The following is a 243,793-nucleotide window of genomic DNA, read 5'->3' on the forward strand; positions in this document are numbered from 1 at the left end:
TACATCATACATGAACTGAACAAGTAACAAAACAGCGGTGACCTCGTCATACTGACAAATTACGTGAAAAGGCAGATCATTTCACGTTTTTACAAGGTGAATTACCTAGGTACTGCTCCACATATGCAGTATTTAAAATTAAGATAAATATTCCACATTGGTTTGTCACATCACATTTACTGGCTGTTGGCACCTCCATCTTTGCTGCCTCGGAGGTTATTATTGACAATAACCTGACGGTCACTGTCAAACTATTTGTGTGCACAACAAGTGGTGTATATGCTCATCAAAACTGAGGTAGAAAGAGTTTATCCTTCTTTTGTCATTGCCTTAGGGGAAGGTGTCTGTAGAAGGCTCTTAAGACACCTCTTCCACTGCTGCAGTCACTGCCTTTTGGGTAATTCCTACTTTTATAGAACTTAACGAAGATATTCTTAGTTAAACAAAGTCTAAATGAGATTCTATTATTCTTTCACCTCTGAAATACAGTATAAGCATAAATGGATATGTTCCAACATAAAAATATGACCATTTCTTTTCCTGCTCTCATGTTGGTTTCTTACACAAGAAAAAAAAAAGAAAGCAAAATTCTCAAATGTGGCAACTTTACTTACTTTAAATAAATTAAAATACCAGCAGTTTTCTTGAATTCTCTAGTAGTCTGGGGTTTTTTTGCACAAGATGATGTATGCTAGCTGTAGCATACTGGAACACTACAAAGAGAAATAACAAATAGATAAGAAGTCAGCAGATTTTTCATTCAAGAAGTGTTAGGGTGCTGCAAAAGTAACTTTCAAAAGGGGGGGAAGTGTTTTTAGGAGATTTTCTTTCATTTTCTGTATTTTGTTTTTTACCCCAGCAGATTTTTTATTTTTTTTTCAGTACAGCTCTCATAGCACAGGGTCTTTTGTCACTGCTAACCTGACAGGGCATCATAGATACGCTCTTGCTACATCACTGGATTGCTAAGAAGAACACAGCAATGATAGAAATCCATGACCACAATTTACTACTGGGCTGTCTCAAATTTTTCCCAGCTTTCCAATCTTCACTTATCTAGCTACCTATGGGTTTGCATTGCAGAACATTTACACAACTCTCATTTCTGGAATATCTCTCATTTCTGGAATATCTGAGGGTCCAGATTTACAGAGACCGTTAAATTAATATAGATGGAGATAGGTTGTTTTTGGTTTTTTTGGGTTTTGTTTGGGGTTTTTTTTTCCAATGTTTGAAATATCTAAATAAATTTATATTTGCACCTTTAGGCACTTTAGTTTGTTTTCATAAAGTCCTAACTATTTTATGGATTAATGATTCCTTGTGAGGAGGGGCAGACACTGATCTCTTCTTTGTCGTGACCAGTGACAGGACCCAAGGGAATGGCCTGAAGTTGTATCAGGGGGTGATTGTTGGAGAAAGGTTCATCACCCAGAGGGTGGCTGGGCACTGGAATAGACTCCCCACAGAAGCGGTCATAGAACCAATCCTGCCAGAGTTCAAGAAATGTCTGGGCACTATTCTCAGGCACATGATGTGACTCTTGGAGTTGATCCAGTGCAGGGTTAAAGGTTGGACTTGATGATCCTTGTGGGTCCCTTCCAGCTTGGCATATTCTGTGATTCTGTGTGATTCTGTGACTTGAATACGTAGCTGTTGCTCTTAAATCACTCTTAATTAGTCTAACCTCAGCTGAAACACATCCCTCACATACCACACTCTTCCTGCCAATGACTTTGTAAGTGTTTAGGAAGTATTTGTTAAGATTTGTATCTAAGGTCGATACAAGTTTCTGCAGTTTCTCAAGCCATCCTAAGCACAAGTTGCTATTTCTTCAAATGCCTCTAAAGGTATGTTTACACTGCAAGTCAAGCCCAAATCTGAAGCTGTTCTCCAGGTCAAACCTGCTTACTCTCTTTGTTGCTTATACGCAAACATACACCCAAGTACAGACTGAGGACAAGCAGTCTCAGGAACTCCCTGAGGTGGAGCCTGAAAACTGACAGCAAAGTATTACAGGTTGACCTTTCTGTTCCTGGTGATGTGGGCAAATCTTCCATACCCATGACCAAGAAGGCTCATCTTATGGTATCCTAAGCTCTTCCCAAGCACAGTCTGAACATTCTGAATCCAAATTACAACCAGTCTGTACAGCCAGATAAGAGCCAGCAATGGGGAATCACACAGGCCACAGAAGTCACCATGATTAACCTCCACCAAGTATGCTCTTAATCTCCTTATACATTTAAATCTAAACAATTTAAAGGGAATAATAAATCAGGGCAAAGGTCCTTGAACATTCTCACCAGAGTTTTAAAATTATACAGAACTAAATTCAGACAAAAGAGATCATGATTAGACAGACAAGAGGACTTCCACACAGAAAATGACTTTGCTAAGACCAAATCCATGGTATGTGCTGCTTTTAGGTAAGCTGGCTTAACTCTTCTGTGCACACACATCTACTGAAAAGAGAGCAGAACTTGCCCCTTTCTCTATTTTAAAACAGTTGGGAACAAAGATCAAATACAAGGAGAGAGTGGTCAGTGTTCTCCAGGAATACCTGTTTCCACTTACCCTGTCAGACATTTGAATGAGCACCAGCAGTGCTGGGCGTTCCAGCTCCTGCTCGCTGTGCGAGATGTACCAAACAGCTCCAGGGTCAGGGAAGAGCACGTGGAGAGAGAGAAACAACAAGCACGAGTTTATTAACCCCCTCTCACTCATCCTAGCATGAAATTCAATAAACAGAGCTTGGGGTACAGTGCTGTAAGCTTAATATCTTTAAAGGCAAAGGGAAAAATCCAAGAACATTTATGGAGAACAAGCAAAATCAGGCATATGCCCACTCTGTGGGGGTAACCAGATGCCTAATGGTGATTACTGCAGACTCTTTCATCTAAATAGACTGCAGGAAAGGAAAAGATTAAAACAATTTTACTTCATCTCCCTTACTTCAAAAACACATGTGCAAGTGGATGAGGTGCAAAGTATTAATAATAAAGTCCCCAGTCAGACTGTTCACAGGATGTTAAAAAAACCCCACAAAATACAACAAAACAACCCATTTTTTCTCACCAGCCCCTTTGATGAATGGCTTTGGCACTATTTTCCAGGTAAGGATCAAATCTTTGACAGTTCCCTAATCAATTCCTAAGACATTTATTTAGGGATGTTAGATTTGCACGTGAGCCCTGCCTGTAGCCTCCCGACCTCACCCAAGAAAGACAAGCACAGACAGAACGACAGAGACAAGAAATGAACTGCCTTATTCTGATTTTAGACTCCACTCACTCTCTCATCTATCACTTTTTTTTTTTTTTTAAATCTCATAGTTTTCCTCTTACAAATTATCTCCTTATTACAGTAGTTCAGTTCAGAGCTTTCTACCATAGTTGAGGTGTAAACACCATCATACCAGCAAGGTTAAGCATGTTTTAGGAATACACTAATTTTAGACAAGACTAGTTAATTGTGAGGCTGTTTAAAGTGTTATTCATTCATTTCAAGAACATCCAGTACATGGAGTTTCCTCCTGGAGGGAGAAAGTCTGCAAAAGAATATCCAGATAATGCAGCACTTTTTGGCTGTTGAGAAAGGTTAAAGGCCAAGTACTGCTCTATTACTTCCATACAGCTACTGTTTTCATTAGGAACAAACACACAAAGTTACAACAGAACTTAACTCTTTGCTCTTCTGTTGACAGATTCTCTCCAGACTTGTGTCACTGATGCTAGCCAGACAGAGTCCTAGAGGTAATGTTCCTGCTGCTACATTTATTTGTTTAACTTTTCAACGACTGTGTTAACGGAATCCACAAAATTCCAGGAAAAGAAACAAGTGCTTTCTTGAACTCATCAAAAATTGCTAATCTGTTAGTCAGCATGAATCATTACTGCAGCAGGGTTTCCCAAAAAGCATCGTAGGAGTGGGGAAAAAAGAAAAAAAAAAAAAAATTAAGTCTCTCCTAATCTCATTGGATTTTAAGTAGGAAAATGAGGTAAGTAGTACCAGGTTTTGTAAATGTACAAAAGATAAAAACATTTCCAGGTCCTTGCTTCTTGAGCACATAATCACTTTATCACAACTTGACAAGCACATTAAGAATTTTGTATTAAACTTCCATATAGATGTTTATGTGGTTTGTAAATTACCTGTGCCTTTGCAGCAGGCTGAGCTTCAGAGAGGCTGAAAAGAGGAAGTACAAACATTGCTAGACTGTTAAAATCCCTAGGTACTAGACCAAAGATAAAAGATACTAGAAGATACGGTATATGGCAATGGGACATACTTTTACACACAGTGTCACAGTGTTGTATGACTGCACAGACTGAGAACAACTGTTGGGCTATGGTTAATACTACTCTTACCTCTTTTCCTATAACCTAAATACAATGATAATTTGATTGCCTTGGAAAGATGTATTGGCTGCACACACCCAAAAGAATTTAAAAAAATCAGAAAGGAAAGTTAGAAAACTTGCAAACTCTGTCATAGGAGCTGCTCACCAGAGAGAAATCCATATGGCACAAACTGAGTTCTAGAACTCGAGTCTGGTACATTCAGTGACCCGTGGATTAAGAGGGATAAAAGCTGCCAACTTTATTGTCTAATCATTGGAACAAAATGGGAAGTAAATACAACTGGAAATCATTATGGTTTATGATTTTATTTTTAACTTCTTTTTCTTTTCTGAGTGTATTTGGCATAAATTCCACAGTTTAGAAATGGAACAAGTCTTAATAAACCCGCTAATATATCCTTCTGCAGTTACCTAATTAACCCCTGTGGAGCATTCACTGGTACGGTGGCCTGTCTGTCTTTATGTTCATGGAGTTTCCACCATTTTCTTTGAGAATTATCCTACATCTAATACATAAATTATACAGCCTGAAACAAGCTGGGTTGCAGCCTGTCTGCCCTTCTTATTTGGCCTATTCTCTTTTTCCAGACTGTTCTTGCCAGGAGAGGAGACTGAGATGTTAGGAATTTGTGGTATAAAAAAAGTTAGGACTTGCTGATCACCTAGATCTTTCTCTTCATAACACTGGCTGCTATTCAGTCTAAATGCTTCCTACCTCCAGGTTTGTCTCAGTTCACATGCCCACACTGATTCCTCTCATTTGTCTTCATCTGGCAGTTGAACCAGCTGCAGCTTAGCCAAGTTAGGTGCATTACACATTTTCATGTTTCCTTGTAAACAATCACGTCAGCCCCTCTAATCATCTGTGTTGCTGTGTGCGAGTTTTCTCTGATTTTCCTGTATCCGAGCATCAGGAGCTTCCAGAAACTGCATCTGAAACTGCATCGTAATCTTATGCAAGCTTTTCAACTGCACTTGGGCAAAGTATGGAACAGGAGAAGATGCAATTTAAATTTAGAATGGCCAATTACCTCAGCAGTTGCATTCAAGGTCCTCACAATTCCACTGTCACAACATGAGCATCTGATCCCAAACTACCCTTTGAGAGCTGGGGATGGAAACGATTAGTGCAACAGAGCACTACAGGCTCGGGGAATACCAGGGGCCAGAGCTCCTTTTAAAGATCAATAAATTAATATCTATAAGCTCTGACACACCAACAGATCTCAGCTGCTGCAGGACGGTCAGCCTTTGAGCTGGACTTTTAAATGAAACTTAATTCAGATATGAGGTGCTCCAGTATCTTCACCCTGTAACAGACACAGTGTTGCAAGCAGGCTATTTTCTGTCCTCTGAGTGATGTTTCTAGTAAGGCTTAAGGAGAAGGCAGAGGGAGGAATGTCTCCAACTACATTTCAGCAAGGCAGAGTGGACATAGTAAAAGCATGGTTCATTCTTCAAAGTCCACAGCTCAGAAGAAAATGACTGAATCTCCTCCCACCAGCAAACCCTATCGCCAGCCTCTTTTTTAGGTCTCATTTGAAGATGAATAATTACTTCGGTTAATGACAGTGAAATTATGTCACTGAATTACTGAGAATAAAAGAGTATCTTATCCAGTGTCTGACAAAAGGCATGTACATACAATGAGAATACTTTCCCTGTCTCAGGACTAAAAATAATTTTTTTTAACCTGCTTAAGTTGAATACAAAAGGAAAGGAATCTCGTAGTTGTGAGCATTTACATGCTGTCCTCAGGAAATGCTCTGCTCAAATAATGTCACTGTAGCTCAGAGATACCAAAAAAAACCCCAAACCTGGCATATAAATCTTGTTGTTTTATGGTAATAGCAGCTTTGTTGTCAAAAATGACCCTTTAATTTTCTGTTCTACTCCACTTGTGAATTTGTTCACTTCTCCCAAGAAAACACTAAACCAACATGGGTGTCAGAGTGTTCCCTGTGAGGAACCACACCCCAAATCCTTGGTGATTTCCAGCTGGCTTATGCTAGTGTAAATATGGGATAACACTGCCAAACCAGGTCTCACAGCCAGATCCTCAGTGAATATAAACTAACACTTAAACCAACTGCTGTGACTGTGAATAGGTATCTGTCAGTAAATTACTTTCTATTATGCCTTACAGGGCTCTGCCACAGAGCCTCTCTAAAGCCCTGGTTAATATGGGACTTTATTTTCTCTACCTGTGGAAAAAGCTTATCAGCATGAAGCACAGTAAGCACATGAACACATGTCAACCACTTAGTGCCTATTATTCAATGGCACGACAAGGAACACCAGGTTTATACAGCTCTGGCTGGAATTGCTTTACCACCAAAGAAAGGATCAAGATATAAGCTAGACTGAAACTAATCTGGCAGTACGATTACCAATGCCATGTTCTGTTCACTGGCTGCATGAGCACATGAATTTGACAGTTAACATCAATTCTATTCTGCATTAGCCTTATCCCAGACCTACTTGTTTCAAAATGTTCCAACATTACAACATAGGACTGTAATGCCATTTATTGCATTTTTCTTGCAAAAGAGAAAAGGGCCGTGAACTTTGTGCAGGGCCTGCTAAACTGTCATAGTAATTCCGGGACACTGCCCAATGGAAACATTTCCTATCAGCTGAAGGACAGCCAAGATACAATGGAAAGCTGACCCACCTCACCGTTTCTATCCGAGGGACCTGGGCTGCATGGCTCTGTGACAACCCCCAGGGACACCTTAGGCCTGGGAAGGTGGAAGGGGAATATCCCCCGAGTCCTTCTGTGGATAAGGAGGCACAAAACATATATGATTTATACAGACATACCTCATTCAGGGAAACCAGTCTGCCCCTCACTGCCTGGCTGTTTCCCTATGTCCTCCCTTCTATTTCCACATCAGCTGGCAACAAACTTTGATCAAGAATTTAGGTGTCTGAGATGATATAGCAGTGCTTTCTGAATTATTGCTTTCCACTCCTGTCTGTTACCCCAGCACTTTTTTTTATCTGTACTCTTCTCAATACTTACCTTTCACCCTCTCTTCTCATTATTTACAGGGTAGCTTGATTAGGGCAAATTACCAGTTTTTGCAGATTTTATTATTTGGGTACATAGACAATAGCAGAATGATTTTAAAAGATGTTTTAAGTCTTTCCTATGAATTTTCCAGAGTTCTTACTATTTTTTTGGAGGGAGGGGATGGAGTAGAGAACAAGCAATTTCTGATTAGTGGTGACTCTTACACTTAAAATCTGTCCTACATTATTCATTTGGGCCTGTCCAACATCTAATGAGGAGACTTGAAGAAGTGGAAAGAGTCTGAGGAACTTCAGCATCCTATTGTGGCCTCTGAGGGTAGGCCATATCCAGAGACCTGATGTTTGATGTGGATGCTTAGTGTTCAGGGATCAGGCACCTGGCAACTCTCTTCTGCCCTGTCAGTCACAGATTTTTAATTTATGAATTTTCACCCCTGCTCCCAAGCTTTCCCTCTACTTTTCTTCACTTCATTATGCTGCTGAACAATATCTAAGACTCTCTCTTTAACCAAAAGCCCCTATAAGCAGCTTTCTCCCAAAGTTTTTTCCTCTCCTTTTCTCCTCAGTGTCTCCTCAGTCCAGCATTGCTCTGAAGCCTCTTCACCCTTCAAAAAAGGCTAAATATTTTTGTTTGCCAAAGGCTCTATGAGTCATAGAGAACATGACTCCTGTGGTATAAACAAAGTTCAAGGCTGAGGTTACTTAGTCTATAAGTGGAAAGCTCTCAGGCAGTGGAAACAATGGTAGGTCCAGCTGCCAGACCTCCCTCAGCAGACACTGTCCCAAAACTCCTGCATGCAAAAAAGGTCACATTTCAGCCTCCTAATCTGAAGACAGCATGGCTCAATTTATAGGCAATATTTCTGGCTATACAGCTCTTCTCTCAGAATTGAATGTAAACTAATGAGTTTACATTTTACTAGCTAAGAATTTCATTGTGACAGTAATTTTTGCTTTACTGGATATTGCTGTTGGACCAAGGCACATCAGGGTTGCATGAGTCGTTCTCTGGAGGCAATGGAAGTCAAAGGGAATATCAATATGAATATCAAGGGAGGTATTGTGTTTTTGTTACATAAATACATGTGATAAGATCAAACTAGCTGTTTACTGTCAGGATCACTTACAGTATGGGGCCCCAACTGCAGCAGTTATGAGATACAGTTTTCCTAATGGAAATTTCAAGACAAAAAAAAAAAAAAAAAAACAAAAAAAAAAAGGCAGTAGTATATTTTGTCACCAGAAATACCAAAACACATTTTTTTTCTCCCCATTTTCCCAATAGGGTTTCCTCAACATCAATAGGAAAATATTAGCTCAAGTGCCGGGTAGGACGTTGGGCTGGTTATGATGCCTTGTACATATTTTAGTGAAGGTAATTTTCTATGGACATACTTTAATCTTGCAACCGAAAGATAATGCTTACTTAGGCATATACCAAAATTAAACAAAAGAGATCAGCTCTTTTCCAGTAAGCTTTAAACCAGTTTCCTCAAGGATATAATTTTAACATACTTTTGGGATAAATGCCAATGAGATTTGCAGAGAAAGCTTTAAAGGCAAATAAGCAAAATGTCACTGCTGAATGTTTTATATTTAAAAGCATGTATTTCAGGAAATTGTACAAAAAAAGAAAAAAAAAGGTCAATGAGAATTTTTTAGAAGAGGGAGATCCCATGAATGCAAAAGGGCTCCAAAGATCCTCCATCCCCATTGCAAAATATCACACCAGCAATGTGGATCAAGGATAAATGTTTTATTCTGAACACTCCCTTGTATGTTGCATGGACACGGCTGCAGCAGCGACATGGCAATTACAGCGACATAAAACCCATTCTGTACATTGTAGAAGTTATGATAATTTGGTCTCCAGGCCTGTCTGTTGTTTGCTGCAGCAGATGGGATCTGAAAGGCACAGGTTAAACCTTTCTCTAGATTAACATGTGATTAAAAATTAAAGAATCCTTGCAGCATCTCTTGTGGACACCGCAGATCTGTTTCCCTCTGGCCAATTTGTGACAGGGTAAAGCTCTATATTCACTTTTGTTCTGTATCTACTGTGGAGCAGAAGTGGGAGCTTGGTAGATTGTTCGGGTTTTTGGTGGTGGTGTTTTTCCCTGCTATAACTTAAGAGGAAAAGCAAACAAGATGCAACTTTTCTAAAAATTGGAACCATGGGCTAAGCACATTACAGACTCTGTTCTCTTGCCTTCCAACATGCTTCTCTGCTCCACTCCTCTCCTCTCCCTGCTCCCAACAAACGTATCTGTGCTCGGTTTAGTTATTTATTAAATAGCATTAATTAGATTAAGATAGTATCTCTCACAGTGATTTTTTTTGGTTGAAAAATTGCTGTTATGGCCCTTTGATGTAACAAAAAACTTCCTTTTAATCCCCTTTTTGCCATAGCAAGTAACAAGCCATTGAAAAAGTGCTGGAAGTGAACTTAAAGGCAACTAATCAGTCCCAAATGCAGCTTAACTTCACTTTTCTCTGATGCTTAACCTGACCTGTTCTTAAATCCCTCTAACTATACAGAGACTCTATAACCTTTGCAGCTGATTTATTTTGGTGATTCACTTGTTATAAGGAGTTTTTTCCCAACAGATAAATTAATTTCTCATACTGTAATTGAAGTACATTATTTCCTGCTCTACCTAGGCTACACTTTGTGAGAAAAATATTCCTTTTCACTTCAAGGCAGCATATATGAAAAGTTACTTTGATCCCATCCTTCCTGACACAGTACTTTTTTCTCTAGACTAAGTTATTCCATTATTTCAAACTCTTCACATGGGTCATTTCTTCAAGAAGAAAAGATGTTGGAATTCCCACATGGAAATATAAAGTCTCCATTGGCAAGGACACGGTTGAATTAGTTACTCTGTATCTTTTTTCAGGAAAGACAGCTTCAGAATGCACTCTTTATCCACAGATTTCTTGCACTTACCAGTAATTCAGTTTTCAAAATAAAATCAAAACAAAGGCACAGCTTTTAGACTTGCTCAGCCTGTTACATTTGGCATCTTTCTTTGCCAGTGACTAAGCATTGCTATGTTACTGCTCGACTTTGATTATATCTCAGATAGCAGTAGCTCTACAACATGAGAAAAGCAAGAGTTTTTAGAGTATAAATATACCAATACTAGATCAATCTCTGGCTTAGAAGTAGTCCTGGATTTTTCAAAAAACAGTAAGTTTGATCTTGGCAGCATCCATGAATAATGTTGCCTACAATCTCCAGTTGCCTGGAGACTCAGTTCCATCTGGACAAATGCTGATCTGGCTTTGTCTCTTCTTACCAACACTCCAGCACAGTGACCTGGCATGAAGCCACAGTCCTTGAGAAACTCCAGCTAGGAGAAGAACACCACGTGTCTCTCCAGCAACGTGGTTGCATCAAACCTTCAGTGCGCTGCACCAAGTTCAACATTTCTTTATTATCTTCAAAGTGATCCACTGGCATTGCAAATTGCCTTGGTAATTTTAGATGAAAGACAGAGAAAAACAATAGGTGCAGGAAAACTGGGCATTCTTGTATGTTTGTGCACACATGGACACTGTGCCTTCCGTAGGCTGTAGTGACAGCCTGAGGAGAAAAATAACCCACCGCTCTTCACAGTTTGTATCAGTCTGTGACTTTCAGAGTGAATAATTTTCTCTGCATGTATTTCCATCAGCCTCCTAGTAAGTACATTTCTGATCTCCCCATTTCAGGATGTCTCCACACATAATTGCACTCCTTTAGAGCAGCACTGGGGGTAATTTTGCACCCTCATCTTCCCATGACAATCATCATAAATACCCCTTCACTCCTGCTCTTCAATAGAGTCATACTGGGTGAGTACTGTACGGTTTCTTCTTTTGGAAATTACCATACCATAATATTTTGATCCCCATATTACACAAGTGAGTTTCTAGCTATGAAGTTTTAAAACAGTATGTCCTTTAATAAGGTGCAATTACTGGTTATTTCCATTTTAAGTTATGCCTTAAACTTGTACTTCTGAATTGCTCCTTCTGCTATGGAATAAAAGATGGGGCAAAGTAAGGAAAAACATTTATTTTACCTATTTTCTTCCTGCAGGAACCTCCAACTTTGCCACTGAAATCCTCCCAGAGCAAGAGCTTATGATAAAGCAGCCTGCCTAATGAGCCAATCTGAATGAAGAATATAGGAAACTAATCCAAAGGAAACTAAAGGAAAAAATGCTCTGCCTTATCTTAATTTTTGGACAAAGACTTTAACAAAACTGCAATCTCTCAATGAAACACATTCCAAAGGGTTCTGCTAAGCTTGAGCATGCCTCAAAAAACACTGATGCCTCTTGGAAAATATTCTGGGTTAGAACAATTACAGTTCTACTATATTTTTCCTGAGTTTCTCTTATTTTCTTCCCTGTCATGAAAAACCCCAAGTTTTTTCTGGAATGCAACCATCTGCTCCTGTGGCTTAAAGAATACCTGAAGTTATAATGCTTGGATTATGAAAAAGCTATCAGTCCTATAGTTGATAGTTGTACTTCAAAACACAATTTGGGCTCCTAAACAGTCATCAAGATCACAGGAATATGTTGTCTTGGAACTGGAAGACTCCAGATCTCCTGCTTACTTGTATCCTAAATGAAATCAGCTTGTAGTGAACCTTATTTCTCTGCATCACAGCTATTAGAATTTGTAACCAGATGGACAAAAAGTTGCTTAATAAATTCTTTATTACATATCTATGTTCTGGCCAAGCTTTTATCAAGGTGAGCCTGCACTTCAATGACTGCAGTAACATGATGTTCCTAACTTTACAATAACTAGCTCAGGATCCTACCACTGTAGCCATGGTAGAGTGAGCCACAGGTCCAACACCCAAGTTCAATCAACCTCTGCAGTGTTCCACACTGCTGCGTTAAACACGTGGTGTGGTAACAGAAAGCTGTTTTTTGAGTAGGTCTACACTACTTTCAAACTTATTAGGATACTTTTGACATATTCAGGACAAGTCTTAATCGTTCCCAAAAACATAGCCCTTTAAGAATACTGGAGAGCATACAATTTATAATTTAATTACATATCCATGGAGGTCATACAGAACCCAAGCACTTCTTTTCAGTAGTGCCAATGGGAAATCTCAGTTAATAATTTAATGGTGGGGGTTTTCAGGTTTTTCTACATATATAAAGACCTTTCTTGATCTTATGTAGGAGAATGGAACTACAAGATGTGACCCGTATATCTCTCCACATGTCTCCTCTAACAGCTTTCAAGTGCTGGCAAGGGGATGTAAGCTCATCTTCTCACTCCCTCAGACAATGTTATGTTCTCACAGCAGGAAGCAGATGGGATCTCTAGTGAATTTTTTAGGGGTCAGTGCATGGAAATGCAGCTCTTGAGCAAACTCTTTAGCATAACAACATGTGGCATTCATGTCTGAGTCTGCTGTTAGCAAGGTTGGGATTTAACTGTAAAGTTAAGCTAGGCTTTGATTGTTTCTGTAGGTTCTTAAAATTACATGCTTTGGCATAAAACACTCAACTCAACCTGGGAAAGCTCAGAAGGAAAGGGTCTCCCCCTTGTTTGCTCTTGTGTTCTCTGGGCAAGCTCTTACAAATTTGTGGTTCTAAATGAAAGCGATTTGCAAGGCTGGGGGACTCAACAGACTCATTTGAAACAATTCACAATGAAAAACCGGTTCAGACAAACATTAATTGAAACACTCAGAAACAAGATTAAGGAAGGGGGAACCAACTGGCGGAATCCCGAGTTCTTGCAGCCACCAGTAAATAGTCCGATTCAAAAAACCTTGGAAAAAGACGCTTTATGCAAAGACAAAGGTCCATGCCAGACATCAAACAAGATCTCAAAGCACAGCTGTTATCTGCTTCAGTCATCATTCTTTTTATTGAAAAAAGAAATCTATAAGGCTCAAATAATAAAATTAAGAACATATTAAATTTTAGGAAGAGGGATGGGGCAAAAGTCTGTATTTACATAAAACAGTCTTGATTTCAATGCACCACATAAAGGTTGAGACACCTACTCAGAGAACTAACTACATCTTATAACAATACCTGAAGGATCAGACCCTAATTCCACCCTCTTTCTCCTCTGTGCTACTGCTACATCTTAGCACAATGGCAGAGATTTCCTACCACAAAAGGATCCCCGAGAAGTACAAAAATAACAAAGTTCCTACCTAAGAACAGGGGCACTGTCTGTGGTAGGACATGAGGAATAGTTTGAACATGGAGTATTTGAGAGCAGAGCACAGGGCACTGTTCCAGCTGATGTGAGATAAACATTACCTTTTGGATGCTCTAAAATATGCTAAGAACACATGCAATTTCCAAGCTGTCCCAGGAAGAGCAAAACAGAAGGATAACCCCTCTCTGTACCACACTGACTCCTATACTGTGCCTCATAAACCATGGAATTTGGTTTTAAGTCTATGAGTGAAATTCCAAACAGAAAATGCAGGTGTGTCCTGATTTACCTGTCTTCACTAAAATTGGGAAATCATCAATTTAACAGGTAGTGTCACGTAAGGTTGACAGGTGACTTGTGGTCATAGGGATCCCAAAGTTTTTGTAAGGTACATAGTCCTGAACAATGCTTCCTGTGGTGATGCTTTCTTCAACAAGGGTCAAAGTCTCAAAAGCTCAATTGATCCTTAAAATAGAAATTAAAATTACTCTCGTAAAATGAAGAGCCTTTTCCCATAACTGAGACAATTCAAATGAAATGACAGTAGCTTAAAACATTTCTTCTACACTTTTAACTTCTTTGTATCACAAGGCCTAAAGAATCTCTGTGTGAGAAAAGAAGCCTTGTGCTTTTGTCTGTGATGCCTTTGATCGTGGCATTCAAAGCCACCTTCTAAAGATCAATAGCTAGGATGATTAAGAAGACTGCAGTCTGTGTTTGAATTTGGTTTTTTTTTTTTCTGAGAGGAGGAAAATCTTCTAGATTTGAATGGGCATTTCTGTCTCTATTTAACAGAAAATATTGCCAACACTGGCGTCCGTGTATCCCAAGCACAGACAGCAGTCCTACCTTAAGGTTGAGGACAGAATGCAAACCCTCAGAAGTAACCACTCTAAGGAACATTATGCACTCCCCAGGTTTTGCTCCTCCCAGTGCAGGTTGGTGTGGCAGGTTCTTCAAAACACAGTGCTTTTAAAAAACACTGATGTTATCTTGTTTCCAGGTTTAGCCTGACTGAAGGCTCTTGTCCACAGTGAGCACTCGTGTCTTCTGGTACAGGGACAGCCTCAAAAGAGAACCTTTTCCTTCTGTCCACACACACTCACACACACAAGAAACATAAGCACAAAACTCTTGAGGAAAAAAAGGCAAACTCTACTGTGGAACCCACTTCCCCCAAGGGTGGAAGGCCAGTAAGCCTACCTTACAGCTTGTCACACTCTCCACAGAGGGAAGAAAAGAGATTCTGGGAAAGAGGATTGCTGAGAACGTGGATTTCACTCATACTTCAATAATGAACTTGGTAGGTAGTGGTGTTGTTTGCTCTGCATTTGCTTCTAGAATTTCACCATGGGAAAAAGCAAAACATCAATACACTGGTAAGTCACTGCTCAGTGCAACACATCTAGAAGGGATGAATTTTATATTAGTTGAACATACCTGCAATCAGAAAACTGAGAGATTGCCTGTAGCTAGTGATGGAAACTCATGTCTTTGAAACCAAAGTTTCTATAAGCAATAATGACAGGTTAGATAGTTTCATTGTGCCGTTGTGAAGGTAAGCACAGGCTGAAGGACAGCAAAATACAACTTCACAGACCCCTAAAACCTTAGCTGACACCAGTAGTTCTTCAAACCATACCGGCACACACTCACCCACACAACAGTGAACCTGTGAGAATCACCTACTTGTTTGATTTTTTTTTCCCCTTCTGTTTCTTGTTGCATTTGCTTTCTCTGGGAGAGCTGACCTTGCTGGGGCTGCTGTCCTACAAAAGTACTTGCTTTTGTAGGGTTGTAACAAAGCTCACCAAGAGTCTCATTTTCCATTTAAGATTCCTCTCCCTATAGTCACATAGCCATAATACAATCTATAAGGTCCACCACTACCTCAGACAAAGCTGTACGTGGTTCACAAAAGAGGGCAGAAAGTGAAACAGAAAATCACCAAAGGAACAGAGAACAAAGCTGCAGAAAGCCACAGAGCATTACATGATTTACATGAGGAAATAAGAAAGATGCAGCTCCAGTCCCCATTTCTCAGCCCTCACCATTACTTCTGCTGCTCTCTGCAGCAGCAGCCTGGTCCAAGCCATGGCTCTCTCTAGTCCTCAGGAAGATAGCCAGTATACTTTCAGGAAATGTGGCCCTGAGAAAAGCCTATGAGTAGAAAAAACCAAGATACACTCTGATAAGGGCTGGCTAGAAAAAATATTGAATTATGAACAAAGCCACCACGAATATTTGTTGCAAGCAATCAGGATTACATGCACAGAAATGTCTAACATAAATTTTTTGTCTTACCCCAGATTGTTGTGGATTTTGACAAACTGCCTACTCGAAATGGGTTAGATCATTTCTCTTTTTTTACAGGAATTCCCTATGCTTCTTGAACTGTACATCCACACAGATCTACATTTTCACACATTCAAACTTCCCAGAAAACAACCTGCTTCAACTAATTTATATGCAATTTCTGCCTCACCAATATGCCACCCTGCACTCTAGCTTCACTCCACAGCACACTCGTGGTGACACTGATCCTTTTCCAAAAGCAGGCAGGAGCAGATATTTATGGCACATGAGCTCTTTCACAGACCCATCTGTACCATTCTACCTACCAACTGGATGGTGACAAAAGGTAAACGTTTGAAAGGAATGAGATAGCTGGCAAAAAAGCCATAGGCAATAGTTTGAGAAAGATGTTATCATTTGCATGCATCTGACCTCACTGGTGTTCACAAGTGATTAACATCAACTGCCACGGTCAACACTTAATTCACACCGAAAGCCGCTGCTGGTTTCACTTCATTAATATTGACATCTGAACTCTGTAGCTACAGTGGATTACTATTAATAATTATTTATGAGCAGCGATTTGCACAGAGCATGCCTGTCTAATGCTGGGGTGATGAATCTTCAATAACAATTCACAAGCTGTCCCCGTCTGCAGCCAGGCAATAGGCTGCTTTACCTCACCTCCCTCACGCTACCACCACTCACACTTGTCCTACCACTGGTGCAATGTGTTTTCACATGTAAAACTCGCACTTCTTTCACACTTCTGTGGTGAAGTAGGAAGCTACAACAGACTAATATTTCTTCTTAGATGAAAAACGCCAGGACGGGGATGTGAGAAAAGCTAGAAGGTAACAGTAAAGGTCAAGACTATAAATACACAGGTGCAATACATTTTTTTAGTCCAGGCTTCTGGTTCAGAAAGACACCTTGAAGTCCAGCTCCTCTCAGATGTCTAACAAGAAAAAGTCAATTTTTCCTCTGTATTTACAAGTGGAGCTACTAAAGTTTTATGTAGTGTACAAAGTCCTTAATTCCTCCTCCAGCAGTGAGCAGAGTTGAAATTTAAATTCACACACATGCTGACATGTTAGGCTGAATTAAGGCCAAAGCACTTGGCACCTTTCAGGGTCAACTCAACATGCACCACAAAGTACCTCCATCTACCATCACCCAAGGCTCTCATGAGCAATCCAGCCCTGGGTGACTAATAAAGAAATGAAGTGACAGAGGAGGCGAGTGCGGGTTTTGTACCAAATCAGATATCACAGTTTCCAGCCATCGTTACTCAGTTTAGGTCAGGCCTGGCAGTGTCCCACACAGGTCTACACAACTCACAAGTGGAAAAAGTGAACCAGCTCCCTTCATACCCACGCCAAAAAACGGCTTTCCAGTGCCAGTGTCTTCTGCTGCACTGCCAGGTACATGGCAAACTGCCGGGGGCGGCTTTGCCAGAACTGCTTCTCATGCAACTGACTCAATAATTTCTAAATAACTACAGTTTAGTGTGCCAAATTACTGCCTAGCCTCACCATCTTCTAGTTTTCTTCTAGCTTGATTTCTCCCCCAAAAGTGGGCAACCCAGAGATGTTGACAGGAATGGCCTAGTGAAAGAGAAAGGAGAAAAGTGAAGCCTCTGTCACGAAGGTGGTGCCTGTGAGAATGAAATCCCTTGGACACTTTACAGTTCTACAGGTTATGACTTTTCCCTTTCCATCCTCACACTATCTCCCAGGTGGAGAAAATCCACAACCACAGGCTCATAAAATAATAAGCTTCCACTTGGTTTTAATATATTTTCTCTTAGCCAAAATTAGGATTATATCCCCTTAACAGCATATTTTCTTCCTTCAATGCTAAATATATCGAACTGAGTTTAACCATTTTCCAGTGCTTCCCTCTCTAGTAGAGAAATTCAGCACATCTTTGTTATTTCAGTTTTCAAGTGACACTACAAAAATTGAGCAAACTGATATCATTGCAGGTGTTTCTAAAGCTTCAAGAAAGAAAACCACTGTTTTGAAAGTGCATGATTTTTAGAAGGTTACAGTGACTTGCAGTGTCACCATTACTACTTTGTGAAGTGTACACAGGCCCAAATCAAAGAAAACTTCATCCTCTTCAAGATTTTGCAGCTTTAAAATTGCTTTTAGCATGGACTTACTAACTGTTGCTTCTGCCATCAAAATCTCCAAATTGGAACAGATCTTTAAAATTAAAAAAAAAAAAAAAAAAAAAAAAAAAGAGAGAGAGAGAGAGAGAGAAGGAAAAATAAATTAAAATTGCCATGTCAATGTTTTCTCTGTCTTACTCTATACCTAAGTGTTCCTCACTGATACACCTCTGTTAGGAGAATCTAAAGGAAGAAAACAAAAATGTATTTGTACAGAAACACTCTTTGAATTGTGTTGAGAAACAAAATTCTAGTAACAGTGACATTTTTATCAAAGCATATGTTTCAATCAGAAGGAAAAAAAAAAAAGAAAGTAGAAAAAATTGACTAGTCATACCATATGTGAGTCTATGGCTGCATTCCCAGAATTTAGTAATAATATCCCTATATATTTTTTCCCCCCCTTTCTCACATACTTTTTAGATATGGAAATAGCCTTTTCAATTCATGTCCACTGGCATGAGAAAGCACACAAACATACATACATGGAGATAAAAGTAATCAAGTTAGTATTCTTTAGATAGTTTCTTAGACCTCCATCATTAAACTCATTAAATATAAGGTATACATTATTTATAAGGAATTTTCTCGATAGAGTGCTGAGAAAGGAGGCTCCTTATGGCCACAGTGGTTGATAGTGATAGCAATCAGAAACTAAAATTGTGATCTACAGGAAATTACAGCTTTCTGAAATTTATTTTGTCTTCTGAATCTGAAAGAAAAACTGATTTTCTCATGAAATCTAAATTGACCCCCCTCTGGGCTTATCAAAAAGTTCTGCTTTGATCAAATTTTGAAGTTTTTCCTATATTTTTTTTCTTATTGTAGAATACAATGCATAATATATTGTAAGCAAAAGACAAACGCCTAGGAAAACAAAGCACAGCCATTGATATTTGCTTTACAATATCTTTATGTGCAATAGCACTGAAAAAGGCATGTGTTCCAGTTAAATAGCATGTTCCAATAAGAAAATGCCTCTTTAGTTAAATTTTCCAGGGTCTCAGTTCTTTTCATGATACACATTTGGGAGGACAAGGAAAGTAATTTACTGCATGCTTGAAAAAGCAGAGGCTGAGTTCTGTCTTCTGGCCTCTCCCCTTTCTGCTTGTTCACAGGAGAGGAGCTGCCTCAGAATCCCTGTGTTTTAAAAAGCCAGTATTAACTCTTCCTACAACATATCACAAGCAATGAAATCTGGTTTCCTATCACTCTCTCACATGTAAGAAGGTAAAAACTGACTGAAAATTTTCCTGAAGTCTCCCTGTCTGTATCAGGTAAAGTCTCTGTCATCTCAGGCTGGCACACAAAAAGAGATGTATGGTGTGGTCACAAAATCATCATCTCTTAAGGACACAAGATAAAAAGAAAATTGCAGTACCTGCCTCTATTTGTGATTGTTGGAAAGAGCCTTGCACCCTTTTGCAGTCACATTCAGGGAAGGAGTTGTCTGTGTTATGAGACAATTAGCAATCTGATGAGCAATTCACATATGAAAAATGCTACATAAATCCTAACATCATTTTAGCTAAGAACAGAGTAATAATTACAGCTAAGATTGCCTGAATAGTTTCGGTCCCAGTTTGGGGGATTATTATTTTTTCCCCTAAACGCTCCTAACTCTACTTAGTCCAATCCTACCCTCTTTCCTCTGATGAAGTCCACTTCAGTGAGACCACTAATGCAATGTATTGCCACCCTGCTGTCTGCCTGGAGCTGATCTTGTAAAAGACTCACTTAAAGAATTCAGCTGCTGTTAGGAGGAGTTTGCTGTGGTGGGTGCAGCAGAGAGCTACACGCTGGGGTTTAAGAAGAGCTTTAGTTTTCACCAATAATAAAAAATGAGAACAGAAAGAACAGCTACTGTAAAATGTTATATGCAACCTACCAGTCTGAAATAACACCTTCCAGCCTTTTTTCAGAGGACAGAGTATTCCTCTATATACAAAGGTAATTTGCATTATAGCAGGAAATGAAATAACTTTAAAATACAAATCAGTAATATATCCAGTATGCAAATCAACATCCTTATGAGCTGCAACGAGGAACAAACAAATCAGTACCCTTCCAAATTACCTTTTAATGCTTTCTGTATTCTCTTAGCATCAACAGATAAACAGGGCTAAAGATCTCACTAATTGCCACATACAGCAGCACAGCCAGTATATACATGTGACTTAAAATAGCAGAGTTACTATAATATACACCATTTAACCTCAGGGAGGCTATGTGATTCTGACCTCACTCTTGTGCAAATTAGGAATTAACCTAGCCATGTAGACATAATTGGCCTCACAGCAATGTAAAGCTGGTGGAAACAACACACTCACCAAACCCACATCACTAGTTAATTGCTGTTCACAATTTAAAAATGAAGCGATCAAAAGTCAGTAATTTCGTAAAAACAAAGGTAGTATTCGTGAACCACCTTTTAAGTCTTTCATCAAACAGTTTCATAGATGCACCTTTGCATTGCCACACGCAAATTCAGGCTACAGATTCATTAGACCTCTGCCCTGTGCATAAGGTCCCATGCACCAGTAGTGGTTAGCAAGCAACCATGTGGAAGTTTTTGGTTTAGCAAGTCAAGGGTCCCCTGACTTCTGTCCAGGTGGAGCCAGACTGCCCCAGCTTTCTTTCATTTACTGATGGTCATTGAGAGTCAAGGTATGCACACAGTCTGTTTCTGTGGAGCAGGTGATGACAAGGTCTTACCCTGAGCCCACCGAGTCATCTGTCATATTGCTTCATTGATGTCACTGTCAACTGTTGGTATGCTGGGAAAACTTAGGAAAAGTTGGTATTTTGCTGTTGGTCTATGTTATGCAAAGCTTTACACAGAAACACTGGGTTTTGGAGAAGAAGCTGTGCAAGCTGCTTGAGAATTAGATTACTCTCTAAATTCACAGTTTAGAGTCAGGTCTTGAACCAAACTTGCTTCCAATGAACAATTTGGAGCTCACGTTTCTGAGAAAGTCCTTGCATTTTTTTTGTGACCACCCTATTTCCTTGAACACTTTCTTAGTATACATACAAAAAGTACATTACTAACACTCAGACTTGCTCTTACTGATCTTGCCCATCATTAGGAAGCCAACTCAAAGTTCTGGCATTGCTTAGCAAAGAGGCAGGCCTGCAGACAAAGTGGCACAAGGAGGGACAACAGTGTCACATTCAGGACACCTCAGTATAATGGGTCTTGTAAGAGGGGCACTGGGCATCCATCAGACAGAAGTCCCCAGCTGGTAGCTGAGATTCACCTGCAAAATCATGCTGAGGTATTAAAGCTGGCTAATGGATGAGTTTTTCATCATTTTTTCATCTTCACAGGAAGAAAATCATACTTTGTAAGGTCTATCTACAAAGCGCAGTGCAAGTTCAGAGGTAAACAAAATAATTATAGCACATTTATATTTGCAAATAGACTAAATAGCACACAATGAGTTTGGGGATATTGGTGGTTTGATACTTGATTTTAAAGCCAGTTTTAGAGACCTTAAGGAAACCGTGTATTTGATTAACTCATTCTTACAATCTAAACAGAGGTAGAATGAGAAGGACTGACAGCTGTATTTCTTTTTTTATGAAAAGACGAAGCATGCATAGATCTGGTATTCCATCCTTTCACCTACTGTAATTATGGTAATACATGGAAAAAACCAAACCAAAACAAAAGAAGCTTACTCAGCCCTGATTCTGCAAACATCTGACCAGAAGCAAAATGTGTCAGCTGTCTTCCCCAAAGCAAAACATTCTACTTCTGTTAAGTTTCTCTAAAAAGGCAGAGGTCCTTGTGTGCTTTGCAGAGCTGTAAAATACCAATAGAAAAACTTGCTCAAGTCATCTACTCTCAAAAATAAGGTATTAAAAACATTTCAGTACCATCATGCAATGTGTGATGTCTGCATGTGGGTATTTAAGGTTTACAACATACTCTTTGGCCAAAGGCCCAAGAGAACAGGCTAGTTACCTCTTGCCTGAAAAGTCATACTTTCCCTATCATGGGAAAAGCAAAGGAGGAGGCAATTTTCAGAGAATGGTCAAATTTCATTATGACTTTTCAAGGTTATAATTATTACTATTCTAGTGTAAATTTTTAATTATTTTGAGTAAACATATTAATTTTTATCTTTTTATATCAGAACTTTTTAGCACAAAGTATTATGTCAACCTGAAGCTTAACCTCCAACACCAAGGACAGATAAACTGACATTGGCACTGTTCATTTTAAGTGTCTTAAGTGGTTTAAAAGGTTTAATATAGAGAAGATTGTGAAAATACTAGGGTTAAACACCCAAGGGACCTTGGGGAAGAACCAAGAACTGTGACCTTTTGGATGTCTGACTTTGCAGACAACAATTGTTTCAGTGGTTTTCTTTCTCTTTCACGCCTTTGGTTTTAGGTTGTTTGGGGTTTGGAGGTTTTTTTTTGTCTGCTTATGTCTGAAATTTAATTAAGACAAGCTTCCCAAATGCTACTGCTTGGAGCTCATAGCAGAGATTCCCGAGAACTCCTCCGATATCTCACAGCAATAATTTTTATGTGTAGCTTGAAAACAGGCTTCTACAACGTCCTGCAGTGAACTGCAGCCATTCAAGACTCTTTATAGATAAGATGACCATCAGTAACCTTATTTTGTAACCTTTTTTGCTTGGTAAAAATGCTTTTCTCAGAGCTGACAGGAAGTACTGTTCAACAGTTCTGGGCAAGTCAGTTTTACTTCTCTATTTTAATGTTTGATTATGAGTTTTATTATGTATTTAAGCTCAGCCCCTGACTCTTGTTGCCCCACTCACCCATGAACTGATTTTTGCTGCCTCCTTCACATGCTTTTAAAAAGGTTCAAAAGTTCTCATTTTACCTCCTTAATTAGAAAACATCTGAAAGCATCATAGCTTAGAAGAGCTAAAGAAAAGAGAGCAGTGAAGTTATAGATTAAATATTGAAACCAATTGTCTTCTTGCCCTGTTTCCCTGGGGGCCTTTAACCTCTTTTTAATAAACAGGGAATGTTCTTTGTGAGCAATACCTGCACTGAAAACACCCCAGCCACCTGGGAAGTGCAGGCACCTACTTCAACAGTGGCTGAGCAAGTAAAGCTCCTCAAGTTGCCCTCTCCACTTCATGGTCAACATGCAACCAGGAACCCTGTAATAAATGTTCTCTTACTTAGGCCAAACTTTTGGAAGTCAGGTTTACAGACATGATTTAACTCCAGAGTTAAATTAATACCTCCAGAGATGACAACATCAGTGGACTAAGACCGAAATATTCTTGTAAAAGCAAGAATGAAACTCCAAGTAAGTTTGGGGAATATAAATACATAGAGCATTTGGAGAAAATCTCATAGGTATCAGAGACTTAAGCTTTTGCTAGCTGTAGAGGAAATTAAAATGCCAGTGAGGATATGGGACAGCACAGAACAGAAGCCATCACAACAACTTTCAATACATTTATTTCTCATTGACAACGTTGATGTGCAGATATAATTGCCATTTTGGTGCATTTTATTGAAAGCAGATTCCACAGGGTGCTAAGCAAATATGCCTAGTGCTTTTCTCTAGCTAAGGCTGACTGAAATCCACTGAGCTTGAGCACAATTTTAAGTGCATTGCTGCCCAGGACAACAATGCTAAGCACTCCTTTCTTTTAAAAATGCAATTTATACTTGTCGGCTATGTATGGATCATCTCTCTCAGCTTAGCAATGACTGACAAGAAAGTGACAAAATGAGGAAATGTAACTTGTCATTCATTCTGTGTAGTTTGTAAAGCTACAGCTTCACAATTTCCTTTCTTCAGATAAATAATTTGAAATAATATGAAACAGTGTAAGCAATGATGGGGGATGGAAACAGAATCCCTCAAAGTCCAGTAAGACTGAAAGATACCACAAGTAATGACGTATTTTCTTTTAAATCCCCTTCATCTATTTTCAGACAGTTCTGTTTGTGCTGGCTTAGAGGCAGCTTACTGAAAAGCAATGAAATATATACAACATCTGTGCGAGTAATTTAAAACTTCCACACAGACTAAAATACCGGTACTGTTGTATACCTACACATAAACCAAAAATAGTACTGTACACAAGAACCTAAGCCAAGTTTTTAATGCAGATGTGCCTCTGATCTGTGGTCATTTTTGAGGCTTTAATTTAATCACACATGCTCACTCGCAGTTAAGACCTGAAGAGTAAGAGAGTTGAAATTTCTAGCACAGTGGGTTACAATGGAACAAGAACTGCCTTTCTCAAAGTATGGTTCTCCATAGAAATGTTTGGATTCAGGAGGAAAGAATTGTGTTAATAGTTCCTGGATTTACCCCAAAATGCTGGATATTGAGGAAGGTCAGATCATACTCAAAGAGCCTTGATTTCTGTTCTACTTTGCATTTTTATAAAATGAAGTATCCCTTTTGCTGAACTCCTGTAGGGGGTAGTGTTGGTATAAAACGTTGCAAAAAATTACTGAGGTGGGTTGGGACACTGCCCAAGCCTCCAGAAGACTTCAATCTAAGGCATGCTGGCTTACTGCCAGGTTATACTTCCTCTAAGGATGGCACTCCTTATTCTTAGTATCTATAACAAGTAATTAAATTACATTAATATCCATATTTGTTCAAGAAACAGTAACACCTGTGATGTCAGAATAGGTAAGGAATGGAATACAAACAGAGTTTATAACCAGGATAGCCTCCACAGATCCTGTTATTCTTGAAGTTGAACTTACATTTCTTAAAACAAATGTAAACAAATAATGATGCTTCTTTTTCTACCTTGGTTCTCTACCTTTGGTTAAATAAACAAAAATCTGCAAGCTGTGTCATCTAGATTTGCTATGGCTTTTTGAAAAAAAAAGTGAAAAAAATCCCAAGACTTTTTACTTAAGAAAAATGCTTTTTCTTGAAAAAGAGAAACCCAAATTTTAGGGCTTTTCTCAAAAGCAGATACAATTAGTTTGATGGGAAAAGTAATTAGCAAACTGATAGTTTTGCTCTTTGCACAGATAACCCCAGTTACTGAGTGTGGAGTCAGACACACAGAAAATGCCTTTCTGTAGAAATGCAAAGTTTCTGTTTGTTCTTCTGCCACAAAAGTGCTTGGTGATAATTATAAGTATGCCAAATAGAACTAAGCTTCAAGTCCAGGTCATGGAAATAATAGGAGAGGTTTTTCCAGAGGGAAGGTGACAACTGATGATTCAAACAATGACCATACAGATAGAAAACGGCTTTAAGAATTCCTTATCCCCTTAGAAAGAGAAGGCTAACAAGAACACCTCTCTGACAACAAACCAACCTCAAAAAGCCAACATGAAACTTAAACAGGATCAGTTAGAGACACCTGCAACACCAAAAAATAAAAACATGGCTGAGGAAGTGTTTGGAAAGCTGCAATCCAGCAGAGCATACACCAGCACCTCTGGTTGAGAAGTGGTTCCACTGTGAGGATCTGAATTCTGCTGCTCTTGTCATACCCAATGACTCTCCAAGGCAGCATCACTAAAATTAATGCCATTTCAGGCCTGCTCTGGATTTGTCTTTGGTGAGCCCAGTAAGGGCTATAGGCCACGTCACCCCTCTGTCTTTACCTGAATGATATCAGTGGTCTCTGCTCCTTGCTTTCCTTAGCAGTGCAAGCAGTAGTGGCTGCTGCATCTTGGCAGTGACTTGTTCCAGCTAAAGTTGTCTTTTAATCTAGTAGGAAAGTCAATTCTAGTTGCCTTTTTTTTTTTTTCCCTCCCACTCTTTTGGGCAAATTCAACTGAACTGTTAAATGTCAAACACAGTAAAGATAAGGCAGTTCCACTGAATGGTAGAATGAATCAAATGTCTTAGTTTCACAAGATTAGGCTGGCAAGTCTCTGTTGAAAAGCCCATACAGTAAATTTAGAGCTTGTCTTTTCCCCTACTAATGAAATCAGCTGTTTGATAGCATAATGTCTGTGCTAGAATAGTCCGAGAAGAAAGAACTGCCTTCAGATTCACCCATGAGATCTGAAGATTCACAGGACAAAAATGAATACAGAGATGAAAATATACAGGAAGCTGTAAATCATTATTTTAGAAGGTACTAAGCAACTGCTACATTTCCAAAACCCGGCCTTACACAGGAAAGGACTGCAGAGTCTATTTCTTGAAGCTCACCTATGGTTGTGAAAAACCTAGTCCTTGCACATTACCTGAGAGAGTGAAGCATAAAGAATGTCAACCTGAAAGGAAGGTAAGTTTAAATATTAGGATTAGGCACACATCTCTGCACACCTGCCTCTCCAAACAAGATCTAGTATTGAGGAGTCTGTTTCAACTTTTGCATGGGTATCAGAAGCAAGCCTGGCACTCCCCCTGCTCAGAAGTGCCACACTCCTCATTTCAAATATGAGTTTAAGGCATACAAAACCATATCCTCTTAAATCAGCAGTTCAGTTCTGATTGGTGGTAATTCAAATAATATTTTTCTGACAGAGGGTTTCATAGTGACTATAAAATAACTTTGTTGAGTGCTCAGAGACCTGACACAGACATCACAAATGGTACTTGTTAGTTGAGCCATCTGAGCCATAGGGTCCTAACTACCCTTCTGCATTACTGGCAGAGCTCCCCCAGAAGCAGAAAAGATCAATAAGAGAAATGTTATTCTGTGTTTATCCTGAAGGTTATCGATATAGCAAGCCCTAAGTGTGAATATATAAAATGGGGTCTCCTAAGGTGAATTGCTATTGAGGAAATACTACCAAGCCTCTGCTGGGAAAGCAAGACTTGGATGGCCATTCCTTGAGATACACGTAATGAATTCCTTCCACTCTCTGAAAGCTTATAATACACATGGTTATTGCTATTAGCACTGAACTCTTGTGCTTTCAAGACTTTCTGGGAAGCTTTAGCATATTCATTACAAGTAAAACATTTAGCAATTCCTCTTTCATAACCTTGGTCTTCTAAAGAAACAAATTAAATGATAGTTCAAATATAAGCCAAACAAATCACTTGAAATCTGAATTAAAGATCATGTTTCTATCACCAAGTTAAGCATTTTCCATCACCCTTCTGTCTTACTGAGTTTTTTCTGTGTTAAAAGGCATAAGACTGTGTGAAACTCAAAGAATGGCAGAATAGCAGGAAAATAATATCCAAAGACATAGTCATGCATTCCCAGTTGTAATTTGTTCTGGCCTCCTTTATTCCCCTCTTGTTATTTTTCCAGGAACTTGAAGATGAGTGGTTACTATGCATGGAAACACTGAACTTCCATTATTTGCAGGCATACTCACAGACTGTGTGGAAAGTTGTGCCTAAGGAAGGCAATATATGCTAATAATTTCAAAAAACATTAAACATACATCCAGGTAAGGAAGAAGTTCAGCCTAGTGTTTGTTAGGCAAGTAAACTACAGGGGGATGACCACAAGATTTACTGAACAAACAATCCATTCTTATCAATCTGCAGGTACAATAAACGAGTTGCTTCTTACAAATTGAGTGGATACCTACTAGTAAGATCACTTACTCAGAATTAAATTCAGGGGGTGGAAGTTAAAAAACAAAAAAAAAACACCACAGCAGAAGTAGAGCTTCCTAAGTAGAAAACGTTTCCAGCAGGCAATTTTCATAACCAATTGCTCAGTTGCTAAACAAGTGGTGCACACTTCATGCATATTCATCCAGCCACAAAAGCATTGCATGACAAATATAATCAAGTCTAGGAAAGAGAGAATGCAAGAGTTGAAAGAATTAAGGTAACCAGTAAAGGAAAGCAAATCACTTCATCTCTGGTCTGCTGGTTTGAAACAAATCCATATTAGCAGACATGAAGTTGTAACCTTCCAGCGTCTCACTGTGAACTGGCCCATGTGAAATGAGTTGGCAGACTTCTCCTGTCCTACTAAATACCAAAACCTGTTAATGCCAATACATAACTGACTTCTGAGTTCTTAGACATCACAAACACAACAATAAGAATCAGCACAGCAAAAATACATAATCATTGTGTATTTTCCTCAAGGATGCAACCTGTTCCTTACTACAGAGTTTACTTGCCTGGTCTAACCATCATTTTCCTGTTATTACAGAATTACTGTCATGCTTTGAATGCTAATGTCTGGCCAGTTTCTGATTAAGTACCCAAAATAATATTAATCTCTCAGTTTCAGAAGCATTAAGGGTAAAAAGCTGTAGTAGAGAAAGATGCCATGCCCTCCTACATATAAAAATGAAAAAGGAGTTGTAATACCTAACATCATAAATATTTAGAACTTGTTCAATAAAAAGAAAGTTATAAATTTTGCGTTAAAACATTGAAATTAACGGTTTTTTTCCCCCCTCATGCAGGTAAAGTGTTAACTGGCTACAGTTTTCACAAGCTTTGTGAATGTATTTATGGGACTTGGATCCAGTTTTAAAATAGCTATAAATTACTACACTGGCACCAACCTTTCATAAAGACAGAGTACATGTACAAATCTTGGTTGCTGCAATAATAATACAAGATTATTTTATTTAAATGGCAACTATAACCTAAAGCCTGCAGGTTCAGTGTTAAAGGCACCTGCCAAGCAGAGTCTAAATTTGACTTCATGAGCCAGGAAAGTTCCACATGAGCACCACTTCTGACCCAGTTTTGATGACCTTCGAATACTAAAGAGCAGAGCACACTTAGTGCTACCAGTTCTCATAATTTCTGCCTTGACTAATACTTTGTCAGAGGCAGTAAACCACAGTTTCAGTACAACTCAGTATTTCATGACAGATCATGGAACAAATTTCCAAGATCTGTTTTCAAAGAGAAAAGACAGGGATCTAGAATTAGCAAAAGCCACTTGCTAAACCAAGTTTCCTGGTTTCCTGATACAATAAAACAACAGGAATTATAAACTGCACTTACATTCTGCCTAATCTTACCTTATTGCAAAGGCCTTCTTGGCACGCCAGGAGGAAAACCAGAAAAACCTCACTCTTCCAGCACCAGTTGAACTGAATTCATTGAGCCGAACACACAGTTACTTTTTCTTGCTCTGTCTTCTGGCAGTACCCTCTTTTCTGTGGAGAAAAAGACCCAAACAAATCAGTGGCGTATCTACAGCACATACACGCCTGAACAACTGCCAAAAAGTAGCAATACAAAGTCTTGGTAATTTGGAAGGCAAATCAGCCCCTAAGAGTTTGGATTAGGTTCCACCAAACATTGTTTGGTAGCAAGATTCATCTGGCTGAAAAGCAATGTAGCAGAAGCACAGGTACTCCAGGGTGTTTGGGGGTTTTGTGGGTTTATTTTATTTTGGGAGGTTTTTTCATGGAAATCATTGCAGTCCATTTTGAGATTCACCCTGCTCCTTCAGACACCTAAGCTCTCTGTGATGTTCAGGGCTGCCAGAAAGGCAACACCTCAGAGTCCATCAGACCTCCCAGTCCTGCTGTTGAAGCTGAGCACAGGTTCCAGCTTCCTTCCCTTCCACCTTTTTTCACACAAACTGCAAAATAAAGACTTGATTGCAAAATTATTTAGTCTACAACAGCAATATTTGACCAGCTCATGGAAACCAAGTCAGTACAGACCCCTTCTGTGTAGTTCTCATAATCCATAACTGATGGAGGCTGAAGCTAAGATGCCAACAGAACTTACGATTAAATACAGTATTGCAAGTGCTGTCATGCACCAGTAGTCTCTAAACTAACTTAGCCACATCAGTAGCACTTTCATATTGGTAGTGGCTGGTCTTGTTTACAGAGAGTTATCATTTCTAAGGCAACAGCTGAATTCAACAGCTTGAAGACCTCCCTCCCACAGGTTTCTCATTGCGTATGTGTGGAGGACTTGGAGGTGCACAAGTGGGAAGGAGTTGCCTTCTGCCTTTAATTCTCCCACAGCTTGATGTCTGTTTGGAGAATTAAAGCTTTACACACAAACTACACACAACAGCCCCTTGGAACTCCCTTGCCCCTATCAGTACATTTCTGCTCAGAGAGGGCTGTGAGAGAAGCATATAGCATCAAGATATAAATACATTAAAATGATTGCTCCAAAATCATAGGAAGCATTCAGCCTAATTGTATAGATTCAAGTGCTTTGAAATGAGCCACCAGGGGCTGTGAACCTAGAGAGAATCCATGTGAGAAGCCATTTGAGTTTGCGTTTGGTTTATTTTTTTCCTCTCCTTTTATCTTCTTTAAAGTAAATACATTTAGCTCCTTGAGTCTGTGCCTTGCAGAAAGGATCTAAAGCAGGGTGAAGCCTTGCCAACTGAGGAAGACTGAGAGCCTGAGTGTGGAAAGGAGAGATGAGCTGCAAAAGCATCAAATTCGTGCCTGGAGCTGGAACATGCTAGTCTGAAGACAGCAGACTTGGTGGGGAAGACCAAAAAGCCTGTCACATTGCCATCACAGTGAATGAGGGGACATTTTTGTATTAATTGAGATGCAGATGATCTTTAAAACACTCTGTGTTTGAAATATATGGGACAATGCTGACATACCCTGGTTTTAGTGATGGACTAAAAATTATTTTAGCGCGTCTTCCAAAAAATGCATTGAGTGCAGTTTGAGGATTGGCAGGCTTCTGCCAGGACAGCTCCACTGGAAGAGCTGAGGAACTTCCTGAGTACTTTTGTCTAAAACAAACAAGAGGCTTTCCAGGAAGTTCTGAGTAATCATCTGACCTTGTGCGTAACTTAACAGCTACAAAGGGAAAAAAACTGTCCTGAGATGGAGAGACAAAGATTTAAGTAAACAAGAAAACGCACCAGCCTGCTTAAGGAAATTAAGAAAGAACAGACTGAAACGTGACACAGGAATTTTAGCAAAGAGCAACTAATCCAGTGAGACTCATGAGAGCACTCCAAAGAATGAAATGTCATAAAGGCAGCCTACTGACTACACACCAGGGATTTCCTCTGGTGCGTAACACTAGAAGAGCCTTCCCTCCCCTACAGAGTTTAAAGTTCTCCCTGTCTTCATGTAGGCCTCTTACTGCTTTCCCCAGCTGAACCAGCTGCTGTCTTTAGAGACAATGGGGGCAACTCTATTCTCTATAAAGGACCACTGTATCTTCATAAAATAGGGGAATTAAGAGACCCTGCAACCTTCATGCTTTGGACAGGGATCCCATCCCCATCCACAGAAATCAATTCAACTCCTGATAGCAATACTACTCTGTAGCAGCTTTTCCACCCAAAATCAAATTAATCAAAGATAACAATACTATGACTTTTCCAGACAGGCAAGACTGCTTTTTATGCTTTGATTCTCCTGCACAAGGCAGCTTCAAAGGGTCTAAAATAAAGGGCAAAACAAGAGAAAAAAGGAGATGAGCAGTTGCAGAGAAAACGGGCTTTTTCATGCCTACAAATGGACACTGTGGGAATCTTAACACTGAATATCTCTTCAATGTAATTATGAATACAATGTCGATTTTTGTTTGGTTTATGTATATGCATGCAGACAAATACATGCCAACAAGTGTCTATTCATGTTCTACAGCTCTCTCATCAGCTCTTAATATTGGCCTTCATTAGTTAAGGAAGTACTAGCATTAGGAAGTATTATACCTTTACAGCTGTGCAAATACATCTACACACCAGAGAAAATAGAATTAAATCCCTGGAAATCTAAGGGGGCCACAGACACACAGATACACACATAAACACCCCATAACAGGTCTCTGCTGTTGCTCTATCACTAGATAATTCATAATAGCAACATTGTAGGTTAGCAATACTTTTAGGGCCACAGACAGCACAGCATCTACTCTGTCCTGAAGACACCTCTACCACTGCCCCTTAGCCATCAATATTTCCATGTAGACACTGTGGTAGAAACCTTAACTGATACAATATGTAGACCACACTCATTGGGTTGACCTGCAAAAGATTTGTCATGCTTTAAGCTGATTTTGCCTTGTGTGTAAAAAAACTGAGCACACACTCTGTCTCTGAGATAACCTTCTTTAACCTTTTGTATCAGCACAGCAGTATTTCAGCAGCTCCTCATGTCCAACACAATCCACTGAAGGATCAGACAAGAGATGAAAGAAAGAGTGGACTACAAGGAGAACTTTAAATAGCAGTGTTTTGTCCTTGTTAGAAGTAAGTATTTGTGTTTGTGCAGATGTCTTTTTTTAACTTGAAAGTGGTAAACACCACCATTGGATTTTTTTTTTCCAATCTGTACAATTTTTTAAGATAAACTGATTCCAAAGTATATGTTGTTCCTTGTTCAAGACTGCCAGTGAACACAGTTTTCAGGTGGACTGTGGGGTCTGGGGTTTTTTTAGATATTTAAAGCTAAGATTGCAAACAGATGCATGGACGACTACCCCATCCCCCGTCTTTTCCTGCAGGAGAAATAAATAAACAACTAAGTTTGATGATTTCTTTAGAGTAAACACTAAAATGCTTGAGACAATAGAAGTTTTATTTCAGACTCCTCACCAGGGCCAAGCTTGCAATCTGCAAAACATTCAGTCTTGAAGCACTGAGAAGGAGGAAAGGACAGCTGTGTGTCAGCATCAATCTTCTCTGTGAAAACACAAACCTAATTTGTGCCCTTTGATCTGGATGGTGATAAAAAGTAGAATGACTCAAAACACCACTTTTTTCCACTACAGCTTAAAAAAAAAAAAAAAAAAAAAGGCAGCAAAAAATAGTTGCATCTTGCATGAATACTAACACCTTAGCAGACACAAGCATCTGCTAAATGTAACAGTGGTGTTTCTGTCCCTTCCGTTTCCACGGTTGCATTTGGGTTTATATTCATACCAAAAAATCTGCCTTTTGCACAAGTCAGGTTCTAGTCACAGATGTTATCCTCGGGAAAACAAACTTTAGACTGAAAGATAGGCTTGATTTTGTATGCCATGAATGCTAAGAGAATAATCAAACATAGTGCTGTTGCTCCAGTGCAAAACAAGAGAAAAATGTCCAGTCAGACTCTGCCTTCTGGCTTATGCCCCTAATTTGACAAACTGAGAGCTAGCTAGGTACTCAAGACTATGCTTAAAGTTACAAGTGAAAGAATAGGACAATTTTTTTTTCTTTTGCAGAGTCTAAACAAATATAATGCATTTTTATCATTAGTACATTTTTTTATCATACATTCACTATTGATATTGCAAATTGGAGAAATTCCATTGAAACAGACTGAAAAACAATGTCAATATAATTACTTTTCTCTTTCAGTAGTTGGAATTCTGTAGTTGGAATACCAACAGCTGCGATATCACACTTGGAATCGATTTTGATCCACCAACAGCAAATAGCTTAATCTACCAAAAGCAAATAGCTTCCGTGAAGCACCCAGGGAACAGGAGCTCATGGCATTGGCCCAGCATTTGAGGGTCTTCAAGCTACACTCAGTGTCAGGGCAGAGCAAGGAACTCCTGTTTGCAGTGTAACTCTGTGATCCCCAAACATCCAGTGCCTTCCCACATGACAGTGAGTGTGAGTCAGGGGTACTGCCCTGGTGTAAGCACCACCTAACATATGCACCTTCCTTGAAAAAAGCAGTCACATGATTATTCTTGAGAACGGAGACTGGAGCAATCTCTGAAGAGCCAATTCCCCAAAGCTATTGACAGAGCAAAAAACACCATGAATTTTATCAGGAAAATTCATTATTCAAGGTTCATGAAGCATTCCATACACTAATCATGCATTGCAACATCTATGTAAACTGTAAGGCATGACTATGTCCATTGCACAGGATAAAACCAGATCTGTAGAAGATAAAGTCAGCCTTCTCAAAAATGTCTATTAATTTTGGAAACTGTGGGGCTTAGGGGTATTCTAACTGCAAATCTCTCCATATGTAAAGTACCAGCTGCTTTGATAACTCTGCTCCAATAGTGGTTTTTAAAGTTCATAGCACTTCCAAGAAAAAAAAGACCAAGGTTTTTCAGATGTTGAGACCTTCAAAACAAATGGACATTCTTTGAAGTGTTAACCTTATGACTGTACTAAGAACATATGCTGAGTCAATGACAGTGCTGGAAATGAAATTTCTGGGTCCTTGCTGCTTAGGAAACTATAAGTGGTTGTGTTTTCCCCTCTCACCCACTTTGGTAGGCATATGAGTGTGATCTGTCATTTAAGCTGACCAACCCAGCAGCTGACCTCCAGCCAGCAGACAAACTTTGAGGCCACACTAGAAATTGGATGCATAATTTTTTCAGTCTGATTTAGTGTGCTGCTATAGGATGTAGATAATAGACACTACAGCATTTTTCTTCTCAAATATATTTCTTCTCAAAAGGTAATGCCTCTCAAATATATTTTTTAAAATTCCAAGCACAGACAACTGCATGTCTGCAACATATGCCTTTCCCAATGTCTGCCTTGGCCTTTTCACTTCTATTGCTTTAGACACCCATTTCTACCAGACCTATGAACAAGGTAGGAAGGAACAGGTTGGTAGATCATCTCCCATAGCCCAAGGAAAAATATGCTGTTAAGTAAAATGCTGCTATAGATCACACAAGATAAAGTTTACTATTAATTCCTAAAAAATGAGCTTGCAGGTCTTACATTTAATGGACACTTTTACTGGAGCACGAATGGCAAACACAACCTACAGCAATAACGAATATGTTCACAGTCCATTAGGAAGGAATTTCTTTCAGCTTATGTTCAGATCCTTTTAAACTATTCTTACTATTAGGAAGAAATTTATTAGGACAGTGTGAGAATTTTGTATGATGAGTAAGTGCCCCACAGATTATTCCTTCATAAATGAGTTCAACCCTGATGAAAATGAGCCCTGACAACTGTGCTGTATGCTCTGAAAAAAGGGTCTGAGACAAAACTGGATGAAGAAAAATAGGACACCTGAAAATGCAAGCGCAAGAAAGAACTTACTTCAGCCTGACAAATTCTGAGTACACACTGGAAGAGCAGAAGCATGCAAACTAATCCTACCTAAGGGACTACCATCACATGATGGCCATTTATACAGGGTCAGCTCCTGAAAAATATTTTCTGTTTGATATTTACCCTGAATATCAGAATAGCACACAGCTGCACACAAAGTATTTCAATGGAAAAGAGTTAGTAACAGGCCTCCCTGTCTACCTTAATTATTTGAAAAGCAGGAAATGCTGCTTCTGTCCACGGTCCTTTGCCTCTCCTTCATTTCCACTTGAGCCTCAGGCCTCAACACTTCAAAGCCACAGAGGAGTTTCTCCAAGGGCAGTCAGCACCACTCTATTAAGGTGAAGCTTTTAGGTAGTGGTAAGGGAGATTTACCAAATGGGAAATCCCATATGCAGAACTCCTTTCAATGCCTGAGGTTCTGCTGGAGTTGAAAGTTTAACAGGAGAGTGTCTGGACTCCTGGCATGAGTGGCAGATGGAAAATTCCTTTACAGTTGGTGGGATGAAAGTTGACACTAAAGTTGGGTGAAACTTGACCCTGTAGCAGACAGCCTTGCCTCTACCATAATGGTCCTGGGCATAATGGAAGGCACATGGTGGAAGTAGGGATTTGGTTCCTGCAGGATTCCCTGCAGGCCATTGGGAATACAGGCAGTGGAGCTGAGAGAGTCCAGTCTGTTCTCTTCATCCACACAGGTGCCACCTCTGCAGTCATAGCACTGCAAGTCACACACAGCTCATCTGCCATGCCAGATCCCACAGCTTGTGTTAAACAGCCTTTGTCACTAGTGTCACCAAGTCGGGTCAGTCCTGAAAGAGAAGAACACTTCCTACCAGAGACTCATTACTATCTTTACTCTGTGTTTCCCACCACCCAAAACAGATGAAGTTAAATTCAGCTTAACAGCTGACAAAAATCACTGTCTGAACTAGTAAGGCTGCAGTGCCACTGGGTAACTAAAGAGCAGGATAACACGGTATGATTACATCCTCACATTTCTTGTTTCCTGTGCTGTAAGCATACTGCAAAACTAAAATCTCACCCTACACTTTAGATATGAAACATTGATCCCTTGCTCCCACGGCCCTTCTTATTTCCACGAAGCTGGGGAAAAATGTCACTAAAAGATCAGAATTTGCTAATTAATTGAAATCTGTTGGCATTTTCTATCTCTCCATTCTGTGCAAATGTCAACAGATACACAGGGCTGAAGAAAATTAAGATCTTCCCACCATAGTTATTTAGATCACAAGCTCTTTCAGAGATAGCACAGCTTTTGTGCCAAGTGAAGCACCCAGCCCAACAAGGTTCATCCAGAGGTAGGTTTCCTCCAAGTGTAAATAAGACTATGTAGAATTAGACAAAAGCTGCAAAGAAGAAAATTATATATAAGGCAATATTTAATCTTCAAAATAAGCAATATCCAACATAAAAGTGTTGCAGTATAGCTGAACATATCCTGCTCCATTAAGACAGGCACTTAAAAAGTCACTCATTTTCAAAGATTTCAAGACAACTGGGCTTCCATATTCCTGAGGGTTTATTTCATACATTTCTCTTCCATGATCCTGCCTGTTTTGCTGCTGGCTTCCAGAATCCACCATCTGCTTCTAAAGAAGTAAATGGAATTTGAAAAGCGAAACAAACCAGGAAATGTTAGAGTTTGGAGTTTGTACCTGTACTTATTGCTGACCAATCATTTTGCCCTTCCTATAGCACTCTCCACCTTTATTACATGCTTCATCTGACTAAAAGCAATACTGTTAATTTAACAAAAACATACTTGGGGGAGGTAATAGAAGGGTGAGAAAGATTTAATCATCCTTGGTCTCATCATTTTGAATCGCACACTATGCTGAAGAAGAAGCTGAGATGTATGTTACATATATTTTCTGCTTTAATTGTGTGAATAAGCTCCTTGTAATTCATTATACACAAAACTGCAAAACTCAGTTTTGCTGTTTAAAGTATGAAGTTACAAACAAGGGTTCAATTAGTTCTAAGAGTAGAGGATTTAAATGTTTTATCAATTTTGAATGGAGTTTCTTACTTTGTATCAGGTCGGGGTTACCATTTTACCATGCTTTGACCCCTTTCCCTGGAGTAGGTGTGTAGTGTAAATCTTAGAGAGTGTCTCAGAAAGTCAGAAACATTTAGAGTTATCATCTACATTTAAATAACGGGTCATATCTGGAAACTTAAAGAGCAGTGTTAGACGTGTGTAGCAATCCTCATTTCGTATTACTGGAAATGCAGATGCGATGACATTAAGCCACTCAGTGAAGGTCACCCAGCACATTAGCTGCACCCTCTCCTACTCATCTTTTTGATCACCCTGAAGCACAGCTAAACAACAGTCTAGGTCACAGTGCCCGGCCTGCTTGAAAGCTTGTCTACTACAACATGCACTTCAACTGAGGCATCTGGGATCTGAACCCTTGGTAAGAAGCAAACTCTCCAAACAGGAAGCACCAGGGAGGGGGAGTGAAACGACCTAGGCTCTAGTCCAAACTTCTCAGCCTGTTGCTCATCGACTCACTTAACATCCTGTCACCAGTAGCATCCTTCAGAACTCATCTTCCCATAGGTCAGGCCTGTGCCCTTCATCTGTCACACACATGCATGGAAACTTTCTGGTCATCATATAACACTTTCAAACTGGAACATGGAGTCCAAACTGCTGATAACTTGGCACAAAAAGGCAATTACCTTAGTAAGGTAGACAAGAAAATCATCTGTTCTGATATGGACGGCCTAAGTCTATTTTCATGATACAACTCCTACCTAAACCCTTTAGCAATAGCTACATTAGTCTTTTTCACTGCTGTGTTTTATTCACTTTGACTTTCTGTGACAGTAATACTATAAATTTCTAGCCAAGCAGACTATAATAGAGTGGTAACTTGCTGAAATAGTTTACTTTTGCATTGTTACCTCAGTGATGCTTACATTGGTATCTTTCTAAGGCAGCAACAATCCTTTTTGTATGTACATGGTGCACCCAGATTGGACCATACTCTACGGTTATCTAGTCAGGTATGGTTGGAAATTGTCACGTATCACTTATCCAAAGCAGCAAAGTGAAAACAGAGGAGTGCACAAGTCAGTAATTTATATCAAGGAATACATACATGGCTGCATCCAACTAGCTTTGATTTCTTTTTCTGACTTAAAAAAATTATAACAAGGGGCAGATGCTCTGCCAAGGATACAATTATTTTCAACATCTGAGGGTCTGACTCTGGAGAAGAAACTTAATAAAGCAGGTTTAAAGCCAATACATCACAGGCATCACTACTTCACAGAAACACGGTCATGCAATGACCCTTCTATTGTCTGTACCCTGAGAACTATCACCATGAAAGTCCGCCAGAAGAACATAATAGGAATAATGTACCTATCTGCTGGATCTTGTCAATACTAAAATCATTTTCTGGATACTTTCTTGTCCTCCTTACATGCAAAAAGCATCGAAATATGAATGTTCTGTCTTTTAAATTTTGTGTGTGTGTTTGTTGAAACTGAAAAAATAAATTCTCGGGGCATTATGACTGTAGGTCCTTGCAAAGCCAGTATTTCTTTTACAGATTGAGCTTCAGAGTGATGCTGAGAAAATACAGATGTGAACATTAAACACTTATTGCACAAAGTCTGTTACATATCCTTCCTGTCATAACTGCCCAACTGAATGAGTTTTGCTACAGATGAGGGAGACAAAACCTTCAAAATAAAACTCAGATGAGTCTACTTCAAGATATTTGCTAATGGCCTTTAATGTGATTAGAATCATGCACAATCACTTCCCTCATCGTCTTCTCCTTTCCAAGGAAAGCCATCAGGAAGTCCTTGCATTCATTAGGGATCTCCTAGCACCCCACAGCATTTGTTTGTTAATGTCTCAGGATGTTCCAGGAAGAGATTATCATTACTTATGGTCTGGTTATGTTCTTTCATAATCCAGCAACTGAAAAAAAAAAAAAAAAAAAAAAAAAAAAAGGTAGCTGGCTGCCTGCTATCACTCGAGGACCTTTTTGCTTTGGTCAAAGGGTACAAAATAGATGAACTAGCAGAAGATGAAAGGGTAAGAATGTTTCTGGTAAATTCAACGACTGTACCTGCAATTAGGGTAGCTCAGCTTCACGTCTATTCCCATTTTTACACACAAATTCATTTCTGATGTAAAATTAGATACAAGTTGTCTGTTGCCCCAACTCACCCAAACTCTTCTCACTGCAGTATTGTCTTTGATTGGCACAGGCTTACTTGGTCACTAAGGCTTTTCTGATCCAATAGGATCTTCACACCTGCTGTGCTCACCTCCACCTGTGTTTGCCTTCTGCAAATTCATAATTCCCAAGATACTTTTTTCTCCTTAAACATCCACAAGACATTTTTAAGAATATTTCCTTTTATTTTGGTAAGGGTGAGGGGTTTTGTTTTGCTTTTGATTCTTTTTAAAGCCTCAAGCTGAAATAAATGAGGGGAGGTCACTCCAGGACAGCGTCTGCCAGCAACACTTGGTGCTCTGGGATCACTAGAGTATCCCACAAGTGAGACACAGGTCACTGAATCTTGAGTCTTGTTCTGTGCTGTGGTGCTTTCTGGCTTCCATCAGGCAGAGCTCCACTCCAGGTGTTCAACCTCATTGGTTTTGTCATTCCTACCCCCTGTTTCAAGATAATACCTGTGACCACAGCCTAAGACCCCTAGGGTTCAGAAAAACTGCCAGCACTCTTGTAAGGTAAGTTTTACTGCCTGACATTTCAGGAGATGGCTTTGAAGAGAAAATCTCTACAAATTACTTGAAGAGAATCCTCAGTTCTTCTGTGTCCCTGTAATTCATCACTCAGCACAGGAAGCCTGAGAGACGCACTGTCTTATGAGGGGTTTCCCTTCTTATTACCGATGATCACGACATCACAATGTGTCTGCAGCAAGTTTGTGTGTGGAAATTGCACAGACATGACATAAATTACCTCAGATTTCCTAGCAATAACTTGACCCCAAGGCGACATATTCAGTAAATTAAAAATAAATTACGTGATGGCCTGATGTGAGTTCAGCAGACCTCATGTCAGACCTAGCCTGAGGGAGGAATGTGCCTTCTAGCTTTTCCATAACAACTGTCTTTTTACAACGAGTTAATTATCTACAGATACTGTGTGTTTAGAAGACATAAAACAAGACCAGCTGATTTCAAGAACTTTAAAACAGAGTTGAAAATGCATCTCCAGGGCCTCACTTACATCGGTGCACAGTACATGCATCTAGGTGACATCAGTGCTCACAGCAGCCATGAGAGCACACAAAGGATAGTACTGTAAAATCTCTCAGGCATTTAGGAATGGTCATATTACCTAGGTGAGAGCTCACAAATGAACAGTGACACTCCAAAACACTTCTAATCATGCTCACAGGCTGTGTGTACACCTCATCTGCCCTCATTTCCAACAGTGTAGTGAGGCTTTCCAAGACTCTGCTCTCCACCAGACAGAGATCCCACCTTCCAAAGCACTGTGCAGGGGTTTGCGTATTTACACTAAAGAGAGGGATGATGAACGTAATCAACCAGTCACTAAAAATTACTTTCTGATAAACTTGCTGTTACTCAATTATCCATTAGAATGGAGATTATGAACCTGGATTTAAAACTATAGTCAGTGTCCGTGTTTCTATGACGTCCAAAATCAGACACCCATAACTTTAGCTAATTTAAGTCAGAATTATAGTTTTGATCCTGAACTTCACAAAACAAGTTCTGCTTTTTATGAATGCACATCCAGCAACCCTTTAAGACCACAAGCTTCTTGTGGAGTAAAAAAAAGGGAAAAGAAATTTTGGACTTTCAAGCTTTCAGATGTAGGTGTTCAGTTCATTTCCATATCTGGTTTCTCAAACTAAGTGAGAGCTTCCTAAAAAGTAGAGGACAACAGCTGTAATACAGATGTGTGGATTGAATTAAGGAACTGAGATTAGCATGCAAAGTCTGCCCACAGCATTGTTCCTCCTCTCATGCTTGCATCTGGGCAGAAAAAAAATCCACAAATCTGCATTATACACCTACTCATCTTTAGTATTCACATATAAAAACATACAGTTGTATTTTGATTTTACAGAGAACCTAGAAAACAAAGGATCATAAATTCATATGCTTAGTTTCTTCTCTTTCAAGATAGCTGACAGAGCCCTAAAAGAATATGTTTGCATCTTCTAATGATTTTTGGGTAGTGCGGTAGTTTATACAAAGTGAAAATAAATAAGGTTCAGCTTCCTCAGAATAAAGATAGGTGTCAGCTCCAATTCTTGTTTATTTACCAAACCTCTCTTCAAAATTATTATGGAAACTTTTTCAAATGTGCTGCTTCTCTCTGTTGCTAAGCTTTTATGGAAGCAGCTAAGTTTAAAGGGATGAGATTCAAAGTACATATTTTACTTTCTGAAAGTGTCTAACTGATGCACCTAAGAAAGAGTGTGTTCATTATCCCCATGCCAGGTATTATATATCTTCACACATATGGCTAACCAAGCACTCTTACCTTAAAAATGTAGCTCATCTATACTCTGAAAATGCTCTGATATGGTCTCTTCAATACAGTATAAATTGGTAAAAATAACCTTCTTTGCCCTGGAAGAAATTGCTTTGTGTCTGTACCCTATAATACAATCGGACACCTTTTTGCAGTATCATTCAGTTTAAAAAGCAGTTGTACCTTTTGGTTTTTTCTTTCAGGTTGGTCCCTAGAGGAGTCTCTGATCTGCTTGTACTTTTGTATTTGTACCCTTCATCACAGCATCCAATTTAATTCTGGCCTGTGTTCTCTATACCCTGGCTCCTCAACCTCTCTAGTGCTTCCCAGGGGCTCCCTTCGCAGGCAAACATCTCACACTAAACCCACTGTCCCAAATGGATCAAATATTCTCATTTTATCCCATATCCTGTGATTGCATTGCCAAAGCACCAGTGAAACTCAGCCCCTGTTCTGGTAAAGCAGTAAGCATTTAACTCCTTAAAGAAACATTATAACACAGTGGAGGAAATGATGAGAAATGCCACCTTGAAATGAGATGCCAAAAGAAGTCTGTGCAGTCAGCAAGATGTATGCACAAACGAGGTAAGTCATTGGGTTTGACCAGTACCTCATGATGAAAAAAATATCACAATTGGTTAAGACCTGAGATTTAAATTCCCTGTGAAAACTACAGAGAAAATTGGCACTGTTTCAGCTCAGATTTGAAAAACCCTTCTTGCTTCTGCCCATATTTTAACCACAGTGAGGAAGACTAACTGGAAAATAGGCCTTGCACAAGTCACGGGCAGGAAGACCACAAAAGATTCCAATAAGAGGACATGGAAAATTCCTATCCACAGGACACACATGCAAAACTTACATTATCAATCGAGTTCATGAGTCAATTCAATTCATGTGCTTCTGAGTGGAGGGACTCCTACAAATAAAACTTACAGCAACCAAATAGCTAATAGCTCTATGGTCCCTCCAATAAGCATGGACTTACACTATTTTTATTTTTTTTCAAAAAAAGTGTAGTTCTGAGTCTTCAATAGAAGCAAAAAGCAATTTTGCACCAGTTGGCCAAAGCAGGAGAAAAATCAAGATGGATAAATTTGACTTTCTACACCAATGGGCTCAAATCAATACTTACCTTTCCCATCAAGAGTTTTTACAGGTATTTGAAGGAGGAGAGGGAATGGAGGCCAGGAAACTGATAAGAGGGAGGAAAAGGTTACCAGAACGTGCAGACTTGAGGGAGAACTTAAAACTACTAAGCAAGTTCTCCTTATTTTCAGGTTGATAAATTTAGGTTACTGTTAATAAATAAATTAAAAAAAAAAAAACTTTACCTCGTTGAAGGGAAGAAGATGGAGTTTTGCCACCTAAACTCTTTGGAAGTGGATTAGACCAAACAGGTGTCAAACCCATCAGAACAATACCCAGCCATGACCTTCCTGTTACAAATGGGCTCGTGAAGCAACAGCACTCCAAAGTGATTTCCTGAATGCAACACTGCCTGACACTAGATTTTAGCAGAAGGCAGTTCTGCCATGAACATTTTTAAGTGATTCTCATTTTGATCACTTTTTTTTTTTTTTATGTTTCCAAATCCCTCCCTCATAAGCCATTACCCTTTCTTTCTTCCTGGCTACATGCCCTGGCATCTACCTGTCTCTCATTCCCTCTCTCCATACTCCCCCAAAAAAGGAAAGAATTTTTTCCTCTGTATTGCTGTGGCAACACCTCGGTACTGGAATTAGAATCTGTTGCTTTAAGTGCTGGGCAAACAAGTGTTTCCCGAAAGTTTCTCAGGAGAGCCAGTCCACCAAAAGTTGATACAGCTTGAAAGTTCCACCAGGACCCTCTCAAGATAAGAAAAACAATACAAGTGTCCCATTTGAAAAGCTCTCTCCCTGAAAACCCAGATACATGGATTGCAGTGAGGCAGAATAAAGCATAGCAGAGGAATGGAAGAAAAGAGTGAAATGTCTGGAGAAGTGGAAAGTTGTCAGCCACACCAAAGTCGCTCTGAAATCTGGGCAAGCTGAGAAGACATAAGGAGCTGGTTAGTTTGCCCACTCTTTCTGCCATGCAGTGAACTTAAAGGGCAAGGATAATTTAGATCACTAGACTAAGGGTCTCTATATGCTCTGATGCCGCTGGGAAGCTGCCTGTGCAGAGTGTTGTTCTGCCTGCAGAGACAGGTAGGAAAGGCTAAAAGTGAGCCAGCTGGCCCTGACCCCTCCCACAGCCACACACCAACTGGAATTTTCCATTCGTAAAAGGACCAATTCTCTGCATCAAGCCTTTCTGTCCAATTGGACAAAAGTCACAGCAGAGTGCAGTTGTGAGAGGGAGGAGAAAAAGGAGTCTGCAACAGCAGCAACTGCTGCTCTTCTTCCTGAGGTTCTACACTGGCAGAGCAGATGATATGTCTGCACCCTACCACAGCTGAACCAGAGTCACACTTACAGCTGCTTTGATGACAGATTATTGCTGGTTGGCACTGGTTAGAGAGCAGTACCTCCCTTGTGTCAATTAAGATCATTATGATTATTAATTTATGCAAAGACAAACCCAGCTTTCCTGTACTTACAGCTCTGTACTAACACTTGCTGTGTCTTGCAGTCTTTATGAACGGGGGCTCTGCAGGGCAGAGATTAACTTAACAGTGTCTAGCACACTGAAGCCCTTATCCCTGGACACTATCACCACTAAATATCAGAAAAGCAGATTATACTTGCTTTCCAGCACAGACTTATTATCTTTTGCCTGAGGCAAAAGAGAGGCTGGTCTCTCTGTTCAGCCATAACAGGAGACCTCACTGATTTTCATTTCAACAGCCTGCAGCCTAAGGAAAACTCTTGCAGGTAACCTTGATCCCACTGAACTCAGAGGGCTTTCAGAGGATTATCATCTCATATAAAGGACAGTGAAGTCAGTTGTAAGTCACAATATTAAGGAGGTAGCAAGTGGATTCTTTCCCTTCCCCTCAAGTAAACTACTGCCTGTTCTCAGAGAAGTCAGCCTCTGGACATGGCTTATTTTCTAAAACTGTCAAAGTTCTGGGCTGATCTGAGAGCAGATGTTTTCTCCAGGAAAAATAAAAAAGAATACATGGCCAAAACATGCAAACTGTGCAAGACTAACAGCTCTTTCCACTCCCTGAGATTTCTCTCAAGGATCCTTCAGTCAATCAAGAGTAAAATCAGCTTGTCTGTTCATTGTGCAAGAAATCAAACAGAACACACCATCCAACTTCCATCTACTTACACATATACTGTTCATTTCACCTGATCCCTTCCAAACAAGGCACAGCCCATCCTTGTAGCACATAAAATGTATGGGTGCTCTTTAACACAACCTTCAAGAAGTCCTCTTACAGAAAGGAGAAGGAGGAATTTCCTGTGTTCAGATGCAATCTGCTTCAGTCATCTTACTGTAAAGCTGTTTCAGTATTGCCAAAACCCAAACACTCAAGTTAGGCTATTGGATTTCTAAGTCATGATTTTGGCATTCTTATTTTCCTTTTAGCTTTTGAATGCTGGAGAATGACAGAAACCTTTGTCTCTACTTCACCTGTGGACTGGAATATCAGTTTCTCAAAAAATGAGATTCTCAGATTATAACAACAGTTTTGAGACCTGAGACTTCATTCAAACCACCACAAAAACCTAAAGACCTGACAATATTGCTGCTTCATATGCCTAATGGTGCTTAAAAATGCCTATGTCAGCCTTCAGCAGAGGCACTGGCATCTTCCACGAGGACACGTTCATGATGAGTGGAAAGGGTTTACTCTTCTATGCTCAAGACAGATTTCATTTTGTTTGTTTGTTTGTTTGTTTTTAGGTTATTTCAGAAGCAGGAGAGATAAATAAATGGGAAAATGTAGATGTCTCAAGTTTTGCTGCTGTAGGAATTGAAGTCAGTGCATCACATTTCTTCCTCTGGTTGAGGAGAGAAGTGAGCTTGGTGTTTTCCCAAATTCCCTCCCTTCTCTCTAACACTTTATGTTTCATCTATTAGATATAGTGTGTTTCTTCATGCATATCCCCTTAGGACATTAATGACATACATGTTAGTCTTAGCTGGGCTGGGGGAGTGCTGGTCAGCAGAAGTTGCTACATACATTTATAAGACTGGAAGGGCTTCCATTCCAACCTAGTTTCTCTTAGCACAGGCTGTTAGCTGATACAGCACACACACATTGCTCATGCTGCTTTTTCAGCCATGATTTGCCTACAGCCTACTGTATGACATTGGATGACCTCTCTTTTCTGGAGTAGTCTCTTCAGAGATATACTGGGTTCAAGGCCACACTGCACAACCAATACAGGATGGAAAATCTGTGTTTGAAATCATAAACTATAGGACCTGCAGTAAAACTTGTTGCTGTTAATCACCTAACTCTTTTTGGTGGGATTATAGAATTCTGAATACATAAATACCTATGATAATAAAGGTTAATCAGAGATACATAAATAATTGGAACCATCTGAAAATAGGTTGTCTGCACCTCTACTTCCAGTATAAATGTAAAGATTAAAACAAGGAGAAACTTTAAAGACTTTCTGTAGCTGTTTGTATTCAGTTTTAACTCACAGTTCTCCATATCAGAAGACTCTACAGCGTCCTTGAAGTGGTTTGTAAATCCTATTGCAAATAAAAGTATACTATGCTTCCAATTTCTATAAAAACTTCTCAAACCTCCAAGTCCTAAAACTAGTTACATCCATTACCTGGGTCTCTTCACAGAGTTCAGTCCATCTTTAAATTCTGCACGGCAAGAATTCTTTCTCACCTAGGTCATTTATAGAAGGGCAAACACTAGGGAAGCAGCTGTTTATTCTGTTGGCAAAGCAACAGATGAGTTTAATAGTTTCACCAGTGCGATCTACTCCAGGGCAAGTACCAGCTGGGAAATCAAGACACCTGGTCTCAGTGCTCTGCTCTGTTATTGAATCCCTAAGATGCAGCATGCAGTTCTTCATCTATATGTTCTTGCTTTCTTCCAGCTCTTAAGACTTCTCTATTCCTATTCATGTTTTTACAGTGCTTTCAAAGCTGTAGAGGTACAAAATACTATTATTCTAGAAACCACAGGTTAAAAAAAAAAAAAATCAGGGTCTGCTATAATTTTAGTGAAAGTCAAAGCCAAAACTCCTTTGAATCCCAAGAAAAGAGATTTTATTCTTTTTGACTAAAATTTACTTTTGCAGTCTTCATGACAATAAAGGCAAGTATTCAGTGTGTGCCTCAGGCCTTTGTTTATAAAGATTAGCCAGTAAAAAGTATAGATAAAGATATGTATAAAATTAGGTTAATATTTTTCTGTGCCAGAAGGATAACTAGACGTGGAGAGTATTTTCTTTTCTCCCTAACAGTTATTTCACTTATTTCCCCAAATTACAGCATATCTTATCTCTCTCTCTCTCTGCTGAAGTTTGTTATAAAGTGCATGCAGTGTGTAAGAAAGTCTCAGCTCAGTCTGGGCAACCAAGGAAGGGAAGAAAGCTGAAGGAAACCAATAACTTGCCTTCAGTAACAATTAACTCTCCCCATTGTTCCTCTCCCTAGGCATGATCAGAAAGAAACTCCCTGCTTCATTCAAGGTATTAAAATAAAGGATCTGCACTTATTTGACTGAATTCAATATGGATATAAGGTGACGTGGCTTCACCCAGAAATGCCATTTTTTTCATTGTTTTTACTTTAAATGCAAAAAAAAACTTAAAAGAGGATATTATGATAAATCGCATAGACTGTTTAGAAATCCTTTGAGTAGCTGTGCTGTGTATTCACTAAGTAAGTCTTGGGATCCAGTCCAATTACTCTGTAGCTCTCTGAATTACTTGGAAATTGCTTCTCAGTCGCTGCCTTGCTGCTCTACAGCAGAGAATATCAGGTAAGACTGAAAGGCACACAGTGTTATCAGCGTGCTTTGTCCCCAAGGGGAGCATGTGGCAAATCACACAGCTCATATAGGCCTGCAGCACTCAGGGAACAGTCGGCAAAGATGATCTCTGTATGTAATGAGCCTTCTGATACATCTCTTCAGTCCCACTTTGAACACATCACAGATGACATAGGCCCAAACCCATGAAAGTCAGCAAAGGTGTGTCACTGTCCACAAAGTCAAATTAAACTTAAATGATGACAGTATCTTTTGGAAGACTAGGGGGAAAAAAAACCCACACCAAACAAACAAATGAAAAACAAACCCAAAACAAAAATCCCTACCAAAACCAACACATATGGACAAAGAAAAAGGCTCTAGTTTTTAGTTATTACCTTAGCCCCAACATTTTTAGTGATAGAGGCATTAATTTAATTTACAAGCAAGATTAGTCCTTAAATTTATGAAACATGCTGCAATCAGGTCCATAAACTGTTGTGGACTGAGGCACAGTCATTCTTCCATGGCCTTTACTTGTATAAAGCACCAAACTTATGGGCATCGTCCCTCCTAGAACACACTGCATGTGAGGCAGTGAAAACTGCTGGGGTTTTCTCCCTCCACCACCATTTAATAGCTTCACCATTCCACCCTAAAGGCTAGAGTAGCAAGTCTTCCTCTCTGTTTCTCTTCTTCTATTTCTTGCTTGCCATATCTTCTGTTGCAAGAGGAGCTTTATCTTTGTGGTAGTAAAATTAAATGTTGCCCATATGGCTGAAAGCTTTAATCTGTTAATACCTTTTTGAATTACAGAAAATGATGGTATTCCGCTTTGAATGTTGTTGAAAGAAGAACATGTCACTAAGATGGAACAAGGTCACACACAAATTTCATGAGCCAGGGAAAAACTCTAACATTTGGATACCAAAATATGTAACATTATAAAGAGAATCAAGCAAATGGAGAATCTGCTGTTAGGTTCTCTCTTTCACATGGAAAACAGTACAAGCCTACAAATGTTCTGTTGCTGTAGGCCAATATAGAACATATTGGCATTTTGCTTCTACAGTGAAAAGACCATAAAAAAGCTACAGACTTGTCTTCCTGAAACTAGCCAAAGAATTTATGAGGAACAAGATGAAGAACGTTCAATCCATCTAGAGTTCATAGAACAATAGAAAAATCACTCCTAAAGTAGGGAGCTGAGACATGCTAATTTCTGAGACAAAAGGCAGAGTGTCTGAATCTCCTAATTCCATCACAGATTCATCAATGCAAATTCTAAAGCCTGCAAAAGTCTGCAGTATTTTTCAGCAACTATAAGGTGAGCTGGTCAGTCATCAAGAGACCAATATGCAGACACATCACAGGTCTGTATTATCCTTCACTCTATGCAAGGGCATTACTAAGGTGATCTGGTAGAGAAAGAACATGTCAGAGGAGAACTCCAAGCAGGCTGTGCTCTTATTTCCTGCCAGCTTTGATCTTATACTTCACTTTTCTTCTGTCCATCTGGACACAGTGAAGAAAACTGAGCAGAAATCTGAGCATTAATGACATAAGAAAGGTTGGGGATGCTGATTTGTCTAAGTCAAAATCTTTCTCTAGGTCTTTACAAGCTAATTAAATGCTGTATTTTGCAAGCAGGAGCAAGTCAAAGCAGTAAACTACTTCACCAGTGCAATAAACTACTTCACTAGTACTTAGCACGAACGTCATTCATTACAAATATAAGAGCAAAAGCTGCCACTTTTTCATAGAAAAGAATACTGCTTTAAGAAACCCTCTTTAAAAAGCAAGAACCCTTTCTATTTCTATCTGTCAATGACCACATCTTAGGCAATTCAGTACATATATTTGTCCAAGACTAAATCTCAGGAACACAAGCCATTCCCTTTCCCAAAAAGCACATATAGATATCTATGATGGAAATAAGCCAGTGCACCAGACAGCCTTCTCTTGTCACCTTTCAAAATGAACTATTGTGACTCTGTTGATAATAAATCTCTATCCATACAGAATAGAATGCTTGTTTCTATTTTGCTTTGGAAAAGTTCACTCCAATATTGGTTTCATTCCAAATTCAAAACCTCTCTTCAAACAGAACCTCAACCCTTCACACATTTCTAAAAGCAAGCACTACAGAACAACATTTGCACAGCACAGTTTCATGTTTCCTGTGATTGCTTTCTTTATGCCTCTTAGTGCCTGTAGTCCTTTTCTTCTCTGACTACTGAAGGTTTCAAACCACGTGTTTAAATGACTTGCTGAAATAAGGCCAGGGAGAATGAGTAATTATGATTCTCTTCTTCCCTCCCATTTTGCCACTTTACTATTAACATGTAATTAGGAGTCTAATTTTTAGTTAGGTGTTTAAAAAACCCTGAAGCAAAGGGTTTTAAATTATTAATGACCCATTTTTTAGAAGGCAAACTGAAATAAGTGTACCCTCCTCTTCACATATTTAATGATCATAATGGTTTAACACATTATTCTTCAATTACTAAGGACAGGTTTGCAGTGAAAGGCAGTATTTTCTCTAATTAGAGGTACTAAATTTCCCTTATAGCCATGGTGGTCTCCAGCTATGAAAACTACCTTCACTAAATGTCAGTCTTAAACCACACAGGGGAGGACATTTTTCAAATGCAGGAATGTATCATTATGCCTGTGCTGCTGCTTTTTCCACTGTTGGTGCCAGAGATGCTCCTTGGTTATCAAATACTTATTTATTAAGACACTTGTTAAACACAAATGTGATAGCAACACAGATAGCTAAAAACACACACACAAAAATTCATGCAAGATTGTTGCTTGTCTGATATCCTGTAACCAGTTTGGAAGCTAAGTTCTCATTAGATTCTAGTGGCAATAGGAAATTTCAACATCAAGAGAAGGCCTACAAAGGCCCTGATGCATGCTCAGCAGGACTTAGGGTCCACTAAGGACAGTGATCCAAGAAGTGGATTCTCTATCATTTCTTCAGATTTGTACTTAGAAACTATCTAGGGTACCAAAATTCTGATTGTACCAAAATACCAGCTTTCAATTAAGAAGTGAGATGTTAGCAGAACACAAAGGTAAACTTTGAAGTTTGCCTTGGGCTGAACTGATGCGACAGTGTCAGCACATATGGGGTACAGGCAAGTGCATGCTGCTGACTGCAGACAAACCAAAGTAGTGTGGACTGCTCTGGAAAGCTTGGAAACAGCAGCATGAATAAAGTACAGTGCACCCATCCAAACTGGTTGGAAACAACCAGGCTAGGTCCAGATATTGATAGTCATATGGCACCATGCGCAGGTAAATAGATACAATTTGCAGCACTGCTTTCAGACCCTTAGTAGTAACTCTATATCGCACAGAACTGGATGGACTTACTACATCAGATGTTCTCTATCTTGAAGAATATGCTATGCCACCTTTTACAGCATCTGTATGACTTCTGGCAGTCAGTAACTTGGCCCCTTGCACGAGTTCTGCAAGGTGATTATTTCCTTATCTGCTTCTCTGTGGCCCCTGAAAACACATTCCCTTGAGCTTCTCTGAGCACAGCAGTAAAAAAAAATGGAAAATAAATATCCATAACAACTACTGGAACCTACTGAAGAAATGTTATTAGCATAAGGACCCCTGCTAAGGTAAGAGGAAGACCCTTCTGTAAGACAGCTATTCCAAGTTCAGAGCAGTTCCAAGCCATCAAAGAAGGGCCATGAACACTTTTATCATGAGCAGCCTATAGGATATAGGTGAGATATAGATGACCATAAATCAGCCTTATCTTCTTACCATCTGGGATGCAGCATGTATAACTGCAGATATTAGGGAATATTCTAATTTCATTGTCACTCTTACAGATAGCAGCATGCTTCTTCAAGTGTTCCCTTCACTCAGAGTGCCCTATGACCAAAAGGGCCTTGCTATCAATCTTACAGTTGGTTGTGTTCTTAGAAGGAAAAAACCCCAACAACTCAAAGTAAACTTCTTCACTCAAGCAAACTCAAGAACTAATTGTTAAGGTAACATATTATGCCACAAAATTTATGAGAAAACCACACATTAGAGCTCCCAAAGCAATATAAAAAGTAATTTCAAAAGGTTTATTAGCCAATATGTATAGTTCATTATGGGAACTGATTTTGAAACCATCTTTGGAGTACATGCCACAAGGTTCCACAGGGACCTATCATAAGTACAGCACTACTTGATGCTTTCCTTAATGAACTGGCTGATGAAAAAGACAGTAAGATTATTAATTTTGCAGGTACATCAAGCTGGGAGTAATTGCCAGTATGCTGAGGATACAAATAGAATTTAAAATTATCCTAAAAAAAAAGGCAAAAGAGAAGTCTGAAAAAAAGGGAGGATGCAAATTCAGTGGCTAAAATGCAGGTTAGCATGCTGAGGCTAAGAAAAACAACTCGAAAAATACCCTGTGAGAATAAATGGGGTACAAGGGCACTGATGAACATTTCTGAGCAAAAGATCTCAAGCTCCAGATGTCTCAGAACATCTAACACCCTCCCCATAATGCCATAAACTTGCAGAAACAAACTAAACCTCAAGCAAGTAATGCAAGGTAGATCAGTAGTCATCACTACCTGCTCAGTTGCACCTTAAAGCATTAGGTTATGAACCAGAGCAGGCACGTGAAACTCTTAAGTTACAGACTTTAGTTGTGAAACATTCAGAGGTTAAAATATGGCTGTTCTTGGTTTCTTTAGAAATACACTGCAAAGACTGCCATTTTCAAAACCATTCACCTAGCGACCAAGACTTCAAATAGCAATTAAAAGCTAATCCCCATAGACCTGCCATAACAGAAAATTCTAAGTTATATAGCAGGAATAAGGAAATGATGGCCAGCATAGACAAACCCTTTTCTGGATCTGAATCTATTAAGGCAGCTGAACATGTGATAAAAAGATGAGGTGCTGCTCAAGAGTGGTGAGTTTAAAATTTTTTTTCTTCCAACTGTGTTTAAAATAAGTTAAAAACACTAGCATTTTTGTTTCTTCACTTTCTGCATTAAGGAAATGTACCATAAGTACCATAACCTGACTTGCATACTGATTTATTCTGTATGGTGACACAATTCCAGCAAAGAACTGGAATTCCTAGTAAACACAAATTAAGGATGGAGTGATGATCTATTCATCTCATTGTGTGGGTGTTTGCAATCAGTGCCAGATGTCATCTCTCTTCCCTTCTCCCATACCTCAGAACCACATAACACATGAAGGACTGACTTAACCCCTCCCTCCTTCCCCCCTTGCTCCAGGAAAAGCAGCTCATACCACATGCATGTCCTAAATCTTGTTCTTGGAAAGATGGGCTGGTAAAATATTAAGCATTAACTAGTAGACATTTAATTCTCTGTCCCCTATTATTTACAGATACCATGGATTTTACAAGGAGACTCTAGGGCACACCCCTGCAGCAGAGCACAATCTGGCTCATGTAATAAAGAATGGGTAGGATGTCCCCCCACTCAGGTCCCCAGACTCATCCTCCTCCCCTATTATTAATGTAGTGGTATCCTGCTGTCTTTAAACTGACTCTACTGTAAAATACTTTCAGCAACACTATTTTTGCCTCATTTTCCCTTTAAGCAAACACCAGGAAAGTCACTCATTTTTCAGAAGTCTGGTTTTCAAAAACCACACTTGTCACCTTCTCACAAAGAATTATTTTTCCTGTAATCAGTGCCAAGTAATTCCTAGGCACATTAGTACAGAAGCTCATTGGGATTCATATGTGAAAGTAATGTTATGTTTAATAATTTAGTTAGAGAACACTGTCATCTCTGTAAATGTTTCCTGAAGTCCTTGATTATCAACATTTATGTTGTTGCAATTAACGATAAACATTCTTGAGGGTTTTGCTGACATAAATATGAGCTGTTTAAGCAAATTACTCCCCAAAAGCACAGATTTCAGTGGTGAGTTTTTGTCCTACAGATGTTTTATCTTGGCACTAGTCAACTACTCACCATTTTCTGCCAGCTTCAGTGATCCAGAGCATCTGCTCTCAGTTTTTGGCACAGGAAAAAATGTATAACAGTAAAATTCACTGGGAATCACAAAACTGTGTTACCAGCTTTGAAAGGTTACTGTTGTATTAACAACTGAAGGTATTCCACTATTTTGGGATGTCGCTTTGGCCTTACACTTCCTTAGCTGAACAAAATCTTTATTACAAACAACAGCTGCTGCTTCATTTCCTTGAATGAAGAGCACGTCTATCCAAATAAATTCAGCAAAATCATCAAAATCATATAAGTAAAAGGTGAGCAAACACATAAATCTTTTCAGGACCACAGCAGCTATACAATGTTCATCCAAGCTCGTGTTCCTGGCTATCAAGGGACAAGAAATCAAACCTACATATGTACACCTGTGGGCAAAAAAAGCATAAGGATTATTACAGTGGTTACTAAAGTTCATCATTCTTCTATGAACTATGACTCATGTTTTAAGCTGAATTTTATTACAGAGAGGAGTCTCATCAAATAGTAAAAGGTATGATGCAAGCCAGCTATTTGACTTTTACCAGTTTTAATATTCCAAAGTAGGGAGGGAAAAAGCTGATTTCTCCAGAACACTGGTGCTCAATGATCACAGACATCACTAGAAATTCTTTGAGTAATGGTCCCAACCCTTTCCCCTTTTTAATTCCCTTGCATAATTTTAACAAAGGAAGCATCAGGTACAACATTTGGTCCCAAACAGATCTGCTGGACATGCTCCTCATTCCACTGATTGGCACATGCAAATAAACATGAACATCCGTTGGACCTTCAGCTCTCAAAAAATTATAACATTTACCTCTAATTAGATATATTCTGGTAGTTTACAATAGTAAAGAAACATGCATCTACAGTAAATTTATAGCAATGCAACTCTTAGTCACCCAAACATGGAACTGAGATCATTAAAAGGCCGATAACGCTTTCTAAACACTATGCTAACAAGACAACAATCCTTTTTATATTTTATAAAAAAACCAAACAAATTTATAACAAACAAACAAAATATGCGGCTTTGTTTGTAGAAACAACAAAAGTGTAGCTACAAATATAACCCAGAATACTTAAAAAAATGATCTTATTCAAGCTCTTCCCTGGTTTGCCATCTTCAAGACTTAGTATCCAACCCACTCTCAGTTCAGACTGTGTTCTGAATTAAACCAAGGAGTTGTAACTAAAATGAAATGGATGGAATTAATGTATGAGCTCTAGCAAATCATGCTCTTGCAGTTTACAACATCATTTTACCCAGCAGTCCACCCACCCTTAGAGAACAATAGGAAGAAATACATGCATCTCAATGGTTTCATCTCATGCTTTGGCATCTTAGGTTGAACTCATCATTTTTAAGCTGCCAGAGTTGTGCATGAGGATATAGTGCTAAACATACTCTGGTGCTGATAGTCTCTCACAGAGGACTAGTGTAAGCACCTGAAGCTAAAACCTCCCAGTGACCTCTTCCAGAACCCTACACCAAAGCTCTAAGGCAACTTCAGCTGCAGTAACATTTCACAGTTTTGAGGTCTACCCAGTGACCCCTTCCAGTATTTCCCAAAATTCATACAAAATCTCACTGGCTTTAAGGACAGGAGCGAGCTCACCAGCCTCTGATATTATCACAGGAGTGGTTCAAAGCCACAGAAAGCAAATGTGATTTTGCCTCACTGTTGATCTTTCATCTTCTTGCTTATGCTGCTGCCACCCTGCATTCTTAGCATGAGTAAATCATTATCAGCAACTCCCACATAAACTTAACTAACTAAATAAGAAACTTGTCACCCCAAACTTCATATGTCTCAGGTATCACTACATTGACCAATAGAAACAATTGGGTATTATTGATCAGACAATAACCAATTAGTACCATTGTTGTACATCATATTCATTCAAATGGTAAGTATTGTTTTAAGATTTTTATCTCTCACAGCTAAAGCCAGTTATTTAACTGCTAGAGTCACTTTATTTTCCAAGAGAGCTCCTAAAGTTAATGTTTATCTGAATATTTAAATACATTACTTCCATTGCAGCTCAACACGTTGGACTGTAAGATTTCAGTATTTCAACGCTGTTTGGGGTTCAGCTTTGTTGGAAACGAATTTGGAATGGCATACACCACAGTAACACTGTAGTCCAGCAGCCATGTAATTTAAACTCCATCAGTCATTCTGCTCATTCAGCAATGTGCACTCCCTAAGTGGCCACTGCAGAGCTTGGCGCTTGGATCCAAGTAACTGTGATGCAGTTTAACAATGCAGTGCGTCCTGCTGCTTATGTGCTCAGCTTGATGTTCAAAATACTAGCAAATGTACAGAGGAAAAATGGGCAAACAGCTTAGGTAAAATACAGAAATAAAACTTATTTCTGTGTTTGGCCTTAGAGAGGAGCTGAACCCTGGAGGTTCAAGCACAGTTTTGTTGACCATTCCTATCACAGCATTCATGGTTTATTTTCCTGCATCTCTGTAATTGCTGATTCAAGTGGAGAAAGGAAGTGAAACCTTCAAATGAGAGAATACACACATAGGGGATTATGTCCTGGTTGCCAGTCTGCCTGCTTTGTTTCTTTCCAGTGCTTCTGTGCTCTTTACTGAAGCTGATAATGTTACCACAGAAGCTGCAACAGGTACCTTAATACTCCAAGAGATCACAACTAAGACTTTTACTGCGGTACTTTAAAAAGAGAGTCTAAATATGGGAGCCTAGCTACACAAAGATTTGTGTAGAAGGGTTAATAATATAGTCACTACGTTTCTATGACAGAGGAAGTAAATTCACATGCCATGAGTGTGTATCTCTTGCTGACGCACTACACAAACATTACGCTCGCTTGTTAGTCACATTTGTAGGATTCCTTGTGCTAGTGGGAAATTTTGTGGCTTGCCAACAACAAATATTTCTGAAAGATCTCTCCTCCCAAGTCCTAAGACGCACAAAGACACACACACACGCAGAACTGAGTAATTCATATACAGATGTTTTTCATTAAATTTCATCTTAAAAATGGCTCATGACAAAAAATACCAGAGCAGAATGCAAGAGTTACAGCTGTGAGGAACATCCTGGATCTCAGGATAAATTCATAGGCCATATTCATAACCTGATGATGGGAAGTAAACAAACCTTTTTAAGGAAAAGGACAGAAAACAAGGCAGTCACATGTACTGTGTGCATTTAATTTAATTTAATTAATTTAAATTAATTTAACATTTCTAGAAATGTTAAAAGTTAAAAGTGAGAAGTAAACAAAAATGCTTAAACTATTACATAACACCATTAAAGTGTTTGTGAATGTAAAGGGTGAATGAGAAGGTAACAACAGTGAAACTAACAAAGGATTGATGTAGGTGATGGGAGACTCCAGTCAACAATAGTTTACATCAGCTGAGCATACAATCTGCTGTTCTTTCAGTTTTGGAATTGAAGAAACCTACTACAGGTACTGATTAAGACCCTCAAGACCCTCAACTGAATGCGTGAATTCAAAGCCTTGTGCCTCTTCAAACATTAGTGAAACAGCTAGAGGTGAAACTCACCGTGAATCACTTCTTTTGTCCTATCAGAAATTCTAAGATTTTTTTTTAATGAATTGCAAAGTAAACTTGAAATACAGGTAAGAGAAAAGGTGAAAATACAGAATATCTCCAGAAATACATAAATAAAAATTATTCTAGCATTTAAACATTAACTAAAAGAATTTTTTTTACAAATTAAACAGAGAAGTTTTGAACTAATTGGACACAAAATTCCTTCCACCACATCTACTGCACTAGCTCTGAAAATTGTATTTTGATGTTATTTGCCCATTCCTTCTGTCTGACTCAGAGTCAACAGATAGGGCTTTGGTATATACGTGAAAGAGCAGATAGGACCAAGGCCAAGGTAGGAAACAAAGGGTCATGAACATTGTAGTTCAGAGAGAAAGACCCAAGCATGGGTTTCGCAGGACTTATGAGACAACAAAATTCTGTATATGTGCTGCAGACAGCTCTAACGCTGTCTTAAGCTGTAGAGTAGTTTGGTACCAAACTCTACTTTTCTGTGACTTGTGAAGCCAAGTTTTCAGACTTCACTCAGATCAAAATATTTCTTTTCAGTTCTCACAGCACGAGTTTCTCAAACAAAGAGTTTGACAAAATTATTGCTATATTTTCTCCAGTTGCAAATTTTCATTATACAAAACTCTCAAACATTTTCCAGTCAGTTATAAATTGAAGTTACAGTATTTAATCCCACAATAACTTAATAATATGGTAGTGTAAATGAAGTATAATCCATAAAACCCTAACATTTTTGTCATTTTCAATTGTCCTTTTATTCTAAAAGTAACAGTTGTAAGCATATTAAAGTTTAGGTTATAATTAATGTTGCAAGAAATATAGTGAATTTTGTAGCTCATCTAAACCTTATCAGCTTTTTTAGTGAGTTAATGTGCTGTTAGGGAATATCTTCAACATGAATTTGATCATAAAAATTATGCTACTCACAAGATCTGAAGCTACTCAAGCTTGTTGTAATTAACACAAGATCTGGCTAAAGTTTATGCCATGAAAAACCCTTTACAGTTTATTGCAGTTTGTGGTGTTTTAAATGGAATGACAGAAGACTAGAAAAGGAGAACATGAACAAAGTTTTATTCATGAATCTGTGAACATCCACTTATCACAGGACTGGGATATATGTGTTTCATTTTCACTGTCTCTGGCTTTCACTGCTGTGGACTTCCAGAATTCCTCTCCATCCTCATCAATTTATCTTATCCACCCTAAGCTCTATGGATCAGGGATATGACCAAGTGAGGATGTGATTGTGTGACATTTGACTGCTCCTGCAAGGTCGTGTATTTCTGACCCTTTCTGTTTGGTTTTACTCCATGGCAATCTCACTTGATCATGCCCTACACCTCCACTGTGATATCAATTCTCAGTAAGCTGCTGCACTTACTGGGATGTCTGTTGAAACAGTCAAGGATTTAACCATTGACTAAAGGGGTCATGGCTCCCATTTTCTCTCTCATGGGAAGCTGAAATTCTATTTATAGTATAATGGGATCTATCCCTAACTTTAGTGTGAAATAAACTGTTCTGCCTTCTCCTTGACAGTTGCCTTGAAAAATGAGGGACACCCTAAGTCAGGGCCTTAGAATACTGCTGCAATGCCACATGTAATCATGCTGAAAATTCTCACACCCATCTTTCCTGACCCATCTACAGAACTTCTCCAAAAATCAGTAAGCTTGAGTTGTTGTTACTGCATATGTTTGTAGTAACCCATAATCACAACTCATTGAGCAGCAGTTTGTTGAGACTAGAAGATGATTAAACCACTAATTAAACGAAAACAGATGACCAATAGCAAGCATTTCAATAATGAGCTAAATTCCCACTATGAATAGCTCAATCAGAGTGCTTGTGTAAAGTATTAGTTGTAAGCTTCCAAATTACTAACATTTTTGAAGTTATACAAAAAATGGAGTCAAATATGCTGTATCATTTCCAGTTAAAAGCTTGATTTAATTTTTTTTTCTTTAATAAAAAGCTAAAGATTTTTGCTCTTTATTCAAGAATTCCACTGGTGACAAGAATATGTTGTGGGTACAGACTTCAGTAAAAACTGAGTAAGGGTCTTCAACAGAGAAACATTATGGAGAGAAAAAAATAAGATTAAATAGTGCAATATAAGTTTAAGATATAATCCAATGCTGATTGAAAACCGTAGAAAGATCCACCTTACGGGTATCTTCTTTTCCTTTTGATCTCAGATGGAACAAATCTATTTGATTTAATTATGCAACTGAAAGCTTACTGTCTCAAAGTACTTGGTTTATAGCTCTAATTCCCAAGCCTCTAACATATTTGTGAAGTATTATCAACACTTGGCTACAGTTTCTACCCATTCATTAGTTTGTTTGCTGTGGTAATTTGTATGCAGCTACTAAGAAAAAGCACTAGATGCTCTTGAAGTGGCACCAGACAAAAACAGAGGCAAGAAATATGAAGGCTGTGCAGAAAACATCACAGAGAGAAGGTGTGAAGTGATAGAAAATCACCCATATACAACATTCATCAAGGCTGTAACTAAAAAGCACAAAGAAAGTAATTCATCTTGGTAAGAACATAAAACGAGAAGAATGTAAAGTAAATACCAATAAACTAAACTGTGATTACAATATCTGGACCTTGGAAAATAGCCTGTTTGAGAAATAAAGTATATCAGAGCATGACTTCTCCTAAAATCTAGAATCAAGATTTACAAATCAGTCAAATAAATCAGTCTATTTTTATTAAAAAAATAGATATTTACATCCAAAGTAGAAAGTATTGAGTTTCAAACCATCTGTACGACAGTAATGCTATTTATAAATCAGGTACATGAACTATCCATTATTTTCTACACTTATAAATCAGTCATACTCACAAAGCACTTGCCTGACTGGAAAATCATTCACTTGATTAATAAATCATGTGCCACCAGAAGCATATATTACTGATATGAATCATATATCTTTTGACCACTAGACCCATTTAATAAATCAGAAACTCTGATTTATTTAATAAATCAGAAACTCCATACCAAGTGCTTGTAAATGCTCACTTATGAACAGTTTAGCAATCCAATACCAACACAGAATCCTCTAACACAGACACACACACACACACAAAATTGTAAAGCCATAGAGATAAGATTTGTTTGGTTGGGTCTTTTACTAAAGCTAAAGCTTCACTATATCCCCTGTTCTACTTGCCACTGTGTAGTAAATTGTTTACATAAAACTAGAAAGCAATTTGATGCTTGGAGGGTTGTCAAAGTAGAGGTGAGGGGCAGTGGAGAGGCAGAGAAGTGAGGGAGATAGAAAAGTTCTTGATCCTGCTTTTTTATACTTCACACAAAATTTGAAGTCAAAATCTCTGCTACCTCATTCTAAAACCTCCTGTGGATTTATTTTGCCTCTGCCCCCCACCCTTCTCTGAACTGTTGTAGGAAACATATGTACAATATTTTTAAAATTGCCATTATGAATGTGTTAAGTCTTTAGAAGAATTCATTTAGAAACTGCTGCATTATAAAACATTTATTTTAATAAGAATAAACTATATGGTGAATAAGTTTTTCTAAGGTTAAGAGATGATGTGATATGATAAATTGTACCTCAGAGGTTCTCAACAGAAAGGTGAAAAGCAGTTCTTAAATTGAGAAGGGTTTCTGTTACACTGCATCCATTTAGTAGACCTCTGTTGAGTCCAAGTGATTTCTAAACAGTTCATAAATACGGCTGTGATGATCAAAATAAACACTTGCAACAAGACAGAATAATAAAGCCAAGTAAATTATTTACTTGACATATTATGGAAATAAGCAAAAGTGTCATTTGAAGTTGTCAGCATCAAGTTTACCATAGCAATTCCCACAGAGAATTACAACAAAAAAAAAATCTACAACTCTAAATGTTGTGTTCTAAAAGCAGAAATAAAATTCCTAAATAGGAAGAAAGATCTTATGTAATCTAGAAAAAAACAACAAAACATTTCAGATTGAGGTAAATAGTATACTTTGGTAGATCTGAAATTATTGTATTCCAACCCAACTTGGCCACTAAACTGGATAACTTATTACTCATACAGGCTCATTATCATACTGATATCCTTCAGATGAAAGGTATGGATGTTGTTATAGTTACTGAAATAAGTAAACCACAGTTTCTATGGGACAGCAGTATAGCTAATAATCAGGTTTTGTATTTTCAGCATTTACTGCTGCAAGGATGAATAACTGTGTGTGGGACCATTACATGAAGATTTCCTAGAGATGCCACCTCTGCAAGAGTATGAAACAACTTCTGCTGCCTGTGTTACGCTGTCCGTAGGTAGTAGGATGAAGGCACAGAATGTAGCACTAAGCTCACAAACAGTGTGAGAATGGGTAGGTGACAGAATAGATGGGAAATACAGCTGAGAAATAAGGGTTCACGAAAGAATTTCCCATTAAAAACAACCAGGGTGTTTACTTCTACCTAGAGTTTCTCAGAATTAAGAAAAACCTCTGCATATCATGAAACAGAAGAATTATTTCACAGCAGGTTGCAGTAAAATAAACTGCAGACTTAAACAGGTACCAGCTGACAGTAATAATAGTTACTAATTAACTAATGCATTTCTCTGGAGTGCTCAAGAGTTGAGGTTTATGTATTGAGTTTTGGCTGTTACTGTAGTGGCCTGGGAAGGTCTTTTCTATGCTAATAGTTAAGATTAGGACTAGTGGAAGCTTTTGACATAATAGACAAAATTGTATTTTACTCCTCAAAGGTAAGAAAAGCTATGGCCCCACTCTGCATTTGGCTCTGCCAGCCAAGAGGGAGGAGATCATAACCCGTGGATATAAAACAGCCATACTTTCCCTCAGATTTCTTTCCCCACCGACACCACTAAGTAGTTTCAATAGAGTCATGAAGAGGGTGCAGTATGGAGCCACAGCAAGGAGAGAGCCACAGAAAATATGGCAAGGTAAAAAAATACATTTTAACCTATTGCCCTAAACCTCTGGAGAACCAAGTTTGAGCTCAGTGTCATTAGCCATACAGTGAAAGGGTGCATGCCTTGAAGAATGACTTTGCTGTGACTGCAAAAATGAATCATCTCACCCTAAAGGGAGAAGGACAAACCTTGTAACACCCTCAGTCTTGAGGACACATACAAAAATATTCTTAAGGTATTCTTTCTTAAATAATAATCTTAAAAAAACGATTTTACTGGATCCACCCCTTGGCTGTCATATGTGAAAAAACACAGAATCATGTGAATAAAGCTCTTCCTGTTTCAGGAGTTTTTTTATCTCCCCTTCACCCCACTGCAGCCTATTATAACTACAGCACAATCACAACAGAAGTAAATTAAATTACTCTTCTCTATTTAGAAAAAAAATCTTTTTTGCACCTGTTGACGCCCCTCCTGCCCTCTTTTTTTAATGTCTTCAATTTTATGAAATCCGTTTTCCCTGAGGAAACTAGGGTGTTAGGAAGCGAACATTTTCAAAATCAAAACTTGGAAAATAACTGTTTTGATAACTGTTTTACAGATACAAACTGTAATCGCTATCAGAGAAAGTACAGCAAAACTAAGACATACCAGTGCAAGAGGCAAATGGCACAAATTGAAATTGAAAAAAATCCAAATGTATGAACAAAAGAAGAATCTCTTTTTTTACTATGAGGGTGATCAAACACTGGCACAGGTCGCCCAGAGTGGCTGCAGAGTCTCTCTCCTCTCCAGCCATGGAGATATTCATGTCCAGCAGGACAACCTGGCCTGGCAAACCCTACTCTAGCAGTGGATTGGAAGATTTTTTAAAAATTCATTTTTTATTAAACAAACCAAAAAACCCCGAGCCAACAAAACCAAAACAAAACAACCAAACAAAACCCCAAAAATTTACAAAAAACAAACAAACAAAATCCACACAAAACAAACCAGAAAAAACCACACCCCTCTACCAAATTTGAGAGAAGTCCTCATTAGCAAGTGAATAGTTTTTAAGCTGATTCAACACTGAATATATTTTACTCTTCCCTACAATACCTATTTACTTAAAAGTCCAACATAAGTAATATTCTCTTATAGATTTTGAATGAATTTGTCCAGGTATCTTACTTAAGAGTATGCATTAAATTATTAACATTTTTGGAAGAATACAGAAGACATCCTAAAAGTGTGGGCTGCTTGTGTTTTATAACACTTTCAACTTGCTCTAGACAGGATGCAAGTTTTTGCCAAATGTATAATTAGAGCTACATTTGCTTACAGACATGTTGCAGCCTAATTCACTATTGCATAGCATTCTGCAGCACCTTAAATACAAAAGGCAATGGAAAGAAACAATTTTCTCACAGTTATGTACACCACAGAAATATTACCTCTGAGTAAATGACCTTTTTCCCCTGGCAGGTACATTTCCATTGCCTCTTGTAAGATAGTCTAGTCCTATCCAGGCAATACTTTGAAGGTTTTGTTCATACCTTGCTGATTAGATGGGACAGGATTCTGTGACTTGATTAAGATTGATCTGTAATGATTTTCTCTATAGACATTTGAATCATAATAAGGACTAAAGTACTGGGGATGGTGTCTGACCCTCACAACCTCCCCTTGGGAAGCAAGCTGAGCTTTCTGATTCTTCAGCATTGCAGATCTAAACACAAAGCAGCTCTCACTGTTGCTCTCCAACAGAAAAGAAACAGCACTCTACCACAGGTCACTTGAAAAGCTGCCCACAAATTCAACAGGTGCAGTCAAGCAGCAGGAGACCTTGACCTAAAGGCCACAGGTCAACAGACCTCAAACATGAAAAACATACCAGTCTATTGCCATGGTGTTTCTTGCACGTGCCATTGGAAACTGTCTGTAGGCCAAGCTTTACTCAGCACTGCCCCAGACTGGAGTCTTATTCAGAGCTGTAAGTGTAGAAAGCTCAAGGGGAACATTTACTTAAAAAAAAAATACTAAAAATCTTTTTTTTTCTCCTAAGAGCCATCACACAACTATTACCTTTTCTCAAACTCTGCCCTCCCCCAAGTTAATGAAACACAGTGGTTCAGCACAGGTCTCATGGTTTGCCTGCATAGAAATGACTTTCACCTTTATGAAAAGGTCTAAAAATATTGACAGATGAAAAGTATTAAATGAAGTAATATTTTACTATTATCAGTCTGAAATTTGATTATACACGCCAGTTATTGTTGCAAGAACCACCCTAAAAGATAGTCTCTGTCAAAATAAGGTGAGGAGGGGGAATTTTAAAAATGTGAAGGTTTTGGAAGCTTGGAAGTTTACTTGGGAAAGTATGGAAAAAAAGTTAAACAGAGAGAATACATAATGTGGAAATTCAGACTGGGATTTCAACCTGGATTCTTCATAAAAATGAAGAAGTATTTCCACGTGGTCTCTCTATAGAGACAGAATTTCAATCTGCATCTCTAGCTGCAGAGTAAGCAAGAGTAGGGTCTCAAGTTGTTCAAGTGCTGGATTTCTATTCTGTCCTGAACAAATTTTGTATCAAAGAAAACCTCATAATTGAGTGCATATATCAAATTTTTCACTTGAAGGACAACATGAAACAAATCTGAAGAAATAATTAGAAATTGTTACTGATTTCCCAGACAATAAGGGCGAGACATTAGCTTATATCAGTATGATCACAGAATTTTCCTTACATGTGAAAGATGACGGGGGCAGCAACCACTGTCAGCTTTCTCTGTCAGAGCTGTGAAAGAGCCAGTCAGCCCACCTGTTCTTAGAATGCAACTTCTAAAGACCCACCATCATGTTTATGGTGCTTTAGGACCAGACATCAATCTCCTCCTCAATCGTGAAAAGCTCCTGCTTCCACAAGAATTTAATTCCCTTGGTCAGAACCACGAATTACAGAGATATGATAACAAAACAGGAAAGAGATTCTACCCAAATGTTTGTGCATAAATTCAGCATCGTATCATCTCATGAACAGAAAAAAAGGTGAGTTAATTCCTCCAGAGATCTTAGTTGAGCATTTCATCATATGTAGCAGAATTTGCTTTCAACCAACAAAAGATAATAGTGATTAATAAGGAGAACAAAATTCAATGAGAGACATTCCAAGATCCAACCATTCTGCACCATTTCTGTGGCCATGCTATTCTCTATCAGTACAGTGGCAAACCAGGCTACTACTATTATATCTAATATTATTTTTTCCACAAGTGTAAAAGTAGAGAGTGGAAAGCACAGGTCAGTCCTATAACATGTAAATTCCAGAGTGATTTAACGAGAAAATGTTACAAGTTTGGAAAGCGGGTGTATTTTAAAGAGACTGAGAAATGTCTGAAAGAAGCTGCAAGTTCTGTTTTGTACTGGTCTTCCCTCTTGTGTTTTGGGCCAGATAAAGCACTACTTATTCTCCAAAACCAACAGTTCCCTAACAGAAAACAGTACAGGAATCCATCCCTAAAAAGACACAATCAATCAATTCCAGGACCACAAATAATGGTAGCCTGCCAGGTATCAGCCCATCACTGTGAAAGATGGACTTTATGATCAAGATAACAGAGGATCTTGAACGGTTAAAGCTTGATTTTGCTCCAAAAAAAATGATCAGGAGATTTACTGTTGAATTCAAGAGGAGAAGAACCAAGGTTTTAGATTTCCAAAGGCACAAATGGCAACAAGTTACCTGTGGCTTTTGGGAGCATCATCTATACTTATTTCTTTTGATCTGTGCCTCTTCCAACTGGACTGTGCCCAAATCCACTTTATCTTCCTTTATCCCACATCCTTTGTTTCCTAAAGCTGTTGTACAATTCTGTTGCCTTTCACTACTTTTACTTGAGTCTGTAAATTTTCCTCACTGAATATGTACCAGTTAAAGCAAATTAAGGCCATTAAGCTAAAGGAGGGTCAAACCAATGAGGTGCTCTTAAAGCTCAGGCTGATACTTTTCAATTTTAAAATCAATGCAGGATGACCAAGCATATTGAATACTTCACACAAATCTATAGCAGCTGTATAAAATATTTAAAAGCCTGAATTAATGGCCTGATAAAACTCACTTGTTAATTTAGGTAAGATTGGAGTTTCAGGGTGATTTACTGAACATGCAGATTTTTAAAGAACATAAAACATTGTGAAAAATAAGTCAGCAATTTCAGTAAGAATCATTCATGGTCAGAGTTGGAAATCCTGCCAAACAATCTGTGCTTCCTTTTTATGATTTAGAAGCGGTGGGTGTTTCTTGGAACTATAAATGCGATATATTTTTTCACCTCTTATTCATTAGCTCAAACTTTCCTTAGGTCATTAATAAGAGGGGAAAAAAATAAGAATTTGAACTATCTTTTGATGAGCTAGAGGGCCCTAAAATTATTAGTCAATTAATTCTCACAATAAATCTTAAGAGATTTGGTAACTATTATCATCCTTTACTGAAAATGGAGAAAACAGAAGTGGAAGGACTTGTTGAAGGTCACACACTAATGGAGTGAGAGAACAAGAGATTTCTCTAACCACATCTTTGACAAACCAAAGATCCACCAGTCATTTCTAGGTATTAATCCATTCCCTCCTGAATTCAACAGGAATCTTGATATTAAATCCAAACCAAAGTGTTCATTCTGAACTGCAGGGATAGAAGACTCAGATCTATCTATTCCAATTACCTAATGTCAAGAAACACTTGAGGCTCCATAACGTAAAGTGATGTGAACATTAAGTGATAGCTATGAAGATTGGTAGTGAAACTACACTTCGAATCTGAGTTTTCTGAATCTGTATGCTTTACTAAAAATAAAATAAATTCAAAAAAATTCCAAGGTTTTAGATAAGGCAAAAGGAATTATATTAGACTCCATTAAAAATTGCATTGAGAACAGAGGGAAGTAGGAAAGTAGTTTCATTAGGCAAAGCACACTCAATGGTAATAGAATTTTATTCTGAATAGTCTGGCAAACACTGTTATTGCAAAAATAGTGTGGGAACTTTGCTAACCACAACTGGTCAGAGGGAGTCTGGTTCACACTTCATACAAAGACAATTTGTCATCAGCAGGAATTTCTCTAGCGGTAAGAAAAAGTAAAATCCAGTAAGCCAATACAACTTCTAGAAAGGCAGGATCTTCTCATTAAATGAGACAATGGTGACATTCCATGGAAAAATGGTACTTCCAGTAAGTTCACAATCATTTCCTTGTTGTTGGAAATTCAATCTCGGCTACAGATGAAGTTCCACAAGGCTTTTAGCCTGAAAGTATTCAAATTTCAAACACTCCCAGAATTTTGTATCTCTGCTTTAGATAAGAGAAAAATCAATTCTACAACAAACAAAAATCCCACAAATTCTTGAAGTTTTACTTTCCTCAGAAAGGAATTTGTGTAAACCCACTCAAATTCAAAATCACTGTCATCAGAGAGGATTCTTTAGTGAATCTTCCTGAACGTCTCCCACAAGCTGAACTCCTCAAAATACACCAGAAGTCTTTAATAGAACAATACATTCAAAACATGATGTAGATATATGTTTAAAAAAATCACAGTACAGGCATACTGTAACCCAATATGCCTGTCTGCTGGCAGGAAGGATCCCTTTATTCAGGTGTGTACCCTTTCCAGCCATCAGTTCATTTGTGTTTTTTTGCTGTAGCAAACTCTGTAAAGACCCCCTGGTTTTTACTCCATCAGCCTTCCCGTTCCTGATGTCTTCTCTGAGCTGGGTATAATTGTGTGAGAGGCAGGCACACCTTTCTTTTCTTAGTTTTCCTCTTCATGCTTGAAAGGTGCATTTCTGTCCCAAAGAGGTTTGCTGAACACTAAAGGAAGAGACATCTTCCTTTCTTACAGTCATTTGTAACTGAGTAATCAGGAAATGTGTTTCTGTGTGATCTTAAAAATACATTCTCTTCTCCTACCACTGTAATTTGAAGCAAAACAGTCCTAGCATTTATGCAGTCATGCTTTATCCACAGGTTTGTGAGCACATTATGGAAAAGTGGATATGTATCATTACCAGACTATTGCCACATTATGAATCAAGCTTAAATATAATAGAGGCCTGGTCGCCAAACCACATTTGGTTTATCCAGTGTATTTGGATAAAGCTGAGGTCAAATGATCAGCAGTCAAGAGAAGATGGAATTACAGAGAATGTTTATAAATGGACGTTTGGGTAACTGGGAATTTGCTATATGTACCCATGCATTAGCCACACAAACGGTGTTACTAAATATATGAGTTCAGTCTTATATAGCAGTTCCCTAAAACCAGATGTGGAGAGGATAGGTGCCCCTCTCAGACTTGTAGACGTGTCTTACCCTTTCAGCTGATCAGATTTGCCAGAACAAAAAATAGTAAGAATCAACCAAATCCATAGCCAGATGAGCCAGTAAAAAGCAAAACCAACTTCGCATTAATATTTAAACTGGATGCAGGGATGAAATTGTTTAGAGCCAAAGCATTGGTGACACTGGTAGAGACATAAAAGTGTAGAACTTTTCCCATTACATGAGCTGTCCACTCTTCAGTTTCCCCTTTTGACCTTACACCTATAGGAGGTTTCAAATTAGAAAAATGCACAGGAAGGGAATGTAAGAAGAGATCATATTTGTGAGAGGTGGAAGAACACACAGAAAAGTCTCATGATTAAAAGGATCCAGACAAGTCACATTTTGATACTTCTCTTTGGAGACAATGCTTTCATGCAGTCATACAGAAGAGGTTTGGCTGTAACACCACTTCCTTTCCCCCTCTCAAACCCCACAGATGTAGCAATATTTCTGTCTACATGTGGCCAGGCATTTAAAACCCAGCAGTATGGGCTAGCTGCCCAAGTAACCATGTCCTACCTTCTGTAGGAAAAACTATACACACAGGAAAGAGCCCCAGGGACTAGACCCTAGTTTTAATTCTTTTGTTTTAACTTCTCTTACTATCTTGAAAAAGACTACAATGAGAATTTCTACCTTGTAGCTACATGTTAGATTGAAAAAAATCCCTGATATATGTAGGATGTCTCTGATGGGGTGGGAATTTTTATCTTTTGTCTTCAAAGTGGTTGCAATGCAAACTGTTCACAAGTCCATCCACAGCACACATTGGGACTCAGCTATTGACTGAAAAATCAGAACACTTATTCATTGGTAAAAGTATGGAAAACCCATCACTTAGTTTTATTTATAACTTTATGTTCAAATGCTGTAATTTAGTAACATTTTCATGAGACTTCAGTGGGGTTCTGGTTCCTGTGGTTGTCGTATTTCACCCTGTCTCTGCACATTTGGTCTCTATACTCCTCCTGGGCCACCTGACCTTATGAACCTTATGTATGCTTCTGTTTTATGTATAATTTCATCAAGAGATTGTTGTTCATCCACACAAATCTCCTACCACATTTACTTCAATTTTTTTCATGTTGGGATGGATTATTCTTGAACCCAAAGGAGGTAATTCTTAAGAAGAAAACAACAACAAACCACCCAAGCAGCTCTGTTGGACTGTATCCCACAGCATTCTTCCAAGAAGGCTCCTAAACAGGCCAAAGTCTGCTCTCCTAAAGTCTAGGGGCTGTAATCCTGCCTTGTTTCATTCTCTCAGGAGACTGAATTCCAGCATCCCATGCTCACTGCAGCCAAGGTTGCCCTGACCTTCTTATTTCTCATGAGTTCTTCCTCATTTTTAATTATCAGTCCCAGCAAAGTGCCACATTTCATCAGGGCCCTCAGCAGCTGCATCAGGAAGTTACCATCAATGCATTCCAGAAACTGCTTGTGCCCTTCTAGGTTAACCTTTCAGCAGATATCAGGAAGGTTAAAGTTTCCAGAAAGATTAAGGCCTGAAACACAGGGTTTGTTTCAGTTGTCTCTAGAAGGTCTCTTCTATTACTTCTTCCTACTTCTAGACTGCTTGTCCAGATGAAAATGCAAACATTTTCACTGACAGGCACACGGGGTAGTATTCAGTACTGAAAAGGCTCTTTGCTTTACATCCTAAGCACCTTTTATCTGTGGTTCATAGAACACTCTCCATGTCTTATATAAAGCAGACATTTCCAAGTATTACTACTCAAACTTTAGGCAGAGTACAGAGTGTGACTTGTCACCTCCAAGGACATTGGGTACAAAAGGTGGTGGGAAGTATCAGTTATTAAATCTTCCTAGTGGGAAGCATTTATTAAAATAGCCTAGTTGATGAATTACCTTTCAAGGAATAAAGCACTCAAAACACGTACATGACTTTCAGATGTGAAAAATTAACTAGGTGTCAGGTATATAAAATGTCTCTTCCATCTGACCTGCCACTCTCACTTTCATTTTCTAAGCTGCAGAAGCTGTCACACTGTGGGTGGGGAAAAATAACTGAATAAAGAATACATCAGATCTCTCATAATGAATCTTTAACTTATGTTATGGGTACAGACATATTCATAGGTTTTTGGAAAATTTATATTAGTCAGCCTTTATGAGCACCCCAAGACACCTGCCGCTTTGAAGCAGCTGAGAGACTGGCTGTCACACTCTTTTGCCAGATGAATAGATGAGAGTGTGTCACAACCATACTTTGTTCCCCTGCTTTAGCAGTATTTCACTCCTGAAGCAGTTAGGTAACAACCATTTTAGTCATTTCAGCCAAAAAAAAAAAATAAAAAAAAAATGTGGCAGGACAAGGAAATGTGAAGGTCATGAGGAATAAGGACTGATGCATTGTCCACAGAAAACAGCAAGTCCTCCCTCCTCCACTCATCCTCTGTTAGTTCCACCCAGCCTTCCAAGGCATTCATTTTAAAAACAAGTACCTCAACACCTCCCCAAACCTTTGTATCTCTTCCCACCCTCTCTCTCTCTCCTTCCCCTGATCTAGGACACAAAGCATTCACTTTCTGTCTCTATCTTGGTCCTATTTTGACAGGACAGCCTGCAGGACAATCATCACCTCTGAATAGCTTGAAGCCTTCTCGTTCAGTTTCCTGTGGGCAGGACCCTTAATTCAAGACCTCTTCAGAATCAAATGTGGTTAGATTTGATATCAAGCTTTGCACAGCCTAGAAGGCTGAATGTCATTTGCAAATCATTACTTTAATGAAGAGATTCAAATTAGGTTTCATTCACTTCAGTGTCTCAGAGGAAAAGCTTTTCACACTTCGGCTGCCTGTTTTTTCCCCTTGATCTGAATGTCAAATCGCTTCTCTAACTCACATACCATCTAGTGGGGTTCTACCTGTTGCTGCACTTTTTAAGCTCACAAGTTCTCCCTTGTGTCCCACCAATGGACACTGAAGATTTCAGAAATATTATCTAATTGTATACACAGTGCTGTGAAAAACTTCACTGGTGCATGAAGCAGGTAAGTGAAGATTACTCTTGCCCAGCAGTGCCAATACCAAAAGCATTACAGCAAAAAGAATAAAGTTTTTCATTTTCCAAAGTTATAACTCTGAAACAGCAAAAGCAGCAGAACGTTCCCCCCAGTCACTCCCCCCCCCACTTACAAATCTGTTGTACCAAAACTGATTATTAAGCCCCTGGGCTGTTATATAGTTTATATATTCTCTCTTCTTACTGCCGAGAGCAGAGAGATATTCTAAAAGAAAAGTCTGTTTTCTTGGCAAAAGTTAAGATTGCTTTTAAGATAACAGGGAAGTACCCATGTTTTTATTCTAGCACTTTTCAGAACTCACTATCTTGCTCTAGCTATTCAGTAATATCCCACATCACATATGTACACACTGACTAGCAATAAGTAACAGCATGAATTTTAATGCCCTCATATCTAAAGTTTGGCTATTACATGCACTTAAGAGGTACCTAATGACTCAGGGACTAACTACAGGAATTCCATTTTTGAAAGTCTCAGCAGCTTGTAATTGTCAGGATTTTGGCAGAAGAGGCTGTGGATATCACCAGGAGAATTGGTGAGAGGCCACACAAGAGGAATCAATTGCAAGTTTGTGTCATCTTTATTCCTAGTATACTTGCAACTCCATATTCCTACATGGAAGAGAGGAACCCCTCCCCCCCCAAATTCAAACTTTACCAGTTTGTAGAGAAATCCAGAGTTATTTACTGCCACAGTACTGTAGGCTTGGATTTAGACCCATAGCTAAATCTACTTAATGGACTGCTTCATTTAAGCAAAGAGAAGCATCGCTATGTCTCTGTGTGGTGCACTAGGTTTAAATCAAAACAGAGTGACTTACAGAGAAGATAAGGGTTGATTTCAAAACTTAGGGTTACTTGGCAGTGGTGACTACCTGCATTTTCATGTGTTTTGCTTAGTTAGGAGATGATCAGACCCTTAAGTAAATGCAAGTACAGCAGGGCAGATGTGTTGTACGCACAAGCATATGATATAGGCTAGCAGTTTCAAAATAGCTCTCAGTTTTGAGCAACTGAGCAAGGCATGTGGTGAATACAACCTCGCTCAGAGGGCAATTTGTCTCAAGAATCCCCAAACGGCGTATTTGTCTTCCCTCTAGGTTTTGCCTCTCTGCCTTTTCTGCTGTTTCATGAATTTCACTTTCTTTCCTCTCCAACCCTGTCATGAGCCTTGTTAAAAGCTTTGCCAGAGCTCTTAAAAAAGTATGTAAATGAGACAGCAGGGTCAGACACAGGAGTAGCTCCTCAGAAAGCTCTGGACATACCCAATAGTTCTCAACACATAGAATTAAAAAATAAAAATGGTCTGGTAGTGCAACCCTTTGCTGACTATGTCATCCCACCAGCACAGTGATGAACGAGGACCTTTCCCATTCCAGTTATCATTGTCAAAACTGCTGATGTACAAACTAATTGTACATCAGCAGTTCTGTCCAAATTAGTGCCCCTCCTCTTTCTCCTGATTCCTTGTGGAATATAAGGCTGATGGAAGAATAAAATAAAATTTCACTCTTGATTATTTAAATAAAAATAGAAAAAACCCAAACAAAGCCTAGTGAGCATGCTTCTCTTCCATTACATTTTTCTATACATAAACTCCAATGAGAGTTCAGAAAGCAACAAATAATTTACTTTCACCACCTCTACTTAGGAGGGCATCCCTCTATTAATACAGAAAACAGCAATTCCAGGCAAAAATAGTTACCACTGCAACAAAGAACTACCACTATTTTTGCTCATGACCAGCTTCATGGCTGTCATAACCACCACCTTCCAGCCTAAGACTTCCAAGTGTTTGTTTTTGGGTGTTTTTCTTTTTGCTATGTTTGGTTGGTTTTCTGGGGGGGTTATGTTGGTTGGTTGGTTTGGGGGGGGGGAGCATTTGTTTGGGGTTTTTTATTAGTTTGTTGTTTTGTTGTTTGGGTTTTTTTCTGAGGAGGATTTGGTCATTGGTTTGTTTGCTTGTTTTACAAGGAGCAAGTCAGAAGGTACAGATCCTGAAGCTAACGATGGAAGTGCTTTTTCCCATTCTGGCTCCTTCACACAAACCAGGACTCTACACATACTTCCCAACTATTTTAAAAGAGAGGGACATAGTCTGGAAGCTCTGATACACTGCTTCCCACACTACTGTGCAATCAGAAAAAGAGCAGCTCAAATTGAACACATGGCATCAAAAGCCACATAACATATCTAAAACAATTATATGTGGTTTTGAGGGGAAAAAAACCCAACCCACTCAATGAGTATATTGATGTAGACAAGGATTATCAAACTTCTTTTTACTGCATATATATCTTCTTACTGTTTAACCTGCTTCAGTTTGTTTCCCTGTTCTTCCTGGAGGCTTCCATGTCACCATCTCTCAAGACTTCTGTTGCCTAAAGCTGAATTACCACAGGGCTCCAACAGGAACCAAAACTCAAAGCCTCGTAATGAGCTACTTGCAGCTGTTACTAAACCCACCATCTTTGTTGCTTCTCACTGCCCACTCTACCATCCTCCTCCCCCTGAGCTTTGCCTTAGTAAAAACAATTTCAGATTCTGTAAGGTATTAAATGCTTTACTGCAGTATGTTGAGTTAGAAGAATCAAAGACAGCAATAGCCAGTGGCGCTACAAAGAAATAAAACTGTCAAGTCAAGCAAGGAAATACAGACTTATCAAAATGATTTCTGAATCTTTTTGAAGAGATTCTTTTTCCATCTCCTACTCATGCTGCCTCAGGCACCTCACTGGAGTCTAAAGATGGAACCAAAAGCTCAACCCACTTTGGCTGTCACAAGCAAACACAAAATCATCCCTACCATCTAAAGTTCTTTCCTCTAAAACTTACAGGCAGATAAAGATACAAAGAAGAAAACATTTTGGGGGGTTGTGTTGTTTTTTGTTTATCTTTTCTTAAATATCTACTTTATGGCACTATGTAAATCAGGAATAATTTACTCTTTATTCCAAATCTACAGCTCAGGATTAAAACCACTAATAAACAGATGGCCATTAGACTTTATCTAGTTAAGAGAACTTGGAGCTTTTTGAACATCAAATGGGTCAAATTTTGCTCTCTAATATGCCAGTGAAAATGCATGATACATTACTCCATTTATGGATACACCTAATTTTCAGCTGCACAAAGGACGAAATTTGACCATATATCTTTAAGAATCTCTTAAATATAAGAAAACCAAAAGAAAAAATGAAAATATGATTGCTTCCTAAAAAAAATACACAGTTGACATTAAAATAATGATACATTTAATGCTATGCTTTTGATTTTGAGCAGTTAGAACATTATTATAGAATGATACGGTGACTTTGTTCCACTCCTACCTGCATAAACTATTTATTAGATGGCCTCAGGCAAGATGCTCATAATATGACCCAATTTGTTCTAAAGCAGTACAGACCCTCCCCATCGGTTTTAGTAGAGATAGCTTGATCTTTTTCCCCTTTTAGCTTCAGTTTATGGATCAATAAAATAGGTAAATGCATGTCCAAACTGCAAAATAAAGGGCTAGGTAAAATTACCACTGACCATTGCAGCTACATGTAGTGTTTATGCAGTGCTTTGAAAATGATAAAGGAGAGAGGCATTTGTATAGTACAGAGTTACTAACTCTCTCTAATTTCAGGTTGTGATTGCACATGTGCTCATAAAAGCAGTACAGATGCCTATGGATCCTGCAGGTTTATTGTAGGTAATATAAGCCCCTCGCCTCCTCTTACTTCTTCATTTCAGGGTAGGGGTCATGAAAAATCTGTATTGTTGTTCTATCCCATCAGTGATTTTAACTTAAAAGAACATTACCTGTTTTGATACCATATCCTTTAAAAAGGTGAAAGGTGGACAGAGGAAAGGAAACTAAACCCAGATCCAATGCTCAAGTGTTAAGAGATGGATAATGCTAAGCAGCTTCCATTACTAGTGTCTCTGTTGCATAGAGACTCCAGGAGAGACCATGAAACTGGATCCTCTAGCTCTTTGGGTTTTAGCAAGGCACTAAAAAAAAAAAAAAAGGGGCTGTAGGCAATTAGAGATGACCCAAAAGTACTTGAAAAGCACATAGGCATTCTTTCAAATAAAAAGCATTATTTGCGTCACCTGCAGTGGTTCAGGGGCATTTCTCAGGAGCTTATCAGCCAGTAATGCCTATTTCAAACTTTACATCACCATCAGATACATCCGAGAAATGGATGGCTAAGGGTGGTAGTGTCATTGCTTTCACCCATTGCTTTGTTGCAAGATACATGTCACAGTAAGAAGTGTCAGTACCTCCTTATTAGTACATCTCTGTCTGATTCCTGACCTATACCATCCCTCATGATAAATTAATTTTGGGGGGTTTTTTGTTTGGTTGGGGTTTTTTTTACACTAAAGATAAGCAAAGAATACATAAATTCTTAGCTCTTGGTGGCTGCTGGGAGAAAGAGAGAAGAGAACAATAACCAACCACGTAAATCTACACTGGAATTGGCAGGCAGTTTTAGAGAGGGTGTTCTCTTATAGTACAAAGTCCTAATACAGTACTTGATTTCCTACAGGTGCTACCATAACATGACTCATAAGAGCAAGCAGGACAAAAGTTCAAAAGATACCGAATGAGTTGGTAATGGAAGGTATAAGTATCAGGTCACACCGGATTTTCTAACCTTCATTAGAAGTAACATAATATTCAGCAAATCTTGACCATATCACACAGTTGAACTGAACATTTTTGTAGATTTATAAATAAAGTAGAAGGATTTATAGGAACTCCGGAGAAAAGCATTAAAGCATGAATGCAATGGAGAAAAAAAAAGACAGTCAAAACCCATATAGTTTATTGGACTATTTATTTCTTAACCTAGGTTTTGTGAACTTGTGAAGTTATAATTATTGCAGAGTTTAAAGCAGTGATCTATTCTTTATATTTATTCCAGTGGAGCTTTTGTGTTATTTTCATTAAAATAAGTGAAATTGTGTGTGGATGTATTGTTTGTAAGTAACTATTGTTTTCACAGCACATAAATCAAGAGCCTACAAATTACTAGAAGTCACAGTTTCAATAAGATTACTTTAAAGACATTAATTTCAGTTTTTAATACTTCAGCCAGTCAACTGCTTTTAGAAACACTTTAAATTTCAACAGCCTGCACTGATCAAGAAAACAGTTTGGTATCATGGCCAATACTGGATGGACACGTACTTACTTATACAAGCCATTTCAAACATGAATGACAAAGATTAAGTGCTAGCAATAGCCAGGTTTTCCTTAAACTCCAAGAGTTTTACTACTGACTTTCCCAATGGCAAGCTAAGAGGAATACCAAATGAAAATTTTGCAAACCCTCTTCTGCATTCAGAAAACTACATTATTGCTTTTCAGATGTGAATCTGTCCAAAGTTCAAGGTGGTTTGATTCCCATCATTATTCATCCCTATCTTTCACGAGGCTGACCACAGGAGAAGGAAAGATTGGAAGACCTCTGTCAAAGAAATAAAGCAGATACTACACCTGGGGAACTATTTTGTCATTTCATGAATAATAGTGTCATGAAATGTTCCCTTCAGAATACATTTCCCTGCAGCATGGATGAGACTGGAGAGAAAAAATGGGCACCTTAAACATTCATTAGCAGAACCAGCTGCTATTTTGTCAAAGGCAGCAGAAACAATAGTAGTATGAATAATAACCCCCCAGCCCCTCTGCAACAGGAACACATACATATACACATGCAAAATTAATGTCCCCTTGAGTTTTATACCAAACCCACCCATTTGTATCTAGTGCAAGGAAACGGTTCAATTTTAAAGGAGATGAGGGGATTTCCTATGAGAGAATAATCTCCAGACAGGCATTCACAAAATCGCTACAAATCAGTTACTAGCTCTAAAAGACAGTTCACTTTCCTGCTTTAAAACCAACAGGGGAATGAGAAACCAAAAGAGAATGTTTAGAAATGACATCTAATTAGTCTAGAAATTATGGTTTCACCTGGTATTTCACCTCCAGATCTGCACACTCTGAGCCCACTTGTCCAAATATAGTTTATGACTGAGACTGGAAGTATATGCTCAGCAAAGACAAAATGCAGTGAGCAGTTTTAGAGGCCTGGGAGTGGAAAAGGACCAAGTCAGGAGTAAGCATGCAATAGCATTTTTGATATCTATTATTTCCTTATAAATGGAAAGTTGTGCTGCTTAGTTCTGTGTTCAATTGTGGGGGGTTTGTTTTGTTGTTTGGGGTTATTTAATTTCTTTCTCTTAAGATAAAAACCCCAAACAGCTTGTTAGAGAGACATCTTGTTGCCTGATATTTAAAGACCCAAAATGTGCTTTTAGATCAACAATATAACAGTACAGACTACCACAACTACCAGTTTCAAAAGCAAAGACTAAATCTGAATTTTAAGAGGTTGGAAATAAGATAATATGGAACCACTACTCTCCAGAGGAGCAGTTTTTGACAGAACAGCAGTGGTAGGAAGCAGAAGCTGCTGGAGGTGTCTTCAAAGTATAGTTGACGTACCTATCAGAGCCTTAAGCAGCTGATTCTATTCATCTGCCTTAGGCACAGCACCTGTAAGTGCCCAGGCACAGGTTCCAAATTCTGTTCCTGCCACTGGCTGTAATTATACAAATACATCACCCCATTATGGCTATTTAATGGTTTAAAATATGCGATATCCTGGGACTAATGCACTTATTTGCTCTAAGTACAGAACAGCACATTACAGTGTGTGTTATTGGTCTGTAACTCTGCTTGAATTTATTATTCAAAGCAGTTCTCCCAGGCTTAACAAAAAGTGTTCTAAAGGACGCACATCCTGAATTATCTCCTCTGCGTAGGACCAAACATCTGCTTCTGCTGTGATCAATCACACCAAAGACAACAAATGAAAATAGGTTGCAGCTGGTGTTCAATGTAACAAGCAACTACTTACCATAAGATGTGCATTACCACTGGGGAGGACGATTATCCCCATATTATGGATACGAAAACTAAACTCCATGCTCAACCCATTGTGTAGAAGGGCAACAATAGAAGCAAATCCACACAGTCCCAGAATCTACACAAGACCACAGTTATCCCTGTGCATGAGCTTGCATGCTCTACCATCATTAGCTGTGGGCAGCCAACACAAGCTTCTGACAAGTTCTGTACAGAATTTCCTTTGTGTACACGCTGCTAGTATGAAATTCATGAAACATTTATTTGTACTGATACTACTAGGTCATTTTATTTTTCTGCAAGGAAACAAAAGGTATCCCCTTAAATTACACCTTTCTACCAAGACTCCTTCTTCTGTCTGACAAGACTCTTAGGACAAGGCAAGAATGGTAAATCTTAGCTAAGGCCATACATACAGACTCACAGAAACTTGTTACTGAAGTATATCCCATAGAAAGTAACATTAAATAAAGTACAACAACAAATTCCTTTATACTTACAAGGATTTGCATGCATACAGTAATTCCTAAAAACTACTTTAGAAATTAACCACAAATTCTTTATGCATGAGCACCCCTTGAGGCGAGTACTCTACAAAGTAAAGGAATTCAAAATAGAAACACTTCAATGTCTTGAATACACACTAACACAATAGATCAAGCTAAACATAAAAGACTTGGACTATTACCCTTTAAATTACGTTAATTAAGCAATACTCACTCTAACCATTGTGCATTGTCATGGTCTGATACAATAAAAACTCAACCTTTTCCCCCAAGCCTATACTCATTCATACAAATGAAAGAAAGGATTTGTCACTGTAACACATTGGAAGTCAGTAATTTTTAGACCCTTGCAGTTACTATCCTTACATTAATTTTTTTTATTGCAACTTTTTTTTTTTTAAATATTATACAAACAGAAAACAACATAAACATAGACTGGATCTTCTATCACAACTAAGTAGCTCAATAAAAGCTACCTAGTGTTCCAGAAGCATTGCTACTCACAGCTGAAAACAGTTGGTAAGATTCTTGCTTGCATTTAAGATACTTCAGATGTTGTAGCCCTCCTACCCCAAATCTTTAAGAACAGCTTGTAAAGATAGTGAAACCAGTTTGACTACTAAGGAAATAACTGTTGTGGTCTGAGAAGTTCACACTGATAATTATACAGTTATCTGAGACTTTGAAACTAAGTATAAATTCTAGCATGTTCTCTCATCTATATTCTACTAAAAATTTAAAAAATGCCAAGAGCATCAATAACAGTGACTGGGACTGTTTTTCTTTCAGAACTGATTATCTTTTATTCAAATTTTGAAAAAAACTTCTGAAAAAATATTCAAGATTTGTCACTTCAAACTATCATATTCCAAAATTAGAAAGGGACAAGTAATCTTATAAAGCAGTATTTTAATCCTAGATCCTTTAAGAATGAACATGTTTTAAGATAAAAATCCTAAAGATGACACATCAATCATCACTTTTCAAGATATGACTTCAAATGACCCTTATTTTTTTTTTACCATATGTTATAAACTTCCTTTACTATTTCAAAAAAGGAATATTTTATAATTTCCAAAAAGAAAATGTGATAATCCTACTTGGCATTGCTAAAAAAAAAAAAAAAAAAAAAAAATCAGTATTTCAGAAGTCTGTACTACTGGATATATAAAAAGAGAAAGGGAAAATAAAAATATACCCAAGATTTTTTGTCCAACAGGGAAGCAAATTCAATGACTTAATAAAATCCCTTAACCACTAATTTCTGAAAACAATTTGAAAAGACAATGAGAAAAATTCAGCATTTTGTAAACTTTTGCATTTGCTCTACATTTTTCCCCACTCACTTTAGCTCTCCTCCTCCTCATTTCCTACAGTAATCTAGTTGCACAAGGGGATTAACATGTCTCAAATAAGAAGGTATTACTTTAAAAATGCATTCAAGCTCAAGGATGGGTCCAAACATTCAGTTCAGACACAAGGGAAACCTGAATTCACATGAAGGTATATTTTTCACACAAGGAGCTGTTAAATCTTAACAGTGTTAAGAACACTTAACAGTGTTCTTCCAGATCAAGTCTACCCATATGAACAGGAACTTTTTTTCAGAGGTGAGAAAACCAAGGGGATGGAGTTCAGAATCAATCTAAGTTATTTTCCTGAAAACACATAAGATGAAAGAAGCCTGTACTCCTCAACAACAACTGCAAAGCATAAGAATACTTACTTATCAGTTCTCAAACATCTGTCAGTTCCAATAAGCTCTCAGTTCATAGAGTTAAGTGGCACCAACAGCATCTTGCTGCACTTGGAAGACACCAGCATTCCATGCATAATGTTAACTACTTCATGGAGACTCTAAAACTATTTCACTGCATCTATAGAAAGCATGAGGAAAGAGTAAACCACTAGAGAGTACTGAGTCCATTTCACCATGGAAGGAAATCCCCAAAACAATTAATTTAAGCTTCAAATTTCACTGGTGTTAACAATCCTCAGGTTCTCACATTTCCTATGTAGCTTCCTATGTGGCAAAGGTCAGATGAGCCAGTTCCAGCTGACTTCATTTAACAAGGGTGGGGCCAAGATACCTTGGGAACAGGCTCATCTACTTGGCTTCAAAGTATTCAAGGTTGAGTGATTGCTTTTTACCACCAACAGAAATAAACCTGAGAAGGGGCTTAGTGGTTGAAGTTGACAAAATTATTTCGCCACAAAAAGGTGCACAAGAGTCATATTTCTGCTAGTCACACTGTAAAGAAAGTTTGCACTGAGCCTAAATTCTGAGTCTATGGCAAATCAAAGACCTTAAAGGCAAAATTATCATCACAGACTTTCCTTTGTTGGTAATAACAGATAAATAAGATACCAATTAGAATTACTTTTCTTTAAATTACTGTTATTTAGAATTGCTTTTCTGAGATTACTGCTCTGAGACTGGGAATATTTTTGGCATTCCTATACTGCAGAAGTAGAGACCTACTTAGAGAAAAATGACAGAAACAGCAAGAAACAATGTGAAGTTAGTAGGAAAAGTATTTCACTAAAGTTAGTAACAGACAAAATCTGAAAGATCAAATAGCTAGTCTATAGAAATAGGATAGTGATCTATTTACATAAATTCCTAAAGTTGAGCATGGGGTAGATTCAACCCAGGAAAACAGGTACAGGTGGCAGATTGCTGCAAATGTGGTGCATTCTACACTAATTGTGAAAAAAATACTGACTCCTGCCTCAATGTAGCACCCTGTTTAAGTGTTTGGCAACTCTGCTGCACGGAGATCAAACATACTAACATTCTCTTAGCTGCTGAAGCACCTGAAAAGACAGTGGTTTGAATGTCTTCATTAGAATAACATCAGCAAGAGGTAGAACCTTGGGGTGATCCATACCTCTGAAACATAAAATTCGCTTGCATTCTCTGCACCAGTAAGCCTTTGTTTGGATTTTCTTCCAAGAGAAAACTAATATTTGCATGAACTTGACAAGCACTCATACTGCTTCTGGACTATTTCAATATAATAGACAATAAGAATGTATGGCTAGGAAGAGGGAATTGAAGAAATTCTCTAGGTTCAGCTCTCTGAAAGTCTTCCTCTTTACCTTCTGCCCAGAACTCAAAGGATAATTTTGTTGTTAACTCTGTTACATTATCTAAGACTTTGACTCTGTACCTTGTCTAGCATGTACCTTCCAGAACAAAAAGAGCAAAAAGGGGAATATGACTGCATCTGACTCTTCCTCTGCCTTCTGTAGTGGCCCCAGATGGAAGTCATCATTTAAGCCACAGTGCTGGCCTCTGGTTTTTTATGGCCTCTGGGCACCTTTCAGTGTTAAAAAAGCTGTGGTGCTTATAACAAGCTGGCCGAATGTGTTCAGAAATGTGCTGTGAGATAGTAGATATTGTCTGGTTTGAAAAGGACAGGCCAGATTCTCAGATGACATGCTGATTGTAGAGACTGCATTCACTGGTGTTGAACTTTGGATGTTTTAATAAATTTTAAAACAAGATGAAGGTCTTAAGGAAAATGCAGTATTAATATTATCCAAGAAATCCAAGGAAAAGGAATTAATTCAGCAATAGAAAAATGCTACATACGCAGTTTTACATTTTTTTCTGAGAAGAATATCAAAGTAGTTAGAAATAGTATAAGGGTCTAATGCTGAACCACATTTGTAAATAATGAAAAAAGGCATCTGCAGTTTCATTCCCCTTAGTGACATGATTACTACTTGGAGAATTAATATAATTTTTTAAGTTTCTTGGCTTTTATCTTTAATGCAGTTAGCCAAAAAGTAGACAGCTCTGCAAGGAAAAAGTAGGTAGCTTTAATTTTGTCAAGAGAGACCAATTTTTCTTTTTCTTTTTTTCTTTTTTTTTCTAGTAAGCATTACATAAATCACAGACCAGTTCTGGTTTGATACACTTAATAGTTCTCACTGTGAAGTGTTCTACTCTAAATTTCTAAATGTATGAATTCAATTATTTTCTCATTCCTTTCTGAAATCAGCTTAAATTGCTGTTACTATTTTGTGTTAATTACTGTCAATGCTACTTTTCCTGATATGCAACCGTTGGCCCTACATCAGCATTCCCAATCAAATTCCCCTGCTGCGTGTTACCCTAATCTTAGTTCATCGGTGTTTAAAGGTGTCCACGTTCTCAGCAGTGTCTGTGCATTAATTTCCAAGTTAGTGAATGAACACAGCTCACAAATGCTATCAGGAACATTTCAAAATCTGACTCCATGACCTCTACCTATAGTATTTATTTAGGTTGCATATTAGTTGTACATATACAAACGTATAAACTTCTGGCTCCTGTTTCACCCATCATTTACATCAAGAACTTGGATAAAAGTTACGTTTTTTTTTTTATTTTGTGCATGCATTTCTGATGTCAGGCCATGGGAAGTTTGGCTGGCTTGTGTGCACTTGTCTCTTACACTGCAGATAAAATGTTTATTGCTCATCTAGATCTGGACGTTGAGATGATTAGAGTCTCCAAGTTCAGACACAGTTTAAAATTCTCTGTCCCAGTTCATTTTCATTTTCCTCAAATTAACTCTTCTTTTGCCTTCTCTTCAGATACAAGGACATGCATCTGTCATGTTTCTTTATTGCTAAACCATCTGGAATAAATTAAAACACCTTTCTTCAAGTCAGTAAGACTCTTACCTTTGGTTTGAGTGAGAAGTACAGACCCTAAAACCTGGAGGTAGGCAGTGTTTCTTCAGTGTAGCATAATCTCATTTCCCTTTTGAAGCTTTACAAGGAAGTAGTCCATAAAGGCATAAAACATAGTACCTGAGGCACAGGCTACTCTGAGCCTGCAGCATACTATAATTATGGAATTATCTATAAGAAGTATAACAGACGTAATGTGAAATCATAGGATCATTAAGGTTGGAAAACACCTCCAAGATCAAGTTCAACCTTAGAACAAACACCATCATGTCAACTATACCATAGCACTAAGTGCCACGTCCAGTCATTTCTTGAACACTTCCAGGGATGGTGACTCCATCACTTCCCTGGGCAACCCTTTCCAATGCTTAACCACCCTTTCAGTGCAGAAATTCTTCCTGATGTCCAACCTGAACCTCTCCTGGTGCAGCTGGACACCATTTCCTCTTGTCCTGTTGCAAGTTCTTGTGAGAAGTCAACCCCTACCTTGCTACAACCTCCCTTCAAGTATTTTGTAGAGAGTGATAGAACCTCCTTTCCTGCAGGCTAAACAACCCCATCTCCCTCAGCTTCCCCCCATAAGACTTGTGCTCCAGACCCTTCACCAGCTCTGCTGACCTTCTCTGAACATGCTCCAGCACCTCAATGTCTTTCTTGTAGTAAACAGCCGAGAACTGAACACAGGGCTCAAGACGCAGCCTCACCAGTGCTGAGTACAGGGGGTGAATCACTTCCCTGGTCTTGTTGTCCTCATTATTTGTGATACAAACCAGGATGCTTTGGCTTTCTCGGCTACCTGAGCACACTGCTGGCTCATGTTCAGCCAGCTGTCGACCAGCATTCACAGGTCCTTTTCTACTGGGCTGCTTTCCAACCACTCTGCCCCAAGCCTGGAGCTCTGCATGGGGTTACTGTGACCCAAGTGCTGGACCTGGCACTTTGCCTTGTTGAACCTCATACCACCGGCCTTGACCCATCAATTCAGCCTGTCCAGATGACAGCACAAATGATGTTCCAGTATGCTCTCCATATCCAATTGCCCAGAACGCCATGCAAGCTGCTAAAGGCCAGAAAAGTGTGACTTTCATTTTAAGACTGCATGGCAAAAGAAAAAAAAAAAGGGGGGGATGGAGAAGAGAAAGGGCCTTTGTATTAACTACAAATTTGCAATTCCTTCTGATGTCCATAAGATATTGTGAAAAAGGAAAATGCTGTAGTTGGTCTTCCAGTCCAGGCTGAAAGATGTTCCTCTCACTGAAGTACAGCAGGGCTCACAAAGTACATCAGAACAGCCCCAAAAAATTATTTATAAGTTAACTTTACATGTTAGCATTATTTACCTGTCTGGTCTCATGCTCAGTACTTAATCTATTTTGGGGGAAACACATAATGCAATTAATGATCGGTTAATGACTGACATCATAACTCTAAAAGTTTGAGCTGTTTACAGAGAAGCAAGATACAGAACAGCACATTCTCCCCAAAGATGACATAGAAACTACTTATTGCTTATCACATTTATAAGCTTTTTTTTCCCCCCACCTTAAAAGGATAACATCAGTTCATTTAGTATATATCAATATATATTACAGGAATATATCAACATTTTCCTCCCCAGTTTCTAAGAGGGAGTGCAATGTGTTTCATTATAGTGTTAGATCAGAGTACTGATTCTAACCAATGGTCCTTAATGCAAATTTACAGAGCAAACAGAAGCAAATCAGGCCTGTCTGCTTTGAATGAGATGCAGGAAGGAAACATATGTTAATGAGGAAAATAAACCAGTAGGAATCCTTTCAGGTAATTCTCATTATCCAAAAGCCTTTAAGTGGTTGAATCCTTGAATTAGTTAATGTAAACTCAGGTTGCATCATTGAATTGTAGTAGTGACATGGACTTGCATCATTCCAGAGCCTCAGTCACAGTTTACATTGGCACTGCCTCTACCTTCACAAGCGGTAAAGAGGAAAGTGTAGCTTTCTGCTTTGTTTTTGGCTTAGGGCAATGAATGTCACTGAAAGGAATTTTCTTCTTTTGGCTGTTACTCCTGGATGGCACTATTCCAGCACAAAGCAAAACAGTTTTGTGTGCCTTTGTGGGTGTGGATGAGTTATGCTAACACAGGCTACACACAGGGAAGCTATAGGTAAATGTTTTCTTGCTGCGTTCACAGTGTGGAGCAGAAAGAGAGCTTTCGTAATACAAGAATTATCTTATGAGGGTCCTCAAAATACTTTTTTTTTTATCATTTTGTCTTTCAAATGATCAAATCTTTCTTGGCTGCTGGGCCTCCACAGATACACAAGCACAAACATCCACCTTAAATTCAGCCAGCTATACAGAGCAGTTCTGCCCATCTCAAAAAGAGCTTTCTGAAAATCTGAGAGACACTGGAAGGGAAGACATGTTATACTAATGAGAAATCACTAGCTTGCTTTTGTTATTTCTATGTTTGTTTTGTTGAAAGAAGTAATGTCTTTTTTCATCCTAATTTCAAGAACAGCTTTTGCATATGCAAGCCTTTCTCTATATGTAACACAGGGCTCAGGAAGACATAACATTTTGCATCCTTCGCTCCAGATACAGTAAAATATACAGCCAGATAGGGGCTTTCACAGTCCAGTCAGACTGAGGACAGCTTGAACTCCTTCAGTAGCTCTAATTTGAAGAATCTGGTGGCAAACTAGCAATAACTTCAACTCCTGAGACCCTGAAGGCAGTATGGAAGCACCTAAACCTCAGTGCATTTGATTATTGGAAGGGGGAGAGAAAGAAAAAGAGAAAAGAAAATAAAAAGGCCAGTTCCGGGTTCTTTCTGCACCAGAATTTGGGGGTGATTAGTGCCTTGGTTCATTCATCTACCCTAGTTCTCTAAAGATATCCACTTGCCTGGTCATTTTGCCTTCTCTCTAGGCATGCAAAAGTTTCCTTGCCTCTAACAAAAATAGTCCTAAAATCACAGAGGCGAAAAGCCATAGCTTACAATCTTTCCCGTAATTTCCTACTTGAGCTCCTTTTATTTCTTATGAGTCATCATCACTTATTACTTCAGTTGCCCTACAGCTCCTGGAACTCATGCAAAAAATTTCCCAAAGTTACACTTAGGTCATTTGTTGATATCATAGAGACTTTAACAACCACTTCAAGCTGCAATTTGCTTGATCCAGTGTGCACATCAAAATAAAAAACAGCTACTGCTGGACTTACAAAAAATTAAGTTGTTTAAATTAAAAAGCAATGTGTTCAATTAGGACATTTCACCAAATAGGTAGCATTTAGTAACAACCTGACTGCAAAAGAAAAGCAAGACAAAATGGCTCATGGCATTAGCATGGCTTTCATTTTATTCATATCATCGGGGGGACAACTGAGCACCCACACTGTGCAATAATTTAAATGCCTGGCACCACTTATCCCATTTTGAGACACCAAAATAGAATCCCCATATAATTTATGTGGAACACAGTCACTCTCAAAACTTGACAGCCCGTGGCTGAGTACTGAGTGTCTTGAGAGCAGGTAGCACTGAACTCAGCTGAGAAGGGAAGAGGGTGAGCCTCATTAGATAATCACATAACACATCTGGCCACAACAAGGATCCTTCCCCTGGGCTCCTTCAAGAAAGGAAACTCAAGTTTTAGCCTGAAGCAACTGTTTATAGAGACAGGCTGGGAAACAGTTCTTTTTAACCCAGAATCCATTTTAACAACTTTAGAGCTAAAGAAATGGTTGACTGTTCTTTTGAATCACATACCATGAGGAAAACCTTTATTCATATTAAAATAGAAACCTTGAACACTTTGTTCATATTAAAATAGAAAGTATGTAAAAAATGAGAAAGTATAATGTCTCCTTTTAATGGAGAAAGAGAGTGAGGGAATGTATGAGGTTGAGGATATAAAAGGGCAAGGTAACTTCCAAAAATTCATTGCATTGCTACAAAAATACTTTCTATAGGGTATTCCTGTCAAGGCAGACTGTTTTGAAACCACCACATGCTAGACATGCAGAGCTATAAAGCATGTAAGTCACCTTTTAGCATGTTTCTGCAGACTTTTAACTTTCTGAGCCAACTGTGCTGAAATCAGAGTTTGAGACCCAAACTCTGGCTCAGGATATGATGTGCACCACAGAATGGAATTGGAATGGTATGCCCAGAGAGGCGGTGGATTCAGTATCCCTGGAGGTTTTTAAGATGAGGTTGGATGTGGCACTGAGTGTCATGATCTAGTAATCACAGTGGGGTTGGATCAAGGGTTGGACTTGATCTCGGAGGTCTCTTCCAACCCAGTTAATTCTATGATCCTATGAATTTAGGCTCTGTAAGATACTTTGTTTAGAAAATACAGGCTCTGTGGCCACCTGACTTTTGAAGTCTCTAAGGAACCATCTCAACCTCTATGTTGGGTTTAATTTATTTGTTTCAGAACAGACAGCCCTAGGCAGCCCCAAACATGCAACTATCAGAGCTCTGTTTGAAGCTGCCATTTTTAATAATCAGTTGCAAGAACAAACTGACTTCTGTTGTAGGGGTGTTTAGGAGACGCATTTCCAAGGTGTTTCTTTGCTGTTGTGACAGGAGCTTTTAAAAGGGAACTCAGGGGTTCCTGAGGTAATCATGTGAATCGGCACAGCTGGACCTCAGAGCACGGGTAACTACATCAGGCATTATAGAACATGTAATAAAATTAAGAGGGAAGACAATGCTGCTCCTTGTATAAGTAGACAGAAATCTACTTTTTTTTTTCCCCCAAATCACACAGGACTCTCTATCTTGAGAAAATGTGGTATGATTTCTACTAAGTAAGACAGACAGAATGCTTCATATGTTGCTATTTCCTTCCTCTTACCAAACAAATTAGCCACGGTTTCTGAAAATTCATTAATGTTCCTTGCAATGGAGAGTATGATATGGTCCTTAGTAATTTTTAAATGGGGAAAACCAGAACTATGGAGTCACTGTCCGACAAAGGATGATTCAGAGGGATTGTTTTAAATCTTTTTAATCTATTTTTTAAAATCCTTTGAGTTTAGTGCAAAGAAGAAATATTACAAGGGTGGAGGGAGAAAAAGGACTTCAGAACCTCCCTAGAATGAAATATAGTTTCTGGGATCTTGCTTAAAAAAACTGCTGTATTAAAGGATGGAATGGTATTTAAGTAAATAAATCCTATAACACATTTCCTTATTACACTGATGGAATTCATTCAGATGGAAAACTTTAGTTATCAAGGCATTTTTATTATTGATAGTAGTTGAAATATATTTTTAAAATTAAGTAAAACTTGAAAAACTGTAAACACTGAATTCGAATTGAAGTGACAGTAACATAAAAGTTACCTATGCAGGTTTAGTATTGTGAATAACTACAGACAAATAAATGAGAATGTAAGTCACTGGGTTCTTGCACTAATTAAAACCTAATACAGCTTAGAAACAAATCTTTGAAACTCAATCCCAACTTGACTGTTTTGTTTTACAGAGGCAATGATAAAATACTTCTGTTGTTTGAGCTGCTTCCTATTCTGCTACTGATGCAGTCTGATCCCTAAATTTTCAGATTAGGAGCAGCCTAACTTCTCACACACAAAAATGCTGTGAAAAAAGTATAAAGTTGTAAAACCTGAAAATTCCAGGAGACAGAAATAACAGTCCCTACTAGCAAAAATTTGTTTCTCAATGAGAAAGAACTCATGTCCTTAAAGGGTGCTGCAAGGAAGTACTTTTTCAAGGAGGTAAAGCCTTTCAAATTGCCAAGTGACATACTCACTCTCATGGCTAGCAACATTGTCTGGAACAAAACAAAAAAGCCAGACTCAGAGCACTAACAGCATTGTTGCTTCCTTTTCCTGTAAGTGTTAAGGAGGAACTAAAATATACTCATTCACCAAAAAAAGGAATAGAAATATACACCACACGGGAATTTAACACACTGCCGGACAATTCCAAACCCTTAAAAGTTTCAGAAATTAGTCAGTTTTCTACATAAATGGAAGCTTTATTTTTTTTGTTCAGGATGATTCATTTCAGAGCTGGAATACATACAGGGTTACTTATAATATACTATTATAGATTTTAAGGAAAGGGCTCAAGAAGAAACAGGATTACTGTAAAACCTTCATTTCTCCTGTCCTTACTTATTCTCCAGGAGCTCTTAAAACTATAAATACTACTAAAATGGTTCAGTTGCGCCCCTTTACTAAATAAATCAAATGTTTGCATAGCACAGTAAGCATTCATACCTGTTCAATATCTAAGACCAGATTCTAAGATCCTGCATTTCAACAAAAGCCGAATAATACAGCCTCAATTGTATAAAAATATGCCAATACTTATACCAGTATTTAAATGTCTCCCAATCATCAAGAACTTAGGGTCAAAGTGACTGCACATTTACTTATGGCAGAGTTAAAGTGAAGATGGTATAGACAGATACTCAGTGACTTCTTTATGATGCATCTTCACTCACAAGCACTACAGACTTGTACAGTGTACATTTTTAGGAGGATTAACCTACTTTTGACTTCTTTGTTACAATTCAAAAAACTAAATTAATGAGCCCAGCTCCCCTCCCCCACCTTACTTGAAAGAAACAGGCACTTAACTGTCAAAATTAAGCTTGAAATTACTCCCTACACTGCCACCACCAATTATATTCTAATGAAATTACCTTTTGTATTAGCACATCAATACTGGCATACAAAGCATTTCTACCCACAGGTCACCAGTTCCAATCTCTACAAGTCTGAAAGAAAAAGCTGCTGTATGTAAAACTGGTGGTCAGTGTTCAGTTTCAAGTGAGAGGTGGCTGCTATGACAATGCTGCCAAGACATTTTGCATAACCTTAGAAAAGAGTCCAAGGATTGTATAAATACTGACACCAAGTTCTCCGCATTCTTGAGTAAGTGGTCCCCAAAGGTCAGGGAGAAGTATAACTTCTGGAACAGTCTCAAGAAAACACAACTGCAGCTGTCTGTTATATCTGCTCTGTGAATGACCAGAGGCTGAATTTCAGCATCCAAGTGTGTCAGCAGCATTAAAAATTATACTGCAGCAAAACAAAAAGAGGCCCTTTGTAAGCAGCTTCATGAAGAGCACTAAAGACTGAACACAGATCTTAAACTGTCTTGATCTTTGTCTTGTTAACTTAGGAAGAATATGCAATGATGCCTCAAGTTCCCATTCCCTTTTTCTTAGTACATAGATACATGAGCTTGGTCCTGCTGTCATTCTGATGCCAGCTACAGAATTTAAAACAAAAAAAAACAAAAAACCCAACCCCCCCCCCAAAAAAAAAAAAACAACAAAGGAAGGGAAGAAAGGAAAGGAAAGTTTGCAGTTAATTCCATCCTTGTATACAAACTTGTACTTCTCTTCCTGCTTAAATTTGGAAGGAAGTCCTTTTATACACAGCATATTTCCTTACAGCATTCCCAAAGAAGGGATAATGAGACAATTTATTGGAAAAGGATCAGTTATGTTTTCCAGGTCTTACTATGCTTAAGGTGACACTGGAGCAGAGTCCTTGAAAGAAGCAAAGACTTTAGCAATGGAAATTACTTGTAATGTTGCAGTTGGATTGGGTTTGGTGGTGCAGGCTGCAAAGTTCCTTCACTCACCTCTGTAATACAGAGACAGACATGCTTTGTTTTACTGGATGACCAGGAGAGATTGGCAACACTCTCTTCACTGTAAATCACACCGACATATTAATCTTTAACAAGAACAGTCCAGCAAAGAGCTAGAACTATGTTCACCACATGTTCCCAATTTTCTTGTTTCCTCTAGATGTCAATCCTGCAAACACATCAGTGATTTCCTGCATCTAAGTGTCCCAGTCTAAGCTTATGCACACAGTTGGAATATATCACAGAAAATTGTTTTATAAGACTAGCTTGGAACACCCACTAATGGCTTCCTATAAATAACCTAACAGAAAGGACACAATAGGGGCTTCTAACTCCTGCTTCTGAAAGCAACCTGAGGCCCCAAAATTTAAGTCAAGTCTTGAAAAGTAACCAGAGGCATCTTTCAAAATCTAAGTCAAGATCTTCATGAAGCCACACTGCCAGAGACTGATTAATTATTTAAAACATGAATTTACATAGACTACAATCTTTATTAGGGATGCTATCCAACATATGTGGTAAAAGAAATCATAAGATTTCCACAGCTGTCAGATATTTTAAGATATTCAGAGTCTCCAAAATACTACATATATATTATTTCTATACATTTAAAAAATGAGCTACGCTTACTTTCAGTGCATTACTGTTGCTACTTTCCAATCATTCAAGATCATAAGTCACCTCCAGAGAGACTTATATTTCCAAATGCAATAAAATTAAGAGTTTTTAAACATTTGCCTGCTAAGTTGCATATAGCTATCCTGAAAATAATGCATCCATGATAAAATACTTTCTGCAGGTAAGAGTTTGACCCAAATAGTTGGTGGCTCAATTCTTGGAGAAAATCATGCACATGTTCATTTCAAAAGCATGTAAATAAACTACAGAAATAAAAATACAAACAGGAAAACATGCTAGGGCATTGAAAGTATGCTTTGAACCTCTGGTAGAGTGAAAAAATATGTTCCTATTCAGCTGCTACCATTTCCTGCTTCTGAAAAGAATTCCATCCACTAATGGTCTGTGTAATGTGGATTACAGATCCTGGGAGGCTTATTTGAAAGTAGACTGGCCAGAAGGCAGTCAAAAACTTATACCTGAGGTGCTTACCAAACATATAAATTTTAGTGGTAAATGTCAAAAAAGGGGGAAAGAGAGAATGGACTATCAATCCCAGTCCTGCTGCTGGTTGATGCAGACTCTTATTCAGTTTAACAGAGGGTATGAGGTCAGGTGTAGAGACAGTCTGTTACTAAAACAAACAGTAATAACATAGAAGATTAACTATTATGAATAGCTTCCCAAAGGAATATAATCTGATAAATTAATATATTTATGAATAGCCATGTAAAATGTATTCTTTAATAAACGATATACCTCCTTTTAACTGAACCATGTTCATAGTTTATGCTGCACTTGACAGACTTCTTGCAAACGCATTACTCACCTGACAGAAAAAGTGCTTTGGAAGAGTTTATAGATGATAATGATCTATATCTTCATGTCACTTGCCCTCAGTACTTCCACCTACACTTGGAGATTTGGTATGTTAGCCTTTAAATTAAATGTAACTTAAAAATCAAAAAACAACCCAAGATAAAAGTAATGACTACTCTGTTTCTTCCCATGAATTTAGTTCTGTTTCACAGTTTTTGAATAGCTGTCCTAGCAGTTTTTTATGGTTTACTGCAAAAACATCCAACCAAAACCAAACCAAATCAAAACACTTTTAGCTATAGACAGTAACTAGAAGCTTAAGATAGGACAAATATCTTTTAGAGGACTTAGAGAGAATAAAGATCCAAATTCTGTCCCAAGATGGAAATACAGAAAATTATATATATCTCTAACACAGACTATCAACCAATGCATTTTTATTCCTGCAGTGCACAGATACTACCATTAGCAAAAGTGCTGGTACTTTGTTAGTAATCAGATTAAGAGGCTTCTTTGAAAACTTTGATTAAACCTCATAAAGATGTGACTGGTCTCTCTAGACTAGTCTCTCTAGACTGAGAGAGCACTACAGGAGCAGACATTACAGAAGCTACTTTTGCTCTGGAATTCCTAGTGCCGAACTCTTCTGTTCTTTTTACCTTGAAAACTGCATAGTTTTGGTCTATTTCTCTTGAGCCATTTCCGTGTGCATCATCGGTGAATGGCTTGCAATTCCCTACTGCAAAATTTCTTTCACACTGACGATGATGATGTCAGGTAAGCAAAGACTATCAGCTCCTCAGGAAGACAAGTCCTTGAAGGCCAGAAGTCCTGAATGAACACCTAATCCAGGCAGACTGTCTCTCAGCCTCAGCAGAACACATCAAAGAGTTGTTTGCTGAGCAGTGCCAAACTTTTCAACAAGCTGCTAAGAGTTAAGAGTTTACAAAGAAAAACAGTTTCAGGTTTTATTCCTAAATGCTTGCAGAGATGCTTCAACTGCTGAAGTTAAAAAGAGAAAGAGCTACCTAGTGAAACTTTCTACTAGGTAGAAAGTTCTACCTAGTGGATTCAGAAATTTAAACAGGACATTTTTGTGTGCAAAAAGTTAATGCACAATGAAATGTCCACACAATATAAAAGCCCTGGCATGTGGGGTGAAGAGGAAATAATGACTCTACTTATCAAATTATAAATAAGCTGTTTAAAATGAAAAATCTGCCACAGATGGACTCTCTTAATCTGTATTTTGAACAATAGCCAAATTCAGACTTGATACTGAAACAGGATCAGAGTTGTTTCAGATCTGCCAGGACCAAGCCCTCAGACTGTCATTACTAGATTTTGGGTTAGATGATAATTTTTTTTTTTTTTTAAATGAGCTTTCTGATCTCTTCATCTGACTTAAAATCAGATCCATATGTTATGGATGCCAAAAGCATGCTGAATTTTAAGAAACTAAAACTTGCCTAGAATTTTCTGATTCTGTCCTACTATCCTCTTAAAGGAAAAGGTGCTTACAATTTTAACACCCTTACTTCTTGTTCCAGTATTCCACAGCTTGAAGCAGGTTGTGCTTAATAACAGGAAAGCAAAAGACAACTTCTGTATAAGGTTTGCCAGTTACGTTACATATGCTGCATTTTATTATAGAGTACTTTTAATAAAAATTTAAATCTCTAAGAAGTTTCAGCAGCTGTACTTTTGAGCACTTAGTCCAACTGTCATTGCTCAAACAAAACAGTCTTTCATATTTCCTTTTTGTGAGCAGAACAATTGCAGGACTGGAATAAAAACTGGCAAAGGGAAATGATTAGTGGTGGATGTTCCTGCTACTGTTGCTTAGGGGTTGTCCCCGTCACATCTGAATAAGCCTTCTAAAACTTGATGATTGCTTTTTTGTAGCAAAGGAAGTGATCGAATTAACCACAGACCATTTGTTTCTCCTGTTGTTAACTCATTTCATGTCTTACTGATGTCTAAACATATTGTAGAGTGGACTTTTTTTCCCACTTATTAGAGATTATTGTCTGCATGTCTAATTAGGTATTCTACCATTACAATAATCAATGCAAAGATGTTATTTTTCTTCTGAAATTATCTCTTATTTCAATATGGAGCTTGAAATATCTCGGCAAAACAGGTAATTCAGCACTTCTATCAGGCCCCTCAGAGGAACTAAGGCAGACAACCAAAAAAGAAAAGCACCAAAATAAATGGTTCACATTAGAAAAGAATAAGCTGAAAGAGTCAGTGCTTTAAAGAGGACATTAAAAATCAATAGTGAATTATGTTCTGAAAAGTAAAACTGTAATGCAACAACAGAGGCCTTGTCAACAGCACAACTGCCTGTGAAACAAAAGGGAAGGAACCTAATTTAAATAAACCACAGGACTATCCTTCTGCAAAGCAGCTTGTGTAAGATTCTCACTGCATTTAAGAAACATTGTGACCTTTGATTTTCTTCAGTCCAGTTCCTGTTTATGTAGCTTATGACCTGGTTACTTATCAGTTCAGAGAAAAAGAGAAGTCCCTTTATAATTCTTTACTGTCTACTCAGATTTTGCGCTCAAGCACAGAGGAACAGAGTACTTTTCTGACTGTTTGCCCTCTTTTCAGAATAGATGGGTTGAATGAGGACAGTAAGAGACAGCTTAGTTTCACTTCTGCTGCCTGTTCAGATTAAGAGAGACAATGCAGAGGTTGAGAACAGCAGCAAAGGTTATAGGTGAAATAAAAGGCAAATTACTACTAACAGGCTGCAGGAAGGAAGCTAGAGGAATTCTGACTCACAGGTGTGTCTGAGTCAGTGTTTCTTGTGACGATGGCTGGGAGAGGTGGCAAAACTATGCGTTTCCCTTTGCTTGGGATACGATTTCAAAACACAACCAGTTGTGAACAGACATCAGCATTATGACATCTCTCCTCCAGCTGCAGTGGGAAGACTTGCAAGCACCAGGACTGCATTCCAAATCCTTTACATATGTGTAGGATAAAAGAAGAAACAACCTCCTTCCTTGAAGTCCTATAGTTATAATTTAAAACTCAGTGAAAGGAAAGTGTTAATATTATTTATGAACAACAACCCACGGTTATACTTTCTAACTACATAAAGATGCATCCTCATTTCACTGCTTTTGCGTCCCAAATGACTTCCCAATTACTACCTCACACCCAACATTGCTCTTAAATACTATATTTCAAACACAAGAGCATGTGTGCTTCTTTCACAGAGGTAGTTACCACATACATTGCAGTGTCAGTTCTCTCTGAAGGGAACCACCAATAAATTTGGGAACCTTGTTGAACTGAGTCATTTCCACTTTTGGTATACACTGCATATAGCACACTTAGTATGCAAATAGTTAGTATTTTCCAGCTGTAGTTGACAGTAGATTTTTAAATATTATCATGTGGGATTCTTGCAGTCTTTTTGTAGAGGACAGGACTGCAGGAACTACAACCTTCCTCTCAGAAGCTGGAGACTAACAAAAGGGTTCTCCTACAACAGTAAAAGCCAAGCAATTACAACCCTTACACCCCATTTCCTACACACAGAGTTAAATTGTTTGCATTACAACAGAAATGCGCTGCATTTTATCAGTAGGATTTTTCTGAAAAAATAAGGAACACTTTTTTTTGTTAATAATGACCTCCACTTAGTTCAAAATTGATCCAAAACTATTATACATACAAATATTCAAAATGTTTTGCAGCTTCATCTAAAATCTAACATGAGGGAAGAAAAGTTTTAGACCATTTATTACAAAGGATTTCTGCCATCAAAGGGGCACGAGCCCATCTTGAACAACAGATTCTTTCAGGTCATTTGGGAACTACCTTTGATTGATAGGTAGACAAGGATACTCTCAATACTTAGTGACTATCAAGCAGAATAACTTTGCCCTTCTCATTTTCCTCTGTATGATAACATATGAGACAGCTTAAATATTGTCATGTGTCTCAAGGCAGTGAACTGCCTCTTAAAAGCTACTGGAGGGAAAACCTTTCTAAAAAATTATGAATTATTTGCTGCATGCTCATTCTTCTTTTAAAGGAGAGTCACCTGAACATACAGGAAATACATCTGGAGCAAATGAAAATATCTGGACCTAGGCCTGATGCCAAAGCAAAGCATCTCAACTTGGACCGACAATCTGAGAACAAAGCAGGAGCAGAGATGTCCACTAACACTAATATTATGTGCTCACTCAGTAGGAAATAGCACTTCATTCTTAAAAGTAATGCTACTTTCACACTGAAGAATGATAGTTAACCAAAAACACTCAAACCCACTTTTGACCTGCTCTATGCCATATAGTCTGTCCAAAAAAAGATTTAGAGCCACACGAACCACCTGATTACATACAGCGAGACATTTAACAGGGATACGACAAAAATAATGCTGAATCTACTGCGGAAAAGAACTCAATGGACAAGAAAGTAGCAAGCACAGATGAGCTGAGCTTTACCAGTAACTATTAGTGATTTATGACAAAACAGCTGCACTGGGACATTTAAACCACTTCCCCAGCCCCCTCTCCCCCCCATTGCTAGCTGTCTGTTACTAGTTGGAAAGACTCTTGGTTCTACTTGCCTGCTTGGCATTTAGCACCATTCTCCACCCACACAGCCTACTCAAAATGGCACCCACACTGGAAATTTTGTGCTTTTCGACTTCTATTTTCCATCTGTATCAAATTCCACAACATTCCAGCTGCTATTCTAGAAGCCAGCTATATTTGTTGTCTTCATGCCTGACCTGCTGTTCAAGCTCATTCTCCCCTCTCTTCTTTAGCCCTCCTGTTAAGCAAGTTGGGCAGTTTAAACACTAACATACCCCATGGAAGTTAAAAGTTAAACAGATTGCATCCAATATGCAATACTTAAAAGAGCAATAAACAGAGCAAAAACAACCAAAAAAGTGAACGCTGGCAAGTTCCTGCATTCAACTTTTACCAAAGTTGAGATTTCACGAGGTTAGCGTCCCAAAGCTTTCAAGAAATTTTACAGCTCTGGAACGTGCACTGTGAAATTCCTCTAACTTGGGAATGCAGTTTATCCTTATCTATAGGTGTCATAAAAAAAAAAAAAGGATGATTGGAATCAAAGATAGTAGTTCAGCCTAGTATGCAAATTTCAAGAAAAAGTAGCTCTCTCAAGACAACCTTCTGTTCTATCTATTCCTGCATAAACTGGCAGAGACAACGCTGGTAAACAACAAAACTGAGCACCTCTCTCATTCCCCACTGTGTGCCTGTATATGGTGCAGGTTACTGCCAGGGATTATGTGTCCCATGAACGCCTTCCCGGGGCATCCAGTTGAAAGCACACCCAATTTTTCAGTAGTTTTCCCTCCTCACAGAAGTCAGCCCACACACCTGCCTTTGTTACAGAGCAGCAGTGTTGAGGATAGTGCCTTAGGAAACTCTTGCCAGCCCAGGAGGAAGTGAGAAAGGGCTCTCCTGGAAGCAAATTTCACCACAGCTAAATGAATAGAATGTGCTCATGTGTTTCATAAGCGCAAGAACAGACACACAGCAAACTAGCAATGTGATTCTAAGTGTCTGGGGTTTATTCGGTTTTTTTATCAGCTGTGGTTGGTTCAAAGATCCATCACCCATAAAATAAATGGATTAATTTTGAAATGAGCAAAGAAGTTTTGTTCCAGGAAATACTGAACTCATGCTGGTTGAGGACAGCGGAGTTTTAGAGGAAGAGTTCCCTGGAGCAGTTCTCAGTGGACAAGCTGTATGGGCCTTAGAGGGGTGGACACTGCAGAACTGCAGATACAGACATGAGAGCCATTTTCTGTTCCTGTTTTTAAACAAGTCATAAGGTTACAGCTAAACTGACCAGTGAAAGCAGCAAGTAAAAAGACACAAGACAAGCACCCCACCTCAGGCAACCTATTTACAAGCTCTTTTAAACTCATGCAGTTGGGAAATGGAGACAGATTTGTTTGAAAATAGCTTAGAAATAGCACGACTATACAATCCTTCTCTCTTAATAACCACATGTGCTAGTATGGTTACATAATATGAATTTCAATAGTCCTTGCCTTCAACATGAAGGAAATTCATTTCTAATTTTATTTTCTGGACTCCAACAGACACTTTGCTGTGACAGTTTGCATTCATGCTTATAGCATTTCTTTCTGATGCCTAAAGTGCCTGGTAAACAGGCTCATAGTCCAGAAAGCAAGTGGTACATCCAGTCTCACACAATAACAAGCAACTGTCTCACCACAGTCCACAATGGACATGCTCTATTATTCATTCCAGCAGACTTCTGCGGATCCAGATGCTTCCGTACGATGCAACACCTCAGCTTTGCACATTCAATTGTAAGACAATATCACCCAGAAGGGTAAAAAGGCCTTTTAGTCCCTCTGAAGATAAAGCATTGACACTGCCACTAGGAAATAATGAATAGAAATATATGCCCACTGAAGAGACCTACATATTTTCAAAAGTTTGACTACACAAAAAAAGAAAGCACTAAGTGTTGGGCATTGAGATGGTTCCCAGGATGTTACAGTAAATATCTTTTGCATATTAGATTTTTCATCTGAGTTATCCTGAACAGCCAGTTGTCTAACACCAAAGTGATCTGAAACAATCAGAGACAGCAGCTTTGCACAGTCAAGTTCTCACACTGTGTCTGACTACCACTGACCACTAGTAGCATGCATCATAACAGCTGCAAGGCCACAGCAGGGCTTCACCCAAGAAAGGTGCTCCAGATAAATGCTCTGTAGAAAAGTGAGCTCAGTTCTCCTGCTTATTCTTCTGTTTCGTTAGACATACTGCTATGGAATCCAAAGCCCCGTGAAGACACAGAGACAAGCCCATCCACAGAAATGCCTTTAGTCATAGTTGAGTCTCTTGCTTCCTATCCAACAATATCAATACACTACCTCCTATTCAGCGGGTGTATAATTTCATAATCTAGTTCAGGGAACCAAAAGCTCAGCACTTACTGCCTATGACTGATGTGGGAGATTAAGGGTATAGGCAGGAAGACAATACACAGAGTAGAAGTAAAATCTAAGCCAGAACATTTCTCCAGGAAAAATCAGTATGAATCTGGCAGGGACCATTTCAACTCTCCGTTTTTTTGGGGGTGACATTATTTTTGTCACCTTTGAGAAACAAGGAATATCAAACACTCAATATGGTACATAGCTTCCTTTTCTATCTTATTTGTCCTTCCAAGCTTTCCAGTTACAAATACGCAAGGGTAAGGGAAGAGAGCTCATGAATCTGCGTGGGCAGTAGGAGCAAAGATTACAACTGAACTACTGTATTTGCTTTTCTGTGATACACACAATGTCACTATCACACTGTAAGCAAAGGCCTCTGGGGAGCCGAGAAGAAAAGGGCATAGAAGAAAAAAAGAACAAACAGTGACAGAAACAAAGGGCAGACCTTCCTTCTATACCTTTTCCAATACTTCAAAGTGGATTTAGATTTTTACTGAAGTTCTCTTCTAAACAGTTTAATTATTTATTGTTGAGTCTTACTACTTTAAAAAAACCACTTTGATGGGCAATTATTTCCCCCTTGTCCCTTGTATTGTCATGAAAAATAGGTTTCATTAAAAGTACGAACAAGACAAACTAAGAATGCTGGTGGTAATTTGACAGAGACTCAAGATCTTAGTAAACTGTGCAATTCAAAAGCATATGAGAAAATTAGATGCATTTTAAACAAGGTATTTCCCGATCTGTGTAAAAATTAGGCATGATCCTATAATCACTGAAGTTATTATGGAGAAGACTTCACTGGGCTTCTCAGAAAGGGTAAATAGAGGAATACACCCCCCTAAGGATACAACAAAACTTCCTCACCTTAAAAACAAGATGCAAAGATCTGCATAGCAATGATTTCCATTCTTACATGATTATGAAAAAGACTTACTAATCTTTTTGTGAGTAAAAGTTTTGATTTCAAAAAGTGTCAGAGATCTGATTTTAGGTCTGATAAGTATGAGGGGTTTAATTTCATTTTAATGGTGACCAGAGACTCGAGTTCTCATGTCAGTATAATGTAGAGCAAGCACAGAATGTAGGGCACTACCACTACAAGTTTTTATAAGTACATGGTTTTCCTGTCACGGTTTAAGTAATTTTCTCTTTACTGTAAGTTATCACACTACTAGTCATTGTTGTTCCTAGCCTTTTTTCCAATTAATTTCTTTCATTTTTCTCCCTCATTCACCCTTTGGCAATAACTATGACTGTCATGGCTCTTTGAAAAGACCATTTCTTTCCGTCACACCAGCTGCACATGGAGAAGGTGAAATAGACTCATTTGGCCGTATGGATAAATTTTAAGTCAAAAAGAGTAAAAATTCAAAGAAATTGAACTAGTTTTATTTTTAGGCAGTCCTCGGTGTCCATTTTAAAAACCTCCTTTGAGAACTACAACCAAGCAGTGGAGATTTACAGCTGCATTTAAGCAAGCTCATTTGAGCTCATCTGCGGAAAAACTGTGAAACCAAACATATCCACTTTACACAGGATAAAGTTGTGCCTGTACAAACAAGACGTTTGATGTTGCCTAAATTTGTTTTTCTATACCTCACACACACATATACATATGTGGACAGAGAGACCCAAACAACTGAGAATTTCCTGTAGTCACACACATTTTGCAAACGTGTATTTTTACATTTATGCTGCTAACCACCCTTGAAAATGTAGCCTTACTTTAACAACACGCTTGGATACAGATGAAGCTTAAGCATACATAAGTACCTGAAAAATGAGACAGTGAATACAACACTAAACAGAAAAAGTGATTAAGCACCACCAAAGACATAAATCCACAAAACCAAGTAAATTTGACCATTTACAAGACAATCTAGGGAGCCACATTTTACGTTTTGGTTTAAATCAAGACAGTCCCACTAATGTTAATTTACTCTAATTTTATATATCTCCTAAAAAAGACTCAATATCTTTTAAAAATATCATAGTAACATTAAATTATAAGACTACCATTAAAAAAAAAGCTTTGAGAATATGTAAAATTAGGTATCTCAGACTATGCCTTAGTGCTTAAATGCTTCATGCAATACAGTGAAACATTAGTCATAATTAGTACCAATGGTTTTCATGCTGATCCTATAACATTATCATTCTGAAAAATAACATCAGCTGAGTGAAAACTAAATGGTACTTGTACTCCTGTGAGCTTGTAGTAACTTCACCTAATAGGATACTCCTCATTTGTTTGGACTAATCTGACATAATTATTTCAAAGATTTCATTAAAATTCCACTAAAATACAAAAAAATTGTACAAGCAAGAGCCCAACAAGGCTTCACATAACTGCATTTGTGGGTATACCACTTCATAGAAAAGTTGTAACTGCGGCTAATTGATTAGATTCTGAATTATTGCCAAAGTTCTGACTAATTCTTATCCTACTTCTTATTTGTAAGCAGCTTATACAGTATTTTAATATTTTAAATTTTGGCTGGGAGGCCAAATTAAACAAACAAACAAACAAAAAACCAGAAACCAACAAATCTCATGACATTTTTCTGTTCTACTCAGTGGATGAAGGAGTTATAGTCAAATATTCACAAAGAATATAAAATTTTTTGAGCTCAAAACTCACTTCCCAGGTATTGCCTCCAGTATTCAGGTAAGTTTTGCTATTTCAGCAAACAAGTATTCTTTAAAAGAAAACCGTGACTTCTCTAATGCCAAACAGAGAAGCTGCTCAAAGTGAAAATGCAGAAAGCTTGAGTGTGCATCAACGTAAGGTATGCTGTAAAAAAGCTGAACTGACTGACAGATAAGCTATGGAAGTAATTGGAAAGAGATCAAGTGCTATTTGCATAAATAGTGAAGAACACACATTTCTTTCTTACAGAAATAGATATCTTTGTAAACCAACACCTTAGGATATACAGTTCAGTTTTAACTGTGGTACCTACCAGGAAGGGTTCAGAAACTCTGGAAAACATGATAAACAAATATATTTGATTTAACCATATGAAGTCTTCCACAATATACTGCTTTCACACCATTGCTGCTACCAGCACAATGCTGATCTGTAATAAACTGTTCACCTACACCTCTATAAGGAACAAGTACTTAGTATAAATACTATTTCATTTATTTGAAGACAACTCTATTCATTTAGTCTGGCTGAGGAAGGGAACCCTCAACTCATCCAAAATCATGAACACATAAGAGCACTTTGAATAAGATCCAAGGATTATGCTCATATGACAATGCCAGTGAAACCAAGGTATTTACTTACAGCCACAAGCCTGTATTTTTAAAGAGCTGTCAATCTCACCTTGCTGTTTAGATCATCCTCTGACTGCTCTCTCTGATTATTTTACCTCATCTTCAATTCCTTTCTTCCTCCTTCAGAGGTCATTGGTACAACTGCATCTGAAGATAAAAGTTCTGCCTTCACACAGTAGCACAAGAGCATCTGGAATTGAACACTTTCCAAGAGGGTGTTTATATAATCACTACATTCCTTGAAGATTTTAAAAATATTTTATTTACTGTCCAAATCATCTTATTTCTGAGCAGTTTACCTGCTTTTTGGCTCAACCAACTATACTCTCTATAGGCTTCTGTGCTCAGTAATCATGTTTGATAGATTTAAAATCCAACTGGCATAATTTAGCCAAGTGGAAGGAAAAATATATAGAAAGCCAATGAGTCAAGGCAAGTAAGTCCACAAGAGAATATTTTCAGCCTTGACCTAAGGGGGGGAAAAAAAAAAGAAAGAGATGCACATTATGATTTTTTTCCTCTTTACGAAGTGTTCCACATTTTTAAAATATTTGAACTGGCATGCACTCTGTCAAACACTCTTCCATGCTTGCTTTCTAAAAGTGTAGATCTGCCCAGTTTCCATAAGAGTCAAAACAACCTATAATTCCAGTGCCAGAAAGTTAAAACAGATATTCTACACAGGCAGGAGATATGGCAGTTGTAATGGAACAGACACTCTGCTGAACTAAGCCAAGGTAACTCTGTAGACTTTACTATGTCATGAGGTTATGTAAGATTAAGCAATCAGGCTGAAAAGCCTTGAATTTAGGAGTAGCAGAACGTGCCTTTATTCAGGGTCCACAAAGTGAATTACTCCTGCCATTATACTGCTTTAGCTGACCATAGAGCTAAGAAGAAAGGTGGTAAGAATTCCCACACATCTCAAGAAGTTGCACTGAGATTGTACAAAAAAAAAAAAGAACAATACTACACTTTGCTTCTGTTCGTCACCAGAAGGAGTAAGTTCTCTGAATATATTAACTTTTCTATTTTTAAGCACTCATCTTCTTCAGAAGATGCCTTTTAAAGTTCGCTTTTGGAAGCCAAAGCCAAGCTTCAGTCAATCCTTCCAGTATATGGGCTTTGTTCCCTGGAAGCCATATAGTCTCTTCACCTGTGTTAGTGAAGCCAGACAGCAAAGGAAGGAGCAAATACTTTATATCCACGTGAACAGTATGGGGAGATTCTTGCTGAGGCTCTGTGCACAGGGACCCAATCCCCCTAGCACTCTCTCACATATCAGCAGTGCATCTGAGCCCCCCCGAGCATGTCGTCATTTATCAGTTATAGCCTTGGGTTAGAAAGAATAATCCAAAAGCCTATTGACAGAACAAGTCCAAAGCCAATTCATATAGTACAGAGGAACTGAGGAGTTAATGAACCTACATTATTCCTCTTCAATCTGACAAAATTTAAGTACGCTACACATGAAAAATACACAGTCTGAGATGTACTTATGGCAAAAGTGAAGTGTTTGTTTCAGATCAACTTCAGAAAACCAGGCACAAGCAGATGAAAGCATTCAAAGGTTTTAGAATTAGCAAACAACTCTGCACACCTCAATGCACGTTCAAAAGCAAAAACCTTCACATACCATAAATTTCCAGAAATTACCAAATATCTGCTTTTATAAGATCAGCCTGCCTTTTCAAGGATTCATGAATAGACATCTAATCAGATCACCTTTTTTTTTTTTTTTCCAAAATTCTGGATACATTGGCTATAGATAAAAGAAAAGCACATGAAAAAAATTTCCAAGACACAAGACTTTTCTATTTCCTCCAGCCTTTCTTTGTAGTCTTGGACAAAGACATCAAACAAAAACTCAGTAGCTGATATTCTCTTCTAACAGGACTGAGTAAAGCCTGACAGACTATCCACACTGTTGACATGTAAGAACATTAACAATATTTTTTTGTGAAAAAAGGCATTTAGACTCTCCTTCTTTCATAAGGAGAACACAAAAATAAGCCAAACTTCAAAATTAGAGACAATATAGGAAATATTATGAAGACTGTCTTCTATTCATATCTACACAGAAAAAATGAAGAGAAACTTTCACTTGATGTGGCAGACTGAGGACCAACCATGTGTTGTACCTGGTGCCAAAATTATACAGCTGTTTGGAGATATAAGGCTTTAATTGTGAATATTTCATTCCTTAAAAAGTGAACACTGGAACACAGTTTGGCTAATTTGCACAATGGCAGGATAAAGCCTATCAGGAGCTGTCACTGAACACGGATGACTGACGGATAGGTGGAGAAATTGTCTTAGCATCATGAGTTCTGATGCAGTAAAGGTTTGAGAAGAAGTGAACTACACAAGAAGACATTTTTTTGTCCCCTATAATACTACAATATTTGAAGGAAAGTTGTAAAATACCAGACCCTTTTTAAAAAAGCAAGAAAAACAGAAAGGAGAGAGGAAAATACTGGCACAACAGGCTTGTAAGCCAGTATAGCTGGTTTTGCATTTACCAGCAAGGGAGTGGTAACTGAGCAAAATAAAAACATAGGTAAATAAAACTGCACATAAAAAAAACCCAAAACCAAAATAAAAACACATTCCTGACAATTAAAACTACTTTTGTGCAGTTTGATACAAGGTTCACAATGTTCTGCTTGACAGTTTCTGACTGCCTAAACAATGGGGGCATCCATGTAAAACTGGATACATTGAAAACTAGACAGGAAAACAAAAGAAATTCAGCTAAAGACGTTAATTCAAGCTTCACTTCATTATTAGCTTCACTATGACCTCTTTTTATTTCATTTGACACAGCATGCCTTACTCTGAACCGTAATGGAAACAAACGTTATACTCCCTCACACAACAGAATTAATAGAATAATGAAAAAGCACATTTTGATGTAGTATTCACTGTTGCTCAAAATATGACTTCTTGATGCACTAAAATGAACATTTTTCAAAAGGCAAAAATCACTTATTCCTCTCCCCAGAAGTTGGATTTACTGTTTTTCATTTTCCTCTTCAAAAAAATTGATGCACTAAAATGAACATTTTTCAAAAGGCAAAAATCACTTATTCCTCTCCCCAGAAGTTGGATTTACTGTTTTTCATTTTCCTCTTCAAAAAAAAAGTCTTGTAATGAAGTAGAAAAATACAGTCACCAACTGCATTATGTAGAATGAGCAACTGATGCAAAAATCTTATAAGCTCAGTCTGAAAATAACTGAATGCTTTGAAGCATGTAGAAAATAATTACAAATACCAAATGCATTCAGTTTGTGTTTGCAAATGACCTATGCAAAAGGTCAAAAATTACTCAGTTCTATTAAAATAGGGACTTGCCTTATGAAACATATGGTTTACTTTCCGTGTGGAAAAAAAGAACTGATTTTAAATGAACGTAAGTAAGTAAAGGAAAAAAAAATCTAACATGTTTACCAGTCAAAGACAAAAGGTTCCTGTCTTTGCTCACAAACAATATTGGTAGACCTTGAAGTACACAGGAAACACAAGATACACCACAAATTCACAGTCAAGGAGTCAAACAGATTATAGCGCAAAAAGTCGTCTTATTTTAGAAGGATGGACAAAAATATTAGAAGTTACAACGAGTGGTACAGAAAAAGAAATTTAAGAAATAAATCATCACGATTAAGCTACAATTTCCTAGCACTGCATTATCTCCCTGCTTAACTATAAGACACTGTCTTACTCAAATGAAAACACTGCTTACTGAAAAAAAAGCCTATTTGACAGCATCTCATTTGACTATTTCGATTAAAGCTGCTAGTAATAGAGTTCAAATCTCCACTAATTGAGGTTATTTTGACTCACAAAAGCACAGAGGAAGTGTTTTCTATGCTAAACTGTGTTCAATAGACATAGGCTTGTTTCCTGTCAAAGCTTAACTGTTACTTCAGAGAAAGATGGCAATGCAAAGTCCCTGGGTGTATTTTACAACCACTTATCACAATCTGAAAACCTTAGAAATTTTGGTGAGAGTAGAGCTATTTGAATGAAATAAAACAAAAACCTCCTAATTCTCAAGTAAAGCAAGAAAACCTGGTTGTATTTTGGCAGGATATTATATAGGATGTTGGAGCTAATGATTGCTGCTATTGTTTTATCAGACCAAGATTGGGAAGAACCAAGATCATTGCACTTGAAAGGAACAGCAGAATAATAAAAGAAAAAAAAGAGATATAGACATTGATTTTTTTATGCTACTGCACAGATGGAGCAAATACAAGAGGTAGTGCTAAAATGATAGGACTTAGTTAAAGCCTTTGCACCTGCTCTAGCAGATGGATGCAATTAATAACAGAAAAGAAACAGAAGAACACAAGTAAAATTGCTCCCTGAGGGTTTAGGTTGTTTTAAAATTAAGCTGACACACTTTTTTAATACAATATATTAAGGTGGAGTTGTGTTTTGAAGTGGGCTGTCTAGTTTACAGAGAACAAACTCATTAGTGAGGTGTATACACAAACACAGGCCTGGCCCCACAATTAGTTTTCATACTCATTCTGCAAACAGAGAATGCATTTTTTAATTACTAGTCAAGCAAACGGGTGTGCTGTATTTTGCATGGGAAACAATATCATACTTGACTTGCTCCTGCTGCAAATGAAAGATTGGAAAACGTGAGCATGAGAGCCCCAGTAAAATTCTTGCCAGCATGCCGTTTAAGGAGTTCACTCATCGAGAAGCCAGTTGTAAGTAATTTCATTATTTTAAGCCCCACCAAAATTAACAAAGATGAAACGTCCCCTATTACACTGTGTATGCACACGTGTTTATTCACATGCACACAAAATCCAACTATACTTGTGTGGTTACTACAGCCACAACAACCCAGGCACACCACGAAATGTGGTGTTAGATCATTAAGATAGTCCTTAGTAGTTTTGGTCCATGTTAGCTGGTGTTTTCCTAAACAAATCCCAGGAAGGTTCAGGGTCAGCACAGGATGCAGGTGTTTTGGATGTGGGGTGTGAGGGTGTGGTGAAGATGGTGCAGTTTCAGTAAGAATGGTGGCCACCAGCCCTCTGCCAGCCTGCCTGGCCTCAGGGTCTGAGAACAGTGCCTGGCTCATTTTATTTACAGGTACAGAGAGAGCTAAATTTAGCTCGTCTTTCCAAATCAAGGATGAAAAGAGGATTTAATTACTCAGCAGAGGGAACTAACACAGCAACACTGTATTATCATCAGTTGTACTGCAACAGCCTGTTGGAGCAATTATGGATTTTTTACAGTGCATGGAAACTTTAAAAAGAAGCACCTACTTCTTTTTAAATTTCTTACAGTAAAGTGAGTTCAACAGCAAAGTGAGTTAAACTGTTACACTATTCACATTTCTATTCACACAATATTTTTTCATTTCTAGAAACTAGTAACAAAATCTTTTAAAAAGTAAGCTTGGCTACTCGATGACCATGAAAAACAGAAGCTAAGTAAATAGAGAAAACAGAGGTAGCCAAATTAACTAGATAATAATTGGACAACAAACTGCCACTGTTACTACCAATTTTCTCTAAGTAATTATGCACTAAAGCAGGAAAAGCATCTATTATTATAGCAACTTAAATTATCAGTAAGAGAATATTTAGTGCCACAGGTGATTGGTTTTGCTTTCTGTCTCTCAGTTTGCTACAATAAAAAAGATAAACACATTGCAATCTACATTAAAAGTTACCCGCGATGGTGGCTTGCAGCTTAACAACCAGAGGTTTTTTCAGATCTGAAGAGCCTAGCATCCTTGAGGGAACTGTAAAATAATAACATGAAAGGATTTTCCATTTGCTCCACTTTAATATTCTTAGCAACTGTTACAGGTGACTATGTAATAATTGGATACGGGGGGAAGAGGGTATGCAAAAGACGTACATACCAAAAATGGGTTAGCAAAAATGTATTTAAGCAAATAGTCCTGGATCATAAGAGTTATCTGTTTTTACAATAGTTAGCTTTTCCTTTTTTTATTGTTGTTGTTTGAGTTGTGGAATGTGGGTTTCTTTTTTGTTGTTTTTGTTTGGTTGTTTTGTTTGATGTGTTTACAGAACAGATAAAGGTAGGGCATCAAAATGCCAGCAGTTCTAGTGGCCCTTACAACTCTCAGCTTCCAAGCAAAGAGAGACCGGCTGCTTTCTGCATGGGGATGGCAAATGCTGAGAAAAGGGTGACCTTGTCAGAGCTCAGCCATTAAACCACTGCCTGACACTGCAGAATGCTACGCCCCCATGAACAGCTGCCTTTTCATCACGTATGTACACATGCAGTCAAAACACAAAGAAATTATTTTAAAAGTTTAAGTATGCTAGCAAGAAGTCACTTCCCATTCAATTCCTGAAATAGATGACAAGCTTTTACAAGGATTGCTACCATATCCCTTAACTCAGCACATTGTATACTATATTAACCTTATCTTATTTATGTTGCTATAAATAAAACCTACATCTGACCTCTTCATTGTTATGTTTCAGTGTATTTGGGCAAAAAGTCATACCACAGCAAAAAAAAAAAAAAAGACAAAAGCTCCCAAACCACAGGCATTGACAGACTACAGAAAATCAATAATATTTTAATAGCTGGTGAACAAAGAAAACCAAACCAAAACATCCCTCTTGCGTCCAACTACTGTCAATTGCTCTTTGATGGAATTCATTCAAGAGAAGCAACATAAAGTTTCATTCATAAGGCTGTCTAACAACTCTAGAGAAATGAGAGTCACCAGGAAAATAAAAAAAAACCTAAAACAAACAAAACCCAAAACAAAACCACAAACAAACAACTCCTCCCAACCCAACCCAGTTAACAGATAGGAAAATTCTGCAATGGATGAAAGTAACTATTATTTTAATTTTAATCTCTTGTATCTGTTTTCTCCTTACCACGCAGCTGGGCTTTTCAAGAAGTCACGTGATCTTGCCTTTCACTAAAATGCTCAGATCTGAAATTCTTACCTTACAAAGGGACTTAAAGGGTTCAAAACAAGGCTTCTTTTACACTGTCTTGCTTCCTTTATCGTACCCTGACTTACAATCACCTTAACTCCACAACTTTCACTACAGAATTTGACCAAATCCTGGATGACATCCTAATGATGTCATCCTTACATGACTCTAGTACCTTAACTAGGCTGAGGATCAGTCTTATGTAACACGGAATTCTCAAAATCTGTTGCCTCAGATTTACCTTGTTTCCCTTCTGTAGTGTTTTCATACAGTGATTAAAACACAGATCCAAACTGTCATGTTCTCTAGTATAATAAGAAGTAAAATAAACAGTTGGAGAGCTTACGAGTAAATGAGATCTGTGGAGGCATTTTAATTGTACATACATAATTCTGGGGCCTTAATTAGACACCAAACTTACCTATGTGCCTAGCATATAGGCCAAACAGTAAGACCCTCTTTCCCAGAGAATCCAAGTACCTGACCTTGGTTTCTGCTTTGAAACACCTTGTGGTCTCTCAGTGGACCTATTCATAACAGACTAGCTTCTTAATTTAGGGTGTTAGAGAGCCTGAAGCTGGGCAGTAGGAATATCCTCACATGTTCTGCTGGGCATCTGTATTAGCATACTGCTGCTGACCTGCACCAAAATATTCCAGATGGCCAGGGCCTTCAGCAACCACCCTTAATGCTAATGCACCCCACAGATCCAGTGGGCAAGCTAAGTCTTTATGTTCTCCGCTGCTAAGAAGCACATGCCTTGAACTTCACACAGCAGCTGTTTGCTCCTCCTCTCTCAGCCTCACCTCTCAGCTGTCTTCTAAACAGCCCTGTCACCACATGTGCTTGAACCCACAAAAGCAATGCTGCATTTTCTAGTCCTTCCTCAGCACAGCACACAGAAGCCTGACCCATCTTTAACAGCCTTGATACTGAAGATGTAGGTATCTCTTTCACCTGCTTCTCCCTACTGGCTTCCTTCCAACATGCACTCACATGACCCTCAGAGGACTGCAATTCCCAGAATATCTGTACTTACTGTACAGCTCCAGCCACGAAAAAATGCTGTTTGAAAACCACTCACTTTCCCCATCGAACTGGGGGACTCAATAACGCAATACAGATGCAGAGGGATGCAGGGAACTGAGCTGCTCGCTCCTGCTGGCTCTGCACTCAGATGAACTGCAAGACAACATGACTCAGCCTCAGACAGCTACCAAGTGGAACTCACAGATCACAGCTCTTGGCACAGTGTGGAATATGAAGGGAATGACATAACAACAATGGAAACAAAACAATCGAGAAAAAGAACCAAAGATTTTACAAGATCAGAAAAAGCATCAGATCCTCTGCTTTATTCACAACCAAACAAGAGATAGCAAAAGAGTGAGCAGTCACTACCACCTTAATCTTAGGAAAGCTGAGTTCCAAACAGAAAAGGGACAGGGATACCTGCCAGAGAAGAATTTTAAACCAAGATTTAAAACAACACAGGGAAGAGAGCAGTTTACAGAGTCTACAGTAAAATGAGAAGTTTCCAATCCACTTAAGGCAAATAACTGTCAATTCATATCTTAAAGCTATAGGGGAAAAAAGACCTTTGAGGAAGACATTGATGTGATTTTATTGTTGTATGTGTGCCCCAGAAAGTAACATTTTAAATCAACAGGAAGACATCTGCACTATATGCCTATAAATTACAATATAAAGAAAAGGAACACCAAAATACTCTACAAGATTTACTACTGTTTTTCATGACTCCTAATTTATTAAAAGTCAAAAGTCAGAAAAATTAGGAAAGAGGGGGAATTCATTAAAAAAAATTCTAACAAAGAAAACTACTATGGAAAACGTAGTTGCTGCTGAACCAAAACTTACAGCACTCCTTTAATGCAATTGTCCTTAAAAAATAGCTTTGAAGTTTTTAAGTGTTGCATTTGTGATTCCTGTTATGATAAATAATTAAAAGATTAACTCTTGCAAAGTATAATTACTCCCTAGAACATATTCAGAAGAATCTGAAGGCAAGCATCTTGTACCCTGTGCAGGTAAGCCTCACTTTTTCCAGCATTCACAAGTAATATGCAAATTTGAGTGGAAAACTTGCCCTAAAATAAAACCTTGAGAGACTCATCAGGAGTGTTTCATTTACCGTATCTGCAGGGCAAGTGTTCCTATCAAAATAAACATACCTGAAGGGGTGTTTTTAACTAGAAGGTGCTTACATACTCCCTCACCACCTTTGGGAGCTTCATGAGGCTCTCCAGCCCATTTCCAGCATGGAAATCTCAGCACTTTCTTAAGAGTAAACCTCTCCCCCCCTCTCAAAACAAAACAAACAAATAAACACCCTAACCCCAAACAAAGACAGACAAACAAACAAACAAAAAACCCAAACACGGGGAAAAAAAAATCAAGGGAAGAACCCAGACAAACAGACGGTGAAGAAGTTCCTGTTCTCAGTGGCCACAAAAACCCCAGCAAACTCCCAGAAGGGAAGCTCAAAGGCAGCAAGAATGACTACTGATTGCTAACACACACCGAGTGGTCCCACAGGCAGGGGTCCCACGGTTTCGCCGGGGGCGGGAGGGACACGCTGCCACAGCCCCTGCAGACCCCATAGCCAGGGACAATGTCAGCGTGCCCGCCAAGGCAAACCCCACCCGGCACACCCCCTGCCCCAAAGGCCACAGGCCGCCCTCTTAGCCAGAGGGACCATGCGGGGCCGGAGCGACCCCTCCCTAGCTCCGAACACCAGCTCTGACCCGCTTTCCCATCACTCCCATCCTTCTCTCCCTCCCTCCCCATCCCGAAACCAAAGCCCTCTCCCCCGTCGCCTCTCCGCCCCGTGCACAGCTTCGCGCCCATTCGCTGGCGGGCACGTCAATCAAGCGCAGTCTCCCCTGACGATTGGCTGTTTGGTGGTGGTACCTCCCTCCCGCGGGCAGGGGGCGGGGCTCCCGCAGCGGCCTCGCCGCGCAGGCGCGGCCGGAGTGTTGTGGCGGGGGTGGGCATGTTCCGAGCAGAGGAGCGGCCGCCAGCGCGCCGCGGGGAGGGGGCGGGAGCGGCACCGCCACAGGCACAGGCACAGGGAGCGGGGCCGCCGCCGAGCCAGCCGCACTTCCCAGGAGTGCGGGGAGACCACAGCCTGCCGGGGGCTGCGAGCGGTGCCGCAGACAGACCTGTGCGTGTGCATCTCTCTTTCTCTCTCTCCTTCTTTCTCTGTCTCTTTCTCTTGCATGTGTCTGTAGGGCTCTCCACACACGCGCGCACGTTCCCACCCGCCCGCCGGGCGTGCTGGGCTGTGGTACGGGAGGGCGATGCGGCCGGCGGGGCATCAGCTCCGCACGGCTCCCTGCGGGGCGGCAGCAGCGGCGGCGGATCGGGGCAGAGTTCCTGGGGCGGCCGGCGGGGAGCCGGGACGGGGCGCGGGGCGGGATGCGCTCCGCTGTGCCTGCCTCCCGCGGCACCCGAGCCGCCGCCGCCGCCGGAGGGAGCAGAGCCTCGTCCGGAGAGACGCTTGGCCGCTCCGGGCTGAGGACGGGGGAAGCGGCCGCCGCGGGGGCTGAGGAGCCTCCCTGCCCGCCCCCGGCTTTTCCCGGCGGCTCCCCTCGGCACACGGCCGTGCCGCGCCAGCCCGAGCCTCTGTGTGCGCCGGGAGCCAGGTCCGCGCTGCCAGCCGCTGCCCCCGCCTGCCCGTCGGGTTCCTGCCTGCCTGCTGCCCTCGCTGCCTGTCCACGCTCCCTCCTCCTCCTGCCCCCGCTGCGCCGCGGCCTCTTTTGTTGTGCGGGGCCGGGCATGGGCGCCCGGAGCGGCGGGGAGCGAAGCCGGGAGCGGGTGTGCTCCCCCCTCCCGTCCGCCCGTGCCGGTGTAGACGATAAATCCGGGATCGCTTCTGCCAGTGTAAACCCGGGCCAGGTGGGTTTACGCTGTTTGTCGTGAAAAGTTAAACTTGTTCCTAAACATGCCCTGATCTTGCCCTTTCCTGCCCGTGGAGAAGGAAGTGTTGCTTCGCAGGCTGCGACGGGTTCTGTGACAAGATGTTTTGAGAGCACCTTGTGAGTCTGTGTTTCTCTGTCGTTGCGGCCAGCTTGGCTCCCAGATGGCCAATTCCCTCAACGGCCGGAACCCGCGCAAGGGACGGATCCTGGGATTCATCGATGCCATTCAGGATGCTGTGGGCCCCCCCAAGCAGGCAGCTGCCGACCGGAGGACTGTGGAGAAGACCTGGAAGCTTATGGACAAAGTGGTGGGTGTCTCTGTGCATTCGTGTATACAGAATGAAGAATGGGGCTATTTAAATAGGTACACATGGGCAAACAGCTCCTTCCTGCAGCTCTGACTGCTGTACTGTGTGTGCCTCGGGAAGTAAGGGGACTTATGTTTTAGGTTATTTAAGCACCATTTGTCTTTTTTTTTTTTTTTTTTTTTTCCAGTGGCCTCTGGCTATGTTTTTTTTAATCTTGGCTTGTGGAGGGAAAACAAATGTGTGTGTTTGCCTTAGGCCATTGTTATTTTCAGATCCTTTAAAATGACTCAAACTTGAAGAGCTGTCCTAACCAAAAGCTGCTTAACTTAGACTTGTAGTCACATATTCTGTGTGTTTCGTGTTGGATCACACTGTTAGTCTGCAAACAAGACCTCCGAAGTATGAAACTTAAGTTAAGCTAATCGTCCTGTGAGACATGTTGGTGATGGCAACATAGATGTGTTTGTGCTTTTAGGAATGTGCGTGGGGACTGGGGGATGTCACTCTTGTCAGTTTAGTAAACAGATTAGTATGGCATGCCTAACTTTTTAAGTATGTGTTCTGCATTTTAATGACTTATAAATACTTATACTCTTAATTTTGAAACTGTAGATACTCTGTACTGAAACTTATTTTTCAGAAGTGAGGAGACAGACTGTAGTTTTTTAGCTCTTACAGCTCTCTGCACCATCCTGATGCATTTTGTTTAATATTGTATGAAATGAGAGCTTGTATGATGGTAGATTATCTAGGAGAGTTCCTTACCAATGGTTGGAACGGTTTGATTATAGCATGGATTGCTGTTCAGGCAATGCAGGCACTCTACTTTGCACATGGGTTGATACTTAAGAGCTTCCTCTTGAAACTGCTGAGCAGTGAGGATTACTACCTGTTGCCCTTGGGTCTGTATGGCAAGAGGGTTATGACTTTTTCACTCAGTGATTCTTTGTGGTTTAGCATAACTGCTTGTTTTCCCTGTGGCTCTTGTAAAATATTTAACATTTCTTAAAGTTTGTAAGTAGTTATACTGATATGGTGGAGATTATTACCTGTAATATGCCTTTGCAGGTGGTTACTTCAAAGTATTTGTCTGAATTCTTGTATGCTATACTTTTTTGGTGCTCCAAGAATAGCATCTGTATTTCCACCACATTTTTTGATGATGTTTATAAACTTAAAACCCAGCCTTGATAGAAATCGTTACTATCACAAAGACTTCATTGGTATTTTCCTGTCAGTGATCAGGATGCTGTTACGAGTGAGCATCTTCTAATAAGAAATGCAGATATGAATCCCTGAAAGTAGGTGCTCTTCCTCAGTAGAAGGAAAGTTTCAGCTTGGAAACTAGGAAACTGGTTTGTTGTTGAAACCACATGGGGAATGTATAGCTCTCATTTCCCCCTGTGTCAGGCCTTTTACAGATCTATATAGTAAGTTTGTACCCTGATTTCTTTGCATATTGTTTGTGTATTGTTTTTATGGGTTCACTGTTTGGATTTGTGGATTGCTTTCACTCATCCAGTGTAGGATAACTGCATTTGTCATAGCCCATTAGAAGAGCCAGTAAGGCCTGTTCAGTAGAAGTCACTGGAAAGGCTGGACATTGTGCTGTGCTTCCTTTTTCATTTTACTGGATAAGTGTCCTCAATTTGGATCTTTAATGTATCCTCTTTAAGCTGCCCTCGGTTAATCAAATTTTATTTCCAAATTGTATTAAAGTATACCAGACAGGATGATGTCATAGTGTGAGAATGCTGTAGCTTGCTGCTTGAGTTTTTAGTATTTGGTACTTATAGTGAAAGGATGTGTTTGAGCAAATTTAATATGCTGGCAAACAAATTTAAATCTCTTAGCCTTGTGTGGCAGTAGGTGCAGGAAGGTCATTTTTTCCTCTGCCTAGATCAAACCCAGGGATTAAAATCAGAAATAGAAACCTGCTCAATCAACTGTTATTTCAAATCCCATTTCTGGAATGTGTCCTATGACTGATTTCTACGGTGGGTCACTGATCAAACTAATACCTAGGCAAGGCAGTAGCTCTGTCAAGTCAGTGAGGTACCACCCATAGTAAGATTGTGGCTTTGAGGCCTATATTGCCTGTTGTATTAACAGTCATTATTCTTGTTTGTTCTTTTACTATAGTAGCTATGATAACCATCTTTTTGCTGCAGTAAGGTAGCTAAAGTTTTCTCCCTTTCTAAAGGTGTTAGGGAAATGGAGAATGGAAACAAAGCAAAGCTTTTATCTTGACCAAAGAATGAAAAAAGAGCAACCTTAAAAACTAAGGGCAGAGCTCAATACTTTCTGGTTTACATTTCTTTCTTTAAAATTGCCGTTCTTTACTTTTCCTTCATTACTTTCTGTAACTTCTTCCTCTGGGAGTTGAGATTTTCTGTATGAATTATTTATTTGCAACAGTAAGGGATTAACCAATACTACAAATATTCCTACTGTGTAAGAGCTATACTGTGAGGGTGGTTTTGTGGTGTATATACAAGCTCTGGCTACCTAGACACCATGCAAACTTCTTTGTGTAGAATGGATTGTGTGTCGTGGTTTCAGATTGTTTGGATTTCCTGGTCATGTCTGTTTTCCATGGCCTGATGCTTTAGGTTGGAATAGGCAGAAGGTTGCAGTTCTGCTTATGTGTCTTCTCTTTAAACTTTTAATATCAGTTTGAAAATAACCACAGGTTTGAAAAAGAGTTCTTTAACAGGACAGAATGTTATAGTAGTGTTCCTGCTTAGAGCCTTGTTTGTGAAAGTTACTGTAAGCAATACACTTGCAGGAAATAAGAAAAAAAATGCTAGTAAGTAATCAGTGAATGTGGATTGTTATCTGTCTGTACATGTAATATCTACATTTTCCTTTTCATACTTTATCCATTGAGATCTGTACTTTTTGTGTTTATTTGGTATGTCTTTTTCAATATGAATTTACAATACTAACTGCATTGCTAAAGGGGCATCAACCATTAACGTCAGTGTCCAGTTTCCCTGCTGCTTTTCTCATGGGTAAGCAGTAGCTTTACCATTAAGAACCAAAAATATTTTGTTTAATGCCTTTGCAATGCAAAGGATAATATTCCTTTTATGGTTTGGAAGGCTAGTCCTGCGTTCCAGTGTTAGCACTGTATAAGAAAGTTGACCATATATCTCTGGACTTGTAGCAAGCAAACTGCTGTTTTTAAAGCTTGATGTCTATTTTAGAAAGTTCCTGTAAACAAAAAATTAGTATTGTTAAACAAACAACTGAAGTTTTCCTTTAAGCTATGTATAAATTATGTGAGGATATTTTTTCTGTGATTGTAAACCTTATGGTTTTTAAAACCTAGAGACTAGCCATGTATTGCTGTTGAAGGATAATGGTTATGTTGAGACCAACTTTGGGAGAGAAGGACTATTATGTAAACATGGAAGTAGTTAGGTCAGTTTACTGCTTGGGCTGTTGAGAGTTGCCAGTACTGTTTGTTCCCACTTCACTCCTGTGGGGTTCAAGCTGATAAAACTGTGACACATTCTGAACAGGATATTTAAAACAGGTATATTTCAGCAAGTTTGAATCACTTTTCAGTACTCTTATGCACTGGACCTGAAAATAATTAAATTTTCTACTATGAAGATTAACAATATTGCCTAAACTATTTGGGCACTCTTCATGGCCCACCCAGTTGCTTAACTCTGACTGGATAAATGGGGATGGCAGTTTGATTTGCTATTTAGTAATTATTCAAGAGCAGATTAGAGTGCATCTCCAAAGCTCATACTCTTGATTTAGTGAGTAAAAGCTGTGTTAACCTCTTCAACTTAGTATTGTGATCTTCTTTAAATTAACATCTCTCAGCATCTAAGTTGAGCATATGGAATGGGGTAGTTGAAACTATGTGTGCATTGGATATTCTTTGCAATGCTTTATGTAATTGTTACATTACCGTGCAACCCTCCGATCCAGTTAGATGTCGTTGTTCCAAAGGATCTAGAAAAGGCCCCATCATCAGCCACAACCATGCTATTCTTCATTGTATAATCTGATCTGGTGACAGGACCTGAGAGAACGGTGTGAAGCTGTGTTGGGAGAGGTTTAGTTTGGATATTAGGAAAAGGTTCCTTTCCAGGTGCACTGGAACAGGCTCCTTAGGGACAGCACCAAGTTTGCTGGAGTTCAGGAAGTGCTTGGACAATGCTCTCGGGGCATGTGGTAGGATTGTTGGGGCTCTCCTGTACAGGGCCAGGAGTTGGACTTGGCTAATGCTAGTGGGTCCCTTCCAGCTCAGGATATTCTATGATTCTGTGGTCAAAGTTGGTAGGGAGTCTTATGTCCTGCATACACTGCATGTGGAAAAAGAATAAAATACTGAACAGAACTGGAAGCTACTGTTTCTAATTGGAAGAAAGTAAAATCACCCTTTGGAGTTAATCGTCCTTGTGTGTCTGTAGCATCAGGATTGTTATCGCTTATACCTCCAGTATGGCAACTTATGGCTTAGTTGTAGTGTGGTAAGTGTTGAACAAGCACTTAATGTATTCTCAGGCAAAAGACTGGTGATTGGGTCACCTTTACTTACGTTCTGACAAGAAGGCTTCTTTCAGAAAGAAAAGCCATTTCTCTGTCTTTCTGTGAAAAATAAAATGCACTACCGTCAAGGTAACTTCAGGCAGGAAGAAATCTATGTTCAGACTTTGACCATTTTCCTGGTTAGTCCCCCTGATTAATTTTTTCAGGGTTCATTGTTAGTAGCACTGTGTTGTGGTTTTCTGGAGAATTGCAGAGCTGTTCTGTGGTGCATCTAAATGTTTTTCGATTCTGTACAGAATGGCAGAAGGCATTCAGCTGGGGAGTTTTGAAGTGTAGTTTTGGGAGTGTGTGAGCACTGATGCTCCAATTGTTCTAGTTCATTCTGAAAATGGTGTTTAAGCGGATGTCCTACTCATTAGATACTTTGTTTTAGCTGAGTTACTTTCCTTGTATTGTCTTTGACTAGCATTAGATGTTTAAACAGATTGTGTTAAGGCTGCTATACTTTGCTTGAACAAAAGTTCTTTTGTCAAACGAGTTCAGGGCTTTCAACTTTGTTTGCTGTAAATAGTGAATAAAAAATAGTTTTCTGCAAGAAATTGTATCCATACAATAGGCCTCCATTACTCTCATCCTTGACGATGCTATGAAATAATGCCTTGTAATTTAAATCAAATATATTCAAAAATGTTATGAGTAGTGGTGGGGGAAGAGAGGAGGGAAGAGGGGGTTGATTTTTTTGTTTGGTTTTTTTTGTTTGTTTGGGGTTTTTTGGGGTTTTTTGTGGGTTTTTTTTTGTTTGTTTGTTTGGTTTGTTTGTTTGTTTTGTTTTATTTTTTTGTTCTGCGAAGGAACTGGAGTAACCTTGTTTGGAAGTTCCAGAGTTAACTGTTTCAAAATCAGTTTCTGGTAGATTAGGATAATGCCTCAGTTTTTCACAATCAGAATTGCACTCTCTTGTTTCTGTGATTCTGGATTATGTACTTGGATTTTCCCAGAGTGAGGTAGTGGAAGGAACTTAGTTTTGTCTCAGTTTACCTCAATAAGAGAGACATTTCTTACCAACTTGGTGACTGACTGCTTTTAATTTTGTACACTGCTTGCTAAATATGTACATGCTTGCTTCCAGTCAAAACAATACAAAAATTACATGGTGATATGATTCATGTCCGCTTCTAAGGTGTTGGTGAGAGTGGCTTTGTAAAGTGCAATATAGAGGTCTTTATTTTTGGAGTGTTTTTTTGGTTGTTTGTTTTGTTTTGAGTTCTGTTTTCTTTTGAAGAAAGATCTTGGTAAATCTTTTGCGTCAGCAGGTGTTATTTCTTGTTGCTTACTTTTAATTGTGAACTGCTGTGGTATGTGTCAGGACATCCTCATTCTGGAAACCATATGGTGTACCAACCATCTCTTTACAAACTTACTTCCTTTGAACTTAAACCTTGTGTACTCTGGAAAGTAAAGAAAGTCTTGTACTACTTTGCTGGATCACTGACTTGAACTTAATGTTAGCATTTTTTTCAACTAGAATGTTTAAGGCTAATTGAGTTTAAGAAGATTTTTTTGTATGACTTTCTTAAAAGCTTATTCTGAAATGGAAGGTTCTAGTAGTGTGCTGTATTTGTCTCTATAAATTCATCAGAAGGTGAAGCCTTGTAAACCATCTTGACCACAGGATCCTGTTTTGATGTGTATATGACTGTATGTAATATGACTGGACTTCAGGCTTTCTACAGCTTTTGAAAGAGAAACTAATTTTCCCTTATAACTGGATATTCTTTTTGTATAGTTGAATGGACTGTTGAAAATTCAGCCATCAGCATAAGCAATTTGCTTTGTCCTGTTGTTTTTATATTTTAATGGTATTTCTAATGTATAAAACCACTTATGTTTTGCTTGTTGGTACATCTGGTCAAAAGGATAGACTTCAGGAAGATAATTAATTCTTTGTTCATGAGTTTTAAGTTAGAATAAATAAGTAATTCAGAATGTTTGCAGCCTTTTTTGCTTGTGGTCTGCTCTTATTGCAGACTTTTTCCTCTGAATAAATGTCATCATCTTTCAGCTGTTTTTTCCCCTTGTGCTTGTTGCTTCATAAAGTTGTAAGGCCTAATCAGTGATACAGATTTGTGTCACCTGTAGTTGGTTTTGTGAAGAGTGTCAGTCTGTTTTCAAGTTTTGACTAAATCAGAAATTGCAGAGAACAGAAGTTCAGAGGGAAAACATCTATGCTTTTCATAAAGGTTTTCACTTCTGTGTTTGAGATTCCAGTTCTTCTTATTCTTCCACAAAAGAAAAAGAAATTCATGTATGTCTTTGCATGGATGATTTTTCAGGTCTGTCTACACATGCAAAATTCTTTTCCTGATGTCTGAAATCTCCTTAAAGAAATCTGTCACCTTAACTTCAGTGTAACTAGAAGAAAATGTTTAATCTCCTTCCATAAGTCTCTCTTGTTAGCTTCTTGCTTGATATTCTGGGGTGACGCCTTCATCCTGCCTTCACTTGTGCAACTGCTTTACTTGAACTGCTCTTTTAGAAGTTGTGTCTGAATCTTTCAGGTCAATCCATTCACCTAAATCTCTCATTCCAGCCAGGCTTTGCTATTCTCTGTGTAAGTTCAGCTTTGTTTTTCTGACCTTGAAAGAATGCCATCATATCCAACCTTTATTATTTGAGAATGCTGCTTCAGGCATCTCCTAAACCAGAGCTGCGACCCTGTTGTTCCTTTATTTATCCTGATGACCTTATCTTTATTACATGAAATGTAAACAAGTTACTTTCAGAGTTTGTGCAGTTATGGATTGCAGTTCCAGGCTTTATTACCTGGTCAAGAGATGATCAGGTATCTTTATCCTTTACTCTTTTTTACTTCCTTCCATCTTCTTCCTCAACTGAGGAGTTCTTTTACGAGCCACAAAATTATTTGAGACCTTGCTGTGAAATGTTACTTTTCATATCTAGAAATACCAAACTGCTAGTGTTCAGTCCCTGAACTACCCTCTAGCATGTTCAACAGTGTTATGCTTATGTATTGATATTTGCCTGCTTCCCTTGGCTGCTGTTTTTTTCCTACTGAGATTGTAAATTTCTCTGTTATAAGGACTGTTCTACAGCACATCAGAAGGCTTCCTGATGCATTACTTGGTCTAGTAGCTAAAACAATAATAGAAATTGCTAAAAAGACAATGGATCAGTGAAATGAGTGGACTTATTGCAAACATCATGTCTTCAACACTGTTTTGGATAAAATGCATTTCCAATGGTGCTGGGCTTCTTTTTAAAAACTTGTTAGTACTTGACTGTTGTCCACTCTTTTATCTCCACTTTTCTAACTACGATCCCAGTTAGGTAAGTCTGCTTGCCTGGTTGTGTTTTTATGTGTATGTTTCAGAGGGTGAAAAACCTATGATGTGTTTGCTTTACTGTTTGTGGTGCCTGAAGGTCTGCTGGTGACAATAGTCTGAAGGCAGTAATTTTGTTAATGGTTAGATCTAGAAATTGCAAGAGGGATCAACAATAGCAATAAAGCTTTGAGTTTAGAGAGGTGAGTGTTACAGAATACAAGTTGGTTCCCTCTCTCCCAGAATTGCTCAAGCCTGCACTTTTTTGAAGTTGATACATTAGTAGGAATAGGAATCTAGTTTCAGCAGTATTAAGATGTTTTTACAACCTCGTTAGTTACCTCAGAAGAATGTCAAAGTCACTAATATATAATGTGGCAATCTCCAAATGATGCCTATAAAACTTTTACACCACATGGACTTAATTTTTTCATAAGTATTTGCATATGTACAGCTGCACACACATGTTTAGAATGTGTCCCTCTGCAATGTTTTAGCTGATCCTGGACAGCTCAGTGCAATACCACTCAAAAACTACCTGTTAGTTTTGCTCTCTCTTGCTTTCTAGAACAGAACATTACAGAACAAACTATAAGAGAATTTGGGTAGCCAGTAGACAATTCTAACCTTGTAGATGTTCAGGAAACAAAAAGAGTACCTTTCTCTTCTGAAACAATGCCAGTAGAGACTAGATTGAAATAAAGGTGATCAATTAATCAAAGGTTATTCTTTAAGTAAGATATATATTAGTTAATATTTGTGCCATTTAGGAATATGAAGACTCCAAGTCCATTAAGATGATCTTGTATTTGGTTTGCGTGGCAAAGGTTTTTGTAGCGGAGGGACTGTGGGTTGGCTTCGGTGAGAAGCTGCCAGAAGCTTCCCCTGTGTCTGATAAAGCCAGTGCCAGACCTGCTGCTGACCAAGGCCAAGCCCATCAGTGATGGTGGTGGAGCTTGTGGGATAAGGTGTTTAAGAAGGTTGTAAAAAAAGGTTCCTGTGCAGAAGTCAGTTGCAACCAGGGAAGAGAGCAATGAGAATATGTGAGAGAAATGGGTCTGGAATCACCAAGGCCAGTGCAGAAGGAGGGGGAGGAGGTGCACCAGGTGCCAGAACAGAGATTCCCCTACAACCCTTGGTGCAGACCATGGTGAGGCAGCTGTGCCCTGCAGACCATGGTGGTCCATGGTGGAGTAGAGATCCACCTGCAGCTTGTGGAGGACTTCATGATGGAGCAGGTTGATGCTTGAAGGAGACTGTGATAGTACGAGAAACCCATGCTGGAGCAGGCTCCTGGCAGGACTGTGGAGAGAGAAGCCTGTGCTAGAGCAGGAGGAAGGGAGTTGCTACCCTATTCTGATTTGATTGGTAATAAAATTAAGTTTCCTAAGTTGAGTCTATTTTGCCTGTGACAGTAATTGGTGAGGGATCTCTCCCTGCCCTCATCTTGACCCATGAACCTTTCATGATATTTTCTCTCCCCTGTTAGACTGAGGAGGGGGCACCTGGCATCCAGCCAAGATCAAATCACCAAACTTCTGTTACAACCAGGAGCTGGAAAAGAATGAGTTTAAATTCCTGTAGGTTCTAAGAAGTTTTATTGTTGGGTAAAGAAAAGAGAGAGACAGCAGATGACAAAGTAATTTATAAAATGTCAGTTCTTGGTAGATGTTTAAACATCCATAGGTAAGTTAACTTGCAGCAAACACAGCATGCTGTGTTTTATTAATATGCTCCTTAGCATATATTAGGCAGGCAAAGACATTCTTACTTCAAGGGAAAAACCCCAAACTTTGTAGGTAAGCTTATTTGCTTTTTATAAATATGACAAGATTAAGTCAAATTTTACCTGTTTTGACATTAGAGTCTATGTTGAGATTTCACAGAATATAAATGAAGTAGGATTTACTTCTTTATGCCTGGAGATTAGAGAAGTATGTTAGACCTATAAATTTGAAGATGTCAGATTAGTTTTTGTCCCAACATATTTCTTGTCTTTTACATTCTCTTGTTTTTGCTTATAGGTAAGATTGTGCCAAAACCCAAAGCTCCAACTCAAAAACAGCCCACCTTACATACTTGACATTCTACCTGACACTTACCAACATTTGCGACTTATACTGAGCAAATATGATGACAACCAGAAACTTGCACAACTCAGTGAGAACGAATATTTTAAAATCTACATTGACAGTCTTATGAAAAAATCAAAACGGGCTATAAGACTCTTCAAAGAAGGAAAGGAAAGAATGTATGAAGAGCAGTCACAGGACAGGTAAGTGAAATATTTAAATATGAAGTAGATTATCGTGTCTGTCTGCATTCTTAACACTGTTGTCTGCAGCCACTGTGTTTTGGCATTTTTAATTATTTAAAGAGCAGAAACATTTGTTGCTTGGATTCATTGACCCTGCAGGTCAATCAGGAATTGGCTGGATTTATTCCACTGTATGCTCTTACCTGTCACTTTGTGACCTTTAAAACCAAGTGCATTTCCTTCATAAAACATTCATTTAATTGTAATTACTTATTCACGGGGCTTTACAGTATGTAGTTTTTCCTGTGTTAGAGAGAGTGACTTAACTTGGCTTGAGCTTGACCTCCCTACCCCAGTTCTTAAACCTGTAGAAGCCAGGATGGATATTGACTTAGAGCTTTCACAAGTGATGGAATGAAACAAAACAATATTCACATTTTTCAGATATTATGTGGTGATGATAATGTTAGTTTGGTGCTGAGAAGTTGTATCATAAACCTAATGGACTCTTGATTTACAGTGGTTCAGTTTTAAAGGAGTCAGTGTCTGCTTTATCTGTACTCTTGCTGGTAACTGAAGGAGTTTTTAATATTTGATTTTATTACCTAGTATTTTAAAAGTAGTATTTCAGGAAATTCTTTGCAAAATCTACCATCTTATTTTGGGAAGGAGGGAACGCAACAGTGTTGTGGCCATTAGTCTTTGCCATGTTTGGTATAACTTTAAATCTATTCAAGTAAGAGAGATGATGTTCTTTTCTCTTTTTAAAGGAGATGGGGGGAGTGGGAAACAAAGTGAATGGAGGTTTGAATCCCTGTTCTTCTGTCTGCACCTGAGCTCTGAGGCAGGCATGGTTGCAGTAGAGTTTTACAGCTGGTGACAGTGTTGGTAGAAGCAGCGAAATGTCTACATTCTTGTAAATGTCACTGCTGTTATGTTTGATTTATACATATGTTCCTTCCAGATCTTTAGCAATGATTATAGCTGTTCAGTATACTGTGGTAATCTCCTGTGCTTGTTAGGGTGTCTGAAGTTTGCTTAACAACTAAGGAATTTTGTTTTTTTTAAGTAAGTAAAGGCTGTCCAATTGGGAATATAGGTAGAGAAAACGCTCCAAGAGGAGCAAAATACCCTGTGTTTGATCTATTTTAGTGAGAAGTACAGATTTTGATGGATGTTTTTGGTGTTTGAATTCCTAAGTATGTAAAAGAATGTTTTCAATGTAGATGCATTCTTACCAGGACCCCTGGAAGAATTGTTCAGCACAGAGCCTATGGCTTCTTTTTAAAGTATCCCAATTGTTGTATGTACAGAAATCACTGTGTTGCAAAGGAAATAAGAACTTTCTGTGGTGAGGGAAATTTGACAGAAGTGGTTGCGTTATATAAACAGGTTCTATTTTGATTTACCTGTGTTGGATGAAACCCCATCTACTTATGGTTTTGCTTATATTTAGCAATAAATTAAAGCCAGTTTCAGTATCACTTTTTCAGTAGATCTGCTGTTACTGCTTGAATGACAGTGCAGAGCTTGTCTTAGTAATTGTGTTTGGTTGTTGGAGTTGCTTTCTTCTTACCAGTTACCCACTTCATTTTCCTGCATTAGGGTAACAGTGGTGATGTAAGGATGTCTTTTGTGAAGCAGACAGTTTTTGAGGAGGCTACAAGTTGACATATTTACTGTCTTTTTATTTGAGTCATTCTTCTGACATGATTGGAGAGGAGGGATTTTAAAGCAAATCATACTAATGAAGTGCACTGAATCACAATAACTACTTCAGGCTCTCTAAATTTGTATTTCAGAAGGTGACAAATGTGTTATTTTGCCTAACTGATGGAGTTTGAAGCTTGAGGAAAGGAGAGCAATAGAAATATTTTTCCTGTGTTCAAATTTTTAGCTGTGTTTCCTACAGAGTCTGCATTCTTACTGTATGTCAGAATGCTTAAACAAAAAATTGTAGGCATTGTTTTAGCAGCTCATGCCATTCCAAGTTAAAGTCTACATCTTTACGATTTCAGTGCACCCTCTTTCATCTACTGGTGATGTTTAATCTGTATGTGTGGCCTAGTTTAAAGTTGACTGAAGGTATATTTGTTTGCTGAGCTCTATGACTAGGTATCTAAGCAAGATGCAAAGCTGTGTTTCAACATACTTAATCATGCTAATTCTTGGTAACTTAGTAAAAGAAGTCATTAATGTTCTTAGCTTCTTTGCTTCCAGATATGCCAGCATTAACCTAAATAAATTATTTGTTAGCATTATAATCCAATCATAGGAATGATCATTTAAAGATATGTTTTTGAAGATGCTTCTTAAATGAATGTCAAATTGAAGTAGTTCAGTTGGTAGCAGGAGTGTTGGGAAGTAGTTTTAAAAAAAAGGCAAGGCAAATGTTGACACCTGGACAGTTTATGTGGTTTTAGTCTTATGCTTCTGTTTTGGTTTCTGGATAGAAGGGCATCATGGAAAAGAGAAACTGACTGTGTTTGGAAGCATTCTTTATATATATTTGGTATAATTTTAACCTATTAGCATTATTAAATAATATTTTTGCTTCTATAGTGATGGTACATTTAGGAACCAGTGCACATATACATGTGAGTTTATTTGTCTGATGACACCAAAGTTACTCTATTGTGAATAATTTGTCATAGATTTTAGTTCTCAAAGATCCCATGGATGAAACAAGATTATGTGGCAGTCAGATTATGTACAACTAATTATATATAAGAGCCTACACTGTGTTCGTGCTGCTTCTCTGCCTTGTTTCCATATCAGATACACGACTAAGAGTAGTTGGTGCTGTTGTTCTGTACTCTATTTCTTAAGCAGAGAAAGTAGGGTTTGCAGGTTTGTTTATTGTGTTTGAACTGCATCTGTCTTCTGGCTATGATGTCTACTATGAAATTATGTCCTCTCAGTCCTCTTGCTTAATGAAGTAGGAGATGATGGTTCACTAAGTTCTGTAAACTGTACTAGATAAAGGCTGCACAGAAGTTTCGCTATGAACAAGTAATTTTAAGATCTTTTTGTCTCAGATTTTACTTTCTAAAAGGTTATTAACACTGGTTATTCAGACTGGTTCAGGTACATCTAAAAAGGCTTTCTGTGTCTTCAAGGGTTTTGCTTTTTGTGGTTCTCTTTGTTTATTGGGAAGTAAACTAAAGCTGGAAAACATCTTTTCTGTGAAGTCCAAACTTCCTTTCTTCTTGCTGCATTCCAGAATTATGCATCCAGAAAAAGTAAAAACTTTGTAGAATGGCAGTTTTTCAGATAAATGTGTTAGCCAGGTGTAGAAATCAAGCACATAAGTTACAATAATGAGACTAGAGGAGGAATAAAGTGGCAGTGGGGAGATTACATTTGGATTCATTCAAGATGTTGGACGTGGTCTTCAGGGCTAACAGAAGTGCTCCTTAGTAATGGAGACAAGTGGGAGGTTTCCTGTGCTTACCTATAAATCATGTCCTTGGAAGAATACACCTTTTGATGGAATTTATTCATTGACTGTTTTAATGTTGCATGTCTTCTGCTGTATGCAGTTTATTTTGGGAGAGGTGGAAAAGTATAAAACCAGGGTGTATAATTATATTTAACAATATCTTTAATGCTCCTCAGTTTGGCCAAGGAAAGTTGACTGTTTGTTTTTAAGTGGCGTTCCAGAAGTGGAAGGTAAAGAGAAAGAAGGATATTTCTTAAGTGGTGGGTGGTACGTGTATGAAGGTGGCAAGAGGAGAAGAGCTGAGATGGTTTGGGGGCCAGTGTAGAAAAAGATGTGCCTGTAGGGAAAGTCAAGAGTCAAAGCAGTCCTTCAAGGTGATCACAAAACCACTCCTGTTTCTGTACAGAAAGTCTTACTAAATTCTCTTGTGCATCTGGCAATTTGGTGTCATGATTCAAATTGCATATTTCTAAATTGTACATCTTGTTTAGGTGTTTAATTGGTGCAGAATTCTTATACTCTCTTAAGGCTTCTGAGGAAGACTTATCTACAGTTTAGGCAATAGATCAGGTTCTCCTTCGTTACTGTTCATGCTGGTTAATGGGTTTATAGAGTATTCAATTTCTCTTCCTTAAGTCTGCATTGACATATGAGGTTAGTTAAGGTTCTTGAATCAAGTCCATCAAATTACACAGCATTCTTGGTAGAGACCTTTTTACTGCAGAAATTTCTGGTGTGTTCCCTCCTTATCCTGAAAATACAGACTTGATAAGAAGTTAAAACAGTTTGCATCAGAATGGGTGTCAGGTATTCCAGCTGTAATGCAGTAACAGCCATTTGTGTACTTCTGTCCTGTGATAAGTGTAAGGTAGCTTACCCTACTTCTTTCAATTACCTCAGCTTGTACCACAACCTTGCTGTTTTATTTGTAGGAATTTAGGAAGTTTATAACTTAGCTAGCCTCACAACTTGTTTGTGTCTCCAGGCAGAGGAGGTTTTGTTGATTAAAAGAAGGATCAGGAAGAGTAAAGTTTTGATTCAGGATGGATTTATTTGGACAAGTTAAGATTGTTTTGTCTGATGGTTTTCTTGTTTGACAAATAGAATGTACAGATTCACAAAAGGATGTTAGTGGCTCTTTTCAGAGAGCCAGTTTTGGCTATCGGTTGACATCACACAGATAACTTGGTAATTGTCGAATAAAATAACCAAGTTAAGGGCTTCTTGGAATGCTGTGATTTGTTCCATTTTCCTAGCATATTATGTAGTTTTTGGTCTTCAGTAAATTCAGAGCTGAACAGTTAGGCTATACATACCATCCATCTGTTGCTTGACATGATATGTAAACCCCTCTACTTAAACTGTGTCAACACATTTTATAGATAAAGTATATTGACTGTTTAGTCTTCCTGAAGCTAAGGGAAAGAAATCTAGTATTTGGTTTTTTCCCCTCCTGTATTTATCTACCTGTATTTTTAGATGATTCCTTCAATAGATTTTTAGGAAAGGAAGTTGCATTAATCTGCTTGAAAGTCTTCTGGAGTGTTGACTCAGTGTTTAAATTCCTGTGCTGTCCATAGGAAAAAGAGGACACTTCTCTTTCAATGTACAACCTGTATTAAGGTAATAGGGAATGGAACTTGGCTACAATAAATAGCCTCTAATAAAGAGGCTTCTGAGGAAAAGAGAGTAGATGACTGATGAGGTGGTGTTGCATGGGAAGAGGAAATGCAATGAAGTTTTTTTTTAAGCTTTTATGTTATGGTGAGAACTTCTACCCTCCTTTCCCCTCCTTGTTCCTTAGATGTGATATAAAACCAGATGTGAGCCAAACAGCTTTAATAAGCCCCTTGGTGTACCTGACCCACATGAGTCATTGAGCTTCAGTGCAGATTTGGTGAAGCACAAGCCATTTGCTATTTTTGGTTCTAGTCTAAATTAAACAAGGAATGTCACACAAACACACTTTTCAAACAAAGGGACTCTTGTTGCAGAGGGCAGGTGAGAATGCGTGGAGGTTACAAATGATAAGGCGGTATTATGACAGCTTGTTCTCAACATAAATGCAAACAGCCTGTGTGACTGCAGTAGTTCTAAGGCAGTATTTAAATTTTTTGATCTTCACTGCTTGGGGGAGGGTGTTCCTAAATGAGAACAAAGGAAGTAATAGTACCAGAGTTACTTAAAGGCAACAATTTATTCAGATTGCAGAGGAAGACAAGGATTTTAAAACCACAAAAGATCCTAATGAAAAAGTAATGGCTTGTAAATTCTTCTAATTGATTTGGATCCTTCATCTGTATCTAGTTGTGTAGAGGAAAGATATGTGCACTTTGTCTTTTACTTTTTATTGTTATAAAATCAGACAACATTTTCTTTGTTAGTGCACGGTCTCTTTCAAAGATCATCTTACAAATAATGTGGTGTTGACAGTCACATCTCAGAGTTCAGCTGCTTGTGAGGAGATATACACAGTCTGAGATCCTCCTTGTTGCCCTTTTTATAACCGTTTATACCTGTGAAAAGTGTACGTGGTAATGTTGCCAAATTTTAAGGTGCCACAGGGTTTATACCCACTTTGTGCATGTGTGAAAGGTCTCAAAAAGCACAAAGTTAGGGGAATCAGTCCTGCAGGCTTTCCATGTGTTATATATTAACTTCCTTTATGATAAACCTAATGACAGTGCCACTAACTAGGATTATACAGTAGGACTGATGCAATGTCTATACGGGCATGGTTTTCTACATGATTTCATTTCATGTAAAATGAGCTGGGGAAAATAGATGGTTTTCTGAAAAATATTGTGCTCTTGGTCAGAGGGGCCTAGAAATACTCCAGTGCATTTGGCAGTGAGGATAGTAGTACCGTTTCTGCTCTGTAACAGCTTTTTTCACATCCCTTCACTAATACTTGTCTGCATGGTCTCTGTAGGGAACAGCTGTGCGTGTGGAGGCTGGCCATGGTCACCAGCTATAAATAGAGCCATGTCCTTAGGTATGATAAAGCCCAGCTGATCACATCAAGATAGCAACTTCAGGAACTTTTTGAAGAAGAGACAACACTGACTCCTGAATGTACCGTGAGGAAAGGTCCTGTAATGGACCTGAATGGATCTTTAACGATTCACTTTTGAATGTGCGGTTGATTCTTAGAAAATTTGCTCTCTGCTTCTATGTCAGAAGTATTCTATATTCACTGATAAGGTGTTTGTTTTAGAATGTTTTCAACACTAGCCTGTGGGATGGAAGGTACTTACTGTGCAAGAAAAAATGCAGAGAAAGCTTTTAAAAGAAACTATCTGTTTTTTTATGAAATGTATTCCTAAATATATAAGCACATCTAATTTTATTTTCAGTGTATAAAAATAAATTATTTCCTTTCCCTAATCTTCTGTGGCATTGTTTTCCATTAAAAATTAGAGACATGAAAGACTAAAAGTCTGCTTTTATGCTATAAAGAATGAAAAGGAAGTTGGGAATAATCACTTTCAAGTGGTACACTTGCTGTTTAGTCAATAGAAGCTCTTTGAAAGTAAAGTAAAGCCAGTTTATAAAAACAGACGTGCTGTAATGGTAATCCTTTTATCCAAAGAATGCTTGATCAAAAATCAGCCTAGAAGACATGCTCCCTGTGCATCAAAACCTAGTAAAGACTGTTTCACTACCCTGTACAGAGTAAGAAATAACCTTAATCTGAAAAAAGGTGAAGGTTTATGTTATGATTAACACAGCTGAAGCTTGAGTTCAAAACAATAGAGACAGAGTGAGATATTGATGGAGAGGACAACAGATGGAACTGTCCTGTTCCATTGATCAAAGTCTGCTGTGCTAAAGAGTACTTTGATAGTTTCATGGAACTTTTAAAATACTTTGGGATCATTTGACATAGTTTTTCTTCCTGTTCTGTTCCTATTCTGTTCTTTGCTTCAGTATTAATAATGTGAATTTACTTGAGTCATACTAAAAATGACAAAGTTAATATAATTAGTAAGTCTTTTTATCAGTGGCTGCACATTCTCAAGTTAACTTTGTCTTTACAGATTCTACAACAATACTACGCATGCTCTGGAATGAGGCAAAGCTTTAATATGGTTAATTGATATCGGAGGAACAAGGACTTGTAGTTAATAATGTAGGTTTGTGTTGCCTCCATGAAACAGTTTTGCTACTTGTAAGATTATGTTGGCATATTTCATTCTTTTATATTGAAAAATTCCAGATGATTTAATGGCACGTTCTCTTGAGAGCCAATTTAGGCGTATCATTTGCTTGATTTGAAAGAAAATACAATATTTACACAAAAGACTGTGCAATGAATGCAACTATTAAAAAAAATCCAAATAAACAGAACAAGTAGTACACAGAAGGTACCAAGAGTAAACTGTGTCTGAAAAGAAACACTTTTTTTTTTTTTTTAACTCATAACACAAATGGAAAAAGAAGTCAGTAAGTGAACTTATATGAGGGATAAAACTCTCTGAGCAAGCAGCCTGATGACTGTCATCAGTGTCTGTGTAGCTGACTAATACATTTTGAATCTTTGTTTTGCAACCAAGGTATTCATTGTTGAAATATTTTTATATTTGTCTCTAGCATACGATAACACATTGTGTGCTTTCCCTGTCATTTGCTCAGATTTCACATGTTAGAATTAAAGAGCTATCCTGTTTTCTAATGGAAGATTTTCACCATAATCTGTTTATTACCCAGTTCTTAACATTGTTTTAAATGAAATGCATATTGAAGAATGTATTGACTTTATTCCTGCAAATATCCTGGCAGATCAGAAAAATGGTGAAGAAATAATTGTTAGTTCATTTTAGTAATATTTGGTCATAATTATTACTTTTTCTGGTATGATAGGGAAACATAAAAGTAGCAGATGTGTAAGAAACACATTTCTGGGGTATATGATGAAATATTATAATCAATGGTAGCATGTGGATTATTGAGCTAAATTTTATTTCTGTATGGATGAGGTTGATGTGATGTCTCCATAATAGGACTTTGTTTTTTTATTCTTGAATGGTAAAACAGTGGAGATGTAATTTCAGCATAGTATCTGATGTATTGTGTATATCAGGACTCTTGGGAACCTAAACAGCTCACCTGATGAGTTAGTGTTTTACTGTTATTAGCTGGTCTTTGGCAAACTCTTTGACTGTACAGTGGAAGAAAAATTTTGGGGAAAAATAATAAAGTTACATTTTTTTTCCCTACTAGATTGAATTGTGGGAGTGTTCACAAAACATGATCTTGTTTTCCCCTAAGATAAAATGGGAAAACTATATGGCTTTGAGACTTGAAGCAACAGTAAATAGGAAAATGATTCCTGTCTTCTGTACTAAAAATATACATGAAGATTGTTATTTATTGCACAAATCTTACTCAAAAGTTGTCATTAGCAATAGTTAGAGCCTTGCTTTGTTCTCTTCTTCTAGTATCTGTTGACTCACTCATTCGAAGAACTGAAACCTACATACCTAGTGGAAAATCTGGGATCACTCCTTAACTTGTGTAGAAGATTATTCTATAACAAATTCTAGTCTTGATTACGCTATGAATGAAGAAACATTTTAGTAAGATTAATTATTTATTTCTCTGTGTGTGTGCCTGTCAGGCCTTAGTGATATCTTAAAGGCTTTTGCTAACCTCTTTATTTGTCCTGAAAAAAACCCACAAAACCCCCACACACCTTCATTAGCTCTATGTCAGAAATCTTATTTTTTAAGAGAAGTTCATTTGTTAGTTATCATCACTCTTAAAATAGGACATTTTAGGCAATACTGTATTATTTAAGAAATGACTGCATGAGAAAAAATTTGCTTCTCGTTACAAGTTAAAGGGCATTAATGCAAGACAGACAAATGCATTAGCATCTGTTTTCAAACTGTTCCAATGGAAAATGGTCCTCAGCCAACAGAATATTTTGTGAACTCATCTCAGAGTTGTTTCTGAGTCATGAATGTCTGTCATGGGAAGTATGAAATGCAGGATCAGTAATAAAACATCTTGTACCTAAGAACATTTGCTAGAACAATGCTTAATTTTTTTAAAAGCAGTCATTAATTTGTGATACCTTACAGGTGTATATGCAAGAGCAGGCCTTTAATTCTAACTACTCTCTAGTGGAAGAGTGTGTAAAGATGAAGAGAAACACCTTCAGATGTTTTCATGTCAACATTTTAAACAATTTATGGGGCTACAGAGAATTAGTAATAACTGGTAAAAAATGAAATTACTGTGTTACTAGATTACTTTAGGGTTCAATATCAAACTGCTTGAGCACCATTCTTGATTTTGGAGAATACTTAGTTTTGACAGAAGAAAAATAAACAGTTTCTTTAAAGTCAAAGTTGGAACTTTCAGCAAATATGGTCCATAAGCCTTCCATCAGTACACTTAGAGTAGAGCTGTGTAAGTTGTATTTAATACTCTATAAATGTCATGCATGTTTAAGGAAGCTATAATGCAACAAGTAGAGCCTGAAACATTTCAGTTTGTTCAAATATGTAGCCCGTTGTGAAAATTCTGAAGTGGAGAACCTGTGTTCCAGCTATTGTTTGTCATTAAAAGTGATGACAATCTCTGTTAAGAACATCTGCTTGTCTAATATGCCAGCAATAAAGGAGATGTCTATGTTATAACTTAGCTTGGGTTTGTCTCTTTATTTCTACGCATTTGGCTTTAAGATATTAGAAAAAAACCCTGGGGTTTTGGTAACAAAATATTGTTCTAGATTTCAGCTCTGAAACACTAAAATAGGAAAAGCACATATTCAGGTTGCTAGGCCATCCCAGTAATGCCAGGGTCATAATGAAAAGACTGTGTCTGTTTTTTGTTGTTAGAACACCTATGCTTTATTTCTAGTTAGGTTAGTTTTTACTTTTTATCTCAGACATTGTAGGTCACTAAATATCGGTGTTATGCCATTTGATTCACAGTATAGCACTTTCAGGCCTTCCTAGAATTAAGAGTAGTATTTATGGTTACATGCTTTTTGGCTATAGCAGTGGAGGAATGGTGGATAGGAGCACTGATAAAGGCTTGTGTCTGTTCTAACTTCATAGGAATTTTTAATCCACTTCATAACTGCGTCTTACTGACAGCTCATTCCCAGTGGTTAATGCTTCAGTGGTTTTACAACTTAATGATATATACTCTGTACTGCAATTGGGAAAATACAGAAAATGTGGCATAAATATAGACAATTTTTTTTGTCTTGCTGAGAAAGTCATATGTCAGCAGACTGAAATCCTGTCTAGTATTTTTTTTTTTTAATGAGCTTCTTTAGGCTAGCAGACTGGAAGCCTGTATTGTACTATTTTGTTCAGATCTCTGCATATCCTTTTTACTCCTTAATTCATAGCTGTAGCAAATACACAAAGATTCAAAGCAGAAAAAAAAAAAAAGTATGTAGCATCCTGTTCATATGTTTCCTTTTACTGTTAATCCCGATAATTAATGCCCTATGAGGAATGGGGCTCTAATCGCTTGCAGAGCACAGTCATGTAAGAAGACACTGCTCATCTGGGGGGGAGTTCAGGAGGATGGATCAGTGGTGACCCAGTCGGTGCACAGCTGTCCTCCAGTCTGTGTGTATGTGGTTTCATTAACTACACACATATATGACTGACAGGCCCATAATGATTGTCTGAAAGGAACCTTGCCTTATGAAGCTGTGTAAGTGCCATGGAGAGAGTTGCTTGTTTTCTCTCATTTTTCTACTTGTTTGGGGAGGAAGAAAGGAATAGGGGAGGGAAGCTGTTCTGTGAGGTTCATGGATCCCAGCAGTCACTTTGAAATAATCTTTAATGAATCCCAAGGCAGGAAGAGAAATGTCTGAACACCACGTAGTTTTTTAGTGGCTTAGAGGAAATATGAATACAAAATCCTTTTCTAAAGGGCTGAGGGTTTTTCTGAGTTTTGGTTGTGCTGTATGAATTCAGCATTGCTAATGCTAAACTGTAATGGACAACCCAAAAGATACACCTTTTTTTTTGGAATATGGAAATATATTTTTAAATGAAATGAGAATACAGACTGTTGGATTTTTTTTTAAGAATCAGTCTCTTACTGGATGATTTCTGGAAATGCAGTTTGTTACTGGAGTGGATGACTGAAAGGACTTTTGACATGCTTTCTCAAAACCAATAAGCACAACCCACCCAGCTACTGGAAAGGAGATGTCTAGGGAAGTATTAGAGAAATAAATTAGCTTATGTTTACTCAGCATAAAGAAAGCAACAAAAAAAGAGCAAGACCTATCTCTTAGTATCTGTTGTAACATGGTAGAAATGTCGAGTGGCCAAATCCTTCCAATATAATGGAACAGAAGAGTTGTTTCTGTTACAGCACTTTGAGGCTCCTGTTGGGAAGAGAAGACATGTTTTTTTTTTTTAATTTAGCAATTCCTTTGTTTATTTGCACTTAGTTTTCAGGTAATCTTGTACTCCACAGAAAATCTTTCCAAGGCAATCTTTTCCTTGGGTAGTTATTAGTTCACACTTGTTTTAAGCCTGTTAAGGGGTTACCTTGCACTTGATGTGCATAAATGAGCCGGGAAGAGACAGTGAAAAGTAAGTCTTACAGTAAAATCAGCTGGCAGCTGTGAATATGTTTAAGTTGTGGATATCCATGGATATGCAATTTAAGATACTTGTCATATCCTTCTGTACCCTTGTGAAACACCAGTTCCATGAGTGCCAGCCATTTGATGTATTAACAGGAGGCAGAATATTTGTCACTGAAAAATTATTGTATAGGGTAGACTTGCCAAGAGTAGGAAAAAAAAAATGTCTCAAAGGATGTTTCATGTCCTACTTTACTCTGTATGCTTAGGTCTACAAGCTCTAATAACTTTCCTGTGTGGTGGCTTTTTTTGTTCGTTTTTGTTTTTATTTTGTAAAAGCTTAGGTAAGAATCTAGAGTGAAAGGAAATGGAAAGGTAATGCTGATTTTAGTACAGCTACCATGTATTCTATTCCTGGATTTTCACTTTGCTTTGTGTAACAGCAGATGGTTCATCTTTTGTTTCATTACTCTTTTGGGAGTCTGACACTCTATAGTGGATGTGTGCTTTAGTGGAAAAAGAACAACCAAAGTAAGACTTTTTGTAATGGATGAACTCAATTTATTAAACTGTGTTGATGACCTCCACAGTTCTAGCTCTTAAAATTTATTTTTATTTAAAAGCTTAATATTGTGTCTAAATTCTGTCATCAAGGTGTTTTGTTGTTTTGTTTTGGTTTGGTGTTTTTAATTGAAGTGTAAAGGGTAGTTTTAATTCAAAAGGATTGTTCACTGTCACAGGCGCTGTTTTGTGAAATGGCATAATTTTACCATATGCCTTGGGTTTCGTTTGAGATACTATGAATAAGCAGTGTGAGTGCTTTCAAAGAGGCATTCCTGCTGTCCCACATCAACCATGTGGGCTTTCAGTTAAGCTTCCCAGGAAGACAGCAACATATGTGTACACAATGTGTGTATTATATTGGCGCCCACTCACAATGTTAAAGATGTGTCAGCATTTCCAGAATAGTTCCCTATTTTAAGAGCCTTGTTTTAGCCTGCATATGAAAGTTGTCTGCATTGGAACTTTACACACAGCCTCAGCCATCGTAGTTTCCAAGTGTGACTTTTTGCCAGGTGAAAATAAGCTGAATTAAATTAATGTATGCAAATGGAATGGAAGATTTCTTGAGGCGTGGTGGCACGATAGACTTCTTACTTTAACTCTGAAGCAGTACCTTACCATTAAGTGTACTGAAGCTACAGTAGATGCCACTATTTTTGAAGAATTTTAAAGAGGTTTGTAGTAAAAGAAGATGGCCTTGTGCTTGGGATTATGACTGTTGCCTGGGCTAAAAAGTGGTGATGTTTTTCTAATAATCATGTTAGAGCATGAGGAACTTCCCAATTTCACTGAATTTCTTTCAGCTGATTGTGGTTCTATCATTGTAATAGTCTAGAATTAAATGGTGTCTCCCTTATATGTCAAATCAGTCTTTTTTTATATACTGAGAAATTAGGCATATTTTCTTTTATTTAAACTGCGTTCCCCCAAGTTAAAATGTTTTCTTGCTAGAAGCCTTTCTCTAATTGAGAAGCCATCTTGTTTATTAATGTGTGCAGCAGGGTGAACCACGGGGCAGGACACGCTGATTCTGTGGCTCGTGGGTGGCTGTGTAGGAGCCCAGTTAAGACTGGGTTTGTAAACAGACTTCAAACCTTTTGTTTGTGTGCAGAAACAAGAACTTGCTGCTAGAGTTTCAAAAGCTACCTGCCAGAAGGAAAATGTTGTCGTTGTTATAAGCTTGGGATTTACTTGGTGTGCTTAGGTGCGCTGGACAGAAATTTTATTTTGAATGGATATATTTTCAGCCCCATTTGGTTGAATGCCATCTATAGGCCTCCATATAAATGGCAGATGGTTTCATTTGAGCTACAGCAGGGCAACTGGACAAGCCTGCAGTTTGAAGATAAGCAAATCAATGCTCTTCAATTCAACATTTTGAAATCCGAATTGAGAACTGACACCCCTGGAAAGAACTCCTCTGTGCATCCCTGATAGGAGAGGTGTGTGAGCCGGACATTGCTGTAAAAACAGTTCTGTTGTGCTGCTCTGCTTATCATGTTAGGACATCCAGGTAGGTGGTTCCATGTTTCTGCAGTAGTAGATTATTCTTCTAGTTATTGTTTTATATGGAATGAATACTGCTCATGGCTTACTTAAACCTCTTGAGAGGAATTAGATGTGCAGTATATCAGGTAATATGCATAGTGACAGCAAATATGCAATTTGCTGACTTTTTTTTAAGTTTTCTTACCTCCCTTAGGAAACACCAGTAAATATTAATACCTAGTAAATAAAATTAAACAAAAAAAAAAAGTAAAAGAATATTGAATCAACAGCAACTTGGGATTTCCTGTTTCTGTTCTAAACCCCCTGTTAATGCACACCCACCAACCAACCCTAACTCTGTCCAAACTTCAAAGTATCTACTGGAAACACTGACTGCAAAGAACAGCGAGCCCTGATGTTGCAAGAGTTTAGCCTCCTCCACGAGCTGGAGAGCTTAAAACCTGAAGTAAACAGTAGTGTAACCTTTTGTCTCTTTTTGGGAGTGGGTGGAGGTTGGAGTGGGAAGAAAGATCTAGGTGATGACCTGGGCTTGGATGTATCAGGTAGCTAGCAGGGTTCATGGAATGTTAATGTGTTGGGTACACAATCCAACTGCCCTTCTGATTAGATGAATCACTGTAGTCTGAATTCCTTTTAATGTCAGTCCAAGAGAATTGCGTGTCTAAGAAGTCTACAGGTCACTAAGGCATTAAATCTTGTGTAAAGCTCTAATGTAGCATTCAATAAATATGCATAGATGGTCAGCAACTATTTTGTTCTGCAGTAAATAGCTTTGCAGAATGATGATCATAAATGCGCTTGAAAGGTCTCTGTCCTGTTTTCTCCATCTGCAAAATGTGATTGTTTACTTAATTTATTCATGTTTTTAAGTGCATTTGTCTTTTTAGCATCAGACTGCACTGATATCGGATTAAATTCCTGATGCCTATGCTCCTATTTGTATGTTTCCTCTGAATGATCCAAACCAAAGATGGAAGCAACTCAGACAAAATCAAAACTTCTTGTAGGCCTTTTTTTTTTAAGATACCATCTAATACTACTGGAACGGTGATGGGCACATATGCAAGTCTGTGTGTTTGAAAAGATTCTGAAAGTTTGAGAGTAATTTAAATTCCATATAGATTTGATTCTGCTTAATAAAATGTACTTGATAACATTCTGGTTTTGTCTATCTTTCTGGAGTTTTTCACGAAGACCATTCATTTTCTGGATTTAACATTGTGAAATTAATTTTTATTTATAATGGCATATTCCATTCAAGAGTAACTAGACAGGTGATAAAATACACGCCCGTCACGATAACAAAAAAAGGTGTTCAAATAGCCTTGGCTTAGTCATATTTCTTATTTTGCAACTACTTTCATTTCTGTACAAGTCCTACATACCCTGGAGCTCCCAATGTAATAGTTCTGCCTCATTTTCATAATTAGCCTTCCCTCCCCACTGCAGTGTTGCTAAAATGTCCCCAGGGTTCCTTCTTCCAAAAGGCTTGATTCCCCTGTGAATTTAGGATGAATGTATGGCACCCTGGGGAGAAAAAGTATTGTAGTCAGCAAATACAGCTGCCCATGACTGCAGTGTTATAATATAGTTTTACACTGACAGTTGAGATTTTACATACTCTGTAGCTTATAATGGAGAGAACTGGGTAGTAATAATGCTGTCCCATCAAGGACTATTCAAACAATCACATGCATTTAAATAGATACTCTTTCATCTTTAAATAATTAGAGAACATTTCTATTTTGCTAGTCCAGCAAATGTTCACCAGACCTTCACAGAAAGCTTACTTTATTCTTTTTGATGTTGTTAATATTTGAGTGGCAGTTTTATTTATGTAGTACTTTAACTCTTCAAAGTGGTGTTAGAAAGGGTAGTTAGATTTTTATGTTTGGAGAGATTTATTTTTAAACAACCATGCTTTAGTTTTTTAACTTAGATACTTAATTGCACTGGGAGTTTTGCTTTGCTTCACAATTCAATGTGCCCTGTCCAGTATAATTTGTTTGGAGAAATCTGCACATGAACCACTAGATGATAAGTACTAGATGCAGCTTAACTTGTGCTTTCCAAATTAAATAGCAGAAGCCTCTTCTCACTGTTCTGCTCTGAACAAAATATTAATAAGATACTAGCTGCAAATTATTTTGGAATTTTATTTGTGAAATATGTGGCAAAGCAGTACAATTGAGATGAGTATTAAAAGACCAGTTTACTTTGATTTCTCCTTAAGTAAGTGAATTGAATTTGATGCAGTCAGAGTTGATATATGTTCCATTTGGCTTTGTGTTGCTCTTGTTTGTAACAGTCTTAAAAGGTGTTAGATATGGCCAGAGAGGGTTGGAGGATAAAAGCTTGCAGAGGAAGAGTGAAGGAGGGGAAAGATGCACAATGCACACTTGAAGGTGATATCTTTGTGGCCTGTGGCTTTTTGACAGAAACAGTAAGCATGAAATGAGTAGCATTATTCTGTTTTCTGTTATAACATTATGCATTTAGTAGCCGATAATCAATTACTTAGTTTGTATAAAAGCAAGTAACTCCTCAGATTTCCTTCTCTCTGAATCTCCTTTTAGGGATAGAGGCATAGTCATTTAGAATAGTTTTATCAAATTTATAGGCAGAGTTCACAAGGAGAACACACAAAATGCTGTCTGTGTGACTGGACATATCCCCTTGCTATATGTGATATCAGTATTTTGTTCCTGAAAAATCAACATTCCCAGTCAATAGCTCTCTCCAAGGAGTATTTCAACGTGTGTAATTTAATTTGATTGCATTTGGTTTATGGTATCTATTTAATCTAGAATTTGTGAGTAAATTAAAGAGTGACCTATGTTTATGCACCTCTGTTAAGTCAAAGCTTAAGTTGGAGGGTTTGAGTGAAGAATTAAATAATATTTATTAGCTGAATTTTTCATTAGCTAAAATTATTCAAATCTAATTTACCCACCAGTAAAGTTCTAATTTGTCATGTGTTCATTTTAACTTACAGTGACCTAATTAAAGTGCTTTGGTTTCATTTTCTCTGTCCCACACTGTAAGTTTTAAGGGAAATGCTAGACAATGGCTGTCCAGAAATCTGCCCATCTGAACTGCTGACTCTGCTGCTCCTGCCACCATTCCTTCCAAAAACTGTTTGTTGTTAGTGCATCCTTTTGAAAGCCTGTGCATCTTGTTGTTTGCAGGATAAAACATGCTCATTTTTAGGGCAAAGACTACCTCAGTAACATATCTGAAGAATACAGGCATCACAATTTGTCAACACGTAGAGTTTTACTTCTTTGAAAGGTGCTATCATCCCAATATATTTGGATAAGCAAAGTATACTCCATCTGTAATATTGACAGAGAGGTCAAGTTAAGGATTATAGAAGTTGAGCTTTTGCTTTTTCCATATTGGACTGTTTTGAATTGGAGTATGTGGGGAAATCACCCCAGCTGACACAAATATTATAGCAGAGAGATACATTCTACGGTTTCTGATATTACTCATCTCTCTGTTGGAGATGAAATTGCTCTAAATTTTAAAATTTGACTTAGCAAAATAGTTTTCTAGGATTAAGGTTTTTTTGTCAAAGAAACTCCTCTTGTTTAAGTTTTGCATAGTTGTTTTAATAAGCTTATATGAGGAATTAGTTTATGCATGTCAGAGTTACATATGGGTTTTCGTGTCCCAATCTACAGCCTAACAAAAGATGAATGTGTGTGAAGACTTGATTTTAAAAATTATTTTACAATAATTGTTGTGTTGTGTTTCTGAAAGCTGATACAAAATTGTATCTACTAGTGTCCAGCATGTAGACAAGGATTTGGAAGCATTTGATTCCTACCCTCAGCCCCCAGTGCTTTATATATATTACACAAGGGCCTACCTGTTAGTATTATGTGTGAAATAAGTAGAAGGGGGATTTTGATCCTATTCCTGGCTTTTATATGATATTTGTATGGTATTCTTCTTAACACAAAAATGCTTTTAGATTTTTCTTTAGCAAGGAATTGTGGAAATTGAGATACAGGGAAGTGTGAAAATAAGTCTGTAGCTTGTTCTTGGCAGAGTCAGGAATGGTGTCTCCAGATCTTCAGGCTTCTGCTTTGATTTCTGTATTACTGTATCACTGTACCATGCTAAAGATTTTGCTGCTTCCATATTTTTATTAGAAAGTGGAGGATACATAAGTAGATATCTGCCTTAGTTGAACCCCTTTATGATCTAGGGATTTGCTGTAAGATCAGGGTAATCTTTCCTGGAGAAACTCGCACATTAGATGTGGAGTTACTAGGTCGGATTTGCTTTTCATGTGGATAGTCGCCAAGCTGGATTAAAAACTCTTTAGACATTGCCTGGCATGCATATCCACAGTGGATATAATGAATAATAGTAGAACCACAGTGCATCATTAAATTTCCATGAAAAGTTAGATTTTTCTGGTTTTGTTTATTGAACAAGTGAACCTAATCAGTTTTAAGTATTTCTTTTTAACTCTTTGAAAACAGGAGAATAAACTTAGTTTTTGCTACAGCAACTGGAAATAGAATATTTTGGAGTTAGTTATACGATAGTATAGGTAAGATATAGTGTTTTGTAACAGCATGTGTGAAAGGCACCAAGTTGAGCAATAGAGGTCAGTGACTCATTCCTGATTAAACCTATGTTCGTGAATCTGAGTATTCAAAAGTCTGTGGAGAGGGGGTTTCAAAACTAAGTTGAACAGGCCTCAATTATTTTGAGAATGCAGAAATGCTGTTCTCAAAGTGATCTTGCCCTTAGAACAGAAATGGTTCTCCTTGAGTTGACTGTTGGTGTAGTTGCTGTGCCTGCCTGAGCGTAGGGAGTTCTGCAGTATCTTATGTCAGGTGTCTCTATTTTCAGTGGAGAAATGCTCCCAGCTGGACTGCAACTCCTGAACAGATAGTACTCCAGAACGCAGTTGGGGATACACAGAAGGTAGTTTTAATTTCACACAATTTCAGTTCATACAGCTTGGAAATTGGATCTCTTGGGAGTCTTATTCATCTCTAACTCCTTTTTGAGCTGATATTTATTGAGTTACCTTACTGTAATAGAAACTCAGTCTTTATGAAAAAGCAAATGGTTTTAGCATTGAAGAGTCAGCTCTTCAGTTTTACATCTCGACAGAATTGCTGATCTTAGGATTTGTATAACTGAAGTTAGAAGGGACCTCTGGAGATCATCAGGTTCAACCCCTCTGCTCAAACAGGGCTACCTGCAGCCAGTTGTCCAGGGACTGGAGGTGGAGGGGGGAAGGGAAATAATTTATGTTTCTCATAATGTTGGGAGAGGATCCATCTCCTGTCTTTTATTTTGGTTCTTGCAAAGAGCAGTCATAGATATGTATAAATAACTGTCTTAAAATATTATCTACTTTAATGTTGTAGCAGCTAGCATCAAATGATTTTTTTCTGGTTTCAGTTTAACACTTACTGAGTATGTATCACATAGACTCATGTGAGTGAAGTTAACAGGATGCTGTCTATTGATAACAGAGATTTCCTGTCTCTTTCCCCCAGCCTTCCCCTCACCCTCTCCCCCTTTCTTTTTTTTTTTTTTTTCTGAGGGGAGCTTGGGTGTGGGGGTAGGTCTGATGCTGCCTTTGCTGAACTGTGATCCACTACATGTGTTTAATTGATACCAGCTGGGTGACAGTAGCACTGAAAACACAGACTGGGTAAAGCTCATGTTGCCACACAGAGAAATTAAGGTCTTGATTCTAAATGACTGGAGAGGAAACCTCTCAGCAAACTTCAGTTTGGGTAATGTGACTTATGAGAAATGAGTGATGTTGGGACAGAGGAGGAACTTAGTGTGGGAGAAGGTACACTGAAAAAAAAATGCTCCCTGATGATGAGGAAGTGGCTAAGGCAGCTTGATTTCTATTCAGTCTCTAAACTATAAAAATTGTTGAGCTAATATAGTTCCATTTTGAAGGAAAGAAGGCTTCTAGCATGATGCAAGGTTAATCGATCTTGTCTGCTAATTTATATATTTTATACAGAAAGGTATGCACAGTTGAGTTGCAAGGAAACAGATTGTAGATGGAAGACCAAAGCCTTACCAAAATGATGTAAATAGGTAAAAATCAATAATACAATTATCTTTTTTTTTCAGCCATGCAGTAGGTGTAGGCTATTGAGCCTGCTTAGTGTAAAATCAGCCTAAAATCAAAATAAGAAGAGCAGAGCAAGATTTTTAAGATACGGCTACATGGCTTTCTTTCTCCTAGTTTGAAAAGGGAAGAACTGTGGGAGCAACCCATGGTCTAGATGTGTTTCAAGAGACAACATTGTTAATAATATTTAGATGTATGTAAGAAAAGGTAGAGTTACAGAAAGTCTGGTGAAATCCTATGGCATTTCATGTAAGGGTATATCTGAAGGTGGTAGAGCTCTGACTAATAATATTGCCCTGAAGTCCTTCATTGTAAGTGGCCTGTCCATGTTGAAGGTGAATGTGGCCCTTCTAAGGCTGTACTGAAACTCATCAACCATGCAGATGTCTAAGCTGCAGGATTTAGTTATGCTTGGAAGAGCACAATATTAATTTGCTAGACTATAAATATAACACAGTGAGAGACTGACATTTGAAAGCTCAGGATGTATTCTGATGTGTAAGACATGCTTATTTTCTTGAAGAGCTGTTAATGAACTCTAGTCTCAAATTCACGTGTATTTCTACTGGTTTGAAATAACTCAAAAGATATTCTTGACCGGTCCTGTGTCTTTACTCACAGGAGTTTCATTTCTCACATTGTGTTCTGAGGGAAGTACATAATACAAACAGTCATCAGGGGAAGGTGAGTAGTGAGGACTAGTTACCTGAGCTGATCCAGCTGATTATGCCTGCTGACATAAGTGTTTGCAGTCCACTAGATTACAAATAGTGAGGTTTTAGCCTCGGTGACGCAATTTACATGTACGAGTTTGTTAGTGAAATGTGTACTTGTCAGGAAAATACAGAAAAGCTGGCTTTAAATTCAGGCAAACACATACAGATGTAAATTTCTGAGATACTTCTCTTCCACTGTATGTCTTATTTTGTGTTTCTTTTTAATATGGTAAATATTGTAACTCCTTGGGGCTTTAGTCCTCTGAATAATTTTTTTGTATTTGCTACAAGGTGTTCATATTTTTGACCAACATTTTGAGATCTTGTTGTTTGTGTTTAGGCAATTGCCAGATGTGTGTATAGTTAAGTTTTCTGTGTGCATGTACTTCATTATTGTGCCTGATAATGGTAGGGATTGTTTGTTTAGTTGTCTGTCAAATTTATTTTAACACATTTAGAATTTTTAAGCAAATGGATAAACTTGTCTTTGGACAAGTCATATGTGTGCAGGGAGAACTAAGTGTTTTCTAAAGGACAATGTATAATTTTAAATAGGGTTCTTTAGCTATTTGGGTTTGGGTGTTGTAAAAATTAATATAATGCTTCCAGGCCACCTTAAAAGTTGCTTGAAGGCAACATATATAAAGTCTTTCTAGAACTATATAGGAATAAAATATCTTACTTTGTTTTCTATTAAAAAAAGAAAAAAACCAACAGATCATTAGCATAGTTAACATCTCAAATGTAAATGTTCTGTTTATTTTGTTTCATTTCCTTAAAATGCAAGTTTTGAGTCACATTGTGTAACTTTTGCCAATGCAAAGTTCTATTATTTTGAAAAATCATTACTTCCTGAAGCTGCTAATTGAATTCACTTTTATATTCTAATAGTGAAAAATATTTGTGTCTGTGTTCCTTCTTGACAGTGTTACACTTTCTGGTTTTTACTGTGGTATTCAAAGTAAGCTGTTCTGTAGGGTGAAATAACTTTAAAGGCCCTATGATGAAACATAATGTCTTTTTAGCAATCGCATGCGGTTCTAGTTTTAAGGTTTTTTAAACTTGGAGACTTTATGCATGAACTTCAAAACTTTTCATGACTCTTAACACAGCTGTTTTTTTCTTGAAAATTTCTTGTGGTTCAGTAAGTAGAGGATTTTTTTGACACTGCATCTTCCAGAACACTCGTCTGTTTCTAAAATTCAGTAGGTCCTTCAGTGAATTTGCTGTCTGAGCCATACGAGTAATCATCGTGATTGTTTGTAAAGCAGTCTTCTGAAAGGGCTTTCCACATGGGCTGCAGTAAACAGGCCAGTCTTGTAAGCAGGCTATGAGGGAATCCATGCCTTAAAACATAAGGTAAATTAAACCAATGAGGATTGATCTGTCTGTCGATGCTGTCTGCACTCTGGAGCAAGAAGCTGTGGAAGTGGGAGTGCTGAGACTGTGGGAAGGCTATACCTACTCCCTTGGGTAGTTTTGTGTGTCATCCCCATGTCCTCCACAGCATCCTCTCCAAAACTGTTTACCTCAAACTGACATTTACTGAATTTTCACTGTTTATTACACTTTGGCAAACAGTTTGCCATTAATGTTCTGGGCTGTGAAAGGCATACAGTCAGTTTATAAAATCCATAACAGTTATGCCCTTCAGTGTGGACAGAAGGCCAGCTTTCATGAAACTGGAAAGTCTGCTTTGTAGGCTCCAAAGTTATGCCAAACAGCAGCACAGAGCATGTCAGTTCAACAACTTCTGCCGTCAGAGAGCTCAAAGAATGACTGTCCTCCTGCTTTTGCTGAAAATAGTAGGCAGGTTTATACTTCACTGTAACAGCTGTTCATCTCTATGTATAGTGCCAGTAAAAAGAAATATTTTTCATGGTCTGCTTCCTCCCTGTGAGATGTTTGGATGAATTCTGCTAGCACAGCAGTCTGAACTACATTTCAAGTACTGTTGATTAAATCTTGCCTTGACAGGGGCAGCCCCTTACTGAGCTGTTACTGAGTATGTGCTGAGCAGGAGCCCCTCCAGAGTTCCAAACTTCCTCTCCCCTTACAGAACTCCAAGGCAAAAGTCAATGGACTGCAGTGTATGGGAAGGTATTCAGGGTGCTATTGCATTACAGAAGTATTTCACAGGGAGGAATTTTGTAGGTTTCTAACTGTTTTTGAAGAGGTGTTTGAGCTTAAGTTAGTAAAACACTTTTGTAAGACTTATAAGTGATTTTTTTTTAACCCGTTCCAAATGCAGTATAAAACTTTGTGAGCTGTGAAAGTTTGTTTCACTCCCCCTTTTTCTTCCAGAGCAGCTGTCTTGTGTCTGTCAATCTGATTAGTTTTTGTGTTGTGTCTATAAGGAAGTGTTATTGGAATTCCAAGACTGTATCCTGAGTATGATCCAATCAGGATACTTGTGTCCTTGCTTGACTAGCATTTTGTTTTGGGCATCAGTTGAGTCTTTATGTGCACAATCACTTCCAAAAGCAATGCTACTTTGTTTTAAAATTAAGGATGTGTTTTGCTAAATCTAGTGTTTAAAACCAGTATTATTTTCTGGAAAATGAGATACACATAATATGACATGTACTGAGCAATGAATTTTAGAGTACTCAGGCATGACTTTAAGTTGTAACAGTAAATGACAATCAAAGTGAACTGAAGCTTTTTGATATAATTAATTTTCCATATATAAACATTGGTTCTGGTATACCTTGTTCTCAAATTTTTAGCATAAATGAATATGTATATTTTGAGACTTCCACCACTTCTTTCATACAGTGACCTGGGATCTTTACAGGATCAACTAAAATACTGATAGACACTTGCACCTTAAAAAAATAAGCATAAACTTCTTGGTATTGCATTGTTTTTGTTACTAGATTATTGTCAGAGAGTGATACTACTAATCATGCATTTATTCATGGAATTAATGAGTCATATGATTCATTACATAATTATTATTTATGTTGAATTGAGTCAGTAAAGTAAAAAAGGATCACAGAATTGCAGAATGGTTGAGGGTTGTAAGGGACCTCTGGAGCTCATCTGTTCCAACAACCTGCTCAAGCTAGGCCACTTAGAGCCAGTTTTCCAGGACTGTGGTCAGATGGCTTTTGTGTATCTCCAGTGATGGAGACCCTACGACCTCGCTGGGCAACTGGTGCCAGTGTTTGTTCACCCTCACTGGAGAAAAGTGTTTTCTGATGTTGAGGGAGCCTTAGGTGTTTCAGTTTGTAGCAACTGCTTTTGCACCACTGAAAAAAACCCTGTCTCTGTCCTCTTTGCACTCTTCCTTTAGGTATTTTTACATGTTGATGGGATTTCACCTGAGCATTGTCTTCTCCAGGCTAAATAATTTTATTTTTCTGCTGTAAAGTGTTCCAGTTTCTTATCTTTGGGGTCCTTTGCTGGACTTTCTGCAGAAGGTGTGTCTCCCTCTTGTGCTGGGGAGCCCAGAACTGGATGAACTGTTCCAGGTGTGGCCTGATGGTGACACTCCTCGTAATGCATCACAGTGTGCTGTTTCTTTGCTGCAAGAGCTTGTTCCCAGCTTGTGTTCACCCTGATGTCCACCAGCACCTCCTTTTCTACAAGGCTACCTTCCAGCTGTGTGGCCCCCAGCATGTACTGCTGCATGGGGTGGTTTCTCCTCAGGTGTAGGACTTGGCATTTCTACATGTTGGACTACCTGAGGTTCCTGACAGCCATTTTCGAGGTCCCTCTAGATGGGAGAACAACCTTCTGGGGTATCAACCACTTCTGCCAGTTTCTGTGTCATCTGCGGACTTGCATCCTTATTTGAAAGTCTTTAGGGCTCCCTGTTTGTGCAGAGCCTGACAAACAAAGGCCTCAGTTTTCATTGGGACCTCTTTGTACTAAATTAACAGAGCTAATAGCTTCTGCAGAAAACAGTAACCAAGGGTAAGTAGGCTAATAGATGTTCGATTCAATCTGCTAGTGACCAGAACTGGCCAGCAGAAGAAATCCTTTTTACTGAAACTGTTCTAGTAAAGTAGAACTTGTGGATATATAGGAAAGAAATGGAATTGCAAGGTAGTCTGAGATATTTACCAAAATATTCAGACATAGCTTATTATTACCAAAATAGTTTATTCGGGGAACCTTTTGGTCACTAAATAGAGTATATTTTTGTGCTAGGATTCTTAAGGAACACTCCTTTGCTACTCTGTCCCTGCTGAGCTATTTCATGGTAGGTGAAATTTTTTAAAGCATTTAATTTTGATTTAGACTAGACTGTTGTCTAACAAATCTTTTAAGAACCATTTACATTTGTAATAGAGAACTACAACTACTATGTACAGCAGTTTCTATGAGTATTTCTGTCTAGTCAAACAAAAGCATCAGTCAGTTAAAATGAGTATTGTTTTTAAACAACCAAGCAAAGGTTTTTCATCCAGAGAGTGGCTGAGCACTGGTACAGGCTCCCCAGGGAAGTGGTCACAGCATCAAGTGTGTTTGAGGGCAAGAAGCATTTGGGCAACACTTCCAGATACATGGTTTGATTCTTAGGAACGGTTCTGTGCAGGGCCAGAAGTTGGACTCGATGATTCTGATGAATCCCTTCCAAGTCAGCATATTCTGTGGTTCTCTGTGATAAACCAAAGTTGTACTGTTACTTGAGCAGTATGAGTTGCGTCCCCAACTTGAAGCAGATGCACTGTGTGAAAGAGCCAAACGCAGAAGTTGTATCTCTTAAATACAATGGACTACCTTGTCAGGGTTTCTTTAAGATTATACTTATATTTCAAAATATTAGAGGCACTAATATTGAAAAAGGAGAAAAATAAATGACTTTGGTCTGTCTCTATAGGAAGCACACCATCAGTATTCTTACAACCTTATGATTGAAGTTTTAGTAAAGAGGTGGTCTTAAACTCAACACACTCAGGTGACATGCAAGACAATGGCAATAAATTCTTCTTTAGTGTGATGTTCTATCTTTTTGATGATTATAGTCTAGCCAGTAATATAGTTGAAATAATTTTCTATTCTATTCTATTTCTCTTCCAGTTCCACAAATATAGTCCTGCAAAATCTGCTATTGCTCTTTGCTTCATAGGCTCTGTGTCAGAATAACAAGAATTTTTAAGTGTTAGAAGCACTAAAGATATGATATCAAGTGTTTAAACATTAAGAAAAGCAAGGATAGCTTCTTTAGTTGTCCTTATGAATTTGATACAAAAGATATGTCCCACTTCTTTCAAGAGAGGAGACTTCTGTTCTGAGGATCTGCTTCATAAAATGCCTTAGGACTCCTTTTGTATATATGCATTAAGATACAGTTTTCATTTATGTCATATAAGTGCACACTCTAACCTCAGTATTTCCTAATAAAATCAGAATAAATTGGTATTTTTTCTTTTATTTATGCACTGTGTAGTCTCAAACTTCTTTCTGCCTATTTGCCTTATCCATAACTGAATATTAAACTGCTAATTCCTACTCTGGTATTTGTAAAACTGATCACAGTAGTGTCCAAGTGTTTTACAATGGTAGTTTTTATTCAGGGCATTTGCATGAGCATAGCTGATAATGGGGAAATTGAAGGAATAACAGTAAAGTTAAGCACCCATTAATTTCGTATTTCTGATTGAGATGTATCTCAAGGTTTCCACATCAGCATCAGTTCAGTCAGGAATCTGATAGTTGCCAAGAGCTCTGTGAATGCCAAGTGACTTTTAGAGGCAATCCTTTTTGTGTCCTGAAAGAGCAAGAACTCTACTGTGCCTTCACCCTGTAAAGGGTCACTACTGAAACAAGCTTTCTGTTAGTCTTAATTATAGATTGGTGACTTCAGAAGATTGGTTGAGAAGTGCTGTCTTTTCTTGAGCCCTGCCCTAATGGAGGGTGAGTTTTTGTTTTCTGATGTAGGCATGTTAGAAAGGGAAAAACAACCTTAACTTTCAGAAAGCCTCTTTAAAAGTCTTTTTTAACCTAAGTAGAGTACTGTTGTAATCGAAAAAGAGTTGGGCAGGTGCTTCTGGGAGCATCTTTGCCTTTTATTTGGAGATCTTTCAGGAGTACCAGGTAAGGAAGTATGAGAAACAGAAGGTGCTCCAACTGCCAGAAGATCTGAAACATTAGGAATTGTGCAGTATGTTCTGAAATTGGATTGTTGTGTAGTCTGAGGACAGAACTGGATCTTGACTTAGGCTGATTGACTGTGGGAGGCTGTAACATTGTTTGTCATGGTTGTCTTTGCTGTGTCCGTGCACCGTCAGCAACTTCAGTGATTCTGCTGACGGACATCGTGGCTGCTGCTGGTGCTGCTGAGGAGTGGCCTCCTCTGTTTCTCTCCCTTTTCAGGCAGTGCTTTGAAGTTCTGTTTTCCAACTGACTTTTCTCCAACACTGATGTTTGCTTCTGAAAGGAAAACTTCTAGCTGCCTGAACAGTTAAGCTGTTGTCATTGTTTGATACTACTGTCCATGTTTATATGATCATGGACAACTGTTACATATTTATTCTACTGGCATTACTAGCAACTTTATCATGAAGTATTTCATCCTTTACATGCCAAAGGGGAGGATCAATCTGCAAAATTAATAAAAATAGTGTGCCTAAATATGGGCAAGAAAAACTTTTATCTGATATTACTAACAAATGTGGTACATGCTGAGAGAGAATGCTTTCAGTGTTTCAGAGAAGTACATCTTCTCACATGTATCATGACCATTCATTAATAGCTTACTGGCTATCTTGTAAGAAATGTATTTAAAGTATGTTTGTGTAGGAGGTTCTATTTTTGTATGATCTGGGTTTTCATTTGCTAGGCAAAGGAATCTTCAGTTTTCCTCTTCAGTATGTAGTTACTGGTCACAAAACAAATGATTTTAAGCCTATAGAGGAGCAAGTAAAAGATTAGTAATTCTTGAAAATGGTTAGAGTGAGTAGGAAAAGCTCTTTCATTTGGATTAATACAAAAATTAATCTAGTCAGCTGCTAGACAGAATAGCTTAAAAAAACCCCAAATAATAGTGTCTTGAATAAAAAAACAAATAACCTTTATTCTTTCTACCAGATTAATTCTGAAATAGACTGCATTATAGTAATCATCGTTGTCAAAATAAACAAAAAGATTAGATCTATCTGTTAGCCTTTGTTTTCTCCATTCTCTGTCCTGCAAAAATTCTGAACTAGTGTATTCCAAGAATGAAGTTTTGAATTACTTATAGATGGTTTTTTAATCACAGTTAAAATCCCTTGATATTTAATCACTTCTTAAAAATTTATTTTAGCCAAAAGTTAGATGAAAGTGACATATTTCTGTGTCTAAAGATGTAATTTGGAGTGAAAATTAAACCCCATCTCAAGGTACAAAAATGTCGAACACTGTATCAAAAGTGGGCAAAAAAGAATTCCAGACCTTGTATTTCTTCCTTAGAGAAAATGCTTGCTACTGGTGCCATAAATAATGGACTTGATAATTTTAGGGAAAGTAAGTAATCAGAAAGAAAACATTCAGTTGTCTTTGCAAGCAGCAAATAAATTAATGAATGAAAGAATTGGTCTGTGATGTTTCTGAGGGACTTTAGGAACAGATGGGTAGATTAGCACTGTCAACTTTGAGATGTATTAATGGGGCAGGGGGAGAGGGCGGCAAGTTATTTGTGGGAAAGAAATTTATATCTATTAAAGTAGCCGTGTGAAGTACCCAAGAGATGTCATAATGATCTTAACATATTGTGAAGTAACCTGTTACAAAAATACTCTTGGATTTATCAGGCTTTCCACGTCATGGCAAAAGCTGCTGCTGTAACATTTCTGTGGCCAACTCGCGGTGCTTGTTACCCTGTAAGAGACAAAGTTCATTTGCGAGGAACATCCATGCTGTGTTCTGTGTAGTGCAGAGTTCCAAATGCAAGTGGCACTGGAGAGTGTACAATAGCAAGGGAAATGAAAGGATTACTGATGGAAACTGCTATCAGAAAAGGGTGAATGTGCTGAAGATCTTTACCTTAATTGATGTTACCTTATTACTCCAATAAATGTTTGTCACTATTTTCTTGAATGTTTGCATATTTATTAAATTTTATCAACCTGTAGTAGTTTTCTATGCAAAAAAATGCATGATTATTTTATACTTTGGATGATGGTAGTTGTCACAGACTTGTTACTAAGCACTGAAGCAACAGGTTTTCCTTGTTTTTCTGTTCATAGATTATTATTCTTAGGAACTGTTGCAGTAAACTGATTTTGATGCTTTTACTGTCTTGGCTTATTTTAAAAAGGAGTAGAAACACTCAGTACTATGATGTGAAGAAACTTACTGAAACACAACATTAGACTTATGCATAATAAAACATTTTAGGAGTGATGATACTATTGTGACTAATTTTTTTCTTTAATGCCTCAAAACTGACAAATACTATTTCTTAAAAGTCTGTGATAAATGGATTGTGAATTTTCTGACACTATGAATATTAATTTAGGAAATGTGGTTGTACTGTTGAAATTCCAATTCTGTATTCAGTCTGTCTTCCTACAGTCTCATGCTTGTATATATCATTTGGAAAGAAAAAAAACCCAAGATTATTTCAAGCACAAACTTTGCAAAGTATTCTTCAGAGTCCCTTTGTCTTGAAAAGCTTCCTTATTGACTGAAACAAGAAGTAATTCATTAATTCATTTTTTCCTTCCAGTCTTTGTCTAAATAGTTTAAAAAAAAAAAAAACACCACAAAAAAAAAGACCTCTTAAGCTCTCCTGCATATAGGAAGCTATCTAATGCTGATGAAAAGTTTAATGTTCTAGGTAAAAATTAATTGTCTGCCTATGGTATGATTTTAAAGTGCTTGAGGTGTGGTTGGTTTATGAAATGGTTTATTTACAAACACCAAAATATACCAAAACAGATGCAGACAAGGAACAAGTTCAGTCATGCCAAGATATCATTGGTGTAAAGTAGCGATATTAGAAATCACACATTTTCAGTAGTGAGTATATTTCAGCTGTGACTGTGACTTCTCAGAGTTTTGTCTTCTGCCTTTCCTCTCCTCCTGTAAAAATATAATCCTATACAATATATATCCTCCTATAAAGTATACATGAACCATGAGCTGATGTTATGTTACATCTCAGGAAGATGAGTAAAATTCCAGTGTTTGATACTAGTTGGCAGGGTTTTGCTACAGCAGCTTTAATCTGTGTTTAAACAGTAGCAATAGTCCTTTGGTAGCATTACTTGAGTCACAAAAGTGAGTTAATTAACCTAACTTGGGTTAATTGTTTCACAGGTTTAATGAGATGGGGACGGTATGTCGTAATGTACTCTGTACAGTCTTTCGTTTTTAGTTTTCCATTTAATTTGACTAAAATTAAAACAAAGACCTTTAACTTGAAGTATTTTGCGTAGGGAAAAAACTGTAGAAATTTTTAAGTGTTTTTAACCATCCTTCCTCGGAAACAACCTGTGTTTTTAGAGATAGTGCTTTGTCAGAATTTAAGGTCTTAATAACACTAAACATTCATTGGGAAAAGTAGTATCAGTATTTGTAAATATGTATTTGTACTTAATGAATAGCAAACAAAGAAAAACATGTTTGGATATAGTTTAGGCAGATTTCACTAATGCTTAGATGTTCTGGGCGAGAACTGAGCTCTGGATGTGAAGCATCTGTGGTCTAATTCAGAAGGCCACTTGATATTATTTAAACTATTAATATATAGGCAATTCAAAGGCAATAGTGCAATTAATGTAAAATTTTAATAATATCTAATGTAATGCAACTTTTGTGGAAGTTTGTTGCTATAAAAGTTTTCACAGGCACTCTAAAACTTGGAATATTCATAAACATTCCCTTTTTTGTTGTTTTTTTCAAATGAATGGTCATCCTCAGGGCTCTGAAGGGCTGTGTTAAAAAATTGTATATTTTGTACATGATTATATTTGCTCACAGAATGAATAGTGCACTGTTTCCGATTACGTGCTGTCTACTGTTTCACAATAGAGCTAAATGATCAGTATTTTGAAAGCAAAACTAAGTGTTGTGTTCATTCATGTGTTGAGAGAGACTTTGCTATTGTGTGATTGAAGTTGTGGACATTTCTGACTGTGTAGTCTGACTTCTTGGTCATTGCACTGGAATGAAAAAATAAACTCAGGGCAACTGTTTGAGAAAAGATTATAACTAGCTAATACAACAGAGGCACAGAGAGAAAGAACAGATTCAGGGAAATTTTGCTCTCTGGATGGTATAGAGCCTGGAAAAGAATAAATCATAATAAAATAATTGAAAAAAGTTATTGAAAAAAAATCAAAATATTGTCACAGAGATAGAGAATGTTTCCTCACAAAAGTGTTTGAACACAAAGGATTTAATTAAACTGATCAGCTGTTTTTTCTCCTGTGTGTAACTTCTCTCAGTGCCCTTCCTGGTGTGTATTATCTCCTCATCTGTTTGCCCAGCCTATTCTGCCAGATTGTGTAATCCTTCCACATGCCAGTGAGCAAGCCTTCATTCCTGAGACATCTATAAAGTAATTCCCTCATTAACTGCTTCTTGGCTGCAGAATACTGTCCTTAATTTGTCACTTATAAACGCTTTCCCTGCTTTTCTCTTTTCCTTTACTTGGTGACTGTCAAGCTGCACAGCAGGGTAGCAGAAAATAACCATGTCAGTTATGTGGCTTTTTAATTAACTGGCTCTGATTCTGCTAGTTTGCACTTCAGCAATGTGGAAAGATAGTGTTTTCTTTGAAGGAGACCTCTATGATGTTTTGATTGAACCTTTTTTTTACATAGGGTCTGTGGTCATTATCATCAAATAAGAAGAAATCTGGCAATGCCTTTGCAAATGTAGTGACTAACCTGCCTTGCTCTGGAGAGTCTGTGCAGTGATATTCTAGGCCTTTTTTAGTGGTTATTTTTCACTAATGCCACTGTAGAAAAGAGCAGATGGAGTATTTTATGGACTGTCATCCCTGTTGTTCAGTATCACAGTTGGGGAGGACAGAGTGGGTCTGGCCCTTATTTTTGCAGCATCTATAGAGCAAGTGGGTGCATAGAGCAGAAAAGCTTCAGGGCTGTTTTGATAATGGTGGGTTTCCCTGCCTTCAGATTTTGGTACTACTTTCTGTTTGAACTCAGTCCAAGCCACAAAACCATGCTTGGGCTCTCTGCCCATTTCAGGCTTTACCTTAATAATGTTAAATCTAAAGAAAATTTTGTAGATGCCAAACAGATTGCACTTTGTAAGTAGAATGGGAAAATGAAAATATATGAAACATGTTTTAAATAAATGAAATCAGAAATTAAAATTCTATCTAAAATGACAGGTAAAGATATTGAGAACAGGCTCAACTGTTATTAAAGAACTTGAAACTGTTTAAGCAAATAGGTGGGGAAGGATCTAAGTTATGTGAACAATATGCTGTGTTAGTTTCAGACCAGAAGTAGTTACTTCATTTACTGAAGGGTCTTTGGCAAATATGTGAGCATTTACTTCTGCCACAGCAAAAACAGTTGACATGAAGTAACAGACTGGGAGGTGGGGGAAAAACTTGTGCAGACTGTATCAGAACTTCACCTGTTCTTAAAGTACTTGTGCAAATACCAGAGGTGTGGTGTGGTTCAAACAGCAAGGCAGATGCCTTTTTCTTTCCTAGCTGATGCTTTCTGATGGGTAGAAGAAGGGCCTGGATCCTTGGTTTTCAACCTCTATCTAGTTTCATGTCTTGGACCACTTTTGGTACCCTTTGCTTTGACTTCCTGTTGCTCCATTTCCTGTTTATACAATAAGCTTACTAAAGTAAACCTGAGTAAACTACTTTCTGTATGATATGGTGTAAGATAACCTTGTACCACTTTGTCAGAATGATTATGATCATGATAGTTGCATTCCTGTTCATGGATGATGAAATTGTAAAGAGTCTTGTAAAGTTGTGCACATGATAAGTGAAGGGAGTGGGTTGTGATAGTGCTGAACCTTTTGATTTTGCTGCTTTGTGTTTGTTTTTTTATTGTTTGTTTGTTTGTTTCTTTTTCCAGGCAGGAAGGAAAGAAAGTGGGAAATGATATTTGGGTGGGTACTGTGTATTTTCAGCACCTCTGCTCCAGTGGTGAGATAAAGCTTCCCTGCAGTTTTCCATTTGTTGTGTGTTTGTCGAGTCAGAATTTTGTTTTGATTAATGCTTTTAGTCACTTTGTATGTTAGAGTATTAGTATTAGAGAAATTCTCTAATACTAGTATTAGAGAAACTCCAGTCTTGATTTGTGAAAGTTGAAAAGACAGCTAGATATTCTGTGCTTCAAGTTTAATCATCACAGACCAAAAAGAAAAGAAAAAAAAATAAAGTGCAGTTTCCCATTGTATTTGATTGTTGCCAAAGTGAAATATAGTCAAATATTATGAATTAGTGCAAGAGTCAGTGGGAAGATGGGAAAATAATTCTTTTTTTCCATCAGAATATAAGCAGGAAAGACTTGCTAATTCTTCAAAAGCATTTAAAATGCAATCCTGCTTTTGTCACCGAAGTATCTATACAGATCTGTACATCATATGGCTTTAGACTGACCAATTACCCCTGGCAAGCCTTTTTTCTCCCTTACTTCAAGTAGCTTTTTACATATGTCCAAAGTTGTTTCTGCTTTCTATTTTCACTTCCCACTTTGACTTGGCAATGTTTCACGTGTGCTGGATGCAAAGTAATTAAGTTGTAGACATCTGACTTCTCTTATCTGTAAGAAAACGAACTCTTTTTTTCCTCTCCTCAAAATAAGGAAAAAAATGAATAACCTCTGTGAAGGCAGGAGGACCTCAGTGTTTTAAGTAGAGAGGGAAAAGCCATCCCAAGTATATAATTTTACAGGAAAATCATGTATGAAAAAGTAAAAGGCTTTTAAAAGGAAAGAACTTGAACAAACAAGTACTGACTAGAGAGGTTCTAACTATGCATGTGTCAAAATTTCCATTAGATACCTCTGTTTTGAGAGGTTTTGCAGCTTGGTAGTTAAATTGTAGGGGAAAACAATTTCCTTGTATTTTTTTTTCCTTAAAAAAACGTGTAAAAGTGAAAAATTAATTAGGTGTTCTGAGTATTACGTTGAAAAAAACAACCCCAACACCAAAAACCCAAACCAACACCCCCCCCCCCCCAAAAAAAAAAAGAAACAACAAACCAACTACTGCAAAACTAGACCTTTATTCCTGGTAAGATCTGTAGTTGGGCTGTTAGTGGGAAGCAACCCGTTTTACATCAGCTCAGGCTTCTGAAGAGCTGGATTACGAAACTGTACCCCAAAGTGTAATTGCATTAAATGATTTCCAGTGGGACACATGCAAAAAGAAAGCTACAGCCAAATTTTAAACGTTCTGTTTTGAAACTTTAATACTACCTGACAAATCATGTGTGGAAGAAGCATTATAGAAAGTTTTGATGCCTTTTTTTTTTTTTTTTTTCTGGTGGATTTGTTAAGTTTCTCCATGCAGAAAATGATTTGGAGATCGTTTGCCTACTTTTCATGAAGGGTGTCTTGTTTCCTACTAGCTTGAATTTTGACCCTACTGAACTGGATAGAAATTGCTATGCATTCATGGGGATAGCTTATTATGAGTATGGAAACTGCTGTTGATTTTAAAATTGCAAAATTTGGAACAGAATGTTCACAAGTAAAGGAAATTCAGCCTAACTCTTACTTTTGGGAAGTTATTTGGTTTCGTCACTTCTAGAGGACGGACTTTTCCTTATGAGTTTCATTTGAGGAAAGTCTGATCTTAGTGATGTGAGACTTCAGCTGAACAAAGTAGGTACAAAAATTCCCCATTTTAAAATAGAATGAGGATCTTCAGGTGGTCTCAACAAGCGTTGAGTATCAGTAGAATAAACAAGTATCAGTTCTTCATAAGGTTACTTTCATTTTATAGGTATATTCATTTTATAGAGTATGTAGCGTTGTTCCTTAGTATTTGGGTTATGTTGTTTTTAAAAAATGTTTTGGTCAACTGTAAACAAAATACGACAACTTTGAAAGTATATGCAAAGGAGAAATTTTTCCCTGCAAACTCTTAAGGTTTAATAGTTGACTGCATGTTACATTTCCTGTAAAATGAATGGGAGTGCTGGAAATTCAAGATGGACTTCATGAAGTTTGACATTTCCCTGTTTTTAGGCTAGGAACTGGTCTGTCTCTTTTTAGAGCAAAATTTAATGCCGTGAAAACCCTAGAATATCTCAACCTTTATCAAAACCTGATGCTTTCCTTCTGGATTTGATATTCTCATGCATAACATCTGATTACTTTAGATAAAAGCTACAGATGTAATTTTATTTATAGTTCTGTATATTTGTGTCATAGTTACATTCTGAGATAATGCAGGGTTTTCAACAGATACTGAAATGGCATTGTGCTTTTGAGAGTGAATATTTGGGTTTCGACACTAAAATTTCTGTTGTATTTTTATTAGAAAAGGTGCATGCTGAATTATTTCTTGCCCTCTATTTCAAATCACAGTCTGTTCTTCCTTTACACTCTTTTTTTCTTGCTTGCAGATGCTGGTTTTCACAACTGAAATATTTTCTTCAATATAAATGAACATTACAGAAGTTTGAGTTGAATCACAGCTAACTTTTTTAATAGGTTAGCTCTGGTGTTTTTAAGCTTCCTTTTCAATTGACCAGGCGCTTGGACATCTGCTGAGTGTCACTGTTGTCTGTGAGCCTTAAGAATGTTCCTGAGTCAGATCCCTGCTTATCACTTCTCCCTAGATGTCATTTCCATTCTAATACTGATGACCATTTTTGTGTTCAGTAATAAAATGGGCTCTCCCTAAAGACAGGGAGATCTGATCCATTTGGCCTGCTGGGAATGGGCCCCCGCTGGAGCTGTCACTGGGTATTGTGTGGCAGAAGTCTGAAGGGCCTGGGTCAGAGTCATGCCAGGGTACCTACCTCCAGGCTGGAGTGCTTGTGCCCTGACCCTGTTTTATGTCCTAATACAAGCCAGTGTGGTCAGGCTTGAGTGAGGCTTGACCGAGGAAGCAAACATTAGCCATATATCTGCTATAGGGTATAGCAAAAACTGTTCAAACTATGCATCTTAACACCCAATTTAAAACAAATTGTAACCTTGTTGTGACATGTTGTAGCTCAGAGGCTCCTGAACCCCTTCAAAAGTTATTTACATAGTAATAGTCTTTGGTGAAAGAAGGAGCAAAACCTCTTTGTGTGAACTCCAGGGCTTAGCCAGCGCTTGTTGTTCTTCTCATGCGGGAAGCACTGCCCAGGCTGTGACTCTGTTTGTAGGCAGTGGCAGCAATGGATCTGCTGCCTGATCTTGCCTTTTCCTAGAGGTGCTTTGGTTGCACAGAGCATGAGCATGACTTATGATTAGTGCAAGGGAAGCGTTTTCATTCCTGAGGGGAAACAACCTGTAATCTGATGCAAGGTATGTAAATGTATTACTGGTGTCTGATTGTAATATGTCATGCACTCAAGAAGTCTTAATTACAACTGAGAATATGAAAGAGAAGTGTGGGACTGGGGGCAACGCTCAAAATGTGTGTGGAGTCTTAGAGTCTTGAAAAACACATGTCCAGTTCAGTTTGTTTTACAGTGTTGGAGAGGAAGTGGCTTGCTGGTGCTGTCTTACAGAAACATAGAATGGTTTAGGTTGCAAAAGACCTCTAAGGTCGTTTAGTCCAGCTGTTAACCCAGCACCACCTCTTCAGGTAACAGCCAGTTACACACACACATGTGTGAGTGTGTGTATATATATATATAGACACGTGTGTATCTCAAAGCCCTCTAATATCAAAGGGCGTATAGGAAAGAACTAGTTTATTGGTTATGTGTATAGCTCATACCTCACTCCTACTTGTAGCTGAAAAAATACGTTTCAAGTCAGCTGAATAAATGTTACAATGAATGCAAGTAATCTAAAGAAAATACTAAAGGGCAGAGGTAAATGTGGTAGGCTAGGCAGGTGATACAAAGCTAGAAACAGAAGAGAATGTTATTTTTTTCATATAAAGTGCTAATGTGACATTTACCACACAATTTACCACATAGAAACAGCACGCTGTTTTTATGACATGGATTTCAGGTAAATCCCACCATATATTGCATATATTCTTGGTATTATGATTTTTATGAATTTGGCAGTAAAAGAATCATTTTGTCCTGTGCAGTGAAGGATAACTAACATCACAGTCTTTAGTTCTCTGTTGGAGAGATTTTTTTGCCAAGCTGCACCATCTCCAGAGGGTGAACAATGGTGCAGAAGGGGCAGTAAGTGCCCCAAGGGTATTTCAGAACAAATACACTTGTTCTGATGGGGTTTCGGGAAGCCAATCCCCTCCCCTCACCACAAGCTTTTTCAGACATGGAGAAAACTAATCCCGGGAAACCTGTATGAATAGTGAAGCATTGGATGAGGAAAGATTTTTTGGTCTTGGCTTTTGGCTTTCTGTCACTATTACTCTTTCAATTGATTGTAATGGAAGCTAATAATTATAAAAGTAGTTAAGGATTAGTAGTTAGGTTAAGAATTTATTACTTGTTGTCAGAAGGCAGATAATAAACTGTGGAGTAATACTTGTGACCTCCCTATCTTTAATCCCTGTTGTGCAAGAGGGCCAAGATTTCAGTCGATAGCGCTGGGTGCTGCAGACTGTAGCCATTCATGAGAAGAGGATTTCTGGTTTTTGTTTGTATCTACATAGATGGCTTTGTTGTTGAGAGAGATGGTAGGGGATGCTAATAAAGCTGATGGAAAGTTGATGTGAGATATTTGCTTCACATAAAACTCTGGTAGAAGCAGGGTACCTGCAAAGAATGCAATTTAATTCATGGATACAAAGCACACTCTTTTAGCATTGGAGAGGAAACCTTTCTTCCTTAACCTGTTGGACTCACAGATCTTGTGGCTCCCATTAAAATAGTGTCACTTTGAGTTCTGGATCTGTGAATAAGTCCTTGCAGTCTGATAAATGTTGAGTGATTGCATTTGGACTGGTGCCTCAATGACATACGTTGACATTTGTAAGCTGTTACTACAGAAGTTGTATGGTTGTTTATATTCTGTGCTTTTCCATTATTTCAGGATTTTTCTGAATTTGCAGGTTGAAAGGGTCTTAACTTTATGGTGCAACAGAACGATGTGTTTTCCTTACAAATATTTGACGCAAAACTTTTGCAAATCTTCAATTTTTAGACAAAAATAATTAGGTTGTAGGTTGCCCTTTTTTTTTTTTTTGAACAGAGAAAGTTGTAGAGTAAGCAGAGGAAATTCTGTCTTACCCTAAGTGGAAATATTTGCAGTTTTGTAGGTTTGAAAGATGGTATATATCTGAAGTAGTAAAATGTAGAAGGTTGTTATTAAAAAATGTGCTCTGATAATAATTCTTGAAACAAAGCATAAATATCTATGATTTTATTGTATTTTTAAGTCAAGGAAAGTCTTTTTCTATGACAGTCCTATTACCGTGGAAAAAAAAGGCATAATTTTAGATCAAAGGCATTTAGAAATGTTCTGGTTTTTCCTTTTTTTTTAGTTGTAAGGTCTCAATGGACCTTGCTTTCACGAGTTTTCAAAACTAAGCATACAGCAAGCTAGGTGGAATTTAGGCCATCTGAATATAGCACCATATTTATAGTGGGATGAACATTGTTTTCAGCCAAGACTTGTTTACAGCAGAATCCACTGAGTTCTATGAATTGACTGTGAAATTACTTCAGTGCAGCTTGAAAGTGGGTTTAAGTTTCCCACTTACAAATGGGATGGATTTTTTTATTTAATGCTTCCAGGATCTTCCCTTCTGTCTCTCCCCTCAGCCATGATGATAAAAATAATGATTGTGAGTACTTAAATACCTATTGTAGAGGGTTTGGTTGTGTTTTGCATGAGGAAGAAATGGTGGTATATGGTCATGGCATTGGTTGGCCCTGAGTCACAGGGAAGCAGTACCTGCATACTCACTTGCAGCTGTACAAAGCTGGAATTGGTGATGTTTTACCCTTGTTGGTGGTTAATTTACACAGGCTCAAGCATGGAAAGCTAGAACAGCACATGACAGGCTCAAGTCCCCAGACTGCAGCAAAATGTCTGTGACCTTACAGCACCTGCCTAGAGGGTCACACCTGTTCCAGAGAGATTCTCTGAAATGTTCTCCACTTTGACTGATTAAACTTTGTAGCTGGGGGCTCAACTCTCATCTGCAGGAAAAGCAGTCCCTCTCTTGAACACGTTCCTATTGCTTCATTCAAATTTACCATTAAGTGACCTGAGAGTTTAGATTTGCAATGATTTATTTAGTATTGCCCTTTCTTCCAAAAGGAGCTATGTTGTCCCAGTGGCATTTTGCTTAAACATGCTGTTTAAAAGCATTTTAAGAAAAGCTAGAGCAGACTCTTCAGAATTAAGTACTTTAAAACCATTTTCTTATTTCCACAGTTGTGATTCTTTGAGTAAATATTGCAAATTGAATCTGCTGCTTAGCAGAGTCTCAATCCAAAATTATTTGCATTGTTCCTAACATATACTAAGGACTTGCTTTTGGGAAGAAATAGCTTTCTTATTCTCCTAAGAGAGTTATGTACAGCTAGTGTAAGATGTTGATGAACTGCTTAGTGTTAGTACATTGTTGCTGTTATTACTAGACTCTTTGCAGCCAGACTAGAAGAAGAAGCAAGAAAGGCTATTCTTCACATACCTGTACACTTTGACTGAAATAAATTTTTCAGATATACTGAGGTCTTACTTAGCTGTTGAAATCAAAACTTACTGTGCCTTGTTATTTATGAATCTTCTGTTAGTAACAAGTGAGCCTGCTGTGGATTATGTGTGCAATTAAGGTGACTAAACTTGGAGGAAAATGTGAACTATAAAGTTCTGAAGGAAGAATTAGAAACATAGATTCTCCACTTTTCATTTCTACCTTTTTATCCTTTTCTCATTTTCAGCTTTCAAAGGGTTTTATTGTATCCTTCTTTAATCCCTACCTTTTTAAAAGTACATTTTTTAATGTCCTGCTTATTTCCTCCTTCTACCATTTTTCTCTCAATACCTTTTCTAGATCTCTTTACCTTTTAATTAACATCACGTATGGCAAAAGCAAAGTTTCTTCTGGCTAGCTAATCTTTTAATATTCTCGACTTAAGCAATGAGTCACTTTGACAATACCAGCCAGGCTTTATAATCCTCAGGCTCTTTGGAGAAGTATTTGGGAACTTTAGTGTTCAGGGTATTAACACAGAGTAAGGTTCTTTCCCTTCCTAAATATTTACTGTGATCTAGTGGGATTTAGACTGGTATGAGAGCATGTGAGTGCAAGGCACTGGATATTTCATGTTTTGCTTCATGGATGAATGTTCTGTAAGAGAATGCTCTATGTCAGATACTACTTTATCTCCTGTACTAGAGGGGTCTCTCCCTTGTGGGGCTGTGGAATGTGGCTTGGTGGGTGGGAAGCAAGAAGACCCAGGAAAACTATTTGGCCTTTGCCTTCTCTGTTTCCCCTTTCCTGTCTTGTCTGCCACAGTCTTTCCTCTCTCTTCTCTGGGAGCTAGATGAAAAATTTACTTTCAGCCATTAGGGAATAGGAGGAGTGAAGAAGTACTGTGGGACTTCTGGTGGAAACTGGTGTACAGGGCGTTGCTTTTTCTGGGAAGCTGTCCAGGGACAGGGCAGGCTGTGCAGGGACTTGGGGCACAAAAAGAACACTGTCTTTTTGCTGATACAGATTGAGATGTTTCTAAAGTTGGCTGCACAAGCTTCTCCAGTATTAACTCTTATAGTTAGCTGCAATAGTTTTTATTTTGATCATGATTTTTTCCCCGTCTCTAGTTGATAGAGGCTTTGTAATTTGTTTGACTGTTAAGATCAAACAGTAGCTATTGATCACAAGTATTTGTTGTAGTAACTCAGATATGGCTTATAACAGAAATAGTATTTATGGCAGCCAGTACATGCCAGATGCCTCTTGCATGGGATAAAAACTGCTGGTGGGAGTGAAAGTGGTTTCCAACACCAAATACACCACACTAAGTGAAGCTCTTTGTCCAAGGATATTTCAAACTGTGCCAAACCTCAGCAGGCCACCTGCCATGGTAGCTGGTGCTCTGAGCTTCCCAGAGATGGAACGAATGCACTTTTATTTTTCCAGTTCCGTTTCCCTTCACTTCAGATGTAAAGTCATCTTATTAATAATAGTATAAAAGGACAGTTAAATGCATGGTATATGTTGGGAGTTAGTCCTTCTTTCCTATCCCAGGATGACTATCTGAAAAAACAGAAGTGGAAATATGTTTTTGACTGAATATTTTAGCCCAGTGGTTCTTAAGAATATATGTATTTTTAAATTTAGCTACAGCATTCATGTAGTTAGAGAAATAGAAATTTTGGGTCCACAAAGTAAAGCACACTAAAGGTGGTATATACAATTTCATATGATCTTAGTATAAGTATTTTCAGGTGGTGAGAATTTGCCAGGATATGTAGTGTAGTGATTTTTAAGGAGGATTCATGAAAAAGTGATTAGAAATTTACAGCTGGATTTCTTAGTATCCTGAGATTTTTGTTTGTTTGCTTGTTTCAACTTCTGTCTGGTATTCTTACTTGCTGTTCTTACAAGCAGGAGTTGGAATGCTTTGGTTTTTGAGAGAATACTATTGTCTTTAGTTTTACATTCCTGTTTAAAAGCAATTTGTTTTCAGAGGTTGGTTGATAGTTCCAGGAATCCATAATTACATAAAGTTTCTGCTTTTGCAAGTAGCAAAGTTAACTGTATTGCTAGGCAAAACTGCACAAGTGTTTAGTCTCAGGGGAATAAAAATCGGGTGTGACTCTTAGAACCTTCCTTCATGCCTTAAAAACTATTTTTACCAGAAAGAATTTTAGTGTATTTTATTTCCAGTTGTGGTTCTATTCATGTGTGTTGTTTTAATAGCTTGCATGTGATAAAATTTAGCAGTGAGTAAACCATAGTGATTTTCACATTGATGCTCAGAATTTGGATGTTTCCACTCCAGCTGTGGTGTAGTAACCTTTTCTTATCCTGTTTGGACTCTTACCCTTTATGAGCCTCTTCATCTCATTTTAGGAATGCTGTCTCACTTGGCTCTCACTATTGGAGCTGACTATCTTTGAAGACACCTGTGATTCAACTTCACCATCAGTTCTCTTGACACTGCTCACTTCTCCAGTGTTGGCAAGTGCTCTTCTTGGTTCTTGTCACATCTGTCATTTAAAAGCACAGAATAGGGCTCTGCTTCTCATCAGCCCTGGTACTTCTCTCGATCCTTACCTCATGCAGTATTGCACCATCACCTGCCCTTTCCTACTGCCAAATCTTGCCAGGCCACCTTCCTAGTGTAACACAGCTGCACTTATGATAGGGGCTGCCTTTTGGGCAACTTCAGCTTTTAAATATCAATTATGGGGATGAAAAAAGACTGATTGTCAATTTGTAGGATGCTTCCTTTGGCCAAGGCGTCTGAAATTGATTTATGAGCAGTAAGATCTTAAAAGTTCTGTGGGATCAAATTGTATGAGTGAAATAAGTGAACTTAAGGACATAGGGGGTACCCTATAAACCAAATTCTTAAGTACCTTGTTTTATTTTAAAGACAGACCCAGATCTGAATCAGTGTCGTCATTCTTGTTTTCTGTGGTGAGCACAAGGAGGATACCTAAGAAAGAATAAATGGGGCAAACATGTAGTTAAAAAATTTAGTTTAATAACAATAATATCTATATAAATACAATAATAATTAAAAAAGTAGTTTAAAAATGTAGTACATTTCCCTAGTACTATCCCAGCCTTTGGCCATTTTTAGCTAAGGGATTTCCTGAACCTGTTGTGTTTTGTTACTCCAGTAACCTTCAGTGAAGCTGCTCTTCCTGGTGTTTTCCCAGTTTCCCCTCAAACCTATTTATACTTTGCTCCAAGGTATCCTTAGGCAACAACTTCTGTGGATCAGGGATTTTTTGAGCTTGCTTCCCATCAGCTTCATTAAATGTTCTAGTTACTGTCAGTCCTCATCCATCTTCCTTATGCCACTTGCAATTTATAGATATCTGTCAGGGTTACTCATTCAAGGTGAAGAGTCCCAGCATACTTGGTTCCTCCTCAGTTTGTAGGCATTTCTTTTTTCTGATAATCCCTGTTGTCTTTTGATGTATCTCTTGTATATGTTTCTTATATATTTGGTTTGGTAAGAGGTGACTGTGATTCCGTATGGTGGTATAATTGTTTTCTGTTTTCTTCTCAGTTCTTTTGCTGGTAATTCATAGTATTTGATCTGGGTTTTTATTGCCGATGAGCACTGAGCAGATGTTGTTGTGGAATTACCCATCATAATTCGAAGTTTTGCTTCTGAGAGGCAGTGGACAGCTCAGAGCCTGACCTTTTGTTCATCAGGTCAAGATTATTTTTTCACATGCATAGTTTTACCTTCTCCTATATTGAGCTTCATTTTTGTAGTTCAGTCACTGCAGCTATTTGCAGTTTTTTGTCAGCCTTATAGCCTTTGAATCTCTTAATGCAATTAGCAAATTTGTTTGCCTTGCTGCTCACTGCTTTCTCATGAATGTGCTGAAGCGAGCAGATCCCTGCGTAACTCAGGTGGTACTTCCCTCCGTGTCGAACAGAAGCCCTTAATACCTGCCCTCTGCTTCCAGGTTTTTTTACACCAATTATTTATTCATGCCAGACCATCCTCCTTAGGTCATGACTATGTAGCTTTCTTTAAAACATTTGATTGTCTCCCATACTGAAGTGTGTCCATATATGATAATACTGCCACTAGTTGAAAGCAGTAGGGGATGACCCATGTTCATAAATGTAGTCATTGAAATATGATAAGCTTGTTAATGTTGAAAGGTGAAAAAAGTTTAGCAAGCAGATCAGAGTGTAAATGTCTTCATTGGTTGTACTTTAGACCTACTAAAGGAAAGTAATTTTTTGCAAAGAACTTTTCAATCTTTTTCATTTTGCTCTCTTTCTTTGCTTCTCATGGGAGATAAGGAATTAAGAAGCAAAAGGCTTTATTTTGATTTGTGTGGACAGCTTCTGTTTGGAAATTTGACATCAGTACTTCCTGAAGGTAAAGATTCTGCCTCAGTTTTCATGAAAAATATGCCTGTCTGTCTAGCTATATCCTTGGGTTTCTTTAGTGCCTGCCTTTACCCTGTCCAAATTACTGATTCAAATATTTCAGCCAGTTCTATTTCTTTTCTAGTTAGTATGTAATGACACATCTTGTTGTAAAGAGGAAGTCTATTAGACTTTGCCCAAGGTCTGTGCTGTAATCCCAGCTGGTGCCAGATTGTTCCTAATTGTCCTGTTAGATATCTGCTGACCTGATCCTCATGGGCTGTAAGTACATATAGCATCATGAAACTATTTCAAGTAGCAATTTGGAACCGAGTATTTGATCTTTCTTTCCTTGCAAATTCTGTACAGATAAAGTTCCTAACACAATGTGGCAGCAATGTATCTGGTTTTAAATGGGTTAGATGTGCTCCTGATATTTGAGAGGACAGGAGGCTGATTGCCTCAGGCAGTATGAATGTATATGAAAGGGAATAGGGTAGATTTGTGTTGTTTACTGTTCTGGCTGGAGATGGTAGCTTTCTTCTCTCAGTGAAAGTCACTTTACATTCTCTCAGTAAATAAAAGCACAGTGATTGCTCTGAGACCCACGTACAGTTTCAGTACTTAATATGTCTTATTTTGTATATTTCTGTGCCATATGCGTTTCTGTGACACTGCTTAGCTATGCGACACAGATTTTTGTTATCTGAATGTTGCAAACAAGCTGCATCTCAGCACTAACTAATGTTTAAATCATTTTCAGTGAATGATTTCAGGTGGATTTGATTAAAGTGCATCTGAGAAAATGGAAATTTTTATTATATATTTGATAGGAATTCAATAACTTGAGACGTGGTTTGAAGGCTGATTATTATATTTTGGTGAGTTGTGTAGCTCTCACTTGGATTTCCATTTTGATAAATACCATGTTTTCATGTAAAATACCTAAAATACCCTTAGAATGCTTTAATGACAGTGCTTAGAATGCTGTAATGTGTGTCTGCCTATGTGAAATCTCATTTCAGGGCTTAGGGTCAAAATTCTTATTTTTGTATATTTGAAGGTCTTTGAAAAAATATATTTGTTAAAATGTAGAGTTGGAGAGTTCGTCTACTCGTTTAATTATGATATTTTTGATGGGAAGATACATGGGATAAAGAGGGTTGGTTTTTGTAAAGCAATGAGTTCTGCTTTTAATGAGGGGCTCCTACCACTGCAACAGAACAAATACATAGAAAAAATTATGTACTAGAGTCTCGAAAAGAAAGATCCAAGGACTTAAGAAAAAGTTGAGTTCTAGGGCAAAATGTGCAGCTCAGTACTGTCACTTGATCAAGTCCCAGAAGCAGCTCAATGAGGAAAGTTCCCTTTTGGCCAGTCTTAGGAATGGTGGAACGGCTCGTTGACTTGCAATATTGTTCACTTGCACTCAGTGGAAATCACATGTGACAGAGCAGGTAATAGCACTGCTGGAGGTTAATGGCACTTTTAAAAATAATCTGAAAAAAAGACAACAGTTTTATACTTTTATACACTCTATAATGCATGAAAATGAATGCTAAGTTATTTTAAAATTTCCAGTTAAATTAGTTATGTATATCAGAATGTAATCTGGTCAATAAAAATACTATTACACTTTTTGCAACTCACAAAACCAAATTAAAACTGGAAAGGTAAGATAGCAAAAGGATTGCCAAGAATAAGATTCTATATGTGACCGTGGTTGGTCCCTATTGGATTTGTACATTATGATGGTGTGTAAATACAGTATGAGGTTTTTTTTTTATTCTGTGGCACTGTTGCCTGAGTAGGCTTGAATGCACAGAATAGATGTTCACTTAGCAAGCAAATGTAAAATACATACATTCACTCCTGGTGTCTCATACATCTCCTTATAGTTTAATTTTTTAATGCCCATTCAAACTCTTCTCTAAAAGTGCTGGCCTTTTCTCATGGGCTTTCCTATGCTGCTCTGCATTATTATACCTTTTATATCAAGTTTCTCTGAGTTCCATGTTACCATCTATTTCTTTCTATCTCCCTTCTCTAGCTTGTGTCTTCTTTGCTCTTGAATCAAATAGCTTGCCTTCCTTTCTGAGTTTGTTGTGGTCTTCACTGAGAGAAATGGAGAAGAACTTTCTTATCCTACCCTCTTTGATACTAAAAGCCCTCTACTTAAAATTAGAGTTGTGTCCCACAGCTTCAGGCTGGCTCAAACTAAGTTGTTGTCTGCCAGTGTTTCATGTGTAGTTTAGTTAACTGTATATAAATCAGATACTAAGCTGTAGTTTAGTTGACTACACGTGAGCCGAGGATTAGGAGCTGAGAATTTTGAATTTATTTTTGGGCCCTCTTGGACAAGATTTCCCTCAATTTCATCAGTTTGCCAAACTTGTGTAAATTTTCCCAAGACTACTGGGAGGCACATATGATCCAAAATCCATTTCCTGTTAAATATCAGAATTGGAGTTCAAGAATTAGGTGTATGAAAAAAGGCATATATGCGTATTAGTTTGCTAAAACCTTTTAATGTCAGTGAAAAATATTACCAGTCCTTCTTTCAGAAATGGCTGAATTGTGTTGCAGATTTTTTTCCACAGTCACTGAGTATGATGAGAGCATAAGCCTGAAAAATTTTAGATTAACTCTTTTAACAATCAGAAAAATTTGTCTTCATAATGTTGCAGAATTCAGTAGGTTTTGAATGTAAGTATTTATGTTGGGATCCTCATTACTATGGTGTCTCTTTTTAGTTTCTTTTACTTAGAAAATATCATAACAGCATGTTTTGAGGTGGGGTAATAGAGTCTAAGTGGAAAATTCTGAAAGAATAAGCCTGCAGTACACATTCTGGACTATTTCTGTGTAGGAAAATGGCACACCACAACCCAATACGGAGAAGCATAATCGGTTGTTTGCTGCTCAGAGAGGAGGCAGAGGGGGATGCGAAGAGATTTACTCAGGGTGCTGCGTGGCACTCATGCTTTGTTGGTATTAGCACCTCACAACCACTGAGTTTCCTGAGTTCTTGCATGACAGCAAACTAGATGAAGCATGACACAGAACTAAACCACTTTCCTTTGCTCATGCTAGGTTGCTGTCAGGCGGATAAAGCGTTTAGTCACATCAGTACCTCCGTGTGCCCTCCTTGGCCTTTGAGCTGCTGGCTGTGGCTGTGGCAGGATTTGTGCCAAACTCAGCCTCGTATCCCTTCCAGAGTCACTTGAGTTGTTCCATGTATAGAAGTGTCCTTTTTTTTGCACACAGCTTTGCTTAACCTGGCAGAGTAATGCTCTATCCATGGCATGGATAATCTCCAAACCAAGTAATCCTTACAAGAGTTAAGAAGGTGATGATTATGTTGGTACTATCAGTTATACTTCTAGTACACAGATAATCATCTCACTTTGCAGTGCAATTCAAGATGTTTACTGGCCTAATCAGGTACTAAAAAATTATACCAACCACAGCTATGCCTTTAAGACTACCTGTTTTGGCCAAGTGTTCTCTTGAAAATTCCTTCCACTTGCAAAAAGCTTTGGAAGATGGTGAAAATATGCTAATTGAGTCTTTCTTGTTTCTTAATAATTCACTTTTAAAAAGTGAACAATTCACTTCATGTTCACTTTTAAAAAGTTTTATGTATTTGTGTATTGAGTGACTTAATTCAACTTCTCAAGGGCAGGGCTCACTGTTGTGCCTGAGGAATTCTGCGACAAATGTAGTTTCATTTATACACACAGATATTTGGCTTTACACTGAAGTCGGTGTTCAGTTTACAGCACTGGATCTTGGCAGACAGAGATGTCTGCAGGAGGAGGATGGAGGAAGCAGAACAGTGCTTGAACAACAGGTTGATACCGATGAGTGGGACCATAGTGCAAAAGCAACTGACTGGTAAAAAGTAGTAAATAAAGCTAAACAGTCAGCGCCTAGCTCTTCTTTTAAGTCTCTGTACGTGTCAGATTAAGTATTTTGAATCATGCATTTTGTTAGGATGATCTAGTAGCTCAATTAAAAGTTTCGGTAGTAAAATCAATAAATCTGTTAGCTCTTAGTTTATGTGGCTACTTAAACTGTCATAGGATTGACTATCCTTCACAAAATATACTTGTAAATATTCAGATCAGTTTTATGCAAATTTCTTTGAAAGAGTAGCATTCCCTAGAGACTTTTTTTGTAACCCCTGTCCTTTTACATAAGTAATTAGAGATAATAACTATTTATGGGGAAAATTATTAGATCGTTAGCTTGTCAACACACCTTTTTCCATTTTTGATGACGTCGCATTCAGCTTTATGCTGACTGTATTTCCTGTATTTCTTACTCCCGCCAGCACTCCTTATGTTTTCATTTCATGGATGTATTTGTTACCTCACATACAGGAGTACTGGTGAGGAAAGAAATTAAAATGCTTTAGGAATGCCTTGAGACATTTCATGCGTCTGGATAACTGTCCCTTGGACAAAACTGGAAGTAGTGAAATTTTCAAAACTTGGACTGTAAAGCTCAGCTGACAAGAGCTGTTCATGATTGCTGCTGTATGGAGCGTTTGTTTAGCAAAAAGGAAATATAATCCCTGGATAGAACTTTGCTTAAGAGATCGTGGTGGTGCACTGGCATGCCAGTTCATGAATGAAAAAGCATACTCATCAGTCTGCAGAGAGTGTCATAGACTGGGAGAAACCCTAGCCATTTTCCATCCTTTGTATTTATATTCCATTTTCTTTACTAAGCCATTGTCTAATAAGTTCATTCTTTATTTTTGCATAAATAGGGCAGCAAATATCTACTGTAGAAGCAATGGCAGCTGATAAGCAGTTTCAAAAGATGGAATTAAATTTTGAATTCTTTGCCTTCCTTTATTTTGATACTCTTAAGTATGTGTTTCTTCCATGACTCAGCAGCACAAGTAGGAAATTAGAACTCATGATTATTCTTAGTCTCAGGGATATTTCATCCCAAGAATAGACTCATATACTTTGGTCCCTGAACCTGAACAATACCCTGTCCTTATATAGCTTTTAAAAATAATCATGGCACAGAAGCAGAGTTGAGCTGATTGCCAAATGGGATGGTAGGCAGTTTTTTCTGTGCAAGTATATTGACAGGAACCTTTGGTTTCCTTTGTTTCATCTGAAGTGTTAAAGAATGCTCCATTGTTAGTGTTGCGTTATCTGACTGTGTTCTACACCTGTAGGTTTCTAAAAAAAGGAGTGTTGGGGAGGTTTTTTGAGGCTTGGTTTGTGTGTTTTGTTGTTGTTGTTTTTGATTTGTTGTTGTTTTGGGGGGGGAAGTTGTTGTGTGTGTGGCTTTTTTTTTTTCCCCCTACTTCTTTTTCCTTCGCCTCCTGTCTGTAGAAGGGGAAGTTCTGGAAAAGGAAGGGCGATAAATGAGTCAGGGCTATACTGGATTATCAAGAGCAAACTGCTAGCAGCATATATGATTGTTAGTCATGTTCCTATGTCTCCTAGAGATCTTCAAAACTTCACATATTTCTTCAGAATTTTTTCTATTCTGTGATTTGTCCTCAACTTAATGCATTCCTGTTTGTCAATAATTAATGGCAGAAGTATAGTCTGTCAGGGGGCTTTATGGACAGCTATGATTTTCCTCATGATGGCACAATAAAATGGGAAGTAATTTGGGAAGGGTTTTTTTCCGCACAGTGGAAACCTGAGTCAGAAAACATAAATTCTGAACTCTGGAGAGCAGAGTGACAGAGCACAGAATGTGGATCTCTGCTTCTCTCCTTTGTACCTGAATCAAAAGACTCTGTTCTTTTCCTTTGGATTAGTAACATGTATTTTGTAAGATCTTTGAATTCTACCACAACTCAAGCATATGGATCAGAAAGCTGTTCTGAATATAACTAATTATGTGAAATGAGCTCTGTACATATGCTTTGAATTTTGAAGCTTTAATATTTGGTGGGGATGGATTTTTAGAAGTTAAAATAAACAATTCACTTTATGAAATTCACATTTCAGACTTTGTTTTATCCTGGTTCCTAAGCAGTTATGATTTGCAGTTTTGCCAGCTAACAGAAGTGTCTTTGTACAATTATTCTAAATAAGAAATAGAGAGGAATTATCTGTTATTTAGTGATACTTTGGTGTATGTTTATGTCAGATCTAGCTGGAAAATATTTTTAGCTGTCAAATGGATTTTATTCTAGCTCTAAAGACTATTCTTTTTCTGTGCCAGATGATTGAGTTATATATTATGATCTTGGAAAGTTTTGTTTATTACAGCAGGTGGTTGTTTAACAAAGTGTATCTATGGGGATGCAGAAAGATAAAGTACTTACTAGAGCAATGAAGAAGGAAATCCAGCAATAACCTAATTTTTGGAATGACATAAATAACTGCAAAGACATGCAGTCAGACTTTTCTTCCAGACTGTGTTTTTCCTAGAAATATTGTAAAATAATTTTTGTGGTCATAGTAATACACAGACATAAAAGTGGAAATGATATACATGTGTAGCATGTAAGTGGGTTTATACATTTTGAAGTTGTTGCGTGAATTACAAGTATGTATTGCTAAAACAGCTTTGTCTTGGTTACTGTCTGCGGAATCCAGTAATTCTGAAGGATCAGGGCACTTTACTTTGTACATTTATGTATAGACTGGTTCTGCCAAGCATATTTGGAGCTCTCCAAGTTTGGAGCTCTCTGAGCATCTTGCTCTGTTCATCCACATATGCAGGCTGGACTCAGGTGTTCCGCCCTCCTCATAATTCAGGCCAGTGGCAGAAGGGAAGTGGCACTGCCTAATTCCCTGTGCAGTCCTGTTTGCTGGACCATATTGCCTTCCAACAAGTAAAATTAACTTCCATGCAGTGATTACAAAATTGACACAGACAAAATTTATCTGTCTTACTTGCATGCTGATCACGCTTGACTCTCCTGTTTAGCAGATCCAGGAGGGTAGGACTGCTTCAGACCTGCTTGGTGCTGCTGCTCTAGTTTGGCTGGGATGTTGTAAAATTTCCATTATTAAGCCCTGTTTTTAAATTGCATGTGACTGGTATTTGAAAAGTCCTTCAGTTATTAAATCTTTGCATCCTAACTCTCTCCCTGCATTTGAAGAGAAAATTGATTCAAAATATAGAAATCTACTGAGAAGTGAATAAGCTCAAAATTCTTGTTTTCAGACTTTACTGTCTGTATTTTAGAAATCTTACTGATTAGGTGTAACTCCAAAAGACACATTAATTTTGTAATTAAAAAAATGCATCTTTCTTCTGATTATACAAAAGATCTGTACTGGTTCAATAGACTTTTACAAGTTTATACTGAATAAAAATTCAGGTTTTAATTTTTTTGTATCTTGGGTGTTCTGGGATTGATTCAAAGCATGTTGGTTTATCAGTAGATCTGTCATGTGCAAGCATGTTTGTCACCAAATCATAGACTATGACTGAAAAACTGGTACTTCAGAAATCAAGTTCTACAAGGGGTTTGAACTGTATGGCATCAGTTTGACTTGGCAAAATGAAGGTAACAAAATCTAAGCATGAATCATAGTAAAAATACCAACTACTAGGTGTTGAGTATGTTGCAAGTAATATGGAAGAGATCTACGCTGTGTATTACATAAAATGCAGTTAATACAGCATCATTTAGTGTTAAAATATTCTTGTATTTTACTACATAGCTGTGATGTTGTGGAGAATGCTCATCTTAGTTCACTTTGGTATAAAGCAGTGTTGTTTATTTTTAATTTTGGAAAGATAAGGTTTTTCTCATCAGCATGAAATTCATTCTCTACTGAAATAAAGGAGATGTGTATGCTCTGTTCCAGACCTAGCACAGCTAAGGAAAGAAATTCCACCTCTAATTTGCTCCTGGTTGCCAGTGAAATTAGATTAAAATTTTAAACTCTGAAGGCTGGCTGCTGAGACCTTAAAACCATTTTTTCTCTATAATTTGGATGGCCCTTTTTTGAGCTGTAGATCCAAGGTGATCTCTTAAGATATCTCTCACCTGCTGGAATCTAGTGAGTCAAAGGGTCTCTCAGGAGCATGTATCTGTCTGCTCAGCTCTTAATGTGCTACTGGGCTGTCAGTACTATTGTCCCTTTGCCACTGCATCAGACTTTACTGTGACCTGAAAAAAGCCTTTGTTACTGCAAGAGATAAAGACTGAGTTGATCAAGATTGGTTTCATTACAGCTTGGTGGTGGGAATGAGATCTCAAATAGGTGCTCAGATTGAACAGTTCTTTGTCTTCTGTTAGAATTCTTCACAAAAATGCCAAAGCTGATTGTTTTAGTTATTTTTTTCAAATAAATGGGACTTAAATACCTTGTCTTACACTTAGGAATAGAAAATAAGATGGATAATTTTTGGCAGTGCTCCGTCTTTTATATGGGGGCAAAGAAGGGAGTCATCCTAACTTGAAGAATGGGGCTGCACAGACTGCCAAATGGATAAAGTGCAGTGTGTGCTTCCTGAGGTGTCCTACTAAAGCCTTTCCCCAAGACCTCAAAAGTACATGTGCTGAAATGGATAGACATCTTCAGACAAGTGAAATGCATGGATAGGGCGAGTCACTGGCCTACTCTGATGGCATCATCTCCACACCTTGTATAATTCTTGAAAATCATGTCTGAAATCATTGAGCTTTGTATCTTTGTGTCAAGAAGGTACTGAGATCTGGTATCACTTAAGGATATCTAAGCAAAAATGGTGCAGCGTGTGCTTTGCTGTTCTAAAGAAAACAATGTTCAAGTGAACAATTAAGACATGATTTATCATGGCTATTTTATACCAGAGATAAGGAGAAAAAAACAGGTACCCTGCCTATAAATTATCAAGAATGTGCCATTTTCTATTGTGTGTACACACTGCAATACATGTTCAAGCACAGATCAGGCTCTAACTGGTTTCAGGTTTCACCTTTGCAGTCAGATAAAAAGAAGGTTATCTTAGTTTGATATTAAAACATTTTTTCTTGTTTATACAAATACAAATAAAAAATAATTTTACTTTTTTCCTTTCTTTACTATCTTGTATAATGAAACAAAAGTGCATTGATGCACTTACTGACTGGTGCTCTTTGAAGAGGGAAGGAACAGGCTTTGTGATTTCGATAGAACCATTCAGATGCTTGTCTATAACTGTGCATTTGCTGTCCAGATCCTACCAGCTGTTTATTCTGGTCATGTACTGTGCAGTTACACCTAATAGGCAGTGCATCTGCATGGACATGTGCATACAGACACCCACACTCCGCTCTGGGCAAGGAAGTGCCCCAGATGGCACCTCTACGTGACTTCATCCCCTAATTCACTACAGGGCTCATGAGTCCAAGAAGCTCCCTGGGTGAATTCGTACCTGAAAAGAACCCCTGCAGCACAGTACGTTAATGTAGAGCATTAATTGTAGCAGTCAAGGGAGAGCTCTGTTCAAACTTGCACTGAGTCATGTTCCCATCTGTCCTGAGTACAGAGAGCTGCTTGTTTAATCTTGGGTTTAGGGCAGGCTGAGGAAGCCACATTAAAATAGCTGTTGCTTGCTCCTTTGCATCAGGCTTGAGTTCTGAGGAGGAAAATAATAAAGAACACGTGTGTTTAATTAAAGTACAAAGGAAAGAGGAAGGGGGATAGCAAGGAACAAATCCAGAAAATAAGGAGCTATTGAGCATCATAATTATAGACATCTGATTATACTAGAGGAATTAAAGGACTCTGAATGAATTAGCCCTGCAACCATTCTTAATCTTGAGGGGAGGGAGAATGTATTCATCAGGGGTTGCTTTGTTTGTTTTAAATTACTTGTGTTTTCAAAACAGCTATCTTTGTCATTATTTTCTTGGTAGTAAAACCTATAATAAAAATCTGCAACACAGCTTCCACAGGAATCTCTGTTATAAGTTCTCAGATTTAGTTGAAATAATTACTGCTTCAGTGCTAAATTGAGTGTTCTTTTAGGAAGACCCCAGGAAATATGCTCAACTGTTTTTGAGATTTTGAGCATTCTGAAAGCTACTTGGTATGCATGTGTAAAGCAATCTGTCCATGTGATTAGGAACTTATGAATAAGTTTGAATTTATTTAAATACTGTCTTTAAGCAGTCTATAAGTCACATGATTGATATACATTTTAATGTGTTCTTCATTAAATTGTTTGAGGCATTGTTAAGTAGTATCTGAGATGGTGAAAGAGAATGGGCTTGACATACATAGACCACTTCTAACCCAGTAAAATACTCCATTAAAAGAATACAAATCCTTCAGTCTCCTATGTAGTGTCTGTTTCATGTGTTAGCTGGGGAAATACCCTTTTTTTCACTGCAAGGAGCATCTAAAGATTCTCCAGGCATAAATTCTCATAAAGTTTGCTTCATCCTTCTCTCTCATCTCCTCACCATCTCCCACAGATTTTTTCCATACAAAAGGATGATTTGTATTTAAGGATTCTGTGTTCTTTGTATTATACTAAATGGGATTTCTATATCAAAAACTAAATAATTATTTAATTAACTGATACAAGTCTAGAAAGCTTATGGAAGTGAGCGGATAGCAAAGAAGCTGGATTTTTTTCTGTAACATGCTAGCGAAAACTAAAAGCAAGTTTAAACTAAAGGGAGAACATTTAAAAGGAGAATAGGCAGTAGGTGGAGTTAATGAAAGCTGGAAAGAAAATAAAAGCTTAAAACTGTCATAGGACAAGGGAGTAAATCTAGTTCTGTGTTGTGTTTATATTTCTAGAAACCTGGACTAAAATAGGTGTGGTGTCACATACAGGACTATAATTTGAGTTTTTTGAATGCATGTTTTTGATTGTTTTGGGGTTTTATTTGCTTGGTTGTGGGTTTTTTACTGTATTTACTGCCTAATTAGTGTAAATTCTTGGTTCTGTGGTGATGAAATGGAATAGAAACACACAAGCTTAATGCACAAGAAAGGTATCTGAATATGCAGTTGAGAACTCAAATCTGTTCTGTTGTCAAAGAAATTATTTTATATTAATGAAGACTTATGATAAATACATCCTCAGAAGTGCATGGAAACACAAACTACTGTTTTGTATTTCTTTGTGTTTTCCATTGAAACCTCAGTGTTTTTCTTGTGACAAGTAGTGATTATTACAAAAATATGCAGAATATATGAAATACTGAAAGATTGATTAAACTTACTCAGTTCTAAGGATTTGATCTGATTTTTTTCCCCCCTTATTATATCCACAGGAGAAACTTGACAAAGCTGTCTCTCATCTTCAGCCACATGCTAGCAGAAATCAAGGCTATTTTTCCAAATGGCCAGTTCCAGGGAGATAACTTTCGTATCACCAAAGCTGATGCTGCAGATTTCTGGAGGAAATTCTTTGGAGAGAAGTAAGTATTAACAGTTTGCCAAATCCTTAATTCTTTCTACTCATAAGCATGAAAACTAATGAACTTTTCAAAAATCCAAATAATGCTTCTAAGTATGTTAGTGGGCATTTTAAAGGTAATTTCTCATACAAGTGTTAAAATTGGCTGAAATAGCTACATTCATTGTTATAAATTTTTTTTCACTGTTGTAATTTACTCAAAGGATGAATAAAAACATATAGGCAGTTCTGTCAAGGGTACTTGTACTCAGTCTCATTGCACAAAGTTTATTTGTTCCATTCTCTGGTGAAGATAGTACATTGCTTTCACAAATTGCAGGGCAAATCATGTCCTTTCATATTACATATTTATCCTAGAAATAAAAAAGTCTGAATTAGGAATTTGATATTAATTTCATGGACAGTATGTTTCCTTATCCCATTTTTAACTTTCTGACTACTACAGTATTTAGTGGAATGAAATGTGTGGAGTGTGGATATGTGATTCAATCCATATAGCAAACGCAGTAGTGAAAATGTAAAAGTAGGCAGATACGGTGTCCTTGGTTTGTTTCTGGGAAAAGAAGTTTCACTTATAATACACATATAGGCTAATACAAGATGTGTAGCTTTTTCACTTCATCATTTGGAATGTTTATAAGTGTCACAGTGGCATAAGAGGAATGCCAGAGGCAGGATGTTTGTGTATTTTACGTTATAATAGAGCAGTCAAAATGGTCATCAGGTCTGACATCGTGCACAACGTAGGCAGAACAATTTCTGCATTTTCTGAGCATGAGAAGCTCTTTAAAATAAGTCTTTCATTCTTTATTTAGAATACCAGCACAGTAGATTGGCACTTCTGCAAATCAATTCTGCTCAGTGTGAATTTACAACAGTTTTACTTCCATGTTCTTTTTTGCTAGTCTAAACACACCTACTGCTAGCTTTCTGGTTTCGTGATAGTGTTGTCTGGTAATTTCATTCTTCTGACAAGTTTCTTTCCTGTGTAAATAATATTAGAGTGTGATTAAGTTGCTGTATCAGTCTTCTTTTTTGTTAGAGAAGAGGAATCGGACCATGTCTTGTGTGACCCATTTTAATGTGTATATCATTTTCAAAATATCTGCAAAAGTTCAGCTTAAGTCTTTGGAAGGATTAACTTACATGACATGTAGGGCTCTCTATCAGTTGAGGCTTTTAAAAAACATGTCAGTCAAAAAAAGAAAAACAGGATCTTTGAAAAAAAAAAAAGACTAATGATCATGTTTGTTCACTGTTTCTATTTTCTCTTCCTCTCTTTTCCCCACCTTGCTTAGCAACTCTGAGAATGTAAATTTCCTTGTGGTCCTTGTCTTTTCCTGTTGGGCTCTGTCCTTGAATGACCTTTACCAGCTGTCTTGATCACAAATTGCGTTTCTGTCACCGGGATTTACAGATCTCACCTTCAAGCTGCTGTTTCTTTCTACCGATTTGTCTGAACTGGTTTCTTCAGCTCCTCTGATCACTGTGATGTTCCTTCTTGGGTTTCTTGACTGACTTTTACTGTCTCTAGGAGATTCAAGTGCTTTTCTTCCAATGGTTCTGCCAGTGTGCACTGGGAGATAACACAATAGAGAGGTCAGACAGTAGGATGCTGTAACACCTTAGTAAGTTTTTACCACAACAAGGTTGGTAAGAGGAATTTTTCAGCTGCATTGGTTCATCTGAACAACTGTGATCTACCCTTGTCTTTCTCTTGCTCACACTTGACTCTTGTCTTCCCTAACTCATTCCCTGGAGCTCTTATTTCTAATACTTTTCAGAGCCCCAGAGCTCTTGCCATGCCTTTTCTAGGCTCTGTTTTTTCCTGCTTATGCAAATTTCTGTGTAGAATGCAACTTTAAGTGTGAACTTTCAGTACTGGTCCTCTGACCTGCTCCATTCCTCCTGTGTGTACTTTGATAGGAGGTTTTGTGGGGGCTTTTTTGTTTATTTTTTTTACATTGTTGGGGTTTGTTTCTTTAAGTTTTTTTCTGTGTTCATTTTCACGGGGTAACACCTGTCCATGACAGGCACGTGGATGTTTGGGTTTTGTTGTTTTGTGGTTGTGGTGTGGTTTGTTTTTTGTTTTTTTGTTAAAATCAGGAATGTTTAGGAATCAAGGCAGTTTGGGAACATCCAGTTAATTACATGCGTAACCTTGGTTTTGTAGTACAGCCTGGAAGTTTTTTGAGTTCTTTCTGGTCAGAGGCTCTACTTTCAGACTAGGTAAATAACCCCTGTTACTGATGGTCCCAGCTCTTTTCTAATAAATGAAGCTGGTTTAGTTACCTGTCTTCTAAGCAGTGAACAATGGATCTGTACTTGGCAGCCTTGGCCTTACCTCAGGTTTAGGTAGTTGTGCTTAAGTAACTGTAAAACATGTAACAATATGCATGTCAAATAAACAGATGAGGAAAAGGTTTGTTTGGCATTATGTTGAATCTCTTTATTAAACAAAATGCCTGAAGCTTTTTGAACACTATTTTCTAATGCATTTAGAAATATAGGCAGGTATGTCTGTAAGCCACATCCTTTACAATGGGCCTGTTATGACAAATTAACTTGCAAATATACTGGTATCACTTCCCTAGAAGCAGAGCCTGCATAAAGATTTTGGGTGTTGCAAACAACTGATAAAATCTTTTTCTAACCTGGCTATCTAAAGGTAGGCCCCTAGGACTGTCTGACACCTCCAGCTCTAGTTAGGTGTGCAGTGCAGTGAAGGAGTACAGGGAGGAACTATACTGTGTGTTCCCTGGCTGCATCTCTGTTTTACAGGGCAAGCCTGGACTCTTCACTTGTTTGTGAAAAGCAGCACTTTCTTTGGGGGCACTAAGTGATGCTGCTCAAGATTAGAGCATAAATAAAAAGTAAGTTGTGTTGGATCTTGGGTTCTGATGGGTAAACTGTAGCACAAGATACAATTCTGATGCAGTTTAGTCTGATTGGAAGGAGGGAATTTGAACTATTAGATTAATTTATGAGTTTTTTTCAACATAGCATTATCATGAAAACAATCTTCCTGTCTCTAAACACAATGAGTTGGAAGCTTTTATGTAATCAATTTTATGCTCTGATTTCTTTCTGAAATATTTTGTTTTCTTTTTTAAATTTTAAATATTCTAAATAGCAAGAAGCTCGCAGATAGTAATTTACATTTTTGAGTTGACTGTTTGGCTTTCCATTTTTTAAAATGTGACATACAGTTCCATTTATGGAAAGCAAAATATGTAATTTGCTGAGGAATAAAATCCAAAAGATACAATTTCCATGATTTCAGTTAGTAGTTGAAAAAAAAATTTTCTTCAATTGCCCTTCTCCGGTGAATGGGGAACTCTTAAATTTGTTGGTTACATTTGTCTGTTTGAGCACTTGCTATAAAATTGTGCAGCCGTAATTAAGTTTATTCATCCTGTTATTAATAAGTGTCATAGGATGCAGCCCTTTTTGTGTTTCAAGATAGTCAGGTATACACAAGCATGGCTTCAGACTCATGAGCAAAATAAATGTCTAGGCTATTTCAAGTCTTCAATCATACTTAAGCTGCTCCTTTAATTTTTGTAGAAAACACAGAAATAGAACTCAGCAAGCAATTTGAATGGCTCCCTCAGAGCAATGTGCTAAAAGAATCACACATTTTTGGCCTTCAAATACTTTCTAAACTTTCATATTCCTGGTATACCTCTATAAAACTTCTAGATAATGTCAGTGGCTAGAAAAGCTTGCCTGGAAGAGAATGCTACGTGAGAGCAACAGGTACATTGATAAGGGAAATCATCAGCCCTCACATAGGCAGAGTGTAAAAGGAGCAAACAGAACCTTTACAACTGTGAGGTTTTTCCAGTATTGCAAGTTTCAGAGGAGAGAGGAAAACCTTGGAAGTTACAGAATGTTTGGAAAAGACATGGAGAGATTAATGTGGAGTTTAGGAATGCATAGGGTGGGAGATAATGAGAGTTTTGATTATCTGGCTTCATACAACAGTATGAAGAAGGAAAAAATGGAGGAATTGATTTCTCTGCTATGACAAAGTAGAGTAAGTATCCAAATTAGGGGGTATGTGAGGAGTCATTCAAAAGGCTGAATGACTGGAGTAGGGTCTCTCTGGCATTTTCACAGGCTATGAGAAGGAAAAGAACCTCTTAAAGAATATAAAGGACCTGGCTGAAAAAGGCCTAAGGAATTGACACAAACTTTACACCATGGCAGTCAAGCTCAAGATTTTAGATTAAGACCTATAGCAAGAAAGAGCTTGACAGTGTCAGAAGGAGGAAAACAGTGAAACTGAGAAGATGCGATTTTTTGGATTTGTCCAGATTGCTAGAGTACAATTACTGGAGCAAGTGGTTTTAGTGGAGTGAATCTTCACTCATGGTTTACCATTATAGTTGTGTCGAAGCAAGTGCTAGTTAATATACAGCTAAACTGTAATGTTAAACAGAACTGTGAAACTGTAAGGCATGTAATCAGTTACATTTGTTTAAAGATACTTTAGTAACCCCCTGTGGATTATAAATAAGCATATAAAATGTAATCTGATAGCATCTTCATTATCTGTATTTTATTACTGTATGGTGCTTGATAATTCCCCCTGATTCCTCACTCACTTTAACAGCACCTTACATCTTTTACTAGTTTTCTGTTCTGAGTAAAAATGTGCAAAATACCACTGGGAGCAATCCTGAACTGAAAAGGAGAGTGGGTGAGATGACCTAAGAGATCTTGCAGCTTCTGAATTTGAAAGCTACAGTGAAGTCATGCAGGGCTTGGTAACTATTGAAATTTGTGATTTGTGGCTGTCTTAGTGTTGCAGAATGAATCACCAGCAAAATGTCAGTGTTCTTAGATTTTGAATTCTCCATAGCTCTACCATTTATTTAACTTTTAAGCTTTTATTCTTCATTATGGAACTTTAAAAATTTGAAAGCATTTCAAATTTCTGTTATTGTTACCAGATAAATTGATTTCCTCCCACCTTTTACTTTCAAGAAAATAGAAATTCTTTCACTACTGGGGTCAAAAACATTACTATTTTAATGCTCCTATACTTTTTTCCCAGATGAGGCCTAAAATTATCTTTTTTATTGGAATTTATGAAAAAATGTGGCTATTGATTTCTCAGTAGCAGTTAAACAGTGTATTTCAAATTGATATTCTAAACTTTGAGTAGTTGTGGTTCTGCTGTGGTCAGTGCCTTTTGGCTCAGGATAGAACAGACATACCCTCAGTGTCTTGGGTTCAGAGAAGAAACAGTAAAACAGGCAGACCACAATGCACAACTTATCTGACAGCTAAATGTTTTTTCAAGTTAGAGAGACCTCACATAAGCTAAGTTTTAACACCTTGTTAATCCCCTTAATTTATTACTTGATTTTCTGTTCTTGCTGCTGATAGTGCTCAAGAGCCCAAGTGTTACCTGAACACTGTAAAAATACAGACTGAAGAGTTGGTCCCAGCCCAGAGAGCTTCAAATCTGAGTATGAACTGAAGTGTAAAGGGAAGCCCAAGACAAAGAGAGATTAAAGTGGAAAAGGCAGTGATCCAAGTGCTGTCACCTTCATCACCATCAAGAAGGTGTTTTGGCAACAGGAACTTGTAAAGAGAAGGATATAAACAGGAATGGGGCATTTGGAGTGTGGTTCCTTCCTCAGCTGATCAGTAGCACAGGAATTAAGCTTATTGATATGCTTGTTTAAACTTGAGCTGGAGACAGAAGGTGCTGTTCCCTGGGTGCTAGTGAGACATAAATCTCACTAGACCTTTTCCCTACAAATGCAAGATGAACAAGTTTGAATAAGAAGACAGATAATATTCTAGGGAAGACCTAGTCAACGAAAAGTTGTAAGATAGAATTAAAAACCACAGAAGGACAACAGTCTTCCCAACTATTCTTGGCAGCTGAGTATTTGGTAAATTGCATGTACAAAAGATAAAGAAAAGAAACTTGTAATACTTGGCACACAAGATGGTGAGACAGGAGAACAGATTCTCAGTGGATAGACCAGAGAGAGGCAGTGTTTTAAGTATAAAAACATGTGCAAAAGCGTGGTGTGCTTTGGCTTTATGGTTAGAGATCAAACTTGGAAATATATAGCTAAATGTATCCCATTGGGGATGCTTCAGGAAATGCAGACTTCTGCATCTCTTAAGGGACTTGCTGTCTCTCCAGCAATGTCCAGTTACACAGCTTTGGAAGTGGATTTTTTTGTGGTATATTTTCCCCATTTCATAAGGCTCATTTTCTCTCTTTTACCTTCTCTATTCTCTTGCTAGAGTCATCTGTATTTGTTCTGAATGATGTCACTATTTAATGACTGTATTGGCACGATATGGCAGAATTCCTTTTTTCCCCTTAGAATTGAACTTCTCAAGCCTTCTGTGTGTCAGTTATTTGCTCTACAGTTCAGAAGCAGTGAAAACATATGGCCTCCCACTTAAAACTGAAACAGCAGTCTTAAGAAAATGCTCTGTTCAGTGGTGATAAATCAAAATCCACGTTGCTCGTTGCAGACTTGCAAAGAATGTTGTTTCTATCTGGGTCAGTATTTGCTTGAATGTTTTTGAGTTTGCTCTGGATACAGTAATGGCCTTTTCATGTTGTGTTTTCTGGCAACGTTTGAGAAAGTGTCTTGCAGACAAAAATGTTCACTGTAAGTTTAAGCTATACAGGTACTGTGTTTACCTTCCTAGACATTCTTGTGGTCTGCTCTGGTTCAAATGGAAGCAGTGTCACTTGACATTCCAGAGTAGCTACGTCTCTGCAGTTCTACTCAAGTGCTGTACTCTGCATACTCAGAAAATATTTACTTTCTCTCCAGATTTATTTTAATGTATTTTGCTTTTTAATAATGTAGCAGCATTCAGAAAGTTTAAGAAAATCCTATGTAAACATGATCAGGGCAGGAGAGAAGAGAAGACCTAAATTCCTCTGCCAAATTGTTTGAAAATCACATGCTAGACACTAATCCTTTTCCTTTAAGCATATGGAAGTTGTGTGGGTGGTGTTTAAAACACTTTATTTGAGATTATAGAGTGATACTTCATTTTGATGTGTGACAGTAATAGTAAATAGATACCATTCTATGTAATAGTATTTTCAAAAAGCTTGTACTTGGATCAGAACACTTTTGAATTCATCATTCTTCAAATATGCTTACTAGTTTTACTATTGCAGAAGACAGGGGGAGAAGTAGTGTCATTTTGAGAGGCTTGTGGAAAAATGGCTTATTTTGAGGTTTTTGACAGGAGAAATGGCTTGTTTTAGGGTTTTTGACAGGACTCTTTAAGAAGACAATCCCAAGGTAAATACCAAGATCCAGATAGTTTTGTTGATTTCAGTGGTGCACAGAAAACCTCTTCAGGAAATATTTGTCAGGGTAATTTGTTTTCTTTTGTTTTCTTTCCTTAAATTGGCATGGATTTCTACTCTAACGATGAGGAAAGGCAGTACAAGGACCACTGTATGGATAAATAGTTTCCTAAAAGCTTGGCAGGTAAAAATTAGGTTTTCCTTGTAAAAGGTCCTTCATGTCCTTTTTCTGCTGTACAACCTGTCCCTCTCTGCTTTCTTCATATTTTTGTTTCTTTCTAGTATAATCTCTCTGAAGACTTTTGAAGTAATAGAAGGTACCATCCTCTCATGTGAGACTCCCCAGAACATTGTCTCAGCTGGAGTCAGTCATGGGCACTTCTACGTCAAGGGGTAGCTTACATAACTACAGCGAAATACCTAAAATACTCAGAAACTGCACTTCCTCAACCTGATTCTATAGAGAACTAATGCTACCAAGATGTCAAATCACATCTTTCTGATGAGCTGTAGCAGGGCTGACTGACTCATCTCCTCCTAGACAAGTGTCCAGAGGTCAGCCTAATAGCATGAGGCGTGTGCAGAATACCTGCCAACCCCTAGTGCAGGGTATCATTAGGGCATGGTGCAGCAAACATTACAAGGAGAAAGATCCCTGAAAATATTTATAGGAGATACCTCCTATGGTTCAGCAGCTGAATGCAGCAGGCAGCGTTTCATTATGAACAGGATTCATTTTTTGTCTTCTGATATGGGCAGGCTTTTTAGATATATAAATAAATATATAAACAACAGTCTAAGCATGCTATTCATTAGGACAGTCCCAATCTCAACCTTGGTTTGATCAGTCCTGTTTCCTTCCCTCCCCACTGCCCCTGCCACCTCCCCAGATGATTAAAATAACTCTTTAGATTTGAATAATGAACAGGTGCCTTCAAAGGCTGTATATCCCCTAAAACACAAGACAGCAAGAGCAGTGAAATGTTAATTCAAACAGAAACTCGACTTGCCAGCCATCTACGAAAGGCTCTTTCACCCCCTCGTCACCGTGGGAACCATTCTGTGTGATCCCTCCCAGATCTCTGCCAGAGGAGGGTGTTTCTCAGGGTGCCTGGAAGGTCACCAGGTTTCATTGATGTAGGAGCTGGAGGAGAGGATGTTGCAGAAACCTTCACCTCGTGAAGACTTGGTAACACCCTCATTTCAAGTGAGTGTGTGCAGTCTGCAAGGTCTCAAAAGAGCGCAGCAATATGCAGATGTAAACTGGAGAGAGACATTGGGGGAGAAATTATCCCTGGCTGGTGCTGTTTCGAAGTACTTAGGAATGGTAGCTCTGTAAAAGTAGCTGGTGAGTTTACATGTTTCAACAACCAGTTCTCACCTTTATTTAAAAAAAGGTGAAAGACCTATTCCACAAAGCTGCAGGAAAAAAGAATCTGCTGAATTTGGTGAATTTTAAATTTTTCAAACACTTGTTCTTCGAGAAATCCCACAAAATAACCTTAGATGTTACTTCATTAACTAATCACTCATTTCCCAACATCTGGTTTCTGTCTTAGCCAAAGTCTTAGCGAACAGAACTCTAAAAACTTTTTCTTCTGAAGACTTTTGTTTGTTTCCTCTGTTGCTGGTGGGGTTTTGGGGATACAGGGTGTTAGTGAATAGATAGCTGAAGATCCTACTTATTAATTGCATCTAACGAACATGTTTTTGTGAAACTGTCTTGGGCAAGGCATGAAAAACCAGTTCTAAAGGTGTAGTATGGTTATGATAATATCTGATAGATTCTCTTATTGTTTTTTATTTAAGGGTTATTGTCTTAACCCTTAAAAAAACCCAACAAAGCAATAAAACAAATACCCCCTCCCCCCAAAATACCAAAAACACACCAAAAACCTGCAAACAAAACCCAAAAAACAAAAAACCAGCAAAAACCCACAAACTTTTCTAATCCTGTTTTGGTATGATCCCAGTGCTGTAGGCATTTAGGATGGTTTACAAAGAGAAGCAAAAAACATTTCAGAGCACGGTTACAGGAGCTAAATAAGCAGCAGGCACTTGAAGTAAGGCAACTTTAATACCACAGAAGCACTGACTTTTTTTTAGTTTTTTTTTTTGTCTGCATTTGTGCAATGTTTCATTCTGTCTTTACCCTAATGAAAATTTGATGTGCATTCTTTCTTAAATGGCATCTGATGTGGTATCTCTCTTCAGCTCTTTGTGGTTTCCTGTTTTTCATGATACTTTCAGATGAAAGTATCTACTGAGATCTATTGAACTTCCCATTTTGTCATTTATGACTTTCTTAGTATAAGCCTCCATGTAACAAGTAGATATCTTTGCACTTAGAAGTGTATTGAATGTCTTCTGCAATAGAAATGCAGGAATGTGTCTTTAGTGTTAATTTAGGTTAACTGTATACTATTTGTTATGCAGAACCAACTTAATACAGTCTTCCCCCTCCCCTTATCCTAAGTAATATTCTTTCTGCATGAGAAAATAGCTAGAGAAACTAAGGCAATTTGGACTAATAAAATTTGCAAGAAATGTGGATGAGTTTGTGAGGCATGTGTCTTTTGCTGATTTAGCGATTACTAACAAAATATTACTATGAATGTGTGAGATCTTGTCCTGAACCACTAGTGGTTAATAGGTATATGTTGGTTATATTTTGGTTAATTAAAATGTTCTAAAATATCTTTTAACCTGACCTCAATGTGAGGCAGAACATTTTTAAGAGAAGGTATTATGGCTTTACAAACTTTGGATTTAACTCTTAGGACATGAGAAGAATTGCTATTCTTGAACAATTTCTTATAGTTTTGAGAGTGATGAAATAAAGTACATTCAAGTGATCAACCTCACGTTAGATTCCAAATACAACTATCTGGTTGATAAAATAACTAACCTGCATTATCTCCAGCTATGCAAATAGAAACTGAATTTGACAGAACATGGCTTTGTGTATTAGAGAGGATAATTTTAATTTCCTGTCTATTAAAATTCATGTAACTGTCATGGGCTATGACAGGACTTTGACCACTATCAATGATATTTGGTTGATTGCAGTCATGTTACTTGACCAGTTTGTGAACTTCAGCTATAAAAAAAAATCTCATCAGATACTAAATTGATCCTTATTGCTCTGAGAAGAGAGGCTGTGAATAAAGGAGTTCTTTACCAGCCACAGAACTGGACCTTTCCATTATTTTTGAGGGTGTGAGATTGGTTGCTACACCTGCTTGGTAGAGTATTTCATTTTCTTCAGAGTTCTTTTCATTGTCCTTCTATGGAAACTTGAATATTTATCATTGTGAAATGACACTTTGTTTGACTATATTTAAAATAAGGTAAACCATTTTTTTATTTGCTTAGGCTGCTTTCAGAAGTTTTTAATAGTTTTTAATATTTATTTTTTTTCTTGTCTGTAGAGAAACCAAAGTAATGTTCCACTTCAGATCTCATGTCTAAATGAGGTATCCAATCTTAAGTATGTGCTTTATTGAATTTATTATTTCTATCCCTCTCATAGAACTATAGTGCCATGGAAAGTGTTCAGGCAGTGCCTTCATGAAGTTCATCAGATTAGCTCTGGTTTGGAAGCAATGGCTCTTAAATCTACTATTGACTTGACCTGCAATGACTACATTTCAATTTTCGAATTTGATATCTTCACGAGATTATTTCAGGTAAGGTTTGAAAATTTTAGATACTTCTGTGAATTTGAGAAGCTTAATGCCCTGAGACCAAGGAAGCAGATTTTCCTGAAAAACTGAAAGAACTGAAACACTATAATTCAGATGCAAATTGTACATTTCTTTTAGTCCTTCAGCGATGTTTGGGACAGCAACACCTACATCTGAAAAACTGAAAACATCACCAACAGCTGCTTCATTTCTGCACATATCTACTGTTATTACAATATCTTTGTGTTTGCTGCTTACTTTTCACTGTTTTTAAATTTATTCCTAGAAATGCAGATCTCCAGGTAATCTAAGTTTTAGTTGTGTTTTTTATTGTGCTTTTGTATCTCTACAAACACATAAGGAAAGTTACATATTACTATTTTTTAGGCTAAATGTAAGCCTAACTCTTTTCTTTATCTGCATATTTTTATCATTAATGCATTGCTGTTTATTTACAATAAGGAACTGTGTTTGGGAAAAGCATTAATTATATTATTCTTAATAGGCTATATTTATCTGAAATAAGCTTGTTATGTGCCTCTGTTAACCTTGTGTCCCTTCTGCAGAATATACTTGAAGTATTTTAGTCAGTACAGAAGGCTATGCTGGTTTGCATCCTTAAAAAATGTATTGATTCTGAATTTGTCAGTTTGGATATTTCTTTTGTATATATGAATCACTGAGATATAAAACTGTTTGTTTGATCATTTAGTTTCTTTACCCTGTACAGTGATGAACTTGCATTAGAGGAAGTTTAAACTGGATGTTAGGAAAAAGTTCTTCACTGGAAGAAGGGACATAATTTAGTGGGGACTTGGCAGAGCTGGCTTAATGGTTGGACTTCATGATCTTAGAGATCTTTTCCAACCTAAATGATTATATGATTATTCTTTAACCTTTTGGAAATGTGTTCAAAATACCAATTTTACGTCAGAGCCTGGGTCTATGTTTGTTCTGGTTGCCCTGTTGTTCTGTGATAATCATTGTTTAGCTGTCTTAGTTTTTATGTTATGGGAAAGGGTGTCATTATGAAGTTGATGCTAAAATTTGGCGGGGGTGATTATTGGTTTTATTGTACAGTGTTTTGAATTTGATCATCTTTTCTCTGAGTCAAAACTATCACAGTTGAAAATGTTGATGGTGTCTGTAGTCTTTCTGTTCAATTTAACCACAAACATCCGTCACTTACTTTCTTCATGAGGCCATTGGTGGTTTGATTCATTATTTTGCCTTCTGCTAGAAAAAGGGAATTGGCAGTACTGATACATTTAAGGAGAGAAGACTGGCAAGGATTAACTTTTAATTTGACAAGGAAGCAGACAGATTTTTTGCCAAACAGATTACCAGCTGGTGCAATAGCTGCATAACTGTTGAAGTGAACTTGCACTGAACTTGGTCTGAGAACCTCTCCCAGAGGTTACATTTTGTTTCTCTGGTTTTTAAACAGCTTCTGTAACTGTGTGCATACACCCACAGAGAGAAAATCCCAATTAGGTAATCAAAACACTGTTTTGCCAACTGTGGGTTGTGTTACAGAAAAGCTGCATTTGTAATGATGCTTATTCACAGGAGAAAGCAAGGCTATTTTTTATGGAGATCCCGTAAAAGTGAAGTTGCTCCCCCTGCCTCCACACTATATGTAAGCACAACTTTACGTGCTGTGTTCCCTGACCAGAGAGAAAGTTAGCATGGCAGAATATCTAGATGCTTTGAAGGAAAGGAACTTCATTCTCTTACTGTTAACACGTTCATTTAAGTTTTCCTTCAATACAAAAATATTTCCATAGAAGAGAAAGTGTAAAAATCTTTTTCCATGTAACATTTCTGCTTTTGTAATACTCTGTGTATGCATGGCAAGCTATGAGTTCTTACCTTTTGATTTTTCAGTCATGGTGACACATCCATCTCCTCAGAAAGGAGAATCAGAGTGATTTGAGTTGGAAGGGACTGTAAAGATCATCTAGTTCCAACCCCCCCGCCAAGGGCATTACCTTATGTTAGACAGGGTTGCTCAGAGCTCCATCCAACCTGACCTTAAACACTTCTGGGGATGTGGCAGCCATGACTTCTCTGGACAACCTTTTCCAGTACCTCACCACTCTCACAGGAAAGGATTTCTTCATAATATCTAATCTAAACCTACCCTCTTCCAGTTTGAAACCATTCCCCCTTGTCCAGTCAATCCATGCTGTTTAAAAAAGTCTCTATCCAGCTCTCTTGCAGGCCCCTTTAGGTACTGGAAGGATGCTCTAAGGTCTCCTTGGAGCCTTCTCTTCTCCAGGCTGGACAGTCCCATCTCTCTCAGCCTGTCTTCATAGGAGAGGTGCTCTATCCCTCTAATCACCTTCGTGACCCCTCTTTGAACCTGCTCCAGCAGGTCTATGTCCTTGGGCCCAAGAGCTGGATGCAGTCCTCAGGTGGGGTCTCACCAGAAGCAGAGTAGAGGGAGAATCACCTCCCCTGACCTTCTGTTGCAGCCCAGGATGTGGTTGGCTTTCTGGACTGCAAGTGCACATTGCTGGCTCATGTCCAGCTTCTCATCCACCAGCACTCCCAAGACCTTGTCCACATGGCTGCTCTCAATCCCTTCTCCACTCAGCCTGTACTTATGCTTGGGATTGCTCTGACCCAGGTGCATGACCTTGCACTTGGCCTTGTTGAGCTTGTGGATGTTGAAGGAGCTGGAAAGATGCAGAATTGCGTCTAGGATTGAGATTTTTTTTTTTTCCCTTGCTTTTGTACAAATTTGAACGTCTAGGTTTCTTACGACCTCTGTGCTGAAACCTATCTTGTACTCCATGTGTCAGATTTGAAGAGGTATTTTAAAATAAATAGGTATTTATCTGTGTTTAAGCAGTGGTTGGGGTTTGCCTGGGAAAGGTAACATACTCTCAAGCAGAACTGTTAGGATAATCTGCTTGAGCATGTCATGCAGGCATTTCATCTCTCCTGATAAGCCCTTAGAAATTCTTTTAAAGGGAATTTGCTGGGCACATAGGAACACAAGCCTCTTGTCTTGTGTTGCTTAACTTCACCTGTCTTGATCTTCTGAGAAATAGATAAAAAAAAAATCCCCAAACCATTCAGAGGCAGTTTCTTGACTCTCTAAATGCTTGCAATGGACATTTATGTACTTGTATTAATCCACTACTTTAAAAAATCGTCCTTCATTTACAGTGAAGGACTGATCTGTATTCTTCGAAGTGATAGCATATCAGGCATGTGTCACTGAGTTTTATGATGTATTTGCTATTCAGGTCAGCAAAGACTCTGGTGAAGGGCTGTCAATATTTGTTTTGTTTTCTATCTTTAATACCATTATGGTGACTGAAGAGATCAAGAAGTAGAGAAAAAATAATTAATGACAGCTCAAATTACTGGCTTTATTAGGATTCATTTGTTAGTGTTACTTACCATTAACTATGAAAGTGCTTCAGGACCTCTCAAGAATATGCTTAATTGTGTTTCTAATAAACCATCATGGAGTCATATTTTCCAGGTTCTAACTAAACATGATGTTTAATATTTTATGTAGCTTCAAATAGAAGGTCTCTTAAAATCAAGGTCTCGAAATCTTTATCAAAAAATTTGTGCTTGATTTTCCTGGAATAATTCTTTTGAAGGAACACTTGTAGCAAAGCTGGGTATATAGGACAGTCTTTTGTACCGTTTAGACCTTAACCAGAAGTGCATATTTTTCAGCTGAGGCTAAAACACTCTAGGTGTCTCTGACATACAGGCTTTTATTTAGTTTTATTAGAAACTTTATTTAGTTTTATTTAGTTTTATGGGAAATACAAAACTACCTGGCTGCATCTGTTTAATTGTTTTTCTTTTCTTTTTAGCCGTGGGGCTCAATCTTACGGAATTGGAACTTCTTAGCTGTGACGCATCCTGGATATATGGCATTCCTGACATACGATGAAGTGAAGGCAAGGCTGCAAAAATACAGCTCTAAGCCTGGGAGGTGAGAGGTTTCACTGCTTATTGCTTTCCAAATAAACGTGTTGTCTGAGAACCTAATTATTCTAGGTTCATACTTCTGTATTGCATGTTATTTAACACTCACTGCAGCACTGAAGGAGTGAATTTTTGGCTTTTTTGTTTTTCCTCTTAACTGAGTTAATCAGAGAACTAGTAGGCTTCATTGATATCAAAATGTATTTTTACAAATAGTTTAATGCTAAAGTTCTGAACTACACATTTAAGAAATGCTGACCTTTTAGATTTTAAGACATAGGAATTTCATAAATATTATCTGGCCATAATTCTGCAGTGCTGTGAAGCAAAAAAATACTGTGTTAGCACTCCAAAGTCTAAATAAGTACAAATAAACAGAAAGAAGTTGAAAATACATTGCTTTTCCTTTCTTCTTTGAATTAGGTATAACAAGCAGTGCATTCTTGAAAAGCATATTTGAAAATACAAGTTACTTTTCAAAGTTTACGATGAATTTTTACTTAATAGTAGAGTAAAAATCACGTTAACATCTTTCATGGTAACACATCCAACTTATGAATTTAATCAGGGCTTATGTGCTGCTTTTGTATTCATATTTGTTTTTTCTTTGCCCATAATCATTCTATATGATAAACTCCTCACCTGGAAAAGCCATCAGTCAGATAAAAGATCATGATGTGTAGAGGTTTTAAATAATACCTATGTGGTGCTGTACGTACTGAATTATTCAAGCTGAACTTTTACCATTTATGCCACTGTTGTCGTGGGCTTTTTTTCCTCACTCCAGTTGGAGAAATAAAAATCCATTAATGGATTCCATCTATATTAGTTACTTTTTATTTTACTAGTTTTATCTTACAGGCATGAAGATTTTCCCTAACGTCTACTTTTCTAAATTTGCTGCAGAATCACATGTATACACAGTTAAAGTGCATTGTCTTGAAACTTGTTAGAGACCTCTGTCAACAGTTATATCCATATTCAGTACACGCTTTCTTTTGGTTTTTAGCAAACAATGTACTGTATCTTGTTAAGTTACCCAAGTGGTCAAGTGCATACGTACAAAAATCTCGTGGTTCTGATAGAAGAACACTGTTTTTTAACTTAGTACTCGTGGTCACTACTAGTCAGATAACTAGGTTGCTTTTGAGAGTGATTACTCTACTTAGTGTTTTCACTATTATTGATCCCAATTCTGTGATAGAGAAATTATCCAAAGTTGGTTTTATGTTTCGTGTAAATAGAGAGTTAGTTTCAAGATAGCTTTTATTGCGTATCAGAAAATTACTTTCTGAATTGCATTGGTGAAATGCTGGTGTGTGAAAGAGGAGATAGGAAGTGAAATTGCTTCTTTAATCTGACTGAAATATCCTGGAAATTACAAGATTCTGTGCAAATGAGTGGTTACTACTTCAATGTAATGTGAGCCCTATTGAAGGTTACAAGAGCTTTGCCAAACTTCAGGGAGGCTTAGATTTCTCACATTAATTTGAAAGGAAATAAAATATTGATGTATAATTAAGGAAAGCTGCTCTATAGTACCAAGTTGAGTTTGTGGTATTTCACTGTGGGATGCTTTTCAGCGTGAGGTTTCTGCATATGAGGTTTTTGCATTCTGACATGAAAATGGACTAGAGTTTAGTAAGAAACACTCTACATGCACAATACTGTTGCCTGTAATCTTCCTTTTCTTCTGATTGTGCACTCTGTCCACATTATTTATACTCCCAGCTATCACCTGTACACGCAGAAGTATTTAAATTTAAGTCCAACTGTTTTGGTAATATTTGTTATTTTCTGAAGTAGAAGTGATATTTCTTCTGCCCTGTTCACCTCTACAGGTTCACACAAAATTAACATTGCCAGTAGAGCTTGTTTTATCATTCATCTTTACCTTTCCTCTTGCATCTGAAGATGCTTTATGTTTCCCCTTCCATTCATTCATTCATTCAGTTTGTTGGCCTGCCTATTCACAAAAGTTGTATGTTGTAGCTATGCAGACTTGATAATATAATACACTCTTTTTGAAGAGGTTTTTGGGCGTGGCTAAATGTGACTGTTCACAGTGAATGTGTGGCTTTCACTTTGAGAACTAAAATGCAAGGAGGTGAAAAGTTGGGAGTAGGGAACTGCTGTTACTTTATTTCTGCCTGTGAGAAACTGACAGTGTAAAAGATGCACATTTATTTAAGGTTATACAAAGATCACATGGCAGAATTGGGGATCTGACCCAAATCTTGAGAAACCTAATTCAGTGCTTTAACCAGAGGTCATCCTTGCCCTCTTCACTTGATATGCTGAACTCTGATTAACACCGACTTTTTATTCGTCTTGTTTTTATCAAGCTACATTTTCAGACTGAGTTGCACTCGCCTGGGACAGTGGGCCATTGGGTATGTGACTGGTGATGGGAACATACTGCAGACCATACCTCACAATAAGCCTCTGTTCCAAGCTTTGATTGATGGCAGCCGGGAAGGATTGTAAGTACAAATTCTTATAGTCACCATGGGTATGAAATCCTTATTTCCTTGTCCTTCTAATACTTATATGGGTAGTTAAAGATCTTTCAAACAGAGAATCTGGATATTGTGGTTAGCATTCTGTGGAGTTTTAGTACCATCCTTTTTATTCATTTGAAAGACACTTGTTTCTAGTTAATTCCATTAACCAAAGTTACTGAAAGTTAACTGAAGTCATATCTCATAGGAAGTAATTCCATAAGAAAATAAAATCAGACAGCTGTTGCATTGATCTCTCCCTACCTCCCCCAAGAGTCCCAAATGCACTTAAGCTTATTGAGCAGTTACTACAGCCAGTTACTCATTTCTAACTCTGGACAATGATGTGAAAGCTATGTAATTGCTTTTTTATATATTGTGCAGCCAGGACATTTTCCATGTTCTAATAGTTTACTGAAAAGATTTATAATTATTAGAGAATTAGGTTTATAGGGAGAAGTAGTACATTTTTACTAGGATGGCTGAAGTAACAGACAAATTTTTGGTATCAGAATCTTTTGACTGAGATACATGTTTTGGTATATCTGAAATTATTTATATAAATACACATATATATACATATATATAATGTGAAAGAAAACAGAAAGGCAGTTGATCAATTCTTCAAAAAAGACTGAAAAATCCTTTGCAATCTTGCAGGTTTTCTCAGTCCTGCAGAGTCTACCAATTTTTTTTCCAGGTATGATGATTTCATACCTGTAATAAAACCACACTAATATTGGTAATGTATCTCTTTGACAAAAACTGAGCAAGGAGAAACTAGGGCTGTGGATATTGCAGAGTGAATTTTTTGTAGCTTCTGAAAACTTTCTCGTTGAGTGGCTTAACAACATGAGACTTTCAAGAAAGTGTCTCCAAGTTACAGGTGACATAAATCAGAACATGGAACAACTTGGGGCCTCTGTAATATCATTTAACCTATTGTTAATTTCCTACATGATGCCCCCATCTATTCTTGTGTAAAGTCCAGTCTGCATCATGAATTTTTAGTGCAGATTCTTGTCATTATATACACAGATATGCACATATATAGTGTTATATCTATATATATATTATATATATCATAATACACACTGATATACACAAATGCATGTTACCTGCTATTCTGCTGCTTTACTTGAAATAGTCTGTGGAGTTTCCGAGCATGATGCTCTCAGTGGAGAAATCACTAGGAACATATGCAAGTATAAGCTCACTGTGAAACAAAGATCGAAAATAATGTTCTGTTGAGCTACCACTACAAAGTTATCTGCTAATCAAAGCTCAGATGCATTGTGGAGGTAGCTATGCATGTGATGTCAAAGTCTTTCCTGTGCTTTTATAAATGGTCTTGAGCATGTGTCAAAATGCATATGTAGCAATTCAGTTGCACCCAGAAGATAAAAATGATGGCTGAGGAAAGGTGATTCATTTTAGTTAGTGTCTCCTGGAACTTATTCTGCCCCCATGAAATTTTATGAGTATGAATTAGCTAATAAAGCTAAAGAAATGTGCATATTTGTAACAGTCTTCTTGTGATGCAGCTATCTGTTCCCAGATGGAAGAAGTTATAATCCTGATTTGACAGGATTATGTGAACCCACACCACATGATCACATAAAAGTCACACAGGTATGTTGCAGAATTTGTCAGTTACTTTGTAATCTTCACTTCCCTGAGTCTCTCATCTAGAAGTGATAATAAGCTTTTATTAAAATGTGAGCAATAAATTCATAAGAGTGAAAACATGTTGATAGAGGAGTTTAGATGAAGACAGGATAATAATCCTTTAAACTGTAGAGCTGATGGTGATGCAGACTGCATGTCTTCAAAGTTTTGTTTATTGTAAGCCTCTTCCAAGTGAGAAGTGTTTCAACAGTTATTAAAGTTTTTTCTGATCTTTATGTGGCAGGTTTATGTACCTTCTTCTTTCCTTGCTAATAGCAGATGGGAATACAGAAACAAAATGATGATCAAATAATATTTTTGAAGCCTCAGTAGGAATTGTACAGTTTGTTGACAGGTTCAAGAGGAACACTATATTGTTCATACATCACAAAGGTACCAGTTCTAGGGTCTCTCTCCTTTCTTCTTTATCTGTTGGGCTAATTAAAATAGAGATCAGGGAAAGGGAGCTGGAATAATTCGATGCCTAAACGGAGTCACTTCACAGAGAATTGCAGGGAAAATTAGAGTATGTAGTTGTGTTTATAGTCTTGTTAAGTGATGATTAATGTGCAGATATTCAATAGTCAAGTAGTAGGAAGTAGCCATCACAAGACAAGTGCCTGAATAAAAATGGTGTTGAAATTAACACTGGAAGGTTAAGGCATACTGACTGTGTAGACCTTTTTTCCTGACAAAAGCATCTGAAGGACTTGAGGAGATGTTCAAGGAAAGACATCAGGCTGGATACAAGCCATACTGTTTCAGATGGTCTTTATTTCTTCAGAGCAGACAGGATGACCTGCTGAATATTCTGTAATTCTGAATGCTCTATGTGCCTTCCACCTCCAGAAATATTTTAGAAAAGAATTATGCTTTGCCATCTATGGTATTATCAGGAATACCATTATGAAGATGTTAGTTTTGTAAGCAAGAGAATTCGTAGAAACAATTAAGTGAAGAAAATCTGAGTACTTCCACTTATCTGACTTCCCTCTTTTCCCTCCAACCTTAAAATAATAATGAAAGAGTGATGCAGAGTTATCAGGTATTTGTGTTGCAGAGAGCAGTGTTCCAGCCCCATACCTTCACTTTTTCTCAAGGAAAGGAGAAGCAGCACATTATCAGTGATTACCTTGTTCTTCACAAGCCAATCATTTTGAATCAGTTGAATGAATTCAGTTGTTTCTGAAGCTGTAGTTATGAAATCATTAGCTGATTTTGATGGTTGTTCAACAACCTGAATTATATGAATGCTGAATGCTGCCTTAAATAATACATAACTGAAGAGGTTTAAAGCTGTCACTAGAGCTGCTTAAACTATGAAAAGATGGTATGAAAGTGGCTGCAGGGCTAGATTGCTGCAGATGGATTCTTTGCCAGAGTTTTATCATAAACATCTTTAGTACATACTGACTAAAGCTGCAGATATGAGCTGTCTTTTATTTTCTCTTTTTTGTTAGCCTCATCTCCTCTCCCTTTACTTAGCAGTAGATGCTTATTTTCCTGTGACCTGGATTCTACTTATTTTGTACTTTCAAAATCTGATTTTTCAAGACTAAAAAAAAGCTCTATTTCTATACAAATGCATTTAATTGTCAGTTCCCCAACAATACCTAATTCTAGAAAACTGTTCTGGATTCAAGTTTCATCTATTATTTATTCTCCTGAAGGTGTTCTTTTACCTTCCAGTCAGTCTTGTAAGGATGCAAAGTACTGAATGATCTGTGCATGGCTATTACCATGTTATCCAGGGTGTATTTGTGCCATACTTCCTTCACACCCTACCATACTGCATCCTTGCTGTAGGTAGAAAGCCCTCTCGCTTGACAATTTCCAGTCCAGTACTTTTCTTAGTCCTAAATTCATACTTAGAAAAGGAAATCCCAATTTTGTTCCCCTTCATCACTTAATTTCTCACTTAGAATCACATATTCGTTGTCCTCTCCTCTGAAGTGCAACCAAGGAAAAGTAGGATGTATGCCTTGTGTGGTAGTTACATGTGAGAAGTCTGTACAAAACCCAACAGACACAAGTATTTAAATATTTTGTGCCATGAATTATAGTATCTCAGAGGTTTGAAGGAGCAAATATGTAAGCTGTTTCAGTTACTGTAGTGTGGCTTTTAAATAGATCAGTAGCAAGAGTTTCCTTGTCTAATAAGTAAAGCAGGTTGGAAAACAGGGCAGTTGGAGAAATGCTTGTCACTATTAATGCTTAAGTGTACTCTTTGTGAACCCATCATAGGAAAGAATAATCACTTGACTTTCTTTTGTTACAGGAACAGTATGAATTGTACTGTGAAATGGGCTCCACTTTTCAACTGTGTAAAATCTGTGCAGAGAATGACAAGGATGTGAAGATAGAGCCTTGTGGACACCTTATGTGCACTTCTTGTCTTACAGCATGGCAGGTACTGTTGTAGTTCAATTAGTGGAGAAAAGGATGGATTTCTCTGTTACATTCCTAATTACAGTGCGGGTAAATGTTTACTCTTCCAGGTACAAGGATGTATATATTTGAAATGATAAACTTTTTTATTTTGCAGACCAGAAATCTGTGAAAAACAAAGCTCCAGAAGTGTTTACAGTCTGGACTTGTAGTCTTGCCAGGATCATTTGCTGACTGCTGCTGAATGCAAACTATTTCCTGAGTGTAATGCCTACTCAGACAGTGCAAGCTGGGCATTTGGTGCCAATTCAGTCACCCAGGTCACTTCATGATGTATTCAAAAGGCTCAAAAAGGACAAGTAGAAGCTGGGAACGGATAACTAACTAGATAGCATTTTATAAAGAGAAGGGATGACTTTAGTGAGGGAAGGATTCAGTCAGTAGTACAAGTCATGAAGTGGCCTGTGGAAAATAACCTTAGGATTCATGTGTTTCACATTAATAACAAGCAAAGCACTAAACCACCTTGCTTTAGATGGTTGTTAGACTAAGACATTGAATGGAGGGAAACTCCATTCTCTCAATGTCATTTACAGAATATCCAAAAAACACAGAGACTTTCTGTTGACACTGGTTAGGGTGTTTTGTCCTTCTTGTTTGTGGATACACTAGTCTGTGGGAAATGAAAGAACTGGTACCTTTAGTTCAGCGCAGTTGACCAGTATTTGACCTAAAAAGTGGTATTGAAAGCAGAGGTCATTCCTTGTTACAGCTTCAGACTTTCCCCTAATAGATACTTCTCAAACTGTATCAAACTGTGCTTCTCCCCTTCCCCTTTCTTCTTCCTTACCTGTATTTTATGGGGAGAAGTAAGGGTCATCCAGTTGTCAGACAGGACTCTGTTCCACAGTTAGGCACTATTCTTTGCTTAAAAATGTAATGAGAAGAGTAAAAACAATCCTTGACTCTTGTCCATTTTTGACTTGATTTTAAATGAATTTGTCTCAGTTAATGGGTTTTCATTCTTGTGTATGACATACATCTTCAAGTACTATGGTTCTTCTTTTCTAATTAAGAAATTTTCTATCTAATTGACAAAGCATCTCTGGCAAACCAATATATCAGAAGTATCATTTGAGTTTTTCTTCCATTAGCAATAAAGCTTGCTGAAAAAGAAGTCATCTCAGTTTCCAATTTTGTGTTCTTTGTGATATATGAGTTTGATGCTCCAAACACAAGTCTTTCAAATTGCCCGTACATCAGAAATTCTGAGGAAATTCCATTTGAGGCATACCCAAATAAGAATATTTATTTTACTACTAAGCAGCTGCTGAGATGGAACAATGTTTCTCATTTCAGGAGTACCCTTCCTCTATTGTTTCAAGTTTCATTCTGAATGACAGGCATAGAGCTCTGACTACGCTGATCGTTGACTTAAAAATTTTTGAAAAATTCTGAGGTCTTGTAGATTTTGGGGTTTTTTTGGCTCAGCTGATGGGGCAGAAGGACTGAAATTGCTGGTTTTTTGATTGATGGGTGTCTCATGGCACGATAGCAACATGGTCCAGTGTTGTGCCAGTGATGTGCTCTGATTTTGGAGACTTGAGAAGTTGAAGTCCTCAGTAATTTGGCTGGTGGCTAGGGATTCAGGAAGAGGACAACTGCTGAACATGAGCCAGCAGTGTGCCCAGGTGGCCAAGAAGGCCAATGGCATCCTGGCCTGCATCAGGAACAGTGTGGCCAGCAGGAGCAGGGAAGTGATCCTTCCCCTGTACTCAGCACTGGTGAGGCCACACCTGGAGTGCTGTGTCCAGTTCTGGGCTCCTCAGTTCAGGAAGGACATTGAGGTGCTGGAGCAGGTCCAGAGAAGAGCAACCTGGCTGGTGAAGGGACTCAAACACAAGTCCTTTGAGGAGAGGCTGAGGGAGCTGGAGCTTGTTTAGCCTAGAGAAGAGAAGGGTCAGGGGTGACCTCATCACTCTCTACAACTCCCTGAGAGGAGGTTGTAGCCAGGTGGGGGTCGGTCTCTTCTCCCAGGCAATCAGCAGCAGGACAAGAGGACGCAGTCTTAAACTCTGCCAGGGGAGGTTTAGGTTAGACATTATAAAGAAATTCTTTACAGAGAGAGTGATCAGACATTGGAATGGGCTGCCCAGGGAGGTGATGGAGTCACTGTCCTTGGAGATATTTAAGAAGAGATTGGATGTGGCACTTAGTGGCATGGTCTAGTTGACGGGGTGGTGTTGGGTCATGGGTTGGACTTGATGATCTCTGAGGTCTTTTCCAACCTGGTTGATTCTGTGATTCTGTGAAAGCATTTTAGGCTCAGAACTGACATGTTTGAAAGCGCCAGGCTTTATCAGAACATTGCTACCATCTGTAATTGGTCAGGTACATTTCGGACTTCATTACAAATTTAACTTTTGTGTAATTAGTGAGGCAATGAAGAAATATTACACTGTAACAGCATCAGCTGTTGTGAGCTTCTGGTGGGCTAATGTTTAATTGGCAGCATAATGGCTTATTAGACATGCCTCAAGAGACCCAATACAGATGTTTTCACTAAGCAGAAAAAAATTGAGTATGCAACATCAGATCTACATAGAATACTAGGGATGGTTGAGTTGTTCACGTTTATGGGGATTAACCTCTCAAAGAAGACTTAGTTTACCTGTTGCCTTTCTGTATTATGCAACAAGAGTAAAATCTCATTTTATTCCATAGAAATCTATTCTTGTCTGAAAACTAAATGTCTGGTCTTGATTCTAAAATTGCATATGGGCATACATGCTGCATTGTAAGGTTCACAGTGTTCTAAATAGCCTTTCTGTGGGCATGGACAAGCATATGTGTTCATACAGACATCTCGGATCTCAGTTTTATTTTCTCAGTTGTATTTGTACTGTTCAATAAAAGTCTTTGCTGCTGTGATTCATTATCAGTACTTTTGAAAAGAAAGGACAGAAAGGACAGGAACTGCTGGTTCAGAACTATTTTCCAACAGATACAAGAAAGCCTTGAAAACTAAAAGCTCTTTGCCTCATCAATGAGGCTGCTTCTAGAAAGTGAAGCTGTAAGGAAATGTATAAAATAAGAAAAGACTTCTACTCCACTTGACAGTGGCAATAGGACCATATAATTTGGAGGTGCTCTTTGAGGTAGAAATATGGACTAGTTATTTGTAGTTAGGGTACTGAAAGTAGAGTACGTGTATCTTTCCATACAGAATGAAAATCCAGTACTAGTCATGCAAATAGACAAGACTGTCAGGAGACATCATTTATACTTATCTGGCCTTGGGATACAGTTCTTCCACAAACTCTAAAATCATCTGTCAGTTTAGTAAGACTGGCAAGTGTCAAGATAAAAATAATGCTAGAAAAAAATTAAAGCTGTTCTTTCTCCTGAGAAATCCAAAACCTGTGCTTGCTTGATTATATTACAGAATAGGTAAGTTGTTTAGAATTAACTTTGGTGTACATACACTTTTTAGCTGTCTGTCTCCCTGAGTACAGATGTGACATGATGTGATTTCTGGTTTCACTTTGAATTATCTTAATCTCTCAAAGCTTCAGGGCTCTTCTGGGTATGGGTTTGGTTTATGTTTTGTCCTTTTTTTTGGGGGGTGGGTATTTAAGGTGTTTTGGGTTTTTTGTTGGTTTGCCTGGGTTTTGTTGTTTTGGTTTTTTATACAATTCCACGTTGTGCCTCTTGATGGAAATATTTCTTCATAAGTGCTTGAAAGACTTTTCTCTTATATTTTTGCTTATTAGTAACCTGAAATCTTTAAAGACTTTTTGGTTACTTCATATGAGGAAAAATATATTTTTAGAATAAGCAAAAGAAAGTGAATATGACTACTTGAAAATCATTGAACGTGCACCACTTAGAAATTAAAATTTAAGTGGTTCCTGTTTCCGATAACGTGTGAAAATAGTTCCTTGTTTTATATAATTTATGAAAAATGTATTTAAGTCCTGGTTTGTTAAACATGTTAAAAAATGTTTGTAGCTTTAGGTGTTCTGAATGCACATTGCTGTATGCTGGTAATGTTGCAGCCATGGTGGACTGTATATGTTTTTCAGAGAATAAGAGCTGCATGCTGTAAAGCTTGTCTGCATTTCCTAACTTCAAATCAAAAAGAAATACTTTATGTTTAATATAAAAGATATATAATAAAATACATTATGTCTGTCTACACACCTTGCCTTCTTTCTCTTGGAGAAATAGCAAAATGATAAGCCTAAAAGGCTAGGTGTTACTTCCTGACCTCTAATATTAAGACTGCTTTGGTACTTTGTAGGGATAATAGTTTCATTTTGATTAGTTATCCTTAAGTGAAGCTTAAAATGAAGAGAGAACGTTTTAAAAATGTTGTCATTTTAAGATTTATTATAGTTAAATATTTGTTAATCAGTTTCCTGTTCACTCCAGTACTTCTTTACAAGCTTTTCAAGACTGGTCAAGGATGTTTCTTTGTAGAAAGATTTAAATCTACTTTTAAAATTATTTCTATTTATTATTTTTTAAAATTTATCTACTTTTTTTTTTTGTCTTGCCATAGGAATCTGATGGCCAAGGCTGTCCTTTCTGCCGCTGTGAAATCAAAGGAACTGAACCAATCATTGTGGATCCCTTTGATCCAAGGGATGAAAACTCCAGGTGCTGCAGTATTATTGATAGCTTTAGTATGCCCATGTTGGACTTGGATGATGATGATGATAGAGAAGAGTCTTTAATGATGAATCGTTTGGCTTCAGTCCGAAAGGTGAGTTTTCAACCACTCTACAACAGCTAAAGTTTGATGTTTGTAAATTAAGCTGCCTGTAACTTCAAAAAATGAGAGCTTGCACGTCATGCTCTAGGCTTCAGCAAATCACTGGACAGTTCTTGGGTTGAAAAAACAAAATGCATCAATAGTACAACATTAACACTGAAGTTGAATAGGAGAAAAAAATTATTCCAGATTCTCAGCTATGAGAACTGTGTTAACTTTGTTTATAATGGACAAAGTGTGAGTCTGCACTTGCTGAGACTGTTATCCAAACTACACTGTATGGATAATTCCCTGAGCTTTTATTTGTAAGGAACAAAAAGATTTATATATACATATATTACTAATTTTCTACACTGTGTGTATACACATGCATATAATGTTTTAGGATTAAACTTGAGTTTCTAAACAAGTTATAAATAATATTACTTTGTAAAGATGACTAGGCACCCAATTCATATTGCACACAAGTAGCTTTTAATCATGTTTCATGTGGGTTGTCTATGATGTCTTTTCTGGTTTTTTAGTATTAGGTACTTTTAGTGGGAAAAGTACTTATGAGATTATTCATAGTGACTTTGTGCTTTGGGATGTTTTTTGTCCTGAAAGTACTCTGTGTTAAATTTTGGGATCTTTCTTTGGACACAGGAGATTTTATTACTGATAAATAAGCATTATCCTTAACAAAAGTTTATTTTATGGTGATAGTTTTCACTACTTTATTTTAGCCTGGAATAGATACTGTCATAGTCTATGCAACACTGATTTTGACAGTGCATTTTCTAGATTTTACCTTTTACTAAGGTCATCTATATTGAGCAGTTGCCTTGGAATTAATTCTGTAATGTCTTACTCTTCCATTTCCTTATCATTTTATTTGTAAAAACAATCCCAACACGTGCTTCACCCTCATATCTCAGAGTATCTGTCAGTTAATATACACATTTCTGATATCCTTCCTAACCTTTTAAGGCTTATGAATCATTCTTGTGTTGTGTACGTAATACAACATGGTCTACCCTTGGGAACAGTTTATTCTTCCTGCCTGGACTTAAATTGTGGTCTGCAGCCTGACCTCTGTGAGATAGCTTTGAATTGATGGGCTTTTATAACACTATCACTTCCATGATAAGGCAAAAACGCATTATGCCTTTATCAAAAGACGGAACAATAGGCTTTACAATAAGAAGCCTTCGGTATCCACCAAGTGCTTGAGTGCTTTGGTGCCTTGCTGGTTTTGTTTCATTAATTTCACTGTTCAGTGAAAAAAAACCTACTAATTATCCCTGAAGTGTAGGAACAGAATTTTTCGCTCTGTTAAACCTCTTGAAGTCCTTACTTGAAATTCTTGAATTATTGGGTCATTTAATGATTTTTCAGCTGCTGTTTTCATCTTTAAAATGTTACCAGTGGTTGTGCTGTGATGCTCTTAACCATACCCCATGTGTGGAATATAGCGTTGTTTATATACACTTTTTGTTGGTAATGTCTTCATCAACCTTGTCTTTTTTGAATCATTATTTATTTTGCCTGCTAAGCAGTGTTTCTTTGTAGCCTGCTAAAAGAAATTATTTTTTTTCTCTAACATGTAGAACTTTACTCTTTTTTAAATTTTCTTTTGTTTATTGTTAATGCTGTCAATATGAACATGCTACTGCATAATGACTGCGTTGTAGTAACTTAATTTGTTCAAACAATGGAAGTTGATGACAAAGACAATTTAGCTCTTGCTGATACTGTAGTTACTTTGTAATCTCAGTGAACAAATTTTTCAATTCTTGCTTTGTTGCAAAGACTGCTTTATGCTTTCTCAACGTAAAACTGTTAATCCTTGAAAATCAAATGGGCTGTATTTGTCTCAGATCACCTGGCTAGACCATATGGTGTTCTGAGAAAAATCTGGCTAGTAGTGAGCTGGGATGTTAACCTTGCTAGAGGAGAAGAGTTCTGGGGACATGAAGTTCTGATGAAAGTAACTGTAGGGCTTCACGATGTGTTGAGGAAATACATCAGTCAGATATCAGAAAAATATGAGTTCTGCAGTTTATCATTCTTATCCCTGAGGTATACTTAGAAACTGTAAGAGGTATCTGAATTAAGGCACTGAAGGACCTCAGACTTGGAATTGCTTCAAGGAAAAGAATAATCACGAAGCTCCTTACTCAATTCTTTAATGGAATGAGTAGATGGATACACATGAAGAAAAATGAATCATTCTTGTTAGGTGTTGTGTATGAGTCAGCAGCAGCAGCAGCAGTTCAGCTGTAACAGAGGCTTTAGAGAAATCCATTGCAATTAGTCTGTTTATCTGCCTCATCAAGCAGCTTAGGTTTTTTTTTAATTTCCAAATTGTTTTCAGATATTTCTTTATGAAAGAAAGATGAAGAGTGATGTCGAAAGCCTCTGTTAATTGTTTCATTGCTGAGAAATTTCCAGCCCTGTGGTATCAGATTAGCTAATGCAGTTCTTGCCTGAAATGTTCCTTTTCTCAGCTCTATACCACTTGTTCTAGCACTTCTTTTAAAAAGAAAGAAAGAAAAAAAGGAAAATGGATAGTGCAGGAGTTCTTCTTAAGGGCAAATAATTTTGAATTCATAAGTGCTAAGGTAATTGTTTGATCCAAATAATATCCCATGAAAACAGAGGGCCCTATCAGCATAGAAAACTATGAGGTTTTCAACAGTTTAAAGTGAATTAACATTCTCTAGAAATACTTTCTTCTAAAATTAGATGAAGCTGACTTAGGCTTCTTGCAGCAGATGACTTAGGTCAAATTTAGTAAATCATGACAAAAACTCTTGGTTCTCAAAATATGGGAGGAGACTGCTTAAGCCCCTCCCCGCTTTCCATATTATTATGTTGACTTTTTTCTGGTAATGGAAAATGGCATATGATACATAATAACAATGTTTTTTGTTTCATCTTTTAACATACAAGGGCTATGTAAAAAAATACTTCAAATGTGTATCCTGGTATTCCCTTCATCTGTATATTCTTAACTCATTTCCTTCTTACTGGTACACTTGGTTTGTGGGATTTTATTAAAATCACATCACTCAACAAGAGTCCTTAACTGCTTCATTATTAGTATTTGAAAGAGGTAAAATGCTAGCAGGCAGTGTCCCTCCCCTGGTTAAGATAGATTTTACTGATTCTTTTGGCAGTGTGGTACTGACTTGGACAGGCTTAACTCCTTCTCCCTCCTTCACATGCAGTTTGTTGGGTCAGCAAAGGAAAGATCAAATAGGGAATAAACCAGTCTTTGTAAAAAAAAGGTTTACAACCATCAGTGTTAAGTGATGCAACTCTATATCCTCATATAAATTTTGAAGTCCAGATAATACTAATCTGTCTAGATTAGAACTTATCTTAACAAGAAATAACAAATATGTGATTTACTTGTACTGGATTATAAATCAAGAAACTTAGAGAACTATTTGGAAATGAGAAGTCCATTTCTGGTGTAGGTCTGCTTGGACCTTCTTAGATGTCTTATAAAATTTATGATTTTGCTCCAACAGTCAGGATAGTATATTCCTCAGTGAATCACTTGTTAGGATTTATGTTGAGTATGCTTTTCATGTCTGTCTATCTGGGAGAAAAGTATTTGAGTATTTAAAGCCAAGATCTTTGATTCAATAGCCTGACTGTTAATATTTCCATCAGAAAAACCTTGACTAGAAATTTTAATCAGTGTTGGCAGCAGGCTTTTTCTTGAATTCACATCTGCCATGGCAAACTGATACCAGTATATCCCAGTAATAAATACATCTGATGAAATAACACAAGTGTGGTCCATTCTGCAGTACAGTTGCAGAGTAAGTCACAGCTGCTTTTCCCTTGGCAGCAGTCACACCAACCAGATGAAGTCCATGTTGTTACAAAGGAGTCTGTGTTCTTTTCCTTAATTACATCTTTATTGCACAGGTCTGTGTGTGTTGCAGCAGAGCCCCTTTGTACGCTGAAGGTCTGTCTTCTGTCACTGCCAGTTCATTTGAGTTAGTTTTTGTCTTAATCACTTGCTTGTTTTATCTTTTTGTCACTGTGCTCTCTCGTTGCACATTTATTTCCAGCAAACACAAAATGCACAGAAATCTCTAGTAGGTGACAAACAGAAACATTTTAAATCTCTTCATCCTTAGGGAGTCTGCCAAAATTGTAGGTATTGTGTACATGTGTTAAAGCCCTGCTATCCACACGAGATGCAGCCATCTCGGTGGCCTAGCTGTTAATACATATCAGATTGATGCAGCTAGTCAGGTTGGACGGGGCTGGACTGAAAAATATGGGACTTCCAAAATGTGAATATGATGGAAATCTGATAACTGAATGATGATGAAAACATTTTTGCTGCTGTGGAATGTTTTTTTGTTTTGTTTTGTTTTTCTTTTAGTATCAGTAGATCTAAACAAGGAATCATAATTTTTAGTTTGTCCCAGCAAAGCTTTCAATTTTAGTTCAGCACCAGTAGGTGATATGGATTAAGCTTTCTTGTGGGGGAAGGGAAACTGCTTTTGCTTGGAGCTGTTTTCCTTGTTTTCTTTTTTTTTTCTTCTGCCTTATAAGTTACTCTTTAACCTGTCAGTCATCATCAGTTCCCTTTTTAAAATCTCTGGGGCCAAAGCATGTTGTGATAACGTGGTGGCTGTAGGCAGTAGTAGTCCAGGTGACTGAAAAATTACTTCACTGTTTTGAAACAAGGCATAACAAGACATTAATGTAAACTTAAAGTCCTTTCACATATTCACTGCCTTGAAAATGTTCCATTTCATTTTGGTAGTTGTGGGTTACCATCCATAGAGTGTGGTGGGTTCAGATAGCCAAATACCAAATATATGCAGAACTAGAAGTTTATCGCATAAATCAAATCTCTTGTTCAATTGGGTTAAGAACATGTCAATTTTAAAATTCTTGCAACTGTTAAATGAATTTTCATATTATTCTAATTTTTGTTAGTGCCTATTCCATACTAGGTGTGTCTTTCAGCCACTTGTTTTTGTAAATCAGAGAATAGCATCAGTCCCTACCAGGTTTTAAATGCAAATATTTCCATGATTTTTGTCTCTGCTGAGGTTAGACTGTTGTAATGGCAAGAGAGAAGAGGTCTGACATGGATGGGACCAGTGGGCTCGGTGAGGGAGGAGTGTATCATTTTACCTAGTGATTCTTTGGAGCAGAACTGTGTAAGAGAAGGTCACCATATAGAAACAGGGACCACTATTCTTCGAACGATGTCACTACAATGTTGTTCACTTGGCTGGGGGGTTCTTACAGCCCCATACAGTGTGACATTTGAGACTGTCATGTTGCTCTCTGAGGAAATTGCATTAATTAGTGTGATGGTGCGACAATTAGAACATCTTAAATTCCAAACAAATATTTCCTGTCAAGTAATCTATTTCCAGTATTTCCTATTTTCCTTATTCTTTGTTTCCAACTCCTATTACATGTAAGTTTGTTCTTCTGGAACAATTCCCTGCTGACTGAAATACATTATGTTGTGCAACGCCATAAAATGTTGAGACTTAACTACAGCACTTTCATTTTTTTAAAAGAACTGCATCTTTTTGGAGGCGTGACTTGCTTATTTGGTTCTGTTTCAGCTAATTCGCGAAATAAATTCATTTTCTGTCTGCTGAAGCCAATCCATTGAATGTATTATATTGCATGGTTCTTGGCTTTCGGGAATGCTTGGTGGAGTTATAGCTAAACTTTGAAAACTAATGCTATTAAATGATACAGTGTTTATTATGCTATTTAACTGATGCTTTCTGGTAAGGAAAATGAATTGACATTCAGTTTATAGTAATTTTATAATTACGGTTTCTCAGGCACGCTTGTGAGATACATATCTAACTTAGTTATTCAGCTTTCCATAATGTTCAGAAGGGCTAAACACTTCAATCATTCGTGTTTATCTTCATGGTCTTCCACTCAAGGACAGAGGCATTCACCAATTAAAGAAAACAAAGACAATTTAAAGACTATATTCAAATCACTCAATAGGAACATTACAACCACTTCTTCACCGAAGAGAGAAACTGTGAAACTTCTGGTAGCCAGGAAGAGAATAAATCCTGAATTGCTTGGTCTCCTGAAGGTGAATGTTTAGTCGTGACACTGAGCTTACCCGAAGCTGTAGACGAGGGAAGACCCTAAATAGGAACAAAAAAAATTATCCTGACAATGGAATTGCACCTTAACCTTCTGGCTCTTCAACTCCTCCTCACCCCTCTCTTGGATTTTCTTTCCCTGTCAACAGTAATATTGTGGTGTCACCTATTTTTGAAGGAAATGTGGTAGCAGTCCCACTTGTATAAAACAGGATATTGAACTAAGTTTTAGTACAGAGCATTGAGTAAGGAGTTGGTACACTAGATCCTTTTCCTGGATCTCCTTTTGAATTTATAAAGTTTCTTCGATATAGTCACTGTATTTAAAGAAAGATAATGTTGTTTACTTGTTTACCTTGTTAAAGAACTTTCTAGTCTCATCCCATTTATCACCATGGGATATACAGCATTTGTGAGACAAACCTTATGAAAATAGGGGGAAGTTTTGATTTATCAAAGTGGCTTAGCCTACAGATGGGTGTTGTTTTGTGAGCACTTTTTTATTTTTGCCTTAAGAAGGTGGCAGATTGTTACCCTCTGCAGGCAGACTCTGGCACAGAACAGTGGGATGCCTCAGTGCACAAGTGGCCCAAGGCTGATGCTTGGTGTGAATGTCTTCCAGCTACTCGTGTCTGCTGTCAGGGAAAGCACAGAACATCCAGGTTTACTTACAGTGCACTGAAACTCATACAGTGAGCTCACAGAAAGAACTTAAACTGATTTATGCAAACACCTGAACTGTGTTTGTTAAAACTGAGCCAGATGAGGGTCAGGAAGTAGCTGCATAACTAGGTGGGGCTTATATTGAGGGTTCTGATGAATATTCAGATATTCAGTTCTGATGAATCTGAAAGGGCAACTCAAGAAAAAAAGTTGTACTTTGTCACTGGAAGGGGATGTTAGGGGTGTGTGTTATTAGTTTAGTATTTGCTAAAACAATAAACTAAATTGTTCTGAAAGGATTTTTGTAATTCCTTCTTCGTTTATTTGTTAACTTCTTTGCCTACTGACTTGCTGATGATTTTAGATGGTAAGTTTTCAGAAGACATACATTCTGTTTATATGGAAGTGTGGTGTGAAAGTGGGCTTTAGTAAACACACAATATCATAGATGTCCAGGTTTTAAAAGTAATTTACAGAATTTTAGATTGAATACTGTCTATTAATAAAAGTTATCAAGGCCAGCAGCACTACAGCTGAATTTATGTTTGTGGATTTTTTCATCATGTTTGACAAGGATTGTTTGTTTTTTGTACAAATGGCTGGCATATATATTCTTCTGTTTTCATCACAAGTTAGCACAGGTCTTAGTTTTGAGGCAGAATGACTTGTAGACTTGTAGACTTCTTTTTCAGTAGCTGTAAGATGAGCTCCTATACTGTCTATTAATTGAAAGAGCAGCAGATGTTCATTATGATAAATGACTATTAGTAAGTATTACCAAATGTTTTAGTTGTGATATGGAAGTTGTATACTTGATCATCAGGTAAATAGTAATTTATTTTTATTCTGTCTTGAAGTGCAATGAGAGGCAAAACTCACCAGTGACTTCCCCAGGATCTTCCCCCCTTGCACAAAGAAGAAAACCGCTTCCAGACCCCCTGCAAATACCACACCTTAGTCTTCCACCTGTACCTCCTCGTCTGGATCTGATTCAGAAGGGGGTAGCACGATCACCATGTGCCAGTCCAACTGGGTCACCAAAGGTAAGTCTTAATGGACCATGATTTCTTGATAGAAGGATACTGAGCAATCATATTTGATTGTTTTCAAGGTGAATTTTCTTGTTTGTTTTGGAAGATGAACTGTTTCAAAACTTTCCATATGTATTTTCTTTTTTCAGGAGTTAGCTCTGTCCAAAAGAACTTTAACTCCTTCTTGCTTAGGGAAATTGTAGATTAGATCCACATTGATGAAGTCTCTTATATCTTTCCATAACACTTTACGTAGTTAAATGTTTCTGACTACATGTGTTGGTCAAATGTGACTTCATTTTGTCTGATGATTATATTGTGCTTGGTTATGGTCAGAATTTTAAAGACATTGCAGTAATGGATCAGTTCTGTAATAAACTCCGATTAATGAAAATAAATAGAAACTAAAGTTTCCTGAAAATAGATTTAAAGGTCATTATCTCATTAAAATTATATGTTTTCCTCTCATGATGATTTATGATTAATTTCCACAGTGTCCTTACAAGAAAAATGTATGCTGATACACTGCTTTCAGAAGCTTAAATAGCATATAATAGGACTCGAGTTTCAAGGAAAATAATAATGACTCTATAGCTAATAAGTTGTATGCTGTGTTTTGTAAAACTAATGATACTAAAGATTCAATGATTTTTTGAGTGGATAAGCATGAAGGAGAACAAATACTGTTTGTTGCTCTCCGTTAGAAGTAGATTGTTTTGTTGTAATTGCTGTATAGAGAGAACAAGTTAGATTTAAATTTTTCATTTTTAGATGATGAATAAAAATTCAAGTTCAAAACATGACTTGAAACCCATGTGCTCATAATAATCCTGTTTGAAGTACCCTATTTCTTTTGTCAGGTTTTTACTTTCAGCTTAAAAATCAACATCTAGTGGTTCTAGTGGTTTACAAGTTAGAAGAAAAAATAGAAGTTTGAATAATTTCTTTAATCTTCTTTCATAATTTCCTATATTATGCAAGGGAATTTGTAGCACACTGAGGATATACACAAAACATATGCCACATCCATTAAAATTAATTTTATAATAGCATTTTTTACAGAGTTCATGGCTTAAAAAACCAAAAAACCAAAAAAAACCACAAAACCAGAAATACCATTAACGCTGCTTTAATATTTTGAAAATTCTTTTTTCTGTGAAACTTTTTCCTGGAAAAAAAAATATTCATGGAGTATAAGGGAAATGGGATGGAGGCAATGAAGAATAATTTCATACTTTAAAAAAATGCATATTTAAGAAAAAAAAAAAAGCTGGTTTAGTCCTGCCAAAACTGCTACTTCAGTTAAAAAAACTTTTTTATATTTCTGGAGTTAAAAACTGTAATTTATAACTATAAACTATAACCAAAAATCTGGACCTAGCTATTATGTTCCTGTCTTAACAGTGAGAAGAACTATTTTTCTTAACTAGCAGCTGAATTAAATGCTTCTTTATTTAGTATAGTGTCCTTTTCATATGAATAAACCTGTAGATAAAATAACTTTATTTTCAATTCAAGTAATGTGTTAAGGTGTTGCTTGAAGAATAGTACTGGGCTAACCAGTGAAGCGAAAGTAAATGTTATTATTACTTTAAATCTTTCCTGACTCCCATTTCTTAAAGTGGTAATAATATATGAAGGCTTACCAAAGTTGGAGAAAATTACACGTTCCAAGGGAAATAATCTTCCCTGCATTTCTTCTGGTAGGTGGAGATAAAATATTCATAAAGACCTGGCCCAACTGTTACTTTGTAAAATGCCATTAGTAAACCACTCTTAATGAGAATGTTTTGGTTTTGTCAGATTTGTGATCTTAGAGAATATGCAGCTACCCGTATAAGTTTTTTCCCTGATAAATTAGTTTTCAGTCTTTTAGTATCAGTATACATAATTTTAGAAAACATTTAACCATTTTATGATGTAATTCAGTACTGAGAAAGAAAGTATTTTGGCAAAAGTTGTTTGCAGATGATCTAACTGCAAATATAACTGCATACTAATTATCTTGTTACCTGAAAAATTGAACTGCAGTTAAACAAATTGGGCACTCTAACAATGCATGTCATCCCTACGTATATAATTAAAAATGAAATAATTGTTTCTTCTTCTACTTGCTCCCTAATCATTGATTTTTTTTTTTTTTTTTTTGGTGCTCATTTACTGTCACCAGGTCATTCCCCTGGGATGTGGGTTTTGCTTTCTTCGGGTTTTTTTGTCTGCATCAAGAAGTCTGTTTTTTCCAAACATTCCTCAGAATACATTTCAACAGGCGAATATGTGATTCAAATAATCAATGCCAAGGATACTGGAAAAAAACTTTGTGGCCAAATAAACATACCTCAGTTAGTTGTCTTTTCTGCTTTCCACTCCTCCCTTGAGTTACTCATGAACAACAGAAATGGGGAACATGCTTTCTGAACAGGGGCCAGGTTGTCTGCAGAATGCAGACATTTAACCTACTGGCAAGTGCTCTTGTGATGATGCCAAGAAAATATCTCCATTAGAACTGGTAAAGCCACACTTGATCGTCAGAAATATATCTAACTTTCCTTTCTTTTAACTTACTGTGGCGTTTAGTCTTCTCCTTGTATGGTGAGGAAACAAGACAAACCTTTGCCAGCACCACCACCTCCCTTGCGAGATCCTCCACCACCGCCACCAGAGAGACCTCCACCAATTCCACCAGACAACAGGATAAGCAGACACCTGCATCATCCAGAAAGTGTGCCTTCCAGAGACCAGCCGATGCCCCTCGAAGGATGGTGTCCCAGAGATGTGTTTGGGACGAGTCAGTTGGTAGGATGTCGAATGGGGAGCGATGCCTCTCCCAAACCAGGACTGACTGCAATTTCAAACGTAAATGGAAGGCACAACCGCGGAAGTTCTGATCCAGGATTTATGAGGAAACACAGACGTCACGAGCTGCCTGCAGAAGGTGCCAAGGTATTTCAAATGAACTGTATGTTGAATCCTTATTTGATAACCTACTGCAGCATTGTCTTGCATTGGCTAAAACACTGTTTATATTGGTCGGTGTTGACCTGTGGTTTCTGAGTCTTCACTGTTGATACTTAGTAATAAGCCTATCGTAAGGAAATGGTTTGTTAAATATTGTAATTTGTAAAGCAAAAGTACATGAGGGTCTGAGTTACAATTTTCACATCACACCCTCAAAAAATGTCTTGAAGAGAAAATTTTAGATGTACTATATTCTTTAGCAAATCATCCATGATATACTGTAATATAGTTATATAACATCTCAGGTCCACTTTGGAAGTGTCATATGCCAAAACTGTGTATGCATTTGCTGATGGAATAGATGTTCCAGTTAGTTCTGTTGTAGGTGAGGTGAGGACTTAGTAACCTCTTCAGTCTGTAATGTATGCAATATCTATAAATGATGCATGCAGGTATACTTAAATTATCACATATATGGTGGCATTAACATAAAAACTAAATATTCTAAAGGTTACTTGCATTGTTCATCAGTAAAGCTTACTTTCAAAAGATCTTTAAATTAGTCATGATGTTCAGTATACTCTCATGAAAAAGATCTAACTTGCCTTGACCTGAAGAAAGATAAAATAAAGCCAAGCTAAATGTAGAATGATTTATTGTGTCTTTACCACTGCCTATATGGACTGCATCCTTGAAAGTGCTCAGTGGCACAGCCTTTAGCTGAATTTTTTCCTCCTTCATACTTAAATCAGAACTCTAATTGCCAGAGTTGTACAGTGTTGTAATTTGTCTGTAGCGGTTTATGACTTCTCTTGGACAAATGTCCAATGTAATAATCCATTTCAGAGTTGTCACTTGAAACCTTTCCACTAATTGTCTGGCTTGGTTTGGGTAGGGATTTGCTTGTCACCCACAGGAGAAAGATGTTTTCCTGTTCTCAGCTGCATGGCTATAACTATTATGTTTCTTCTTTTTTTAAAAAAAAAAAGAAGGATCGTTTCTGTATGTTACTTCAAGATACCTGAGGAGAAAAGCTTAGAGGGAGCAGTTCTGGCGTTAAGCAGCTTCAGGCACTTGCAAGGCCACGTGCAATTGGTCAGGCTTAGCTTCGAAAAGAGATCAAATGATGATAGCCTAAGAAAAAATTCCTAGTTCTGCTCTAATCAGTTTTATCAAAGCAGCTCAATAATTTAGGCATAGAGGTTATTAAGTCAAAACTGCCTTTTTTTTTTTTTTTTTTTTTTTTTGCTTGAAGACTATGTAACTTGTGCTAAAACAAATGGACTGGTGGTTAAGTCATGATAGTTAGAAATTTTTTTTTTTTTCACAATCTGCTTTTCCCAAGATCACAAGCTATTTAACCTTTCTATCTCCAGTTTAAGGGGGTTTTTAAAATTTTTTAAAATGCTATAGCTTTTCGTCTGATTTTTAAATGGATACTGGGTTTCTATCTTCAACTATACCTTCATGTAGCATTCTGGTTATGGTCTGGCACAGTTTTGAAGCTGATGGAATGAATATGTCTAAAATTAGAATACCCACTCAGTGCAGAAGTGCTGTTATAGTCTGGAATAGTTTCATATACACATCTTTAACCAAGGACTGTTTTAACTGTCATCTTCATGGTTATAGATCTAAGCCATTTGTTTAAATGGAGCAACAGACAACCCTGAATTACCATTTCAGGCTGTATTCGCATTCATGAGGGAAACATGGAATGCGTTTTCATCCCTAATTCATATAACATTTGTAACATAAACTTTTTGCTATTAATAAAAGACAAGAATAGGGAAGACAGTCCTGTGGGTAGAGGATGGATTCTGGCAGGCACTGTATCACAGAGTTTTAAAAAAAAATGAATGCTCAGCGTACTGTACTTTTTGCTTTCCAATTGCATTTCATCCCTCTCGCTTTGCGATCTTGAAAAGCTAATTTTCCCTCAAGCAGTTCAGCTGTAGCGGAGTAGTCCAACTAGCAACTGTGATGGAAAACTTCTCTGTTGGTGAAGTCTTAAGCTAACATGTCCTACAGGTCCCAAAAGGGGTGAGCTGAAACAGATATGAGAGACCGTTTAGATAACAGCATGGACTTGTAGGAAAACTCTCTTCTCTGTACCATGAACTCGTAGGAAAACCTTTTCCCGCAGTCTTCTCAATGTCTGTTGTGTGACACCTAGTTGATGGATATCCACGATGAGGAACAGAAGGAGATGCTCACTGTAACACTTGTGTGATTTTTAGGTCTTTTCAAATGGTCATCTGATAAATGAAGAATATGATGTCCCTCCACGGCTTTCACCCCCTCTTCCAGCTGTCTCCATCATCCCTAGTATGAAGTAAGTTAACTTTGTCTGTCAAAGAAATGTGTTAATTAATGTTCGATAATAGCATCGATTCTCTGGTGTTCAGGGAAAACGGAAAAGGAAAAAAAATATAACTTGATGCTATGCTTTCCATAAACTTTACATTCCCTTTCTAAAACCACATTAAATTGTATTGATTAAGTGGCAGCAGTTCTGATATTAATTGAACATAGCGTGTTTTTATAGGAAAAGAGGCTAAATTGAGCAAGGTCTTGCTCATAAGCATTTGGCAGTGGGAGCAGATTCTGTCTGGTTTTACTTCTACTGCTATGGGAGAAGTGTGGTCAGAGCTATTTATCACAGGATAATTATGACAGATTCTAGGGAAAGTGCTAAGGGTAAAGAATATATGATTTGTCAGTGTTTTGCCCCTAATCAAATCATGCTTTCTGGGCTTTCTGCACAATGAGCTTTATCCAGGCTTCACACCAGTGTCTACTCTTTGCTGTGGCAAAAAACCATACAAACAAAACTATTTTATGTAGTTTTAAATAGGATCAACTTCCCTATGTTCTAAAATATGGTTTGGGAAGTTTTGTCATTTCAAGTTGCAGACTAATTTTAGCCTTCCAGTAACATGACTGTGTATTTTTTACCAAGGTGTTTCTGGCATATCTTTGGACTTTGAATCACACAGGATTTTGTACAGAGCAAGATATATTTGAAGTAGAAAACTTGGAAGTCCTATAATATAGTTTGTCCTTTTTTGTGGTTTTGTAAGGAAATTGGAGCATATCACAATGTTTGATACTATCCTACAGCTTCTTTCCAGAGTACTGCTTGTGATTCTTCCTGTTAAATAAAATAATTGGACAGTCAGTACCTATTAGTACTGAGAACTTTCTCATTAGTGTGCACCTGTTCTGTTCACTTAGCTTTAACATAGAAGACAAATATATTACAGCATTTTATTAATATGATTTTTTTTCTGTTCCTGACCACAAGAATCAAGGTGCAGTGGAGCACTGCCTTTTTTATTCAGAAACCTCTTTCCAGGAGGAGCACTTGCTGAGGTGAAGTTCTCCATGCTTGCTTTCAGTTCAAAAGGAAATTTTAGAACATTATCCAGACATATCTGTAATTGAGTGCTAGGATGTAACCTGGTGGAGGGAGAGTATCACAGGAGTATCAGTGGGATACCTCATGTAATCAAATCCCCTTCTAGTCTGCTTATTTGTAATCCAATGCAAAAGCTGAGATGTTCTACACTCTGTAGTAAAGAGGAAACAATAACTCTGATAGACAAATCAGAGAAGTTTTCATATGCCAAAGCAAATGGAACTCTTCAGAGGGCAAGATTCTTATTTTTGTATTTCACAGTGTGGAAAAACCGTAACATTCTTCTTCATAAGAATCCCATTTTTTACTCAGATATTTGCAAATTTAGCTTAGAATCAAAGTACATTATATACAATATTCATTGGAAGTCCCCAGGATGTTGTAACAATGTGAAGTGGCACACAGTCCATGTCAACCCAATCCAAGGCTAGAATGTGTGACTTCAGATTTGGTCAAAAGAAATGTTTTCATTAACCCAAGTCTTCTGAATGGAAAACTGTTGTATTCCAGCAAGAAAATATTCTTCATTTGCTAAAACCAAATTCCACTGACTTTTGAGGAAGAAATTAACTTTCATTTGTGTTTTGGTTTTGTAGTCACATATTTTAAAAATTACACAGAATGTTTTAAATTTTGTGGTTTGTGGTTTTTTTTAAATGTATAATTAGCAATACATAATGTAGGCGTAAGAAGTTTGAATTTTCTAATTACTAAAATGTCATATGGAATGACTGTTAAAAATAAAAATTGATCATTGTATGTTATTTCTTGAAACACTAATATGTCTATTTTAAATTTATTTTAAATTAAGTTTCTGTTACCATTAGAAAATACCCCAATAATCTGTAATACTGTGTGGCAGCTTGTAGGTGGAAAAACTGGGGAGGGAGGGAAAAAAAAAGTCGTGAAAACCAGCAAGTTGTATAGGTTTAACATTCCCACCAACCACCAAGAAATTACTTTGAAAAAGGTAACTCAAATAATATCTAGCACGATTTCATTTGAAATGTCAGAGAGAATATTTGTATGGTGTATTTTTCCTCCTTAGCAGTTTAATTGACTGCTAAGCACTCATAAATATGTTGAACTGTATTTGATTCAAAATACTTTTACTTTTCCACAGCTGTGGTACTGCAATTAATCTGGTGCAAGTTTCTCATTTTTTCCTACTCTGAAATCTCTGCAGTGTTGTGGATTGAGAGCTAGTTTGTTTTTTACAGCTCCGGGGCATTTCTACTCTTTCTAGTTATCATCAGTCTGTAATTTCAAACATTTGACTGAAGGATACATTGATCATTTATGAAATGTCGTAATCTAAATAACGAGGAGGTAGAATGACCCTTGCTTGAAACTTCACAGTTCTAAAATGTCCCTACTTAACTTGTTTGCTCAGTTTTTACTGAATTTGATGTTACAAATATGACTTCTTTTTCCCTTAAAAAGTACATTAATAGAAAAGCACTGGAGTTCTTTTTTTTTTTTTTTCTGAAAACAGAGCTGATTCATTTTCATTTTACTAAAGCAATTATTATTAACTGCGCTTTAATAATGAGAAGTTGGACTCTTGCTAACCAAACATCTGATTTTTATTTTCCACTCAGCCTTTTTATTTTCCACTATGTTGCTGACCTGACATATGAAAATAGTTATTTTTAATTGGACTGCTGTAATTATGTCAAATTTTTTAGCAGTTTTGATCAAATTATTTTGTTATTAAAAAAAATGTAAAACTTTAATGTCAAAAATACAGAACCATTCTTTTCCAAAACTTTAAAATTTTCAAGTTAATTAGTGTTTGTTTTATGCCAGTGAGTAGTTTCCATTTTGGTACATCAGTAGAAAATTGGCCTCTTTGTCTCAAAAGTACTGTATACCACAGTGATACTTTGTGTGAGGGAGCATCCATTTTTGAGTATGTAATGAGGCATCCAATGCCAAGTGCCTTTTGTAGTCAATAAATGTTTTGGTTTCCTTAGAGTTCTGGTTAACAACTAAGCTGGACATTTAGTGGCTCAACAAAAATGAATTCTCACATCTTTTCCTGATTTGCCTCTGGCCCTTGGTGCTCATCGGGATAAGAGATTGACATCCAACATTTTTGTTCAACAAACCAGGATATAATTCTGACTTTCCATTTTTCAAGTATTTCCACTTAAGGAGTAGAAAGAGGAACTGGAGAATATATAAATACAGTGTACTGGTCAGTTTTGTATTCCTCTGTACACAGATCTTATAAGGATGTAAGAATAATGAAGTACTGTAAAGTGTAATTATAGAAAATTTCACCAGCTTGACAAACAGATGCTTGTTTCATCTCTCTGCTTATAATGACAATGTTCACTGTTTAGTTACAAAAAGCTGTTTATTTTTCTGGATGATTTTGTGTAGAACAACAGAGTTAGTCTTAGAACAATAGAGATTTAATATTTCAGTTTGATCTTGAAGCAATTTCAATAATAATGGAGAAAATGAGATAGACATCTAGCAGAACAATGCAAAACAGATTTGGAGTCAAATATCATTACAACTGGAGTAAATGAAAGGCAAATGTGATTTTTTTTAAAAAATAAAGATTGTGAAATAATAATATGAAAATTTAGGACAATTTTAGGACCCTAATGAAGAGGATATTAGCTCTCTGTTAGTACTCTAAGTCTTCTACTGCTTTACAGATCTTTACCTTTCAGATATTACTCACATAATATTTGCAATCTGGCAAGTATTTTCCCTATTTTCAAGGTAGGAAAACAGAGACTTTACTAGTGTGAAGGCCTTTTCTAAGGCTACACAGTATTCAGAAGCAGGAGACCTGGAAATCATGTCTTTAATAACTCCAAAACCAGTAATGATTTCTCAGCAGAGAAGGGGAGGGGAGTTGAGTGTTTGGTTTTTTTCCCCAGTAATAGCCTTTAAAGAGGACTTCAAACAATACTAACTACCAGCCTGGTTTGGTCAGTATTGGACATCCCTGGTGTAGTGATTAATATTTGTAACATAGCTATCTGCAGAAGCAGGAATTCAATTTGTAATTATTTTCTAAAAACACAGGCTTATATCTTTATATTTGTATGTGTGTATATATATATCTGTCTTCAAATATATGTATATAAAATGCCCAACATCTCTAGAACATGCTGGATTGCCAGTAAGAATGATTACACAGCCACAGAAATGAGATAATTTGTTCCTTGTTGGTCTTTCAGCTGTCTGCCTGAGAATAATACGGAGTTCTCATTGTCCCACTACATTTTTACATTCTGTTCCTTAAAGGTCTGAACATCAGTGACACAAGCCTCTTGTCCATCTAAGAAATCAAGGATGGAAAAAGCAATTTCACACTACTTTGCTGTGTGAAATTTTGCTCCCTCTGCACAAAGTGGTTGAAAACTGCAATATAGAGTTTGCAGTTAGTGCCATAAATGTTCTTTCCTCTGTCTTTGGCTACTATGTCTTTGCAAAAGAAGTTGGATTCCCATCTTTCCAGAACTTGTTTATGAAGTCAAAAATATATAACAGTGGTTGAAGGAAAACTTACGAGAAGTTACAAGTAGGTAGGGAGTTTTAGGCTTTGAATATATTTAAAACAAAACAAAACAAAAACCTGTCCTCTTCTTTCTCTGTTCTTTTTCTTTCTCTCTTTTTTGTGTATTAATTAATTTAGTGACTGGCTAGTACTCATGGTGGTTAGTTATTTGGTTTTGTTCACAGAGTACGTGGTTGTTTGAAGTCATGTGGTATGACAGGCCTGGCCTGTCATTTCAGCTCTTGCCCTTATGATAAAATCAAACTAATTAGACCACAGTAAGACAAATTGTGTCCTTCTTATATTTCCTTATAGTCTTTAAAAACTTCCTTAAATGATGTATGAAGATGATGTATCTTGTAATGTAGCGTGTAGTTCAGCTCAGGGGCCATTAGCCATACTTTAAAGCCACTAATCCAAATGGCTGGGGATGCATTGCACACCTTTATTCAAGGTCCTCTCCTCCAGCTGTTGGCTTCTTTAGTGGCAAAGCATAAAGGTGATATTCACTGCATAATGTAATAGCCAGATGATACACGTATTGCTCTTTGTGTTCAGCTAGTAGAAGAATCAAACTTCTGTTTGTGGTTTTCATGTATGATCAACCTGAAATTAGATTTAGTCCTTAATGTAAGCTTTTGTGTTTTAGATGTTTTGTGAGTTTCTTATTGCTCTTGACATGTTGGAGTAATTACTGTAAACGGAGCGGCTCAGTGTATAAAAGAGTAGAAGATGATAATTACTAGACCTGTAACCTGGCTACTTGTATTTTCTGAAGGCCAAAAGATACGTTTACCTTGTTAATAGCTAACAAAATTACTTTCTCAAGACTGTCCACTAAAATTAAATTTTTCCTAATCGTTCTCTTTACACTCATATAGCAGAAAACCACAAAGTAGTTTGTTTCTAAAAAGAAATCTCATACCCAATAGTGTTCTCCACAACAGAAATTGTTACCTGTAAATGGAGATTTTAAAGTCTACTTCTGTCCTGGGCTTCCACTGCTTTCAAAAAGTGATATAAATCGCTGTCTGTGATGACAATTAAAGACAGGTTTTGTCTGAAGTAAAACCAATTTAAAACACATGCAAATTCCATGAGTTTTATAGTATTAGGGTTGAAACAAGAGCTCACTGAAAGGGTGAGTGTCCACTGCACCACTAAGCCCTGCTCAGTGCTTTATACCCTGAATTAACTTTTGTTTAGTTCTTTTGATAAGTGCTAACAGGTTAATCCTCAAAGTGCCTATTTAGTGCTCTAATTCTTTGCAATTTTCTACTATGTTGTACTTGCTTAAAGTAACTATTTAACTCTCAGAAGGTCAGCTTCCCTTTTCTCTGTGTGTTCTCAGTGACAAAAACAGCCAGTAACATTACAAGTGTGTTCGTCGTGGTGTTTTTGTCTCCTTATATATAGGAGACATTTATTAAGGATGTTTGGGCTAAAGAAGATTGTTCTCTGTATTATCTGAGGTCAAGTACATAACAGCTAAAGACAAAACAATCTCTTTGTCATCTCCTTAGGTGCCCTGGTCCTTCAGCAAATTCTCTGTCTGATAAATCAAGGGATCATACAGATGATGATGATGAATACAAAGTTCCTTCTTCACATCCTGTAATACTGAGCTCACAGCCACCTCATGGTCATAATATAAAACCTCTTGCTCGGTAAGGTAATTTAGCAGCCTTGAAAGCAACTTATTTACCAAATGACTGCTATTTGTAATATTAAATTGGATTCAATGTTTCTAAAGACTTAAGCTGGCCTGCCTTCTAAAATGTCTTATCTTTTCAAGCTTGGATTACTTACACTTCTGTTTCATTTGACCACCACCACCTGTGAAGTTCACTTCATTGTATCTCTCTTGTGTCAGAACTTGGTATTTTTTACATTTGAGTACTATTTCTGCAGTTGGTCCTTTTTTAACCCTTGGGCTAAGGTTTTCAAGACTGACAAGGAGATTCAACCACCAGCAACTCTTTCAAATTTAGTTTTAAGGAGAATTTTGTGTCTGAAATTCCCAAAGTCAGCTTTGAAAATCTTAAACTTTCATATTTTATATATCATTCATTTTAAGAAGTGATGAAGTACTGTAAAGTATGTGAACTGGCAGCTGTATGTACATACTTTGATTCTCTTTTTGTCCGATGTGTAATGTGCCATTTTAACTTTTTGAGCCTGTTTGGCAGCATATTTTCTTTGTGCTTCTCAGGAAAAAGAACCTTATTTTAAATACAAGTGGAATATATCTCCTTAGCTTTAAATGTGTTCTAAAACACTATCTCCAGACTTTCACAGTTCTGAATTACTTGTGAATTATGGAGCCAAGGGGCATGGCAACTGAAAGCTGTGTCATTCCTGGTGAACTTCTTGGACTTTGACTCATAAAATAGTCTGAATGGCTGGAATTAAGTGAATAAGGGGACAGCTTTCTACTGGTCTTGTAGGTCAGAAATATGAAATTAAAATCAAGTATTGATCTAGAAAGTTTAGACTCTTCTGTGATTAAAAATTGCAGTGACATATTGCCATTTTTTCCTCTCAGTCAGAATGTGGTTCGAAGACCCACCATCAGTAAAGCCCAATATGTCGCTAAGCCTAAAATTAGCCAATTATAGTTTTTAGACCTCTTTAATCAGAACTTAAAAGAGGTAGAAAAAAGGTCATAGTATGATCACTCTTTGCATGCAAGTTAAAAATTCTGTCTGTATTAGAAATGCTGATCCAGCCTTTACTGCGTAGACATGAATATTACACAGTTGTCTAAGCTTTATGAACTTGAGTACTTAAATGTTCTTACCTACAGTATGAGACTTTAAAAAAAAATCAGTGCTGAATAAAACTCTCAAGGTTGGCTGAGCAAAAAAGTAGGAAATAAAAAAAAAAATTCCAAGGTCCTAATCCTTTTTACCTATGCTACTTCTATGGGGTTGTACTGTCCTCCTGCATGGGAATGTGTTTTAGTACCATGCAGAGTCATCTAACAGAGGCTGAGCTGCTTGCATGTCCAAAGTTACTCAGGATGTAACCTTTCTTTGACAGAAAGTTGTCTACAGCAGAAGAGAGCAGTATGTGGGCAGATTACCTTAGTTTAACAGCTTCTGAGGACTGTTTGGGTTAATAAGCTTCATATTCATACTAGCCCTAACATGGTCCTGTGGCTTGAGTGCATTTGGGTCTGCATGGTGTGAGACCTCTGCAACGTAAACCAAAGTGCTGAAATGAGGGGGGGAGGATGCAAACGGAAAGATTCTTGAGAAAATAACCAGCTGGAAAAATAGAAACTTACGATTTTTCTGTAGCCTTCTTTTGCAGAAAAGAAGAATTGAGTGCCTTCAGTTGACCAGGACAGGATTTTAGCAGGTCTTTAGAATTATTAATAGAGGCTGTAGATGGAAAGATTAGTTAGTTTTTTGCAGTTTTTACTGTGCACATGGTGGGTTTTTTGGCATGAATCCAGGTACAGAAAAAATACCTCAGTTTGCCATTTAGGTTTGCTCCATGATTAAAACCACCAAGTCCTTTTATTATGCATTCTGATAAGAATTTTAATTCAAACCATTCCCCTAAAATTAAAAAAAAAGAAAAAAGAAAAGGAAATCCAATGTTCCATATAGTTACCATGTCTTCTTTTAGCTTTCTCTGCTGAGATGTGAAAGCCAAGATAAAGCTTTCAAGAAAGAATCTGGTTTCTGGTTGATGTTGTATTCTTCTAATACACTTCTTTAAATCTCATGGGGAGGGTTTTTTTGTTTCAAGAAAACTTCTCAGTATTGTTTAGCAAAACTGTTAACAACATTTTTAAATTTTTTTTTTGAATTGTATTAAATTTTTAGAACACTTCAGTTTTTTTCCAGTGTCACTTTCTTCTGTCTCTTTCCTAAGTGTTACTCCTTCACTTCTTGCATAGTACTTGGAATTTTCAGTAAGCTAAAGAGCCTCCTAACTCTCCTGGATGTTTTGTAATTTAGGAACTATGTAATTCTTCCATCCTACTCCCAAATTTATATTGCCTCTAAGACTTTTCACTCTTTTACCAGTAGGTGCAACAATGCTAAAACTATTACAAAAATAGTGCAAAAAATTATTCAGTCTTAATTTCTGGCAGATCAGTTGATTGATTTGTTACAGCTGATCATCTCTTCCCAGGTATGGGGCAAGTTCAGCAATAAGAAATGGAAGGAAATAATTTCAGCACTACTAATTAGGCAACTTTTAGAAGAATGTTACATTATTATATTCACTATCTTTTCCTAATAAAGTGTTTTCCAAAAATGAAAAGGACAGAAGGCTTGCTCGTTAATACTCATTTGTTGCCATTCTTTTTGGAGTTTGCTGTTGATGTAAGCAGGTATTTCAGCATTGTTTGTAAACTGATCGCTTAGCTGAGCTCCTTGTGAACGGAATACTTCTGAAGTGGTGCCATGTTAGATTACTTTGGTGCCTGTGGCTAGTTACATTATTGAAAATGCAGAATAGATTAAAATTAAAGTAGAAACTATTCTTAATTACTTATTGTATATGCTGAGGAGTCAAAGGAAGTGTTGCATCCACTGTATTTGAAAGATTGAACCAATCTAATCAAAGATAGAAGCAACATTTCCTCTACCACTTCTATGGGGGAATGAATTCATGGCAAAATAGCCCTTATCATTAGGGTCATTTTGTTGTTTTGGTTTCTTTTTTAAAATCTTGCAATTATTCTTACATTTATTTCATTACTCCTAGTTGTAACTCTGGGGACCACAAACACAATTTCACTTCCTCTTTCCTGTTTATGTATTCTAAATTATTCCAGACCTTTATTTCATTCCTCCTTTCCATATGGCCAAAGCTGATACATTTATTAATACTATTGGTAAAAACCCCTGGTCTGAAATATTAACTGTATATAACTCTAGCAGTTTCCCAATATTTAGTAATAATGGTGCATGGTGGGTTGGGATTTTTATTTTTAAGCTGGAATTGCTTAGCATGGTGACCTTTTCCCAAAGAAACTCTCTATTTTTTCTGAATGTGCCACAGTTCCAGTGACAGGACTAATTTCCTAGTTCTTTCATGTTTCTTTGAACAATATATAATATTCTGAAAAGGCTTTTTCTATGCTCTTCCCTGCCATATTTGAACAGTCATCTTACAAAAATAAACTTCAATGTCTTTGACAAGATTATAGGCACTTTGTGCTGTTTGGTTGGATGATTTTCATATTCAGTTTGATATTGTTGTTTCATTTTGAGAGTATAGTATGCTTTCATTTAAAAAAAATCAGATAACTGTGGTAGAAGTATCAGCAAGACTCAGATTTTTGATACAGAAATTAATAGGTTCCTGCAAAGTGGTTTGGATAGTTCAGTTTTGGTGGGTTTTTTTAATGTTTAGCAAAGTGTTTAGTTGAAATTTGTTATTATTAGTCATGTGTAGTGGAGTTCTGTTTGGATTTTTTGTTGTTTTTACATTTTGTTTAATGGCTTCTCTGTGTACTTTGGTGTGGATAATTACCAAAATCCACATTTCCCTTTTTCATATTTCTGCTAGCAAAAAATTCAACATCTGGGAAGGCAAATGAGTTTGAGTCTGTGACTTAACTGTGTGAATAAAATAATGACCTGAGCTCTGAAGTGAGGACTGTGTTTAGTGTTAGTTCTTCCTCTAACTTGTATTGCAGCCTTGAGTAAGTTATTTAAACCATGTCAGTATCTCACCAAGAAAGCAGTATAGTCCTTCAAAGCAATTTTACTGATGGTTAACCAGTATCTGCTCTCAATATCGAAACCCATACATTTTAAAGTTGGCACAGCTTATTATATTTCATTCATTTCCATATAATGAACTGCCAGCACAGGTACTTGGTCATTCTGGGAATTAGCGCTTGGCTAAATGGTTGATTGCTTCCTGCTTAATGTCTGTCTTCAGGGTGTGTGAGAACGGTCAGTGTGCTGGAGTAACGAATGGAACACACAGTACTGCTTCTGAGATAAAGAAATCAAAACATCCCGAGTTAGGTACGTTTTTACTTTTCGCTGTTTATCAAGAAAATTTACTCTGTGCTGCTCTAGGGGTACAGCAAGAAAACATTCACTTCTTGTGGTTGTGTCATTCAGGAGATGTCTATGATGCACCTACTCTTCCGGTACCTTTGCCACCTGCACGACCTCCTACCAGAGACAACCCAAAACACAGCTCTTTGCTCAACAGGACACCCTCCGATTATGATCTTCTGGTGCCCCCTTTAGGTTGCAGACTTTTTGCTGATTACATGTAATGGTTAACACTGCCTAGATGAACTAAATGCCATGTTTACTGAAAAACAACCAGTGTCAAGTATGCTAAGAGTACCAAACAGGCTATGAGCTAAATATTACAGCTGTAAGTCAATATTTGTGTCAGTGATCTGTACTTGGAGCCTGCCTGTAAGCCCTCACATGAGACAGAAAAAAAGGCACACTAAACCATTTTCCCAAAAATAAATTTTAATTGTTTGTCTCTTACTAAGGAGTTTGAGCATTGCATTAAATTTAATGTAATACTGGAGGGGCTTTTCTATTGTAGCTTAAGTAGTTCCATTTATTTTATCAAATATAAAAATGCCAAAGAGATGGTATTTATATGAAAAAGCCCAAACCACTAAATTAGTAAGTTTATTTCTGGGATTTTTTCCACTGTCAAGGGAGAGTTCAAAACTTACTGCTGTATACAGTCACCAAAAGCTATTTTTGCCAACCCTGATTTCTGTTCTGTTCCCCTACATAAAAATCCTTGATCTCTGCATATATACTGGTGCTGTGCTTGGCCACCATCTCCGCTCTCACTGACAAACTCAGCTGCATGATTGTGTCTGTGCGGACGCGTCATCATCCAATTTTCTGGTTCCATAACACCTTTTGAACATTTGCCTTTTTCCTGCACTGTGCTCTCTCTGGTCCCTGAAGTATTGCTGAGTTGCAGGAGAACCGTAGGCAAAAATCACACTGCTCAGTAACTCCAGTCCTGTCTGCACCACCTTTGTGTAAGGGCTACGTTCTTTTGCCAAGCTCTAGAAAATGCAGTTCATACCTGGAGTTGAAGCTTCAGAACAGCAGATAAAGATAATACACTGTATAAATGTAGCAGATCCAAGGTAGTCAGCACTGGTGTTTGTATATAAATATATTAGCTTAGCCTCTGAAACACAGCTGTTACTCTACAATGATAGTCAGTGAAGCTTTCCTTATAATACATTCTTAGCAATCTAGTCACTAAAAGCAATCTCTTCTCCCATCCCAGAAAAGAAACTGAGCTCTGCAAAAGGTCATTCAGAGCATGTTTTAGAAGAGGATTGTGCGTAGTACAATCCTGGCTTTGCAGTTTCATTACTGGAGTCACTGAACTGCTTAGATGAACCCTGGGAGTAAAGGCCTCAGCAGCCAGAGAAAAATAAAGTTTAAGCTTCATTCTTTATTATGCAGTTTTTAATGAAGTTTTGCTCATCTAATAATTCGTTTCTGAAATGCAGGTGAAGACACATTTGATAACTTGCCCCCTTCACTACCACCCCCACCACCTCCTGCTCGGCACAGCATGATTGAGCACACAAAGCCTGCTGGCTCAGGAAGCCGACCTTCTTCGGGACATGAACTCTTCCTTCATTCTGGTAGGAATACAGAGGAAGCAACATGTTAATTCGTTTTCATTTTCCTTTACTTCAGAAGCTTATCTGTTTGGTGATAAAGTTGTCATCAGACTTCAGAATTCATTATACAAAAATACTAAAAAAATTTTAAACTATTTTTTTAATGGTGGAGGTGAAGCAACTCAGAAGGTAGAAAGACTTCACTTTTCATTATCACAAAGTAATAAAATAAGATCAATATTTCTATACTAGCCTAGAGATTTTGGTAAATTGTACTTTTTTAGTAAGAGTTAAAACTTGTGCCAAATTTTCTGTTGTAATCTGTGATACTAGTCTGTATCCTTTTGTCAACTCCATTGTTTTCAGTAGTAAAACATAATTCATGCAGTTTGTTTTCAAGTTGAAACTTGTGGAAAAGCTAGAAAATAAGGGAAAAGAACATTCTGCTTTGTTAGAACTGTTGTAATATTTTGCCACAAAACTCTATTAGCTGTTATTGGGTCCTGGGGTTCATAAACTTTTTGCAAAGTCAAATAACCTTTTTACCAAGTCAAGTTTTCACCTGTCTCTCCCTGTAAATCCCTGACACACTTTCAGTGTGGTATTTTGCATGTGAAAGGTATAAAAGCTACTTCCACAATTCATGTTTTTTGTCTTTGAGTTGAAAAGCATTTGATTGTCAGGTTAATTAAGTTGAAACACTTGCTGTTTATGATACGGATTACAGCAGGATTTTTGTGGGTTACAGTGCATGTCTGTGAAGTGAATTACTTTTCTTTTCTTTGCGTAAGCTTCCTAAGGATGTCAGCGCCTTAAGTTAACCTTTCCTGTGAATATTTTCACTGATCATCTACCATGTGGTCTGGTTAGATGTCATCTTCCCCTTGTCTGTTTTTGTTAGAAGCTATAAGGAGAAGGATAAATTGAAATATTTTGGTGATGGTATCACAGGAAGGTCAGAATGTGGATGACAAGCAGTCACGTGCACCTCTGTAATGGCCTCACGGGTTTTCAGGTGTTTGGCTGACCCGTGTGCATGGTACTTGCTGTGGGATGAAAGGGAGCTGCTTTAGGTTGAACTGCAGTTACTTTTATGGACTGTTTTTATTATGTATATTTTGCTATCATTCAAGGCCTGACATTGAGTAATTTACCAAAGCTGTGTATGTTTTATTATGCAAATTCAGCCCAGTGGTTTACTTTCTCATGTAAGCCTCTGAATGCATCTAGGTAAAAAGACTCAGCACATTACAAAATTTAGAGGTTGATCTTGATAAATACAGGACCCAGAAAATTTGTTTTTCTTCTACACTTCAAAATAAAAGTAATTTAATCTTCAACAGTCCAGTGTGAATGGGTGCCTCGGTTGTACCATCTGATGCAGAAACACACAATGCACCCTTCAATTCTAATGGGAATGGAGAGGAAAAAAAGAAGCCCTTTTTCTAAGTGTTACTTCCAAATAATCTAAGAAACATCACTGACAGTGTTAAAAAACATTTAATAGCTTTTGAAAAGTATCTGGAATATGTATCTACAGCTATGTATTGTTCTTCGTATTTGCATAGGGAACACAATCTTACAGCAGCAGTTTTCATTAATCTTAGGAGTGTATGCATCTACTTAGGCACGCATGGTTGTGTGAATTGGTCTTTTTTTATTCATATGTATTTCTAAAGCCATATTACTCACTTTGCAATTTGTCACATAATCTGCTGTAGATGATTTATGATGAGCTTTTGATGATTGGTTTCCCTACGAGTCTTGAGGGTGATTTCTCAGCTATCCATCAGAGCCTGTCAGATTAGAATAATAATCTCATCATCAGCACCAGCAAAAAGTTGCACTCACATACAAATACTCTTATGAGTCCATAGCAGAAGCCAAATCCAGGATGATGTTGCACTTGTTCAGCTGCTTTTTTTTTTTTTTGCTACCAAAAGAAAGGAAAAGGAAGACACAGTATACCAGGACTATATTTCTCTCATTTTTTAAATTCTGTCCCTGTAATATTTATCCGTGGCTGGGACTGTATCAATAGGAAACCTGCCCTGCAGTCTATGTGAACTGCAAAGCATAGGAGTGCAATGAAACCCTAACCAAACTGAATAGCTGGGATATTTCTGATTGTGTTGCTTCAGGCATTGCAATCTCTTCCATGCTTTGCCAGCCACAACTCAGTGTCAGTGTTGGGTAATTGAAAAGTACCTCATGGATGTGAACAGAAGAGACACGGTCAGTGCAAGACAGACCAACTTTGAGCTCTGCTCTTTGTGTTTGTCACTTCAAAACGTGCTTATATGTGTAATATGCTAATGCTGAATTTGGGTGTATATGTTCCATATGCATGTGCTGTCAGGGGAGACCCCTGGATTCATGGTTCCTCCTTGTGAAGGGAGGCTATTTTAATCCTAGTTTCTTTGCATCAGCCATCCCTCAAATAATAACTGATTATTCTAAGATACCTTTTTTTGTTCTGGTATTACAGACCCCCATTTTGATCCAATAACCGGTCATGCTCCTTTGCCACCTGCTCGTAGAGTAACTGGAGAAAATGTCAAAACAAATAGGACATCTCAAGACTATGACCAACTTCCCCCATCTTCAGGTAAGGCAAAAAACTGTTCTTGTAGAAAATTACAGTTTTATGAAGCAAACAACTTTCATCTGTAAAGTCCAGTGAGTTTTTTTGTCATTCTGGGCATCAAATGGCAATGATAATACTGTTTTACAACAGTATGATACCATCAAAGGATAACAGAGATTAATGTTCTGCAATCCAGGTAGAAGTGGCTACCTGTTGTCTGTAGGTGTAGATACTGCAGCTGCCAAACTGAATGCTTATGTGAGTTCTAGTGTTTGTTATTTTTTGAGAAAGGCAGAGATTTCTCTGCCACCTTTAATGCTCACAAGAGATCAGAAGTCGCGCAAGGAGCACAAGCATCTCACTTCCAGCTTTCATTTCTCCTGGAAAAAAATAGTAGCTTTGCTCTCTAAAGTATTATTATTTACTGGTATTTTTTGCTAATATGTTTGTCTGAATTTCTAGAAAAATTTTAAGGTGTTTTTTAATAAAATAACAAAAATCAAACCCACTTAAAATTGTCTTCCTTTTCAATGGAACAGCTACAATAGAAGCAATTCCTCTGCCTAAGAAATTTTCCATATGGTTTTTGGGCAACACAAATAGTATTTAAAGAAAAGCTACTCACATTAATTAAAATAATAACAGAATTACCTGTACTTCAAAGTAATTTCTCCAATTTTTAGACAAATATTCTTTTGTTTAGATGTGCATGGGTACATGGGGAAGGATTGTCCCACCTACATTATTTGGCTGTGTGGAGAGACCACACAAAGAAACAGCCAAGTGATGTTTTGAACCATTAATCATTCTCCAGATAAGAGAGAGTTGTGTCTGAAGGCTGCATAAAGAGAGGAAGGAACTCTAGTCTTTCAACTGTAATGATCACCCTTGTTCCATTGCAACATTCCCAAGTGGATAAAAAGATACATTTTTTAATAGTAATTATACATTTCATTCTCAGGAATACAAAGTTTCACTCTACTGGAAAAAAAGAATATAGTTTTCCAACTTAAATGACAGGAAATTTCTGTACCACTCTTCAGGCTGGCTTACTTTTTAATGAATAGCATAACTGAGAATTAGTTTGATGCCTTTGGTAAATACTATCACTTTTGAGAGAATACCTTTACAAATATAAGAGTGTTTCTCTTTTTGTTTCCCACTATTAGAAAAAAGAAAAGGGTTTATAGCACATGTGAAGGATCTATTTGTCTTACAGTGCTGAACTGATCCATTTAGGGTGCTTTGAGTTCTCTTCTAATACAAATTAGGACAATGGTGTAACTACTTTTAAAGCTATGGAGTTTTCCTGCAATTCTTGTAATTCTGTGGTAGAACAATTTTTAATTTTCCTCAATTACTTCAGGCTGCTTGCTGCTTAAGAACTTAGAGCTTTCTGATGTCACTTAATAAATACTTTTCTATCTGTATGTTTCCCACGGCCATCTTCTAAAACACGTATCAACTTTTGCTATAAATATCATTCTAAGTCAGCATGATATGCAGCAAGATATTCCATTTAATTTCAATTAAGTGAAAACTATGTGATAGATCATGTCATTCTCTTAATTGGAAAGTTGTTTTTACAGTGGCAGTAATTCCAAAAGATAGAACTGACGAGCTTCAGGATGAACTGGTTCACCTTCATCTATGATTTAAAAAGACAATGTAGAGAGTGTAGCTGAATTCAGAACTTTTGCATTTATTCTGAACTAATCAGTTCACTTAGGAAATTCTTTAATTCAGTGCTTTTGTGAGGTGATTCTTTGACCTAGCTGAAACAGAAATGGAATTCACTCTAAGATCTAATTATAATTTAGCCACTGGGTCCCTAGAGTAGCATGAGGTGTCCTTTAACTTCTCTGCCTCTCATTTTCACTGTTTTTAAGATTGTTTTCATGATGTTTAACTGGGTTGTTAATATGTAACAAGAAATTTATTCTAATTCAGCCAGGTATCCAGTATTGAACACTTAAGAAATAATACCCAGCTATGCAACTAAGGCATGGTTTCTCAAACTTTTTATATACAACTGTTAAAAATTATTACAGAAAGAGTAAGAGAAGGAGATAGGACTTTGGGGTAGAGGAGAGGTTGGACATGAGCTGGCAGTGTGTGCTCAGAGCCCAGAAAGTCAGTCATATCCTGGGCTGCATCAAAAGTAGTGTGGACAGCAGGTTTGAGGGAGGTGATGGGATCCCCAGCATAGGAAGTACATTGACCTGTTGGAGCAAGTCCATGATTAGAGGGATGGAGCACCACTCCTATGAAGACAGGCTATGAGAGCTGGGATTATTCAGCCTGGAGAAGAGAAGGCTTCAAGGTGACCTAATTACAACCTTCCAGTACCTGGAGGGAGCCTGCAAGAATGCTGTAGGCTTTTTTACAAGGGTGTGTAGAGGCAGGACAAGGGGGAATGGCTTCAAACTAGAGAGGGCAGGTTTAGATTACATATTAGAAAGAAATTCTTTACTGTCAAGGTGGTGAGGAAAGGCTGTCCAGAGAAGTTGTGGATGCATCATCCTTGGAAGTGTTCAAGGCCAGGTTGGATGGGGCTTAGAACAGCCTTGGGATAGTGGAAGATGTTCTTGCACATCCATGGCAAAGGGGTTGGAACTAGATGATCTTTAATGTCTTTTCCAACCCAAACCATTCTATGATTCTGTGATATTGCTAACAGTTAGCATATTTTACCTAAGCACAGCCAATGATAAGAGGGAAAGGAGAAAGAAAATTAAGCTTCTAAGACAGATATATTTTGCTGAACTTAGCTATTCTGTAAGAAATGGATTCAAATGGTTAGTTAGGTATATTTGCCTGCTGCCTGTTCACTCACATGGCCTGATTAAAACACTTGGCGTGCAAATTTAAATTCCTTTACACGGAAAGATTATTTCAGGGTGGATTTCAATTAACATTAGGGGCAATAATGCGCCGTGGTAATGCAAAATATAAAGACCATGCCTAACAGCTTGATGGAGCAATGTGTGCAGTGACTCCTTTCTCACTGTCTCCCTGCTCTCCGAGGTAGTGCAGCTGATTGGATGTAGCTGCTTGCCACTGTTCAGCAGAGGGCCTTGCACAGCAAGCCTCTGTCACCTGCTTCTCTGATGCTTCTCAGTCTGTCCATGAAAGACCACGGAATGTACAGGAGAAGCAGCAAGGGAAGAAAAGGGCATTTCACAGCAGAGAGGAATAGGCAGTTGTCACCATGACAAATAACCTCTTCCCACTGTGCCACAGAGCTCTCACTGCTTTTTCCACGCTTTTTGAACACCTATTAAATGGGCCTGTGTCTGCCTTTATACTAACCTATTACCCAAGGGTTAAATCTAGTGCTGAATTACAGTAATGCGAGTGATAGATTCTTCCTTGCTGTAGAAACTGTTAATTGAATTACACAATTAGAAAATCTGTTTGAATTTTTTAGGTAGGCATCCATGGTGGCTGAAGCATCAGAGAGGATGGGAGTTGGGAAGGAAAGTCCTGCTTAACACCTCTATCTCAGTGTCCAGATGGACATGCAGCTTAGGCTTAGTATCTTTAAGCTCAGGATCCAATATGATACCCAGCTTTAGCTAAAATTTTATATGGATGTGAAGATATTGAAAGAGATGTCAGCGCTTAAAAAAATAATAATGGGAATTGAGAGAGAGAGTGCTGAAGATCTTAAAGTATCTGTGCTATAGAGAGATGTCACTGCAGTGAGAACAAAATGCCTATGCTGCAAATCTGCTGACAGAATTAAAAATGACCTTTCTAAATGATGTGATTGCTTAATAAAGTTTGTTTGAAAGCTTCAGCAGTGTGAAGGTTTTAAACAAGAAATTACTTCAGTTTTAAACCTGTATAAGATTGAATAGACAAAAATACATCCTCATGTAACACGTGCACACAGGAGGATCTGGTCTTATGTACAAGGAATTTCTTCTGTACTTCAAGCCCAGGGGAAAATTTAAAGTTTGTAAATTAATTTTGTTTTGTACTCTAGAAATTAATTCCATAATGAAATGTAAATATGAAAATAGTTTGAAATTAAATTTTTTTTTCTTTCTGTGAAAGAAAACTGATTGGTTTTAATATTCTTCTTTTACAGCCTTGAGTTTTCTAAAAAAAAAGTGAAATGAAAAATTTGAACTTGTTTCTGATTTGGTTTTTAGTGGTTAACCACATTTCCTGAGCTATATTTAATTTCTCAGACCAGTGTGTTTCATGGACCTTCCACACCTTCTTAGCAGGTTTGGATCTGCTTCAGGTGTGTTTATTAGAATGCTTATAATTTACATAAGTCTTTTCATCTTCAGAGAGAAAATAAATCAAAACAAAAATGAAATAACCCTTACTATCTGTAGGCTGTAGCTCCTTACTAAAATCTTTTAATCAAATTTCTTTCATGAATTTGTTATACAAATATCACCATCTTGCTAGAAGTACTGTTATCTTCTCTGAATTAAGATGTGGAATGAAATTTTACAGCAACACTCTCATCTGAATGGATGGAAAAATATACACCTTTGTTAGACATGCACTAGTGTGAACTGTCTTCATTCATTTGAATTGTTCACTGCACTCAATTGAATTACAGTTCTTTCTATCCAGTGTTATAAGGTAGCATGTTATAGCAGGAATACTAGAAATACAACATTTTTTCCATCCCTAAAAAGCTGTCTCTGAAATACTTAACACTGCAAAATGCCATTGCTGTCAGTGTAAGTAAACAGGAAGTATCACAGCCAGAAACTCCTCTAATTTATCTCCATCAAAGTCATTGTTGATGGGACTTTTTAGAACCCTTTTTGAGGGATTAAAGACTTTTAAATTTTTTTTTAATACTTTGCTCTTGAAAGTGTTTTCTGCGCTATGCCTACTTGTATTTAAGCTTCTTATTGGGGAATCAGTGAGGATAAGGAGGTTTCAGTAAAGTACCAAGTTTACTTGAGCACAAAACTCTTGACTCTGAGAAGATTAGCAAGTTTGAATATTAGCTTTTTTTCACCAGCACATCAGGATTCTCTGCCACCAGCATTAACTGTGAAGGTAACTTTTCCAGAGAAGATAAGGAAAGGGGAGATATTTCCAAAGGGAGACTGGAGAGGGAGGATCGTGCTCTGTTCTCACTGTGAGAATAATTGGACTAGAGTTGTTTTGTTTTGTTTTTTTTTTGCAAAACCAGTTATTTATGTACTTATATGTAGCTGTTGTGCATAAAATGAACTGCAATTGACTGAACAAAATCTGCAAGATGTAGCAATAAGTGAAGGATTTTTCTCCCTTGGGCATATTTGTCGGGATTCCTCTTCTTCGAAGCTTACAGTCCTCAATAAAGTTGTGATCAAATTTGTGGTTGGGTTTTGCTTGTTTGTTTTTTGTTTGGTGGGGATTTTTGTTTCTTTGTGGGTTTGTTGGTTGGTGTTTTTTTAAACTAAGAAAAAGTTTTCAAGCTGTGGGCTAAATATTTATTGATTTCCATTTTAGATGTTCTTGAGGACTTCAGCTTCTGTCCAAATTTCAAAATGAGATACATCAGTTAACTAAAATATTTCTTCATGTTTCTTTAGTATTTACTATTTAAACTGCTTTATGAGGCTTGACCTGCCTATAAAAAACCCTTAAGCCAATTTGTATTGATTTCTATCTCTTGTGTTTGAAACAGATGGTTCACAAGCGCCAGCCAGGCCCCCTAAACCACTTCCTCGGAGAACTGCACCAGAAATACATCACAGGAAAGCATACAGCTCTGACAGTTCCACGGAAAATGTGGATGCAAAAATTGCAAAACTTATGGGAGAGGGCTATTCCTTTGAAGAAGTCAAGAGGGCACTTGAAATTGCCCAGAATAATGTTGACGTGGCCCGTAGTATTTTAAGAGAGTTTGTCTGTTTTCCTCCACCAGTCTCCCCACGTCTCAACCTATAGCAGCATCAAGATTTTCTTGGAGCATATGAATAATTCTACAGATACATGTGTGGATTGGGGAACGAGAGGAAGAAGAGAATGGAATATTTTTCGTTCATCCTTAGTAGAAGGGTGTTTGTTTCCAGCCGTTTATCAAAGGCTCATGGCTGCTCTGATCAAGACTTATAAATATGCTGAGGCTTATGTATTTTTGCTAGCCATACTTTTTTAAATCAGGGTTGAACTGACAAAGTAATTTAAAGAAGTTTACTTCCCTAGAACTTTTAATCTGTGAAATGCTTTTTCTTGTTTACAAGTTGGCAAGTTACAGTTTTCTAGTTTGTGCCTGTACTATGTTCCTGTTCATATTCCCTTGTACCTGTGGTCAGTTCTGCTGTAGCATTCCCAACATTTTCCATGCTGACCACTCCATCAACTAAATCATCACTTCCCAGTAGTTCTGTGTTTTGTTTTGTTTTTCTCTTACAAGATGCTTTAATTGTTTTTTTTGCATTTCAGCTCATCAAATGCAAAAAGTATGTGGCCTTCACTACTGATTTTTTTTTCTTCTGAGATTCCTTTGCTTTTGAAAGAGGAAATATCTGAATGTAAAATGCATTATTTTGTCTATGAACTGCCTTTTTAAAGGTGTTTTGACAGTGATGTTGGGCAGCTTTCTGTTTAACATGAATTCCATGACCTGTAGTCCCCAAGGTCTTTTATATACAGTTTCCACAAAAAAATCCCAAACAACAAATAAAGTACTTCATGCAGCAGTGATACCAAGTTCTTCCATGTAAAATCTCTTTCTAATTTGAATATTTTATTGCAAATGTTCAAAAGAAGTCAAGTGAACGCGATAATACCGTGTTTTGATTACACACTAATGTCACCGGTTCTTTATGACCTGAGTCATGCCAGAGTAGAAGGAATCTTTTTGAATAATATTAATGGTATTCAGGTAAATTCCAGTTCTAGCTTCTGTAAAATAGAATGCAATTAATTTTTTTGTTTAAGTGATTATCCTGTGGTTCAATGTGGCTTGGATCAGTTTGTGTTAACTTGGAAACTTTAAATCTTCGATGCACTGTTAATTCTTAATGCTACTGTAGCAATATTTTCTGCAAAATTCTTTAGTAATGTCCTCCCTCCCCTGTACACTTTATAATACTCGAGTATGTGTTTAATATCCAAATTCATTCATTCAGTTTCCAGCTGCTCAGTTGGAAATACATTTTTGCTTTACTTGGTTATCGGTATTCCAGACTTTGATGTTTCATTTTTAAGCCCAAATTGATGCAAGCCAAATTAAAAATATTCCTAATTTTAGAAAAGAGAGAGAGAAGCCAACTCTTTTCTGAGTATACTCAAAGTAAACAGTCCAAATATTTTCAGAACAATTCTTAAGATTGCTGCTTTCTTGGTTTTTTTGTGGTTTGTTGTTTTTTGGTTTTTGGTTTTTTGGTTTTTTTAGGAAACTTTGAAATCTTCTTTTATTCTAATACATTGAAAAAAATAAAACCATGTGGTAGTTAGAATATTTTTCGCTTTTTGAGATGTGACCAGTATATGAAAATTTTCACAGGGTGCCAAGCTGGGTGTGAAGTATAATCATCATTCCCTTTCAGCTGTTAGTGTTCTCCTTCACTCTGAGCAAGTGTTAAAAGTTACATCATTTGTAGGATCAGATCTCAGCAGCCAATGCGTTTGTTGTAAAGATTTTTTTAAAAGACAGCAAGTGGGTGAATTGAAGGATTCAGAGTAACTGAGAACACCCATTGGAAATCACTGTGCTATCTCAAAGTCCATTGTTTCATCAAGAAACTAATTCTTAAAACCAGTAAATAAATTACTTTGTAGCATCACAAGGTGTGGTACATATATCATTAATCTGCTTCAGTGATAAAAAATTATCAGAATTCAGGGTATAGGGAAGAACTTCTGGTCCATTCTGATTTAAGCAAATGATTCTGAGTTTATGTTCTAGAAAAGAGCATATGCAACTTCCTTTATTTGTTCATTCTTCAAGTGCAGCTTACGAAAAGTTTAGGTTTAAGTTATATTCTGTGCTTTTGAAGTTCAAGTTAATCTCCTTCCTCAGTTTTGGGAAAAAGTTTTATGTAGTCTTGAAATCCTCTTGTTCATTTGGTTTGTTTACAACATTACTGTAGCATTTTAGCTAGCTATAAATTCAAAATTATTCATGCTATTAAATTATACACTCTGGTTGTACTGGAATTACTGAAATGAGGTTCTAGTGTAACTGCCAGCATAGCAATGACGACAGTGAAAAAAGAACACTTTACAAGGATGAACAAACAATGTGCAGATTGAGTTTTGAAATTTTGAATTGTTTTTATGCAGCAGCTTAGTACAAATTACATCCTTATATTTCAATTAGAGGCTGAAACTACTGCCTGATAGATAAGGGGTTTTAAAGTTTTCCTTCTCCTTTCTGATTGTGACCAGCAATGACACTTACTTTTTTTTTATTATGTGTTAAAAAACCAACTTGGTGAGCAATATTCTGAGTGGTAACTTGAAAAGAGTTCCATTAATCTTTAAATGAGTGCTAATAACACTTCTAAATAGTGGAAAATGCAGACTATTTCAAACCTGTTTTGGTTAATAGTTTTAAAGTCAAACAGAGCAAAATTGCTTTGCTAGAGTGTTGATGTTTACTCTGCAGAAATTAATAGGCTTAAAATAAATTAATCTGGCTGCAGTCTAGGTCTCTAAAGACATAGTTCTCTAAACATATTTTAACCTTTGACAGACTTAAGGGTTTGAGCGTGGCAGTGTGTTATGCACTTATATAACTTGAAGGAAGACTGACTTGAGTAAGAGTGCTTGGATGAACAAAGCTGGTTAAACTCAGAAACATGTGCTATTGTATTTCTTCCAATATTTCAGCTTTTAGACCATTGTTGTGATGTCTGTTGGCCTCATCTTTTCTCTCCTTTTGGTAAAATTACTGCATTTTGAGCAAATGGGCTGAATCAGAAGTTGAACAGAGCAAGTGGACATCAGCAGCACGGATCTTTTCCAAAGACTATGAGTAGGAAAAAATTTAAATTGGGATAAGAGAAATTAATTTAATATAATTAACCATGTTAATGGCTTGGCTGGAACCCTAATATGGCCACTGGTAAAATTTGTTAATGTTCAGTATCTCGAGAGTGCATCTGACACAGCTTTTTTATAATGTGAATTTAGAAAGTTTTGTACCAGGATCATTTCTTCTGTTATATTTCTCTAATTTTCAGCTTGAAGCTTTACTTTGCACTGACAACTCTGACCTGAAAGCATTTAAGTTTGTGTCTTAAATATTGACAAATTTTGAAGCAAGCGAACACCGTATTCAAAGCAAATTCAGGTACTACCTGTTGACCTGGAATTTAGAGCTTTTAGGAGTGACTTCTTGAAAAAGGACTTCAGTAGTTTCCATTTTGAAGGATTTTCTTTCAAATGACTATTTTATCTGAAAATGCCTTTTATAAACTTGTCTAACATGTGGCAAACTTAGTGATGTGTTTAATTAATTTATATTTTATTCAACATTCTTTTTAAATTTTGGTTATTATGTATGCTCAAGTTCTTTATCTGTTCATGTAAGGTATTTTATAAAATTAATGTTAAGAGAATGTTGGGTTGGTCCGTGATTTTTCAAGACTCTGTCTCTCTCTTATTGAATATTTCCACTTTTCATACAACACTTTAGAAACACATCCTGTCCTGTGTAGGGGCCATCAAAACCATTGTTTTGTAAGTCAGAAAAATGAGGCCTTGTTCTAAAATAAGTGAATCACTGCACTGAGACATTTGCTTTATATCCCCATACGTTACCTCATTTCTAAATTTCAGTAGTAAAAATTTATAAATTGGCAGTAACTCTTGAATGTTCATGTAATAGTTGTATGTCAGAAAGACGCTGATCATTAAATATTTAGAATCCAAAGTGGTGAACATACAGTATGACTGTACATTAATTTATAGGATTTTTTCCTCAAAAAAATTACAATAAACTCGCACTGATATTTTTTTTTAATATCCTGTGCTTTTTCATTCTCAAACATTGTACTCTTAATGTAAAACATATTTTAGGCGTGTAAACCGTTTTTTTCCCCTGTTACTGCATTCCAGCATTCTGGAAAAATCTAACCACTGTACTGTGCATGACAATACAACTATTACTATTTAAACCACAACACGGTTCCCTGCAGGTTAGATTAGACTTTCAGTGCAGAGATTTTCATGGTACTTTCTTCAGTGTGTTAAACCCTTGCCCATTATGTAGGTCACTAGTCATATTACTAATTTGAGAAGTTATCTGTTTGTTATATTTTCTGTAG

The 243,793-nt window shown here is 37.6% G+C and overlaps 1 protein-coding gene across 3 annotated transcripts; it reads left to right on the forward strand.

Moving 5' to 3' along the window:
* The first annotated feature begins 112,696 nt into the window (after positions 1-112,696).
* On the forward strand, positions 112,697-243,085 carry CBLB (Cbl proto-oncogene B). Of its 3 annotated transcripts, none has more exons than XM_050332613.1 (19): positions 112,697-112,846; positions 113,753-113,911; positions 123,792-124,042; positions 179,207-179,353; positions 190,197-190,353; positions 194,196-194,317; positions 196,656-196,793; positions 198,356-198,443; positions 200,758-200,889; positions 205,432-205,635; positions 213,275-213,460; positions 216,026-216,391; positions 218,647-218,741; positions 224,874-225,017; positions 229,264-229,352; positions 229,452-229,583; positions 230,843-230,980; positions 233,448-233,567; positions 239,200-243,085. In XM_050332613.1, the coding sequence occupies exons 2-19, from the start codon at positions 113,765-113,767 to the stop codon at positions 239,460-239,462; spliced, it is 2,919 nt and encodes a 972-aa protein (XP_050188570.1). In that variant the 5' UTR covers positions 112,697-112,846; positions 113,753-113,764; the 3' UTR covers positions 239,463-243,085. The 3 variants fall into 3 exon arrangements, with proteins under 3 accessions (XP_050188570.1, XP_050188571.1, XP_050188572.1); XM_050332614.1 differs by lacking the exon at positions 112,697-112,846 and adding an exon at positions 113,467-113,580; XM_050332615.1 differs by lacking the exons at positions 112,697-112,846; positions 229,452-229,583 and adding an exon at positions 113,468-113,580.
* The last annotated feature ends 708 nt before the right edge of the window (positions 243,086-243,793 follow it).

This window comes from Myiozetetes cayanensis, unplaced genomic scaffold (assembly GCF_022539395.1).
Source record: "Myiozetetes cayanensis isolate MyiCay16 unplaced genomic scaffold, myiCay2020 scf5-8, whole genome shotgun sequence".
NCBI lineage: Eukaryota > Metazoa > Chordata > Aves > Passeriformes > Tyrannidae > Myiozetetes > Myiozetetes cayanensis.

Excerpts from the sequence above, each read along its gene's own strand:
- CBLB (XM_050332613.1), top strand. The coding sequence starts at position 113,765 with ATGGCCAATTCCCTCAACGGCCGGAACCCGCGCAAGGGACGGATCCTG. Across the intron at positions 198,444-200,757 it reads ATCACATAAAAGTCACACAG|GAACAGTATGAATTGTACTG; the intron begins GTATGTTGCAGA and ends CTTTTGTTACAG. Across the intron at positions 229,584-230,842 it reads TCTTCTGGTGCCCCCTTTAG|GTGAAGACACATTTGATAAC; the intron begins GTTGCAGACTTT and ends TCTGAAATGCAG.